This window comes from Perognathus longimembris, chromosome 7 (genome assembly GCF_023159225.1).
Source record: "Perognathus longimembris pacificus isolate PPM17 chromosome 7, ASM2315922v1, whole genome shotgun sequence".
Classification (NCBI taxonomy): Eukaryota; Metazoa; Chordata; class Mammalia; order Rodentia; family Heteromyidae; genus Perognathus; species Perognathus longimembris.
The window spans coordinates 29,936,900-30,159,844 of NC_063167.1; the positions used below are offsets into that span (position 1 = coordinate 29,936,900).

Genomic DNA, 222,945 nt, shown 5'->3' on the forward strand with positions numbered 1-222,945 from the left:
GGGCAGACGCAGGGCCAGCCCAAGCCACCCGCAGGCTGCGGGGAGTGACCCCACCGTGCAGCACTGTCGTCTGTGTTGTTTGTGATTCTGACAGTCTCTTCTGTGTCAAACCTGCATAAGTGTACAGGCGACAGCTCACAACAATCAGTGTGAGTGTCCACAAAAAGAACTCTGGGGGACCCTCACCCAGCCTTCTTCAGCGGAAAATTATTTGGTGTGCTAAAATGTTTCACTAAGACTATCAAGCCCTGGAAAATGAGGCTGGAGAATGCTAAAATCATTTGTTAAAGGTTTCGTCTTAAAATTTGCGTGTTGCAGGAGTAAGATTGGCAAAAATATCTCTTGCCACTGGAAAATGTACGGCCGATGCTTATTCTGTGCGCTTTAAGATCTTTTGAATATGTATGTGTGTGTGCATGTGTGAGTGTGAACATGTTCAAGACAGTATGATGTAAAATTGAGTGAGTTTAAGTTTAAATTCAAATGGTCATCAAGTTTGGGCATTACCAAATGCTTTAAAGGATTATTGCATTGTTTTAAAGAGGAACTATAGCTAAAAAATGTTTAATTAAAAAAATCAGAGCTAAGTGTCAGAAATTTGGATGTAAAGGTTTATCACTGATAAAAAAAAAAAAAAACTGCTTGGGCTTCTCAGTTCAAAGACCAATAGGAAAGGACAGGAAAAACCTGGGATGGGCCTGTGTGCCTATCCACAGGAGTGAGGGGTGATCTGGCAAAGGTGCAGCTTAGCCAGCCCACGTGGTGGCACAGGCCCTGGAGGGAATCCACATGGTGGGACAGCCATAAGGGGGTGTCCATTCATGGTGGAAGAGGACAAGCCGGCACCAAGACAGTTCCTCAAGCTCTGAGGAGTAAGATGGAGATAGGCTGTTTGGTAGGACAGGCCAATGGAGGCCTTTGTCTCTTTTGTTTTCAGGTGAACTTTGGAAACCTGGTGGTAAAAATGAATGATTTGACTAGAATTTCTAAAACTGCCCCTTGAGAGGTACTAAGAATTGGAAAAGTTTTTTAAATGGTTAAAAAGTTTATTTATCGGATGTGATTCGATTCCTGCGCTATTTTTGTAATTTGGATTTTAAAGGATATATATTAAACTAATGGGGATAGAAGTAAACTCTCATTAACTCTATGTATGTAGGAAGAAATGGCAAAATGGGCTAACGTTTCTCAGTAATTTATTGGAAAGCTAAATGGATAAATATTTCTAATTTTGTAATTGTAATTCTTGCATTAAGGAAAAATTGTCATTTGAGTTCAAAGGTCTTCATGCCATGCGGTAACAGGGACTGAAGAGAAAAAAAAAAGAGGCTCTTTTAAAACAAGCAGCCAGGAGGCAAAGGGCGGCACCTGGTTTCAGAATGCCTGTAAGCTTCAGAGTTTTTCCAATGCAGATAAAAGCCAAAGTGTTAGTGTTAAAGCAGAGGTTAGTAAAAAGGCTTTGGAAATCAAGAATACATATCTAGATAAGAAATTTGGAAGTAAAATTGTCCTAAATGATTATTGCAAAGTGAGAAAAGGAGAATTATGGCTACCAAAAATGTTTAATTGCCATTCCAGTTTCTTTGTAGGTTGTAACAGTTTCCAGCAGGCCCACAGAGAAGGACAGGTGACTCCTACAAGTTTGTCAAGATGCAACATTGGCCCTTAATAAGTTCCAGGTAAGAGCATGCTTAAAAACTACTGTGTGGACCACCTTGTTGCTTTTAATTGGAGTAAAGTGGCCTCTTGTAAGACTCATTGATCTGATATCTGCAGTTCAAAGCCAGCCCGGGTAAAGAAAGGTCCCTGTGAGTCTTCATCTCTAATCAGCCAGCAGAGTGCTGGGAACAGAATCGTGAGTAGCTTTTAGGCTCAAAGTGGTAGAGTGCTAGTCTTGAGCTGGAGAGCTGAGGGACAGCACTCAGGCCCTGAGTCCAAGTCCAGTGAAAAGTCACTCCTGGGACAAAAGTGCTGGAGCATCCAGAGGCAGTAAGCCACTGCTTGGATGGCAGAGATGGTGTCAGATCCTAGAGTCACTCCTGTTTGGCCTTTCAAAAGTTAATCAGAGCCGGGAGGTCCTAGAAGAATAGTTCGTAAGCATGCCTTTCTAATGCCCATGTCTGTCTACTGGGCAGGAACTTGCCAGTCATCTGTGGTAGAGGGTAGTAAGTAGAGGGTAAGTTTGTCAAATGGGAGGATAGTTTAAAATCCCAACCCCCGCATCTACTCAAAGCCCTGACTGGCAGTGAGAATTTTTTTTTTTTTTTTTTTTTTTTGCCAGTCCTGGGGCTTGGACTCAGGGCCTGAGCACTGTCCCTGGCTTCTTCTTGCTCAAGGCTAGCACTCTGCTACTTGAGCCACAGCGCCACTTCTGGCCATTTTCTGTATATGTGGTGCTGGGGAATCGAACCCAGGGCCTCATGTATACGAGGCAAGCACTCTTGCCACTAGGCCATATCCCCAGCCCATGGCAGTGAGAATTTTAAGCTGGTACACCTGTTCAGGAAAGAAAGCTTGTAGACCTGAGATTGTGTCCTTATTGAGAGCTGTTAAAGGCCTGCAAAGGTAATGTAGACATTTTTTTAGGTCATCAGAAATCAGTTCCCCAGGGGCTGGGGATATAGCCTAGTGGCAAGAGTGCCTGCCTCGGATACACGAGGCCCTAGGTTCGATTCCCCAGCACCACATATACAGAAAACGGCCAGAAGCGGCGCTGTGGCTCAAGTGGCAGAGTGCTAGCCTTGAGCGGGAAGAAGCCAGGGACAGTGTTCAGGCCCTGAGTCCAAGGCCCAGGACTGGCCAAAAAAAAAAAAAGAAGAAATCAGTTCCCCAGCCAGTCAGGAAAGAGCTTTTAAAAACTAGAATGTTAAAAGGCACAAATTTGTAAACCTGAAGTCATCTATCTGGGCTTCATATTAAAAGAGGGTAAGCATTGGCTGTCGGATGCAAGTAAAAGAGACTGTGCTAAAAATCCCTGTGCCTAAGTCAGCCAGACAAGTCAGAGTTCCTGGGAACAGCAGGCTTTTGCCGGCTGTGGATACCTGGGTTCGCTGAGATGGCCAAGCTTCTATATGAAGCCACCAAAAACCTCCCAGAGTTTCATTGGACTGAGCAGATGAAAAAAGCCTTTGAGGCAATCAAGAAAAGCCTTCTGGAAGCCCCTGCCTTAGGCCTACCTTACGTGAATACCAAGAGAGGGGGCTACTGACAGCTGAAGGAAAGGCCATTAAAAACAAGCAGGAGATTTTAAGCCTCATTCAGGCCCTATGGAAACCAGCAAAAATTGCCATTATGCACATTCCAGGTAATCAAAAGGGAGTTGAGGGCTGGGGATATAGCCTAGTGGCAAGAGTGCCTGCCTCGGATACACGAGGCCCTAGGTTCGATTCCCCAGCACCACATATACAGAAAACGGCCAGAAGCGGCGCTGTGGCTCAAGTGGCAGAGTGCTAGCCTTGAGCGGGAAGAAGCCAGGGACAGTGCTTAGGCCCTGAGTCCAAGGCCCAGGACTGGCCAAAAAAAAAAAAAAAAAAAAAAAAAAAAAAAAAAAAAAAGGGAGTTGATTCAGTGACTAGAGGGAATAATCTGGCTGACCAGGCAGCCAAGGAAGCCCTCCAGCCCAGAGCAGAAGTATTGACTCTAGTAGACCCAGGGCCAAGAGCTTTGCCTCCTGTGCCCCAGTATTCCCAAGAAGACTTGGAGTGGATAAAGAAAATTCCCATGGCCCACAAACCCCTGGACAGAGAAGGAAACAATGACTGGTGGAAGACTTGTGAAGGGAAACTTATCTTGCCACAAGGGCTGGGTAAGGGGATCCTTAAGAGAATCCACCAAGCTTCTCACATGGGAACCCAAATAATGCAGGACTTGTTCTGACACTCCAAAGTGAAAATTAGACAAGGAAATCAACTTATTGAAGATACTGTTAAAAATTGTAAGGCCTGTCAGCTCACCAACGCCCCCAATCAACCAGTTACTAAAGGAGCTCGCCTCCGTGGGGATAGGTCAGGTGTGTAATGGGAAGTAGATTTTACCTGAAAAATTTGGATACAAATATTTGCTAGTTTTTGTAGAAACCTTTTCAGGATGGGTTGAAGCTTATCCAACAAAGCATGAGACTGCGAATCTAGTGGCTAAGAAGATCCTGGAAGAAATCCTACCCAGGTATAGCTTCCCATCCACCATTGGGTCGGACAACGGACCGGCCTTCACCTCAAAAGTAAGTCAGGGAATAGCTGCTGCACTTGGGACAGATTGGAAATTGCAGTGTGCTTATAGATCCCAGAGTTCAGGACAGGTAGAAATAATGAATCGGACTCTAAAAGAGACCTTAACTAAATTGGCCTTAGAGACTGGTGCAGACTGGGTGTCACTCCTTCCTTTTGCTCTGCTCTCCCTATCAGCTTGGCTTTACTCCTTTTGAAATAACGTATGGGTACCCCCCGCCCATTATCCCTAGCCTTCCAACTGAATTGCTTGCTGATTTGGATAATACTGAATTTTTGTGTAAACTTGATTATTTGCAACTCACGCACAAGAAAATGTGGCCCCAACTTAAGGCATTATATGATTCTGCTTCTGTCCCTACCCCCCATTTATTCAGACCAGGGGACTGGGTGTTCGTCCGGAGGCATACCCCCAAATCCTTAGAACCACAGTGGAAGGGACCCTATGTGGTGCTACTGACTACTCCCACCGCCCTCAAGGTAGACAGCATCGCCACTTGGGTCCATTGCTCCCACGCCAGGCCAGCTGACCCCTTTGCCCTGGACGACGACTACCGTGGTGGAACATGGGAGGTCTCCAAGCACCCGACTCAGTCGCTTCGCCTTCGCCTCAAGAAAATAAAGTTAGACTGAATATTGTTATAATTTTCTTTTTGCCTTCTTTCCTTGCTACCCTGGCTAATGTTTTTTTTTGTTTTGTTTTGTTTTGTTTTTTTGGCCAGTCCTGGGCCTTGGACTCAGGGCCTGAGCACTGTCCCTGGCTTCTTCCCGCTCAAGGCTAGCACTCTGCCACTTGAGCCACAGCGCCGCTTCTGGCCGTTTTCTGTATATGTGGTGCTGGGGAATCGAACCTAGGGCCTCGTGTATCCGAGGCAGGCACTCTTGCCACTAGGCTATATCCCCAGCCCTACCCTGGCTAATGTTGATGCTATTTTGGCAGCTCACTCCAAAGTGTGGTGATCCCCTTATTTTAGCAACTAAGGAAGCCCCCTTAGGAACCTGGTGGCCAGACTTAGTAGTAGACTTATGTGATCTGGCCGCAGGCAACTGGGATGTGCCAGATCACTCGAACCCAAACCTGAATGAGCAGGAGTCCTGTAAAGTCCCATGCAAGCAAGAAGGCATTGGTAGGGCTGGGGATATGGCCTAGTGGCAAGAGTGCCTGCCTCATATACATGAGGCCCTGGGTTCGATTCCCCAGCACCACATATACAGAAAATGGCCAGAAGTGGCGCTGTGGCTCAAGTGGCAGAGTGCTAGCCTTGAGCAAAAAGAAGCCAGGGACAGTGCTCAGGCCCAGAGTCCAAGCCCCAGGACTGGCCAAAAAACAAAAAAAAAAAAAAAGAAGGCATTGGTAGTTTGGGGCTTGCTCAGGAATACGGGTATAGCCACCCGACCCTTAGAGCACAGCTGAGAAGTTTACCATTCTATGTATTATTTTGTTGCTAACATTTGGACCCTAAACCCTATACAGCTAATGGTAAAAGGCTACACTGCTGTAGCTCAAAAAGAAGTCTGTATAGCTGAAAGTTAATTTCCAGTTTGAAGTAATCTTGCAGTCCCTTGGTAAAGTAGACTAAGGTTATAGGTTCCTGGCTAGGTAAGGTCAACGCCCCTCAGTCACCCTGAAGAAGCTACAGAAGATGGATGATCTTCACCCATCAGCCCTCCTTTAAAACCAAGGGACCAGAGTTGTTTTTGGTTACTACTTTAGGCCCTATTGGCCCATGCCTTATCTCTATATCATCCCCTAGACATGCAAGCCATTGAAATGGACAGAAGGGAGCCATGATTGGCTCCCAAGGTACCAAAGAGAAAAGGGGAAAAATGAAGAGCCAGACTAAAGCCATTTTGAAGTCAGGCCCCACTTTACCATGCAAACCTGAGATAAGCAGGCCCTGTGAGCAAACCCAGGACAAGCTTATTAGGGCCCAGCCAGTCAAGAACTCTAACCGCCTGCGAATGCTTAACTCTAACCGCCCCCGGAATGCCTCAAGCCCTGAGCCAATCAGATTTGTACCGGTATCCTAATCTTGCTTGAACACCTGATTTCTGTAAATTTGTTTTTTGCCTTTATAAGCCCTGTGCAATCGCAGCTCGGGGCTTCCTCCTAACCTCCGCTGCGTTGGAGTGTAGGACGAGGCCTGAGCTGCAGCCCACTTGAATAAAGCCTTGCTTTTGCATTTTGGAACGTCTGGCTCTCGGTGGTCTTCTTGGTGGTCTTCTCGTGACTTGGGCATAACAGGCCACAGTTCCTCTGCCCAAGTCCACTGTCTGATTTGTAGTCCATCAATAAGTTTTAGATCCTGTGGCCCCTTGTACTTCCATTTTTTCTTTGGCTATTGGTCCTAAGGCCTGCTTTAAGACTGACATTTGTGCCACCGTGTCCACTAAGTTTGCCTGGTTTTCTCTCCACTTTTAGAGTTATCCTGGGCTCTGGGAGGGGAGAGCCCCAGCCCCACCAATCATCCAAGGCCAGTACTTTGACTTCCCTTTTCTTTGGGCATTTTTCTTTCCAATGCCCTCTCTCCTTACAATAGACACACTGATCCTTCTCTAACTTCCACATTTCTTTTCTGCTACTTCCTCTTTCCCCCTCTGGCCTCCTCTCATAGGGCTCAAAGCCCCCCTTCTTTCGCTGTTCTTTTTGAGAGAACAAAAATCTTAGCCAATCTCCTAACCTGTCTTTCTTCTGTAGAATCCCTCTTGTCAAAAACTTGGGATGCGATCTCCACTAACTCCAACGAATTCTTCAAATCCTTTAATTTTCTGAATCTTCTTTCTAATGTCCGGAGCTGCCTGTCCCACAAATGCTACATTAATAGCTTTTCTATTTTCCTCAGCCTCTATAGGATCTATAGGAGTATAAGTAAGGTAAACATCAAGAAGCCTTCCTAAAAAGGCTACTGGGGACTATTCATTGCCTGTTTAACTTCCCCTACCTTACACAAATTGATTGGGTGCTTTCCTGTGTCCTGGAGACCCCCCAGAAGAGTCTGGTGTCAAACCTTTAGCCGCTCCCTACCTGCCAGAGAATTTGGGCCCCAGTCTGGATTCCATGAAGGGAGGGCTTCCTCTATCTCAAGGGAGTCTTCTGGTGGCCTGCTGTTTTGTTCCGGGACCAGCTTCTTGGCTTCCCAAAGAATCCAGCCTTTCTCTTCAGTGGTGAAGAGAACATCTAGGAGTTGCTGGACATCGGCCCAGGTGGGTTGATAAGCCAGAAAAAGTCCAATCACAACAGTAACAAGCAAAAGCAGAATCGAGAACAGGCACAGACAGAGAAGTTCTTCAGTGGATGCCGCTTGTCCCATGTCTTCCTGTAAAGTAAATCCAATCACAATAACAAGCAAAAGCAGAAGCGAGAACAGACAGATAGACACGACCATACACAGAACGAGTAACAAGATCAAAATTCCTATTCTTTTGACAAAATTCATACACATCCTTCCCTATGAGGACCTTCAGAAGGGGGTCAAGGTATCCCTTGACCACTCCGGCCTTAGAGAGCTGTGTCCAGCTTTTCTGTCTCAGGCCCACAGACAATGTACTTTTCTGATACAGACACAGAAACAGAAACAGATTGGTCGACCAAGCTCAGACACACCTCTGGAGGTTTCTTTTCTTCACCTGGGTGTCTTCTCCCCAAAAAAGATGGTGGTTAAGGACTCTTCCCTGTTAGGGAACCAGAAATGTTATGGGGTTGGGGGGGGGGACTCCCCATCCCTCCAAGAGTCCACCACTCAGAGACAGTCTTAAGCAAAAAGATGGATTTATTGGGGAAGCATAAAGCAAACTGACCAGCCAGGGACACAGCACAGACTCCAGAGCTGAAACTACGCCTCCCCATGCCCCCACCCCCATCCTCAAGCTGGGATTTATCAAGGTAAAAGCATAGCACAGATGTAGGGGGTTTACGGAGGGGGTAGAGCATGCAATAAGTTCACAGATGTAAGTGATTGACGCAGGAGGTAGAGCACGCAACAAAGCAAGCATGGCACAGATGTAGGAAGTTGACACAGGGGGTAGAGCAAATAACAAGTTAAGCAAGCCATTTATAGAAGCAGAATTTTGGGGTCAGGTTGACCTAATAATCAATCTCTATAATAATATATCCCCCCTCAACATTTCCTATGACGTTTCCCTCATCAAGATGGAGTCAGATCTACAACACTATCCCTTGACTTTTTCCACTCAAGGCTAACACTTACTGCTTGGTAGTTAATTGGAGATGAGAATCACAGACTTTCCTGATTGAGCTGGCTTCAAATAGTGGTCCTCAGATATAAGCCTCCTGATTAAATAGGATTACAGGCAGCTTATATTATTTTTTTTAACAAATATGAAATTCAGACTTAGAAATTGGAACTTGGAAGCAACTAACAAAACAGTTAAGCTTCTCTTCCTTTACCTGCTAAGTAAATGAAGAGAGGCCCAAAAAAGGGGTTACCTAAAACTGCCTTCTTTGAAATTGTAAAAGTTGGTGCCAGGTGAAAGGTGGGGGCGGGGGGGGGGGGGAGAAAGGGAAGGAGAAAGAAAGAGAAAAGAGAATGAGAAAGGAAAGAAAAAGGATGAAAGAATGAAAGCAAGCAAGCAAGAGAGAGAAAGAAAGAAAAATGGGATAAAGCTCAGAGTGTGTGAGCCAAACTCTCAGAGGAGCAACTGAACTTTGGCTTGACATTTGTGATGTATGAATACCATTGTCCAAGGCATCTCAAGCGATACCTCTAACAGGCAGCCTGCTCTGTAGATTCAGGAAGAGAAGGCTGCCATTCGGGGAGGACTTACAGAAAGCAGCCTGACTGGGTGCCCAGGGCTGTGAGCAGGAGGGCTGATCTGCTGCTGCACATCATGACTGACAACTCAGGTTCTAAAGCCAGGCAGACCTGGGCCTAAAATCCAATTCTGACACTTAGTAGCATCACTTTGGGCAAGTTGCTTAACTTCTCTAAGCCTTAATTTCTCAAAAGTGAAATAATAATAGTATCTACTTCATAGGATTATTGTGATGTGACTTAAAGTATTCAATGGATGGTAGCTGTTGCTATGGTAGTTGTTCTGTCTCTATGCAATCCTTGTACAATGTCAGTGGCACTGTTGTGCCAAGTCGCAAGACCACCACCAAAAAGACCACCGAGACTCAGACATTCCGAAAATGCAAAAGCAAGGCAAGGCTTTATTTAAATGAGCTGCAACTCGGGCCTCGTCCTACCCACCGACACAGTGGAGGTTAGGAGGGAGCCCCGAGCTGTGATTACACAGGGCTTATAAAGGCAAAGAACAAGGTTACAACAATCAGGTGTTCAAGCAAGCAAGATTAGGACACAAGTACAAATCTGAATGGCTCGGGGTTTGATTCTAAAATGGGGTTCACATGGTAAAATGGGGTTCACGTGGTAAAATGGGGCCTGACTTCAAAGTCTGGCACTTCATTTCCCCCTTTTTCTTTTTGGTACCTTGGGAGCCAATCATGGCTCCATTCTGTCCATTTCAATGGCTTGCATGTCTAGGGGATGATATAAAGATAAGGCATGGGCCAATAGGGCCCAAAGTAGTAACCAAAGGGCTTGTCACAATTTCTTACAAGAATAGTCTCTGTACCTCTGTTTTGCATGCCTCTAGTTTATCCTGCCTCATCTTCCCAAAAACAACTCTGGTCCCTCGGTTTTAAAGGGGGGCTGATGGGTGAAGATCATCCATCTTCTGTAACTTCTTCAGGCTGACTCAGGGGCGTTGACCTTACCTAGCCAGGAACCTATAACCTTAGTCTACTTTACCAAGGGACTGCAGGATTACTGCAAACTGAAAATTAACTTTCAGCTATACAGACTTACCATTAGCTGTATAGTGTTTAGTACCCAAATGTAAGCAACAAAATAATACATAAACTTCTCAACTGTGCTCTAAGGGTCGGGTGGCTATACCCGTATTCCTGAGCAAGCCTAAAACTACCTAAAATAAGGGGGTCACCTCACTTTGGAGTGAGCTGCCAAAATAACATCAACACTAGCCAGGGTAGTAAGGAAAGAAGGCAAAAAGAAAATTATAACAATATTCAGTCTAACTTTCTTTTCTTGAGGCGAAGGCGAAGCGGCTGAGTCGGATGCTTGGAGACCTCCCATGTTCCACCACGGTAGTCGTCGTCCAGGGCAAAGGGGTTAGCTGGCCTGGCGTGGGAGCAATGGACCCAAGTGGTGATGCCATCTACCTTAAGGGCGGTGGGAGTAGTCAGTAGCACCACATAGGGTCCCTTCCACCGTGGTTCTAAGGATTTGGGGTTATGCCTCCGGACGAACACCCAATCTCCTGGCCTGAATAAATGGGGGGTAGGGACAGAAGTGGAATCATATAATGCCTTAAGTTGGGGCCACATTTTCTTGTGCGTGAGTTGCAAATAATCAAGTTTACACAAAAATTCAGTATCATCCAAATCAGCAAGCAATTCAGTCTGAAGGCTAGGGATAATGGGCGGGGGGTACCCGTACATTATTTCAAAAGGAGTAAAGCCAAGCTGATAGGGAAAATTTCTTACTCTAAGCAGAGCAAAAGGAAGGAGTGACACCCAGTCTGCGCCAGTCTCTAAGGCTAGTTTAGTTAAGGTTTCTTTTAGAGTCCGATTCATTTTCTCTACCTGTCCTGAACTCTGGGGTCTATAAGCACAATGCAATTTCCAATCCATCCCCAGTGTAGCGGCTATTCCCTGACTTACTTTTGAGACGAAGGCCGGTCTGTTGTCCGAACCAATGGTGGATGGGAAGCCATACCTGGGTAGGATTTCTTCCAGGATCTTCTTAGCCACTACATTCGCATTCTCCTGCTTTGTTGGATAGGCTTCAACCCATCCTGAAAAGGTGTCTACAAAAACTAGCAAATATTTGTAATTTCTGTGAAATCTACTTCCCAATACACACCTGGCCTATTCCCACAGAGGCGAGCTCCTTTAGTAATCTGTTGATTGGGGGCATTGGCAAGCTGACAGGCCTTGCAATTTTTAACAATATCTTCAATAAGTTGATCTCCTTGTCTAATTTTCACTTTGGAGTGTCGGAGCAAGTCCTGTATTTTTCGGGTTCCCATGTGAGAAACTCAGTGGATTCTCTTAAGGATCCCCTTACCCAGCCCTTGTGGCAGGATAAGTTTCCCTTCACAAGTTTTCCACCAGTCATTGTTTCCTTCTCTGTTTGGGGTTTTGTGGGCCATGGGAATTTTCTTTATCCACTCCAAGCCTTCTTGGGAATACTGGGGCACAGGAGGCAAAGCTCATGGGCCTGGGTCTACTAAAGTCTGTTCCCAGGAACTCTGACTTGTCTGGCTGATTGTGGGCTGTCACCTGTACATCTTTCCAGTGAGCTAAAGTCAAGTCCAGGGGAGTGGAAGGAACGTTCCCCATCACCCGTTTGTCAGTCAAGACACAGCGCAAGAAAGAAACACACAAAAATAATCACAGGCACAAAGACCAGACAACACTTACAGACAGACTTAGGGAGCCATGGCTTACAGGTTCGACTGTGTCTCTCCTGCCCCTGTGAGGGGGCAGACCACACAGTCTCACTGTGTCTCTCCTACCCCTCTGAGGGGGCAGACCACACAGTCTTGAGGCTCTCTCTCTCCGTTCCTGTGTAGGAGTGGACCAGACAACCCCGAATACAGAGTGGACTGGACGAGCGCCCGTTAGAAGGGCCTCCCAGTCCAGTCCTTCAGGTTCAGGGTGGTAGTGGGAAGCCTGAGCCCCCTGTGGAGGGCTTGAGGTGTGCCCCAAGTCCTCCAGGACTGCCCATACGAGCGTGTCCACTCCGGCTGGTCCTTCACTACCTACAGGTTCAGATTCAAGCGGCTGGCCAAAACAGAAAACAAAACTACAAATCACACAGACACAGACACACAGAATGAACAGCGCTATTTTCTTACCTTCGGAGTCTGGGGTCTCGGGGGTCTCTGGGGCCATCCCGGACGAAACCCCAAGTGTTGTGCCAAGTCGCAAGACCACCACCAAAAAGACCACCGAGACTCAGACATTCCGAAATGCAAAAGCAAGGCAAGGCTTTATTTAAGTGAGCTGCAACTCGGGCCTCGTCCTACCCACCGACACAGTGGAGGTTAGGAGGAAGCCCCGAGCTGTGATTACACAGGGCTTATAAAGGCAAAGAACAAGGTTACAACAATCAGGTGTTCAAGCAAGCAAGATTAGGACACAGGTACAAATCTGATTGGTTCAGGGTTTGATTCTAAAATGGGGTTCACATGGTAAAATGGGGTTCACGTGGTAAAATGGGGCCTGACTTCAAAGTCTGGCACTTCAGCACCACACAGAGGACACTGTGCAGACATACTAGAGGAATGGGGGCAGGGACTGCACTGGCATGGGTCAAAGGCCAAGCAGCCTAGTCAAGAAACTGCCTAGTGATGACTCAGAAAAAGCCTTAACTCACAGCAGTGTCCCAATAGACTTAGCCCCACTTTGTTCCTCCTTATCTTCATCAACATAAGGCTTCTCCTGTCATCAGCCACTGTGGGAAGTGTAGGGACTGCCTGAGGAAAACTGTGCCCTAGCTCCTGTCCAGCCCCATTTTATTGTTTATTCATTACATGGCCTAGAGTAACGCTCAGCCTTCTCACCTGTCAATCTAGTGTGTTATCCCAGCTCAGCTTCTTTCCCAGGATGCATCTTGGTGAACAGGATGATAGTAGACCCCATATTGTGCTGAGACTGTAAGTAACTGTAGGGTCAATGAAAGACTAGACATGGGGAGCTAGAGGCCCCCCTCTATCCATCACCAGAAGATGGATGAAGGTTCCTCAGCTTCCCAGCTCCCACACAAAATTCCAGTCCTTGAGATCCATACATGGAAAGCATTTCAAGGTGTATCACAAAATGTTTCCCAAAGTGAAAGTTTTAGCAAGGATTTTAGTATAACAAGATTAAAGCAGAGAGAAAGGAGTATTTCCTGCTCCCCAGGCAGTTAATGAAAGTTAAAAGACTCATAATGGCAGCTGTTATCAGCTGCCTTTCTTTCAGAGGTAGAGAAATACTTGGTGCTAGCAACCCCCATCCCTTAGGCTAAGGTTCTGAGTAGCTCACTTGGTATTCTAAAACACAAGGGACAAAAAGTCAGTCTTACTGTTTGCCTTCCCCCTATAGGCTTATCTCTTTTTTTGGTCATGGGGCTTGAATTTTGGGCCTAGGTGCTGTCCCAGAGCTCTTTAGCTCAAGGCTAGTGCTTTACCACTTGAGCCACAGTGTTATTTGTTTGTTTTTGTGAATTGGAGATAAGAGTTTCACAAATTTTCCTGCCTAGGCTGGCTTTGAACCACAATCCTCAGATCTCAGCCTCCTGAGTAGCTAGGATTACAGGCATAAGCCACCTGTATCCAGCCCCCTGCCTCCCTTCCTTTCTTTTTCTTTCTTCCCTCATTTCCCTCCCTCCTCGCTCTCTCTTATTTTAGCACTGAAGGGGAAAACAAGGCTGAGCAAAGCTGTACCACTAAGCTATATCCCAGTCCTTATTTGTTTTGTTTCTTCAGACAGGGTCTCAGTAGTAGTTTGGCTGGACTGTGTAGCCCAGGCTAGCCTGGAACATGTTTCTGCTTCCCAGTGCTGGGATTATATGCATGAGCCCATGTGCTCAACTCCATTCTGTCCTCAAATATCCTTCCCTAAGCCCTTCAAGGGCCTCACAGCTAAAATTTCAAAAGACTTCTAATTTCCTTACTCCCATGACCTTATACAATCTTGAGTCCCAAGGCTACACTTCTCCAAAGCTCCTCTGGCACAAGTCCAGGTAGCAGGCTTTAAAGCGTAAAAAGGTGCCTGGTGCTGGTGGCTCATGCCTGTAATCCTAGCTACTCAGGAGGATGAGATCTGAGAATGGCAGTTCAAAGCCAGTCCTGGCAACAAAGTCCATGATACTCTTCTCTCCAATTAACTACCAGAAAGCCAGAAGTGGCACTGTGACTCAAAGTGGTAGAACACTAGTCTTGAGCAAAGCAATCTCAGGGACAGTGTCCCAGCCCTGAGTTCAAGCCCCATGACTGACCAAAAAATAAAATAAAAGTAAGAAGGGCCTGAACCCTGATCCTGTTAGGGTGACATGCTTCTGTTTCTTTAAGGAACAACAGCAACAAAACCTCACCCATTAGATTTTTTTCCTTTCTCTCCAAATCTTGCAACAAAGGAGCAAAAGACTTTGAGAAGTAAAAACCAGTGTGACTTGTTTTCTGTATTCTGAATATTCCCCTGAAAAGGGTCCAGGGGAAAAGCCTAGAACTTAAAACATTGTAATATTTCGTTGAAAAAAAAAAGGGGGGGTGGGGAAGGAAAAACCTTACCAGTACTTAAAGGCAAATAATTGGCTTCCAAAGAAAAAACTGAGACTAAGAAATTCCCTTCTGTGGAGGAAGAATTGAGTTCCTCCCCCAACCCGGACTGAGAAGAGTGAGCCTGGCACCGAGTGAAGGTGGCTATTGAGACTTCCCGGGCGCTGGAAGGGAGGCTCTGTGCCCGGGGGGGGGGGGGGGGGGTGTGACCCGGCCAGGGGCCCTGGGAGACAGCAGCCCTGGGAGACAGCAGCCCCTGGTCACCGGCTGTACCCTTGACTACAAGGTCAGGTCGAGTGGGAGGTGGGAACCACAGACACGAGGCCCCGCCCCCGCATGGTCCCGCCCCTCCCGTCGCCAGGCCCCGCCCCCTCCCTGGCTCCGCGGAGCCGGGCGGTTCAGGGCGCTGTGAGGAGCCTCACTCCCTCCCGGACGCCGCCTGAGGAACGTGGGTCTTCGGACAGAACTGCCTCATTCATCAGGGGCTCTAGGAGGACTTGGAGTTGCTGGCACGTGGGCGGTCCCCGGAGCTCGGGTCCCGGCGGCCGCTCGGCCCGCCATGGCTGCGCACGCCCGCCGTCTGTGCCACATCGCCTTCCACGTGCCGGCCGGGCAGCCCCTGGCCCGAGATCTGCAGCACCTCTTCGGCTTCCAGCCCCTGGCGGCGCGGGAGGTGGGCGGCTGGCGGCAGCTGGCCTTGCGCAGCGGAGAGGCGGTCTTTTTGGTAAACGAGGGCGCCGGACCCGGGGAGCCACTCTATGGCCTGGACCCGAGTCACTCGGTGCCCAGCGCCACGAACCTGTGCTTCGACGTGGACGATGCGGCCGCTGCCGCGCGGGCGCTGGCCGCTCGGGGCTGCCACGTGCCCGTGCCCCCGGTGGGCGTGCGGGATGCGCAGGGCGCCGCCGTCTACACCGTGGTCAGCTCGCCGGCGGGCAACGTCAGCCTGACGTTGCTGGACCGCGCGGGCTATCGCGGGCCCTTCCTACCCGGCTTCACCCCCGCGTCCCCCGCGCCAGGCCCGGGCTGGGTCAGCCACGTGGACCACTTGACCTTGGCTTGCACCTCTGGCAGCTCCCCTACGCTCAGGCGTTGGTTCTGCGACTGCCTAGGCTTTCGCCATTTGCCGCTGAGCCCAGGTGAGGATCCAGAGCTGGGTCTAGAGGTGGCCGCGGGGTCCGGGCGCGGAGGGCTGCGGCTCACGGCCCTGCAGACCTCGCCCGGCAACGCGGTTCCCACCCTCGTGTTGGCTGAGTCACTGTCCGGAGCCACCAGCAAGCAGGACCAGGTGGAGCAATTTCTTGCCCGGCACAAGGGGCCAGGGCTGCAGCACGTGGGGCTCTACACGCCCAACATCATCGAGGCTACAGAGAGGATAGCAGTGGCCGGGGGCCGGCTTCTGACACCTCCAGAAGCTTACTACCAACAGCCCTGCAAAGAGGGGCAGATCTTGGCTGCAGGGCACAAGCCTAGCCTTCTGGCCCGGCAAGGAATCCTGCTAGATGGCGATGAAGACAAGTTCCTGCTGCAAGTCTTTACCAAGTCTCTCTTTAAGGAGGACACCTTCTTCCTGGAGCTGATTCAAAGACAGGGAGCTACAGGCTTTGGCCAGGACAATATCCGTGCGTTATGGCAGTCCGTGCAAGAGGAAGCTACGAGAGCACAGAAAGCCTGAAGCTGGCCAGAGCTATGTCAGCTATCCTGTCCGGTGTTATAGGGTCACTCCCACACTACCTGCTGGAACTGAGACCCACCTACAGGAACCTCACCCAGCTACCAAAAGCCTTTGCCCTCAGGACTAGGTGTGGCCTCCAACTCTACAGTTCCAGCCCCCATTTGGGTTTCTTACTGGGGTGGGACTTTAAAAAAGACAAAGCTGTACCTTTTTGCAGCTTAATATTAAATGCATGTGAAAGATAAAATAAAGGAATGATACAATTAGGTCATAGAACACAGCTTGTACTTTTGAAGCCTTTGTTCCTGGCATTCCCGTCCCCCAATTTTATGATGATTAATCTTTTGCTTTGTATTTTTCACTTCATGTGGTGAGATTATCCCTAAATAAATGATTCAGTGTTTGAGGTAGGAATTTAAGACAACAAATCCTCTGTGCGACTCTTCTCCCCAGGGAGCAACGGCTGCAGGTGAGAACAGATTGGCTCAACAGCTCTAACATGATTCCCCTGCTCCAATTAGGGCTGACTTGAGACCCAGAGCAAGAGGGCTGCATATAAAACCAGTAGCAGGTGCTCCTAGCAGTTGCCTAGCCTTTACTCTTTAGGAGAAAGTAATTATTCTAGATAGAACACCCCTTTTCTCCATCTGTCTCGGACTGTCTGGGAGCTCAGCCAGTGGAAATCAGGACCAAGCAAGACTTCACTTTCTCAGAATTGGAGTGAAGGGGCTAGGGAAATTTAAGCCACAGGAAGTTCTAATTCACTACAAAAATAAGTACTTTATTAAACAACAGGATTTTCAGGCAAAGGCTTCTAGCACGATTAGGCTGCATTGTTAAGGCTGGGTGAATCAACAGGAACATGAAGCTGAAAATATTTTTCCAAGACTTGCTGGCCCCGACGACTGGGTCTTTTGCTGCTGGGCCTTTTCTGGCTGGATGACTGGCACCTTTTAGAACCCTGTGCAGAAGTCAACAGTGACAGGTCCTGGAGGAGGGGACATAGGGAATCTCCTCCCTGCTCCCTCCCAATCAATCTCAATCAAGTTCTAGCCTAGAATGTTACAGAACTTTCCACCTGTCTGCAAGTATCCGCTGCTCTTTCTGCCAACTTTTCTAAAGACAGCCAGAGAAAATCGTCTCAAAATAAAAATATGACTTCTCCTGTGATTTTTCACAGCCTGGTGTTCTTGGCCTGGCTGACCTAAGCAGGCCCTGCTGACCTCTCCCAACTCCTTCAGCACTGTAGACTACCTTGTGCCTCACCTACTTGTGGATTAGGAAAGAGCATCCTTACTGATGGACTTGATTCCCAAGCCAGGTCATTTCTAGGACCCAGACTGGCAACCATTTTCTCAAGCAGCCTTTCCTGATCCCTGACTCCCATACAGAACCGACAGCTCCCCCACCTTATATCCTGTAAAACTTACCCATAAACAGTTCCCATACCTCTGACACTATTGCCCTCATCAACTTGTTCTTGTCCCCTTGCTCTGTATCCCATATTGTAAGGCCCCCAGACCAAATACTGTTCTCGGGAGTACAGAATATCTACCTGTATATCGCTGACTGAAAACACATGGATTCAGGGGTAGGGAGAGAAATGTCTGGGTGAGGGCCCAGAAACTCACCTTGCAGCTCCCTGACTGATGGTCTTCATACATATGGAACACCTAGTTAACAGAGGGCAACAGGAACAGAGTGACACCTCTCAAAAGACCAACCCCTTATTCTCTGCCCTCAACCTGTAGTCAGCCTCAGCACTTTTATTTAAAATATGTGCTTTTTTTCTTGTTTATAAGCAATAAGTTCATATAGAACAAGTAAAAAACACACAAAAAAGGACAATGGGACAATGAAAATAACAAAGATAGTGCCTTTTTCATAGCAGTGGAGACGGCTGCAGTATGAAATTCCTCTCGGGTCAGCCAGCGAGCACCAGGTGGTATAGTCTTTGGGGTCTGACCTTCCAGGGTCAGACCATATACAAGGTAGGTCAGCTTGATGTGAGAAAAGGTGTGGATCACCTGAGGGGAGGGACAGGGGGCTGAACAAGACTTGTGGAGGTGATCACAAAAGCCATCATCCCAGAACACTCCACTGCTCGCTTACCTCCCCAAGGTGCTGCAGGGAGGCGGCTGGCAGGGGCCCAACCCAACTCTGTAGTTCCTGTAGCAGGGCCTTGGCCTTGCGCTGATGCTGCTCAGAGGGCTTCAGGGTTACAGATGGAAACTCCCACAGTCCTGCGAGCAGACCTGAGTGCCAGGGCAGCCAGGTGTGGGTTAGGCCTTGGCTGCTCCATTCCTCCCTGATGCTCCTGCCACTGCCATCCACTCCCAGTGTTCAGGTACCTGAGTTGGGCCTCTGCACCAGCAGAAGGCGGGCACCGCCATGGGCTCTGGGCTGCTCCAGAACACAGATGGCAGAGCACTCCTCTCTGGGAGGCTTCCGAGTGGCCTTTCGAGGAAAGTTGGCCACTCCCAGGGTGGGGTCCCAGAGTTCTGTGGGAGGCGGGCACAGCTGGCACTGCCCAGGGTTGGGAGCTGGGAACAGATATCCCCAATCCCGCTGAGATCAGGGCTTAGCGGCCAAGCCTAGAGAGCAGCTTGGTCCAGTTGTAATCTTACTCAGGTTAGAGGAAGAACTGCAATGAGGCTTCTACAGGTAGCAAAATGACAGGGCTAGGAGAGGCTGGGGTTAGGGTCAGAGCTGGCACTTACCACACTCCTCCACATCAGGACTGCCTGGCAGGCTTCGTGAGGCGGAGAGCTCTTCCTGCCCCACCTGAGAGGCACAAGGCTGGGTGGCATGGGGCACAGGGCACTCACCAGGGCCTCTGACTGCCCCTTCCCAGGACGCTCACCCTCTGGTGTGCCTGGCACAGGCTCTGTATTGGACACTGGCTGCACAGAGGGCGCTGTGGGGTACACACGGTGGCACCTAGCTCCATGGCTGCTTGGTTGAAGTCCCCTGGCCGGGTGGGGTCCACTAGCTGCTGAACTAGGCTCCTAAAAGAAAGGATACCAGAGTAAGCCAAAGACCCTTTGAAGATACTCCCCCCTAATTTCCTGTTACCCCACATCCTACCAGAGCTGCTGAGAGACAAAGGTGCTGCTGGAATCAGCACCAATCGCTCGGACACGGCACAACACCCGTATTACGTTCCCATCCACCACACCGGCTGCCTGGCACAGAGGAACCCAAGAGTCAGTCTGGGCTAGAGGAAATAGGGTGAGCATACACAAAGTGTAGATGGGCTACAGGCTCACCTGGCCAAAGGCAATGGAAGCAATGGCGCCAGCTGTGTACCGGCCCACACCAGGCAGGAGCTTCTGCAGGGTCTCTGCTGTACGTGGCACATGGCCCCCGAGCTCCTCAACCACCTGAATGAGGTAGGAAGATTCAAGGTGAGACACACTAGAGTTCCTACCTACCCCTCCCTTTCTCCATCACCCCTTTACCTTCCGAGCTCCCTCCTGCAGCCGCCGGCCTCGAGAGTAGTAACCCAGGCCAGCCCAAAGCTGGTTCACCTCCTGTAGGTGGGGTTAGAGCCAAAGGGATCAGTGTTCTGTTCCTCAGTTGCCCTCACTTCCTGTACCCAAGAGTGGCTCTCACCTCCAGGGAAGCACTTGCCAGGTCCTGCAGGGTTGGCCACTTCTACAGCCCCAAGGCAGACATCAAGAGATGAGGTCAAGGGTGAGGGTGATGGAGGAAGCATTTTCTATACCCGCCCCTAAAATACAGGCTCCTGTGGGGTCTGGCCCAACTCTCCCCTTCCTCCCCTGGCATCACCTGCATCCATCGGGTATAGTAGTTGATAACCGTGGCAACCTGGGTCTGCTGCAGCATAACTTCTGATACCCACACTGGAGAAAAGGGGTGGGCATGAGGGCACTGCTAACCTGCCTGGATCCTAGCCCCCAGCCCCAAGGATTCCCAGGTAACCCTAGTCTCAAGAGATGTACTGGGCTGGGAATATGGCCTAGTGACAAGAGAGCTCGCCTCGTATACATGAAGCCCTGGGTTCGATTCTCCAGCACCACATATCTAGAAAATGGCCAGAAGTGGCACTGTGGCTCAAGTGGCAGAGTGCTAGCCTTGAGCAAAAAGGAAGCCAGGGACAGTGCTCAGGCCCTGAGTCCAAGCCCCAGAACTGGCCAAAAAAAAAAAAAAAAAAGAGATAGTACACTGACCAGCATATGCCCTCCTGTCCAAGTCGGCCTCATCTTCTGCCTGTCAATGTAACCACAGGTTGGGGATTAGTGTCAAAGGGGCTGAGTGTCAGCCTTCTGCCCCACTGTCCCTGTCTCTTGCCTGCTTACCCATCTTCTCCAGGGTAGGTCCCGCTTCTCTCGATCATACCAGCTCAGCAGGCTATTCCGAAAGACTGTGATTTCAGCTGTGTCTCTGAATAGATGGTATGGGCAGATAGAGGCCTGCAATACCTCTTCCTTCTGCTTGACCAGGCCTGCAGAGGCCCCAGGACACTCAGTAATCATCACTGAGCAGATGAGCACCAGAGAGCCAGGGAACAACAGCCTGTGGCAGCGGGCTCATCCTTAGGGCTTTCCCCACCCCAACACCTTGCTTAATCTTTGGAGCTGGTATCAGACCTTAATTTTTTCAATTTTCTCAGAGTGGTACTGTTGGGTCTGATGTTTCTGGGTCATAATGAATACCCAACAGTTTCAGCTAGACATAATATATACCCAAATATGGGGTATATATTTCTTAATTAAAAAACAAAAACAGCTGGGTGCTGGTGGCTCATGCCTGTACTCCTAGCTATTCAGGAATCTGAGATCTGAAGATTAAGATTCAAAGTCAGCCTGGGCAGATAAATCCAAGACTTTTATCTCCAAATAACCAGCAATAAGCCCAAGACAGAAGTGTGGCTCAACTGGTAGAGTGCCCACCTTGAACAAAAAAGCCAAGCAAGAGGGTGAGGCCCTGAGTTCAAGCGCCAGTACCAGCACCAAAACAAAAAGAAAAACAAAAATCTCCCGAAACAAAGAAACCTCCTGAAAGCCATATGAAAGAAATACAGATTCCTATTCCACATTTCTGGAAAGAAAGCAGCCAGAGCAACTCTCCCCAAGTCATGTAGCAACTCACAACTAGATCCTAAGGTTCCCGATGCTTCAGCACATACCAGGCTCCTTTCCCAGCTTGACTCTGCCCTTTATCATGGTCAGTGAAGCCATTTCCCTGCAACTTTGGCTAAGACAAGCTCCTTACCATCATCAGCAGAAGGCTTGGCCTGGGTGCTGTTGAGGGCATGATTTTTCCTTCCCTCCAGGCAGGCTGCCTGCTTCCTGTGACTTCTCACAGCTGCTCTGGGCTTCCTCATGATGGCCTGGAACACATACACAGCCAAAGCTGTTGTGGTCCTGCAGAATCCTAGAAACCTCTTGCCCTACATCACTTGTATAGTATGAAGCTTCTACAATCACTCTCAAGACGCCCATGGTTTTGCTCCTAGCTGGCTGTGGCAGTGAAGTATGACCAGAACAGGTGAGCAAATAGTCTCATGGGAACCATCCTATAAACAACTCCAGATACACACAGAATAAGAGGGCAGGGCCAGGATAGGCCAAGAGCCAAAGTCTTCTGTTGGGAAACTGTGTATGAGTAGTTCTGGGGTATCTGGGAGCATGGGGTGGGTAAGAGGTTTCTCCTATCCACCTCATGTACTATGGTTATATTGAAGATGACTTTAGCAATCACCTAGTCCAAAACCTTCATTTGACAGAAAGGAGAAATCAAGAATGAGAGAAGGAAAAAGATTTGCCAGATGGCAAGTTAATGGAGGAAGGAGCTACTCCATTCCTTATCTTTTCCTGATATAGTAAACATCTGGCTGAGGTAATAAGAAAATATATTGGGTTGCTCTTCATTGTTCTCTGACTGATCTGGCTGCCTTTTATTGAAAAGCAAGAAGTAGTTACCACTTAGTATTTACTGTATGCAAGACTTCATGAGGTTCTTTACTGGGACTCTTGCTCAACTTCCTGATGGCTGGAGACACATTACTAGTATTCCTACATTTCAGCTAAGAAAATAGAGACTTGTGGAGATTAAGAAACTTGATCTTTCAAACCCAGAGTGTGTACTCTTACACACTTGCTATGCTGCAGTCCTTGTTAAGCCTATTTTGAACTCTCTCCAAAGCTCTGACTTCACCACCTCATTTTCATCAAAAGAGCTCACTTCCTCCATAAAACACTAATGCACAAATTTCCATACATTTGTATGGTCTTCCTCCTTTATATGGAGAAAGAGTTCATTCTCTTTCCCAGCGTCCTGTTTCAGCATCCTTCCAACCAAGACTCATTCTTCTCTTTTTAACCAAACTTTCTTAGTCAGATTCATTCTACAATCTATAATTCATTCTACAATCCACTCTCCACAGCAAGGTGCCCTTTTCAAGACATGAGTATGTCGGGCTAGGAGTACGGCCTAGTGGCAAGAGTGCTTGACTTGTATACATGAAGACCTGGGTTCTATTCCCCAGCACCACTTATATAGAAAACAGCCATAAGTGGCACTGTGGCTCAAGTGGCAGAGTGCTAGCCTTGTGCAAAAAGAAGCCAGGGACAGTGCTCAGGCCCTGAGTCCTAGGCCCAGGGAAGTCAAGACATGAGTATGTCACTTCCTTATCTAAAACCACCAATGACATCCTTAAACAAATAAGTGACTACTATGTGTTATGCAGCTTACTACAGTAAGCAAACCATCAAAGGTTTCTACTATCACAGTGCTTCTATTCCAATGGCGACAGACCAAAAAGAAAAAAGCAATGCACATAATGAATTTATATGATGTGTCAGAAAACAATGGCAATTAATATAAAGAGGAAAAGTAGAGCAAATAAAGGGCATCCAGTTCCAGGATGAATGTTGAAATGCCACAATTTAAAAGAATGTGGTCAAGGTGGGCCTCATTATAGTGATATTTGACTAATGACTTGCAGCAGTTAGAATGAGTAATTGTGGACACCTGTGGAAACTAAGAAGCCCCTGGAAAAATCATAAGGAGGATGCCTGGCATGTTAGTAGTACAAGAGCAGGCCAGTGATGGTTAGACTGGAATGAGGATGGGTGATAGGAGATAAGGAGGTAGGAAGGGTGGGTAGCACCATACAAGTACCTTGGGGAGGGCTTTGGTTGTCACACTTTGCTCATAAAGTAAGAGCTAGTCCTCTGAGTTTTGAAGGTCAGTGAGTCAGGGCTCCACATCCTTTCTCACTATGCTTTAGCCACATTTGCCAGAATTTAATTGCTTCAATATCCAAAGTTGTCTACTTTGAGGCCTCACACAACCTATTTCTTCTAAACAGGCTTTTCTAGGCTTTCCCTAACATTTAACCATTTTCAGCTCCTGACTTAAATGTCCAAATCAAGTCTTCCTGTCTTATTCTCTCATATGCTTCTCCATTGAAGCTCTTATACAAATTGTAATTTCACATTTACTCATGACTCAGTATTTTCCTTACTTGACTGTAAAAACAAACCAAACATAAACACAAACAAACAAAAAAAAACACGTAGGGGACAGAACTAGATATGTTATGTTCCTAGAGTCAATGCTAGGTAAACTGCACACAACAAATACTTGTAAAATTAATTAATCTGCTGCGCATTGGTGGTTCATGCCTATAATCCTAGCTACTGAGGAGACCGAGATCCGAAGATCCTGATGAGAAGTTATCCCAGTGAGACTTGTATCTGCAATTAACCAAAAAAGGCAGAAGTGAAAAGTGTGACTCAAATGGTAGCACATAGCCTTGAGCGAAACAGCCAAGAAAGTGTAAAAGGCCCTAAGTTCAAGCTCTCATACTGAAGTAGACAAAGTTACCCTTCCTGGTGAAGGCACTTTGCAGCATAGTTGGGGCTATCTGAATTAAATAGTCCACAGGGCATTTTTAAATAATACAGGAGGGGTAGTGACAGGATGTCATGATTTCTGCACAACTAGAAAGTAACTGGCCACCAGGTCAGAAATTGATAATCTACCTGAACTTTTGTATATCTGACTAATGCTCATTTTGTGTGTAACCAGCTTGTATAAAACTCTGGGTCTCTCCTCCCTCAGGATCCGGATTTCTATCACTAGCCTGGTTCAGGTCACTGGCAATAAACTCCTTTATCCTCTCTAAAAAGTGGTCCTGATCTTGCTGATTTGCGTTGGTGTAACAATACTGAGCAAGCAAACACACACACACACACACACACACACACATTAATAAAAATAAAATTAACCAGATGAGTGAAGGGTCCAAGGAAATGATTCCCTTTTCAGGATGGGACAAGTCCATCCAAAGAAACTGGATAATGATGAAAAGCTCCCAGTAAAGTTGAAGACAAACTAGAAATAAGCGAAGAAAGGAGAAAGGGTTGGTGAGCATTGGGTATGACAGGTGGAACTCTCCTAAGGAGGGACTGGCCTTCAGTACGGTCATTTCTCTTACTGTAGCAGGAGTCAAGCCCAAACACCCTCTTGGTCAATAATAGCTTCACAAGCTGTTTCTTCCTCGCCATCCCTACCAAAGCCTGAACTCAAGTCCACGTTATCACTTGTTTAGATCGTCGGCTGCCGTCCCTTCTGCAGCCTGATCCTGTGGAACGCTCCCCAAACGCTTCCAGTTCCTGGACTGCACAAAGCATTCGTTCTAACCTCTCCAGGTACTTGTCCCAGCCCAAGGCACCATTCTTTTCCCTACAGGCCCCTCTCGTTACCTAACTCATAGACAACGTTTAAACACGGTTTAGGCACAGCCTCCTTCTCTGAGAAGACTACCCGGCCCACCCCAACCCGCGCGCTCCACTGAGAAAAAGCCACAGCTCCCACGCTCCCGCCGGGCGTCCAGGAAAAGAATTACCTCTAGGATTGTCTCCCGCGCGACACTCGAGGGGGCGTGGCTCCGGCCAATCCTGGCTCGAGCCGGACGCACCAGCCAATAGGCTCTCAGAGTGCGCCCAGCCTGCTCCCCGCACTAGGCCCGCGAAGTCTGAGCGGAAGTCCGGCTTCGCGCTCCCCCTCCCCATCCCTGCCCGGCAGTGTCGTGACGGGAGACAAAGCGGAAGTCTTGCGTACCACGGAATCCAGTGAGGGACGCGCGCCGTCATGGCTGCAGGCACGGAGGATGGCGTAGCTTCGGCTCCAATGGCCTCCGATGGTGAGTGGCTTTCCTGGGGTTTCCCTAGAAACTTCTGCGGCCCGGGAAAGGGGAAAGCCTCGGGACCATAGCTGTTGAGGCTGACCTGAAGCTTCAGCGAACTAGCCCTTCCTTCTCAGGCAGCCACGAGGAGACTACAGGTCCCGGCATGCACTGCGCTTGCCTGCAAAGACCGAAGGGTTGGGAGCTTCGTGAGGGCCGTGGAGGGGCATGCTGGGAGATGTAGTTGGGAGTCTCGAGCAGGCGGAGCTTTTGAAGAAGTAGGACATGTTGATAGTCCTGGTGTAGGGGAGCTATCAGGCTTTGAAGCACCGTAAGAACTGCCGCTTTGAGAATATGGCCTAGTGGCAAGAGTGCTTGCCTCGTATACATGAAGCCCTGGATTCGCTTCCCCAGCACCACATATATAGAAAGAACTGACGCTTATGGCTGCCCGGACATCCTGAGAACAGTCATTTGCAGCCTCATATGGTCATAGGAGATGGGTTTTGTTTTTCTTTTTTCTTTTTTTTCTTTTGAGACATGGTTGGCTTTGTAGCTTAGGCTGGCTTCGCACTTGAGGTCCTTTCTCAGTGCTGGGATTAAAGACTTACACCACCCATCCCTATCGAGCTTAACGATTTTAAATTCCAAGCCCTGTAGAATATTTCCTGTGTGGTGTAAGGAAAAAATCAAAGATGCCCCTTTCAGCCTTACCTTTCTACTGATCGTGATGCTGAGAAAGTAACTTCTTCCCGAAGTCTTACTAAAGTCACTGGAAGACCGAAGTGTTCTCTTCCCAAACTCAGGGTATTGCTCACTCTGAGATATATGTGCAGAATACATGGGGTAGGAAAAAAGACTTGAGGTAAAGGGGAAACGCTACCAATGGGATTCCCCACTGCCTAGCTTGGTGTCTGTTCCCCTGGGACCTTGCTAGAGCATGAACGTCCACCACCCTCCTTATGCCCAGGTGGTGTCAACAAAAGCACAAAATCTAGGGAGGAGCTAGTAGTCCAAGTTCCTGTGATAGATGTGCAAAGCGACAACTTCAAGGAGATGTGGCCGTCCCTCCTGCTGGCCATAAAGACAGCTAGCTTCGTGGCTGTTGACACGGTGAGGCATGGGAAACAGGGAGGGCAAGTGGTTGAGGAGGGACGGGTGCTGGGGACCAATCACAACCCTACCTTTACCCACTCATAGGAGCTGAGTGGGCTAGGGGACAGGAAGAGTTTGCTGAACCAGTAAGTGAGCCTTCTCTTTAGTTCCATCCCCAGCAGAAGGGATAGATCTCAGCCCTGGAGGGGTGGTTTGGGTCCTTCATGAAGCTAAATCAGCTTCAGCCACTCCTAAACCCACTTTTAAGGTGCATTGAAGAACGTTATAAGGCTGTGTGTCATGCTGCCAGGACCCGTTCTGTGCTGTCACTGGGCCTTGCCTGTTTCAAGCAGCAGCCAAATAAGGTATGAGATACATCCTCATCCCTGGTCTTTGGCTAAGATCCACAGGAGGGTTGAAGTGCCGGGGAACACTGGGTGTAAGGTTTTTAACCTCAAGTCTTGATATAGCCCTCTTTCTCAGGGTGAACATTCCTACCTGGTCCAGGTGTTCAATCTCACTCTGCTGTGCACGGAGGAGTATGTTATAGAACCAAAATCTGTGCAGTTCCTGGTACAGCATGGTTTCAACTTTAATCGGCAGTATGCCCAGGGCATTCCCTACCATAAGGGCAACGACAAGGTAGGTATCCAATTTCCCAACCCTTCATAGGCTGGATGCCTGTTTCTTAATGAGTATGGGGAATAAACATGGACAAGGCTGAGGACATAAGACATACTGGGATACATAGTATTGGGCTGGGTAATGAGGAAGAATTTTCCAGATAAGGGAACCAGAGAAAAGTAGTCTATCGAAGGAACTCTCTGCTTCCCACCAACCTCTTCCTTTCTATCAAGGGTGATGAGAGTCAGAGCCAGTCAGTGCGAACATTGTTCCTGGAGCTGATCAGAGCCCGCCGGCCCCTGGTGCTGCATAATGGTCTTATAGACTTGGTGTTCCTGTACCAGAACTTCTACGCCCACCTGCCTGAGAACCTGGGAACCTTCACCGCTGACCTGTGTGAGATGTTCCCGGCAGGCATTTATGACACCAAATATGCTGCAGAGTTTCATGCCCGATTTGTGGCCTCCTACTTAGAATATGCCTTCCGGAAATGGTGAGGGGGGAAAAGGTGGGGTCTTGTATGAACATATTTCATTCACTTAACGTATATATTGAGTGCTTACCATGTACTAGGCACTGTTTTTAGCTGCTGAGGATTCAGCAGTGCAATGAACAAATCATGCAGAAACCCCCATTCTCATAGATCTTACATGTTAGTAGAAAAACACCTTCTTCTGCTGTTGCAGTGAGCGGGAAAATGAGAAGCAGCGGGCAGCTGGCAGCCCACATCTTGTCCTGGAGTTCTGCAGCTATCCTTCTAGCATGAGGGCCCATATTGACTACCGCTGCTGCATGTCCCCTGCAGCCCACCATCCTCATCCCACCAGTATCTGTGACAAATTCTCGGTGAGAACTCTTGTCCATTTCCTGGGAGAGGGGAGGCTTTGACATCTGGAACGCCTTCTAAGCATCTTTCTTTCCTCTAGGCCTACGGCTGGTGCCCTCTGGGACCACAGTGTCCTCGCTCCCACAATATTGATCTTATCATTGACACCGACGAGGCTGTGGCAGAGGACAAGCGGCGACGGCGACGACGGAAAGAAAAACGGAGGAGGGCTCTGATGAATCAGCCTGGAACAAAGACCTCTGGAGAAACTGAAGATGGTCCTCCCACTAAGCAGGTCTGTGGGGATGGTGTGAAGGCTGAGGAAACTGAACAAAAAGTGGCCAAGGATGAAGCCAAGGACCAGTCTGGCTGTGACCAAGATCACAAAAATAATTTGGGGCTGGAGCTTAAGACAACCCAGTCTGGAATAGCCGATATGACTGCCTCAGAAGTGCCAGGGAGTCACGCAGGTCCTAACCCAGTGCCTGGGGATGGACTACACCGGGCTGGTTTCGATGCTTTTATGACAGGTTATGTGATGGCCTTCGTGGGAGTGAGCCAGGAACTCCCGTCCTGCAGCTCTGAACCCTGGCTACCTGAATGTCACAACAAAGTGTATCTGAGTGGCAAAGCTGTGCCTCTCACAGTGGCCAAAAGCCAGTTCTCTCATTCCTCCAAAGCTCACAACCAGAAGATGAAGCTGGCTTGGGGCAACAGCTGACCCAGCTCCTACCTGGCACTCTCCCCAGGAAGAGAAACTGAGAACAGAACAGAGGTATTGAGCCTCTGTAGCCTGTGAATACACTTCCAACTAAAAGCATTGAGAGTGGATAAAGGGGGACAGGGTAAAGAAGCCCCAGCAGAGATCCTGCTGCATGGTTCCTGGACCTTTGCTTTACACCTCAGAGGCTGAGGTACAAGAGTATAAGTAAGAAAGCTGACCAGCACCTGCAATATCATCTTTATTTTTAAATCTGAAGTGTCTTGGGAAGGTTTTTACCAAAAAAAAAAAAAATCAACAGAAACAAGTTATGAAAATATTTTGACCAACTTCATTCTTTGGTTATTTCTTATTGCGGCTCTGTAAGGACAGATTGTTCCCGAAGCTCCAGCTATAGCAGGAAGGGAAGAAAATCAGTCCAAGTATAAACCGTTTAACCAACTGGTTGTATCACCTGTTAACAAAATACTTAGAGCAGGCCCTAGGGCCTACAAAACCAGCCCCCACTCCCAACCACAAGGCTGAAAGTCTTACGAGGCAGAACATTAAGACTCCTTTATAAATATGAAAATAGATTAATTAACTGGAAAAGGTCTTTGAATAGGTTAGCTAAGAGCCATGACCACCATGTTACCTGTCCCCCCTTGCATAGAAATGTAGTGGTGTGGTCTGACCATGCAGTAAGTGCAAACAGCAATTATTCAAGTGTCTTAGACATACTGGCAAGAAGCACCCCAGTCTTGAAGTCTGAAAAACAGCCATGCCTATTAGGGCCTCCTGGTCAGCTTCGAGTTTCATCCAGTAGCTTATATACCCCCAAGAAAGGGCAAAAGAGACCCAGGATAGGAGAAGAACTGGGGTAATAGCCACCTGCCAGTCCCTCCTAGAACTAGGAGTTCACTGGTCCTGTCTGGGGAAGTACACTAGGAACAGGTGGGAATCAAAGCTCCTTGCTAGATGTCTGAGGCTTAGTACCAATTGTTGGCCCTAACTAGAATGCCTCTCTCACTGCTGCTTCCTCATATGCTGCCATTGGGCCCTGGAAGCCCAAAGCTGAGTGGCCTGCCTGCTCTGTGGGCTCCAGAGAAAAGTCAAGGCTGTGCACCTATGGCTTCAGCTGAAGATCCATCCCCAAAGTGCAGCAGGGACTAACCCCCCCTCACCCATCCTGCTCTCCCTGGGTTTGTAGGCCTATGCTTGAGACAGAGGAGGGGATTGAAACCAAGTACCGTGGTCTTACTTCTTCAACCTCCATCTCCTCAGAGGCATTTCCAAGGCCTGAGCTGGTCCCCTTGGGCCTGGGCCCAAACCCATTTTCTTCTTGGTTAGAGCAGTCCATTGCCTCATGGGCTACAGCAGCTGAAAGGGCAGGTGCCCGGAATGGTGGGATCTCTCTTACTTTGTACTTGAGACTACAGAGGCGTGGTGGGGGCCCATCAGATAGTGATTCTTCACGGCCTACAAATGGACATGCCTCTTGACGCAAGAACTCGGGGGAACCAGGCAAAGAACGCCACCGGCGGGCAGGTGGAGCCAGAGGCTCCTGCCAGTCAGCCAGGGGCATTGTTGCAGGCCCTGGTGCATCCAGATCGAATACCAGGGAGATGACAGACTTGCTGGGTAGGTCAAAGAGCTTAATCTTGCCACCTTTGAGGTCCTGGCGAGCACTGAAAGGGTTAACTTTGGGAGTGCGTGCAGCAGTACCATCTCGTGGCCGGTAGTAGGGATCCAAAACACTCACTGTACGTGGGGGCTTGCGAGAGAAGATGTCTGACTGGCTTCGAGACAGCCAGATAGTACGCCTTGGACGTGGGGACTTGTACGGAATCTTGTCATCCAGTGAGCTTAGTCGCTTGCCCCCAGGAACTTTCTCCAGGAGTCCTGAATAACAGTGAGTCAAGCCTGGGTTACTCTCACTAGACATAACAAATAGAAGTATCACTTATTACAGTGTTTTCTCTCTGGAAAGCGAAGTACAGTTGTCCCATTTCATCATTGAGGAAATAGTCAGAGAAGGGAAGAAACATGCCAACTTAACTACTCTGGGAATTTGTGATCTCGTGGCCCTCCCCTCTTTCTTAGGGACCTGAGATCTTGCAATCAATAGTCCTAGAGGGGCAGGTCCTCCAGGCTAATTTCCTCCCTTGGGGTCAGCTTGGGCTACCTGTTCTGATCTCTTACCCTTAGCTGTAGTTTGCAGCTTTTTGTCCCTCTCCAGCTCTTCTTCCTGCAGGCGGCTCATGATTTCCTCCAGGGTTCTCTCAATCTCCACAAAGGATGGGCGCAATTTGGGGTCCATCTGTTAGGCATCCACACCCAGCCATGAGCTTTACCCTCCTTTTCTCACCCCAAAAATAGAATTTCAGTCTATTCCTCTTAAGATTCAGATGTTCCCCTAAGAGATCTTTACTGAGGACACAGGCCTTTAGGATAATACAGCTATGGTCATAAAGATAACTATTGTCTACTATACTTCCTTATCTCGTCTTCCTTCTGTAGGCTTTATCCCTTCCAAAAGCATATGATTCTTTTTTCCATTTTTCCTTGGGATCTGCTGCTAATTTGGTTTTGGGTATCTGAACAAAGCATATTACCCTTTGGTTATAATTTCTCTGGCCCAGCTCAGTATAAAATGAAGGTCAATAAAAGGCTTTTTTATGTATCTTTGGACTGGCTGGAGCCACGGGTGAATAAGAAAACCCAACCACGGTACTATCAACACCCAAGGCAAGGGATGGTGGGACTGCCCTGCAGTCTGAGGATTGAGACCCAGTTTTCCCTTCTCTTGGTCCAAAGTTCTCAGTGTAGCCAGGCCCTAAGGAGGAAGTGTGGTTGATGTTAACACATCTAGAGAAAAATGAGGCCCCTTATGGAGCTAATGAATTTGTAGCCTTTCCCTATAGTCATAACCAGCTCCTGAAACAAGTGCAGGAGATAAAGATACTCACATTACAGCAGTTGAAGGTGAGCTGCAGGAAGTCTGGGGGACAGTCTCCTACCATGTGCTGGAAAGCATCATAGTCCAGCCCAAAATTCTGTCGTGTGGGGAAGGCATAGGGGACATGGATAGATGTCATCAACCCCCACCCCCACCACCCATCCTGGGAGCTGCCTTTAAGAAGTAGCCACAGAATGAGTTCAGCCACTCTACCCCAAGGAGAAAATAGTTCCACAACCTCAAACCAGCTCTACCCCATGGCACTGGTCTGTATGCCTACTGCTCACCTCTGTGCGGGGAAGGTAGTCTGGATCGGCCTGGATGCGGGCGATGATCTCGCAGAGGATGATACCATAAGAGAACACGTCCGCCTGGTGAGTAGTTAGACCTCTGTTTCCCTCTCAGTGGATTGAGGGAGTATCGCTCCCTCTATTGCCCATGTTTCATCCAAGTCAGGAAGGATGTTGATCCTCACCCTGGGCACTTTCTGCTAACAGTGGATTCTAAGGAGAACCAAGCCTGAGATTCCCCACTTACCTTCTCATTATAAGGCTCATCTCGAAGAACCTCCGGTGCCATCCAGAAGGGTGAGCCCACCACAGCCAACTTCTCACATCCCATGCTGTGGAATGAAAATGGAAGTGAGCCTGCCTGGTACAAGGGGATCATTTGATGGTTGGGAATTATTTTCTCCCAACGATGGATATAGATAGACTAGGACTTGTTAAATTCAGAGAGTAAGGGTGAGCTGTGACCAATTCCTGGTCTCTGGGGAGGAAGCTGGATTTCCCTGTGACCATCAGGACATCCATCAGAACTACTTACCTAATATCAGGGATCTTCTCAGCCAGGCCAAAATCAGCCACCACTGCAGAATAACCATTTTCATCTCTCTTTATCAGGCAGTTCTAGGGTTCCCAGAGAAGAGAAGAAAAGGTGTCTCTGAGGTAGGGATCAGGCAGCCACAGTTAACTACCTACCCGTGCTGACATACACTAGCCTTCAATGCCCTTCACACCAACATTCCTGGCACGAGAAGTCTATGATTTGGGACAGCATGTGCTTGGCATGCGTAAGGCCTTAGGTTCAAGCCCCAGCACACACACACACACACCATACACAATCTGATCTGGCTCTTCTGGTCCCTATGCCTATGTAGCACAGCTTATCTAAATCTAAACTTGTCACAGCAAGCCTTTGCCTTTGTTTATACCATTCTCCAATTTTTTTTTTATTTTTTAAATTTTTTTTTGCCAGTCCTGGGCCTTGGAACTCGGCCTGAGCACTGTCCCTGGCTTCTTTTTGCTCAAGGCTAGCACTCTGCCACTTGAGCCACAGCGCCACTTCTGGCCATTATTTGTATATGTGGTGCTGGGGAATTGAACCCAGGGCCTCTTGTATATGAGGCAAGCACTCTTGCCACTAGGCCATATCCCCAGCTCCCCATTCTCCAATTTTGAATATCCTCCAAATTCATTGTTTCATATATTGTACCTCTCTCCTCTCCCTCCCCCCTTCAGCCAATCCCTCTCTCCCATTTTCATTTTTATTTATTTTGGGCTGGGAATCGAATCCAGGATCCGTACATACTTTCCTATGCCACATCCTTTCACAGTCTAGCAGACAGGCTGTGAGCACCTGGGGAACAAGTTCCAGCTTAAGGCTTCCTCACAGTATCCAATTCATGAAAGAGGATGGGAACATGATTACTGGACAAATACTACTGCTAGAGAAAGGATGAACCCAAATGATCTATAAATAAAGCCATGACCAGCTCTCCCGAAATAGCTACATTCAAAATAGCTCCACACCACTGGCTCAAGAGGCGCCTCACCCAACCCCCTCTGGAGGCAGCAGAGAGCAAGGGGCCTTGGCTTACAGAAACATTTCTGAGGCCAGCAAGGCCCTATCTTGACCCACACCAGCCCTCCTTCCTAGCCAGCCTTGGCATCTAGCTGTCAAGACATTACTAGGTAAGCACTCTACCACTAAGCCACATTCCCAGTCCCTTGTCAAGACGTTACTAACTCGCCTTCTGCACACTCTACATCAGGTACACAGTAATCTTTTATTCTGGCCTTAATGTAAATATACTTAATTCTTCTGTGAGCTAGAAGGAGCCTGTGATTTCATTCCATCTACCCTGGGTCCCAAGTGGAGATGCCTTGGCTGGTTTCCAACAAGGAGTGTCCTTGTGCTTGTCCTGGCTTTAGACTTCCCATCAGTCCTGCTGGATCAGCACCTCACCTCCCTGACTTTGTCTGAGAAGATGGGCCCTAGGCCAAACTGTGTATTAACCAAAGCCCTGGGTATAGGGTACTGCCTATTAGGCAGTGGTACTTCAGATCTCTCCCCTCCCCCTATTCCACCAACAACTCAGACTCCTGTCTCCAAGGTCCAGTGTGAAGTCCTATTTACTATTTGCTTTATAGGCCTTGGAAACAATCCTGTTTCTTAAGTCAACTTGGGGGCAGCTAAGGTTAAGAACAGAACATAGCCAGAGTGCACCACCTCTGTCAAGGCTGTTCAGTTTCTTCCTCGTCATCATATTCATGGAGGCCTACTGTCTACTTGCTATAACACCACCCATCCAGTGGAAAGGGATTTCCAGATAGCATCTTCATAAGTAGTTAAGAAATGGCTAAGGTAGGAATGATCAGGAACAAAGTGATCCCTATCATGGGGGGGAAGGGCAAGGCTGCCTCACTCAGTCTGCCTGGAGTGTGACTATTGTCTCTCAGGGTTTTTCTATAGCTAATAGCTGGGTATTGATGCCAAAGGAGAAACCAGGACTCAAAACAAAACTTGAAATTTTAAGGCTCTACATCTGTGGTGATAAAAATGAGGAGGATTAGCTGACAAGGATTAGCGGCTATGAGGGTTTTCCGAGAAATTCCTGAGCTTCCCTTTAAGGGATCTAGGCTAATCAGGTTTAGCTGCTAACACTTGTTGGTTTCATTTCCTTTTATTCCCACTTAGTCCTTACTGGCAATACTTCTAACAAAATTAGAAGTATTCTCATTGAAGATCCCAGTGAGCTCCAGACACTAAGCAGACAAAATGAGTTCTTAGGTGGCTTGATCTTGCTGCTTGTGACATGGTTAATGACTTCCTTCAGGGCTTTTACATAGGATTCAGGGTTTGTGGTAGTATTGAGTAGGGAATAAGGTAGTCATGATCATGCAGCTAAGAGACCAGCTGTTAGAGGCTACTTGGAGGCTTTCTGATTCTTCTCCCCTGGCTGCTAGAGTTTTGGATTTCCCTCACTATCTTTGGCTACTACTCTGTGGACTCTAGTAAAGCCTCTTCTCATCCCACATGGGTTTGGGCCTGTTCAGTGGGACAGGTTTAAGACTTTCTGCTGGAGACACAAGTCTATGGCAGGAGCAATACAGACTTATAAAACAGAAGCCAGGGACCATGAAAAAAGCAGCGTTGTTTGTGCAGGACCATTGCCAACTGTATTGAAATATAACTCACAGAAAACAATTCCCCTCTAAAAAGTTATGGGTATTTTTGAGGCAGAGTCTTATACTATGTCAGCAGGGACCTTAGCCTCTATCTCCAATGCTGGTTAGTTCTAGGGCAAGCCATTATTACATGTTTCAGCCAACCTGACCATAGCCCCAGTACAGACTATGTGGCTAAAGAATATAAGCCAGGCTTATAATAATATGAAGCTCAAAGTTGGGCACATGCCTATAATCCTAGCTATTCAAGAGGCTGAGATCTGAGGATCATGGTTCAAAGTCAGCCCAGGCAGAAAAGTTCATGAGACTCTTATCTCCAATAAACTATGAAAAAGCTAGAAGTGGAGCTGTGACTCAAGTGGTAGAGTACCAGCCTTGAGTGAAAAAACTAAGGGGCGGAGTCAGGCCCTGAGAAGTGGGGAGGGAGTACTTTAAGTGTGTAATCACTTTTCCCTTTTCCCCAACAAACGAATTCCATAAACTCAGATAAGAACAAGCAAGAAAGCAAGAAAGCAAGAAAGAACTGATTCTACATATCCAGAAAGGTGAAAAGGTTCATTTCACAGCAGAGGGAGATAAAGGACTGAAATGTCCCCTGAAATGCTTCAAGAACTGCTATAGTCCAAGTTTCTTAGGAGACTATCAGTTTAGACTGATATGTCCCATCCTTGACCATACCTCTTGTGTAATGAATGACCTGCCAACCTGTCCCTCCAACTGGGCTAAAGAGCCCATGGAGGGTACATATTGGATTCTAGCCATTTCTGTGTGGCCAGTCATATACTAACACAGTATAAATGGTTTCTAAAAGCTATGACAGTTCTCATTATTATATTTAAAAAAAACCCTTCATCCCTTCAACATTCATATTTGGGTTTGTTTGTTTGTGTGATAGTTTCCCTATGCAGCCCTCCTTCTGCCTTAGCCTCCCAAAGTGTTGGGATTACAGGCATGTTCTACCATACCCAATCACATTTGTTCTTTTGTGTATGTATGTATGTGTGTATGAGAGAGAGAGAGACAGAGACAGAGAGGCAAACAGATGGTTCTGGGGCTTGAGCTCAGGGCCTGGGTGCTGTCCCTTCCCTACTTCACTCAAGGTTGGTGTTCTACCACTTAAACCACAGCTACATGTCTGGCTTTTTAGGAGTTAACTGGAGGTAAGTATCTCATGGAGTTTCCTACCCAGACTGGCTTCGAACTGTGATCTTTAGAGATAATCTGGAAACCTCAGAACCCTTCTACTTCATGGCTTTTACCTTATTTCTCTATTGAGGCATTTCATTATTATGGCCATTGCCCAACCCACAATAAGTATCTGGTGGGCAGGTCTGTGTAGCTGTGAAAATACAAGTCTTTTTCTAATCCCTGAAACCTAGAATGCTAGAATAATCAGACAAAAACCTTATCTGGGATAATAAAAAGGGTGAGGGGCATAGATTATGTCCCTTCTAGTGTACTTCCCAGGCTGCCACTAGAGCTTCCAAAAGTAAGCTCTGAGTACCCTCAGTACCTCTTTAAAATCCAGACCCAAGGAAGCACAACTTACAAACACAGGGAGTTCTTTGTCCTATGCTTCCTAGTTGAAGCCCACTGACACTGGGAATACCCACTCCCTATAAAGAAAATCAAAGGATGGTGGTCTCGCCCTGTAGTCTAGAAAGGTTATTTTTGTTTTGTTTTGTTTTGTTTAGATAGGGTCTCACTGTATAACTTAGGCTGACCTTGAACCTGTGATCCTCTGGCTTCATCCTCCTAAGTGCTGGGATTAGAGGAATGCATCACCATACCCACCTAGGTTATTATTATTATTTTAACAATATAACACAACAAGCTTAGACAAAACCAAGTAAATAGTCCTTAACTAGTGCTAGAACACTAGCACAACAGGACAAAGTTTCCAGAACACTGAAGGGGTATGATAAATTCTTAGGGAGTGGGGAACTTTCTTCCCAGAAATCCTATCTTTCCTATAGTCTACAGTGATCTCCCCTGCTTTAAAAATCCAGTCTGTATGTAGCTGAATACTCAATTATAAAATGTGTGTACTTTTCTTTCGTTTTATTTCTCAACAAGACTCTCAGTACCTCCTTTAGAGATAGTTAGAAATTTTCCTTTCTAATATTATTTTTACCCAGGGATCCATGTACAAAAAACACTCATGGGCTAGGAATGTGGCTTAGTGGTAGAGTGCTTGCCTAGCATGCATGAAGCCCTGGGTTAGATTCCTCAGTACCATATAAACAGAAAAAGCTGGAAGTGGCGCTGTGGCTCAAGTAGTAGAGTGCTAGCCTTGAGCACAGAAGAGGCTTGGGGACAGACCCCAGGCCCTGAGTTGAAGCCCCAGGACCGGCAAAAAAAAAAAAAGATACTCATGTAGGTATGGGGGAACTTTCTATATGAAGGATGGGCCACTTGTCACAAACTCCCTCTAACTTAGAAGAAATTAAGCTATAGGGGCTGGGGATATGGCCTAGTGGCAAGAGTGCTTGCCTTGTATACATGAAGCCCTGGGTTCGATTCCCCAGCACCACATATATAGAAAATGGCCAGAAGTGGCGCTGTGGCTCAAGTGGCAGAGTGCTAGCCTTGAGCAAAAAGAAGCCAGGGACAGTGTTCAGGCCCTGAGTCCAAGCCCCAGGACTGGCCAAAAAAAAAAAAAGAAAAGAAAAAGGAAATTAAGCTATAATGAATTGATTGGATCTGATTTTGGGTAGGTAACTGAAGTGACAATGTCAACTTATTAGAGTGATACAACCGCACCCGCACCTACTAGCCTAGATCACATGCTCCTTCAGGAATAGGGCAGCTGAATACAAGTAGTTCTGCCATACACAAGGGCCTTGCAATCACCTCCCCAGAGCAATTTTTTGTAACTAGTTTATAAACCAAAAGCCAGGATCCCTCAGGAACAGTACTGCTATTAAGGATGCCAGAACCACAGACATGAAGTCATCAGGGACTTTAGACATTACTGGTTTTGTTCCCTTTGGAAATGGCTTCTCACAACAGGCTTCCTTCCCCTTCATCTATGACAGGAACTTTGTGCATGTATATGTACATGCATGTATGTGTGTTGTGTGCTCCACATATATGTTGGGGAAGGGAATAAAATTACAGTTATTCTTGGGTAGATTCAAAATTCCTAAATACCTCTCTGAGAGATTTTAATTTGGCTCCTGGGCAGAAGCCATATTAGATATGTTAGATGGCCTTATCTTTCTTCCATCAGTAACCAGGCAATATTTTTTATAAGCCTTGTCATGGTCATATACTAGGCCTTTTAGCTCTGTTGCCTCCTTTGTAGCACAGCCAATTTCCTCTAAAAACCACTTTTTCTAACCTGGTCACATAGCACTTTGAACAACAAGAGAATTCCATAGAGACCAGCCACTGCCAAAGAACTGACAGAGTGGCAGAAACTCAATAACATAGATAGAAAATGACCTATTGAGTGCTTAAAACCTGCATTCAAGTGACTACACTCAAGCCCTGCTCTTAGCTGAGAACTACTTCCTGGATACCATAGGAGAGAAAATGGATAGGCCTCCCAACTCAAGAATCTTATCCTTCTTTATATCATCTGCTCCTGCATCTCACATTCAGAGACAGAAATCAAGTGTTGCCTGCCTCAACTTGGAAAGGTACCTGCTCTGAACAGATACCAGCTTTCAAAAGATTAGTTATAATGAAAACTGAGTATGTTCTCTGTGATTAAATGTTAAACTTGTAATAGAGAGCTCCATATTTCTAAGCTCATTGAGAATGTATTTCTTTACACAGCTTTCTGGAAAAGAGAACAGTGTCTCTCAAAGCGCTGTGAAAGTAAAGTCTCCATACCTTTGATGTGAGGTCCCGATGGAAAATCCCTTTAAAGTGAAGGTATCTGAGGCCCACTGCTATGTCATAGGCCAGTTTTACCCTCACAGTCCAGGACAAATGCAGGTTACTGTCTAGTAGCTGTTCCAGGTTCCCAGAGTTGATATACTGCAAAACATAAAGAAGACCCACCTGCCATTTATCAGAAATGTTGAGGTTTGGGATAAAACTACTAGAGAATAAACATCTAGAAAACAGACATTCCCCTCCCCCCGCATTGATTACCATAGGCCTGTTCTGAATGCAAGCATTTTGGTAGTTGCTGCACATAGATACCTGCTTTTGAATGGAACATACTATATTAAGGAACAGAGATAATGTAAGTAGCAAACAGAACAGATATGACAGCATTTATAGCACTGAGGATAAGCTTACTTCTTCTGGGCATAGCAGAGGAAATAAAAGAGTTGAAAAGGTTGGCCTAAGGTAGCAAAAAAGGAAGACCACCTACATACAGGGAACTGCACATGCTGTTACAGGCTAAATACATATTGCATTCAGGAAACTAATTTACTTGGTATATAGCCAGAGTACACAGATATGGGAGTCGGGATGGTATGTTTTGCTATGATATATGGATTTTATCCTGGCCCTAGGGAGCAAAAGAAGCATTTTAGGCAAGAGAGCAACATGAGCATATTTACATTTCAAAGAAAAAATTGCTTTGGCAATGGTATGCTATGTGGATTCGTGTAGCAAAATACAAAGAAGGAGAACTAGGTTAGTGTAACACTGCAGTAATCCCATTGAGAGAGAGGCATTTGAGTTACAGCAATAGTGGAGACACTGGAACAAGGGAAGATTCAAAATGTATTTAGATGGGCTGGGGATATAGCCTAGTGGCAAGAGTGCCTGCCTCGGATACACGAGGCCATAGGTTCGATTCCCCAGCACCACATATACAGAAAACGGCCAGAAGTGGCGCTGTGGCTCAAGTGGCAGAGTGCTAGCCTTGAGCGGGAAGAAGCCAGGGACAGTGCTCAGGCCCGGAGTCCAAGGCCCAGGACTGGCCAAAAAAAAAAAAAAAAAAAATGTATTTAGATGGCAGAGTAAAAAAAATTAAAAAACAGGACAATTGAATGAATCAGTGATAAGGGCAATACAAAGCACTAGGAAAACTTCCAGGCTATTGGTCTCTGGATGTCATTATTAAATACTGAGAACATATGGAGAGGAGTATTTAGAAGAAATGACCATATTAAAAGTAAAGTTAGCCAGGCACCAGTTACTCAGTTACTTGTGATCCTAGCTATTCAGGAGGCAGAGATCTGAGGATTCCTGTTCAAAGCCAGCCCAAGGCCAGCCCAAGCAGACAGATTCAAATGACTCTTACCTCCAATTAGCCAGCAAAAATCTAGAAGTGGAGCTGTGGTTCAAGTGGTAGAGCACTAGCCTTGAGAGAAAAAGCCAAATGGGAACAAGAAGTCCTCAAGCCCCAGTACTAGCTCGCACACATATACAAGCACACACTTACATGAAGTCAACTGGAATACAACAAGATCAAGTTTAAAGTTTAGGAACAAAGTCTAAACAGGATACTAAGAGGGCAAAACATTAAATTGAGCCAATCACTGATGTCAAGGACTGTAGGAGATAAGATGGGAAATAAGAATCCCTAAGAGGGCTGGGGATATAGCCTAGTGGCAAGAGTGCCTGCCTCGGATACACGAGGCCCTAGGTTCGATTCCCCAGCACCACATATGCAGAAAACGGCCAGAAGCGGCGCTGTGGCTCAAGTGGCAGAGTGCTAGCCTTGAGCGGGAAGAAGCCAGGGACAGTGCTCAGGCTCAGGCCCTGAGTCCAAGGCCCAGGACTGGCCAAAAAAAAAAAAAAAAAAAAAAGAATCCCTAAGAATAGTTAAGTTTAAAGAAACTAAACAGGCTGGGAATATGGCCTAGTGGCAAGAGTGCTTGCCTCATATACATGAAGCCTAGGTTCCATTGCTCAGCACCACATATATACAAAAAGACCAGAAGTGGCACTGTGGCTCAAGTGGCTGAGTCTATAAGGGAGGCACTGTCTCACAAAAACTACTACTACTAATAGTAATAAGAAGAATGATAAGAATAAAAATCTAGCCAGGGCTGGGAATATGGCCTAGTGGCAAGAGAGCTTGCCTCGTATACATGAGGCCCTGGGTTTGATTCCCCAGCACCACATATACAGAAAACGGCCAGAAGTGGCGCTGTGGCTCAAGTGGCAGAGTGCTAGCCTTGAGCAAAAGGAAGCAGGGACAGTGCTCAGGCCCTGGGTCCAAGGCCCAGGACTGGCCCAAAAAAAAAAAAAAAAAAAAAAATCTAGCCAGGTGCCAGTGGCTCATGCCTGTAATCCTAACTAATCAGGAGGCTGAGCTCTGAGGATCTCAGCTCAAAGCAAGGCTAGGCAGCAAAATCTGTGAGACTCTTTTTTTTGGGGGGGCGGGGGGCAGTCAAGGGGCTTGGACTCAGGGCCTGAGCACTGTCCCTAGCTTCTTTTTGCTCAAGGCTAGCACTCTGCCACTTGAGCCACAGCGCCACTTCTGACCATTTTTTGTATATGTGGTGTTGGGGAATTGAACCCAGGGCTTCATGTATATGAGGCGAACACTCTTGCCACTAGGCCATATCCCCAGCCTGTGAGACTTTTATCTCCAATTAAGCACCAGAAAACAGAAATGTGGGGCTGGGAATATGGCCTAGTGGTAAAGTACTCATCTCATATACATGAAGCCCTGGGTTCAACTCCTCAGCACCACATAAACAGAAAAAGCCAGAAGTGGCGCTGTGGCTCAAGTGGTAGAGTGCTAGCCTTGAGCAAAAAGAAGCCAGGGACAGTGCTCAGGCCCTGAGTCCAAGCCCCAGGACTGGCAAAAAAAAAAAAAAAAAAAAAAACCACAAAACAACAACAACAAAAAAACACCATCAAAACAAACAGAAAATAAACTAAACAAAGAAATCATCATAGAAGCCATTGAGGAAGATATTTCAAAAAGGAAATGACGGGCTGGGGATATGGCCTAGTGGCAAGAGCGCTTGCCTTGTGTACTTGAAGCCCTGGGTTTGATTCCCCAGCACCACATATACAGAAAATGGCCAGAAGTGGCACTGTGACTCAAGTGGCAGAGTGCTAGCCTTGAGCAAAGAGAAGCCAGGGACAGTGCTCAGGCCCTGAGTCCAAGGCCCAGGACTGGCAAAAAAAAAAAAAAAGAAAAGAAAACTCAAAAAGGAAATGACTTAACAGTATCAAATGCTACAGATCTAGTAAGCTGTACTTGCAAGTGTCCTTGAGTTTGCAACTAGGAAGTCACTGACAACCACAGTTAGAAGAGTTGCAGTAAAGTGGTTCAGACCAAACTGAACTGAATATAGGAAATAAGTCTATGTTAAAAAATGGCTGTTCTTCATCATGTCTATGTTCTCATGAAGCACTGCTTTATAGTGTTTTATTTTGTGTGTGTTGGGTTTCATTATGTTGCCTAGTCTACACTATTATTATTTTTGCTTTATGCTAGTCTTGGGGATTGAACTCGGGCACAGGCACTGTCCCTGAGCTTTTTTTGCTCAAGGCTAGCGCTTGAGCTACACCTCCACTTCTGGCTTTTTGTTAGTTACGGAACTTACTAAGAGGAAAGAGATTTTAATTTAGTCTAATTATGCCTCCTGCTAGCCATTTAAGTTTAGAGAAATCAACTAATAAAGCTATCTAGACTTTAGTTTTCCCATATATCAAGTAGATATAATCCCAGCTTACCTAATTTACAATATTATTATGAGAATCTAATACAGAGAAAAATTTAAAGGCCATATGATGTGAGATTTTCTGATGTGTTAACACATGCACCAAAAAAGAACCAGTAGAGGGCAGCACGATACAGCAAATCAGATCCCCATAATGGCGGCTAGCTGACAAAGCAAACAATGGTTAAAAACACACAACTCTCAAAAGAGAGACCTGTCAGTCTATTTAATCCTGCTATCTATCTTTGGAAATATAAAAATAATGTGCAATGAAGGCATTATCACAATCCTTTCTTCTTTTCCCTCTGGTTGAATCTGCCCAAGGTTCACACTTGAGGAACCCATTTGATGAAAAGAAATTGAATTTGCAAATTCCAAGTTACAAAGGGGCAACTAGCTGACATCTAGTAGTATGTGAATTTCTTTTCTTCTTCTTCTTTTTTTTTTTTCTTGCAAGTCCTGGGGCTCAAACTCAGGGCCTGGGCTTTGTTCCTGAGCCTCTCTGTGCTCAAGGCTAGTGCTCTACCACTTGAGCCACAGCACCACTTCAGGCTTTTTCTGTATATGTGGTACTGAGGAGTTGAACCCAGGGCAAGCACTCTGCCACTAAGCCACAGTCCCAGCCCATGTGCAAATTTCTTTTCTTTTTCATATTCATAACTATCATATATGCATATGTATGTGTCATATGTATCATATGCATAATTTTTTAAATTTAATTTATTTATTAATTGAACACAAATTTTTTTGACAAGGTGTTGTACAAAAAGGGTACAGTTACATAGTAGGGCAGTGTGTACATTTCTTGTGATATCTTTTTTTTTTTTTTTTTGGCCAGTCCTGGGCCTTGAACTCAGGGCCTGAGCACTGTCCCTGGCTTCTTTTTGCTCAAGGCTAGCACTCTGCCACTTCAGCCACAGCGCCACTTCTGGCCGTTTTCTATATATATGTGGTGCTAGGGAATCGAACCCAGGGCTTCATGTATACGAGGTAAGCGCTCTTGCCACTAGGCCACATTCCCAGCCCTCTTGTCATATCTTACACCGTTTTTCTTTCCCTTCTTTAGGTCAGGTAGAGATATATACAATACACAATGTATCAAGAACATATACAGTATCCACGTGGCCAAGCCCAAGAAAATTCGCCTAGGGCTTTAAATGTAATGTCGATATTAGACAATATGTCGACAGTAGTCTTATATGAACGTACATACATAGCTTTTGAGCTATTGTATTCCACTGAGAGGTCAATTTTTGACCTTTATATGTTGAGTAGTTGTTTGGTTTTAGTTACATACTGTTGGGTTGGTGCCCCAATCCTGTGGGAAATACCATTTGACAAGCAGTTTTTGGTTTCACAGACTTGGTCTCTACTGTCACTCCGTCTCCCTTTCTTAACAGTCATATATCAGGGAGATCATGCCCCTTTGTTTTCTGTGTTCTAGGCTTGTCTCGCTCAACATTATTTGTTCAAGTTCTGACCATTTCCCTGTGAATAACAATATTTCACCATTCCTAATCGCTATGTAGTATTCCATTGTGTATAGGTACCATATTTTTTTGATCCATTCATCTGTGGAGGGGCATCTGGGTTGTTTCCATATTTTGGCTATTGTGAATTGTGCCGTGATAAACATGGAAGTACAAATCTCTTTTTGATATCTTAGCTTTTGCTGTTTAGGATAGATGCCTAGGAGTTGTATGGCTGGGTCATAGGGTAGGTCTATATTGAGCTTTTTGAGAAACCTCCATACTGTTCTCCAAAGTGGTTGTACTAATTTGCACTCCCACCAACAATGGAGAAGGGTTCCTCTTTCCCCGCACCCCCTCCAGCATTTGTTGTTTCCTGAGTTCAGAGTATAGGCCATTCTAACAGGGGTGAGGTGGTATCTCAGGGTTGTTTTTATTTGCATTTCCTTTACTAGCAGGGATGTTGAGCATTTCCTCATGTGTTTCTTTGCCATTTTTATATCTTCTCTTGTGAAGTCTCTCTTTAGCTCTTTTGCCCATTTCCTAATAGGTTTATTGGGCTTGGAGGGGCTTAGTTTTTTGAGTTCTCTGTAGATGACAGATATCAGGCCTTTGTCTGTTGCTGTGCTGGTAAATATCCTTTCCCATATTGTTGGCTGTCTTTCTATTTTGGTGGCTATGTCCTTAGCTGTGCAGAAACTTTTTAATTTGTAGTAGTCCCATTTGTCGAGTCTTTCCCCTATTTGTTGTGCTCCTGGGACTCTATTCAGGAAGTTCCTTCCTGTGCCTATAAGTTCTAGCGTCTTTCCTACTCTGTCCTTCAGTAGTTTCAAGGATTCAGGTCTGATATTGAGGTCCTTGATCCATTTTGAGTTGATCTTGGTGCATGGTGCAAATTTCTTTAGCTTTAATAGAATGTATAGAGAGGCAAGGTTCACTTCTTTAGCATGGTGGCAAAGAAAGGTGGAAGGATAGCCTTCAGGAACCATTCAGGTTCTTTCTGAATGCGCAGGATTCCCAGTTCTGGTTCAGAAAAACACCTGTCTGTTCAGTAATGTCTCTGAAAGCCTAAGAAATCCATAGACCCAGCAGAAAGTAAAGAGCATAAGGAAAGAGAAGACAAAAGGTCTCGCTTGTCTGTTTTTGGTGAATACTTGGGGAATATATTGGTGCACCTGATAAGCCTCTAGGCCCTCAGAAACCACAAGTTCTCAATGTCTCAAGACATTGAAGAAAGGAAGTTTGAGATCTGCTAACGAGGAAAATTTCTAGGTTGCTACACACTATGTGCCCTTTAGTTGGAATGTTCACTTCCCCATCAGTAATTCCCAGTGCAGACTCAGCTGTGTGAGCCCTGAACAAATCCCTCTGCGGGATGCAAAGGCAAGAGCAATTGCACTGGCATATTCAGCTTTCCAAAATGGGAGCAACAGATACTTTGCTTTCAGTTTCTTTCAGACTATTCCCTTGGGCAGCCCTAGAAACAACCTAAGGCATTGGTAATATACTGAAATAACCTAGAGAAGTGTCAACACTTTTAGAGGGGGAGAGATGGAGAGAGAGAGAGAGAGAGAGAGAGAGAGAGAGAGAGAGAGAGAGAGAGAGAGAGAGAGAGAGAGAAGAGAGAGAGTATAAATGTATAAATTTTGGTGGTACTAAGGTTTGAACTTAGAGTCTTGTGCTTGCTAAGCAAGTGCTCTACCACTGGAGTCACGCTGCCAGCAATTGTTATTTTTTTGTTGTTATTATAAAGGTGACATATAGAGCAGTTCCAGTTATGTAAGTCAGGTAATAAGTACATTTCTTTTTGAACAATGTCATTCCTTCCCTCACTCTCTCCCAATTTCCCTCTCCTATCCCCATCCCAGCTATTGTCATCTTAAGCTTTAAGTTGAGAATACCATAATATCAGCCAATCAAATGTTATAGGTACTTTATTCCTCTTAAGTGACTGTCAGTGACCTATGCCAACCTTACCTTTACCAAAACCTGCCTCTTCTCGTGGTCTGAGATACTACAGCAGAGCTTCTTTCAGTTAATTCCTTTATTTCATCTTTCATTTAATTTGAATATTTGACATAGCTTTTCCTAGAAGGCACTCAATAATAAAAGTGCAAACTAAAGGCATAACATAAATAAACCTTTATTACTAAAAGATAAGAAGTCATAGGTCAATAACCTAAAAGAAATCACCACAAGAATGTTTAAGTGAACACTAAGTTCTCCACTCAGGAATATTAATTCAAGTTACTTCTACAAACATTTTTTTTGTGTGTGTGTGTTAGGGTCTGGGCACTATCCTTGAGTATTTTTTTGCTCCCTGAGCTTTGCTAGCACTCTGCCACTTGAACCACAGCTTCACATCTGGCTTTTCTGGTGCTTAAATGGAGATAAGAGTCTAGACTTTCTTACTTAAGCTGGCTTTGAACCTTGATCCTCAGATCTCAGCCTCCTGAGTAGCTAGGATTACAGGCATGAGCCATCAGTACCTCACAAACTTTCTGTTTTGTTTGAGAATGGGTAACACAGGGAAACCTTATCAACAGTCACAGCCTCAACTGATCCTCTTGCCTCAGCTTCCGGAGTGGCCGGGAATATAGGTAGTCCCCACCATGCCCAGCTTATTTCTACAAATATTTATTGAAGCTCCTATTGTGCTTTGAATATGAACTGTCCCCATAGACTTATGTATTGGGGATTCGGTTCCCAGCTGTTGGACTGAAAAGTGAGGCTCTAACTTGAGGCTCTAACCTAATCAATGGCACTGATCCATTGATGCAGTCAAAGTACCATGGAATTATTAAGAGGTAGTAAAGAGTAGAGGTGGTGTCTGACTGGAAGAAGTAGGATTCTGGGGGTTCATCCTTGGGGCTATGTCTTGCCCTGGCCCCTTCCTGTCATCTTTTTTATTTCTGGTTCCTGTGCATCAAGATAGGAATTGCCTCCCTACCATGGTGGATTGAATCCTCTAAAACCATTCTTCCTTTCAAACTGTTCATATCTTAGGCATTCTGTCACAGAAATGAGTTAATAAATATATCCACCTTTACTGCTACTTCATATGACAATAAGACCATGGCTGGAAACATGGAAGGTACCAAAGAGAAGAAAAAGAAGATCCTTGCTGTGTCAGAAACCCTTAAGAAAAGTCAAAGGAATTTTACAGAGCTGAAGGTAAAGTGCCTGTGAAATTTGACCCAGATGATGCTGCAGAAGGCAAGGAGGGGGCTGGGACTGTAGCTTAGCGGTAGAGTGCCTACCTAGCAAGTCTTCAAAGAAGAAATAATATCCTTGTTAGATCCTAATGTATAGTTAGGAGTTGGTACTATGGGCAAAATGTTTGTGTCTCTTCAAATTCATATGTAAGACTTAATGTCCAATGAGACTATTAGAGATGGGGCCTCTGGAAGATGCTTTAAGTTGTAAAGTTGGAATTAAGAGAGATATGGAATACAGAGTAAGTCTAGCCCAGTGCTAGCTCACAACACACACCTCATTCCTCACTATAAATAACTTACATCATTATTTCTCTTTTAGGTTATTCCATTAGCTAATGGAGCATAAATTACCTAGATTTCTTGTTCCTTTTTGCTTTGGGTGGTAAGATGGGAGAGTACTGAGGTTTGAACTCAAGGACTTATACTTGCTAAGCTAACACTCTATCTTTTTTTTTCCTGCCATTTCATGGAAATTTATAGGCAAAGTGAGGGAAGTGGTAAGAAGTACATTCTAGGCTAAAGGAAGGAATAAAAATATCAGAAAATGTAGAGATTAGGAAATATCTTTCCTTGTTTAAGAAGGGGAAATGGACTGAAGCTTTAGAAAGCCCAGATGGGCCATTTAGGATAGGGAGAAGCCCATGCATTGAGAAGTTAGATTGAATCTCATCTAACTACCTCTAGTTGTAGAACCCTCTATAGGTTACTCAATTTCCTTAGTATGTATGTATGCATGCATGCATGTATTATGTATGTATTATGCATGTTTGCATGTATGTATAGATAATATATTTCCTATTTATTATATTACATATAGTAACATAATATCATATATAACACAATGTATACATATATAGTATACCTAATGGGAATAATAACATCTAATAGTAATAATAATGTGCTGGGCACCAGTGGCTCACACCTATAATCCTAGTTATTCAGGAGGCTGAGATTTGAAGATCACAGTTTGAAGCCAGCCCAGGCAGAAAAGTCCATGACACTCTATCTCCAATGAGTACTTAGAAAAAGTAAAATGCAAAGGACAATACTTCCTGTACCCAAGGCCTTGGTCATGCTAGACAAATGTTGTACCACTGAGCCACCTCTCCCTTCCAGTGTTGTTATTGTATTTTCATTAGAGTAGTAATTCTGGAATTCTAGGATGAAATACAGTTAATTTAGCAGACTACGAGGCCTGCTAAAGATTCACAGGTAGTGGTGTAACAGGATCTGATGGGGGTTGAATTATGTTCCCTAGAAAGATATGGTGAAGCCCTGGTATCCCTGGTACCTATAAATGTGACTTAATTTGGAACAGTGTTTGCAGATGTAATCAAGGTAAAACAAGGTCTTACTTGAGTAGGGTAAATCCTTAATTCAATATGATTTATATACTTATAAAAAGAGGAAGAAGAAGGACTGAGAATATGGCTTAGTGGTAGAGTGCTTGCCTTGCATGCACAAAGCCCTGAGTACCATTCCTCAGCACCACATAAACAGAAAAGGGCAGAAGTGGCACTGTGGCTCAAGAGGTAGAGTGCTAGTCTTGAGCAAAAGAAGCTCAGGGACAGTGCTCCGGCCCTGAGTCCAAGATCCAGGACTGGCAAACATAATAATAAAATATATACATATATATTTTTTTTTAAGAGGGAGAGGGCTGGGAATATGGCCTAGTGGCAAGAGTGGTTGCTTCATATACATGAAGCCCTGGGTACAATTCCTCAGCACCACATATATAGAAAATGGCTTAGAAGTGGTGCTGTGGGTCGCCTTGAGCAACAAGAAGCCAGAGACAGTACTCACCCTGAGTTCAAGGCCCAGGACTGGCCAAAAATAATAACAAATAAAATTTTAAAGGGAGAACAGACACAGACAAAGAGAGAAAATGTCATCTGATGATTAAGGAAGAAATTGAAATAACATCTATAAGCTAAAGAACGTCATGGATTGCCAACAAATTCCAGAAGCTAACCAGGGGCTTGGAAGGTTCTTCCTTACCTCAAAGGCCTTCAGAGAGAAAATGGCCCTGTCAGCACATTTTGTTACTTCTAATCTGTGTTATAAGCCAGGTACTGGTGGTTCATGCCTATAATCCTAATTACTCAGGAAGTTAAGATCTGAAAATTTTGGTTCAAAGCTAGCCCAGGCAGAAAACTCCTTGAGACTCTTTTTTTCAATTAACCACCAAAAAAAGGCCCAAATTGGAGTTGTAGCTCAAGTGACAGATAGCTAATCTTGAGGAGAAAAACTAAGGGATAGCACCCAGACCCTGAGTTCAAGCCCCACAACTTGTACACACACACACACACAAAACTGTTATAAGTCATTCACATTGTAGTACTTTGCTTTGACATTTTAGAAAACTAATACATGACCCAAGCTACATTGTTATACAGATCATTTTGGCAGTAGGATAGAAGATGAATTAGAGGCAGGCTTAGAGGGTACTATAACAACCAAATAACAGGTAACCAATCATCTGACTTAGAGTGAAGTCAAAGGAATGACAAAGTGGACTACAATCAGAATATGCAGAAGCAGGATCAACTGCAATTAACACCTAAGAAAAATTAGCAAAACTAAAGGAAAGTGTCAAAGGTATCTGAGAGACTGTAAATTGACAAGCTCAGAGAAAATCTCAGAATCTTATCTGACCTATTGTGTCCACATTAAGGAAACTTGTTGGAAACTGGCATCAATAAACCAGGCATACATTTTTAATCCCAGCATTTGGCAGGTGGATGCAAGAGGATTTCAAGTTCAAGGCTAGCCTGAAACACTACAGTCAGACCCCCACTTAAAAATAAAAAAGAGTGCAAGATGGCTGAGATGCACTCAAGTGCTATCATCCCTTGACATGTCTAAGCCATATATATATATATACACATATATATACATATATATATATTGCTTTTCTCTGCCATAATTCTTTTTTAATAAACTTTCTTGTTACCTTTACTTATGTTCGTACCACGCCTGAATTCCTCTCTTGCCAGATGCAAGGACCAAAGTCACTCTAGGTACCTTAAATTTCTGGTAATATTGTTGGTTCATTGGTTGGGAAAATGGCCAGAAGTGTCGCTGTGGCTCAAGTGGCAGAGTGCTAGACTTGAGCAAAAAGAAGCCAGGGACAGTGCTCAGGGCCTAAGTCCAAGCCCCAGGACTGGCCAAAAAAAAAAAAAGTATGATACCCATTTGTACCTAAAACCATCAGGTATTATTATTATAAAGATGACATAAACCATGTGAGAAGACTGTACATGTTACAGGCAAATATTACACCATTTTATTTTATGCCAGTACTGGGGCTTAAACTCAGGGCCTGGGCACTGGCCCTGAGCTTTTGTGCTCAAGGCAAATGCTCTAACACTTGAGCCTTAGCTCCACTTCTGGCTTTTTGGTAGGTTTTTTTTTGGGGGGGGGGGAGGGTTTGAACTCAGGGCCTGTATGCTGTCCCTGAGCTTCTTTTGCTCAAGGCCAGCACTCTTTCACTTGAGCCACAGTGCCACTTCTGGCCTTTTCTGTTTATGTGGTACTGAGGAATCGAACCCAGAGTTTCATTCATGCTAGGCAAGCACTCTACCACTAAGCCACATTCCCAGCCCTTGGTGGCATTTTTTATTGGAGATGAGAGTCTTAAACTTTTCTGTCTGGGCTGGCTTTGAACCATGATCCTCAAACCTCAGCCTCCTGAATAGCTAGAATCACAGGAGTGAGCCACAGGCACCACACCATTTTATATACAGGACTTGAGCATCCTTAGAGTTCAGTATCCTCAGGGGTCCTGGAACCAATCCCCTATGGACACAGTGAACAGATTGTTTTATGCTGTCTATAACTTACTAAGTTGACTGCATACCAACAAAGGATAGTAACCTGTAATTTGCAAACTGTGGCTCTGGAGCACTGTAGAGCCTTCTCAGGATTCTTAACTAGAAACCGTAAGTTCTACTTTACTGATAATCTGAATTTAAGTTAAATTTTGAGTTAAATATCTTAAGTCATTTGGTTAAAAAGAACAAGAAAAAAAAAGGGAAGGGAAAGCAGGGTGGGGGAGGGAGGGAAAGGAGTAAAAGAAGAGAGGAAAAAAGGGAGGGATGGAGGGAAGGAGGGAAGAACATAAATGCCAAACTGTGGCTTATGGAAGCCCTGCTCTTTGGATGGGGCTTCTACAGAGAGCCTGGGCCCGACCTAGTTTTCACTGTAGCCCAACAATGCTTTTGTGCTGGCCACTGTATGTTTGTTGATCGGTTCCAAACACAAAGGCTAGCAGACATCCCATCTGCTGGCTTGGTTTATAGAAGAAAAGAAAGCTTTGTGACTGCCCTGGGTAATTCCAGGACAGGCATCCCAAGAGCACCCTGTGGGAGGCTTGTGCTCCAAAGGAGCCCCCTGTTCTCAGCTCAAGGATCCAGTCACTGCAAGTGCACGTCTGTACATCCTCAAGGGCCGGGTTTGCCATGGAACAGCTTCCCATCCAGGACATTCATCAGAACTTGCCCGAGCTGACTCAAAAAAAGAAAAAGGAGGTACTAGTTCTGGCTACAAAATAAAAGACTTTTACTAACCTAAAATAGGTCCCAAAATATTTAAATGGTTTCAGATATACTTATTTACTACCCAAAATACTCTTCTTCTCCTTTGTAGCTTTGCTAGCTCACACCTATAATCCTAGCTACTCAAGAGGCTGTTATTTTATGATTGTGGTTCGAAGCCAGCTTAGGCAGGAAAGTCCATAAAATATTTATCTCCAGTTAACCAGCAAAAAACTGGAAGTGGGGCTGTGGCTCAAATGGTAGAGTACTAGCCTTGAACAACAAAGCTAAAGGACTATGCTCAGGCCCTGAACTCAAACCCCAGTATCTCCACAAACAAACAATTTGGGCCTCATGCCCATATAGTCCATGCTGGCCTATAACTTGCTATGTAGATCAGGCTGGCCTCAAACTCATGATGCCCCTGCTTCTACCTCCTAAGTGTTTGGACATCCAGCTCTACATTTCTTTTCTTTTCTTTTTCTTTTTTTTTTTTTGGCCAGTCCTGGGCTTTGGACTCAGGGCCTGAGCACTGTCCCTGGCTTCTTTTTGCTCAAGGCTAGCACTCTGCCACTTGAGCCACAGCGCCACTTCTGGCCATTTTCTGTACATGTGGTGCTGGGGAATTGAACCCAGGGCCTCATGTATAGAGGCAAGCACTTTTGCCACTAGGCCATATCCCCAGCCCCGTTTCTTTTCTTTTCTATCTTCTGTGTCAGTAGTGGGGCTTGAACTCAGGGCTTGAATGCTGTCCCTGAGCTTTTGGGCACAAAGCTAGCATTCTATCATTAAAACCACATCTCCAATTCTAGCTTTGTGGCGGGTAGTTGAAGATAAGAGTCTCATAGATTTTCCTGTCCAGGCTGGCTCTGAACTGTGATCCTCAGATCTCAGCCTCCTGAGTAGCTAGGATTACAGGCATGAGCCACTAGCACCCAGCTTAAAGAGTCACTTCCAAGTTTAAGATAAAACTGGGTATCTGGGGGCTGAAGGCATGGGTCAGTGGTAGAGTATCTGCCTCTTAAGCAAGAGGCCTTAAGTTCAAACCCCAGTACCATCAGAAAAACAACAACAAACAAAACTGAGTTTGGTGGTATACCCCTGTAATCCTAGCTACTTAGGAGGTGGAGACAACAGGATCTCAGGTTCAAGGTCAGACAGGTTAAGGTTAGCAACCCTATTTCAAAATTAAAAGGGCAAAGTTATTGAGATACTATTCCTCCCCTCCACCCCAAAAAAGAATTGGGAGTGTATGGCTCATGCAGTAGAACACTTTTTTACTATGCATGAAGCCTTAGTTTCATTGCTAGGACTGAAATAACAATAATAGTAATAGCTGTTGGTGCTGTTTAGGAATAAAGTCTGGGCAGGAAATTAACATTTAGGAGATATTAATTAAGCTGAAGCAGTCACGGATGCTAAGGAACTTATGAGATTTCCCAAGGGGCTCTGACCCATAAAGTGAGGACCTAAGGAATCCATAAAATTTAAGGGAGAAAGCAAAGAATCGTAATAGAAACTAAAGGAGAAGATTTTCAAAAGGAAATGACTAGCCAGGCATTGTGGCTCATGCCTGTAATTCCAGCTAAGGGGGAGAGATAGGGAAGATTAAGGTTTAAGGCCAGCCTGAACAAGAAAGCAGTGTCCCATTTCAACAAATAAGCTGGGTGTGAAAGTATGTACCTATAACCCCAGTTATGCAGAAGGCCATAGGGAAAGGGAAGTGGTCCAAGACTATCCCCAGGCAAAAACACAAGACCCCTACCTGAAAAATAATAACTGAAGCAAAACACAGCTGGGGACATAGCTCAAGTGGGAGAATACAGTATAGCTACACAGAGAGAGACAGACAGAAACAGAGAGAGAAATAATCAACAGTATCAAATGCTATGAATCAAGTAATATGTGCTTGAAAGTATCCACTGAATCCACAACTATAAAGTCACTGGCAACTATGGCTGTACCACCAGTGTGGTACAGGCCTATAACCCAGGACCTTAGAGACCAGGACCAGATCAATTCTGAGTTGTAGGCCAGCCTAGTCTATATAGTGAGTTCAAGACTAGTCGAGTGCAGGCAATATCTGGAGAAAAGAAAAGTAGAAAAGGGAGATAAGGGGAGAAAAAATTGTCACAAAAAAGCATCCCTGGGTTGGGAATGTGGCCTAGTTACAGAGTGCTTGCCTAGCATGCATGAAGCCCTGGGTTTGAATCCTCAGTACTACATAAACAGAAAAAGCCAGAAGTGGCACTGTGGGATCAAGGGGTAGAGTGCTAACCTTGAGCACAGAGGGGCTCAGGGACAGTACCCAGGCCCTTAGTTCAAGCCCCAGGACAGGCAAAACAACAACAAAAAAGCATCCCTAGCTGAGTGCAGTGGCTCATGCCTATAATCCTAGTGACTCTCTAGAGGTTGAGATTGGAAGAATCATGGTTCAAGGCAAGCCTAAACAAAAAGTTCATGGGACACCCTCCCTCCCAATCTCAACAGAAAAAGCTGGATGTGGTACACTTGTCATTCAACTAAAGTAGAAAGTGTAATTAGGAGAATATTACTGTATTATAGAAGCATACAGGAGAGGAATCAAACTAATCTTGGGAGATCAGAGAAAATTTCCAGAGAGTGATATCTGAGCTGGGTACTAAGAAGCTGGCTGGATGGAGAAGAGATGGAAGGGTGTGTTTCAGGCAGAAGAAAGAGCTGATGCAAAAGACCAAAGGTGAAAAGGGTTATGTTCCATTGTGGAGCTAAAGGAGATTCAGGACAGCTGTGGTGCACAGCTCAGAAGGAGCAGAGAGTTCAAAGAGGAAATAAACAGTGAGGTCACAGAGATAAGCAGTAGTAAGATGATAATCTTTGTTTTTATTGAGACAGTGTCTCTCTGTGTTGCTGGTCTTGAACTTGTGATCCTCCTGCCTCAGCCTCCTAAGTGCTGAAATCAGAGCCTTTACTCTGAGGGTAATGAGCCATAGAAAGGTTTGTAGTTGATGCAGAGAGAAATAAAATGAGAATTCTATCAAACACTGTGGTATTGGCATAAAGCCAGATATATATCAATGAAACAGAATAGAGAGCCTAGAAATTGCCATTTGCATATCCTTAGGACAGTCTCTGTAACAAGAGAAATATATTCCAAAACCACAATGAGCCAGACATAGTAGTACATACCTGTAATACCAGCACTTTGGAGTCAAAGTCAGTGGCAAAAAGATCTCAAGTTTGCAGTGGCAAAAAGATTCCAAGTTGGATGCCAACATGGGTTTGAATTTAGGTATGATTTTGTTTCAAAACAATACTCCTTGGACAAAGGATTCAGCCAATGAATTGGGTGATGTGTACATTGTTTTGAGGGAGGGAGAAACTTTTTCTTTTCTACTTTGGCAACAAGAGCCACTCAGTTAATTCTGAAACTACAGAATGTTCCTGGTGAGAGATTCTTTCTTGTCACAGCAGAACCACCTCAATCAAGTAGATATTCTGTACTGAAAGAAAAGGTCTTGGTTCATGAGGGCGGGGATGAGGCCTGCAAGCTGCTACAGACAGTTGATTATGCACAAACCCCCTTTCACTTCCCATTTGTATCACCATACCCTTCTTTATTAGGGCAGCTACTTTGGGAATTTTTTTATGTGGGTTGCTATGTGTTGCTTCTGGATTGGCTTTGTCAGACTTATAAGAAGCCTTGTATAATCAGACAGCTCGGAATGAAAGGAAACTCTATGGGTTCAGTGACCAAACTCATGCATAATTTATGAAAATGAGCAGCCAGATCCAGATCCCAGTTTCTTGGTGTGCTATGATATTGCCATTTGTTGTGCCTCCTGCTTTTCCTTGTTGTTTTTTTTCCTTGTGTGTGTGTGACTCAGTACAAAGTATTCTTTCATGGCCTAGTTTACTTTGAGTTGGATGCAAAGTTGCCTGGTGTCCTGCATTGGTTTAACTTTGGCAGCAGAGTCATACCTGTCTTTCAGGTGTGGGGTGGCTCTAGAGAGGGTTTCATTAGACACAGAACCACCACTTTGAGTGGATCTGCTGTGAAACTCTGGGTTTAGGATAAAAAAACAAAACACTTGTTCCTGTTATTGTTGAATAACAAATTATTTTAAAAGTAGTGACTAATATGGTGCAGCAGCTATTAAAGGTTCGTTTGTTCAATGATTAAAGTCCTATGTGATCTGAGTTCAGACCGGATATAATCACTTTATTGTGATTTTATAAGTCAGGTATTCAGAAGGGCTTGAGAGCATCCTTAATCCTTATGTGTCAGCTTCAGTTGGGTTATCAGAGGACCCTCTTATTACTTTTCGTGCCAATGGAACTTGAGTTCAGGACCTCTGAGTCTCATGGCTTTTTTGCCCAAGGCTGGCACTCTATCATGAGCCACATCTCCAATTCAGGCTTTTTGCTGGTGAATTGGAGATAAGAGTCTCATGGATTTTTCTGTCCAGGCTGGCTTTTAACTGCGATCCTCAGATCTCAGCCTCCTGAGTAACTAGGATTTTAGGTGTGAACCCTTAGTACCTGGCCTAAAGCTTTTTTTTTTTTTTTGGGGGGGGGGGGGCCAGTCCTGGGGTTTGGACTCCACCTGAGCACTGTCTCTGGCTTCTTTTTGCTCAAGGCTAATATTCTACCACTTGAGCCACAGCGCCACTTCCTGGCTTTTTCTGTTTTTGTTTTTGTTTTGTTTTGTTTTGTTTTGTTTTTGGCCAGTCCTGGGCCTTGGACTCAGGGCCTGAGCACCATCCCTGGCTTCTTCCCGCTCAAGGCTAACACTCTGCCACCTGAGCCACAGCGCCCCTTCTGGCCGTTTTCCATATATGTGTGGTGCTGGGGAATCGAACTGAGAGCTTCATGTATGGCCACTAGGCCATATTCCCAGCCCGGCTTTTTCTGTTTATGTGGTGCTGAAGAATCAAACCCAGGGCTTCATGCATGCAAGGCAAGCACTCTACCACTAAGCCATATTCCCAGCCCCAGGCATATCTTTCCCTCCTCCCCCCCTTCTCTTTCTCACTTTCTCCCTCCCTCCCTCTTGTGCTGGTACTGGGGCTTGAACTCAGGGTCTCACACTCTCACTTGGCTTTGAGCCACACCTCTACATCCAGAGGACCCTCTTCCTAAGATGGCTACACTCACATTTCTAGTGTTGTGCTGCTGCTTGAGCCTCAGTGTTCCCACACGGTATGTCATTCTCCAGATCATCTCATGTGGTTTAGGCTTATGATAGCATGGTGCCCCCAGGGTACTTAGATGTATAGTGATGGGTCAGTGGTACCAGCCACCCAAGTGCTGAGTGGAAGCTACAAGATTTCTTATTATTTCATCTTGGAAATTCCTGAATGTCACTTAAGCTGTATTCTATAAGACAAGCAGGTCACTAACACCAGCTCTGATTGGAGAGGAAGGAAATCAGACTCAAATTCAATGACCACCTCAATGGCTACTGCAGTGCTTCTTATAAAATCAATTATTTTGTGGCTAGAACAGTGAGAAATTTCTTATTGTGTCCTACCTTAAAAATCATTTTTTCAGGGCTGGGAATATGTACTTTTGAATAAAAAATGTGGGGTTAATTTTGACATTCTCTCATCTCTTGAATGTAACTAGTCCTCAGTCTTTTTTTTTTTTTTTTTTTTGCCAATCCTGGGCCTTGGACTCAGGGCCTGAGCAATGTCCCTGGCTTTTTGCTCAAGGCTAGCACTCTGCCACTTGAGCCACAGTGCTACTTCTGGCCATTTTCTATATATGTGGGGAATCGAACCCAGGGCTTCATGCATATGAGGCAAGCACTCTTGCCAGTAGGCCATATTCCCAGCCCAGTCCTCAGTCTTATCCTATTATTTTCTTTGTGATATATTTCTGGTTATCCTTCTTTCTTTCCATTCTAACTGTTATGATCTGATTCTATTACTGGATTCCCATAAACACTTTGTAGTTACTTTTCCTGGCTCTATTTTCTTTTTGCTTCATTTTGATATACCACTACCAAAATAATCTTCATCAAGAATAGTTAATAAAGTGATGCTTTAGTCTAAATATTTGTGCTTAGCTAGGTTCGGAGGATTGCTGTTCAAAACCAGTTGAGGAAGAAAAGTCACTGATATTCTCCAATTAATTAGCAAGAAGCTGGAAGTAGAGGTGTGGCTCAAGTGGTAGAGCACCAGCCTTGAACAAAACAAAAAAAAGTCAAGTAAGGATGTAAGAGCCTGAGTTCAAGAACCAATACTGGCACAAAAACAAAACAAGAACACTTGTGTTTAGTATTCTAGATCCTGTTTTATCTGGTTTCAGAATATGAATCTTTCCTTCTAATTAAGTGGATCTTTATATTTTCTTCTCCATAGTTAGGTATGAATCCCAGACTTTGGAATGTCTTTCTCTCTCCTCGCTCCCCTATACTCTCCAAGCTGTGTCAAATCCCAGGTTCTCTAATAGACACAGCCTATAATAATGCCCTATGTGGCAAGGCCCATACTATACTTACAATGTATTTATAGTGACCTAGTGTAGCTTCAGCTCTATAGAGAGCTAGGTTAGCTCCATAAAAAAAGCCAAAAATCAAAGATAATTTGAAATTCCACCCCTCAAATCCTTTTACAATTAGAAACTTACTTATTTTCTTAAAACCTCATGCAAAAAAAAAAAGAAGCTAAATGTGTTCCTACAAATACCTTTTGGCATCTCTTTACTTTTGAAAAAGGTAGCTTTCATGTAATTTTTTGCTTTGGTCACTTAGTAACAAATCTCTAAATATATTGTGGTACATGTTTTCTGCTCTTATTTTTAGTAACTCATGATGACATTTGAGAAACAAAAATTTGAAGTTGGCAATCTCACCCACAAATAATAGAAGAGTTCATTGGGTTTGCTTTATCCTTAAAGGGTTTGTTTTGTTTTGTTTTTCCTGACATGCTTGCTTGTTCTGGTTCATTTAGTCATTCAAAAAATACTTATTTGGGAAATGGAGCTGTAGTTTAAAGGGCTAGAGCACTAGCCTTGAGCATAAAAGCTCAGGGACAGCACCAGGTCTTGAGTTCAAGCCCCAAGATCAACACACACACACACACACACACACACACACATACACACACACACACACACTGTATACTATATGTATATACACTATATATATATGAACACATTAAAATCTTTCTCTTCATGCAATTTGCACTGTAATCAACCAGAGTTAGAGAAAAGAGTTATCTAAACAAAAAAAAAAAAAAAGGAAAACATATGATGTTAAGTGCTGAATGCCTGCCATTTTAAATATGTAGACAGGGAAGACCGCTCAGAAGAGACTGTGGAAATATAAAGTATTGTAAGTGGGGATAACAAGTGAAAAGACCAGGAGACAGAAGTGTGCTTGACCTGGTTGAGGAACTCCAAGGAGGATCTTGTGGCTGTAGCAGAGTGAAGAGGAGAATGGTAGACAGAGGTCAGAGAAGAAACCCTGACCAAGTCTGAGTCTCAAAGATCATTGCAAAAGCTTTAGTTTTTACTCAGGATGAGTGATGAAATCTTTAGGAGTTTCTGAGTAATTACAACAGGATGTGACTTCTGTTTTAATAGGATTACCCTCCCTGGCTTTTGTGTGGCGAATGCCTGAATAAAGGGCAAAAGTGAAAACAGGAAGACTAGTTAAGAGACCAGTTCCGTCTGTGCAGTAGTAGCTAAGGGTATAGCCCTGAGTGGAGTATTTGCCTCGTATGTCTAAGGCCCTAGGCTAGATCACCAGTAATACACGCATGCATGCATGCACCCACACCTATGCATTAACAAACTCTGTGTGTGTGTGTGTGTGTGTGTGAGAGAGAGAGAGAGAGAGAGAGAGAGAGAGAGAGAGAGAGAGAGAGAGAGAGAGAGAGAGAGAGATTTTATGATGGAAACTTTAACCAGAATGTAGCAGTGGAGCTGGTGATTTGGGATCTATTTTGTAAGTAGAAAACAAAATAAGTTTTTCTAGCACATTGGATGTGGAGTGTGAGAAACAGAGAGAAGTCAAGGGTAACTCAAAGATTTCTGATCACCTGGATTTCTGAACACCTGGAGAATAGAATTATGGTTAAAAGAGACAGAGAAGACAACAGGAGGTAGAAAATGGTAGATGATATCAGAATATGAGTAGGTGAAGTTTGGGCCATCGAAGTGCAGATATCTCATAGAGCATTAGGGGCAAAGAAGTACTTTAGGGAAATGCCTTCCTTAGCTGGGTGCTGGGAGCTCACACTTATAACCCTAGCTACTCAGGAAGCTGAGATCTGAAATCACGGTTCAAAGCAAGCCCAGGCAGAAAAGTCCCTGTGAGGCTCTTAACTCCAATAAACTATTAAAAAAAAAAACCCAGAAGTGGCCTGGCACTGTGGCTCAAGTGGTAAGGCACTAGCCTTGAGCACAAAGAGGCTCAGGGACAGCACTCAAGCCCTGAGTTCAAGCCCTAGGACCAACAAAAAAGAAAAGAAAAATACCTTCCTTGTTCAGGTCCTGCTTATCACCCTTTTCATTAGCAAACATTTTATAGCCAGGTGCTGGTGCTCAGGCCTGTAATCCTAGCTAACTCAGGAAGCTGAGATCTGAGAATTGAGGTTCAAAGCCAGCCCAGGCAGGAAAGTCCATGAGACTCTTATCTCCAATTAACCACCAGAAAACCAGAAGTGGCACTGTGGCTAAAGTGATGGAGTGGTAGAGTGCTAGCCTTGAGCTGAAGAGCTCAGGGCACCTCCCAGGCCAGAGGTCAAGCCCCACCAACCACCACCACTACCACCAACAAAAAAAATTATTGAGCCCAGCACTGGCATCTTAAAGCTGTAATCCCAACTGCTCAGGAGGCAGAGAGTGGGGGAATCACAGTTTGAGGCCAATATCTGAGTGCAGTGTCATGTGCCTATCATCCCCAGCTATGTGGGAGGCTGAGATTGGGATGATCATGGTCACAGGCCAGGCCAGATAGTTCATGAGACGCCATCTCAGTTGAAGAAGCTGAGCATGGTAGCTCACATATGTCATCCCAGGTATCAGGAGAGCATAAAATAGGCTTGTGGCACAGGAATGCATCCAGACAAAAAACAAAATCCTATTTCAAAAATAACCAATGCGAAAATATCTGGGGCATTGTTCAGTGATAGAGTACTTGCCTAAAAAATTCAAGGCCCTGAGTTTAAACTTCATACTGCCAAAGACAAGAAAGAGGAAGAGGAGGAGAAGGAGAAAGAATAGCAGGTGGAGAAGAAGGAGGTGCAGGAAGAGAATATCTTTAGCCATTATGTTAACATCTGAGTAAAAATGAAGTATCAGTAGGTGGCTTTTTTTTTTTTTTAATGATTTCTGTGTATCTTCCCCCTTCCCCACATCCACTTTCTGAATATTCTGTCTATATTCACATAGTCCCATAAAATAGATGACATTTTTCCTCATAGTACAGGTGAGAAATCTGAAGCACAGTCAAATTTATACCAGGTCCCTTAGGATCCTGGTAGTAATGTTGGGTTTTAAGTCCAAAGTCTGGCTGACTAAAATCCTGTGTTGCTTTAGACTTCAAAGCCTCTTGGGCTTGGCTATTGTTCATTCCTGCACCTTCAGTAACTGACATATAAACATGTGCAATAGAATGAATAAATGGACCAATGAACGGACCAACGTAGCACTTGACTTTCAACTGTTAGCTACTCCGATACCTGCCTCTTTCAGGATTGTTTTTATCATCCATTTAGTCAATCTTTTTATAGTGTTGTTGGTTATGGGAGAGCAGAAGGATTTAGTTAGTTCTGTGGGAAGAATTTCCAGTGAATTCTTCTAATTCCTTCATCATTATGAAACAATTGGGACAGCTAAATTTACAGAGCTCTCTGTGAGTTTAACCTACAAGTGTCTAACAGAAGACTGTCAAGTGTATCTTTCTTTTTTCTTTTTTTTTTTTTTTTTTGCCAGTCCTGGGGCTTGAACTCAGGGCCTGAGCATTGTCCTTGGCTTCTTTTTGCTCAAGGTTAGCACTCTACCACTTGAGCCACAGTGCGACTTCTGGCTTTTTCTATATATGTGGTGCTGAGGGAATCGAACCCAGGGCTTCATGTATTCGAGGCAAGCACTTTACCACTAAGGCCATATTCCCAGCCCCAAGTGTATCTTTCTTCCTTTTCTTTTTCTTTTTCTTGCCAGTCCTGGGCCTTGGACTCAGGGCCTGAGCACTGTCCCTGGCTTCTTTTTGCTCAAGGCTAGCACTCTGCCACTTGAGCCACAGTGCCACTTCTGGCTGTTTTCTATATATGTGGTGCTGAGGAATTGAACCCAGGGCTTTATGTATAAGAGGCAAGCATTCTTGTCACTAGGCTATATTCCCAGCCCTGTATCTTTCTTAATAAATGACATTGTTCACAAAAAAATGAATGTTTGTTTGTTCTTGAGAGCTGTGTCTTCTTTGGAATCTGTATGAATAGGACTATGGAAGGAGGGTGGTCTTTCAAAGTATTTCTCATACATTTACACGTCTCACAAGCATTTCTGCACTATTGCCCCTTAGACATAATTACTGACTGCACTTGCTTTCTTTTTTCTTTCTTCTTCTTTTTTTTTTAAAGCATTATCTTGTATGTAGCCCATCCTCCTACTTCAGCCTCTGAGTGCTGGGATTATAAGCATGTCACACTATACTCAGACTTGCATTTTCTATGCTTTCTTTGATTTGTGTTGTACTGGATGCTTAGGTAGTAATTTCTTAGGTCAGTGATTGCCAAAATGACTTACAAGCATTTATCTTCTTACATGCTCATTTTAGCATATTTCACCTTCCTATAGCAGTTGCTTGTATCTGTTTCCTACTCTACAAATAATTATTAAACAGTTAACATGTCAAGGGTCAGTTTAAATGAACTTCAAACAATAATCTGTTCTAAAAAGGTGACTGAATAATTGCCTAAATCATTCTGTAGTACTTGGCACAGGTAACTGCCCAATAAATGTTTACTAAATGAATTGATAATCTCCAAAATTAATTTAAATTAATAAGCTGTATTAGTAAAGCACTTAGCTTTTCTACAAATGATGGTTTTCTATTCCTTTGTCTGACCTTTCTCCTTTTCTTTATTAATTATGTCTTGTCTATTTGCTTTCTTTTTGGGAGGATGCCAATACTAGGGCTTGAAATCAGGGGCTGGATGTTATCCTTCAGTTCTTTCATTCAAAGTTGGTACTCTATTACTTGAGCCACACCTCTACTTCCCACATTTTTGGTGGTTAACTGGGAATAAGAGTTTTGCAGAGGGGCTGGGAATGTGGCTTAGTGGTAGAGTGTTTGCCTAGCATGCATCAAGCCCTGGGTTTGATACCTTAGTACCACATAAACAGAAGAAAAAAAAAAGCCAGAAGTGGCACTGTGGCTCAAATGGTAGAGTGCTAGCCTTGAGCAAAAGAAGCTCAGGGACAGTGCCCTAGGCCTAAGGACCAGCAAAAATAAATAATAATAAAATTAAAAGAGTTTCACAGACCTTCTTGCCTGTGGTGGCTTTGAGCCATGATCTTCAGACCTTAGACTCCTGAGTAGGATTACAGGCATGAGCCACCAAAAGTTTCTGCAAAGCAAAGAACATAGCTAATAAGCTAAATAAGACAACCTACAGAATGTGAGAGGAGCTGGGAATCTGGCTTAGTGGTAGAGCGCTTGCCTAGCATGCATGAAGCCCTGGATTTGATTTCTCAGTACCATAAAAACAGAAAATGCCAGAAGTAGCACTGTGGCTCAAGTGGTAGAGCATTAGTCTTGAGCAAAAGAAGCTCAGAAACAGTGTCCAGGCTCTAAGTTCAAGCCCCTGGACAGGATAAAAAAAAAAAAAAAAGCTCACTATCAGCTGGGAAGGTGGCTTAGTGGTAGAGTGCTTGCCTAGCATGCATGAAGCCCTAGGTTCAATTCCTCAGCACTATATAAACAGAAAAAGCCAGAAGTGGTAGAGGGCTAGCCTTGAGCAAAAAGAAGCCAGGGACAGTGTTCAGGCCCTGAGTCCAAACCCCAGGACTGGCAAAAAAAAAAAAGAAACAGGAGGAGGGGGAGGAGGGGGAGGAGGGGGAGGAGGGGGAGGAGGAGGAGGGGAGAGGAGGGGGAGGAGGAGGAGGAGGAGGAAGAAGAAAAGAAGAGGAAGGCTGGGAGTGTGGCTTAGTGGTAGAGTAGCTTGCCTAGCATGCATGAAGCCCTGGGTTTGATTCCTCAGTACCACATAAACAAAAAAAGCTGGAAGTGGTGCTGTGGCTCAAGTGATAGAGCGCTAGCCTTGAGCAAAAGAAGGTCAAGGGACAGTGCCCAGGCTCTGAGTTCAAGCCCCAGGACTGGCAAAAAAAAAAAAAGAAAGAAAGAAAAGAAAACAGGAGGAGGGACTGGGGATATGGCCTAGTGGCAAGAGTGCTTGCCTGGTATACATGAGGCCCTGGGTTCAATTCCCCAGCACCACATATACAGAAAACGGCCAGAAGTGGCGCTGTGGCTCAAGTGGCAGAGTGCTAGCCTTGGGCAAAAAGAAGCCAGGGTCAGTGCTCAGGCCCTGAGTCCAAGCCCCAGGACTGGCCAAAAAAAAAAAGAAAACAGGAGGAAGAGGAGAAAGAAGGCGGGGGGGGGGGGGGAGGAAGAAGAGGAAGAGGTGGAAAATGAATATTATTATTAGTTGTACACACTTCTGAGAACAGAAATAGAAATCAATTTTTTTCTTGATCTAGAGTGCTAAATATGGATGAAAAAAATTAGTGCCCTATATGTTTTGTATATGTATATTTTGTTATAATTTGGTAAAAGCTTTGTAAAAATGTAATGGCCTTAACAGCAGCATAAATCAAGAGTTCAAAGGAGACACTAGTCATTATTAATAAAAGCTGTAAGAGTTCCTACATGTTAAGCAATTGCTATATGTCAGGCACTATGTAAAGAAGCATTTTATTATTAATACTCACCGTATCTTTCTGAGCTCATTCATCTTTCCACAGCATTTGTCACATTTAATTACTCCCTCCTTCTGAAACTCCTCCTTTCCATTCCAGACCAACATGCTCACCTGGTTTTCTTCCCCCCTCATTCTCCACTCCTCAGGTCTGTACATCTTCCTAGAATTTTCTTTGTTGTTGTTGTTGTTGTTGTTGTTGTTGTTGTTGTTGTTGTTTTGCGCTCAAGGTTAGCATTCTACTTGAGCTACAGGGCCACTTTTGGCTGTTCCTTTCTGTGTGGTGCTGAGAAATCGAACCCAGGGCTTCATGCATACTAGGCAAGCACTCTACCGCTAAGCCACATTCCCATCTCCCTTCCTATAATTTTTTATTTTATTTTATTTTATTTTGGTCAGTTGTGGGGCTTGAACTCAGGGTCTGGGCACTGTCCCTGAGCTTTTGCGCTCAAGACTAGCACTCTACCACTTTGAGCCACAGCTCCATTTGTTTTCCTTTTATTTGTTTTTGGGTTTTTTGCCAGTACTGGGGCTTAAACTCAGGGCCTGAGCACTGTCTCTGGCTTCTTTTTGCTCAAGGCTAGCACTCTACCACTTGAACCACAGCGCCACTTCTGGCTCTTTCTGTTTATGTGTGCTGAGGAATTGAACCCAGGGCTTCATGTATATGAGATGAGCACTTTACCACTAGGCCATATTCCCAGCCCCACATTTCTGTTTTCTGGTGCTTAATTGGAGATAATAGTCTCACAGATTTTGCTGCCTAGCCTGGCTTTGAACTGAGATCCTCAGAGCTCAGCCTCCTGCTTAGTTAGGATTACAGGCATGAGCCACTGGCACCTGGCTAGATTTTTATTCTTATCATTCTTCTTGTTACTATTAGTAGTAGTAGTTTTGTGAGACAGTGCCTTGCTTATAGACTCAGCCAGCCTGGAACTCACTATGTAGTCCTAGTTGGCCTTGAACTTGTGATCCTCTGGCTTCAGCCTCCTGAGTGCTAAGATTAGAGCTATGTATCATTATACCTCATTCCCTCTACACCCTAACAGTAAAATACTCTAGGGCTTAGGCCCTGCACCTCTTTCTCCCTCCACTCAATGCAGCACACACTATTATTATTCTCCTCAACAGATGAAGACACTGAAGGCACAAAGAGATTTGATATGCAACCAAGACCAGAAACCAGGCTCTAACTGCCTCACATTGCTTTTCTAGGTCTTTCCTATAAGAGGCAGGACACAACTACACACATTCTACATGCTATGTTTCAGTAATGGAGAAAAGAGAAAGAGACAGAATGAGAATGAAGCACAAGGACTCACCATAAAACAATAAATACTAAGTCGAGTACCAGTGGCTCATGCCTGTAATCCTATTCAGGAGGCTGAGATCTGAGGATTGTAATTCTTTTTTTTTTTTTTTTTTTTTTTTTTGCCAGTCCTGGGGCTTGGACTCAGGGCCTGAGCACCGTCCCTGGCTTCTTTTTGCTTAAGGCTAGCACTCTGCCACTTGAGCCACAGCGCCGCTTCTGGCTGTTTTCTGTATATGCGGTGCTGGGGAATTGAACCCAGGGCCTCATGTATACGAGGCAAGCACTCTTGCCACTAGGCCATATCCCCAGCCCCTGAGGATTGTAATTCAAAGCCAGCCTGGGCAGGAGAGTCTATGAGGCTCTTATCTTCAACTAATCAACATCAACAAGAACAGACCAAAAAAAAAAAAAAAGCCAGAAATGGAATTGTGGCTCAAGTGGCAGAGCTTTGAGGAAAAAAGCTCAGGGACAGCACCCAGGCCCTAAGTTCCAGTTCCAGAACCAATACTCACACAAAAAAAGAATACAGTTGTAGGGGCTGGGAATATGGCAAGAGTGCTTGCCTCGTATACATGAAGCCCTGGGTTCGATTCCTCAGCACCACATATATGGAAAATGGCCAGAAGTGGCGCTGTGGCTCAAGTGGAAGAGTGCTAGCCTTGAGCAAAAAAGAAGCCAGGGACAACTCCCAGGCCCTGAGTTCCAGTTCCAAGACCAACACACTCACAAAAAAAGATAGAGTTGTGGGGCTGTGGTAAGGCACACCTGTAATCCCAGCACTTGGGAGGATCTTGAAGCAGGAGGATCTTGAGTTTAGGCCAACTAGACTATCCAGAGAGAATATTGTCTTAAATCAAAACAAAACAAAGAATATAGAGCTGGAGTGTGGCTCTGGGCAAAACAAATACAAATAAGACCTACCTAGACCTATTACCTAGTAGATTCCAGGAATGGATTTCAGAAAAGCACTCATATTCTCAAGCTCACACTGAGTACCAGAATTGGGGAAGCTTTGTGGTAGAGAGAGTTCTCTAATTCTCAGAAGATGAATAATGACAACCATATATTTATTTGCCTAACAGAGGCTAGACATGGAATGAGAATGGCTGATTCCAAAAGAAATGAGAACAATCTAGAAAACGGAGCAGTAAGTGGAATTCTTAGACCAAGATATGAAACATTTCCCAGCTGGTCTGGAAATTTGTTTCCAGGAAAGAGTCTGCAGTCAGTTGATGCTATCCCTTGATAGAAAAGAGCCTTCTAGGGAGCAAGGACCAATTTAATACTTGAACACTCATATTCTTAGAACACTCATCTATATGTAGAAATATGATGAGTCATAAGATAATTAAGCTACAGCCATTGCACTTTCCTAGCATCCACAAGGCCAGAATTTATTCCTCAGTACTGAAAATCGGGGGGCAGGGGGACGAGGACAGGAGAACTGGGCTTAGTGGCTCATGTCAGCAAGCCCAGCTCACACAAAGAGTCAGTGAGACTACAACTCAACAACACAGACAACTCAACAAAACAGCATGGTGGTTCATGCCTGAAATCCCTCCCACATGGGAGGCATAGAAAGGAGAATAATGGTTTGAGACTGGCCCTGGCAAAAATTGGAAGATTGCATCTAAAACATAACTAAAGCAAAAAGGGCTGCAGGTATGGCTCAAGTGAAGTGCAAGGCCTTAAGTTCAAACTCTGGGACAGCTATGAGAGAGAGAAAAAGAGAGAGAGAGAGAGAGAGAGAGAGAGAGAGAGAGAGAGAGAGAGAGAGAGAGAGAGAGAGCAAGAGATTGTCCCAATATAATAGAAAAGCAAAGCATGTTAACACTGCCATTTTTTTATTTTAACTTTTATTGTTAAGGTAATGTACAGAGGGGCTACAATCATGTATGTAAGGTAGTAAGTACATTTCTTGTCAAACTTGTTATGTCCTCCCTAATACTGCCATTTTTGTGCAGACATAAATATATTTTATTACACGCATAAATAACCTTATGAAATCATAAATGCTAAAATTCACATAAAGAAGTAACTCAACATACTTATTGAAGTCTTACCTCTGTAAGTGCATGCAATTGTCCTTGATGTACACACACACCCATGAACCTGAAAAACAAAAGATTTGTTTTAGTAACATGAAAATGACATGAATATAAATTCCATAGAGAACTAACTAGTAACTCAAGTGTTAGAAATAACACAGTACTTATGAAGTCCCTTGGGACCTGTATGATCCTATAGCTCCTTCAATAAGATGCTGGACTTGCAAATTTGTAAGCTTACCAAAAAGTGCCTGCTTGGAGCCACACTTAGTGATGAGAAGCAGTGATGCATGGTGGAAAGAAACAGGAGCTTCGCAAACAGTCTGAGACAGGGAAAAGCTGGAAGTAAGGACACTGATGCTATTTTCAGCCCTCCTACCAGCTTACTACATACTCACCAAAAAATAAAAAATAAATGATAGAGGAGGAAGATCGCCACAAGGAAGAAGAGGACAAAAAGAGAAGGAGGAGAAAGACAGAGGAAGAGGAAAGAAAAAATGTCACTAGCCTCTTTTGGGTCTGTTTCTCCATTTACAAAGTACGCTGATAAGATGCCTATAGGGGCTGGGGATATGGCCTAGTGGCAAGAGTGCTTGCCTCGTATACATGAGGCCCTGGGTTCAATTCCCCAGAACCACATATACAGAAAATGGCCAGAAGTGGCGCTGTGGCTCAAGTGGCAGAGTGCTAGCCTTGAGCAAAAAGAAGCCAGGGACAGTGCTCAGGCCCTGAGTCCAAGCCCCAGGACTGGCAAAAAAAAAAAAAAAGATGCCTATAATCCTAGCTACTCAGGAGGCTGAGATCTGAGGATCATGGCTCGAAACAAGCCTAGGCAGGAAAAAAAAAAAAACCTGAAAGTGGAGCTGTGGCTCAAGTGGTAGAATGCTAGTCTTGAGCAAAAAGGCTCAAGGACAGTACCCAGGACCTGGGTTCAAGTCCTATAGGACTGGTATAAAAGAAAAAAACTGCCAAAAAGCTTTAGGGGATGACAAAGAACTTAGTTCTTTAACATACAAAGAACTCTTCCAAATACATAATTTAAGGGCTGAAAGCATAACTCAAATGGTAAGAGCATTTGCCTAGCAAGTGCAAAATCCTAAGTTCAAACCTTGCTACTGCCAAATATATAATTTTAAAAAGTAGCCAAACAGAACCATAAAGTTATGTCAGTGCTACATTCTTGTCAGAATTTTTTCAAAGGGATGTGATAATATATAGCAAAATTTTCAATTGCTCTAATAGTTCTGCTTTTCGGAATTTATCTTACAAATATACTTGATTCTGGTGAGTAAAGTATTTGTAAAGCTTTTGTCTGAATATTTGTGTTTCTCATCCCAATTCCCATGTTGAAACTTAGTCCCCAGTATGATAGCATTCAAAGGTGAGGCCTTTGGGCAGCAATTAGGTCAAAGGAATCTGCCTCCTGAATGACATCCAAGCCCTTATAAATGAGGATGATGGGAGCATTACTCCTCCTATAATGTGAAGACACAACAATGAGGAACTATGAAGCAGAAAGCTCCGACCAGGTACCAATCTTGGGCATTCCAGCCTCCAAACTATGAGCAGTAAATTTCTATTTACAAGTTACTCACTCTAAAAGATTGCTATAGCAACACAAAAAGGCTAACAAAGGACATCTATTTCAAGTGTAATAAATCTACATATTCATCAACAAGACTATTTATATATAGTATACTCATAGATCGGAATGCAATATAGCTGTAACAGAGAATGAAGCTATTTATATATTGATATAGGAAACTAACTAAAATATAGTGTTAAAGGAAACATTCCATTTGTGGAAGAAACATATTTATATATTCATAGAAAATGTCCAAGCTGGGTACTGATTGCTCACACCTGTAATCTTAGCTACTCAGGAGGCTGAGCACTGAGGACTGCAGTTCAAAGTTTGTGAGACTCTCATCTCCAATTAACCAGCAAAAAAGAAATGAAGGTGTGGCTCAAGTGGTAAAATGCTAGCGCTGAGCAAAAAGCAGCTCAGGAACAGCACCCAGGCCTTCAGTTAAAGACCCAGGACCAACACTTCAAGGAAAAAAAACAAAACACCCACACACAGGAAGAAAAAAAGAAAACGTCCCAAAGCATTAATAATACATAAGACAAGGGGCTGGGTTGATTTTTTTTTTTTTTTTTTTTTTTTTTTTTGGCCAGTCCTGGGGCTTGGACTCAGGGCTTCAGCACTGTCCCTTGGCTTCTTGCTCAACGCTAGCGTACTACCTCTTGAGCCACAGCGCCACTTTCGGCTTTTTCTGTTTATGTGGTGCCAAGGAATCCAACCCAGGGCTCCATGCATGCTAGGCAAGCACTCTACCACTAGGCCACATTCCCAGCCCCGTGACTTTTACATGTGTGTGCACATGTGCATGTGAGCACATGCTGGTCCTGGGGCTTGAATTCAGGGCCTGGGTACTGTTCATTAGCTTTTGTGCACTCTATTACTTGAGCCAAAGCTCAAGCTGCTTTCTTTCTTTCTTTTTTTTTTTTTTTTTTGGTAGTTAATTGAAGACAAGAGCTTTATGCCCAGGCTAGCTTTGCACTGAGATTCTCAGATCTTAGCCTCCTGAGTAGGCAGTATTACAGGAGTGAGACACTAGCATCTGGCAACCTTTATTAAGTCTGAAGTGGTTTTCACCCAACTGATTACATCTACATATATATGTATTCATTTTACATAAGAACCATGAATTATTGATTTTGACTGCTGATAACCATAAAGAAGGAAAAGAGGTGAGGCATAGTTGCTCACATCTATGATCCTAGCTACTTAGGAAGGTAGAAATCAGAAGAATCGCTGTTTGAGGCTAGCCTGAACAAAAACTTCAAGACTTCATCTCAACCAGGGGGGAAAAAAACCTGTGTGTGTGGTGGTACACCCTTTTCACCCCAATATATAGGAAGTATAAGTATTAGGGTCACAGTCCAGGTCAGTCCAGACATAAATATGAGACACTGAAAAATAACAAAAGCAGCTGGGGCACCAGTGGCTCATGCCTCTAATCCTAGCTCCTCAAGAGTTGAGATCTGAGGATCACAGTTTGAAGCCAGCCTGGGCAGGAAAGTCCATGAGACTCTTAACTCAAATTCATCACCAAAAGGCCAGAAGTGGAGCTGTGGCTCAAGTGGGAGAGTGCCAGCTTTGAGCACAAAAGTTCAGGGACAGCACCCAGGCCCTAGGACTGGCACCCTCCGCCCCCCCCAAAAAAATAAAAGAAAACAAAGAATAACAAAAGAAAAAGCATTAGAGGTCTGGCTCAAGTGGCAGTATACCAGCCATCAAGTACAAGGCCCTGAGTTCAAACCTCAGTACTGCTAAAAAAACAAAACAGAAATAGGAGAAGGTGGTCCTCAAGCTAGAAGGTAGTTGGTATAAAACAACAGGGGTTTGGGTTGTCAAGAAGTCTATTTTTTGCCTTAGTCTATTTTTACCTTAGAAGAGCAAAGAACAGGGAAGGGAAGGAACTGGCTACAAGTGCAAAGCACAGCAGTAACTGCTGGGAGGGACCATAAATAACCATGCAGGCAGAGTCCAGGCCCTACACACTCTTCCATGTGCTCACCACACCTAACAGCATCGAGTAAATAGCTGGCAAATCCTGTAAATGATTGCTGAATGAAAAAAGAACTGAGAGAGGAACATAACTGGCTAACTGTACGATTACAGCAGAGTTTTTTGGACATGCTGCTTCCACATTTCAACTAATATGGTAACTGCAGAATATCTCCAAGTGATGATTTCTGGACTGCTAGTTTCCTATAAGTTGCCCCAGAGACTTGGTGGAAACCTAAGGAAGGAAACTGAGGAAATATCTAGGTGGTACTGTAAACAGGGGCTGGCTCTGATGACTAGATGAAAATTATCTCTGGCTAGGGACAAGATAGAAAGCAAAATAGTGGAGTAGTGAAAAGGGCTCTGAAGGCAGAAGGCATGGCTCTCACTGAGACAGCACTAGCAGGGTTGTTAACCCCTGCTTTATAAACCAAGTTTGATTGGTATGATCTATGGCTGTCTTGTTGTAACAACAGCATTGCTGAAGTCATTCATTATACACACTGCATGGCTTTCAAGGACTAAAGTATTTACTTTCTAACTCTTTACAGAAAAATCTTGCTGACTCTTACAGTACAGCATGGGGCATAACCATTTCCATCAAGAAGACATTAAACACGCTATCTAATCTTTATAAATCTCAATTTCCTTATCTGAAATACGAGATAAGAAAACTACACTATTCTAGCCAGACATGGTGGCACACACCTTTAATTCTAGTACCCTAACTTGGCCTAAACAGGGAGGGAAAAAGGGAGGGAAAGAAGGAGGGAATATTTTTAAACTACATTCTAAATTATTCTTTTTTTTGCCAGTCCTGGGACTTGGACTCAGGGCCTGAACACTGTCCCTGGCTTCTTTTTGCTCAAGGCTAGCACTCTATCTCTTGAGCCACAGTGCCACTTCTGGCTTTTTCTGTTTATGTGGTGGTAAGAAATTGAACCCAGGGCTTTGTGCATGCTAGGCAAGCACTCTACCACTAAGGCCACATTCCCAGCCCTACTACTCAACTTTGCTATTTTCAGTTTCATATTATTTGTATTTTAGATTAGTGCTTCCCAATATTTATATTTTAGAGGCAATTTTGGCAGCCAGGGACTACAGGCACTCACCAAAGTACATAGCTTGCTTCCCAAATTTCAATTGAAAATATATCAAGAAGGGTACTTGTTAAATTCTGTATATCAAGGTAGGGCCTACGAGTCTGAATTTCTAATAAGGTCTCATGTGATGCTGATGCTGCTTGGTCCATGGACCAGACATTGAGTAGCAAGGATCCTTCTAGAAAAAAGATAGCTCACTACTGCTATAAAGTTAGTAAGGCCAATGTGAGACTCAAATCTGGTATTACCAGTAAACTACACTTTGACCAGATACTATGATTTTTTAAAGTTCTCCATGGAGAACCTTTCTTTTCCAAACCTTTTTTTTTTTTTTGACTCGGGCCCTTCCTGCCTTGAGTGCATCTATCCTCATTTCTACATAAGATTCTACCTATCCTCAAAGCCCCATTCAAATACTTTCCTCCACAAATCAAATGTTTCCTTCAAGAAGTGATTTATCAACTACTCAATTACTAAGGCACTCCATCTACACCACTTTTCTACAGCATCAGCATCATTTCTATTCATCCATCCATCCATCCAACCAACCATCCATCCAACCACCCAATCATCCATCCATCCATCCACCCAACCATCCATCCATCCATCCAACCACCCAACCATCCATCCATCCACCCATCCAACCAACCATCTATTCATCCATCCATCCATCCAACCATCCATCCATCCATCTATCCATCTATCTATCCATCCTGAGACCTTGCACCTTCTAGGCGAGCACTATATCTCTGAACTATACCTCATTTCTCACCTTTAAACTATGTTTTTATCACATGCCTTATATCTTTTCCACTAAACGAGCTTTAGGGGATGAGAGAGAGGAGAGACAGGCTAGTCTGGAACACATTTTGTAGACCAAGCTGGCCAGGCTACAAACCTTGTGCCTTGGTCTCCTCAGTGCCCCACCAAGTCCAGCTTAACCCATTGCTGGCTGCTGTTGCTTATCCTCCTCTTAAATATTGAACATTCCATGAATTTTCATGTCATCTTTGCACAGGGACCATGCTTACCTATTCTGTATCAAAGTGAACACTCAATCATAAGTTTTTAACAGCAAGATCGTATTTTTCATTCTCTGCCTAGAATATGACAGTATTAGCATTTCATGGGTAAATTAAGAACAGTTGTGATCATTCACAGAATTTCGAGCACCAAATGTGTGAGGGGCACTAGTAGTGACGATAATGATGACAATAACATCTAACTCCTAACAATACTTACCATGTAGTCATTGTCCTAACCCTTTACATTATATTAAATCTTTTAATTCTCAAAATAACCCAATGGAGTAGTACTTTTTCTTTTTTTTTTTTGGGGGGGGGGGTGGTTCAGGTCCTGAATGTTGCCCCTGAGCCTCTTTTTTTTTTTTTTTTTTGGCCAGTCCTGGGCCTTGGACTCAGGGTCTGAGCACTGTCCCTAGCTTCTTTTTGCTCAAGGCTAGCACTCTGCCACTTGAGCCACAGCGCCACTTCTGGCCATTTTCTGTATATGTGGTACTGGGGAATCGAACCTAGAGCTTCATGTGTAGGAGGTAAGCACTCTTGCCACTAACCAGCCACAGCTCTTATGGAACATTTTTCTGGACAAAAAGAATAGATAGCTGCAGTCTGTCAGATACCTATATATTCATTCAATTGAAGGCATAGTCTGTACCAGGATTGGAATTTAAGGATGGACAAACTGACACAATTGAAGCCTTCACAGTGTTTTGGAGCTTTCATAAGTCATCTGCTTCTTCCTAAAGAATCCTTTCATAGGTAGGTCTCCATGAGGGAACCAAGGCTCAGAGAGGTTAAATGACTTACTCAGAGTCCTATGGCTTGTGAGTGGCAGAGTTGAAAATTGAACTTATGTTTTTTTGTTTGTTTTTTTTAAGCAGTTTATTAGAGATAAGAGTCTCACAGAGACTTTTCTGTCTGGGCTGGCTTGGAACCTCAATCCTTAGATCTCAACCTCCTGAGTAGCTAGGATTATAGGCATGAGCCACCCACGCATGCCCAGCTTTAAGTAGTACTTTTATTATCTCAATCACACTAATAAAGAAACTGGCAGAGCCCTTACTCAGACAGTGGGTTACTCCATATTGTTATAAAAAGGATATAAAGATGAGTAAGACACAATCTTTTCCTTACTAAGCTGTTATTTACTCAAAAAGCTTTTGTAGCAGATCACATAGGATCTGATTAAAGTCCAGATTCCTAACACATTATTCAGAGTTCTCAGTGAGCTGATTCAAGCCTCTCTTATCTCCAATTACATCCACCTTCATCCTCTGTATTGAAGTTATATAACCTGCCACTCCTAAACATGTCCTATCCATATTGCTGCTAGGAAAAGTCTCTGTCAGAAATCCATTTCTCTAAGCTCTACCAATTCTTAACAAGACTCAGCTCCAGATAATAGGATAAAAGCAAGCATTTCATATAAGATATGATGTGCCAGGCACAGGTACATATCCAATCATTAAATACCATTAATTGCTCTTCAAGACTGACTAACATAATCTCTCCTTAAGAGATGTGATTTCAAATAGTGGTTTGGTTATTTCAATCATTATTAATTTTTTTCTCTTCTCTACAAATTCAGTACTTACCTCTCAGGCCCTGCCTTTTACCTCATTTTATCTATGTCTAACTCTTTCTCTTAGTTAGAAGGTTCTCCAGGGCAGGAATCCTGAGGGGGGAAGAGGATATCTACTGGGTTACCAAATCGCTTATTTCCCAGTGTTAGTTATAACCATAGCGCTAAGTTCTGACAAGCTGCATATAAGCAGTGATTATGTCATTTCTAAACCTGACCCAATAAAACCTCAACATTAGTCTCCACATTTTCTCCCTTTATCTGTGATTTAGAGGATTGAACAGAAGAAACTGAGGCCTTCTGCTCATTAAGAGTGCCCCTTCCCCCTTATTCAACCTACATTAAATGGGGACAACAATAAGAAATAAGCCTGTAAGTCAAGAGATTTTTTTTTTCTTTTTTTGCCAGTCCTGGGCCTTGGACTCAGGGCCTGAGTGCTGTCCCTGGCTTCTTTTTGCTCAAGGCTAGCACTCTGCCACTTGAGCCACAGCACCACTTCTGGCCATTTTCTATATATGCGGTGCTTGGGAATTGAACCCAGGGCTTCATGTATATGAGGCAAGCACTCTTGCCACTAGGCCATATTCCCAGCCCCTTAAGAGATTTTAAGTTATTTACTTCAGTAGTTATCCCACCTGGACTAAAATACCACATAGTTATGTTTCTCTATACATGTAAAATATTATCTTGCTTATAGTTAGTGCTCAGCAAATATTTGCTGAAGTTATTTAAAATTCTTATTCTGTTCTTGATTCAGCAACACACATACTAAAATAGGAATGATACAAAGATTAGCATGGCTCCTGCACAGGAAGACACACAAATTCAGGAATCGGTCCATATTTTTAAATGGATGAACCTAGAACAAATCATGTTAAGTGAAGTAAGCTAGGCTCACAGAGACAAATGGTAAATGTTTTCTCTCATATGTGCAAGCTAGATCTAAAGTACAACTATGTATGATAAATTATACAGGGCACAAACAAACTGACTAAAGGAAGATATACTTATGGAATCCAAAGGTGTAACTCCTCTGAAAACTACAGCACTGTTTATCAAAATGAATACCAGGAAGTGGAAATATGATTTTTTTTGGGGGGGGAAGAGGAGGAACATAGGAATGGAGGGAGGAAAGGTGAACAAATGTAGTCGTTGTATTCAATGTACACTTGTAAAAAAAATGAACTATGTAACTTGAATGAAAGAAGCAGTGACATTGTCAAGAAGCACTGTACTCCTAATCTAACTTATAGAACTGTAATCACTCTATACAACTACTTAATAATAATAATAAAATAAAATTTAAAAATTTTTATTCCATGTGGCTTAGTGGTAGAGTGCTTGTATAGCATTCATGAAGCCCTGGGTTCCATTCCTCAACTCCACATGAATAGAAAAGCTGGAAGTGGCACTGTGGCTCAAGTGGTAGAGTGCTAGCCTTGAGCAAAAGAAGCTCAAGGACAGTGCCCAGGCCCTGAGTTCAAACCCAAGGACTAGCAAAAAAAAATGTGGAAAGGATATTAGAATTTTTATATAAAAAGAAATTTAGCTTTACTAATAATAGTAACACATGGGGATGTGCTTAGAAAAATGTTCCCTAAAGGGAAATTATGGTAATAATGACTGCTGGGTCCCAAGACATACCTTAATCCTAATCCCCAGAACCTGCAAATGTTATGTTAGAAGGCTAGGCTTATGTTAGAAAGGGAGGGCTAGGAGGGCCTCAGATGTAGTTTAGGGGTAGATCACTTGCCTGGCATGTGTGGAACCCTGAGGGGTATTTTTGGTTTTTTTGAGTTTTTTGTTTTTATTGCCAGTCCTAGGGCTTGAACTCAAGGGTTTGGGCACTATTCCTGAACTTCTTTTGCTCAAGGCCATCACTCTACCACCTGAGCCACACAGCATCACTTCCAGCCTTTTCTGTGTATGTGATACTGAGGAATTGAACACAGGGCTTCATGCATGCTAGGCAAGCACTCTACCATTAAGCCTCATTCCTAGCCCAGAGACCCTGAGTTTGACCCACAAAAAAAAATGAAAATAAAAATCCAAGAGCCATTGCCTCATGTCTACTACCCTAGCTACCTGGGAGGTTGAGACCTGGAACACTAAGGTTTGAAGCCAGATTTAGGCAGAGAATAAGACTCCATCTCAAAAAAAAACAGAAAAATGCTAGACTGACAGTGTGGCCCAAGGGGCAGAGCACCTGCCAAGAGCAAGCAAGTTACATAAGAGCATGATGCCCTGAGTTCAAGCTCAGTTACTAGCAACAATAAATAAACAAATGCAAAGTAAAACAATGAAAACTAAACAGGTAAGTATGGTAGCACACATTTATGATTCCAACACTTAGGAGGCAGAGATTAGAGGATTTTAAGTTTGAAGCTAACCTAGGCTACCTAGCAAGCCCCACTCCCCAACATATCTGCCAGAGAGAGAGAGAGAGAGAGAGAGAGAGAGAGAGAGAGAGAGAGAGAGAGAGAGAGAGGCAGGAGGGGCCAGAGTAGGAAGGGGAAGGAAGGAAGGAAGGAAGGAAGGAAGGAAGGAAGGAAGGAAGGAAGGAAGGAAGGAAGGAAGGAAGGAAGGAAGGAAGTAAGTTACTGGTTAACTGACTTAAGACAGGAAGATTATCTTGGTATATCAAGGTGGGTTATTGTGATTACCAAGTCCTCATAGGAAGAGCCAAAAAGAGTATCTGAGTGATACAACATGGGAAAGATTCAACATGTCATTGCTAGTTTTTTAGATGGCAAGAGGTGACAGCCAAGGAATGAGAGCATCCAATAGCAGCTGAAAAAAGCAAGTCCTTACCTTTAGAAAGGACTGTAGCCCTGTAGACACAATGATTTTACCCCCAAATGAACCCCATTTCAGACCTGAAGGTTTATGGTAATTTGTCAGTGAGGTCAAAAGAAAACTAATAATAGGTACATAAATTTTTTTACTGGGTCACTGTCCTGTATTATAATGTTCACAGATGTAAGATAGTCTAAGACTCTTTCTAAACAAGCACAAGGAAAATAACATTAACATGTTTCTTTGTGGTATCCACATTCAACCAGTCAAATATTTATTGAACTCACAATTCTACATAAAGCTCAGAAGTAAACATTTAAATTGAAATGTTGACTCTCCCCGAAAGTTTATTATCTAAACAGAGATAAAAAGGAAAGGCAGAAAAGCAATCTAAAATATATCTAGCTATCTTCATTCTCATTTTTAAAAAAAGGGGGGGGACTGGGAATATGGCCTAGTGGCAAGTGTGCTTGCCTTGCCTTGTATACATGAAGTCCTGGGTTCAAATCCTCAGCACCACATATGTAGAAAAGGCCAGAAGTGGCACTATGGCTCAAGTGGCAGAGTGCTAACTAGCCTTGAGCAAAAAGAAATCAGGGACAGTACTCAGGGCCTAAGTTCAAGCCCTAAAACTGGCAAAAACAAAACAAAAAACTACAACCAACCAACAACCAAAAACACACTCACAACACTGCTACCACTGTTAGACCTGGATCTCCTTAGGACTAAAGAACAACATTTAATAAGGAGAGTTCTGTGACCATTATATCAAAGCTATTAATAAAATGATCACTACTGCTTGCCTAATGAGGACCAGAAAACTGTGCTAGGTGCTTTATATGTATTACCTGTGATATAATTACCTCCAGGAAAATGAGATTCAGAACATTTATGTGAGTTGACAAAGATTGGAAAAGGTACGAGAATTTGGGATGTTTAACTTCAAAGACTATGTCCTATCCTTTGATAATAAGTAAGGAAGAAAACAGTCCAGTTAGTTTTTCAATAATAACTTCATTTTTGATTTGTTAAAAAAAAAAAAATGGAGGTCGGTGCTAGTGGCTCATATAATCCTAGCTACGCAGAAAGCTGAGATCTGAGACTTGTGGTTTGGAGCCAGCCAGGGCACACAACAAATCTGTAAGTCTCTTATCTCCAATTAATCAGAAGTAGAAGAGGGAGGAGGAGGGAGGAGGAAGGAGGAAGAAGAAGAAAGAGGGAGGAAGAGGAGGAGGGGCTCCGGAAAGAAAAAACCTTGGAGCAGGGCACATAACTGTAATCCTAACTATGTGGGAGGCAAAAGTATGGACCCACAATGTTTGGTCCTTTTCGTAGTTGTATATAGCCTAAGATTTTTCGTTCTAACAGGGTGAGGAAGGCTATTGCTAGTAGAATTGGAATGATGAATGTAAGAAAGTTAAGGATAAACATGTTGTTAAGAAGAGGAGTTGAACCTCTGATAATAAAGTTTTAAGTCTTATGCAATTGCCTGCTCTGCCATCTTAACAACTCCTTATCTTGGAGTGTGTTTATACATGCTAATTTAATTAAGATAATCTCATTAGTTAGGCATTAGGGCGCTTTGTGGAAAGTAGGCCCTATTTTTCTGGTCCTTTCGTACTAGGAAAAATGTTGAATAGATAGAAACCGACCTGGATTACTCCGGTCTGAACTCAGATCACGTAGGACTTTAATCGTTGAACAAACGAACCTTTAATAGCTGCTGCACCATTGGGATGTCCTGATCCAACATCGAGGTCGTAAACCCCATTTTCGATATGAACTCTTTAATGGGATTGCGCTGTTATCCCTAGGGTAACTTGGTCCATTGATCAGAATAACTGGATCAAATATGACATGGGTAACTTTGACTGGTTGGTCTAGGTTAAAGTCTTTCGGAGGATAGGTTATTCTCCGAGGTCACCCCAACCAAAATTTTGTTTCTATCCTGTTATGGTTGGTCCATTAGGGGTTTATTTTTGTTAGGTAGAAAGTTAATTTAAGCTCCATAGGGTCTTCTCGTCTTATTATTATATTTCCGCCTCTGCACGGAAAGGTCAATTTCATTGATCATATGTAAGAGACAGTTGAGCCCTCGTCATGCCATTCATACAAGTCCCTAATTAAGGAACAAATGATTATGCTACCTTTGCACGGTCAGGATACCGCGGCCGTTTAACTTTAGTCACTGGGCAGGCGGTGCCTCTAATACTTGTAATGCTAGAGGTGATGTTTTTGGTAAACAGGCGGGGCTCCTGCTTGCCGAGTTCCTTTTACATATTTTAATCTTTCCTGGTGACATACCTGTGTTGGGTTAACATTAGTTTATTGGGCTTCATATTGATTTGTGGATTTTAGGTTGTTTATGTTAATTATCAGTGATTCATTCGATCGGATATACACTTATGTCAGGAGAATATATTCTTATTACTTATATTAACATTATTACATTTAATAGAAATTAAATTGGCCCAGTTGTTTCCTAGGAATTTGTTAAATATTATAGGAATATTTGGATTTGTGTAATGTTGAGCTTGAACGCTTTCTCAATTGGTGGCTGCTTTTAGGCCAACTATGGTCAGTTAGTTAATTATTCACTAGTTAAGGTTGAATCCTTATTCTAAAGAGCTGTACCTCTTTAGATTAACTATAAAACTTACGTTAAATTTAGTTTTATTATAAGTAAGTTTTAGGTGGAACTAAAATTCTTTTTCTGGGCAACCAGCTATCATCAGGCTCGTTAGGCTTTTCACCGCTACCTTTAAATTTTCTCACTATTTTGCTACATAGACGAGTTGGCTCTAATTGGCTATTCAAGGGTAGCTCGTCTGATTTCGGGGTACTTGGCTAAGATGCTCTTTGTCAGGTTTATTCTAGTTAATTCATTATGCAAAAGGTACAAGGGTATGTCTTTGCTTTTTGTTACTTTAATTTATCTTTCATCTTTCCCTTGCGGTACTATCTCTATAGCTCTAGTTAATGAGTTTTCTATCTCCTATACTAGCTAGGGGTAAATGTTTTGATTTATAAGTTGTATAAATATAATTTTATTTATGTTGTTTACGGCTAGTAATAGTTCAAAGTATCCAATTATTTTGAAGTCTTCTGAGTGTAAGTCAGATGCTTTTTTTAAGCTATACTTTGATTGTTCCAAGTGCACTTTCCAGTACACTTACCTTGTTACGACTTATCTCTTCTAAATTATTGTGGTGTCATGTTATGTACTTGACTTTTTAAATCTTGAAGAGGGTGACGGGCGGTGTGTGCGTGCTTCATTGCTCTATTCAACTAAACACTCTATTTTTAGTTTACTACTAAATCCTCCTTTATCCTGTCGATTTCATACAGGGTTTCGTATGTTCTTATATAGAAAATGTAGCCCATTTCATTCCATTTCATAAGTTACACCTTGACCTAACTTTTTAATATTTTATTATTGGGCTTACTTATAAGCCTTTTTAGGGTTTGCTGAAGATGGCGGTATATAGACGGTATTAGCAAGAAATGGTAAGGTATATCGGGGTTTATCGATTACAGAACAGGCTCCTCTAGATGGATATAAAGCACCGCCAAGTCCTTTGAGTTTTAAGCTGTGGCCAGTAGTTCTCTGGCGGGTAGGCTTGTTTTAAACCTATCTATGTTTATGGCTACACATAGTGGGGTATCTAATCCCAGTTTGTGCTATAGCTTTCGTATAATGACTATATAAAGTCTCTTTCGATGTGGTTTTTCATTCAAGCTAGGACTTTTTACAGATTAGCTTGATTTTAGCTTTACTGTGATATAAATCTTATACTCTTTACGCCGGGGTTTATTCACTAGGGTCATTCGTATGACCGCGGTGGCTGGCACGAAGTTTACCAACCCTTGTATCAGTATAACTTAGTCGAACTTTCGTTCATAGCTTAAATTTTATTACTGCTGTTTCCCGTGGGGGTGTGGTTAGACTTGGCGTTGTGAGCATCAACGAGGATCTGTTGGGAGAGCTTAAGGCCAAACTCCTTTAATTCTTTTAGAATTTTAGGGTTTTACTCACCGGTTTACGGATATTTGCATGTATAATTTTACTGATAGCAAATAAAAAGGCCAGGACCAAACCTTTATGTTTATGGAATTATGGAAATTCTTCTAGGCATTTTCAGTGCCTTGCTTTATGTATAAGCTACATTAACCCCTGCGGGGCCTTAGGAGGTTTAGTACCAACTAAGTTTTTAGTAAGTTCAGATTAGGGCTATATTGGTGGTGATATATGGTTATAACTAGGCATATAGATGTTAGTAAAATGTTAATCTCCTAAGAACAGAAGTGGGATTATGTTTGAAAATTTTTGGGTAAAATTTTGGTATTTATTTCATGTATGTCTTCTAGCATTAATTAATATGGTCCTTTATAGTTTATGGGGAGGTAGAATGTTAGTTAATAAGTCCAGCTACATGGGAATTGCCTGCGACCATGCCTTGACGGCTTAGCTGAATCACAGCATACCGAATAAAAAAAAATACCAGGGGTACATGACTACAGTTATGTTGATCATGGGCTGATTAGGCCCGGCTCCATCGAGATGTCTTATTTAAGGGGAACGTATGAGCAGTTTTAAGTGCTATGGCCCTGAGGTAAGAACCAGATGTCAGATATAGTTTCAGGATAGCGACCCCCAAGTTGTATGGGCCCGGAGCGAGAATTATTAGTACTAGTGGGCGGGTTGCTGGTTTCACGTGAGATGGTAGATTAAGGGACCAAGTGGGGCCGGGGATATCCGTGGACTCAAGGACTGATAAAACTGAATGGACTAATGGGGATATGTGATTATTGTTATCGAGCATTAATATTATGTACTGGACAATATTCATGTTGAAAGTGATTTAATGTGGATTATACATAATAATGTATAAGCGCTACTATGTTGTTGTTGCCCGTGTATGGGGGGTGGGGGGGGCTATTTTTAGTTAGAGTAGCTAGAGACTAGAATTTTTTAAAAGTTTTGTTTCTAGGGCTCAAAATTTATTCTGTCATAGCAGTTTGAGGTCGTTAAATCTCCCAAATACAGGGAGTAGTTTAAGTGAGAATACCAGCTTTGGGGGTTGGAGGTAGGATAGTTTTCTCTCCTTGAGTGCTTTAAGAAGGTGACCCTTCATTTTAGGTTTACAAGACCTACGTAAACTGTTATACTGTTAAAGCTGTCTTCATTTAAGTATTTTGTTTTCGATTATTCCTGCGATAGGGAAAAGAATTAGGATAATGGTAAAATATAAGATTGATGCGATTTGGCCAATAATGATGAATGGGGGTTCGACTGGTTGCCCTCCGATTCAGGTTAAGATAAATAGGTCTGATACTAGAATTCAGAATAATGTTTGACTGATGGGTCGGAATGTTAGGCTGCGTTGGTTGGATGTATGGAGAAAGGGAAATAGGGCAAGGACAAGAATTGATAGGACTAGGGCAATTACTCCACCTAGTTTATTGGGGATGGATCGGAGGATAGCGTAGGCGAATAAAAAGTATCATTCTGGTTTGATATGGGGAGGTGTGTTGAGTGGGTTTGCTGGGGTGTAATTGTCTGGATCACCTAGGGCGTCTGGAAAGAATAAAACAATAGTAAAGAAGAAGGCTAGCAGAGCTGCACCTCCTAATAGATCTTTGTACGAGTAGTAGGGGTGGAATGGGATTTTGTCTGAGTCTGATGGAATTCCTAATGGGTTGTTGGATCCTGTTTCGTGAAGGAATAGGAGGTGAACTATGGCTATTGCGGCAATAATAAATGGGAGGATAAAGTGAAATGCGAAGAAGCGGTTGAGGGTTGCTTTATCGACTGAGAAACCGCCTCAGATTCATTCTACTAGGTCTGAACCGATATAGGGGATGGCGGATAGTAAATTAGTAATTACTGTGGCCCCTCAGAATGATATTTGTCCTCATGGTAAGACATATCCTATGAAGGCTGTAGCTATGACTAGAAAAAGTAATACGATTCCAATGTTTCAAGTTTCTTTATACATATAAGATCCGTAGTAGATGCCTCGTCCAATATGAAAGTAGAGGCAAATAAAGAATAGTGAAGCCCCATTAGCATGTATGTATCGGATTAATCAGCCATAGTTTACGTCCCGGCAGATGTGGGCTACGGAAGAAAATGCTGTTAGTGTGTCAGGGGTGTAGTGTATTGATAGAAATAGACCGGTTAGGATTTGGATAATGAGACATAGCCCTAGAAGTGAACCGAAGTTTCATCATCCTGAAATATTGGGAGGTGTGGGTAGGTCAATGAAGGCATGATTGACTATTTTTATAAGGGGGTGAGTTTTTCGTATGATTGTCATTAGAGGTTTTTATAGTTGAATAGACAACGATGATTTTTCATGTCATTGGTCATGGTTTTAGTCCATGTAAAAATTATGACAAACTTGTTTTATTTAACAACAATTTTAATGGTTTTAGGTTTTATTGGGGTAGCTGTAAAACCTTCACCTATTTTTGCAGGGGTTGGTTTACTTATTGGTGGGGCTGTGGGGTGTGGTCTATTGGTTTTAAGCGGAAGCTCTTATATTGGGTTAATAGTATTTTTAATTTACTTAGGGGGTATGTTGGTAGTATTTGGTTATACAACTGCTATAGCAACCGATGATTATCCTGAGACTTGGGGGTCTAGCTTATGGCTATGATTTCTGTTATTATCAGGAATTCTGTTAGAGGTAGTTTTAGTAATTACAGTACTGCATTTTGAGGGTTTAGAAGATTTAATTGGGTTACATAATTTAGACAATATTCTAGCGTTTGGTGAAGACGATGTATTGCTAGTGCGAGAGGATTCTCTAGGTACGGCGGCAATTTATAGCTATGGAAATTGAATTATGGTTGTGGGTGGCTGAACTTTATTTATGGCTGTATATCTTATTATTGAGATTACTCGTGGTGCCTAATGAATAAGAATCAGTATGAGAAGAACCGATAAGATAAATGATAAAAAATAAAATTTTATTATGCCTTGATGATTCGATGTGGAACTAGAGGCATTTTTACTGATAGAGACCAGTGCCTTTGGCATGGTCTTTTCAGTCCACATATAATCTATAATTGATGTTGCTATTTTTTGGCTGAATAATAAGGTTAAGTTAGGAATTGATCGGTGGGTGGTGGTTGGGAAGAATCCTAACAGGGTAGAGAAATTAGATGGGTAGGATTTGGTATATAGTTTTAGGTATGATGTTATCGTGTTTAGTTCTATGGCAGTAACAAATCCTAGTAGGGTAACCGATAGGGCTGTAAGTTTAATAATTAGAGGCATGGTTATAGTTTGTGTGCTTGGTGTGTTAATAAGATTTGAGAGTAAGAATCCGGCGAAGATACTTCCTAGAAGTAGTCGTTTAATAGGGTTAATTAGGTTTGGGTTGTTTTCGTTGATAGAATTAGTGGATAGGAATCGTGGATGGCCTGATAGTACGAAGAAAATAATGCGTGAGCTGTAAACAGCTGTGAAGGATGTTGCTACTAGAGTGATGGTCAAGGCTCATGAGTTAGTGTATGACAGGTTTATAGCTTCAATGATGAGGTCTTTTGAGTAAAATCCTGTTAGAAAGGGTATACCGGTAAGGGCCAGGCTGCCTACGATTAGTCTACCACTAGGCCATATCCCCAACCCCATTTTTTTTTTAAAGTTAAGTTGGGCAACTGGTGGCTCGTACCTAATCTTAGCTACTCAGAAGGCTTGAGATATGAGGATCCCATTTCAAAGATAGCCCAGGCTGGAAAGGCTGTGGAAGTCTTATCTCCAACATTTAGAAAAAAGGTGGAAAGGAAGCAGTGGCTTAAGTCCTAGAGAGCGCTAGCCTTGAGCAAAAGAAAGCTCAAGGTCTGTGGCTTAGTGGTAGAGTGCTTGCCTAGCATGCATGAAGCCCTGGGTTTGATTCCTCAGCAACACATAAACAGAAAAAGCCAGAAGTGGCCTGTGGCTCAAGTAGTAGAATGCTAGTCTTGAGCAAAAGGAGGTCAGGGACAGTGCTCGGGCCCTGAGTTCAAGCCCCAGGACAGGCAAAAAAAAAGGGAAACAAGTATTTTTCAGAAATTTGGATTTATATTTGCATGTTTAATTTTTATTGTTATTATTAAGGTGACAACAAAGGGATTATAGTTATCTAAGTTAGGTAAAGAGTATATTCCCCGGGCTGGGGATATGGCCTAGTGGCAAGAGAGCCTGCCTCGTATACATGAGGCCCTGGGTTCGATTCCCCAGCACCACATATACAGAAAACGGTCAGAAGTGGCGCTGTGGCTCAAGTGGCAGAGTGCTAGCCTTGAGCAAGAAGAAGCCAGGGACAGTGCTCAGGCCCTGAGTCCAAGGCCCAGGACTGGCCAAAAAAAAAAAAAAAAGAGTATATTTCCCTCCCTCTCTTCCTCCCTCCCTCTCTCCCTCCCTCCCTTCCTCCCTGCCTCCCTCCCTCCCTCCCTTCCTTTGTTTCATTTTTTGTCAGTTATGGGGCTTGAACTCAGCACCTGGGTGCTGTCCCTGAGTTCTTTTGCTCTACCATTTTGAGCCAAAGCTCTACTTCCAGTTTTTAGATGGTTAATTGGAGATAAGAGTTTCATAGCCTTTCCTACTTGGGCTGGCTTTGAATTGTGATCTTCAGCCTCCTGGGTAACTGTAATTACAGGTGTGAGAAGAGAACATTTCTTTTTGAACAATGTCAGCCTTTCTCTCACTCTTTCCATATATATATACACAATTTCTTACTATAATTTCAGAACAAAGAGACCTGTAACCTTTTTGCTGGTTAATTGGAAATAAGAGTCTCATGGCCTTGCTGGCTTCAAACTTCAGTCCTCTGATCTCAGATTCTTGAGTAGCTAGAATTACAGACATGAGCCACCAGTGTCCAGCACTTTTTTTTTTTTTTTGGCCAGTCCTGGGGCTTGAACTCAAGCCCTGAGCACTGTCCCTGAGCTTCTTTTGCTGAAGGACAGCACTCTACCACTTGAGCCACAATGCCATTTCTGGCTTTTCCTGTTTATGTAGTACTGAGGAATTGAACCCAGGGCTTCATGCATGCTAGGCAAGCACTCTACCCCCAAGCCACATTCCCAGGCCCTCTTTTTTTCCCTTAAAGACACTGTCTCAATATTGACCTCAAACCCAAGATCCTCCCACACCAGCATCCTGAATTGTGATTTAAGGTGTGCTCCACAACCCATAGCCAAATTTTTCTTTAATTTGGAAAATTCAGAATAGAACTCATATCCACAAACTGAAGTATTTAAATTGTCTCCCCAAGCATTTCTTTCCATCTGAAATTTATCCTTTATCCTAAACTCAAACCAAACTAGCAAACCATAAATACAGACTTCAATTTATATGAGCATACTTTTTTTTTAAATGTTGTTACAGAGGGAGGGAATAAGAAAGAGGGAACAGCTGATACTAAACAAAAGGAAACAAATGTACATATCCTCCAATATATGTAAAGGTAACTCCAGTGCTTAGGCCCTGAGTTCAAGCCCCAGGACTGGCAAAAAAAAAAACATAAAAAAAGAATCCCATATAAAGAAAGAATATCATGGACTTTTCTGCCCAGGCTAACTTTGAAAAGTGATCCTCATATCTTAGCCTTCTGAGTAGTGAGGATTACAAGCATGAGCCACTAGTGCCCAGCTCAAGAGAACATTTCTTGCTCTCTCCCGTTTTTCCCTCCCATCCTCACCCTTAAATTGTATAGTTCACTTTCAACTTAGTATCCAGTGAGTGCCATTGCTGCATTTATTCACTCTTTTGAGCATACTTCTTAAACAATATTCCCACAATTATCTATTTCTTCTCCTGCTCTCAAAGTAGAACAAATGTATAGAAGAAAACTTCAGTTCAACCTAAGGATCATGTGTCATGCAATTACTACATACAAGGTTGCACTGTCCATAGGAAAATAAAACATTCAAGAGGCTCTTTTTTTTTATGATGCTAGGGATCAAACCCAGGACCTCACACATTGTGGGAAAGTGCTCTACCTCTGAGCTATTTTTTTTCTTTACTGCCTTTACTACATATATAGGAAGACAGTGTCAGGCAAAAGGGATGGGTAGGGCATCAGAAATAAACATGATGATCCCTTCTTCACGAAATTCACACACAAGAGTGATGGTAATCTAAAACATTTATTGAGTACTAAAGATGTGTCAGACACAAAACTTACAGAGATTACTTCGTTTAATCCTTATAAGAGCATTTCTTATAGGTACTACCATTATCTTCATTTTATAGAAAAGGAAACTCAAGACAGAAAAAGTGACATGCCCAATGGTACAAAGTCAAGATTAGATCTTCACCTTTACACCCTTCTTATGTAGCCCAGATTGGCCTCCAACTCACAATCCTCCTGCCTCAGCCTCCCTAGTACTAGTTTTATAGGCCTATGCTACCAACCTTGCTAGATCTTTATTCTTGACCTTTAAGCTATACTGTATAGTAGTCTCAATATATGTTGTGGGATTATAATATTTTAGATTTAGTGCCTTTATACTGTGAAACATTATTTATGTACATTTTTCATTTAATTCCCCATCAGTGAACTACAACAATGCTCTTATTACTCCCTAGTTCAGGAATAAGAAAATGTAGATAACTGAGGTTATATAATTTGTTTCAAGGTCCTGAACCTCTCCTCTGAATTCCAGACTTACTTGTTCAACTACCAACATTCATCTCATCTTTTAGTATAAAAACCTGTTCCCTATAGTTTTCCACATTGCTGTTACTGATAATCCAGTTCTTCAAGCAAAAAACCTAAGAAAGCTATCATTTTTTCTTTTCTTTTTTCCTTCTTTATTTTTTTTTTGGGGGGGAGGGTAGTGGTGGTAGTGCTATAGTACTGTCCTTTAGCTTTTTTGTTCAAGGCTAACATTCTACCACTTGAGCCACACCTCTGGATTTTTTGTGGTTAACTAGAGAAAGAAGTCTCATAGATTTTCCTAGGGGCTGGCCTTAAACTGTTATCCTCAGATCTCAGCCTCCTGGGTAGCTAGGATTACAGGTGTGAGCCACTGGCACTGGACCAAAGAAAGTCATTCTTGACTCCTCCATCCCCTGTGCTAATATCTCACTCCATATCTACCAGGAAATCCCATTTCCTCTTAATGCAATGACCCTTCCCGTTCCATGGCTACCATGTGGTTCTAGCCATTGAATCAGCTCTATTTGGCTTATTGTAATAGCCTTCATTAGCATCAGTTACACACTTACAGAGCTTCAAACAGGCACAGATGGAAAAACAAGAGACCTCAGCCTGCCTAAACCATACTGAATCCTACTCCACAGAATGAACCACATGGAGATTGAGTAGAGGGCCTCACCCTTCTTAGAGGAAGTGTTTTACTATTGAGCATGCTCCCAATCTTTTTTTTTTTCTTTTTAGTATGTTTTTCAGATAGGATGTGAAACCACAATCTTTCTGTCTCTATCTCCTGAGTAACTGGGATTACAGACATGGGCCTAGCTTCTGTCTCTTAACATGTAGAAAGCACTGCCTAAAGAGCCTGGAAACAACAGGCCTCTTGTATTCATCAAAGCTATTACCTACAACAGGGCTGGACTGGGTAGTTCCAACTAAATATTTGGTAAATTGAAACAATATTCTCCCTTTCAACAAAATGGCATTTATATTGTTACAAATGGATTTTGAAAAAGAGCTGGAACAATTTTGAACAAAAACTAGTACTAGATCAAGCCAGGTGGTTCATCTCTAATCTCAGCACTTGAGTGTGGGGAGGAATGGCAGCAGGAAGACAAATTCAAGGCCAGCTTAGCATGCATGCATGGTGAAATTCTCTCTCTTACTCTCTCTCTCTCTCTCTCTCTCTCTTTCTCTTTCACACACACACACACACACATACACACACAATGCTAAGCATCACTTGCTCACACCTGTAATCCTAGTTACTCAGGAGGCTGAGATCTGGAAAAAGGTTCAAAGCCAGTGTAGGCAGAAAAGTCTGCAAGATTCCATTGCCAATTAATCAGCAAAAAGCCAAAAATGGAAGTATGGTTCAAGTAATATAGCAGAAACAAGTCTGAGTGAGATGAAAAGGACAGTACTGTTATGAAAAGGGGGAAAAAGAATTAAGAAGCCAGAATGTGACCTAAAAAAAGTATGCAGTAGCAAGGCATAGTTGTGCATGCCTATAATCACATCTACTCAGGAGGCAGAGGCAGGAAGATCATAGTCCAAGGCCAGGCCCAAGCAAAAGGAAGACCATATCTAAAATAAATAAATTAAAAAAAATTTTAAAGCTAGAGGCATGGTATAGTGGTAGAGTACTTGCTAAGCAAGTACAAGACCCTGACTTTTTAAATTTCCAGTGCCCCCAATCCAGACCAAAAAAAGGAGAATATAAACAGGGAGTCTAGATAAGATTTCACCATGGCATATTGTAGTCAGGGCCAAAAGGTGCAGAAGGTGATGATGGTACAGTCCATCAACCTCATCCTCAGACCTTTAAAAAAATAGATCTTGAATTCAGGTGTAACTCTGAGCAAGTGAGTATGTGGCTAAAGGGCTATATCATTGGTTTTAATAAATACATGGAACTTACTTGTATTAGGTGATGAAGAAGAAATTCATTTTAAAACAAAGTCACAAAAACAACTGGGTTGGATCATGCTAAAAGGAGATATTATTCTACTTCAATGTGTCTTCAACTAGAAATGATCAGAGAAGTGAGAAGTTATTAAGAATCCTATACAGATTTGGTGGTGGTGGTGGTAGTAGTGGTGGTGGTGGTGGTGGTGGTATTGGTGTTGGTGGTGTTGTGTGTGTGTGTGTGTGTGTGTGTGTGTGTTCTTCACTGAGAATCTACGAAAACATCTGTTCATATTGTTTGAAGAGCCCTGTTGTTGAGATATCATGTGCACAGTTCTGATGACCTTTGTGCTATTATCAGGTGACAATAAATGCCATGGGATTGGTGTGTGTGTGTGTGTGTGTTTTTTTTAACCAAACAGAGACTCTGAAAATATTGAATTTTTCATGGTATGAAGAATAACAAAAAAGAATAAGCTGGGCCTTGGTGGGTCATACCTGCAATCTTAGCTACTCAAGAGGCTGAGATAAGAGGATACTGGTTTGAAGACAGTTTGGACAAGAAAGAAGGAATGTGAGACGCTTATCTCCAATTAACCAGCAAGAAAAGGTCAGAAGTGGAGCTGTGACTCAAGTGGCAGAACACCAGCCTTGAGCAAAAGAGCTAAGGATAGCACTCAGGCCCTGAGTTCAAGCCCCACTATGGGCTTGAACACACATAGGAGCGCACACACGCATGCACACATGCACACACACACATACACATACACACACACGAATGAACAAAAAGGTGTGAGAGGCCAGGTACTGGTGGCTCATGCCTGTAATCAAATCCGAACTACTCAGGAGGCTGAGATCTGAGGATCACAATTAAAAGCCAGACCCAACAAGAAAGTCTTCAGGAGACTCTTATCTCCAAATTAACCACCAGAAAACCACAACCAGTGCTGTGGCTCAAAGTAGTTTAATGCTAGTCTTTTTTTTCTTCTCTTCTTCTTTGTTCTTTTTTTTTGGCCAGTCCTGGGGCTTGAACTCAGGGCCTGAGCACTATCCCTGGCTTCTACCACTTGAGCCACAACACCACTTCCAGCTTTTTCTATAGTTGTGGGGCTGAGGAATTGAACCCAGGGCTTCATGTATACAAGGTGAGCACTTTACTACTAGGCCATATTCCCAGCCCTTAATGGTAGTCTTGAACAAAAAAGCTCAAGACAGTGCCCAGGCCCTGGTTTAAGCCCCACAATCAACCAAAAAATAATAATAATAGTATGAGAACAAATTCTGGTACAGATCTCCAGAAAGACCACTGGGGAATGGAAGTGATCAGGGCACAGAATTGGGTTACAGATCTTGAGCACAAGACTTCCTGGCATAATCAACCTTATTCAAAAGAGGCCCAAAACAGTCCCTACACTCAACAAAGTACTTTATTGTTTTTCTTAACTGATGACTTAGATCAAGTGATAACAAAATAACCAATCTTTATACATTTATAAAAAATTACATATACATGAATAAAATTTACACACCTCCTGCCTCAGTAACTTACCAGGCTCCCTTGTTTCTGGTATAAAGAAAAAAAACAAAGGAAAATAAGGAGGCTAAAGGAAAATAAGAAGGCTAGGGTTTAAGAAAAGAGAAAAAAAAAACTGTGAAAGTTCATCTCAGTGGCTTGCTAGACACACAATACCTCTGGCAGCATAGGACTAAGACATGCCCAGAAGATTAGATGCTTACTATCTGGCAGGTCACACCAATACCCTTCTTACTCAAGTAGACTTTCCAAATCACTACTGCAGTCAGTTTCAACTAGAATTTTTTGTTTTGGGGTCCAATTGTCTATTTGTTTAAGCAAGGAGTCCTTCCTTCCAAACTCTCATAAATTGGGTATGATGGCACACACCTGTAATCTCAGCACTCAAAGCTGCAGCAGGAGGATTCAGTGTTTAAGGCCAGCCTAGGTTACACAGTAAGACCCTGTCTCAAGCAAGAAAATAAACTCCAGGGGTGTAATGTATGTATGTGCCCTTGTAATCTCAGTCACTCAGGAGAAAGAAGTAGGAGGGCCAAAAACAGGCCAAGTAAAAGTCTAAGAACCTGTCTGAAAAATAAATGAAAACTAAAAGGGCTGGGATATGGCTCAAGTGGTAGCACTGTTCCCCAGCAAGCATGAGTTCAAACCCATTAATGTTAAAAAAAAAAAAAAAACAAAACTCATACAGAGGGGCTGGGAATGTGATTTAGTGGTAGAGTGTTTGCCTAGCATGCATGAAGCAGTGGGTCCAATTTCTCAGTACCACATAGACAGCAAAAGCTGGAAGTGGTGCTGTGGCTCAAGTGGTAAAGCGTTAGCCTTGAGCAAAAGAAGCTCAGGGACAGAGTCTGAGTTCAAGCTCCAGGAACAGAAAAAAAGAAAAAAAAGAAGAAGGAAGAAGCTCAGGGACAATTCCCAGGCCCTTGAACAGGCCCTTGAATTCCCAGTTTAAGAAAACAAAACAAAACATACAGAAAGTCAATATAAAACAGATTATAAAAAAAAAAGGGGGGGAAGCTACTCTGACTAGATGAAGCTTAGAGGGAAACAGAAATCTCAACTGCTCAGCAACATCCCTTCAGGGCCAGCTGCCAAGAGGCACATCTGTGAAAACCACATGGTTCTAAGTGAAAGATTCTTCCTAATATATACAGCTCCTGAGTAGCTGAGATTACAAGGAGTTACCCCTGGAGTTTGTTTTCTTGTTTGAGATATACTTGTTACCCTTCATCTTTTTAGTAACTATCCTAAAAGTTAAGAAGCAGTATCTCATTATGCCTTGAAATTCAAATTTTTCTAATGATTGGTGATGTTCAGTAATTTCTCATGAACTTGTCTTCTTTTATTGCTGGTCCTGGGCTTGAACTCAGGGTCTGGGCGCTGTCCCTGACTTTATTCAGCTCGAAACTAGTGCTCTACCACTTAAGCCACAGCTCTGCTTCTGGCTTTTGGGGTTATTAATTGGAGATCAGAGTCCTATGGGGTTTGCTGCTTTGCACCGAGCTCCTCAGATCTCAACCTCCTGAACAGTTAGGATTACAAAGATGTGAGCCTCTGGTGCCCAGTCACCCAGTACCTGGCTTGTATGTCTTCTTTTGAGATATGTATATTTGTTGCCCATCTTTCTCTCTCTCTCTCTCTTTATTTCTGTGCTGAGAGTCAAGCCCAGCATATTCTCCTTTTTCTTTTCTTTTTGGAGACAGGTACTGCTATATAGACTTACATCCTCAGCTTCCTGAGTACTGAGATCACAGTGTGCACTTCCATGCTTGGCTTTCTGTGTTTTGTTTTGTTTTTGTTTAACTGAGGGAACTGTCTTTCACTACTGAGTTGTTTGAGTTCCTTATATATTTTGGATTATCAGCTCTTTATTAAACATAAGGCTTGCAAATATTTTCTATTACCGTTTGGCTTGTCTCTTTGCTCATTTGCTCAGCAAATTTCTTTTGATACAATTTTTTTGTTTGATACAGTTTTACTTGTATATTTTTGCTTTTGTTGTGTATGGTTACTTTTGTCCATATCATTGCAAAACGTTTCCTATTTTCATCTAGTAGTTTTTATAGTTTTTAGGGCTTTTTGTTTTTCTTGTTTTATTTTAAGCAGTACTGAAATTTCAACTGAAAGCGTTGCAAGCCTAGCAGACGCTTTTGCCATTGGCCATACTCCCAGATCTTTTTCGTTTATTTTTCAGGCAGTCTCACTTTTGCCCAGAGCTGGCCTAAGACTGTGTGTGATCTTCCTATCTTTGCCTCCTGCATAGCTGGGATTACAGGCATGCAATATCCTCAACTGGTGACTATTGTTGTTGTTTTAACAGGGTCCCAAATTACTAACTTTGTACCACCATGCCTAGCCCCTAATTTTAGGGACTTACATACTAGTTCTATTATATAATAACTATATTTAATTTTTATTTATTTAGGCACACAAAAAATTAAAGTCAGTTTTCTGTTCATTTATCAGCCCAGTTTATAATAAATGGATTTAAAAAAAGGATCATAGGGGAGGGAAAAAGGTTAAATTAAAAGGCTGACAGAAAATGAGCCCAGGGCTGGGGATATAGCCTAGTGGCAAGAGTGCCTGCCTCGGATACACGAGGCCCTAGGTTCGATTCCCCAGCACCACATATACAGAAAACGGCCAGAAGCGGCACTGTGGCTCAAGTGGCAGAGTGCTAGCCTTGAGCGGGAAGAAGCCAGGGACAGTGCTCAGGCCCTGAGTCCAAGGCCCACGACTGGCCAAAAAAAAAAAAAGAAAAAAAAGAAAATGAGCCCAACTTTAATACCAGTTTTATCCCTAACTACTGTGATTAAGGGAAATTTGTATTTTCTTACTTTTATTAACTTTTATTTTGTTTTTATAGTAACCATGCCTGTTGTCTTAGCTATGTAGAGATCATGAGTATTGAGTTCATAGCTAGCCCAGGCAAAATTTTCAGAGAACCAATCTCAATTAATAAAAAGCTGAGCACAGTGGCACATGCCTATCATCCTAGCTAATCAGGAAGCATAAATAGAAAGATCAAGATCTACTCATAAATGTGATACCCTATTTGAAAAAAAATATATAGAGCAAAAAGGACTGGGGCATGGCTCAAGTTTGCCTTATGTTTGCCTGACAAACATAAGACCCTGAGTTCAAATCTTAGTATCAAAAAAGAAAAAAGGAGGGCTGGGAATATGGCCTAGTGGTAAAGTGCTTGCTTCATACACATGAAGCCCTGGGTTTGATTCCTCAGCACCACATATATAGAAAAAAGCCAGAAGTGGCACTGTAGCTCAAGAGATAGAGTGCTAGCCTTGAGCAAAAAAGAAGCCAGGGACAGTGCTCAGGCCCTGAGTCCACGCCCCAGGACTGGCAACAAAAACAAAAAACAAATTAAAAAAAAGAAAGAAAGAAAAAAGGGGGCTAGTGGTAGAGTGCTTGCTTCGTATACATGAAGCCCGGGGTTCAGTTCTTCAGCACTACATATATAGAAAAGGCTAGAAGTGACACTGTGGCTCAAGTGGTAGAGCAAAAAGGAGCCAGGGACAGTGCCCAGACCCTGAGTTCAAGCCTCAGGACTGACAAAAAAAGAGAGAAAGAAAAAAAAAATCCTAGCTGAATACTTTTGTAGTGGACTAAGAAGCTAATGATTCTATATAACAACAAAGTTTCAAGCAGTATGACCTAACTCCACAATTTAGTACCACTGACCATAAGTTAAGTACCACTTACCTACTTAAATATGTAGGCCATACAGTAAGAGATCTACTTTTTCTCTAGTCCAATATAAATACATGAAATATTCCCAATAAGTGACCCTAAGAGAATAGCATTTTTTACTATCTCAAAGCAAGAATAATTCTGAGAACCAGGCATGGTAGTACATGTCTGAAATCCCAGCTACTAGGAGGCATAGATAGAAGAATCTCAGTCAAAGGCAGGTCCTAGGCAAAAACCCAAATACTATCTGAAAAACAACTAAAGCAAGAAAGTAGGCATGCTCAAGTGGCAGAGTGCTGTCCTAGCAAACATGAGGCCATGAGTTCAACCTCAGGACTGTAAATGATAACAATGGCAATAGTTATAATAACAATAATTCTCAAAGGCAAACCGTGCTACCAGTGAGTGATACAAATCCTGGCTGGTTGAACACAAGGACATAATTTTGCTTTTGTCTTTATTCAATGACTTAATTATAATTCCTCATAAAACAATTTTTAAAAATCAAATAACCACATAAAGATCAGTCTTTTCTCTTTCATAAAGAACTCATCAGAAACAGCAAAGAGTTGGTCTAATGAGCTACTACTAATGTTCTAATGAGAAGAAAGAAACTTCAGAAAGGAAGATGTTTTAGTAACTAAAGCTAATTACCAGGAAATTAAGTCTCAATGGGGAGAGAAAGATCTAGAGCACAGCTAAACCACCAGAAGACAATTCAGTCCACTAAATCCTGAACCTCCCATTTTGTCAATGCTATTCTAGCAAGCCTCCCATCTATTTCAACTTTCTCAATGGCTCCTGGGAAGAAGAAAAAGGTAACTGCATTACCTAAGAATGTTGGGATGTGAGAGTCTATTCATGAGCTGCACTTCCTTCAGCATATTTGCCCGGTTACTGCTCAACGTATTCATCTTAAGAGCCATCACCTGACCAGAAGCCCGGTGTCGCACCTAGAAAATGAAATAGAACAAGAATGTTAAGGGCAACAACTAAATAGGAGGTTCAAGTCTACACTGAGGAACATGCCCAGATGTTTTAGATCAAATAAATATCCAGCTACATTACAGTTTCACTTCCACTAAGGAAAATGAATTTATTCTATCACAACCAAAACTGTTCCACACTGAGCAGGCCAAAAAAAACTTTGTTAATACCTCCAGAAATTGTCTTTTTTTAAAGGCCTAAAAAAATAGAGGCAGTATTTTTAGGCTAGTTCCTTATTGTCAACACTGATGAATCAGGATAGAGTAAAAAGTCACTTTCATGGACTTTTAAGTGTGCACAATAAAGAAATATGCATAAATCTTATATAACACTTAATGAACTATAAAAATGCCTTTTTAAAGCCAGGCACTGGTGGCACATACCTGTAACCTAGCTACTCAGGAGGCTGAGATCTGAGGATTGCAGTTTGTAGTTGGTCCTGGCAGGAAAGTCCATAGACTCTTGTCTCCAATAAACTACTCAGAAAAAGTGGGAAGTGGCACTGTGGCTCAAGTGGTAGAGTGCTAGCCTTGAGCATGAAGAGGCTCAGGGACAGTGCCCAGGCCCTTAGTTCAAGCCCCAGGACCAGAAAGAAAAATAAAAATAAAAATGTTTTTATAAGATACTGACTTCAGGGCTGGGAATATGACCTAGTGGCAAGAGTGCTTGCCTCGTATACATGAAGCCCTGGGTTCAATTCCCCAGCACCACATATATAGAAAATGGCCAGAAGTGGCGCTGTGGCTCATGTGGCAGAGTGCTAGCCTTGAGCAAAAAGAAGCCAAGGACAGTGCTCAGGCCCTGAGTCCAAGCCCCAGGACTGGCAAAAAAAGAAAAAAAAAAACAAAAAGATGCTGACTTCACATACTTTTAGCCTCCCCCAAGCACCATAACAATATATTTCTAAGAAAAAAGCAGAAGCTGGGGGCTGGAGTGGGGTGTATGTCAGCAATACAGCAACTGACAGGCAAAGCCCAGAGTTCAATCCCAAGCACCGAAATGGGAGCAAGAGTAAGAGAGCCAGAGAGCTAGGGAGGGAAGGAGAAAGAGAAAGGGGGAGGGGAAGGAAAGAAAGAAGAGAGGAAGGGAGGAAAGGGATGGAAGGAGGAATGGAGGGAGGGAGGAGAAAAGCATCGTATGTTAAATATAAATAGTAAGTCTTTCATATCTTATATTGTATAAACCCAACCCAAAGCAATTTATAATCATTTAAAAGCACTCAGGTTGGCTGGGCATCAGTGGTATATGCCTATAATCATAGCTACCCAAGAAGCTGAGGTCTGAGGATCATGGTTCAAAGCCGGCTCAGGCAGGAAAGTCTGTGAGAGGCTTCTCTCCAATGAAACCTACTCAAAAAAAAAAAAAAGCCAGAAGCGCTGCTGTGGCGCAAGTGGTAGAGTGCTAACCTTGAGCATAAAACTTCAAGGACCAGCACTCAGGTCCTGAGTTCAAGCCCCAGGATTGGTACCAAAAAAAAAAAAAAAAAGATTTGTTATACAAAAATATCATCATTCTATAGATTTTGTGAATATTATTTCACCATTTTTTTTTTTTTTGGCCAGTCCTGGGCCTTGGACTCAGGGCCTGAGCACTGTCCCTGGCTTCTTCTCGCTCAAGGCTAGCACTCTGCCGCTTGAGCCACAGCACCGCTTCTGGCGGTTTTCTGTATATGTGGTGCTGGGGAATCGAACCTAGGGCCTCGTGTATCCGAGGCAGGCACTCTTGCCACTAGGCCATATCCCCAGCCCCATTTTTTTTTTTTTTGTCATCAGTTGTGGGGCTTGAACTCAGGGCCTGGGCACTGTCTACTACTTTGAGGCACAGCACCTCTTCTGGTTTTTGAGTGGTTATTTGGAGGTAAGAGTCTCACGGGGACTTTTCTGTCTAGGTTGGCTTTGAAATGACATCTTCAGATCTCAGCCTCCTGAGTAGCTAGGATTACAGGGCCATGAGCCACAGTGCCCAGTTCCACCATGTTATTCTTAACTCCAGTAGGAATTCCAGAAGAAAATATGACATAATCTAACTCTTCAAATCTCAGAAATGTCTTTATATGATAATAGCCCCCAGAGGTTTAAAATATCTACCAGTACTAGACAGACATCACAGCTCATTTTGTACTTTAAAAGGATAATGTTTCAGAGTGGCTAAATTGGAAGAGGAAAGCTAGGGAGCAAAATACTCAGAGCCACAAAATAGAAAGTGTCCTGCATTTTCCTGACAAGAAGAACAGAGGCAGCACACTGGCCGCCCTTCCCCTCTTTCTTGATCACTTAGAGAGATTTGGAACCTAATTTTCTTCTCAGTGCATCAATGTATCTGTTGTCATGCACCTCGTGATTGAGGAAAGAGAAGTGGCTTTTCTTTTCAGATCCTGCATGGATAAGTTTAAAAGACACATTTATATACAAAGAACTCACAGACAGTATTTTTCCAACTCTATTTACAGAATAAGTCTCTCCACCTGACAGTCACTTTTTTCCTCATTATCAGAAAACATTTTTAATGAAATATTCACTTTTGAGAAAGCTTGATATTAAAACAGTAGGTAAAACTCAGAAATAATACTTTATTTCTTTTCTTTTCCTTCCTTCCCACCCTGTCTTCCTTTTTGGAGACAGACTTATATTCCGTCTAGTTTCAATTCTTGGAATTTAAATGATCATCCCATCTCAGCCTCCTGAGATAAGTATACACCACCAAACCTTGCTGCGCAGCTCAAATTGATTTTAAAAAATTCACTTCCTTAAGATATTAAACATATTCATAACTCATTTTGCCCTTGTTCTGTGGTTTGAATTCTGAGCCACATGCTTGCTAGACACTCTACCACTTGAATCACAACTCCAACCCTCATTTTTTTTAACTTTGTGTATTCCCACTTATTTGTTTTCCTTTATTGTCAAAGTGAAGTACAGAGGGGTTACAGTTTCATATGTAAAGCAGTGAGTACATTCTTTTTTTTTTTTTTTTTTTTTTTTTTGCCAGTCCTGGGGTTTGAAATAAGGGCCTGAGCACTGTCCCTGGCTGATTTTTGCTCAAGGCTAGCACTCTGCCACTTGAGCCACAGCACCACTTCTGGCTGTTTTCTATATATGTGGTGCTTGGGAATCGAACCCAGGGCTTCATGTATACAAGGCAAGCACTCTTGCCACTGGGCCATATTCCCAGACCTCCCTTCTAGGCTTTTTGAAAAATGCAAAAACATGGGCTATGAATGTAGTTTCAATGGCAGAGCATCTGCCTAGAAAGTGCAAGACCCTGAGTTAAAGCTCTAGTAATACCAATAAAATAAATGGGAAGTATATATAGCAACATTAATATTAAGAAAAAATAAAGTGATAGCTTTTAACTGAGTTATAATACTTCAGTTGGGAGGTACTTTAGAAATTTTCAGGTGAAATGTTTTGGTTATGACATTGATTGGGACAGAAACTGCTCCTGGCTAGTTCAGGATAGACCTCAGAAGCAAGCATTGTTCTACATGTCATATGAAATTCAAATGTCTCACCAGACATTCGCAAAACATTACTTCAGTTGGATGCTAATACTATTTTACATAAAAACAAATTCATCTTGCATGATATTTTAATGTAGACTGAATTTTCCAGAAATACAACTTTATGAATTGAGAAAAAAATTGTTTTTCTGGTTTTGTTCAGGCCAATATTAGAGATGGCCCACATTTCAGAAAATCAAACCAATAATGATAATGCTGCTTCTGATCAATAAATTACAATACAACATACCTGTACCAGAATCCACTTGTAGCTTTTATATATAGGGTAATTTATTTAGTCTTTATTTCAAAATATCAACTATACATAGTGTATTTGTCTTTGTCTGCCAACTAAGTTTTCAATTTACCTAGGTTCTCCCTCTCTCACTACCTCTTCTCTGTCCTCTCTCCCTCTCCTTCTCTCTCCTCCTCCCCCCTTCTCTCTCTCTTCCTCTTCTCCTCCGCTCCCTTACCCCTTCTTATCAATACTGGGGTTTAAACTCAGGGCCTGTGTTCTCATTTGGCTTTTTTGCTCAAGGCTGGTGCTCTACCATTTGAGCCACACTTCCAATACCCAAGTTTTGCTGATTAAGACAAGAGCCTTTGGGATTTTTCTGCCTGGATTGGTTTCAACCTTGACCTTTAGATCTCAGCCTCTTGAGTAGCTAGGATAAAAGGTATAGGCCACCAACACCCAACAGGTTTCTCTTTCTCCTATCACATACAAATAAGTCTAGCCTATTGCTATACTTTTCTTCTAATACCCACTAGCATCTCTGCTCTTTAATTTTTATTCCAGCATAAAATGGACTCTGATTATCTCTTGTTCTTGGCTGACATGCCACCCCTTTAAGACACTCCTTCAGCCCCTGATCAATTCTTTTTCCATTTTTAAATTTTTATTATCTTTAAATAGCTATATAGCTATACAAAGGAGTTGCCATTTAACAAAAGTTTATAAACAAATTATACCAATGTCACCTCTTTCAACTTTCTCACCCATCTCTCCCCTAGTCACCCCTCCCCTTATTCTTCTTAATTCTGTAGGATATACAGGCTTTTTTTTTTTTTTTTGCCAGTCCTGGGGCTTAAATTCAGGGTCTGGGCACTGTCCTTGAGCTTCTTTTGCTCAAGGCTAGCACTTTGTCACTTGAGCCATCATAGCGCCACTTCCAGACTTTTCTGTTTATGTGATACTGAGGAATCAAATCCAGGGCTTCATGCATGCTAGGCAAGCACTCTACTACTAAGCCACATTCTCAGCCCTTACAATAGATTCTTGACTTTATTCTCCTCCTCTCCTCCCCTTTATTTGTCTATCCTGTTCCCCTTGATCCCTCTCCAACTCCTTTCCTGTGACTGCTTCCTGGTATTTTATTTTGCTGAACTTCGATTTTGCTTTTCTAAGGAATAGCACTATTTGAGGTCTCATTTGAATCTACTATATTTCAGTTAATACATTTGTATAGACTTGCATACCACTCAACATATTTACTTGTAAGTTTATAAGCTAAATCTAGCTTCTACATATAAGGGACACTATGAATCCTTTTTCTCTGTGGGGCTGACTTTCTTCATTTAACACAATTATTTCTTGGTTGTTCCATCCTGATCAACATTGCAATTAGCATTTGGTCATTTAAGGTTGTGTTTGGTTTTTATTTAATTAGTTTATTTACTGATGGTTATTTATTCATCTATTTACTGGTACATGAACTGGAGTTTGAACTCAGGGCTTTACACTATTGTGCAAAGCTTTTTCACTCAAGGTTGGCACTCTAAATGTATCTAATATTAAAAAAAAAGTTGGTACTCTACCACTTGAGTCATACCTCCAAATCAGCTTTTGGCTGTTAATTGGATATACAATCTTATGAACTTTCTTACCTAGGCTGGCTTAGAACCTTGGTCCATTGATCTCAGCTTCCTGAGTAACTGGAACTGCACCTCTGAGCCATCAGGGTATCGTGCTTCCCCCCCACCCTTTTTTTTTTGCCAGTCCTGGGGCTTAAACTGAGAGCCTCTGCACTGTCCCTGAGCTTCTTTTACTCAAGGCTAGAGCTCTACTGCTTAAGTCACAGTGCAATTCTGGCTTTTTCTGTGTATGTGGTCCTGAGGAATTGAACCCAGGACTTCATGAATGCTAGGCAAGCACTCTACCACTAAACCACATTCCCAGCCAATCATGCTCACTTTTTTAAAACCATAAGCAACCTGAGTTACTTAACTGTAACTCCTCTGTATATCACCTTTATAATAAAACATAATTTTTTAAAAATCAAAAGCAATAGTAATATAAGTTATCTATGAATTAATTTCATTTAAGGGTAGCTAAAAGTATATTAAAATGTAACAAAATAGCTGTGCATAAGTGGCTCTAATCCTAGCCACTCAGGAGACTGAGACCTGAGAATTGCAGTTCAAAGGCAGCCCAAGTAGGAAAGTCCTTGAGACTCTTATCTCCAATTAACAACCAAAAAGTTGGATAGGAAGCTGCAGCTCAAAGTGGCAGAGCTTTAGCCTTGAGCACAAGAGCTCAGGGCCAGGGCCTAATTCAAACCTCAGGACTAGAACAACAACAAAAAGTAACAAAATAGCCACGCACTGGTGGCTCATGCCTGTAATCCTAGCTACTCTGGAGTCTGAGATCTGAGGATCCCGGTTCAAAGCCAGCCTCACAGGAAAGGCTTATGAGACTCTTATGTCCAATTAACAACCAGAAAACTGAAAGTGGCTCTGTGCCTCAAGTGGTAGAACACTAGCCTTGAGCTGAAGCGCTGAGACACAGTTCCCAGACCCAGAGTTCAATCCCAGCAATCAAAAAATAATAACAATAAAATAGCAATGTAATAGTAACATCTGTAGCATTCAATATATTGTAGCTTTTGCTATGTAAATACTATATACATCTCTATATGTATACTATCGATTCTATCTATTCTGAATGCTGCGATCTGAGGATCCTGGTTTGAAGCCAGCCCAGGCAGACAAATCTGAGAGATTCTTATCTCTACCTAATCAGCAAAAAGCCAGAACTGGAGGTATGACTCAAGTGGTAGAGCACCAGCCTTAAGCAAAAAAGCTAAGCAAGAAGGCCCTAAATTCAAGCCTTACTACTGACACTCACATGTGCATGCACACACATGCACAGACACACACACACACACATCTTCAAAATAATTCTGTGCAGTAGGTATTATTAGTATCTCCATTTTATGGCTATAGAAACTGAGGCATAGAGATTAAATGACTTTCTCAAAATGATACACCCAGGAAATAGCAAAGCCAGAATTTCAATCAGGACAATAAACAAAATATTAGCCTGATAGGGTTGAGGTCAATTGATCTAAGGGAAAAAGCACTACGTGAACACTACATAATTGTTCAGCGAAGAATAATCATTATGACAGGCTGGGAATATGACCTAGTGGCAAGAGTGCTTGCCTTGTATACATGAAGCTCTAAATTCGATTCCTCAACACTACACATATAGAAAAGGCCAGAAGTGGCACTATGGCTCAAGTGGTAGAGTGCTAGCCTTGAGCAAAAAGAAGCCAGGGACAGTGCTCAGGCCCTTTATTTCAAGCCCCAGGACTGGCAAAAGAAAAAGAAAAGAATAATCATCATGATCTTGTATGTATTACATAATTTAGCATTGTAAAACATAAAACAAGGGCTGAGAATATGGCCTAGTGGCAACAGTGCTTGCCTCGTATACCCAGCACCACATATATAGAAAACGGCCAGAAGTGGCGCTGTGGCTTAAGTGGCCGAGTGCTAGCCTTGAGCAAAAAGAAGTCAGGGACAGTGCTCAGGCCCTGAGTCCAAGCCCAGGACTGGCCAAAAAAACAAAACAAAACAAAAAAAACCTGACAATATACGGCAAAATTGACAAACCAATAACCTTCATGAGCTATTTTAGCATAACTCTGAGAATATGCTTTCAGAGCAAGATTTATATTATTTATTTACCTACACCTAACACCTAGCTCAATATCCTATACCTAATGAGTATTAACCAAAAGTCTCCTAAGTAAATAAATAACAGAGCAAATAACTTCACTTTGTTTGGTCAGTCATGGGGCTTGAACTCAGGGCCTGGAAGCTGTCCCTGAGCTTTCTCCTTTAAGTCTAGCACTCCACCACTTTGAGCCACAGCTACACTTTCAGTTTTCCAGTGGTTAATTGGAAGTAAGAGTCTCACAAATTTTCCTGCCTGGATTGGCTATGAACCACAATCCTTAGACCTCAGCCTCCTGAGTAGCTGGGATTACGAGTATGTTATGCCTGGGTGCCTGGCTTAATTACACATTTTATTGCATGCTGGGATAGAGGTGCTAGAAGATAACAAAAGAAAAACACCCAACCCTCAAAATCTCCTCACTGCAAAAGGAGTTCACTACAGAATCAGCCTTTTGTAATTATCTTTTTTTTTTTTTTTTTTTTTGCTTGAAGCTAGCACTCTGCCTTTTCTGTTTTGTTTTGGTTTTTTGCCAGTCCTGGGGCTGGAACTCAGGACCTGAGCACTGTCCCTGGCTTTTTGCTCAAGGCTAGCACTCTACCACTTGAGCCACAGTGCCACTTCCAGCTTTTTCTATATATGTGGTGCTGAGGAATCGAACCCAGGGCTTCATGTATATGAGGCAAGCACTCTTGCCACTAGGCCATATTCCCAGCCCTTGTAATTATCTTTCACATCCTTATACACAGGATTTGCAGAAGTACCTCTATGCACCAAGTGAACCCAATTTACATAGAACTGGTACACTTTCAGTTTTGTTTTTCCAGCTGAACAATCAATAAGTTGAAAGATCTTAGGAAGTATTCCTACACAGTAGCATGCATACAATAAAATTTGCTGCCGATAAATTAGCCCTTAATGTCAGTGATGCTGAGCTTAGCCCACAGAGGTATCTGAAAAATACTTTCTTTCCTAATTAGTAACCCAGCTTTCCACATCAGCTCTGGAACAAATGTGACAGTGAATGATTATGACTGAAAGATACAACTGTACACTGTTGTGTGTGAAGTTTAAGTACACATGTAATACAACTATGGGGGGGGTCTCATTTAAACACATCCATTTATACACTGCAAAACAGTGAAGTTCCCAAGGAAAACTCTCAGAAATCCCTGTGTTTCAAAGGAGTTGCAAAAACCAAATAAATTCAATAGGAAAAACAATAGGAAGTTGAGCAAAAAGCAGTTTTGAGAATCAAAAAAAAAATCATTGCTAAAGTATAGAACCCTAGGAAGCAGTGAGCCATTACCATCCTCTCCTTCTCAGGCACGCGCATGCACTCACACGCACCAGTGCTGGGGCTTCAACTAAGAACCTGGACCCTGTCCTGAGCTCAAGACTAGCCCTCTTCCAATTGCACCACATCGCTCTACTTCCAGAGGGGGAGAAAAACATTTACTTGCAAAACTGTTACCCTTAGTTTCCTTAAACAACAGCTGTTGATAACGCTACAGACTTAGAGCTTTCATGACAAATTGCACGTGTACTAAATAATAAATGCATAACCATGAACATAAATAAATCAATTTTTCATTACCAAGCAGATGGGGAATACTGCTGTACTCTTTTAGTTTATAAGTTTATTGTTTCCTACAGCTTGGCATTTCCAGATATGGTGTTTCTAATTTGGAGAGGGAAGTATACCAGAGGAAAATTGAATTTTTTTAATATCTAGGGCTATTTCTGTCTGTCTCATCATAAAATCAATCATTTCATAATTGAACTGCTCCAGGTAATTAAAATTAAGAATACTTGCTAGCTGCTCATTTGACAAGGGATATATAAGCAGAATACATAAAGAATTCCAAAAATTAAACACCAGAAGAACAAATAAATAATCCAAACAATAAATGGGTAATTGAATTGAGCAGATAGTTCTCAAAAGAAGTACAAATGGTCAAAAATACATGAAACATCTTTAGTCATAAAAAAATATAAATAGTGGCTGAGAATGTGGCTTAGTGGTAGAGTGCTTTTCTAGCATTCATGAAGCCCTGGGTTCGATTCCTCAGTACCACATAAACAGAAAAGGCTAGAAGTGGCACTGTGGCTCAAGTGGTAGAGTGCTAGCCTTGAGCAAAAAGAAGGTAGAGACAGTGCTCAGGCCCTGAGTCCCAAGCCCTATGACTAGCAACAACAACAACAAAAAAAAGGTAAATAACTTCATTTGAATTCCACCTCATTCCACGTAGAACAGCAATCATCAAGGAAATTACAGCAAGTGTTATACCACTCATAAGTATATACTTGAAGAAATGAAATTTCTAGAATGGCCTATACTCTGAACTCAGGAAACAACAAATGCTGGAGGGGCTGTGGGGAAAGAGGAACCCTTCTCCATTGCTGGTGGGAGTGCAAATTAGTACAACCACTTTGGAGAACAGTATGGAGGTTTCTCAAAAAGCTCAATATAGACCTACCCTATGACCCAGCCATACCACTCCTAGGCATCTATCCTAAACAGCAAAATCCAAGATATCAAAAAGGCATTTGTACTTCCATGTTTATCGCGGCACAATTCACAATAGCTAAAATATGGAAACAACCCAGATGCCCCTCCACAGACGAATGGATCCAAAAAATATGGTACTTATACACAATGGAATACTACATAGCGATTAGGAATGGTGAAATACTGTTATTCGCAGGGAAATGGTCAGAACTTGAACAAATAATGTTGAGTGAGACAAGCCTAGAACACAGAAAACAAAGGGGCATGATCTCCCTGATATATGACTGTTAACAAAGGGAGACGGAGAGACAGTAGAGACCAAGTCTGTGAATACTGTATATGTTCTTGATACATTGTATATTGCATATATGTCAACCTGACCTAGACAAGGGATAGAAAAACAGGTCGTAAGATATCATAAGAGGGCTGGGGATATAGCCTAGTGGCAAGAGTGCCTGCCTCAGATACACGAGGCCCTAGGTTCGATTCCCCAGCACCACATATACAGAAAACGGCCAGAAGCGGCGCTGTGGCTCAAGTGGCAGAGTGCTAGCCTTGAGCGGGAAGAAGCCAGGGACAGTGCTCAGGCCCTGAGTCCAAGGCCCACGACTGGCCAAAAAAAAAAAAGATATCATAAGAAATGTACACACTGCCCTACTATGTAACTCCACCCTCTATGCACAACACCTTGTAAAAAAATTTATGTCCAATTAATAAAATAAATAAATAAATAAATAAAGGTGATGTACAAAGGGAAAAAAAATGAAATTTCAACAAATAATAGTGAAACGTACACACCATATTTATAGAGGCTATCACTATTCACAATTGGTAAGTTATAGAATCATCCTATATGCCTAATGAAGTGGTCTATTTTCTTCTTGTATATTGAATCAAAATTAAATGGAAATTTTCAGTTGTTAATTAGATAAAATAGGAATTCAAATCATAGTGGCATTATTTACTTACTGTGGTATATCTAGCAAGATACCAAGTATCTCTGAATTTCAGTTTCCTCATTCAGATATTAAACAAGATAATGTATATAAGTTATTAACACAGACCTAGCACAAAGAAAACACTCCACAGATCTTAGCTGCCTATATAATAGAATAATAACTATTCCTTAGCTTGGTTTTTAATTATGTATAGACATTCTAAACACTTTATATCACATCTTCTCAACAATTCCTCAAGATAGGTACTATTTCATGCTCCATTTTGTGGATGAAGATACAGAAGCAGAGAAGTGACTTGGCCAATGTTAGAAAAATTATAAATCAGCCAGGTGCTAGTGGCTCACACCCATAATCTTTGCTACTTAGGAGGCTGAGATCTGAGGATTGCTGTTCAAGCCAGTCTGGGTAGTTCATGAGACTCTTATGTCCAATAAAGTACTCAGAAAAAGGCAAAAGTGGTGCTATGGCTCAAGTGATAGGGTGCTAGGATTAAGCAAAAGAAGCTCAGGGACAGAGCTCAGGCCCTGAGTTCAAGCCCAGAGTTGGCACCAAAAAAAAGTTTAATGGACCTTCTTGCTCAGGCTGGCTTTCAATCATGATCCTCAGATGTCAGCCTCCTGACCAGCTAGAATTATAAGCATGAGCCACTGGACACCCAACATCTTCCCCTTTTTAAAAAGGGGTTATGTTTACTTGTACAAAGGAGTTATTATTCAACAAATCTGTTTATGAATACAATGCATATTAATCAGTCTCCCCTTTCATGATTCTCCCACACCCCTCTCAAACCTACCTTTCCTTTCAATTTTCATCTACCCCTCTCCCACTGACTTTACCCCCAATCTTTCCAGTACCAATTTCCTGACCATTCATTTTGTTGGATTATGAGTCTTGGTTTTTTTTGTTGTTGTTGTTTTGGGGTTGTTTTTTTTGCCAGTCCTGGGGCTTGAACTTGGGGCCTGGGCACTGTCTCTGAGCTTCTTTTTGCTCAAGGCTAGCACTCTACCACTTGAGCCACAGTGCCACTCCAGCACTTCCTGTTCATGTGGTACTGAGAAATCAAACCCAGGGCTTCATGCATGCTAGGCATGCATTAAGCCTCATTTCCACCTTGGATTCCAAGTCTTTTTAAGGAATTACACCATTTGAATTCTCTCCTGAGAATAGTTAATATATTTTTGTACACTGGTCATATAATCTCCATGTTTATTTATACATTTATAAATTAGTTCTACCTTGGGGCTGGGGATATGGCCTAGTGGCAAGAGTGGTTGCCTTGAATACATGAAGCCCTGGGTTCAATTCCCCAGCACCACATATACAGATTAACGGCCAGAAGTGGCGCTCAACGGCTCAAGTGGCAGAGCGCTAGCCTTGAGCAAAAAGAAGCCAGGGACAGTGCTCAGGCCCTGAGTCCAAGGCCCAGGACTGGAAAAAAAAAAAAAAGACCCAAAACCAAAAACAAAACAACAACAAAATTAGTTCTACCTTCCACATATGAGAGAAACATTTGTCCTTGTCTCTCTGAGCCTGATTTATTTCATTTCACCTAATTTTTTTCAGGTCCATCCATTTCTTTGCAAACGATATAATACCATTCTTCCAAATTGATGAGTAAAATTCCATTGTGTATTATACTACATCCTCTTGATTCATTCTTTCATGCTAGTCCTAAGGCGTGAACCCACGGCCCAGATGCTGTCCCTGAGCTTTCTTGCTCAAGGCCAAGGCTCTGTCACTTGAGCCACAGCTCCATTACTGGCTTTTTGCTGGTTAATTGGAGATAAGAGTCTCACGAACTTTCCTGCCCCAGCTGGCTTTGAGCTATGACAATCAGATCTCAGCTTCTGGAGTAGCTAGAATTACAGACATGAGCCACTGGTGGCCAGCTATCTACTTTTTGAAATGAGTTAGTTGCTTTTATACCCCCCAAATGAGCTAAAACTACCTATGTTCTTACAGCACAGCTTATATAGATTTACTTTTCGATGTATTTCATTTGTAACATAGTTACAAAACAGAAATATTTTAGACCTTTCTTCATAATCTTGTCATGAAATAGAGAACAGAAAACACAACTATGCAATGTTTCTTTCAGGTTTCTATTCATAAATAATGAATAAATGTCTCACAAATAATACTTTAAAAAATTAATGCTGGGTGTGGTAGAGCACACCTAAAATCCTAGTACTTTGGGAAGTAGAAGCCTAAGGTTTATGACTTTCAAGCCAGCCTGGGCTACTTAGTGGGACCCAGACTCAAAACAATCAAACAAAAAATAATAATAAATTGGTGCAGTTAGGACTAGGGGCATAGCTCAAATGGGAAAGTGCTTGCCGAGTAAAGGCATGACTCAAATGACAGAGGAGGTGAGACTGATTGGAATATATTGCAAATGTAAAAATGTAACAATTTAGAATTGTAGAACTAATGTTAGCTAATAAAATAGCAGTTATTATTTATTATAGAATACATAATGTGCATACATGCATGCACATACATGTGTCATACATGTGTGAGTGAAAGAGAAGGATGAAAGAGACTTCCATATTCTTTTAATTTTTGAACATCATGTATCATTTCTACAATGAAAACAAAATACATTACAAATTAGAACAGTACTTAAAATCCACAGCACCCCAAGGAAGCAAAAACCTACATCTTAATTAAATCCAACTACCAACTCTGAAGTGAATCTGACAGTAAGACAATGAAAGAAACTGAGGGATCACTTACCTTGAACACTTCAGAGAAGAAGCCAGACCCAATTTTTTCACAGGTGAAGTCATCCAAACGTGTCAGTCTGGAAAAGGCACTTATGAGAGCTCGATATGAAGATGGCCAAACTCTGCCTGCCTGGGTCATGTTCCCTTCTCCTCCACCACCTCCTTCAAACTCTTCCAGACGCTCCACACGCGGGGGAAATCCTGCAATTGAATTCCGTTTGCTCCGATCCATAATCTCAATAATCACTTCTTCTTTTAAGAAGGAACTCCGATCATAGTAAGTTTTTGTTGAATTTTATTTCTCTTCCAGTTTGACACTAAATGAAAAAAAATTTCATTAAAACATTCATGAGTTTTTTGCTTTGGGGAGGGTAAGTTAAGCACAAAAATGGGGTGACAAAGGGTGAACAAAAGCAGCAATGATACTCACTGGACATTATGTTGAAAATGAAGGATACAACTTGTGGGTGGGATAGAACAGAAAAACTGGGAGAGAGGGAGGTAAGAGATGACATTGTTCAAAAGAAAATATATTCTTTACCTGACTTAATGTAACTGTAACCCCTCTGTATATCACCTTTATAATTTTTTTTTAATCCTGACATGCAAAAAAAAAAAAAAAAAAAAAAAGGGCAGTGCCAGGCACCGGTGGCTCACACCTGTAATACTATCTATGCAGAAGGCTGAGATCTGAGGACTGCAGTTCAAAGCCAGCCTAGGCAGGAAGCCCGTGAGACTCTTCCTCCAGTTAATCACAGAAAAAAGCCAGATCATGGATCTATGGCTCAAGTGGTAGAGTGCTAGTCTTGAACATAAGCAGCTCAGGAACAGTGCCCAGGCCCTGAGTTCAAGCCCCACAACTGACAAAAAAAATAAAGTTCACTTTTTCTTTTACCTCTTTCCCTACTTCAACTTTTTCACATGGGCTGGGAATATGGCCTAGTGGCAAGAGTGCTCAGATTGATTCCCCAGCACCACATATATGGAAAAACGGCCAGAAGGGGCGCTGTGGCTCAGGTAGCAGAGCGGGAAGAAGCTAGGGACAGTGCTCAGGCCCTGAGTCCAAGGCCCAGGACTGGCCAAAAAAAAAAATTTTTTTTCCACATGATAATTGGTTATTAGAGCCCTATGCAAAAGACAACATTGTTTTCATTTTATGGGGGGCTTCTGTTTTTTTTTATCACTTTGCAAAATACCACTTAGTGAGATGCTTTCATAAATGCAATAAATGCCACTCAGCCCACCTCCTTTGTCTCTAACCATGGAGGTACAGTAGCAGGTCCCAGAGCCATCCTTATGGATCTCGCCTCTCTTACCATAGCCAGAAGTTAGTACTCCACCCAATAAACACTAATTATAGTTGCTTTCCTGGTAATGTGGGATTGGAATTAAGATAGTACAGCCTCCAGCAGGCCCTGGTGGCTCACACCTGCAATCCTAGCTACTCAAGAGACTGAGATCTGAGGACTAAGGTTTATTGTCAGCTCAAGCAGATAAATCCAATATATACAATTACCCAGCAAAAAGACAGAACTGGTTGTGTGTTTCAAATGGTAGAGTGTGGAAGTAGCGCTGTGGCTCAAGTGGTAGGGCAGTAGTTTTGAGCTGAAGAGGTCAGGGAGAGCATCAAATGGTAGAGTGTTAGTGAGAGGAAAAAAGCTGAGAGTCCCCAGGCCCTGAGTTCAAAGCCTAGTACCAATACACACACACACACACACACACACACACACACACACACACACCATCTTACAGCCTGATATGACTGTTTTCTACAGTCATACAGGACCATGTAAACTCAGGAACTGTAGGTACTAGCCAGTTTTTGGAAGGCAGAAAAAAATCAGAGTAAGGCAAATTCGAGAAGAAAAAAAAAAGAGGGGGTTATTGACTTTCCTATTGTATTCTAGTCCCAAATTCCTGATGCCTATGCATTTTAGCTTACCAAGATATTCCTCTATCTTTAAAATACATTATTTTTGTTTAAATTAGTTCTACTGTTGAGCGCAGGTGGCTCACACCTGCAATCCTAGCTACTCAGAAGACTGAGATCTGAAGAAAATGGCTTGAAGCCAGCTCAGGCAATAAAGTCCATGAGACTTTTATCTCCAAATAACCACCAGAAAGCCAGAAGGGGAGCTGTGGCTCAAGTAGTTCAAGCTCTGAGTTCAAGCCACAAAAGCAATGTGGGCATGCGTACACACACAAAGAAAAAAGGAAACAAAATTAGTACTACCAGAGTCTTTATAAAAGGAAAAATATTCCAAGTTCTCAAAAAAAATCAAGCAGGGCTAGGAATATGGCCTAGTGGCAAGAATGCTTGCCTCATATACATGAAGCCCTGGGTTCGATTCCTCAGCACCACATATATAGAAAACGGCCAGAAGTGGCTCTGTGGCTCAAGTGGCAGAGTGCTAGCCTTGAGCAAAAAGAAGCCAGGGACAGTGTTCAGGCCCTGAGTCCAAGGCTCAGGACTGGCAAAAAATAAAAATAAATAAATAAATTTTAAAAATCAAACGTTCAAGTACCTCTATGAAGCTATTACCAAACAGCAATATTAGGATCATCAACAAAAATTGAAGATCATAAGACAAAACATTAGCATATAAGACAAAACTTTTAAATTTTACATCAAGCAGAGCTTATCAAGGGAAAGTCATTCATTTTATATTTAAGAAAACACAAGACTGAGACAGCAAAAACTTTCTAAGTAAATGTTTTATTCTATTTATTAACAAAATTAGACTTGGACCTAAGGGAGTGCACTTCTTAAAGTCATGTCTGTTGGTCATCTGCTTTAAAATTACCTGAGAGGCTTGTTTAAAACAGAATTCTTAAAAAAAAAAAAAAAAAAAAAAAAAAAAACCAGAATTCTGTGTCTCCTGCTTGACCTACTAAATCAGAATCTCTTTTGAGGTGAGGCCCAGAAATTTAACTAAGCTCTATAGTGATTCTTATGTACTGTCTGAGCTCAGGGTGTTCTAGAGCAGAAGAGAAGAAACTTAATTGCTTATTTTTTAAGCATAGGAATTTTATTAGCATTTTTTCAATTTTGTCCTCAAAACATAGGTCCAAGGTAGACATTATCTCCATTTCGCAGAAAAAGAGGAGGATCCAGGAGATTTAGTAACCTGTGTTAAGTATTCACAGGTGGTAAAGCCAAAATGGGAAGCAAGCTCCATCTGGCACCAAAGCTCAAGATCTTTCCATTTCATTATTATTTGTTCAGTGTTTTTCCACTGACTTGTAAGGAGTTAAACAAGTCACTGGGTTAGAAAAGAGGATAGAGCAGAGGAAAGCCATGCTGATTGTAATTTGGATAAAACTGAAAAGAGGGCTGGGAGTATGGCCTAGTGGCAACAGCGCTTGCCTCCTACACATGAAGCTCTCGGTTTGATTCCCCAGCACCACATATACGGAAAATGGCCAGAAGGGGCGCTGTGGCTCAGGTGGCAGGGTGCTAGCCTTGAGCGGGAAGCCAGGGACAGTGCTCAGGCCCTGAGTCCAAGGCCCAGGACTGGCCAAAAGGTGCTCAGGCCCTGAGTTCTTTTTTGCCCAAGGCTAGCACCCTGCCACCTGAGCCACAGCGCCCCTTCTGGCCATTTTCTGTATATGTGGTGCTGAGGAATCGAACCCAGGGCCTCATGTATACGAGGCAAGCACTCTTGCCACTCGGCCATATTCCCAGCCCAAAAAGAAACTTTCAAAAAATAAACCATACTAAATTGAAACTGAATATGTAAGACATAGTTTTCTCTGATTTTCCAGGCTTGTCATCTACAGGTTTTTCATTTCTTGAGATACATATACATACATATATGCATACATACATATGTCTTTTGCTCAAGACTTGCACTCTACAATTTGAGCCACAGCTCTACTTCCAGCTTTTTGGTGATTAATTAGACCTAAGAGTCTCATAGACTTTCCTGCCTAGGCTGGCTTCAAACTACAATCCTCATGACTATTGATGGATTGTGGTGTGGTGTATCTGGAGGCTATTGAATGCAACTTACAATACTTAATAAAAATCTTTATTCTTTTAGTATAAAAAAAACCCCACGGGGCTGGGAATATGGCCTAGTGGCAAGAGTGCTTGCCTCCTACACATGAAGCCCTGGGTTCAATTCCCCAGCACCACATATATAGAAAATAGCCAGAAGTGGCGCTGTGGCTCAAGTGGCAGAGTGCTAGCCTTGAGCAAAAAGAAGCCAGGGACAGTGCTCAAGCCCTGAGTCCAAGGCCCAGGAATGGCAAAAAATAAAAATAAAAAAAATCCCACAATCCTCAGATCTCAGCCTTCTGTGTAGCTAGGATTATAGGTGGTAAACTCCTGGTCTCTGAACCTAATTCTTTTTTCCTTTTCTTTTTCACCAGTCCTGGGGCTTGAACTCCGGGCCTGGGCTCTCTCCCTGAGCATCTTTTGCTCAAGGCTAGTGTTCTACCACTTGAGCCACAGCTTCTGGCTTTTTCTATATATGTGGTACTAAGGAATCAAACCCAGGGCTTCACGCATGCTAGGCAAGCACTCTACTGCCAAGCCACACTCTCAGCCCACATAATTCTTTTTGAGACAGGGCCTTGATATGTAGACCAATCTGACATTGAACCTTTGATTCTCCACCCTCTATTATCATACCCTATTATATTTAATTTTAATGAGATATATTATTAGTTTCCTCAATGCCCTCAGTGCTCTTGGGGCAGAGGATCCTAGTTTTCTACACTAAAACAAGGAAGATAACCAGGCACTGGATTCTACCTTTTGTTTCCCTTTTGTAAGATATAAACAAAATAATAGCTACATAATACTTTTTTTTACACCAAGCTCCTTCAACCTTATAATAACCATAAGGTTATTGCTTAGATAAGTACTACCTGGCAAACAGTAAACATTCACTAGATTCAATCTCCAGTACTACGTAAAAAGAAAAGAGAAAAAGTCAAGAGGTACTTCAACTATAGCAAGAATGTTTTCTTTCTATTCAAAAGTACATCCAATGATATATTTAGGTTTGGTGTTTTTTGTGTGGGCAGTACTGGATACAGGCATTCTATCACTTGAACCACCCCACCAGACCCTTTGCTATTTTCAAGATAGGGTCTCACTTTCTGCTGAGGCTGGCTAGTACTGTGATTCTATCTGTGCTTCCTTCCCCAAGTTTCGTAGATGACGGGCACACCACCACACCCAGCCATGTGATTCCCCAGAACTTAGAATAACAAGCATGTTATCCTGGTCATTTTTAAGACAGTCTCACTTCCTTTCTAGGTATACACTTGAACTGCAATCTGCCTATTTAGGCTTCCTGTCATAACTGGAATGACAGGTGTGTGCCACCACACCCACCTTCCTTCTGTTGAGATGGAATCTTAACAGTCTTTCAGCCCAGGCTGAACTGGAATTGTAATCCTTCCTAACTAAGACTTGCACATAGTTTCAGATGACAAGAACATGCCACCATGCCTGGCTATAGGTTGAGAAGGGGTCTTAGGAATTTTTCAGCCTGGGCTGGCCTCAAACCTTTCCTTCTCAGCCTCCTCAGTGCCTAGAATTACAGGTGTGAGCCACCAACATCAAGTTTTTCAATTTCTTTTTTTTATAATTAATATTTGTTGACTATGGTTAGTGTTTATTAAAATCTTTAGATTTTTTTTCTTTTTTTGGTGGTGGTGGTGGTGGTGGTGGTGTTAGTGGTAGTAGTGGGGCTTGAATTCAGGGACTGGGAGCTGTCCCTGAGCTTTTGTGTTCAAGGCTAGCACACTACCCACTTTGAGCCACAGCTGCACTTCTACTTTTTAAGAGTCTCATGAACTTTGCTGCTTGGGCTGGCTTTGAGTCACTATCCTCAGATCTCAGCCTCCAGAGTGGCTAGGATTACAGGTGTGAGACACCAGCACCTAGCTCCTGTATTTAATTTGTGAGTTTCTTTGTTTTTGTTTTTTGTTTTTTTTTTCCAGTCCTGGGGTTTGAACTCGGGGCCTGAGCACTGTCCCTAGCTTCTTTTTGCTCAAGGCTAGCACTCTACTACTTGAGCCTCAGAGCCACTTCTGGCTTTTTCTATATATGTGGTGGTGAGGAATCAAAACCAGGGCTTCATGTATGCAAGGCAAGCACTCTATCACTAGGCCATATTCCCAGCCAGAGTTTGTTATTGTATGTATGTTATGAACGCAGGGCCTCATACTTACAAACTGAGCCATATTGTCAGTCCTTAATTAGTGCTGATCTTGGTGCTTGAACTCAGGACTCTGAGCTTCTTTTTGCTCAAGGCTAGTGCTCTACCACTGAGCCACAGCTCCACTTCCTGCTTTTTCTGAGTACTTTATAAGAGATAAGAGTCTCATGGACTTTCCTGCCCAGTCTGGCTTCAAACTGCCATCCCCAGACCTCAGACTCCTGAGTACTCCTGAGTAGCTAGGATTATTGGGTGCAAGCAACCAGAACCTGGATGTGTGTGTGTGTGTGTGAATTAGCAAGTTTGCTAGGGATCTAGCTCAGTGAAAAAGTGCTTGCACAGGAAGAGGGAAAAACGGGAAAAAAAAGTCTTTGCTAATACAACAGCTATGTAGTATGTTTATGCCAAGAAAATTGAAAGCAATTTGGCAAATAAATAGCAGCCAGTATGCAAGCCAAGCCACAGGACTCTCAAATTTTTATTTTTCAGCAGTTCATATAGTTTGGTCCAAGGAGTATTTATATCTTAGGCTAAAACCTCAAAAGTACTACAGAAATTTTTAGACAGCATAACTTACTCAAGTCAAATATAAAAGAGCTTATATCAAGCACCAGTATTTAGTGTGGAATCCCTCTTCCATGCCACAGTAATACTAATTACTAGACAACTGGGATGCGTTGTAGAAAGTACAGCCCCTTCATGGTAATAAGAACTTTGTTAATACATTTGGAAAAGGGTTGAGCAAGGGAAAATTTCCAAACTACGCCTTCTGTTCCCTTAGCTAGCATACTAAATAACCATGTTTTAAGTGAAATCAACCAAGCTATAATCAATGAATCTAACAATATTTTTTTTTTCAAACAGGATGTTGCTGGTCTTGCTATATACCCCAGTCTGGCCTCAAATTCGAAATGTTCCAGCCTTAGTCTCCTGAGTGCTAAGATTACATGTGTGTGCCACCACACCCATCAAGCCAATTTTAATTAACCGTAAAAGGCAGAAAAGGTATATATGAACATACTCTAAAGCCACACCTTACCTTTTAAAATCTGAAAACGACTAATTTTAAAAGGAGAAAGTAGCCAGGTAAGGTGGCTCACATCTATAATCCTAGCTACTCAGGAAGTAGAGATTGGGAGGATCAAAGTTCAAGGTCAGGTTGGGCAAAAAGTAAATGAAATTCCCCCATCTCAATAAATAAACTGAGCACGATGGTTCAATTCTGTAACCTGGCTAAACAGGAAGCACAAGTAAAAGGATCATGGTCCTAGATTGGCCTGGCAAAAAGCAAGACCCTACCTAAAAAAATTACCTAGAGCAAAAGGGCTGGAGGTTTGGTCTATGGCAATCCTAAGGCCCCAAGTTTAACCCCTACCTACAACAATAACAACAACAAATACATAGTTTGAAATAGTGGATTTTTTGACGGGAGGCACTAATAAAATGGTAGGGTGTCAGACATGAAGCCTAGTAACAATACACACACACACACAGACACACAGACAAAGACACACACAGAAAATGAAAGAATGAAAAAGAAATACCTAAGATTTTAAGGTGTTTATGCCTCTGGATTGTCTATAGGTCTTTTCTTTCTTTTTTATTTATTTATTTTTTTTGGCGGGGGCCAGTCTTAGGGCTTGAACTCAGGGCCTGAGCACTGCCCCTGAACTTCTTTTGCTCAGGGCTAGTGCTCTACCACTTGAACCACAGTGCCACTTCCGGCTTTTTCTTGTTTATGTGGTACCAAGGAATCAAATCCAGGGCTTCATGCTTGCTAGGCAAGCACTCTACCACTAAGCCACATTCCCAGCCAAGGTATACATTTTAAATTATTTATTTATTTATTTATTGTCAAAATAATGTACAGAGGGGTTAACAGTTTTGTTTTTTTGTTTTTTTTGGCCAGTCCTGGGCCTTGGACTCAGGGCCTGAGCACTGTCCCTGGCTTCCTTTTTGCTCAAGGCTAGCACTCTGCCACTTGAGCCACAGTGCCACTTCTGGCCGTTTTCTGTATATGTGGTGCTGGGGAATCGAACCCAGGGCCTCATGTATACAAGGCAAGCTCTCTCGCCACTAGGCCATATCCCCAGTCCGGGTTAACAGTTTTATACATAAGGCAGTGCCTACATTTCTTATCCAACTTTTACCTCCTCCCTCATTTTTCCCCCACCTTCCCCACATTTTTAAGTATAAGTATTGCTTATACTTACTAGAAAGATAATTGAACTTTAGATCAAAAGACTCTACTTGCTCCAAGGACAAGTTGAACAAGTAGGAATAATGAATTTTTAAGCTTGTAAAAACTTGGATTTTTAATAAATATCCAGTACTGGAGCTGGACACTGGGGTCACACCTGTAGTCCTAGCTATTCAAGAGGCCGAGATCTGAGGATAGCAGTTCAAAGCCAGCCTATGCATGAAAGGCCGTGAGACTCCAAGTAACCACCAAAAAAGCCAGAAGCAGACCTGTGGCTTGATGGTAGAGCGCTAGTGTTGAGCACAGAAGCTCAGGGACAGCACTCAGGCCCTGAGTTCAAGCCCCAGGACCCACACACACATACACATACACACATACACATATACACACACACACACAAATTAAATTTTTTAAAATTCAGTAGTGGGAATCAAATCCAGGCCCTTATGCTGGGCATACACAAACTACATCTGCAGCTAAAACTTGGATTTTTAAAAATTAAAAATAACACTTGATCTGTTTCACTAAAAATATTTCAAGTAGAAAGCCAGGCCTGGTGGCTCACACCTGTAATCCTAGCTTCCAGAGGCTAAAATTAGGAGGATAGCAGTTTGAGGCCAGTTCAGACAAAAAATGTCAAAGACTCTTTCTCAATCGATAGCATGCATAGTGCCATGTGCCTGTCATCCCAGCTATCTAGGAGGCTAAGATTAGGAAGAACAACACAGTTCCAAGTCAATCTGGGCAAAAAAGAGAAGGAATGAAGGAAGAAAGGATGGAGGGAGAGGAAGAGAGGTAGAAAAGGAGGGAGGGAGGGAAGGAGGGAGGGAGGGAGGAAGGGAGGGAGGGAGGGAGGGAGGGAGGGAGGGAGGGAGGGAGGGAGGGAGGGAAGGAAAGAAGGAAGGAAGGAAGGAAGGAAGGAAGGAAGGGAAGGAAGGAAGGAAGGAAGGAAGGAAGGAAGGAAGGAAGGAAGGAAGGCTCAGGTTCCACTGCTTTTCCCATAGGGACATGTGGAAATTTAGCCAGAAGTTTGAAATTTATTGTCAGGAAGAATTCACAATGTTGAGAGTGTGGGCAATACTGGCATTTTAGTGGGCAGAAGCCAAGGAAGCCAAATATCCTACAATGCACAGAATAGTCCTGTACAACAAAGAATTGTCCTTCCCTAAATGCCAATAGTGCCCCCATTGAGAAACAATGTTAGAAAAGCTTAATCACTTTTGTTCTTAAACTAGGAAATAGCCCGTAATGGTCTTTCAAAATGTCACGATTACTGTGGCTTACAATGCCATGCATGATTTTTTATTAACTGTTTTCAATTTCAATATTTATAAACTTGGAAGATTAAAACTTTCTTTTCTACTTAGGCAAGTTTCTTTTCTAAAATGCTTACATATTGCTCTGATTAAAGAAAGTAATTTGAAAAGTTACCAATGAAAAGATAATGAACTAAATATCCTATATCTAGCATTATATATTTTACCTCTCAAAAGTGGAAATTTATTGGGTGTCAGTGACTCACACCTGACATCCTACCTACTCAGGAGGCTGTAAACTGAAGATCATAGTTCAAAGCCCAAACAGGGAAGTTCAAAAAGCTCTTTTCTCCAATTCATTAGCAAAAAGCTAGAAATAGGGCTGGGAATGTGGCCTAGTGGCAAGAGTGCTTGCCTCGTATACATGAAGCCCTGGATTCAATTCCTTAGCACCACATATATAGAAAAGGCCAGAAGTGGCGCTGTGGCTCAAGTGGCAGAGTGCGAGCCTTGAGCAAAAAGAAGCCAGGGATAGTGCTCAAACCCTGAGTTCAATCCCCAGGACTGGCAAAAATAAAAAATGCTGGAAATAAAGCTGTGGCTCAAGTAATAGGGTGCTAGCCTTGAGCTAAAGGACAGTGCCCAAGCCTTGAGTTCCAGCTCCAGTATCAACACACACAAAAATAATTAAAATAAAATAAAGTGGGAATTCCACAATCATTTTCCAGAGAACCAAGGAAAGTTTTAGGTCACTCAAATCCAAATCTTATCTGAAGTACTGGAAATAGTAACTATAGACACATTTACTATGACCCTAGCATTCTCCCAAGTTTTGTATGTATGTTCTTTTTAATCTTGTGACAACTCTGCAATAGTTACTATCATCTCCAATGAAAAGGAGAAAATATTAAGACCCTAAGATATTAAGATTTACTGTGACAGTCTTAGAATTCAAATCTGATAGTTTCCAAATCTAAGCACTTTCTACTGTAACTTACATCTTTCAGAACCATAGCTACATTTCTATGGAAAATTATTTGCAAATTAGCTAGAGAAAGCTACGACTATTCTCTACCCTCATTAAACAGTAAGAGTGAAAAGTATACAGATTAACTCAATCAACCTATAAGGAAGTCTTTCATCATTTAATCCCTATAGATATAAAAATGAACACTGATTCAGATTCTCTAAGGAATAAATGGCAAACTGACAGGAAAAATATTTAAAGTCCCAATCATTCTTTCTTTTACATTCTAATGTACAGGGTTTGTTTTTTACTCCTTCATTTCACAATAACAAAGAAGATAGCATTTTCACACATGCAGAATAGGACAATGGCAGCCAGCAACTAAAACTCCTCAATGGGGCTGGGGATATGGCCTAGTGGCAAAAGTCCATGCCTCATATACATGAAGCCCTGGGTTCAATTCTCCAGCACTACATATACAGAAAACAGCCAGAAGTGGCGCTGTGGCTCAAGTGGCAGAGTGCTAGCCTTGAGCAAAAAGAAGCCAGGGACAGTGCTCAGGCCCTGAGTCCAAGCCCCAGGACTGGCAAAAAAACAAAACAACAACAACAAAAAACTCCTCAATGTCTATCCAAATATGAAATCAATTGTACAAAGTTAATAATGAAGAGCCAAAAGTGAAAAAATAGCCAACTGAGATTTCAGAGGACTTTTATATCCTAGAGATTAATAATAGAAAAAAAGGGGAGGGAGGAGGTGGCGGAGGGATAAATGAGGGAGGAGGTAACAAGTTGGATAAGAAATGTACTCATTGGCTTACATATGAAACTGTAACCCCTCTGTACTTCACTTTGACAATAAAGAAGGGGGGAAAAAAGAACAGAAAAAAAGATGCAAGTGAAATATGCTAATATCTTAATAATTTTTTGTTTTCTTTCTGCAATCATAAAAAATTTCTAACTAGTGAGTCCCTGAGTTCAATCTCAAGAATGGGGGAAAAAAGTCCTTGACTAACCCAAAATAAAATAAGAATTCCTTCTGAGTGATATGTAGACCAGAAATCTGGCCATCTGCTTTCCAAAATAGGAGCACTGACAAGTACATTAGCAGTGTATCAAAACCAAACTCATGGCAAATCTACATGACAGGTCTGTTCAGCTACTATCCTTTCTATGGACCAACACAACAAATACAGTCACATTTCAGGATGAATGCATAATTGGAAATAAAAGCAATACTGCTGACTCTGCCATCCTGCTGTGAAATAATAAGTTGCAGTTTCCATTCAAACCAAAGGCATTCTACCATAAAAACTGGACTCATCTAATTAATTAGCTACGGACGTACACAATAGCATACTAGTGCCAGATAGATCAAAAGCTAGTTCTTGAAGTGTATTAGCTCAGTGTTGAAAATGAACTATACAACTTGTGGGTAGATATGGAAGGGAAAAACTGGGAGAGAGCAAGGGAAGGAATGACCTTGTCCAAAAAGAAATGTACTCTTTACCTAATTTATGTAATTGTAACCCCTCTGTACATCACCTTTGTAACAATAATAGAAATATTTACAAAAAAGTATATTAGCTCTTTGGAGTAAGTATAGTATTTGCTATATAAATAGAATCCATCAGGTCTTGAGTCAGGGGCAAAACCATCACATAAAAATTTAGGGCTGGGAATGTGGCTTAGTGGTAGAGCGTTCCTTAGCATGCATAAAGCCCTGGTTCAATTCCTCAGTACCATATAAACAGAAAAGGTCGGAAGTGACACTATGGCTCAAATGGTAGAGTGCTAGCCTTAAGCAAAAGAAGGTCAGAGACAGTGCCCAGGCCCTGACTTAAAGCCCCAGGACTGGCAAAAAAAATAAAAATAAAAAAATAATAATAGTCATAATAATAGGTTGAAAATTATAAAGGTATTTGAAGGTTAGTTAACTAGTTCAATCTTTTGATAAATTTAGTAATCCCTTCCATTAACTGGCTCAAATTTTAATTGTGAGGTATTATAGTAGATGCTGTAGTATTTACCAAATATTCACTATAATCTAGATCTTTTTCCTAGTACTTTGTATTTATTATTCATAATACTACCATAAAATAGCTACTATTATTATCACATTTTACAAACATGAGAACTAAGTCATGAAAGTTAATTTGCTCAATGTGATAGCCAAGAGGTGGCAAAGCCAGAATTCAAGTCCAGAGCTTACATTACTAACCACTACATTAACACTGCCTCCCTGGGAAGAGGCTATACAAACTAAACACTACTCTACAGCTTAATCACACAGTAAAACACAATGACTATAATACAGGACAATAATTGCCAATGACAGATGAGAAGTACTTAATGTCCTGGCAGTAAGGGCAGAGAAGAAAGAATGAGATAAGGGGCTTTAAAAAGGAAACCAAAGTCAGGTACCAGTGGCTCATACTTGTAATCCTAGCTACTCAGGAATATGAGATCTGAAGAACACAATTCAAAGCCAGACTGGGCATGAAAGTCTATGAGACTCTAACTGCAAGTAAGCACCAAAAGAGCTGGAAGTGGGGTTATGACTAAAGTGGTAGAGCACTAGACTTGGGTAGAAGAGCTCAGGGACAGTGCCCAGACCAGGAGTTCAAGCCCCATGACTGACAAAAAATTATATATAAGTGTGTGTGTGTGTGTGTGTGTGTGTGTGTGTGTACATCTGAAATAAACAAGATTTTTTAATGAGCACATATATATATATATATTAAGGGGTTTCATCATATTGCCATACATGCATATAATGTACTTTGATCATATTCTCATATTCACCCCCTCAATTACTTTTTTTTTTTTTTGGCCAGTCCTGGGCCTTGGACTCAGGGCCTGAGCACCATCCCTGGCTTCTTCCCGCTGAAGGCTAGCACTCTGCCACCTGAGCCACAGCGCCCCTTCTGGCCGTTTTCCATATATGTGGTGCTGAGAAGGCAAGCACTCTTGCCACTAGGCCATATTCCCAGCCCTTCTTTTTGTTTTTTGCCAGTCCTGGGCTTGGACTCAGGGCCTGAGCACTGCCCCTGGCTTCTTTTTGCTCAAGGCTAGCACTCTGCCATTTGAGCCACAGCACCACTTCTGGCCTTTTCTATATATGTGGTGCTGGGGAATCGAACCCAGGGCTTCATGTATACGAGGCACGCACTCTTGCACTAGGCCATATTCCTAGCCCTCAATTACTATCTTGTTGTTGTTGTTGTTGTTGTTTTTGCTGGTCATGGGGCTTGAATTCAGGGCTTGCGCACTCTGCCACTTTGTGCAACAACTCCACTTCCAGTTTTTGAGTGGTTAATTGGAGATAAGAATCTCACAGGACTTTTTTGCCTGGGCTGGCTTCAAACCACAATCCTCAGATCTCAGCCTCCTGAATAGCTAGGATTTCAGGGGTGAGCCACCAGTGCCTGGCTCAGTTACTCTTTTTATCCCTTCTCTTCTCCCTCTGCCTTTTCCTTTTCTTTCCACCTCACTAGTAAGTCTCCCCTTTTGCTTTCATGACCTTGGTTGTTTTCTTTGCCCACAAATGAGAGAAAATATGCCATACTTATTTTTCTGATTGGCTTTTTTCATTTAACATGGTAATTTCCAGTTCTATCCATACTCCAGCAAATGATATAATTTCATCCTTCTTAATGGTAGAGTAAAACTCTATTGTATATAAACACTACATTTTCTTTATCCATTTATCCACTGATGTACATCCAGGCTAATTACATAACCACTACTGTGTGTAGTGCTCCTATAAATGTAAGTATACAGGTATCTCTATAGTAAACAAATATATATATATACACATATATATGAGTGTATTATATATGTATATGTATAAAGACAGTGAGTTTCAATCATATGTGACTTCTACAATTATGCATTCCTATTAATTATTTTGGTAGTACTGGAGTTTGGGGTTTGAACTGAGGGCTTTATGCTTGCTAGGCTGACACTCTACAACAAAGCCACACCTCCAACCCATATTTTTAACATTTTAAGGAAAGCTTATACTTACTTCCATATTGATCAAAGTAACATTCCCACCAGCTGAAAATGACTTCCTTCTCCTTCTCCCCATCATTTTCAATATTTGTTTTCTTTTCTTTTTGTTGTAAAACCAGGACTTGAACTCAGTACCTGATGCTTTGCTCATTTGCTGGTGCTCTACCAACTGAGCCATCCCTCCAACCCCCAATATTTGCTTTCTTGATGATAGCCATTCTGAATGGAGTGAAGTAGAACCTCAAGGTAGTTTTGATTTGCATTTCCTCAGAATGTTGAAATTTTTTTCATGTGTTTATTGCCATTTGTACTTCTTCATTTAAAAAGTGTCTGTTCATCTAACAAACTGTTTAGCAAAATGAATACCAGAGCCAGGTGCCAGTGGCTCACACCTGTAATCTTAGGTACTCAGGAAGTTGAGATTTGAGGATCCCAGTTCAAAAGCTAGCCCAAGCAGGAAATTATGTGAGAATCTTATCTCTAATTAACCACCAAAAGCTGGAAGTGGAGCTGTGACTCAAGTGGTAAAGCACAGGCCTTGAATACAAAAGCTCAAGGACAGTGCCCAGCCCCAGAATTCAAGCCCCAAGACTGGCTACCAGAAAGTGGAGTCATGTTTGGGGTGAGGGGGGGACCACTGAAGGGGCACACAGATGGAGGGAGAGGAAGGAAGGGTGAGCAAATGCAGTTCAATGCACATTATATAAAAATTGAACTTGAGGGTAGGCATGGAGAGATGGGGGAAAATTATGAAAGGGTGACACTGATAAAGGCACTGTACTCATAACCTGACTTACGGAATTGTAACCTCTTTGTACAACTGCTTAATAATTTTTAAGGGAAAGTTCAGTTCATTTGTCCACTGATGGACAAATATTTCTTTTGGTGTTAAGGTTCTTTATATATTCTGGATATTAATCCTCCACCAAATAAACAGATAGTAGTTGAAAACTCAAATAAACAGATAGTAAAGATTGTATTCCATTTTCTAGCCATCTCTTTATTCTGGTAATCGTTTCTTATACTATGCAGAAACTTTTTAAGTTGATATTTCTTTAAGTTGACATAATTCCACTTCTCAGCCACTAGCGCCCAACCCCAGCTTTTTTTTTTTTTAAATAGGTTTTCAGGTAGCAAGCTTTCTCAAGGGCAAAAACACCCAAGTTTTTCCATTATCCTAAAACATGACATCAAGATCTTCCTGTTCAGTCTGGCACTGGTGGCTCATGCTTGTAATCCTAGCTACTAGAATGCAGAGATCTGAGGATTGAAGTTCAAAATCAGCCTGGGCAGAAAAGTACATAAGACTCTTAATTCTGATTAACCACTGAAAGCAGAAGTGGACCCGTGGTTCAAGTGGCAGAGTGCCAACTTTGAGTGGAAAAGCTAAGGGACAGTGTCCAGACCCTAAGCTCAAGCCCCAGTACTGGCATGGGGGGAGGGATATATATATATATATATATATATACATATACATACATACATCATTCATACACACACACAGACATACACACATATATATGTACATACATATTTTTCCTGGTAACTTTAAAATTAAGCCTCTCAAAGCATGACAAAATCCATGCCTGTAGTCCTAACAACCTGGCAGGCGGAGGCATGAAAGTCACTTGAAGGATCCAGGAGCTGAAGATGAACCTATGTCACATAGTAAGAGTGAGAGCAAGAGCAAGAGGAGAGAGAAAGGGAAAAAGGAAGGAATAAAGGAAGGGAGGCAGGAAAGGAAGACAGGGAGAGAGGAAGGGAGGACTGGGCATGTATTTCAGTGGTAGAACAGGATGCACTTGCTAGAAGTTTGCTATACCAATTAAGTCACAGAACCCCCGAACCAGACCCCCCTGCTTTTTTTGGAGTCACAGCTCCACTTCTAGCTTTCTTTTTCTTTCTTTCTTTCTTTCTTTCTTTCTTTCTTTCTTTCTTTCTTTCTTTCTTTCTTTCTTCCTTCCTTCCTTCCTTCCTTCCTTCCCTTCTTCTCCTTCTCCTCCTTCTCCTTCTTCTTTTTCTTCTTGTTAATTGAAGTGAGAGTTTCAAAGATTTTCCTGCTAGGCCTGGCTTGGAACCTTGATCCTCAGATCTCATCTCTTGAGTAGATCTATAGGCATGAGAAACTGGCGCCTGGCTTTTAACACTGTTTTTCCTTGGTGTGTTTTTCTTGGTTTCTTCCACATGGTTCTCAGTAATTGACACATGTGTAATTGTTCTCTGACCTCTGAATCTCTTTGGATAATACTATGCACAAACCTCATTTATCTCAGTTATACAGTTATTACAGTTATCATATTAATTGTTGCTTATCTGTGTCTTACATTGGACTATGAGTTCCATAAGGGCCTAGACATGAACTTGATCACCTTCCAATGAATTACAACATACAATTTTTTTTTTTTTGGCCAGTCCTGGGCCTTGGACTCAGGGCCTGAGCACTGTCCCTGGCTTCTTTTTGCTCAAGGCTAGCACTCTGCCACGTGAGCCGCAGCGCCACTTCTGGCCATTTTCTGTATATGTGGTGCAGGGGAATTGAACCAAGGGCTTCATGTATAGGAGGCAAGCGCTCTTGCCACTAGGCCATATCCCCAGCCCCACAACATTTAAATTTTAATGCTATGATAAGATAGCACAAGAAATGTACACACTGCCCTACTATGTAACTGTACCCTTTTTGCACAACACCTTGTCAAAAAAATTTGTGTTCAATTAACAAATTAATTAAATTTTTAAAAAAGAATCAAAATGTACAGTGGAGAAAAAAAGATCTGGACATCAAAATTTAAACATTTGGGAGTGGCACTGTGACTATCTTTGAGCAACAGAGCTCAAGGACAGTGTCCAGGACCCCAGTTCAAGACCCATAAGGGACAAAAAAAAGAAAGAAAGAAAAAAGCCAGGCACTGGTAGCTCATGGCTATAGTCCTAGCTACTCAAAGACTGAATTCTGAGGATAATGGATCCAAGCCAACTCAGGTAAGAAAGTTTGTTAGACTCTTCTCTCCAATTAACCACTATAGAAACCAGAAGTGGTGCTATTACTCCAAGTGTTAGAGCGCTAGCCTTGAGCAAAAAAGCTCAGTTACAGAGCCTAGGCCCTTCCTCCAAGTCCCAGGAGAGGTACACATACACACACACACACACACACACACACACACACACACACACACACACACACAAACACACACAGCATTCTGGTTCAAGCCCCATGACCAACCAAAAAAAAAATTAAACTTCCTATGTGAAAATCATATTCATTCTTTCACTCTGTTGACAAATATTTATTTAGCACCTCCTAGGGGCCAGGCACTCTGCCAAACCATAAGAGTTGGTTTTAATAAAATAGATATACACAGGGCAAGAATTCTGAGAAGATGGAGCTGGGATGTAGCTCAGTGGCAAAGCGCTTGCCTAGCAAGTGCAACGTCCTGGGTTCGATCCCCAGTACCAAAAAAGAAAAGACAAAAAAAAATACAGCTAAAATAAAAAAGAATTCTGAGAAGATGCAATCTAAAACTGTCAACATTGGTTATTAACTCATTGACTCTTAAGAAGATTTTGACAGGGGCTGGGGATATGGCCTAGTGGCAAGAGTAGTTGCCTCGTATACATGAGGCCCTAGGTTCGATTCCCCAACACCACATATACAGAAAACGGCCAGAAGTGGCGCTGTGGCTCAAGTGGCAGAGTGCTAGCCTTGAGCAAAAAGGAAGCCAGGGACAGTGCTCAGGCCCTGACTCCAAGGCCCAGGACTGGCCAAAAAAAAAAAAAAAAGAGAGAGAAAAAAAGTAATGTACCCAAGGCTTAACATATGAAACTGTAACCTCTGTACATCACTTTGACAATAAATAAGAAAAAAATTTTTTAAAAAAGAAGATTTTGACAAATGTGTATCTTTTCCCTTGAAATCTTCTGTTTCTTAGTTGATTTTTTTTTGTTTTGTGGGTGTTTTTTTTTTGCCAGTCCTGGGGCTTGAACTCAGGGCCTGGGCACTCTATCCCTAAGTTTCTTTTGCTCAAGGCTAGCACTCTACCACTTGAGCCACAGTACCACTTGCATCTTTTTCTGTTCATGTGGTACTGAGAAATCAAACCTAAGGCTTCATGCATGCTAAGCAAGAACTCTACCACTAAGCCACATTTCCAGACTTTTTTTCCCAACAAAGTCTCACTAGGTCGCCCTTCAAACTTAGTTTCAGTCACACAAGTACTAAAATTACAGTGTGCGCATGTGCGTGTGTGTGTGTGCGCATGCACGCACGCATGCCACTTCGCTTTCTTGGTTACAACTGGTCCTCTACCATTTGATTGTTTGTTTGGTTTTGTTTTTGTTGCCAGTCCTGGGGCTTGGACTCAGGGCCTGAGCACTGTCCATGGCTTCTTTTTGCTCAAGGCTAGCACTCTGCCACTTGAGCCACAGCGCCACGTCTGGCTTATTCTATATATATGTGGTGCTGAGGAATCGAACCCAGGGCTTCAAAATGTATACGAGGCAAGCACTTTACCACTAGGCCATATTCCCAGCCCTCTCCTCTACCATTTGAGACCTGCCTCCAGCTTGGCATTTTGCTGGTGGAGTCTCAAAGACTTCTGCTTACAGAGGCTTGAAACCTTGACACTCCAGGTCTTGGCCAGTCGAGTAGCTAGGATTACAGGAATTTATCACTGACCCAGGCATCTTGACTAATTTTTCATCCATTATTCATATAATGCTAGGTTCTGTTCTAGATGCCTTTAACCATTTCACCTTGAGTGATATATATATATATATATATATATATTAAAATGGTTTTATAATTTCGTAAATATAAGTGATTGCTTTTATCTCATATAGCCATATATACATATATACATATATATACACACACATATATATACATATAATGCTCATTCAAATTTAATTTTTAAAAAACCTCCCTCCTTAGCCTATCAGGCACTAAGATTACAGGCAAATGTCACATAATCAGCTTCCCTATTATTATTTTTATCTTATTTTTCTCCACTTTCTTTCTTATCGAATATACTTTTGTTTCTCTGATTGTGGGGCTTAAACTCGGCCTGGGCCCTGTGCCTGTGCTGTTCAGTTCAAGGTTAGTGCTCTACCACTTGAGCCACAGCACCACTTCCTGTTTTCTGGTGGTTATTGGAGATAAGAGTCTCATGGACTTTCCTGCCTAGGCTGGCTTTGAACTGAGATCCTCAGATCTCAGCTTCCTGAGTAGCTAAGATTACAGGCAATGAGCCACTGACATGAGGTGGGGAGGGCGCGGTATGCCTTATTTTAACAACCCTAAAAAAAAATTTTTTTTTTTTTGGCCAGTCCTGGGGCTTGGACTTAGGGTCTGAGCACTGTCCCTGGCTTCCTTTTTGCTCAAGGCTAGCACTCTGCCACTTGAGTCACAGAGCCACTTCTGGCCGTTTTCTATATATGTGGTGCTGAGGAATCGAACCCAGGGCTTCATGTATACGAGGCGAGCACTCTTGCCACTAGGCCATATCCCCAGCCCACAACCTTAAAATTTTTGAGTTTTCCAAAATTATAAATTCCTGGCTGGGAATATGGTCTAGTGGCAAGAGTGCTTGCCTCGTATATATGAAGCCCTGGATTCGATTCCTCAGCACCACCTATGTAGAAAAAGGCCAGAAGTGGTGCTGTGGCTCAAGTGGCAGAGTGCTAGCTTTGAGCAAAAAGAAGCCAGGGACAGAACAAATAAACAAAATGTACAATAATTAGTGTACAAATTAGCAATTCATAACTAATATGAGAGCAAAACAGTGGAGAATAAGAACTTTCAGATTCTAATTCAAGGAACAACAAAACTAAAGTATGCAAAAATATTTCAAGAATTCCACAGTGAATTCATTGTAAAAGGCATTTTGAAAAAGACCTATGCAAATTATCCAAAGAAAACATCCTAGTTTTCCACACTGCAGAAAGAAAATTCTATCATTCTTTAATGCAGGAGAAGAGATGATAGCTTCTGTACAACATGGCCAGAAGATAAATTAATAAATAACACTATATTTCATCTATGTAATGATTTACAGTTTACAGTTCTCAAAGCACTTTGACCTTCACAATACTTCTGTTTTCTTGTTCCCACTGGATAGGTTAAAAAACTAAGGATTGAAATGTGGATAGTCTTTTGAACTATAGCTCAAAAGCTACAAGAAAAAATTTAGAAGTTTTAGAAGTTTTTCTCCAGAAAAATCTAGAACTACATCTACATGGGAATAAAATCAAATAAGTCAGAAGATAAATACCAAGATAAGTCTGGTGGTATAGCTTAGTGTAAGTACCAGTGCTTAGCATACATGAGGCCATAAGTATAAAGGAAAAAATACTTCTAGGGGCTGGGGATATAGCCTAGTGGCAAGAGCGCTTGCCTCGTATACATGAAGCCCTGGGTTTGATTCCCCAGCACCACATATACAGAAAATGGCCAGAATTGGCGCTGTGGCTCAAGTGGCAGAGTGCTAGCCTTGAGCAAAAAACAAGCCAGGGACAGTGCTCAGGCCCTGAGTCCAAGGCCCAGGACTGGCAAAAAAAAAAAAGAAAAGAAAACTAAAAAAAAAAAACTTCTAAAATATATCACAAGCAAAACATTTAACTTTTCAGAGGCTAGAAATCAATAGGAAAGAAACTTATGGCAAAGCAAAATTATAGGTAGAGGATTTACACCGGTAGGTTACAGGAAAGAAAAAATTACTTGTATAAAAAATATTTAACCGGGGCTGGGGATAGCCTAGTGGCAAGAGTGCTTGCCTCATATACATGAGGCCCTGGGTTCGATTCCCCAGCACCACATATACAGAAAATGGCCAGAAGTGGCGCTGTGGCTCAAGTGCCAGAGTGCTAGCCTTGAGCAAAAAGAAGCCAGGGACAGTGCTCAGGCCCTGAGTCCAAGCCCCAGGACTGGCCAAAAAAAAAAAAAAAAAAAAAAAGAAAGCTGAACAACAGAGAGACAAATAGGGCATGCTTTTTCTCATGTGTGGAAGCCAGATCTAAAATATAACTGGATATGGGCAGGAAACAGTGGTTCATCTTTTTTTTTTTTTTTTTTTTTTTTTTGCCAGTCCTGGGCCTTGGACTCAGGGCCTGAGCACTGTCCCTGGCTTCTTTTTGCTCAAGGCTAGCACTCTGCCACTTGAGCCACAGCACCACTTCTGGCCGCTTTCTGTATATGTGGTGCTGGGGAATTGAACCCAGGGCCTCATGTATACAAGGCAAGCACTCTTGCCACTAGGCCATATCCCCAGCCCCAGTGGTTCATCTTGTAATCCCAGATACTCAGGAGGCTGAGATCTGAGGACTGCAGTTCGAAGCCAATGAGGGCAGGAAAATCCAATAGGCTTTTAGCTCCACTAAACTACTCAGAAAAAGCCCAAAGTAGTTATGGCTCAAGTGGTAGAGTCCTACCCTTGAAATAAAAGAAGCTCTGGGACACAGCCTACAAGCTCCAGGTCTTACACGAAAATAAAAAAATAAAAAAATAAAAGCAAAGAAGGGAAAATAAAACATAACCAGACATGTTTACCTATTACAGGACTCTAGACATTCACACACTGTCAGATTAAAAGAGGATATCTTTAGGGGAGGAACACAAAGGTATAATTCTTTTTTTTTTTTTTTTTTTTTTTTTTTTTTTTTTTTTTGCCAGTCCTGGGGCTTGGACTCAGGGCCTGAGCACTGTCCCTGGCTTCTTTTTGCTCAAGGCTAGCACTCTGCCACTTGGGCCACAGCGCCACTTCTGGCCATTTTCTGTATATGTGGTGCTGGGGAATCGAACCCAAGGCCTCATGTATATGAGGCAGGCACTCTTGCCACTAGGCCATATCCCCAGCCCCGGTATAATTCTTTTGAACATTTAAAATACTATTTATTCAAACAAACACCAGGAAATTGAAACATTGTTTTTCTTTTATCAATGTTGGTGGTATATTCGTTTTTTTGTTTTTTGGGTTTTGTTTTTTTTTGACAGTCCTGGGGCTTAAACTCAGGGCCTGGGCCATCCTGAGCTTCCTTTGCTGAAGGCTAGCACTCTATGACTTCAGCCACAGCACCACATCTGGCTTTTTCTGTTTATGTGGTACTGAGGAATTGAACCCAGGGCTTCATGCATGCATTCTACCACTAAACCACATTCTCAGCCCCCAGCTCTTTTTTTTTTAAAGGGGCAGTAAAGGGGATGCAGAAAGGGAGAGAGGAAGGGTGAACAAATGCAATCATGTTATTCAGTACACATTATATGGAAAATTATGTAACTTATGGGAAAGTTGGAAGGAGAAAACTGAGGGAAACCAAAGGAAGAGGTGACATTATCCAAAAATAAAAATGTACTCATTACCTGACTTACGAAATGGTAACCCCTCTGTACAATACAATGGAAATTTAACAATAAAATTAATTTTTAAAAATACCCCAACTCGGGGCTGGGGATATGGCCTAGTGGCAAGAGTGCCTGCCTCGGATACATGAGGCCCTGGGTTCGATTCCCCAGCACCACATATACAGAAAACGGCCAGAAGGGGCGCTGTGGCTCAAGTGGCAGAGTGCTAGCCTTGAGCAAAAGGAAGCCAGGGACAGTGCTCAGGCCCTGAGTCCAAGGCCCAGGACTGGCCAAAAAAAAAAAAAAAAAAAAATACCCCAACTATGAGTTCACACCCCAGGAAAAGCACCCTGGAATATCTACCTCCAAGGCTCTTTGAGATAAGAAAATAAACTCCTGCATAGTTAAACCATGTTAAGTGCTTGCAACCAAACACATCTCTGATACAGAAAATGTATCAGAAAGATCCTAAAGTAATTCACAAATTATGCAAATGAAATGAATTCAAAACTTTGCATTTGGAAGAAGCTAGCATATTGTGGACCTTCTCTCTTCATCTACTGCTGCATTTGACACATTCATTCTTTGCTGTAATCTAGCTTTCTTTATTCCTCAGTCTGTGCATTAAATATGGCTGGTAACTTAAAAAAAACAAAATACTGGGGCTGGGAATATGTCCTAGTGGTAAAGCGCTCACCTCATATACATGAAGCCCTGGGTTCAATTCCTCAGCACCACATATATAGAAAAAGCCAGAAGTGGCACTGTGCCTCAAGTGGTAGACTGCTAGCCTTGAGCAAAAGACAGTGCTTAGGCCTTGAGTTCAAGCCCCAGGCCTGGCAAAATTAAAAAAAAAAAAAAAAAAAAAGGAGAGAAGGTTTGGAATTGGAAGAGTGCTTATTTAGCATGCCCTGGGTTCAATTCCTCAGCACCACATAAACACTATGGCTCAAGAGGCAGAATACTAGCCTTGAGCAAAAAGAAGCCAGGGACAGTGCTCAGGCCCCAAGTTTGCCCCAGGACTGGCAATTAAAAAAAAAAAGGACAAAGAGACAGACAGACAAACAGACAGAGAGGCACAGAGACAAAGAGAGAGAGAGAGAGAGAGAGAGAGAGAGAGAGAGAGAGAGAGAGAGAGAGAGAGAAGCTGGACACTGGGGGCTCAGACTAATTCTAGCTATTCAGGAGGCTGAGATCTGAGGATCATGGTTTGAAATCAGCCCAGGTTAGGGAAAGTCTGTGAAACCCTTTAATCTAATTAACCAACAAAAGGCCAGAAGTGGAGCTGTGGCCCAAGTTGTTGAGCACTTGCTTTGAGCACAAAAGCAAGGGCAGCTTTTAATATTTACTTTTAGAATTTTCAATATTTATTTATATTAACCAATTAATATAAATAAATGCAAATAAAAAGGGGGAAAACTCTCTAGGTACTGATTGGGAAATATCTCCAAGATACATTAAATGGAAAGGCAATACTATGGAGGAGACAGTGAAGAAGAGTGAGACTATAGACTTTTCTGAAAAGAAAAATGAAATTACATATTCTTATTTGTTAGTATTTGGCTACAGAAAATATAAAAGAATGTGAAAAATAGAGTTGTACATGAAGCTCAAGCAGCAGTTGTCTAGAATGCATGAGACTTGGCTCAATTCTCAGCACTGTCAAAAAATTAAAAAATAGAAAGTGGTTGGCAGGAGACATGAAACTGGATAGATCGAGGACAAGCATGACAATGAAACCTTCCACTGCTTATATAAAATATAAATATTTATAGTATGAATATTTATAATATGAATGTATTATTTTCTAAATAATTTTGAGACAAATTGACTCCAGATTCAGTCTCCATCCAGAGTACCAGGATTATAGAAGTACACCACCATAAATGGATTCAGATAAACTGAAGAAAAAAAAAGGGGGAGTTGCAGGCATGGCTCAGGTAGTAGAGCATCAGCTAATAAGCAAAAACATCAGATCAAAAGTTTGCATCAGCTTGGTGCTGGTGGCTCATGCCTGTAATCCTAGCTACTCAGGAGGCTGAGATCTGAGGATCCTGGTTCAAAGCCAGCCAGGAAAGGAAGGCAGTGATACCAGAAATCTGGAAGTGGTGCTGTGGCTCAAAGTGGTACAGCAGTAGCCTTGAGCATAAAGCTCACTGACAGTATTTAAGCCCTGAGTTCAAGCTCCATAAATGACAAAAAAAAAAAAAAAAAAAAAAAGTATTTGAGCCAATCAGTCATGGCTCCTACCTTAATCCTAGCTAGGAAGCTGAGATCTGACAATCACAGTTCTAGCCAGTCCAGACATGAAAGCCCAGGAGACCATCTCCAATTAACTACAAAAAAAACTAGAATTGGAAATGTGGCTCAAATGGTAGAGCACTAGCCTTGAGCAAATAAGCTTAAAAAGACAGAAGCCAGAAGTGGCACTGTGACTCAAGTGGTAGAGTGCTAGCCTTGAACAAAAAGAAGCCAGGGACAGTGCTCAGGCCCTTAGTTCAAGCCCCAGGACTGGCAAAAAAGAAAAAAAAAGAAGAGTTAGAATACCAATCTCACCTGATACAGGTGGCTAACACATCCATAATCCTACTCAGGAGGCTGAGATCTGAGGATTGTGGTTCAAAGCTAACCTGCCTAAGAAAGGCCCAAAGGCTCTTATCTTTTTTTTTTTTTTTTTTTTGGCCAGTCCTGGGCCTTGGACTCAGGGCCTGAGCACTGTCCCTGGCTTCTTCCCACTCAAGGCTAGCACTCTGCCACTTGAGCCACAGCGCCGCTTCTGGCCGTTTTCTGTATATGTGGTGCTGGGGAATCGAACCTAGGGCCTTGTGTATATGAGGCAGGCACTCTTGCCACTAGGCCATATCCCCAGCCCCGAAAGGCTCTTATCTTTAACCACTAAAAAGCAGGAAGTAGAGCTGTGGCTCAAGTGGTAGAATGCTAGCCTTAAGCAAAAAAGCTCAGGCCCTGAATTCAAGTCCTGGAACTAGCACACATACCAAAAAAAAAAAAAAAAGAAGAAGAAAACACACCCCAAAAAACCCACCCTAAACTAAAGCTTAGAGAGGTTAGAGAGAATAAGTAATTTGCCTATAATTATTGTTAATAACAGGGTCAATTACAACTCAGACTTACAGTATTTTACTATTTATCATACTACCTTTCTGAAATGTTCAGGAATGGAAGGTTTAAACTTTATCACAAGTAGGTTTTTCTCTGAGATAATCACTCCTGGGTATTCAGCAAAAATAACACTAGTGAAGTCACAATGAAGTCATTTCTCATTGATGACTTAGTATAATACCATTGTTTGGCCAAAACACTTGCCATCACCAACACAATACTATGTAATAATTGGACTTCATCTACAAAAGAGACAATATTCCCATAAACGCTCTTCCTACAAGTTTACAAATTCCAATGTTCATTTTACAGAACAAAATTAAGCATATAATAAGACTATATAAACACCTTCATATACATAAAAAAACTAAAAAAACTAAAAGTGAATAAGTTTTCTACTTATGTAAAAGTTAGGGAAGCTGGGTACCAATGTCTCACCTCTGTAATCCTAGCTATTCAGGAGGCTGAGATCTGAAGATCTCTGTTCAAAGCCAGCCAGATAAAGAAAATCCATGAGAGGGCTAGGAATATGGCTTACTTGTAAAGTGCTTGCCTCAGATACATGAAGCCCTGGGTTCAATTCCTCAGCACCACATATATAAAAAAAAGCCGGAAGTGTCACTAGAGTGGAGTGCTAGCCTTGAGCACAAAGAAGCCAGGGACAGTGCTCAGGCCCTGAGTTCAAGCCCCAGGACTGGCAAAAAAAAAAAAAATCCATGAGACTCTTATCTCCAATTAACGATCAGAAAACTGGAAGTGGCACTTAACATGATAGAACACTAGGCTTGAGCAAAAAGAGCTCAGGGACAGTATCCAGGCCCAAGAACACAAGGCCCTGAATTCAAGCCCTAGTACTAGCACCAAATGATAAATATGCTAGAGAATGAAAACCTGTGAACTGTATGATATTCTTTTTATAATTAGCTGAAAGTATAAATATGAAATGTTAGGTGAGCACTGGTGATCCGCATCTGTAATCCTAGCTATTCAGAAGGCGTAAGATCTGAGGATCATGGTTTGAAGCCAAACCCAGGTAGAAAAGTCCCTGTGAGACTCTTATATACAATTAACTACTCAAAAACTAGAAGTAGCACTGTGGCTCAAGTGGTAGCGCACTAGCCTTGAGCACAAAGAAACTCAGAGACAGCACCCAGGCCCTGAGTTGAAACTCCAAAATTGACAAGGAAGAAAGGAAGGAAGGAAGGAAGGAAGGAAGGAAGGAAGGAAGGAAGGAAGGAAGGAAGGAAGGAAGGAAGGAAGGAAGGAAGGAAGGAAGGAAGGAAGGAAGGAAGGAAGGAAGGAAGGAAAGGCAGGCAGAAAGAAAAGAAAAAGAAAGGAAGGAAGGAAGGGAGGGAGGGAGGGAGGAAGGAAGGAAGGAAGGAAGGAAGGAAGGAAGGAAGGAAGGAAGGAAGGAAGGAAGAAAGGAAGAAAAGAGGGCTGGGAATGTGGCTTAGCGGTAGAGTGCTTGCCTAGCATGCACAAGAATTTGTGTTTGAGGATGTGTTCCCAAATACCTATCTGTATAAGAGTAAATACATCATAGCTTTGATATACTACACAACTGAGATTTTACTATTAATTCACACACTAACATCTGTACCATCTACTACTACTGCTACTGCTACTCAGAGCCCAGAAACCTATGCAACTCTGAGTTCCTCCTTGTTAAGTAGCTCTTTGCCTTTTTACCCTCTGGATAACAGTGACATCCATACAAATGACATATTCAACAATTCAACACAGCCCCTTCAACCTCTGGCTACTTCAGTAACCTACACTTTTATTTCCCTTCAATGACGAGGCTGAACTTTTTTCTTTCCTTGAAACATTGAACTCTGAGTTTTTTTTTTTTGGCCAGTCCTGGGGCTTGGACTCAGGGCCTGAGCACTGTCCCTGGCTTCTTTTTGCTCAAGGCTAGCACTCCGCCACTTGAGCCACAGCGCCACTTCTGGCCATTTTCTGTATATGTGGTGCTGGGGAATTGAACCCAGGACCTCATGTATACGAGGCAAGCACTCTTGCCACTAGGCCATATCCCCAGCCCGAACTCTGAGCTTTCTACTTAAACAATTTTTATAAATCCTGGTCTTCTGACTGCATTTCTGATTATCTCCTTATTCTCCAAATACACCAGCCTCCACTCACATTTTAATTTTTTTTTTTTTTTTTTTTGGCAGTACTGAGGTTGAAATCAGGATTTCCTGCTTTTTTTTTTTTTTTTTTTTTTTTTTTTTTTTGCCAGTCCTGGGCCTTGGACTCAGGGCCTGAGCACTGTCCCTGGCTTCCTTTTGCTCAAGGCTGGCACTCTGCCACTTGAGCCACAGCGCCACTTCTGGCCATTTTCTGTATATGTGGGGCTGGGGAATAGAACCGAGGGCCTCATGTATAAGAGGCAAGCACTCTTGCCACTAGGCCATATCCCCAGCCCCGATTTCCTGCTTTTTTTGCTTGCTAGACAGATGCTCTACTATTTGAGCAATGTTTCAGCCAAGATTTTACTGCTACTAACACTCTAGACTGGCAAAGTCAGTCTTATCTCCCATACCATCACCAGCAGTATAAAGTTGCTCTCTATTTTATACTTCAATTCTGCAAATTCTTCTTCTGGATCAACCTAATCATCTTCTTTGCACTCTTCCTTTTAGATTGTTAGATTACAAATAGTTTATTAGTAACTAACTGAGCTCTTAATATGGTTGATAATCTTTTTTTTTAATTCATCTATTCCTCTTTAATTTTCCAGTGATGATTCCCATGGCCATAACACTCAAACTAGAAATTATAGAAAGAGAGAGAGAGAGAGAGAGAGAGAGAGAGAAAGGAAGAAAGAAAGAAAGAAAGAAAGAAAGGAAGGAAGGAAGGAAGGAAGAAAGAAAGAAAGGAAGAAAGAACAAAAGAAAGGAAGGGGGCTGGGGATATGGCCTAGTGGCAAGAGAGCTTGCCTCGTATACATGAGGCCCTGGGTTCGATTCCCCAGCACCACATATACAGAAAACGGCCAGAAGTGGCGCTGTGGCTCAAGTGGCAGAGTGCTAGCCTTGAGCAAAAGGAAGCCAGGGACAGTGCTCAGGCCCTGAGTCCAAGGCCCAGGACTGGCCAAAAAAAAAAACAAAACAAAACAAAAAAAAAAAAAAAAAGAAAGGAAGGAAGGAAGGAAAGGAAAGGAAGAAAGAAACAACTCAAAAAAGTTAAAAATGCAATGCCTAACGTATGAAACTGTCACCTCTCTGTACATCAGTTTGAAAATAAAATAAAAAGTTGAAAATGTGCTATGGCTCAAATAGTAGAGCTAGTCTTGAGCAAAATGAAGTTCAGGGACAGCAACCCAGGGCTGGCACACATACCAGCACACACACACACACACACACACACACACACACACACACACACACACACACATGAGCAAATAAATAAGGCCATCTCACCTTTTTTCCCTTCTATCATATCCATTTAGACTTTATTGTTTTGATGTCAAGGAAATGCCAAGGTAAACTCTCTCCCAAAACTTACAAATTATTTTACTCATATGAAAAAGGAATATACGGAGCTAGGAATGTGGCTTAGTGGTAGAGTGCTTGCCTAGCATGCATGAAGCCCTGGGTTTGATTTCTCAGCACTACATATACAGAAAAAGCCAGAAATGGCACTATGGCTCAAGTGATAGAGTGGTAGCTTGAGCAAAAAGAAGCCAGGGATAGTGCTCAGGCCCTGAGTCCAAGCCCCAGGACTGGGAAAGAAAGAAAAAGACAAGGAGAGAGAGAGAAAGAAAGAGAAAGGAAGGAAGGAAAGAAGGAAGGAAGGAAGGGAGGGAGAGAGGCAGGGAGGGAGGGAGAGAGGGAAGGAGGGAGGAAGGGAGGCAGGGAGGGAGGCAGGGAAGGGAAAGGAAGGAAGGAAGGAAAGAAAAAGGAAAATACCCATGTGCCATAGTAGAAAGAACCTAGGCTTCAGAACTAGACGGACCTTGTTCAAATCTTTATTTATTTATTTTTGGCCAGTCCTGGGCCTTGTACTCAGGGCCTGAACACTGTCCCTGGCTTCTTTTTTGCTCAAGGTTAGCACTCTTGCCACTTGAGCCACAGTGCCACTTCTGGCCATTTTCTATATATGTGGTGCTGGGGAATCGAACCCAGGACTTCATGTATATGAGGCAATCACTCTTGCCACTAGGCCATATTCCCAGTCCCCTTGTTCAAATCTTATTCTTAGTTGTAAAAGAGAAATACTGACAATCCTCAAAGTGATTATAATCTATAAAGCATCTTTCTGGTACCTAACATTTACTATAGTTTCAACTAGCAGTTTTCCCTCATAACTATTGTTCTGAAAGAGTAATTTTATTCCCCACCTCCCATTTATTCCTCAATCTGTGATCTGACAACTGTTATGTCACTTTTACTACACTATCAAAACTTCCTTCTAGGAAACAAGTGACTTCCTAATTAATAGATTCACTAGGTTCCTTCTAGTTCTCATTCTACTTGCCTCTGGTGATAGTTACTCCCCTTGAATCATTAAACTTTCTACCTTTGACTACATAATGCCATACTGTTTTCAGTTCTTTTGTTTGTTTTCTTTTATTTTTGTAAGCTAGTACCAGGGCTTGACGGCAGGGCCTGGAGTTCTTGCCTGGCTTGCTTGCTAATGCTAATGCTCTACCACTTAAGTCCTATATCCAGTGCTGCATTTTTACTGATTAATTGGAGATAAGAGTCTCACAGACTTTTCTCCCAAGTCTGGCTTTGAACAGAGATATCCTAGGTCTCAGTTTCTGGAGTAGCAAGAGTTCATGCCTGTATCATGAACCACCAGCACTCAGTCTGGGCACTGTCCCTCAGCTTTTTCACTAAAGGTTGTCACACGACCATGAGAGCCACAGTTCCACTTCTGGCTTGCAGTACTATATCCCATACTAAGGTGTCAAATTGTCTCCCCATATACCCTGTCTTGATTCTCAAATTTATGTATTCAGTTCTAAACTATTTTTTTTATTTTCAGATCTACATCTCCAGTCATATCTGAAAAAAAATCTCAAAATGAACTTGCCCAAACCAAATTCATTACCATCTCTCAAATTGCTTCTTTATGTTCTCTACTTTCATTAACATCACCATTTGTAACATAAGCCAGAAATCCCTCAAAACATTTTATCTCAACCTTATTTCAAAACCTCCTAGGAAAGGGGGGGGGGGGGGCGAGGGAGACCGGCTTGGAGTATCATGCTAGCCCAGTTCACACTCATGCAGTTTCACACACTAGTTCTCCTAGGCCTTCTGCCTTCAGTCTTCATTTTCAATACTATATCCAGGTTTTCACTAGAGATAATCCAATCATATCAGACTGCTGACAAACTGCAAAGCTCCCCATGCCTACAGAATAAAGTCCAAATTCCCTGGCAAGTCTTTCTCAGTAAGTATAAATTGAAAGGTTTTAAAATTAGACAAACCTGGGTTTCATTTCTAGATAAATCTAAACAGTGCCTGAGTCCAGTCTTGGGAAAAGGGAAAACGGAGAAGGAAGTCTCTTCCGAGGGCAAAAGTGGGCGTCTGGAGTGACAAGTGCATTTGATGGAAGTAACTGAAGGAGTCGGGGAGGCAGGACTGGGTAGGGAGCCCCAGGAGGCATTGGGGGCGGCGGGGTGGAGTGAGGGTGGGAGAAGACTAGCTGGGGGTCTGTGAAGCAGGAATTTTCTGAAGACACAGAGGATTGCGGAATCTCGGAAACGAGGAAGGTCCCCGAGAGAATTTAGGCATCAGATCCCTGTACGAGGTAACTTCTAAAGGGTTCCCCGCCTCTAAGAGAAGGCGGGAGTCTGTCCCGGTGCTCTGAGGAAAGCGAGACGGGAAAAGTGTGAGCGAGAGGTAGGTGTTCCTGCCGCTGCGGGAAGGACCTGAGGGAAGCCACCGGCTCCTGTCCAATGCTAAGCGACCCAAGGGCCAAGGTTCCGGGACCAGGGAGGTAGAGCAGCTGCGCGCGGGACGGGATGCCCCGGTTCTTAGCCCCACGCGCTCTCCGATGTTGTTACCTGAGGCGGGAACGAGCAGCCGGAGAGGTGCCTGCGCGGGCCACAAGGGAAGGTGGTGGCCCAGCGGGAGCATAGTAGCCCTGGCAGGTTGGTGGCCGCAGCGGCTTGTTAGCCTGCGGAGGCAGTGGGGGTCTCTCGCGCAGAAACCGGCGATTCCGCGGAGCTAGTGGCGGCTGAGGTCGAGGAGGCTACTGCCATGGCCCTGTGGTCAGACTGTTCCCCCCCCCGCCAACTTGGCGGGGTCAGGAGGAGAGGTTCAAACCTGTGAGACCTAGAAGGCAGCTGGGAACTCCACTGGAGTCGCCAGCTACCGAAACGCCTGGGGCTGAGGGGGAGGGGCCGTCGTCTGCCACGCCCCCTCCGGTGCCCTCCCTAAGAGCAGCCAATCAACCGTCACTCCTTGATAAATGAGCAAATGGAATTGTCCAATTAGCGTTAGGAAGGCCACGTGGTACGAGGGTAGGCGCAATGGGCGTGCAGAGAAGCCAATCAACGGCCCTAGGCGCCAATTCTTGGAGGACGAAGGAAACCAATAGGAAGGAAGTAGAGGCTAAAACACCAGAAGCAGTGTGTCGGAAAAGCGGAACCGAAGAGCAAAGAATATACCTGGGTGAAACCCTAGTCAGAAGACCGAAGAGCCGGGCCGCAGTTAATTCTCGGAGGGCTAATCAATAATGATTGATAACTGATAAGAACAATAGCACTTGGTCTACACTGGAGGGCCTTTAGGTTAGTCAAGGTACAGCTGAGGTAGGAAAAGCCCCATAAATGTGTCTTGAAGGAACTTAGTACAGTGGGAGGGAAAAACTTATCTATAATTATTAGAGACTGGAGATAGTAATAAGGATAAGTAGAATCAAAAAACATGCTAAGGAAAACAATGGGGGACTATTCGTTTAAGAGATTGAGTTCTGCTCACTCCTGTAATCCTAGCTACTCAGGAGGCTGAATTTCAAGGATCGCAGTTGGAGCTAGCCTGCACTGGAATGTCCGCGAGACGCTTATCGCCAATTAACCTTCAGAAAAGGGCTGGGAATGTGGCTTCGTGATAAAGTGCTTGCCTAGCATGCATGAAGCCCTGGGTTCGAGTCCTCGGTACCATACAAACCGGAAAAATCCGGAAGTGGTGCTGTGCTCAAATAGTAGAGTGCTAGCCTTGAGCAAAAGAAGCTTCAGGGACTGTGTCCAGGTCCCTGAATTCAAGCCCCATAACCAACCAAAACAAGAAGAAAAAGAAAGAATACTATCCAATTGTCCAACAGGCACATATTTTCTCATGATTTCTATACTTATGGAATCTCAGGAGCTCAAAATCTTAGGCCTGAGCAGACTGCAAAAGGAGATAGAGTGGACCTGAGATTTACTGTGCTGCCACTCCCTGAGATAAGAGACCACCTTCAGAAGGAGGGTTCTTGACAGATATGTAAGATATCACTATAAACTGGAGCCACATGCCAGGATCACAGTTCTAAGCCAGCTCAGGCAAGAAAGTCTATGACACACTTAACTCCAATTAATCACCAAAAAGTTGGAAGTAAAGCTGTGACTCAAATGGTAGAGTTCTAGCCTTGTGCAAAAAAAACTCAAGGACAGTGCTTGTGCCTTGAGTTCAAGATCCAAGACTAGCAAACAAAAAAATAAATTTGGTTACAACCAGGCTGGTGGCTCACATCAGTAATCCTAGCTACTCAAAAGGCTGAGGTCTGAGCATCCCAATTTGAAGCCAGCCTGGGAAGAAAAGCCCCTGAGACTCTGTGTGTATGTATATATATGTGTTGTTGTTGTTGTTGTTATTGTTGTTGTTGTTTTGCTTTTGCCAGTCCTGAGGCTTGAACTCAGGGCCTGAGCACTGTCCCTGACTTCTTTTTGCTCAAGTCTAGCACTCTACCACTTGAGCAATAGTGCCATTTCTGGCTTTTTCTGTTTATGTGGTGATGAGGAATCGAACCCAGGGCTTCAGACATGCTAGGCAAGCACTCTACCACTAAGCTACATTCCCAGTCCAACCCTGTGAGACTCTTTATCCCCAATCAATCACTTAAAAACTGGACATAGCTCAAGAGGTAGAACACTAGCCTTGAGCACAAGGAGGCTCAGGGATATTGCCCAGACCTTGAGTTCAAGCCCCACAACTGACAGATAAATAAGAGCCAGGTGCCAGTGGCTCATGCCTATAATCCAAGCTATCAGGAGGCTATGATCTGATGATTGAAGTTCAAAGCCAATCAAGGCAGGAAAGTTCATGAGACTCTTTTATCTCCAAAGAACCACCAGAAAACCAGAAGTGGTGCTGTGGCTCAAAGTGGTAGAATGCTAGCCTTGAGTGAAAAAGCTCTAAGACAGTGCCCAGGCCCCATGACTGACCAAAAAACAAAAGAAAATGAGAGTCGGGCTTTGGGAGATACTCCAGTGGTAGAGCATATGCTATGTGTAAGGCCTTTGATTTGATCCCTCACACCTCGAGTAATAAATTAATATTAATTGGCATACAGGTGGTTCTGAAAGCAATTAAGGTTAGGTTTAGAGTTAAAAAAATAAGATTTGAAAGAGAAGAGTCTGAATGTGGGTTGGGCTTAAATGTTGAATCGTCTTTTGACTTTATGCTGAAAATTACTGGTGAATAGGAATATAATCTAATCTAAGCAGAGCTGTGTTTTAGGTAGATTAATTTTAGCTCATAGAATCCCTAAAGGGAAAAAATAATCACACCAGCCCAGATCCTCTGGTCCAAAACCTTTTCACTATTATTCTTCTGGCGACAAATCATGTGCTGCCACCTGGTGACAGTTCATATACACTGTTGCACACTGCTGTTCAAGATTCCTATTGTGAAAGATCTGGCACCCTGCAAGCCTGTCTCCCACAGAATTAGATGCAAAGTAGTTGATAAACCAGTAAAGTGCTGGAGGCAATCAAAGACAAATAATGCTGCCATGCCAGATGAATCACCTGCCTAGTGGAAGATGTAAACAACAAAGGTTCCTTGTACCTGTTTCAGGAAGAAAGATTTGATAGGAAGTTGCGTTGTTTTGTTTGTTTTAGACTTTGTTAGGTGTGAATCAGATCTGACCTTTATCACTCCACTCTCAGCAATTCCCCAATACTAAGAACTGAGGACTGATTGTAGCTGTTCATGTGTCTAAGGCCCTCTCCCCATAAACCCTATCACCTCAGCCTTTCATTACACTTTTTTTTTTGATTACTTAGTCTCTTCGTGTGTGTGTGTGTGTGTGTATGTGTGTGTGTGTGTGTGTGTGTGTGCATGCACGTGTTCTGGTCCTGTGGTTTGAACTCAGGGCCTGGGCACTATCCCTGAGCTTTTTTTTTTTTTTTTTTTTTTTTGGCCAGTCCTGGGCCTTGGACTCAGGGCCTGAGCACTGTCCCTGGCTTCTTCCCGCTCAAGGCTAGCACTCTGCCACTTGAGCCACAGCGCCGCTTCTGGCCGTTTTCTGTATATGTGGTGCTGGGGAATCGAACCTAGGGCCTCGTGTATACAAGGCAGGCACTCTTGCCACTAGGCTATATCCCCAGCCCCCTGAGCTTTTTTACTCAAGGCTACTGCTCCACAACTTGAACCACAGCTCCACTTCTGGCTTTTTTGGTGGTTAATTGGAGATAAAGTCCTATGGATTGTTCTGCCTACGTTGGCTTCAAACCTTGATCCTGAGATCTCAGTCTCCTGAGTAGCTAGGATTACAGGGACCCAGCCTTACTGTCTCTTCTTGCCAGGCTGACTAAGCTAAGAGTTAGACCCTTCCCATAAGCCCATGGCCCCATCTTAGTTGAGGGCAAATACATACCAAGATTTCTCTCGACAAACATCTTCTTTACTGGGTAAATAGCATTATCTTTTACCAATGCTTACCAGTGGAAGAAACCTAATGAGGCCTCAGTGAGTTGCTATTGGTTCTTGGGAAATTTTGTTTTGTTTTTTCTGTTTTTTTGGCCAGTCCTGGGCCTTGGACTCAGGGCCTGAGCACTGTCCCTGGCTTCCTTTTGCTCAAGGCTAACACACTGCCACTTGAGCCACAGCGTCACTTCTGGCTGTTTTCTGTATATGTGGTGCTGGGGAATCGAACACAGGGCCTCATGTATACGAGGCAAGCTCTCTTGCCACTAGGCCATATCCCCAGCCCGGTTCTTGGGAAATTTTGAATTGTACAATCTAGAACAAAAAGCACAGGTAACATAACCCTTTCACCTAGAGATACTTTCCAGAGAGCAATTGCATGGCAGAAGGACCGGAATCATTAGCCACAAGGTTTTTTTTTTGTTTTTTTTTCTTTAATGAAATATAATAGGAATGAATTGGGGGTTTAGGTAAAATAAAAATTGCCCAGCATGTGAGACCCTAGGATCAATTCCAGCACTGAAAGAAAAAAAAAAGTAAAAAGAGACTGCGAGAAAGAAGAAAAGTATCAGAATACATCAATCCTAGTAAAAATAAGTACTGAAGCTTGGTACTGGTAGCTTATGCCTATAAACCTAGCTACTTGAGAGGCTGGGATCTGAAGATCAAGATTCAACACCAGCTTTGGCAAAAAAAAAAAAAAAATCCATGAAAGTCTTATCTCCAATAAGCTAGCAAAAAATCTAGAAGTGGGGGCTGGGGATATGGCCTAGTGGCAAGAGTGCCTGCCTCATATACATGAGGCCCTGGGTTCAATTCCCCAGCACCACATATACAGAAAACAGCCAGAAGTGGCGCTGTGGCTCAAGTGGCAGAGTGCTAGCCTTGAGCAAAAAGAAGCCAGGGACAGTGCTCAGGCCCCGAGTCCAAGCCCCAGGACTGGCAAAAAAAAAAAAAAAATCTAGAAGTGAAGGTCTGGCTCAAGTGGTTGAGCACCAGCCTGTTGCAAAAAAAAAAAAATAGCTAAAAGACAGCACTCAGGCCCTGAGTTCAAGGCCTACCACCAGCAAAAAATAAAATAAAATTGAATAAGCACTGAATCATGAAATCTTTTTTTCTTACTGGTAGTCATAGTCCAAAAATTCTGAAGGCAGCTCAAAGAAAGTCTCAAAGAGAGTGAAAGAAACTGAAGCCAGTAATAAAGCTAATATAGAATATAGGCTGGGTTGCTGAGGAGAGGCTATGATGAGCCTCAAGCGACAGAAACCAGAGATGCCCAAGTCCAGGGCCCTCCAGAATATCTCACTGTCTTCTGTATGCCCACAGCACTACTGCCTCACTCACTGCAAGGTTCCAGTTCATTATACTCACCAGAATGAGAGGTGCTATCCTTCTCAAGTTCCTTGAGCTTGTACTCAGGAGGTACAGCTCTAAATGTCTGTGGATTCAGACTTCAGAGGTAGAGATCACAGGAAACAGTCAAATAACAGGAAGAAGGTATAACTAAGTCTACCCCAGGTGGGTACAGATTCACAGAAAACATATCAGGGAGAGTTAAGCCACTTTACTGGAGGACGTAGGCAGGAACAGATGGGCAATGGACGTCTCAGTAGAAAGGATATATAAATATATATATGTATACATAGATATATATATATATATATACCAGCTGGATCCAGAAGGGATGAGAAGGCTGCCCAGAAACAAACCTCTGAGGGGAGGGGAGGGAAAGAAAGCTTCATCCCATTATTCTTACAAGTCCTTACAGGTCACTCAGGGGCATCTTGGAGTCCTGAAGGAATAGGTCCTCTTACTCAAAATTCTGGGCATATACCTGAAAGCTGCTGATCCCCAGGTTAGAAAAGGCGCTGTTTTGGAGATCTAAAGGGAAGAGAAAAACGAAACATCAGCAATCACTGTGATATGCAGTGAACTAGACACTAACCTGTCTGATAGGAAGGGACACAGTGGTTTAATATAAGTAACAAGAGAAATAGATGTATTCACAAAAAAGGCAGAGAGACTCCATTATTCTCATGCTAAATAATTAGGTGACTGGCATTCAGGTATCATTCAGATTCAGCCTCCCACAGACCTGAGATCCTGCCCTTAACCCCACCTAGTTTCCTGTTTCCTTTCCTAAAAAGTAGTTGGTTTAGTGGTACAGTGCTTGTCTAGCATGCATAAAGCCCTGGGTTCAATATCCTCAGTACCATATATACAGAAAAAGCTGGAAGTGACACGGTGGCTCAAGTGCCCAGGCCTTGAGTTTAAGCCCTAGTACTGGCAAAAAAAAAAAAAGCAGTTCCCAACTATTGTTTCTGTCTGGAAGACTGACATAGTGAAGGTGGTAGCAGCTTAGATTGAAGGACATGAACAGAGATCCTAGAAAGAACAGAATCAGAAACAGAGATGGTAGTGATGGTCGCAAGCACAGGGTTGTCTTCCTCCCTTATAATCTAAACATACAGACATCTCAGTGACTCCGTATCAGGTAAAGACTGCCCAATGCTGGCTGGCTTATGGACTGTAACCCAGAAACTCAGGTTGCTCCTATTACCCCTGGCCAAAGTTAGGATAGGTGAACTTCATGACACAATTCCCTCCACTGCCACAGCACCCACATCTTCTGACCTGAGGAGGTTATGCTCCTGCTGGGCATCCTGAGTCTCTGTCCTGGCAGTCTGCAGGGTGTGACCTTTGCCCTTCTGGCCCCTTTGCAGCTTCTCCAACATCTGCCAGACCATGAGCCCAGGTAGGACCAAACCTCTCCCTCTTCAAAAGGAAAACCCCTCCCACCTAAGCACATTTTAGAATGCTCACATGCACCAGGATATATGGCTTAGGACACATGGCCTAGCACAGGAATTAGAAAGAAGAGTTTTGAAGTCTTTTTTTTTTTTTCAGGGAGTGGGGAGGGGAGGTGCTGAGGATTGAACTCAGGACCTTGCGCATGCCAGGCAAGCGCTCTACAACTTCAGTCATGCCTCTAGTTTAAGAGGTGTTCTGGAGAGAAGTGGAATCAGCACTGGGAAGACAAGAGTAAGATGGAGCTAAGCAATGGTATGCTGGCCTGTCTGTACAACAGAGGAATTAACAGGGCCTCCATGAAGAAATAATCCTGAACTACCTTCCATCTGCTGGTCTCAACCTGGTGTGCCTCAGCCATCTGTTCGCGCAGCAGCTCCTGGTGCTGGCCTGCAAATGACAGAGAATGGGAGGAGGCTGTTGTACAACTTCTCTCTTTCTTCTTTGCCTTGTGACTAGCCTGGTATTGAAAATGGAGACAAAAGCATTCTGGACAGCTTTTGTTTGTTTGTTTTGTTTTGTTGGCCAGTCCTGGGCCTTGGACTCAGGGCCTGAGCACTGTCCCTGGCTTCCTTTTGCTCAAGGCTAGCACTCTGCCACTTGAGCCACAGCGCCACTTCTGGCCGTTTTCTGTATATGTGGTGCTGGGGAATCGAACCCAGGGCCTCATGTATACGAGGCAAGCTCTCTTACCACTAGGCCATATCCCCAGCCCTCTGGACAGCTTTTGGAAAGCTTCCAAGCTGACTGGAGAGACTAAACACACCGTGAGAAGCAAAGAGCAAGAGAGAACACTTTGCCAAGAGCTAGAAGGTGTAGCTCAACAGTACAGTATGAGCCTAGCATGTACAAGGTCCTGGTTTCAATCCAACAAATAAGTAAACAAACAAATAAGACTTTGCTAGAGTTCTCCATAGCTCAAACAGGCAGACTTGTATTCCAAAAAAGAGGGCAAGGGAACACATATTATCAGTCTTGTACTTACATAGCTGGTCCCGTAGCAACTTCAGTTCCTCCCACAGAATCTCTGACTGTTCCCACAAAAGTTGTGGCCTACAGGAATAACAGCTGTGTCACTCTAGAGTCATATAGCAAAGTTAAAGTGAGGAGGCCATCAGCCTACCAGAATATCCAGAGTTCAGAGGCCTCAAGAAGGTGAAGTCTTTGGCTGGGATAGTGCGATACCCCCGGATCCATCCCCAGTATCAAAAAAGAAAAGGAAGCCAGGTGCTGGTAGCTCACAGCTGTAATCCTAGTGAGTCAGGAGGCTGTGATCTAAGGATTGTGGTTTGAAGCCAGCCCAGACAGGAAAGTGTGTGAGACTCTTATGTCCAATTATGCACCAAAAGAAGAAAGAGAAAGGGAAGGAGGGAGGGAGGGAGAACGGGAAGGAGAAATTGAGGGAGGGAGGGAAGGAGGGAGAGAAGGAGGGAAGGAAAAAAAAAACAAGAAAAAAAAACCAACCCAAGAAGGTTAAATCTTGCCTCTCACTCACTCAGTCTGCAGCTCCTGGTGAAAGCTATTAGTAGTACTGTGCTTTCCTGTTCTTGGTCTTGTTTTCATTTGAGCATGGGCTAAGTCCAGCACCTGGCTCCTAAGGCCCTGAAGTTCCCTTTTCAGCTCCAGGCCTTGCTCCAGAACAAGGGCTTGCCCTTCTGGGCCCCCCTGCAGCAATTTTAGTGATGCTGTTGTAGAACAAGTTGAAGGTCTTAACCTTGCTGAGAGCTTCACACATAAATCTAGACACTACTTGCAAATTAAGATACATGTGCACACATAACAGGTAGGCAGCAAGATTGTGCAAAAACACATAAAGCTGTGTGAGGGGATAGTGGTGTAGCTCAGTGGTAGAGCACATGCTTAGCATACATAAAGGCTTTGGTTCAATCCATTACCAAAATATACACATCTTTGTATATGAATTAAAGAATTGCTCTGATACCTTCCAGGGCACTGATCCTGCACATCTGCTGCTCTCGTTCTTCTAGCAGGCCCTGCACAGTCTGCCTTAGTGTGTCAGTCACCTACTCAAGCAGCCAAAAAAAAAAGAAGAGCTATTATGTAAGAGGCTTTCCTAACTCCTAATATTTTCATCTCACACACACCTAGGATATCAAGGCTCACCTGAGCCTGAGATTGAATCTGGGACTTGAGAATAGTAATTTCATCCCAAAGAGAAAAAGAACTGTAGGCTTCCGTCCATCTCTGTCTCTCTGGGGCAGTGGTAGTCTTTAGAGCCCAAGGCTGTTGTACTTGGGCTCCTCCTGCCTTGAAAGGTAAGTGATGAGAGGAAATACAGGTTCCCGTCAGGTCCTCTGCTGAAGGAACAAGCAAGGGCAGAATCTATCTTGGTGAGGGAGCAGAGTTCTGGAAAGGAAATAATGAGTACTGGGAAGGAATAGGAATAGTAGATAGTACAGGCACTGGAAGAAGGCAGATCTTGGGGGTGGGGAGGGGCGGAGGGAAGGTTGGGAATAGAAAGGGCAATATTTACCTGTAGTGGAGACTCCAGAGGAATACAGCCTCTGCTACAAAGGAAACTTCCTCAGGCCAATAAGATCTAAATGTCTTTTAACTCACGCCACCCTCCAAGAAAGCCATGGGATCTCGGCATCTCCTTACCTTAATCCGGGCCATACTTCCATCAGTTGCATTTAGGAGTGCGTCAATTTGCTCAGACCAGCTCATATCATATCCTGTGGCAGGGGTCTAGCTCCCTGATTTCTCGTGTCCTTGTTCTCCCTAATGGGGATATCGGAAGTACAGCCCAGGAAAGACCACGACGTTAGGTGGAAAAAGGAGAACAGAAACACAAAACTGGGGGAAAGGATGGAATATATCACCATGGAATATACGACTCTGACACTAGGCAAAGGAGCTGATGTCTTAGGGAGCCGCGGGGAGGGAGCGGGAAGCAGAATATTCTGATAACGGAGTTATCAAATGAGAGTGAAAGGCGCCGAATCTTGATCGAGAGCCCTCCAAATCTAGGAGGCTCCAAACCTGTGTCACCAACCACTGCCGCCGCCGGGTTCAAACCCTCCAGGAGGTGGAGAAAATACTTCAGAGAGCACCGCCGCGCCACCCGGGAAAAAAGTCCGTAGAGGCGGCGGAGCTACGTTTCCCTGGAAACGACCCGTGCGTTCACTCCCGCCCCCCCGTGAAGCTTGTCGGGATACTAAGTCCTTCCAGGCTCAAAAGTTGTGGGCTCCAGAGACAGGCGAACTACGCATCCCAAGATGCATTGCTCAGAGCCAACTCTGTCCCGCTCTGGTCCCAGGAGCTTCTGGGAAATGGAGTCTAAGCTGACTGAAAAAGTAACGGCTGGGTTACCTTTGAGACTCCATTCCCCAGCAAGCTCAGTGTGCAGCGTGTGCTATGGAGCCGCATGTCGCCGAGCTGAAGCAGCAGATCGAGGACACACTGTGTCCTTTTGGCTTCGAGGTTTACCCCTTCCAGGTTGGTTTATCCCTCCTGCGGTCCAAGGGTGAGCTAAATGAGTAGCCAGAGTGCAGCAGGCATGAGGCCCCAGGATCCTTCCGATCCTCCCCCACGGCTCCTGCGGCCCGGTGGCCATCTAATGACCTGGACCGGGTGCTCGCTGGGGCTTGGATTAAAAAAAACTAGAGAAGCGGTCACATGTTTGTCCTTTTACCTCCTGTGATGTCAGATTAATGAGTGGAAGACAACATAGGATCTCATGGCTTGTATAGCTTTGTCATCTCCATAATTTACAGGAAGAAAGGTATCCCAGGGGGCTAGAATCACCTTGTTGCTAAAGACGTGAGGAGAGAGCAAGGCACCAGGAAGTTTGCGCGGGTATGATTTAGGTCAGTTGAGGAGGGAAGGGCATTCCTTGTGTGCAAGAGACAATTGGCTGGTTTGTTCCCTCTACCAACAGAGGGATAATTCATAATACTGCTAACCACCAGTACAGGATTGGGTATAGAAATTCTGCTCACCCGCCTGGCACCGAAGTCTCGACCGGCCCCCTTTCCACTGCAAGCAAGCATCCCTTTTGAAAAATTCTAGGGCTGGAAGCCTGGCTCAAGTGCTCATAAGCAAGGAGCCCTGAATCCAAAACCAGTACCAGATGTGTATGTGTGTGTGGAGAACACGTCAGTGCTGGATGCACTGAGCATCCAGTATACTCAAAACACATAGTTAAATCAACAGCTTGAGTCCTTTGCCTGATGCTTAAAAATTAGCCTACTTTCCACTCTTTTCCCTGAGAAATAGTAGCTTAGGTCTGTCTCCTGAATCTCCCAAATCCTTTCTTTTCTAACCCACCAATCTATGCTCTTTGGATTACTGTAATCTTGACATCTTGCTTCCAACCCATTCTCCATATGGAAGCTAGATTTAAATAATAATGCTATTTTACTTCTATACACATTGGAGATTGAACCCAGATCCTTGTATATGCTAAGCAAGTACTCTTCCATTTGTGCTATAGCCTCAGTCCTTTTTCCATTTTGTTTTCAAAACAGTGTCTGCTACCTTTGCCCAGACTAGCCATGAACTTGTTACCCTGTCTCTGTCTCCTGAGAAGCTAGGATTATAGGAGTGTACCACCATGCCTAATTTGTTTGTTCTTTCTTTTTTTCTTCCTACCTTCACTTTCTTTTTCTTTTTTATTGTCAAGTATTTGTACAAAGTTGATTCTGTAAGTCAGGTTAGGAGTACAATGCTTCTTGGTCAATGTTGCTCCTTCTCAATTTACTTTTTGTGTTTGTTTTTGGTGCCAATCCTGGGGCTTGAACTCAGAGCCTAGGTGCTGTCCGTGAGCTTTTGTGCTTAAGGCTAATACTATACAACTTGAGCCACACCACCACTTCCAGCTTTTTTGTTTGTTTGCCAGTCCTGGGGCTTGAACTCAGGGCTTGAGCTTCTGTCCCTGGCTTCTTTTTGCTCAAGGCTAGCACTCTACCACTTGAGTCATAGCACCACTTCTGGCTTTTTCTATATATGTGGTACTGAGGAATCGAACCCAGGGCTTCATGTATACCAGGCAAGCACTCTACCACTAGGCCATATTCCCAGCCCCACTTCCAGCTTTTTGGTGATTAGAGATACAAGTGTCATGGACTTTCCTGCCTGGACTGGATTCAATCTACAATTCTCAGGTGTCAGCCTTCTGACTAACTAGGATTATAGGTGTGATTACTAGCACCCAGCTTTATTCTTTAATATTCAGTAACTTCTCATTGCACTAAATTTTAGATCCATAGTCCTTATATTGATATCCAAGACCAATCTCAATCTCATTCCTACTCCTCTCTCCAACCCCTCCCCAATACAGATCTTTCACTTCTACAAAACTAGACAATTTGCTCTTCTCCACATATGTACAGTACTTAGCTTCCCATGTGGTTATGCTGTGGCCTTGTTTGAAATACACAGAGGAGCCTGGTACCAGTGGCTCATGCCTGTAATCCTAGCTACTCAGGAGGCTAAGATCTGAGAATCACAGTTCTAAAGCTAGCCTAAGCAGCAAAGTCCATGAGACTCTTATCTCCAATAAACTACTTAGTAAAACTGGAAATTGTTCTGTGGCTCAAGTGGTAGAGTGCTAGCCTTGAGCAACAGAGGCTCAGGGACAGTGCCTAGGCCCAGAGTTCAAGCCCAAGGACAGGTAAAAATAAAATACACAGCAGAGACAGGCATGGTGGCCCAAGCTACTTGGGAGGCAGAAATCAAAGAGTTGATGTTCATGGCCAGCCCAGGCATGAAAGTTTGTGAGATGAGACCCCATCTCAACCAATGGCTGGCTAAGGTGCATCTATTAGCAATAGAGAAAGCACAATGGCTAGGCTCAATGGCACTGCCTTTCATCCCCAGCAACAAAGTAGGAGTATCACAGCTCAGGCTGGCCCCAGCATCAACTAAAATTCTCAAAAATAACAAACCAGGACTGGGAATATGGCCTAGTGGTAGAGTGCTTGCCTCGTATACATGAAGCCCTGGGTTCGATTCCTTAGCACCACATATACAGAAAAAGCCAGAAGTGGCGCTGTGACTCAAGTGGTAGAGTGCTAGCCTTGAGCAAAAGGAAGCCAGGGACTGCTTAGGCCCTCAGTTCAAGCCCCAGGACTGGCTAAATAAATAAATAACAAGCCAGAGGCTAGAGGTACAGCTCAAGTAGCAGAGTACCTGCCTTCCAAGTGTGAGGTCCTGGGTTCATTTCCCCAAGATAACCAAACAATACACAAGAGTCTGCCTTCCCACATCAGCCCTCTCTCTCTCTTTCTCTCTCATAGGGCTTGAACTCAGAGCCTAGGCACTGTCCCTGAGCCTTTTCACTCAAGGTTAGCACTTTACCACTTTGAGCCACAGTACCACTTCCAGTTTTCTGGTGGCTAATTGAAGTAAGAGTCTCACAGACTTTCCTGCCGGGACTGGCTTCAGATGTGAGCCACTGGCACCTGACTAGCCTTCTGTTTTCTTATCAGCTTTCTAAACTCATTTTCCAAGAAAGCTTTTCTTAGTTTCAGAGGACCTTTGTCTGCCCCTATCTTAGCATTAATCATTGCCCAATTTTTATATTTATTCTTGGTTGGTCATGAACTCTGCTTGTTTTCTAGTGGTACTAGATTGAACTCAGGGCCTTGGGCTTGCTGTGCAGTCACTCTACTACTTGAGCTTTGCCTCTGTCCCTCTATCTGTATTCTAAGTCCCTGTCAAATTCAGATGAGTTGCCCATTCGTTATAGAGCATCAGTGAAAATTCATTAAATCAGTGAGATTGAGGTTTCAGCCAAATATATGAGATCTTTAATTCCTTGCTAAGGTATGGACTTGGCTGAGGCCTAAACTGGTTTGCCCACCTCGTCTGAGCTTTCTCTGTTCCAGGTGGCATGGTACAATGAGCTCCTGCCTCCAGCCTTCCACCTGCCCCTTCCAGGACCTACCCTGGCCTTCCTAGTACTCAGCACACCTGCCATGTTTGACCGAGCCCTCAAGCCCTTCCTGCAGAGCCACTACCTCCAACCACTGACTGACCCAGTGGATCAATGTGTGGGCTACCACTTGAGGCGTGTTACAGAGGTGAGCAAGGCTCAACTTTCTCTCAACTCCCATATATCTGATCCCATCTCCTCCAAGCTCAAGGCAGGGTCTAGACTTAGGTCTAGGAGCCATTTCACAAGTGAAATAATACCCTAAAACCAGTCTTGACATTCTGTGGTTTCTACTTATTCTGCCTTCTCACACTCAATTCCTACTACCTCTAGTCTGAAGTATATAAATGTCAGGCCATTCTTAGCCTCAAAGTGGAATAAGAGGCCAACATATTCTATGCATTGTTTACTTGCTTTTGCCTTACAATTGTACTTTATAACCTTTGTGTCTTTTTTAGAACAGTATTTCCCCACCACAAACTCACATGTACACAGACATTTAAACATGCACACACACAGAGACTCTGATAGGCAAGGCTAAATCACCTCTCATAATGGATCCTACTAGCTTTCAAACAGGCCCTCCTGAAAAGAACTGTATTGCTTTTCATTTTTGAGCCTCCCCGATTAAGGTCATATTTTCCTTCTTAGGACAGGACCGTGTTAAACAAATGGAGGCTCCCTTAGGACAGTCACTTCTCTCATGTTAACAGGATCTTATTCTATTCCAGAGGTTCCCAGAGCTGCAGATGGAAGTCATTGCAGACTATGAAGTACATCCCAACCGGCGTCCTAAGATTCTGGCCCAGACAGCAGCCCATGTGGCAGGGGCTGCTTACTACTACCAGCGACGAGATGTGGAAGATGACCCTTGGGGAACTCAGGTCAGACAGGTGTGAATGAGTAGGGACTGAGAAAAACTAGCAAAGGATGCTTAAGATACTTCTTCCAAGTCCCATTGTTCCTTCCTGTGATTGAGGTTGATACACAACCCAAGACAAAACATTCATGTTCTATTCAAAGGCCCAGCTCTTTCACATGCTTTCTACTTTCTAGGTAAACACACTACCACCGAGCCACACTTTCCGCCCTCACATGCTTTCTCATTTGCTGGAGGACACATCCAGTCAGAAAACCTGGTCACGGGATGGAGGGCAGGTATTAGACCTGTGGTGACAGAATTTGCCTTAGGCCAAATTTAAATGAGCCCTTGCTTATGACAAGGTGGTACAGAAGAGACAGGTTCATTTTTGTGTAGAACCAATGTGCATTAAGCATGTAATAAATGAACAAGGACAGCTTGCAGTGATGGTAGATTTGTGATGGTACCAAGGTGACCTCAATGACCTTGCTTTTTCTTTATTCACCAGCATATAGCAGGTGTATGCATCCACCCCCGATTTGGGGGCTGGTTTGCCATCCGAGGTGTGGTGTTGCTGCCAGGGATTACAGTGCCAGATTTGCCACACAGAAAGCCTCCTGACTGTGTACCTACAAGAGCTGACCGCATAACTCTGCTTGAAGGCTTCAATTTCCACTGGCGTGACTGGACTTACAGGGATGCTGTGACCCCTCAGGAACGTTATTCAGAAGAACAGAAGGCCTACTTTTCTACCCCTCCTGCTGAGCGGTTGGCCCTATTAGGCTTGGGTCAGCCCTCAGAGGAGCCTAACACTACATTGCCTAATCATCCTTTTCCTATGCTCACAAAGCCTCAGAATCCCAGCAGAGTGCGCAGCTGGCTCAGGCCCAGTGTCTCACCACCCATGTCCCCTGTTCCTTGATATCATCCTTCTCTGTGGGATCCCATTTATGGTGGTACTTGCTAGAGCTTTACTAGCTTTAGTGAAACTAGAGATTTTATTGTGGGGACAGTATGGCTATTTTTGATAATACAGTAGAGATCTTCAATGAGAGTAAGGCTCAACTTAAAGTTGGCTTTGATCAAGATAAATCCAGAAATCCCCAATTTGCCTTGGAATTTAAGACTGACAGTTACCATTCCTATTAAGTGGTCCAAGGTACTACTTGTTACAGGGCGTTATGGGCAACCACTCCCTAAGTAGTTACTAATAAACACGTGAAGCACTTTGAAAGTGCTTGATATTGTTGCTTAATTAATGATGGCCCTAGGAATCCAGTGTGACTGCTCATAGTTCCAGTTTGAATCACAAGGGGGGCTGACAGGTGTTAAAAGGTACCTTTGATACATACATAAATCTTCCTCAAGAACCCAAAAGAAACTTCACTTTACCCTGCTGAAAATCCCAAGACAGTATGAATAACTAAAACAGTACTATCTTCTAATGGCTAGTATGCGACATGACAAGTGAGTTGTATTGTACACCCTACCCAAAGTAACTATACTTGTTTGTCTTCCTTTCTGTTCCAAAGGGATAAAACCTTCAATTCTTGTCTTTTTTGAGGCAAAGATGTAAAACAAGCTGGCCCCAAATCTGAAATGTTACTTCTACCTCTGGAGTGTTAGGATTAGAGGCATGCAATGCCACTCCTGTTCGTTTCAATTTTCTTTTACAGAACATGCATTTATCCTAAGCAACTAAGCTGCTGGCCCCATGCAGCCCTTCCACTACTGTAAACATGGGAGTTTATTCGATGTCACATGGAACTTACAACCCACCTACTCATTCAAATTTCAGTGTCCTAGTCAACACCATAATAAGCTTTTCTTACCCTGCATGTACTGAAACATACCACTTTAGTATGTTTGTATAGGTAGGTAGGTTTATATAATCCCCTCCCCCCAAAGTAACTTATTGAGGCAGTTTTTCACGAGAAGAGGAAAGCAAAGAATAGATTTAATAACCAAAGATTAATAGTCCCCAAAATGAAGAATCATCAAGCTCTCAGTTAAAAGTTTAATAGACACTACCAAAGATTAATGGACATTGGTTTCCCCTGCTAGGCCATCATAAACATCAGATGACCTGCTCCACAGCACAACTAAGGTTTACCTCCCCAACCCTTACAGGGAAGATATGTATAGAACCACACCTCATCTTATATTTTAAACACGAAAAAAGTAGAAAAGTGACTTTGTTATTATGGCTGACTACTACAGCCTGACACAAATGATCCAGTGTTCACTTCTGCTTAGAGAAATATTCTTTGCTCTTCTGAACATCAGGCTTGATGGTATCGCTGCCAGGCTTCCAGCCAGCTGGGCATACTGCAAGAAAAGGTACCACTAATTAATAACCTGTGTGTGCCACCTTCCTCTCATACACATAAAGGGGCTACCTTAAAAACAGATCTGAGTGCTCACTTCAGCAGCATACATATGAAAATTGGAATGATACAGAGAAGATGAGCATGGCCCCTGTGTAAGGAAACATTCATGAAGTGCTCCATGTTTTCACATAATTTAGATTGTAAAGTTCTTGCCTTAATAAAATTCTTCGAACAGTAGGAAAAAACCCAAACATCTGAAAACCGGGCACTGTTGGTTCATGCCTGTAATTCTAGCTACTTAAGAGGCTGGATCAGAGAGGACCACAGCTTAAAGCCAACTCAAGAGCTGGGCACCACTGGCTCACATCTGTAATCCTAGCTATACTCAGGAAGCCAAGATCCGAGGATCGAAGTTCAAAAGCCAGCCTGGGCAGAAAGTCCATTGAGACTACCTCCAATTAACTACCAAAGTTAGAAATGGAGGGCTGGGGATATGGCCTAGTGGCAAGAGTGCTTGCCTCATATACATGAAGCCCTGGGTTCGATTCCCCAGCACCACATTTACAGAAAATGGCCAGAAGTAGCGCTGTGACACGAGTGGCAGAGTGCTAGCTTTGAGGGGAAAAAAAGCCAGGGACAGTGCTCAGGCCCTGAGTCCAAGCCCAGGACTGGCAAAAAGATAAATTAATTAAATAAAAATAAGAAATAGAGCTGTGGTTCAAAGTGGTAGATCGATAGCCTTGAGTACAAAAGCTTAAGGGCCAGCATAAAACAAAACCAAAACAAACTCTGGTCTCTAGGTTAACCAGCAAAAGCCAGAAGTAGAAACATAGCTCAAGTGGTAGAATACCATCCATGTAAGTACACCTAGGGACCCAAGCCCCAATAATTGTGTTTGTGAACATGAACACACAAACTTAAAAATGACTTCTAAGGGCTGGGAATATGGCCTAGTGGCAAGAGTGCTTGCCTCGGCCAGAAATGGAACTGTGGCTCAAGGGGCAGAGTGCTAGCCTTGAGCAAAAGGAAGCCAGGGACAGTGCTCAGGCCCAGAGTCCAAGCCCCAGGACTGGCAAAAAATAAAAATAAAAATAAAAGGCTTGTAAGTACTCCCTTCACATTCAAGAAATAGACAAGAATCGGGCACTGGGGGCTCATACTAGCTACTTAGGAGGTTAAGATCTGAGGATCATGGTTCAAAGCCAGCCAAGGCAGACTCCCAGGCTGCCTTCTAACTTGTAATTCTCTTGTCCCCACCTCCTGAATGCTTTACAAGGTGTGTATCACCATGCCCAGCTAAATGATGTGCCTGGCTATTGAGTACTGGCTTACTAGTCCTTTAGATTATGATTTTTTAAACACATGTGAAAAATGCAGGACAGTGGGCTAGGAATATGGCCTAGTGGTAGAATGCTTGCCTTGTGTGCATGAAGCCCTGGGTTCGATTCCTCAGTACCACATATAGAGCCAGAATGGGCCCTGTGGCTCAAGTGGTAGAGTGCTAGCCTTGAGCAAAAAGAAGCCAGGGACAGTGCTCACTCAGGCCCTGAGTTCAAGCCCCAGAACTGGCAAAAAAAATGCAGGACAGTGTTTGGTACACTCAGGCTCAGTGAATATAAAAACTACATATGAACAGCTGTTCCTGTTCTAGTAGATTGGAGGAAGAGACCAATACAGACTTAAGGAACTGCTTGAAGAATTTAGCCTTTATGTAAGGTGCTGGAAAAGGAAATATATACCCTGAAGAAATGTATACTTTGCTATTCCCTATCCTTTTTCCTTTTATCTTGACACTAAACCTCACTCCTCACCAGGGGGCAATCTCAGCAGCTGCTAGCAGATTCATTTGGCCACATGTGCTTCTGCAATGATGCCTCACAGTTCTAGAAGATCCTGATCCTACCCTATCAGAATCTGAACTCTAGGGGCTGGAAATATGGCCTAGTGGCAAGAATGCTTGCCTCGTATACATGAAGCCCTGGGCTCGATTCCCTAGCACCATATATAGAAAACGGCCAGGAGTAGTGCTATGACTCAAGTGGCAGAGTGCTAGCCTTGAGCAAAAATAAGCCAGGGACAGTGCTCAGACCCTGAGGTTCAAGACCCCAGGACTGGTAAAAAAAAAAAAAAAAAAAGTCTCATGGACTATTCTGACCAGCTTGAACCACCTATCCCATCCTCCAGATTTCAGCCTCCTGAGTAGCTAGGACTGGGGGGAGGGGGAGTTGTGTGTGTGTGTGTCCTGAGTAGCTGGGGTAGCTATGTGTATCAGCCTCCTGAGTAGCTAGGTGTGTGTGTGTGTGTGCGCGCGCGCGCGTGTGTGTGTGTGTGCATAAGACTTCAACTAGAGCCTTACATTCTCACTTGGCTTTCTGCCCAGGCTGGCCTTGAATTCATGACCCTCTTATTGTGTGTGTCAATATCACACCTGGCTTCTACAACTTTTCTCTAGGTCATCAAGGTCAGGAATGGAATGGGCCTTTGAAAACTAATCTAAGTTACTAATATTTCTAAAAAAGAAAATGAGATGTAGTAAAGAGAGCAGTATGTCCAGGCTCACCTGTGCCTTTGATCTGTTGTCAGTAAAGACTTGATCAGACTAATCTTATCCTCAATTACATTACATTGGAGTTGGGAATTCAAGATCCCTCCAACCCCTTTCACATACATAGCAATTGGGAGCTCACTTTAGGAGCTGAGCTCCTAAAAACTAAGTTAAGAGTGGGCTGGAGACACAGCTCAAAGTGGTAGGTACCTGCCTAGTAAGCTTGAGCCTATGAGGCCCTTAAGTTAAACCCTGGTACAAAAAAAAGTATAGGGGCTGGGAATATGGAACATGGCTTAGTGGTAGAGTGCTCGCCTTGCATCCATAAAGCCCTGGATTCAATTCCTCTGCAACACATAAATAGAAAAAGCCGGAAGTGGCGCTGTGGCTTAAGTGGTAGAGTGCCCAGGAGTGGCATAATCAATCAATAAGTAAATAAGTAAGAAAGTCTAGAGGTACAACTTTCTCAGCATTTCAACATGCCCCAAGTTTTATCTCCAGCACCACAAACAAAACAAAAACCACCTAGATAACTACTGGTTGAGATCAGTCTCATTCTAACAACTACAGCAACTATACTGAAAAAGGGGGAGCAACAAGAGAACTATAATATTATTATTCAAGTCTTGGGATAAAGTCAGGTGCTGGTGGCTCACATTTATAATCCTGTTACTCAAGAGGCTGAGATGTGAGGAAAGCATCCAAGACCTGGAGTTCAAGCTCTATTACCAGCACCCTCCCCACAAAAAAAAATAAAGAAAAAAAGGCTAGAATCTTTCAAAAACCCAGGACCTTACACATGCTAGGCAAACACAAACCATTAAGCTACACACAACTCTAGGCCATTCAGTGTCTTATATGTGCTTCTTTCCCCCCAGGCCCTTAAGTACCCAAATCACTTGAGTCATATTACCAGTCCTTTTTGGTTTTAGTTATTCTTCAAATAGGTTCTCACTTATTTTTGTCCAAACAATCCGGATTACTCTGTACTAGAATCTTTCTACCTATGCCTCCCAAGTAGCTGATTACAGGCATATATCATCCCTAGTTCAGAGATTTTTATAACATCCTAACACTATGACAAGAATATAAGGACAGAACTGCTAGGATTGGAACAGCAGGAAAAGGGGCTATATTCTAATAAATACCAGACTAAAACCAAAAAGTTGGAGCTCGGTATGATAACTACCTGTAATCTCAAAGAAGCAGAAACAAGAAAATTGAAGTTTGAGGCCAATCTGTAAGTCCCCATGCAAACAAACTCCCTAAAGATTGAATGTGCCTGATCATGTTTAGGGTTGTTTCTGGTGTCTGTCCTATGGCTTAACGTCCCTCCCTGACCTTTATGATTTTTGCTCAAAGCTAACATTCTACCATTTGAGCTACAGTTCCACTTCCATCTCCATGGTTAATTTGGAGATAGGAAGTCTCGCAAACTTTCTTGCCCAGTCTGGCAATATCAGATTCTCAGATCTCAGCCTCCTGAGTAGCTAAGATTATAGACATGAGCCACCAACACCCATCTTCAGAGACACTTAAAATTTCTTGATTAGACATTCTACCCTTTTTTGGGGCAATATGAAGCTTGTAACTCAGGGCCTGGGCACTGTCCCTGAGCTCTTCTGCTCAAGGTTAACACTCTACCACTTTGAGCCACAGTGCCACTTGTTTTCTGGTGGTCAACTGGAAGTAGTCTCATGGGACTTTCCTACACAGGCTGGCTTTGAACTGTGGTCCTCAGATCTCAGCATCTTGAGTAGGTAGACATTGTTTTTTTTTGCCAGTCCTGGGACTTGAACTCAGGGCCTGAGCACTGTCCCTGGCTTCTTTTTGCTCAAAGCAAGCACTCTAATACTTGGGCCATAGCACCACTTCCAGCTTTTTCTGTTTATGTGGTGCAGAGGAATTGAACCCAGGGCTTCATGCATGCTAGGCAAGCACTCTACAGCTAAGCCACATTCGCAGCCCCTAGACATTCTACTCTTCTTTGGCAGCCTTTGTCTCTATTACCTTCCCCACTACCACCACTGTTGAACTATTAGTAGGCAGATGACTTACCTTCCCCATGTTTGTCAGTGAACTGGAAAGCCTGAACTAGTCTCAGAATCTCATCCACAGAGCGGCCAACAGGAAGGTCATTTATAGTAATTTGCCGAAGGATTCCCTTATCATCAATGATAAAGAGGCCCCTGGGAATATGACAATGAAAGATTGAGGGGTTAGTACAGGTTTCAATTTTGCTATTACAGCAGAAGAACATGAAGTCTCAAAGAAATGAGCTGATCTCCAATACTTATATCAGCACTGCCATTAATGAGGCACCTACACTAAAGAATGTAGAAGGTGATCTGTTCAGATCCAATTCTCCTTTGCTCCAAACAAATGGCTAATATGAACTTACTGAATGCTATTCCAGGTACATACCTGAATGAGATACCTTCATCAGACTTCAAGACTCCATAATCCTGAGCAATGGTGCGCTTGGGATCTGAAACCAAGGGAATGTTCATGGGTCCCAGTCCTCCTTCTTTCTTGGGTGTGTTGATCCTATAACCAAAAGTACATATATAGTCACATTCATTCAACTCTTATGTAACAGGAATATTAATTGTACCCATTCTTCTCCACATCTTTCCCATATCTAACTTTCCTAAAAAACTTTAAAGTTTTTTTCCCTAAATGTATGGCTGAGAACAACTAAAGCTAGTCAGCAAGTACAAATCAAGGCTCTTTCCTCTGCTGCCAGGTAGTGAGCACAATGAAAGAAAAGTCAGAACCCAGAAGTCAATACTTGAGCCAGGTATGATAGCACAGACCTGTGATCCTAGCACTCAAAAAAAGCATAAGCAGGAGGATGGTGGGTTAGTTCAATGCCAGCTTGACTGTATAAGACGACTGTCTCAAAACAAACAAAAAACAACAGCTGGGATGGGAATATAGCCTAGTGGTAAAGTGCTCGCCTCGTATACATGAAGCCCTGGGTTCGATTCCTCAGCACCACATATATAGAAAAAGCCAGAAGTGGCACTGTGACTCAAGTGGTAGAGTGCTAGTCTTGAGCAAAAATAAACCAGGGACAGTGCTTAGGCCCTGAGTTCAAGCCCCAGGACTGGCAAAAAACAAAACAAAACAAAAAAGAACGGCCAACAATAGTCGGGGAATCATGCCTATAATCTGAGCTACTCAGGAGGCCAAATAAGAATCACATGTATTTTGCCATGCAGAGGTTAATTCTGCCACAGATTTATTGGTTCCTGATATACATAAAACAAAGTGTACCTCCAATAGAAAGGAAGCAAGAATGATTATGAAGTAACAAATGTAATAAAGGTATTCTTCCTAAAAAATAAAATAAAATAAATCTAAGAATCATGGTTCAAAGCCAGCCTGGGTAGTAAAATCCATGAGATTTTTTTTGGGGGGTGGGGGGGCACTGCCTATCCTGGGGCTTAAACTCAGTGCCTGAAGGCTGGTCCTGAGCTATCCCTCTACCACTTGAGCCACAGTGCCACTTCTGGCTTTTTCTGAGTAGTTTATTGGAGATAGAGTCTCAGACTTTTCTGCCTCAGCTGGCTTTTCACCATGATTCTCAGATCTCAGCCTCCTGAGTAGCTATGATTAGAGGCATAAGCCACCAGCACCTGGTCCAACAAACTACCAAGGAATAAAGCTAGAAGTAGAGCTGTGGCTCAAGTGGTAGAGTGCTAGGTGTGAGCGAAAGAAGCTTGGGGATAGCACATAGGCCCTGGATTCAAGCCCCAGGACCCGCAGAAACAAAAAAACAAGGAGGTTAGGAATGTAACTCAGTGGTATAACTTTCCTAACACAAGAAAGCTCTCTCTGGGGCTGGGAATATGACCTAGTGGGTAGAGTGCCTGCCTGCCTTGTATACATGAAGCCCTGGGTTCAATTCCTCAGCACCACATATATAGAAAAGCCAGAAGTGGCGCTGTGGCTCAAGTGGAAGAGTGCTAGCCTAGAAGCCAGGGACAATGCTCAGGCCCTGAGTTCAAGCCCCAGGATTGGCAAAAAAACAACAACAGGCGCTTTCTCCAAAATAACCAGCAAATACCTGGCAGGAAGCATGGCCCAAATAAGAGAATACCAGCTGAGCAATCAAACTCAGCAAACTGAAGGACCTAAATTCAAACTCGAGTACTGGCAACAAAAAGAAGGCCACATGCTGCCAGGCATAATAGCATATATTTACAACTCCAGCTACTCAGGAAGCTGAGGCTGAAAATAATTAATTTAATCCCAGTGTTGAAAGCATCTCAGAACCCAATCTTAAAAATAAAGTGGGGGGTGTGGGGGGGAGGTGGGAAAATGGCCTAGTGGCAAAAGTGCTTGCCTTGTATACATGAAGCCTTGGGGCACCACATAAATAGAAAATGGCCAGAAGTGGTGCTGTGGCTCAAGTGGCAGAGTGCTAGCCTTGAGCACTAAGAATCCAGGGACTGGGGCTGGGGATATGGCCTAGTGGCAAGAGTGCTTGCCTCATATACATGAGGCCCTGGGTTCGATTCCCCAGCACCACATATATAGAAAATGGCCAGAAGTGGCGCTGTGGCTCAAGTGGCAGAGTGCTAGCCTTGAGCAAGAAGAAGCCAGGGACAGCGCTCAGGCCCTGAGTCCAAGCCCAGGACTGGCCAAAAAAAAAAAAAAAGAATCCAGGGACAGTCAATGTTCAGGCCAAGTTCAAGGCCCAGGACTGGCAAAAAAAAAAAAAAAAAAAAAAGCGCCTAAATAGTAAATGGACTGAGACATTTACCATGCCAGATGACAGAAGTGAGAATCCACAGAAGCACCAATCACTTGACAGTTGAGTTTCTTAAATTCTTCTACTCTATCACTGAAAGCAATTATCTCCGTAGGACACACAAAGGTGAAGTCAAGAGGGTAAAAAAAGAACACAACATACTTCCCTAAGGGGAAAGAAAAATAGGAATCACATGTTAGTTTTTAAACAGTTTTCCCTTATGAATAAGTCAAACATATCTTCCAATTGAAAGATTTATTTCTTTTTTCTTTGGAGGCTAGGAGGGAGAATAGCTCTTTACTTCAATGATAGTGCTCTACCACTTGAGTCACACCTCTACTTTTTATTGGTCAACTGGAAATAACAGATTCTGTTTGCTCAGGCATTAATGGCAAACACAGTATAATGACTCAGTGCTAGCATGTTCACAAAACATCTCTTAGTAATTATTTTTATAACTTGTTATAAAACTTGTTATACCAGGAAGCTCTCTGAGTGGACAAAAAGAATTCCTCTGGTCGCATGACTTATCTATCAATTTGTTTTTAGCTGCCAACTGAAGAAAAAACACTTTTAAGTCCAATTTTTGTCATCTCTGAGTTGCTAACAGCATAAACACCAAGTTATCCAATGAAGAAAAGCAAAAACAAGGAGATAATTATCTATTAAATGGCCCAATGCTTATAGTGTCCAGAAAATTGATTTGCTGGGTTCTCAAGAACAATGGGACCGGGAGCCAGTAACTGACACTTGTAATGCTAGCTACTTAGGAGACAGACCTGTGGATCCCAGTTCAAAGCTAGCCCAGGCAGGGAAGTCCATGAGACTCATTTCCAATTAACTACCAAAAAGCCAGAAGTGAAGCTATGGCTCAAGTAGTGGGGCACTAGCCTTGAGCAAAAAAAGTTAAAACCCCAGGACTAGGGCTGGGGATATGGCCTAGTGGCAAGAGTGCTTGCCTCGTATACATGAGGCCCTGGGTTCAATTCCCCAGCACCACATATACAGAAAACAGCCAGAAGTGGTGCTGTGGCTCAAGTGGCAGAGTGCTAGCCTTGAGCAAAAAGAAGCCAGGGACAGTGCTCAGGACCTGAGTCCAAGGCCCAGGACTGGCCACCCCCCAAAAAAACACCCCAGGACTAGCACCAAAAAAAGGAGGTAGAGGGGTAAGATAAAGTCAAGCTAAACATTTTAGCACACCTGGATTCCCAGCACTCAAAAGGTAAGGCAAGAGGACCACAGAGTTCTAAGCTACCAGTCTGAACAAAACATGATCTCCTCCCCACTCCCATAAAAGGGAGTCAAGTTCTTTACAGTTATACCACAGTAATGGGTTAAATGATTTCACTAATCACACAAAAATATGCTTCTAACAAGAAAAGTACTGGTAGTAATAAGACTTCTGGCTACAATTTTATTTTAGTCACTCAGACTATCACTGACATAGATCTTCAAAAACTGGCCACACACTTAATGGACTGAACTACTGGAGCAGTTCCAAGTATTCACTTATTTCCGGGTAGCAGTAATATTTTCAAAGTTGTTTTTTTAATCCCTTCAGTCATCTAAACAGTTTCTCTGGTGCTTTGCATGTCAAGTCTCAACAAGTCAAGCCCTGGAGGGCAGGGAGCAGTGCTCATCCTCAACAATGTACCTTTATCCTTGGTCCTCTTTATGAGGCTACTTACCTTGTTTGGCCATAAAGAGACTCCCCCTCCCCCTTCCCATAGGGCTCTACATACCTCCACTGATCTGAAAAACTAAGTGTGACATGTCAAGACACCTAATTGAATGTTTTACCCAAAAGCTAACAAGAAACAAGCTATACCACTACGGAAGGTAAAGGTTTAAGGTTTAACTCTGTAGTTTCAGGTTTATGTTTCTTCAACTTTTTTGTCAATTGTGGAACTTGAACTCAAGGCCTGGGTGCGGTCCCTGAGCAGTTTTGGTCAAGACTAGCATTCTACCACTTTGAACCACAGCACTACTTCTGGTTTTCTGGTGGTTAATTTGAGATAGAGTGACAGATTTTCTCGCCTAGGTTGGCCCTAACCACGATCCTTAGATCTCAGCCTCTTGAGTAGCTAAGGATTTTAAGTATGAGCCACCAGTGCCTGGCACTGCTTTTTTTCTTTTTGTTTTTAATACCACTCCCAAGGCTTGAACTCAAGGCCTCAGTGCTTGTCCCTGAGCTTTTTATGCTCACAACTGGTGCTCTGACAGTTTCTTTTCCTTAGTCTGCTGGTTAATTGGAGATGAGAGTCTCATGGACTTTCCTACCAAGTCTGGCTTTAATGACAATCCTCAGACCTCAGCCTCTGGAGTAATTAGGACTACAGGTGTGAGCCACCATGGCAATCTGTAATTGTCTCAGGAGACCAATCTGATTTCAACTGCAAAGCAAGAAAGGAAAATTCTGGATAGGATTTGTCAAGTATCTGCATGGAACTATGAAACCAGAAAGTGGAGTTTTAACAACTCTTCTTCAGGGGCAAAACAGTCCAGGAAACCTCCCTAATTCCTCTACATAGTAACATTAGTGCTATTATATACATGTTTCACAAACAACAAAAGTCTGAAGACCTGAGATCTGAAATTAAATGTAGGAGGCTTCTTTGATAATAAGACAATTAGAATTTCTCCAATAATATTATTGAGGAATACAGAAAAATTGGGCTGGTGCCTCCAGATGTAATAAAGTATGCTTTCTCTAGAAGCAGGACCTACAATTACCCCCATGATCCCTGCTGATAATCACATTTCACTTCCATAATGAACCTTCTGCTCTAAAAACTAGCCTGGGAAACATAAAACATTTTTTATAGTTACGAGACATGAACCTAGCAAATCATCCCAAATTCTATTAATATGCCCACATAATTACTCTTACCTTTGTAGTCAGAAAGGCTTATGTCTTTGAACTGACCATCTGGCATAACAGCCGTGGCTTTGAAGCTGGGGGCAGGGTACCCAATTTTGGCATTTCCTGAGGACATCTTGCTATCAGCTACAAAGTATAACAGAAATGACATTAGAAAACAAGTTTTGTTTTGGTCTCTAGATAACCAACAGCTTTCACTTTAGCTATAGTTCTATCAAGGAATTTTCCAGTAGTCAACAATACATTAGGGCTAGATGCCAGTAGCTATTCAGGAGGCTGAGGATAATGGTTCGAAGTCAGCCCCAGGAAAAAAGAACTGAGACTCTTATCACCAACAAACTACTCAGAAAAAGCCATAAGTGGCACTGTGATTCAAGTGATAGAGTGCTAGCCTTGAGCACAAAGAGGATCAGTGACAACAGCCAGGCCCTGAATTCAAGCCCCAGAACCAGCAAAAAATAAAATGGTTCAGCAGGGCTGAGAAAGTAGCTTAGTAGTAAAGTGCTTGCACAGCATGGGGGAAGTCCTAGGTTGATTTCCTTAGTACCACGTGTACAGAAAAAGCTGGAAGTGGTGCTGTGGATCAAATGGTAAGAGTGCTAGCCACGAGCAAAAGAAACTCAGGGATAGTGCTCAGGCTCTGAGTTCAAGCCCCAAGACTGGGGGGGAGGGGTCAGCAATTTTGCTTATAAACCAAAGTCACCTCCTCTCTCACCCTTTTATTTGTTTTGTTTTTCTGGCCAGTCCTGGGGCATGGACTCAGGGTCTGAGCACTGTCCCTGGCTTCTTTTTGCTCAAGGCTAGCACTCTACCTCTTGACCCACAGTGCCACTTCCAGCCTTTTTCTATATATGTGGTGCTGAGGAACTGAACCCAGGGCTTCATGTATACGAGGCAAGCACTTTACCACTAGGCCATATTCCCATCCCCATCTCCCACCCTTTTGGAACCATGGTTTATGCAATTGCATTTAGACAGTAGCAGAGAGAAAACTGAAACCAGAACCCAACACTGAATGCTTGACTTCCCAGAACACTGTGAACTGTAGGCTCTGAACAGAACTTGCCTTCATAATGTGAGATAATCACTTGTCCTTTCTCCAGGTAGATTTGTTCAATACAGCAGACTACATCTGAAGCCAATCAAACTTTGTAAGAACCAAGACCAATATACTGACATTTACTCAGTTTCAAAACTGCTTAAAGGGTGCTAGCCTTGAGCAGGAAGAAGCCAGGGACGGTGCTCAGGCCCTGATTCCAAGGCCCAGGACTGGCCAAAAAAAAAAAAAAAGACAAAACTGCTTAAACAAAAAAGTGCTTTCAAAAATGTTCCAAAACTGGTGTGGCAGTGGGGGTGGGAACACAGTGGTTGTCTCCTGTAATCTTACTCAGGAGGCAAGAATTTTTTTTTTTTAAGATCCTCCTTGGAAGCCAGCCAAGCCAAGACAAGAGTCCTGGGACGGACTCAGGCCCAAGTAGAATAGCAGATAGCTCACAAGGTAGAGAGAGTTCAATACCCACTGGGGTTGGAGAGTGCACAGGCACCCAGAAAAACATGTAGCCAGCCCAGCACAGGAGGATTAGGAGTGCAGGTGGATCACACCTCTAATCTTAGCTACTCAGGAGGCTGAGATCAGAGGGTCATGGTTCAAAGTCAGCCTGGCAGGGCAGGAAAGTCTGCGAAACTCTTATTTTCAACTTAAAAACTACAAAAAAAAGCCAGATGTGGAGCTGTGGCTCAAGTGGTAGAGCACCAGTTGACTGAAAAATCTAAGGGGCATTGCTGAGCCCATCATCAAGCCCAGTACCTGTGCCACCACCACCAAAAAAAAAAAAAAAAAAAGCTTCTGATTTGAAATGATGGTGCAGGGCTGGGAATATGGCCTAGTGGTAAAGTGCTTGCCTTGCATACAGGAAGCCCTGGGTTCGATTCCTCAGCACCACACATATAGGAAAAGCCAGAAATGGTGCTGTGATTCAAGTGGTAGAGTGCTAGCCTTGAGCAAAAAGAAGCCAGGGGCAGTGCTCAGGCCCTAAGTTCAAACCGCAGGACTGGCAAAGAAAGAGAAAGAAAATGAAATGATGGTGCAATGACTACAATAAGTACCCTGAAGCAGGAGAATCTCAAGTTGTACACTAAGTGCTGTTAAGAAGATACTAAATGGGCTAGGAATGCGGCTTAGTGGTGGTAGAGTGCATGCACGAAGCTCTGGGTTCGATTCCTCAGCACCGCATACATAGAAAAAGCCAGAAATGGCGCTGTGGCTCAAGTGGTAGAGCGCTAGCATTGAGTGAAAAGCCCAGGGAGAGCGCCCAGGCCCCAACTTCAAGCCCCAGGGCTGGCAGGGGGGAAAAAATAGGATCTTTAGCTTCTGGAAACTCTTTTGTTGTAATTACTTAAAAGTTTAAGAAGAAAAACCTTTTATTAGGAAAATGGAGAACTAAAAAGGACTCGACCTTCGACATGCAAGGACTGACTTATCCTAACACCTTTAACTGTTTTAAAATAAAGCAGGCTGCAATCAAATACAGGGTATGACCCTAACATAAATTTCCTTCAAGTCCAATATTCCTTTGTAAGGCGCTTCTCCCCCGCCACCACCACCCCACCCAACGTCCAAAGCCCCATCAATCCCAGGAAAGACTGACTTCCGGCCAGTGTCAGGTCGCTCGCCATCGACCGAGAGAATTCCCAGAACCCCAACGTAGACCACGCCCCAAATCCCACCTCAGGTCTCCGGAAAACTTCAGTACAAAGTGCAACAGCCCTCCCGGCCGCGGCAGTCAACACCACCCTCTGCTCCTATGGCTTGGGCAAGAGGAGACTCGACGTTACCTACGGGTTCCAACAGGTTCCTCACCCACTGAGGTCCACGTGGGAGGTGCAAGTCGCTCCCGAGCAACTCGCGGCCACTAGGCCTCACTCAAGTCGCCTCACCTCAACACCCGCGGCTGAGCCCGAGCAGGTAGGGAGAGGATGAGGCAAAGGCGACCGGCCCAGCGTGCGGGGCGGCGCTGCACCTTGCTCTGCCGAGGCCGCGATACTCGCCTACTTACTAGTGCGGAGCCACAGATCTCGAAACCAACACCGCTACGCAGCAGGAAGAGGATGCGCGAAGTCCGTGCGGGGCGCTGCTTTTATGGCACACGGGGCTCTCGCGAGAATCCGAATGGGCCAGGGGTGCGAGAGAAATGGAGAGGTGGGGGGGTGGGGTCCGAGCCCCGCCCCGTCCTGCCCCAGCCTCGCCCTGGGGGGGTAGAGGAGGGAAAATGACTCAGCGTTTTAACTTGTTAGGCCTCGGGTGGTCGGTGGAGGGGGGCGGGGGGGTCGCGGGGGAAGTCCCCCTTCCTTTCCCCGCCCCCAGGGGCACGAGTCGGTCGGCGGAGAGAAATCCTCGTGCGGCCGGCGCCGGGGCGCCCCGCCTTTAACTGGGGTTTTCTGCTTGGGGACCCAGCCTCTCTTTCCTTCCAGAACAAGCTTTTCCCTCACGAGTCACACCTCGTGGTGTGAGGATCTGCGCTGCTGCCCACGGATGGCCCCGTGGACTCACACGGAATCCTGAGAACCGTACACGCAGATAATAAGTTCCTCGCGGGACCCCTAGCCCCTCTCCCTTCACAGAGGTACCTAGGCCTCCTCCTCCATGACCGGGAGGCCCTGGGACGCCGGAGGCGGCTTCCCACCGAGGTCGAAAGGAGTCTTCCTGAATCTGATCCCTGGCGCTCCTCTGATTTGTGGTTTGAAAAACTGGGGCTCTGCAAGCCGAGCTTCCGGAGTTACAACGCCTGGCGGTCATGGCAGCGGTGAAACAGGACTCACACTAAGAACTCACACTGAGAACAGGTTACAGAGCTGACTTAGTACAACGTCCAGCTCCAGCCGCGCATCAGAAAACTTCACTAGTCGCTATGATTAACTCCTGTGCTCACTTTTAACGTCCTCCTCACAACCAGAGCCTAAACAGAAGCCTGCCAGTCAGCTTTTGGTCAAGTCCGGGGAACCCATTCTTTCCCCCAGGGGGCTGAAGCATTCCTTCCTCTAAAGCTGCTCCAGACTTTCCAGACTTTGGTTTGTACCCAGAATTCCTCCAGCTACTGACCTTCATTATGAACCTCTTGGCCATTGACCATCCCCCACTTTTGTGCCCAAGCAATAACCAGCCGCACAGCCATGAGGAAAGAGAGAGAGAAAGCATTTGCGGTACTTCACTTGATTCCATGTCTTGTTTACTCCCCCAGACCTTCTAGAGGATTGGATTTGTCTCACATCCACCTCTTAAAACCTCAAGTCTCACTACAGCATTTGATATAGAGCAGCAAGGCTTTGGTATTTAATAAATAGTAGTTCGTCTCTCTCCTTAACTCAGTTGGTAGGATAAGAAATTGAAACGTGGGCTGGGAATGTGGCTTAGTGGTAGAGTGCTTGTCTTGCATACATGAAGCCCTGGGTTCGATTCTTTAGCACCACATATACAGAAAAAGCCAGAAGTGGCCCTGTGCCTCAAGGGGTAGAGTCCTAGCCTTGAGCAAAAAGAGTCAGGGACAGTAATCAGGCCCTTAGTTCAAGCCCCAGGACTGGCTAAATAAATGAATGAATACATAAATAAGGAAGAAAGAAAGAAATGCAAAAGCGCTTTGTCATGCTGGCTGGGCATCTTGGTTTTGTGGTATGTATCATCCCTAGCAACTAGTGTTGTTCAGTTGGGTTTTTTTCTCAGTCTAAGGTCAAACAATTATTTGTCATTTGTTTCTTGTAGAAGCAAGGACAGGCATAGAAGTTCAGAGCTTTAAAAAGTTTTTATTTTGGGAGCTGAGAATGTAGCTTATGGTAGAATGCTTGCCTAGCATGCATGAAGCCCTGGGTTCAATTCCTCAGTACCACATAAACAGAAAAAGCCAGAAGTAGGGCTGTGGTTCAAGTGGTAGAGCATTAGCCTTGAGCCCAGAGCGGCTCAGAGACAGAGCCTAGACCCTGAGTTCAAGCCCCAGGACCGGAAAAATAAAAAGAAAAGAAAATTTTTATTTTGGAGTGCTGGGGACTAAACCCAGGTGTTGCACATGTTGGTACTGAATTACTGAGCTACATCCCAAGGCCCATGACTATCCACTACCAAACCCTGAACTTTAAGGTTGGGATATGGTTTGTTGGTAAGAGTGTTTGCCTTGTCTGAATAAGACACTGGGTTAAATCCCCAGCATTGTAGTAATAGCAGTAGTAGTAGCAATAATAATAATAGTAATGAAGATGGTTATTGTCAGGACTAACCTGAACATTCTTACATAAATCAGAAGAAAATTACCACCTACTTATTGTGTCTACTACCATGTTCTAAAGTTCTAGGCTAGGCATTTATGTTGGATTTATGTAAGAACCAAGAATTAGCTGGTGAGGGGCTGGGGTGTAACTCAGTGGCAAAGTTCTTGCCTAGCAAGTGCAATGTCCTAGGTTTGATCCCCAATACCAAAAAAAAAAAAAAAAATTATGGATCATGCCTGTAATCATAGCTACTCAGGAGGCTGATCTCTGAGGATCCCAGTTTGAAGCCAGCCGAGGGAGAAAAGTCTGTGAGACTCTCATCTCCAACAAATTACTCAGAAAAAGCTGAAAGTGGTGCTGTGGCTGAAGTGGTAGAGCTCTAGCCTTGAGCAAAAGAAGCTCAGAGACAGTGCCCAGGCCCAGGGTTCAAGCCTCAAAATCAGCAGAACAAAAAAAGTTTAAAAAACAATAAGGGGGTGGGAACATGGCCTAGTGGCAAGAGAGCTTGCCTTGTATACATGAAGCCCTGGGTTTGATTCCCCAGTAGCACATATATAAAAATGGACTCAAGTGGCATTGTGGCTCAAGTGGTAGAGTGCTAGCCTTAAGTAAAAGGAAGCCAGGGACAGTGCTCAGGCCCTGAGTTCAAGCCCCAGGACTGGCTAAATAGATAGATAGGTAGGTAGATATGTAGATAGATAGATTAAAAATTAACAACCTACCCCATAGAAATAAATTGAAAGAAAAAAAGGAAAGAAAAAGACTTTGGGGGTATGGCTCATGTCTCAAATTAGGCTTTGAGTTTGATACCCAGTCAAGGAAAGAGGAAGAAGGAAGAAGAAATTAACTGTGTGTAAACAGTGATTGTGGGAGTCTCCCCTGAGGACAGTGAAGATTTCAGAATCATTAGAGAGGAAGCACTGACCTATTTTTACACAAATCCACTTGTGTTCACATTTGTTTATAGAAGTCTTAAAAGAGTGGCTGGGACTATGGCCTAGTGGCAAGAGTGCTTGCCTTGTACACATAAAGTCCTAGATTCCTCAGCACCCCATATATAGAAAAAGCCAGAAGTGGGGCTGTGGCTCAAATAGTAGAGTGCTAGCCTTGAGCAAAAAGAAGACAGGGACAGTGCTCAGGCCCTGAGTCCAAGCCCCAGGACTGGAAAAAAAAAGATCTTAAAAAAAAAAGATTCATAGTACCAAACCTAGCACAGTAATTGGCATAGGACTACTTAATAAATTTAGGTTGTATGGAGGAAATTATTTGAACTATATTTTAGGAAGATAACTTTGGCAATTGTGTGATGAATGAACATTGATTAGAGGGACCAATTGAGCTATAATGTGACATTGTAAACAGGATGGAGAAAAGGAAAGAAGTACAAGAATACTTCTACAGGCTTTAGTATTAATTAGATTTAGATTGAGTAGAAAGTATGTTTATGATTCCTTGATTTCCAGTGACAGGAAATACTATAAAGAAGCAGGTTTGTGGTTAAATATAATGACAAATGGAAACTCAGTGGTAGAGTGCTGCTTAGCATGCCCTGGCGTTGATCCCTGGTACCTCAAAAATAAAAAATAAAAACAATGATTACTTACCTGTTGTACAGATAAGGCATCTAATGCCCAAAGAGTTATAAATTGTCTATGGCCATACTTTATTGTTATTTGAAGTGGTTGTATAATATGTAAATATAATACAGAGAAAACCCTATGATTTGTGGTTCCTGGAGTTGTGCTTCAGGGTGGGCTGGCCAAGCCAAGTAATTCCAGAGTCCACGTGTGTATTTGTTTTTTTGTTTTTTGTTTTTGTTTGCCAGTCCTGGGCCTTGGACTCAGGGCCTGAGCACTGTCCCTGGCTTCTTTTTGCTCAAGTCTAGCACTCTGCCACTTGAGCCACAGCGCCACTTCTGGCCATTTTCTATATATGTGGTGCTGGGGAATCGAACCCAGGGCTTCATGTATACGAGTCAAGCACTCTTGCCACTAGGCTATATTCCCAGCCCCTCCACGTGTGTATGTGCTTGGATTAATAATGGGACTTGAATTCAAAAAAGAAAGATGCCAAGGGATCCCAAGAAGTAAGATTGAGTAGAGATATATAGAGAAAAATTAAATTTTTAATAGAAAAATGACATTTTGATTTTGAGACAGAGTTTCACTATACATCCCAGGATGGCCTTGGAACTTAGGATAATCCTGCTTCAGGCTCCTAAGTGCTAAAATTATAGGCATCTATCACCAATCATGTCTGTCTGGGAAGAAATATTTTTTTGTTTTATGTCATGGGGCTTGAATTCAGGGCCTAGGCACTGTCCCTGGGCTCTGTTGCTCAAGGCTAGTGCTCTACCACTTTGAGCCATAACTCTTCTTCCAGTTTTCTGGTGGTTAATTGGAGATACAAGTCTCATGGATTTTTCTGCCTGGGCTAGATTTGAACCCTGATCCTCATATCTAAGCCACTAGCACCCGCTGGAAAAGCATTCTTGAGGATCTCCCAAGATGGCTTAATTTGTTTGGTTCATTAATTTAATGTGATTTCTTCCTAATTCAAACTAATATTTTTAACTTTGGGGGTAAAAAAGAAAGAAGAAAGGAAGGAACAAGAAAAAAATGCTAAATAGAAATTGCCCAAATTGGGGGCTGGGAATGTGGCTTAGCAGTAGAGTGCTTGCCTAGTATGCATGAAGCCTTGGGTTCGATTCCTCAGCACCATATAAACAGAAAAAGCCAGAAGTGGCACTGTGGTTCAAGAGGTAGAGTATTAGCCTTGAGCAAAAAGAAGCCCCAGGACTGGTGAAAGGAAGGAAGGACGGAAGCAAGGATGGAAAGAAGGAAGGAAGGAAGGAATTGCCCCAAATGGGGCTGGGAATGTGGCTTAGTGGTAGAGTGCTTGCCTAACATGCATGAAGCCCTGGGCTCAATTCCTCAGTACCATATAAACAGAAAAAGCTGGAAGTGGTACTGTGGTTCAAGTGATAGAGTGCTAGCCTTGAATAAGAGAAGCTCAGGGACAGTGCCCAGGCCCTGAGTTCAAGTCCCAGGACTGGCAAAAGAAAAAAAAAAAGAAAGAAAAGAAATTGCCCAAAATGTTTACACCAATGCTCTCAGGGTGGGCCTTATGGAGGATTTTATTCTTTGAGATATAATTACCCCCAGTAGCATACATGACTGAATCAAAACAATAAATATTTCTTCCCCCCAAAAAACCTAGTATTTTTAAAAGTTGCACAGAATTGTTTCATGAAAATGTTTTGCTGTTAATGAGCTATTGCAAGTTGCATATAAAACAATAATCTCCATGAATATTGTCCTGACTGCTACCAAAGCACTCCTTTTGGCTTTACACACATTTTATTTCCACCCTAAGATAGTGATTCAATTCTCCCACCACTTTTTCTCTGGGCAAGGTAGCATCAAACCTTACCTCATAGTTTCCTTTGACATCATCTGGCTTTCACTTAAAGCAGTACTTGTCTCAGGCCCTAATTTGCTGTAGGAGACAGTTACCTGACTCATTAACAGCTCATTTCTGTTCTTCATACCTAACAAGGTATAACAAGTAAGGTAACTCAATAAATGAGCTTTGGGTAGAAGGCCTAAGACAGTCATTATTTTAATATTAAGACTTGCTAATCTAACACCACTCAGTAATAAACTTGTTTCAAAAACATTAAAATTAAACCTATAAACCATAAAAGCTAAATTGCTTAATGTAATTACATGCAAAATAAAATCTTGAAAACCAAATTTACAGCCAAGTGCTGCTGGTGGCTCAGGCCTGTAATCTTATCTACTCAGGAGGCTGATATCTGAGGAACACCATTCAAAGCTAGCATGTGCAGGAAAGTCCATGAAACCCTTATCTCCAGTTAACCACCAGAGAGCCAGAAGTGGAGCTGTGGCTCAAAGTGGTAGAATGCTAGCTTTGAGCACTGGAGTTCAGGGACAGTGCCAGGCCCTGAGTTCAAGCCCCAAAACTGACCATAAATAAATAAATCAGAAGACAGCACTTATTTACGAGGTCAACCCCACGATTAAAGGTCACGGCTTGCCAATTGAGCAAGGCCTTCACTTCAGCATTTTGCTAGTTAATTAGAGATAGTCTCAAACACTTCTCTTTCTTGGGGTGACTTTCAGCCAGCATCCCCCGGGTCTCAGCCTCCTGAATAGCTAGGATTATAAGTATCTGGCCATCAATGACTATTTTTTTTTTAGATTGTCATGAAAAAGAAACAACACATTACATTTAATAATTCTCAAACACAGGGTGCCAGTGGCTCCCGCTTGTAATCTTAGATACTCAGGAGACCAAAGATCATGATTCAAAGCCAGCCCAGGTGGGAAAGTCTGTGAGACTCTTAACTCCAACTAATCACGAGAAAACTGGAAGTAGAGCTGTGGCTCAAAGTGGTAGAGCGCTAGCCTTGAGTAAAAAGAGCTCAGGGACAGTGCCCTGGCACTGAGTTCAAGCTCCATGACTGACAAAAAAAAAAAAAAAAAAGGCAGTATATTAGTATATAAAGCTGCTGTCAAGAGCCCTGGCTTTGGGCTGGGGATATGGCCTAGTGGTAAGAGTGTTTGCTTCGTTTACATGAGGCCCTGGGTTCAATTCCCCAGCACCACATATACAGAAAATGGCCAGAAGTGGCGCTGTGGCTCAAGTGGCAGAGTGCTAGCCTTGAGCAAAAAGAAGCCAGGGACAGTGCTCAGGCCCTGAGTCCAAGTCCCAGGACTGGCCAAAACAAAACAAAAAAAAAGAGCCCTGGCTTCTTTTAACTTTTTGCTCCTAAATATTTTGTTGTTTTGTTTTGCTTTGCTTTTGCCAGCCCTGGAGCTTGAGGCTCAGAGCCTGAGCACTGTCCCTGGCTTCTTTTTGCTCAAAACTAGCACTCTACTCCTTGAGCCACAGCGCCACTTCTGGCTTTTTCTGTTTATGTGGTGCCAAGGAATCAAACCCAGGGCTTCATGTATGCTAGGCAAGCACTCTACCTCTAAGCCACATTCCTAGCCCCTTGTTTTGTTTTTAATTTTTAGGTGTAGGTACTAGGGCTTAACTCCTACCCTTGCACTCTCCATTGGCTTTTTTACTCAGTGCTGGTGCTCTACTACTTGAGCCATATCTCCACTTCCAGCTTTTTGCTGGTTAACTGGAGATTGGAGTCTTGAAGATTTGTCTGCCTAGGCTACCTTTGAACCTTGCTTCTCAGATCTCAGCCTCCTAAGTAGCTAGGAATATAGGCATGAGCCACTAACACCCACCTCCAAATGTAGTTTTAATTCTCATGGTTACCTTATAGTCATACTGTTAGCTCTTTTTCCAGCCTTATGCCTATATTTCTGACAGGAAGAAGGCAGCTAGAAGGGTGAAGTGGGAAGAGCCATAACAGGAAAGTTAACCAGCTCAGAAATCCTCAGTTTCATCCTCATTAGCCAAAACTACCTCAGGATTGGAAATTATGTCTATTAGTTGGGCATATAACCATTTCTAACAAAATATAAGATTATGTTAGGAAGAGAAAGTAGGAGGATATTGGATTGGTACTAGAATAACTTTGGTTAAATTTAAAAGATGTTTGGGATTTTGAAGTTCATCAAATAAGCAAGTTCAGATGCTAAGAGGAAAGAAGATGGAGAAAGAGGGATGGAGGGATGGATTTTCAATTTTACTATGTGAGTTTTTACCTCTAAGACTTTACTAGAAGTGGCAATTTATTTTATTAAAAATTGCCTGGAACCTGGAATGGTGCCATGTAGCTGGTTATCCCAGCTACTTAGGAGACTAAGGGAAGAGGGTAATTTTTGTTGTTTTCTTCCGAGATTGGGATTTGAACTCATATCTGCTGCTATTGCTCATTAGCTTTGCTCTACCACCTGAGCTACTCCTCCTCCAACCCCCCAGTCTCTGGGCAACATAGCAAGACACTGTCTCAATCAATCGATTGATCAAACAATCAATTTACCTTATATTGTAAGGTCTTTGCATTAGACAATTTCAATAGGTGACCATTTGAATTTGCTGTGAATAGTGCCTCTCGAATTACATAACATAGTAATAATCCCATTTATAGTGCTGCTTTTGGTGCTGTAAACCTTTCATGAATTGATAGAACTATTTACAGTTTTACTTATCAACCATAAGCTCCTCAGATCCTCATATTTGGAAGGAAACAGTTACCAGAAAGAAAGTCAGAGGTGGCATGGTACAAGTGATAGAGTGCCAACCCTGAGCTAATGAAAAAGTCAACTAAATGACTGGTGGACTCACAGCCTATCTGATCTTCTCACCCATTTGCCCTGTTTATAAGGGACTGCTCTGCCTGGAAGCAGGGAGGAAAAAGTCTTTACTTCTTTTATGCATTCATACTTTCAGTCATCCATTCTGCCCAAAACTTCCCCCAAAGAGTGCCTTGCTTGCCAGAAGTGCTACAATTAGGAAAATGATCATGTTGGAACTAGACTCAAACACACTGTAACATCTAATCTCTTTGGCTTGTTCTTAAGAACCACTCTGCCATTTAGATGGAAGGGGAAAGTATACAAATCAAAAAAGCCTACAGATGAAAATGGAGAGTTTCACCTCTGGGCAAATGCCTCTGTGATTCAGTTCTACCTCCAACACGTCTCTCTCCATATTCTGGAATCTGCATTTGGTGACACCCTCTTGCCTGGCTGCAGGCCATAATTCTGCAATTAGAGATGTCTGTACATTCTTTTCTTCTGCTTTTGCCTGCTAGGCAAGCACTCTACCACTAAGCCACATTCTCAGCCCAAGCCCTGGCACCACATATATAAAAAATGGCCAGAAGTGGCTCCGTGGCTCTGTGGCTCAAGTGGCAGAGTGCTAGCCTTGAGCAAAAAAGAAGCCAGGGACAGTGTTCAGGCCCTGAGTCTAAGCCCCAGGACTGGCAAAAAACCAAACCAAAATGAACCCAGGGCTTCATGCATACGAGGCAAGCACTCTTACCAATAGACCATATTCCCCTCCTACAAAATATGTACATGTTTGAAACCATATTTATCTCATCTAACTCTTCCCTTCTTTTGTTGTGCCAAGGCGGGAGATGACCACCAAGAAGGCCACCGAGAGCCAGACGTTCCGAAATGCAAAAGCAAGGCAAGGCTTTATTTAAGCGAGCTGCAACTCGGGCCTCGTCCTACCCACCGACACAGCGGTGGTTAGGAGGGAGCTCTGAGCTGTGATTACACAGGGTTTATAAAGGCAAAAAACAAAGTTACAACAATCAGGTGTTCAAGCAAGCAAGATTAGGACACAGGTACAAATCTGATTGGCTCAGGGCTCGAGGCACTCTGGGGGCAGTCAGAGTTAAGCATTCCCAGTGGTTAGAGGTCTAGACCAACTGGGCCCTAATGGGCTTGTCCTGGGTTTGCTCACAGGGCCTGCTTATCTCAGGTTCGTGTGGTAAAGTGGGGCCTGACTTCAAAGTCTGGCACTTCACTTTACCTAGAGCATTCCCATTGCCACAACTCCTTAATGTTACTTAATTTCCAGACCCCTGCTGATACTTCCCAATGGCATTTATCTTAGCACACAGTCCATTCTCGTTACACAGAATGTCCTCTACCCTCCTACCCCTTAGTTCTTCTGCTTATGTTTACTTCTTGCTTCTCTAACTATAAATTTATTTGCTGACCCTTGAGTGTAACATTATGCTACAAATATCTGTGCTACCCATATTCTGTTTGCTGACTGTTAAACTCTTGCTTCTTTTTCAAAGCTGTGCTAATTATTCTAAGTTCTGGACTACAGAACTAGACAACTCCTTCATTCTTAGTTAGACTTCCAATGCCACTTGTTTATTTCCAGCATATCTGTGAATATCTATATCTTAGGAAGGATTTATCACATCATTCTCTAATTTTTTTGGTTTTGGTTGGTCATGGGGCTTGAACTCAGGGCCTGGGTGCTGTCCCTAAGCTCTTTTTGCTCAAGGTGCTAGCACTCTACCACTTTGAGCCACAGCTCCACTTCTAGTTTTCTGGTGGTTAATTGGAGATAAGAGTCACGGACTAAAAGTGAGGGAGGGGGTAACAAGTTTGACAAGAAATGTACTCACTACCTTACTATGTAACTATAACCCCTCTGTATATCACCTTGACAATAAAATTGTATTTAAAAATAAAAATAAAAGTCATGGACTTTTATTGTCATGGATGGCTTTGAACTATGATCCTCAGATCTCAGCCTCTTGAGTAGCTAAGATTACAGGTATGAGCCACCAGCTCCCAGCCGAATTACCCATTTCTGAGGCAGGGCTACAACTTTACTTATGTATCCCAGTATCCATAAACAGCCTATTAGTAGCTGATGCTCAGTAAATATTGAATGAGTGCACAAATATTACAGGCAGAAAATTGCTCAGATAGGGTATTAGTTTTGTATTACTACAAACAAATATCTTGGACTAATTTTATAAAGAAAATGTTTAGTTAGCTCACTTTTTTTTTTTTTTTTTTTGGCCAGTCCTGGGGTTTTAGCTCAGGACCTAAGCATTGTCCCTAGCTTTTTACTCACTCTACCTCTTGAGCCACAGCACCACACTTTTTGTATTTATGCGGTGCTGAGGAATCACACTCAGCACTTCATGCATGTTAGGCAAGCCCTCTACCGCTAAGCCACATTCCCAGGCCCTTAGCTCACAATTTTGATCGCTGGAAATTCAAGCAGCATGGCAAAGGCTTTTGCAAGGTCCTTCCATTGCTGCATCACTTTATGAAAAGTGGTTTTCTCAATAGCAGAGTTAACATGAGATATGACAAGGCAAAAGGCAGAACATGGATGTCTTATGTATATGTCTTGCTTTCCCATCAGGATTCAGAAATGTGCACTTCACTCTAATGAACTTATTTAGACCTAGTTATTTTCCAAAAGTCCTACCTCTAAACACAAAAGCCAAATTAAGACCAGGAGTAGTGGCACACGTATAATACACACAAATGGTAGAGTTAAAAAAGTACTGGAAATTTAAAGACAGAGTGGTCTATACAGCAAGAGTCTTTCTCAAAACAAAAAGTCAGACAAAGTTTCTATCTTCTTAGTATATTAGCATATGACTTTAGTGAGAAGCTATGTCCCGGCCATCCCAGAGGACCATGCAAAGATAATCATAGACAGGAGAAAGGTTCATAAGGAGGTTTATTAGTGGGGCCATAGTTCCCACGGGAGAGGGAGCTGCATGGGGCCTGCACCTTATCCAGGTGGCAGCTTCTCTCTGGGGGTTTTATGTTTTGTTTTGTTTTGTTTTTGGCCAGTCCTGGGGCTTGGACTCAGGGCCTGAGCACTGTCCCTGGCTTCTTTTTGCTCAAGGCTAGCACTCTGCCACTTGAGCCACTGCGCCACTTCTGGCCATTTTCTGTATGTGTGGTGCTGGGGAATCGAACCCAGGGCCTCATGTATATGAGACAGGCACTCTTGCCACTAGGCCATATCCCCATCCCTCTCTGGGGGTTTTAAAGGGGAAGTAGGTAGGTAGTGAGCAGGAGTGGCTCATTAGGTATGGGTGGATCTGGGGGCTAGTGGGAGGAGCTGAGTGTTAGGTTTTTTTAAGTAGGTAGCCGGTAAGGGACAGGCAGGAGAGAAAGTTTATTACCCAACTGCTGGCCTGTGGCCAAGATGATCCATGGCCAGAGAGAAGGGAGAGAGAGAGCGACCACCACCCAGCCCTGCCTTATATCTAGGGCAGGGGCAAGGGGTGTGACCAGGTGGATTAGGATGTGACCTCAGGGAAGGGGGAGGTAACTGCCTCCAGGTCTGCAGTTTACCCAGGTAACTGGGTGGAGACTTAATGAGGTGGGGGCATCTACATGGAGCCCTCAGGGAGAGGACCTAACATTCCACCTTTTAATAGTTATGAAAAAGGGTGGAGACTTTCTGGCTGCTTCCTGCTGGCAAGGGGCATTGGCATTATGGGTCTCCTGGAGAAGGCGAGCAGCAGGGTCCCTTGGTGGTAGATGCCAGTCCTTGAATGAAGCCTGGAAGAAGTCTCATGAGGCAGGAGCTGGACAAAAAAAATATTAAGGCAAAAGCAAGGGCTTAGGGCACAAAATTAAAAATTGAATGACTTGGCTAGTTCTTATACTCAGGTTTGGACATTAGATGGACAAGCTACTATCTCTTGATCCCCCAGCTCTGATTAATTTTGAAAGGGCGAGACAAAGTGACTCCATTTTGGATGCGATCATTTTCCTCTTTCTCCACTCCATGATGCTTGTTCCCGGAACTGGCTGAGTCCCAGTGGTCTAGGTGCTTGTTGCTGGGATGGCTTGCCCTTGTTGGCATTCACAGGATTTGAACTCAGGGCCTGGGCACTGTCCCTGAGCACTTCTGCTCGAGGCTAGTACTCTACCACTTGAGCTCCACTTCCAGCATTTGGCTGGTAAGTGATAAGTCTCTTCAGCCATGCTTCCAGCCTGGCTCTTCGCTGATTAGTTGGGAGATAGAGTTTGAGAAAGATTTTCAGCCCGGGCTGGCTTCAAACTGCAATCCAAGGCGTCTTTGCCACAAAGCCCTTTTTTATTTCCAATTAAAACAAGGAGACCAAGGGCACTAGAGCTTACCTGTACCTTGTCAAGAATTGACCAAATACTTGCCAGAATTCTGCAATGACAAAACTCAGTAGATGTGATGAGTTTTAGCACAGATATATAGCTAGATAGACATATAAAGAATGGCATACTGGTTTTACATCAGTGTTTAAATCACAGCCAACAATTGTGCAACAATTTAACAATCTTTGTCTTATATGAATTTAGGACATACCCATACCATCTTCTTCCTACACTGTTTCTTCAATTCCCTTTTCTGAGACTTCACTAACAAATGATGTTTACACAGACATACACACGGAACACACATACACACTGTGCACATAGGTTTTACAGCATGCAAAAATGAATTTCAGCAGTAGACTCTTAGAATTCCAATAGTAAATGACATTTTTTGCCCAATATTTTAAAACCACGTGGTCGGTTAGAAAAACAATTTTACTAGCAAACAACAATTTTCAGATTATAAAATGGAGAAACCATATTTTGATAAACTCCAGTGGGGTGCCAAGTTGAGGGGGGTGGCAAGAGGACACAAACACACTAACAGAGAACACCTAGCACGGCTTGCTGATGCCTGTTAAACCCAATATCCACCACGTGGTCAATGCTAGAGAAAATAACTTTTAGATATCTTTGCTGACAAAGCACATTGGTGGGTAAGCCTCAGTTTCGGAGGTCTGTGAAGAGGCAGCTTTGTGAGCAAGGCACATTACCAGGATGGTACAACTTGGAGTTTCAAAGGAAGCAAGTAAGCAGGAAGAGAGGAAAAGAGAAAGAGAGAGAGAGCCTGAACATAAGTGACTTCTGACCATTTACCATTGCCGTGGCAAAAACTGTATGTTTGAATATTTCGAGCAGGCCTCATTGCACTGTCAAGAGGCGTGCTAGCAGTTTCCCGGCTCAGGTGTGACTGTGATGCAAAACCCAAAAAGCACGGGAGGGAGGCGCCTGGTGAGTGGATGAGCTTACCGGGGAGAAGTGGCAAAGAACTGGAGCAGCAGCAGTTTCACTCACCAGGGTAGACAAGTGGTGTGGAGGTGGATATGGAGGCCAGCAATGGTATTAGTGAAAAGTGCCAGTTCGGTTCGCGGAAAAAGAGTCGTCAGGACTGGGGATACTCCCAGAAAAAGGAGAAAAATAGATGGGAATTCTGCCTGTATGTTAGGTTTCTTAAAGTAGGTAGTCGGATCTATGGCCGGAGAGAAGGGAGAGGGAGGGGGGGGAGAGAGAGAGAGAGAGAGAGAGAGAGAGAGAGAGAGAGAGAGAGAGAGAGAGAGAGAGAGAGAGAAAGAGAAAGAGAGAGAGAGAAAGAGAGAGAGACAGAGAGAGAGACAGAGAGAGAGAGAGAGAGAGAGAGAGAGAGAGAGAGAGAGAGACCCCTACCCAGCCCTGCCCAGGGGCAAGGGGTGTGGCCAGGTGGATTAGGAGGTGACCTCAGGGAAAGGGGAAGTAACTGCCTCCAGGTCTGCTGGTTACCCAGGTAACTGGGTGGAGACTTAATGAGGTGGGGGCATCTGCATGTAGCCCTCAGGGAGAGGACCTAACACTCGGAACGTGGCGCCAAGATTTTTCTGTTCTCTTTGTGTGGCTCTGAAGCCTTTAGTGTGGCCCTGAAGCCATGGCCCTGTAGCCCTACCGTAAATCCGAAAATCAGATCCAAGCCCCCAGTTAGATGATCACTTACCCTGGGTGTGAGGGCAAATTTGTAGATTATCATGGTGGATGGAAGTAGAGCGCTCGGTCAGGAGAAATTACCTCAGTGGTCCTCTGGGTGGGCTTAGGACAGCAGAATAGGTCCCAGGGGCAGCTTGGACCCCCCAGAAATGGGGGAGTAAGTCCACTGGGGAACCTATCCCGGGTTCGGCACCAGTGAAAGGATATATCCCAGCCATCCCAAAGGACCATGCGGAGATAATCATAGACAGGAGAAGAAGGTTCATAAGGAGGTTTATTAGTGGGGCCATAGTTCCCACCGGAGAGGAAGCTGCATGGCGCCTGCACCTTATCCAGGTGGCAGCTTCTCTCTCTGGGGGTAAAGAGGAAGTAGGTAGGTAGTGAGCAGGAGTGGCTCATTAGGCATAAATGGATCTGGGGCTAGTGAGAGGAGCTGAGGACCTGAGGCTAGGGAAATGCTAACATTTAGTAGGTAAACTTCCTGCATTTTGGGGAGACAATCCACATTCAAGTCTCAGCAAGTGGCAAGCAACACATATAGAGTTCTTATTTTTAAGTGTCACAATAATGCACAGGGACATAATTCAAGCTAGGAGATTAATGGAATTTTGTCCTCATCCTCACCCTGTTCATCTGCATCTGTTATGCCATGAGTGCCCCATTATCATCTCAGATACAGAGAAAGTGCTGAGCAAGTATTTAATGAATTAATGTCTGAATTTTTTCACCTTCAAAGACTGCTGCCCTCCCATAGGCTAGCAAGAAAATTTAATATATATAAATAAATCAACTCTCCCAAGATGTTTATTACTACTTTCAGAGTTTCCCTGGGGCAGAAAGTATTGAGTCATCCAACCACAATCACTCTGGTTTGTTTGAGGGTAGGAACTGCTGGCAGGAGGGAGTTTTTCCTATAGGGAACCAATCTAGGTCTAGCAATTTCACTGTGACTTTTGTCTTCTCCTTCCACATCAATAAATAAAAATGAAAACTGCCAGCAAGTATCTTTTAAGAGTGTAAGAACTGGGCCTCTAGTTTTTAGGTGAGATGTTGAGGTAACTCACTGTGGGAGGTTTTTTGTTTGCTTTGTGCTGGTACTGGGGCTTGAACTCAGAAACTGGGCACTGTCTTTGAGTTTTTGTGCTCAAGACTAGTGTTCTACCACTTGAGCCATAGCTCCACTTTGGGATTTTTGGTGTTTAGTTGGAGATAGACCTTACAGAGTTTCCTGCCCAGGCTGGCTTTGAACTGTGATCCTGAGATCTCAGCCTCCTGGTAGTTAGGATTACAGGCATAAACAATTGGGTGTCCTGCGAGTTTTTGTTGTTGTTTTTTGTTTTTGGTGGTTCTGGAGTTTGAACTCAGCTTTGAGCTTGCTAGACAAATGTCCCACCACTTATTTATTCACACCTACAACCTACCCCCCTCCATCCTGCATGCTAAGTACACACTCTACCACTAAGCTGCATCTTTAGCCCCTGGTGTGGGGATTATCACTGGAATCTTTTTAATCAACAGGAAATGTAAACTGAATTTTTTGCTTCAATCTCAAGAGGGTTTCCAGACAGGGCTGGCCAGAGTTCCAAGAGCTCTCATTAACTACTAATTGGTCATTTATGTAATAAAAGTTTGGTTTGTCCATGCTCTGATCCCCAGTGATTTTATCTAATGAAGAAGTTATTTGACTTCATTCACTTTTACTGGAAGCCCAGGCTATGTGAAGCTAATGTTTTTATCAAGCACCTGCTGTTTGACTTCTTGGGACTCTCAAATGATTTTTTTTTCACTTCAGAAATGATCTCAAATATATTTCTTCCAACTGGACAAGAACACAGACAGACCAAACAATTTGACTATAGTTGGGCTTTAACCACAATAGGAGCCCCCCTCCCCCCTAAAAAAGAAAGCTTTATAGGCAAAGTTTATCTGATGGATTCCCTAGAAAAAGGAAATAAGGTTCTCAAAACCCAGCACTTTTAGAGCTCAGAAAAAGTCACCTTCTTACCCTAATGAAAAAAGCACTAATAATGTACCTGAGGCTTTAACCAAAATACAGGCTCTAAAGTAGGGATCTAGCTACTGGGTCTGCCCTGATTGAGAAGGAGCTGGAGGGAAAAAGAATCCCCACCCCCACAGGCTCATGACCAACAACTCCCTCCTCTTGCAAAACTACCATCCAGGGACAGGAGCTGGCTTCTGGCCTTTAGAAGCCCTAGGACTTTGATCCTTGAAATTGAATAAACCAAACACAGCTAATACTAAATACACTTTTTGGTAACCCCCACAGTTTTATATTTTTCTCCTCACTTAACATCATTATCATGGACATTACAATACATTATCTATCTTTATTTTGACTATAGATTTTATTATATGGATGCACAATCATTTATTTTACTAATTTTCCTCTTATGAAGACTTTGGTAGTTTTCTTCTCATCTAAAAGTTAAACATCTTTGTCACTTTTCCATTATTTCTTTAGATTAACTTCCTTAAAATTATTATGTCAAGGGCTGGGAATATGGCCTAGTGGCAAGAGTGCTTGCCTCATATACCTGAAGGCCTAGGTTCCATTCTTCAGCACCACATATATAGAAAAGGCCAGAAGTGGTGCTGTGGCTCAAGTTGGCAGAGTGCTAGCCTTGAGCAAAAAGGAGCTAGGCACAGTGCTCAGGACCTGAGTTCAAGCCCCAGGACTGGCAAAAAAAAAAAAAAAAGTCAGAAAAAAGCATGTTTAGATTATTCAGTTACCCAATAGAGATTACACTATATTTATTATTTCTTTATGTCAGTTGTGGGGCTTGAGTTCAGAGCCTGGATACTGTCCCTAGGCTAGCATTCTACCACTTTGAGCCATAGCTCTACTTTAAATTTTCTGGGAATTAATTGGAGATAGGAGTCTTGTATACTTTGCTGCCTGGCCTGGCTTTGAACTGTGATCTTCAAGATCTCAGCCTCCTGAGTAGCTAGGATTACAGCTGTGAGCCACCAGTGCCTGGCTGAGATTATGCTATTTTATGAAAGCAGTCCTTTTTTCATATTGCCCTTGATACTGGAGCTTGATTTTTTGTTTGGTTTTGGCTTTTTTTTTTTTTTTGCCAGTCCTGGCAAACCCAGGGCTTCATGCATGTTAGGCAAGCACTCTACCACTAGACCACATTCCCAGCCCTAAATCTTCTGAAATTTTCTTTTGAGTCTAGTGTCAATCTAGATACTAGAGATACTCCATGATCAGGTTTATTGGGAGTATCACTGTAAATAGGAATATCTATATAATAAACTATGTGCATGTTTAAAGAGGTTGAGGCAGGGGCTGGGAATATGGCCTAGTGGTAGCGTGCTTCCCTCATAAAGAAAAGCCAGAAGTGGTGCTGTGGCTCAAGTTGACAGAGTGCTAGCTAGCCTTGAGCAAAAAAGAAGCCAGGGACAGTACTCAGGCCCAGAGTTCAGTCCCCAGGACTGGCAAAAAAGAAGAGGTTGAGGCAAAAGGAAGTTTTTAAAGACAAAATGAAGATTGTATATTTTGTACTTCACATGCGTGCACACACACCCATACACACACACACACACACACACACACACACACACGATTTTGTAGCAGTAATCTTTGATTTTTATTTTTTTTTGGCCAGTCCTGGGCCTTGAACTCAGGGCCTGAGCACTGTCCCTGGCTTTCTTTTTGCTCAAGGCTAGCACTCTGCCACTTGAGGCACAGCGCCACTTCTGGCCGTTTTCTGTATATGTGGTGCTGGGGAATTGAACCCAGGGCCTCATGTATACGAGGCAAGCTCTCTTGCCACTAGGCCATATCCCCAGCCCCGCAGTAATCTTTGAGTACAAGAACCAATAATAGGGGTGGTGTTAGTCCAAGGTTAACAGGGCATTGAGTAGATGACCTTGCATTTCTGTGTAATGTCACAGAGGCTTTTGTGTAACACTGTATGGTCATGGCAGTCTTTTCTGATAGGTGTTGTCATCAAGTATAAGCATGACATTTCCTCCCTCATAACCTCCAAACTTGATGGGTTTTTTTCCCCCTTTTTTAAGAGGTAGGCACAAGTAACTCAGTTGTTGGGTTTTTGTTGTTGTTGTTGTTATTGTTTTGTTCTTGTTGTTGTTGTTTTGTGCCAGTACTGGGTTTGAACTCAGGGCCTGGGAGCTGTCCCTGAGTTTTTTTACTTAAAGCTAGAACTCTACCACTTGAGCCACAGCTGCATGTCTGAAATTGTGGTGGTTAATTGAAGTTAAAAGTCTCAGGGGGGCTGGGGATATAGCCTAGTGGCAAGAGCGCTTGCCTCATATACATGAAGCCCTGGGTTCGATTCCCCAGCACCACATATACAGAAAATGGCCAGAAGTGGCGCTGTGACTCAAGTGGCAGAGTGCTAGCCTTGAGCAAAAAAGCCAGGGACAGTGCTCAGGCCCTGAGTTCACGGCCTAGGACTGGCCAAAAAAAAAAAGTCTCAGGGACTTTCTTGTCTTGGCTGGCTTTGAACTGCAATCCTTAGGTCTCAGCTTCCTGAGTAGCTAGGATTAGAGGCATGAGCCACTGGCTCCCAGCAGTAACTCCGTTTTGATTCTGATAATTTTCACCCTAATAAGGTAGAACTCTTAACTTTCCCTATCCCTTAATTTGTAATCAGTTATCTGAATACATTGACACACATCTAAGGTTGTTCCTGAACCATCAAGGATAGTTCAAGCCAGGACCAGCACACATGAAAAAAACAAAACTCAAAATGGAGTTACTTGTGCTTTTTCCTTCCTTAGCTTCAATTCTACTTTTGTCCCTAGAACCCTATCCTCTCTGCTCTGTGTTCCCTTGTGCCCTCATCTCTCTCATCTCTCACTGAGAATTGAACTTGGGGACTAGAGCATGCTAGGCAAGTGCTTTGCCATTGAGCTATACACTCACTCCTTTTTATTTCATAATCGTTTTTATTTTATTTATCTTCCTTTTTTTTGTTTTTTTTTTTTTTGCTAGTCCTGGGGCTTGGACTCAGGGCCTGAGCACTGTCCCTGGCTTCTTTTTGCTCAAGGCTAGCACTCTACCACTTGAGCCACAGCGCCACTTCTGGCCATTTTCTGTATATGTGGTGCTGGGGAATTGAACCCAGGGCTTCATGTATATGAGCCAAGCACTCTTGCCACTAGGCCATATCCCCAGCCCTCGTTTTTAATTTTTTATTGTTATTATAAAAGTGAGTTACAGTTATATAAGTCAGGTAATAAGTACATTTCTTTTTGGACAGTGTCTTCCCTTCCCTTGTTTACTCCCAGTTTTTTCTTCCCGTCCCCACCCACAAGTTATATCATTTAAAAATTTTTTTTTGAAATAGGGGCTGGGAATATGGCCTAGTGGCAAGAGTGCTTGCCTTGTATACATGAGGCCCTGGGTTCAATTCCCCAGCACCACATATACAGAAAACGGCCAGAAGTGGCGCTGTGGCTCAAATGGCAGAGGGCTAGCCTTGAGCAAAAAAGAAGCCGGGGACAGTGCTCAGGCCCTGAGTCCAAGCCCCAGGACTGGCCAAAAAAAAAAATTTTTTTTTTGAAATAGGGTCTTGCTAAATTATCCAGGATGCTCTACAACTTGAGATAATACTGGCCCAGGTCACCCACATATCTGTGATGCCTACCATCTAGGCATGCTCCACCACACCTGTGAACTATGTGCCCTTGTTAAGGAACAAGGTATAGTTCTTGGGATGTAACATCACACTTCATTCCTCCAGAACTTGGCACATGTTAGTTCCTCGGCCCAGACTGTCCTTCTCCTAACTTCCTTTAACTCCCTGATTGCTGTCAACCTTTCCAAAAAACTACTGCCACATGTTGATATCATTAAATGTATGATAACCAAATGAACAAATCAGTCATTTCTACCTATTTTCAACAGAGCAGCATGTGTAGATGACACGTACAATAGAAGGATACAAAATTAAGAAGTGAAGTTGGCAGGAAGTCTGTACTGCCTCATGACTTAAGTCATCTGCTTGTGGTTCTTCCTTTCCCAATTCTATCCACACCACTCCTTCCCCTTCCTCCCTTGTCTTCCGGTCCTAGTCCAGTGGTTTAGGGGGCTACCGTCTCCATTCTATGACTTCACTGCTGCATTGATGTCTGTGACTATAATTCCTGCTCTAATACCATGCTTGCTTCTATTCCAACAGCTGTAGCTCTACATAAATTTGTATACAAATGTGAGTATGTCTGTATCTGTGTGTATGTGTGTGTGTATGAAAGAAAAATAGAACACAATCTGTCTATAGAGGTGTTCCTGCTATGTGTCACAAGGCACATTACATTTATTGTTTTATAATACTAAAACATGTCAGCAAAGTAGATATTCAAATCTTTATTTTACAGGTGAGAATTTTTATTTATTTTTATTTTTTTTTGCCAGTCCTGGGCCTTGGACTCAGGGCCTGAGCACTGTCCCTGGCTTCCTTTTGCTCAAGGGTAGCACTCTGCCACGTGAGCCACAGCGCCACTTCTGGCCGTTTTCTATATATGTGGTACTGGGGAATTGAACCCAGGGCTTCATGTATATGAGGCAAGCTCTCTTGCCACTAGGCCATATCCCCAGCCCAGGTGAGAAAATATTAAGTTCACATAGCTACTAAGGGTACAGCAAGAATATTTATTTAGGCCAGCTGCTCGTGACCTGCACCTATAATCGAAGTTCTTTTTTTTTTTTTTTTTTTTTTTTTTTTGGCCAGTCCTGGTTCTTGGACTCAGGGCCTGAGCACTGTCCCTGGCTTCTTTTTGCTCAAGGCTAGCACTCTGCCACTTGAGCCACAGCGCCACTTCTGGCCGTTTTCTGTATATGTGGTTCATGGGGAATCGAACCCAGGGCCTCATGTATACAAGGCAAGCACTCTTGCCATTAGGCCATATCCCCAGCCCTCGAAGTTCTTCAGGAGGTTGAGATCTGAAGATTGTGATTCACATCCAGCCCAGACAGTAAAGCACATGTGTCTCTTATCTCAAATTAATTACCAAAAAGCTGGAAATGGAGCTGTAGCTCAAAGTGGTAGAGTGCTAGCCTGCAGTACAAAAAAGCTAAGGGACAGTGCTCAGGTTCTAAATTCAAGCCCCAGGAACAGCAAAAAAGAAAAAAAAAGAGTATTTCTCATTATTATTCTTTTAAAATTTATACTATGTTGCCAAGGCTGACTTTGAACTCTTAGACTCCAGCAATTCCCCTGCCCCAGTGGCTCATGCCTGTAATCCTAGCTACTCAGGAAGCAGAGATTTAAGGATCATGGTTCAAAGACATGGATCATGGTTCAAAGGTGGTCAAACTCTATCTCCAATTTATTTTTCTTTCTTTCTTTTTTTTTTTTTTTTGGCCAGTCCTGGGCCTTGGACTCAGGGCCTGAGCACTGTCCCTGGCTTCTTTTTTTGCTCAAGGCTAGCACTCTGCCACTTGAGCCACAGCGCTTCTTCTGGTCATTTTCTATATATGTGGGCTGGGGAATCGAACCCAGGGCTTCATGTATACAAGGCAAGCACTCTTGCCACTAGACCATATCCCCGGCCCTCTATCTCCAATTAAGAAGAAAAAGAGGGCTGGGGATATAGCCTAGTGGCAAGAGTGCCTGCCTCGGATACACGAGGCCCTAGGTTCGATTCCCCAGCACCACATATACAGAAAACGGCCAGAAGTGGCGCTGTGGCTCAAGTGGCAGAGTGCTAGCCTTGAGCGGGAAGAAGCCAGGGACAGTGCTCAGGCCCTGAGTCCAAGGCCCAGGACTGGCCAAAAAAAAAAAAAAAAAGAAGAAGAAAAAGAAGTGGGAAGTGGAACTGTGGCTCAAGTGATAGAGGGCTAGCCTTGAGCATGAAAGCTCAGGGACAGCACCCAGGCCCTGAGTTCAAACCCCAGGACTGGCAAACACAAATGAAGAAAATACTGCACATGTAAGGCTAACAGGAACATTATTAGAGAACTAGGCTGGCATTTGGCAGTTGGTTCAGTCAGAACTAGAACTAAAGTCCCAGAGTTGGAGAAGGAGGGAGCTGGTTTATAGCAATGATTCAGCAGTTCAAAGATCACTGATAGGTGTACTTCACCCTTGTCGAAGTCAGACTCAGCACATCCATCAGACCATGCAGATCCAGAGACAGTGAGATGGAATACATGGCATGTGCTTCTTTTTTTTTTTTGGCCAGTCCTGGGCCTTGGACTCAGGGCCTAAGCACTGTCCCTGGCTTCTTCCCGCTCAAGGCTGCCTCGTGTATCCGAGGCAGGCACTCTTGCCACTAGGCTATATCCCCAGCCCATGGCATGTGCTTCTTGACAGCAAATCTTTACTGGGCTAAGATGTGTTTGAATCATCTAACAGGATATTATGAACTGGAATCTAAGCATCTTTATTAGGAAGACACTACATATATGAAAGACAGTAGGGAGTAAGAATATGTGTGGCCAGGAAATAGGCAGAAGTGTTGAGGGATTAGAGGCAGGATGGTGAGACAGGTGTAGGAAAAGACAGTGATATACCTGGATAGCCCTATATCTTGCATACTGTTGTTAAGGAAAGAAACTTGTTAGTCCAAACTGGCAAAAACTATTTCAAATTAAAAAATCTGTAATGTAATAGCAGTGTGACAAACTGACTAAAGGATGGTATACTTAGAGGAGGAATTCAAAGATATAACTCTTTTGAACAACTAATGAATTGTTTATCAAAATGAATACCACGAAGCCAGGTGCCAGTGGCTCACACCTGTAATCCTAGCTACTGGGGAGGCTGATCTGAGCATCACAGTTCAAAGCCAACCCAGCCAGGAAAAATCTGTGAGACTCTTATCTCTACCAAAAAAAGCTAGAAGTGGAGCTGTGGCTCAAGTGATAGAGGGCTAGCCTTGAGGAAAAGAAGCCCAGCAACAGCACTAAACCTTGAGTTTAAGCCCCAGGATAGGTACCAATCCTCCCCCACCCCTAGCCCCCAAAACAGGAAGCACAAGTATGTTTTGAGGGGGAAGGAAAGAAGGGGCACATGAATGGAGGGAGGAAGGGTGAACAAATGAGTGATTATATTCACTGTACATTATGTAAAAAATTGAACTACAGAATTGATGGTAAGGATAGGAGAGAGAAAATTAGGGAGAACATGGAAGGGATGACATTGATCAGCATGCATTGTACTTATAACCTGACTATGGAATTCTGACCTCTTTGTACAGCTACTCAACAATAAAATTTAAAAAATACAGCTCCATGACTTCTGCAAATTATAAATAGCTTTAACTTTGCTGAATCCAAAGATTTCTGGGGTCCCAGTAAGAGCTGTAGCTTTATCTGGATTGTGGTTACACTGTAAAAACATGAAACTAAATCACAGAGTGGTACTTAAGATTAGTCCAGTATGCTAAATTATAATATACAAAATGAGGGGCTGGGAATATGGCCTAGTGGCAAGAGCACTTGCCTCGTATACATGAAGCCCTGGGTTTGATTTCCAGCACCACATATATATAGAAAAAGCTGGAAGTAGCACTGTGGCTCAAGTGGTAGAGAGCTAGCCTTGAGCAAAACAAGCTCGGGGACAGTGCCCAGACCCTGAGTTCAAGCCCCAGGACTGGCAAAAAACAAAACAGTTATCCTCATGTTATATCCTGATAGTCAAATAAGAGATAGCCAGACCAGGAGATAGAAAAGAAAAAATTATTCCACCATACAGGGGGCTGAGTCTTAGATATGGGATCTAGACTGCAGCCCCCGGAGTCTCTCTACAGCTCAGGGTATTTAAGCACAAAAACCACACATACCACATGTAGGTAGTCACTAGGCAAGTTAAAAACAGGTTAAGCAAGCCATTTACAGAAACAGAATTTTGTGGTGAGGCTAACAAAATATTAATTCAACTTTTAGCATTTTTACTACGTTTTCCAGATCAGTATAATTACTCTCTGGAAATTTTGCACTTTTCTTTCTAGTCACAATGGTCATTACATCAAAGCTGCTATTCCCCATCCAAGTAAGCACATAGTTACAGTAGCAGAGTTAGCAGGTTAATAGAAAAACCACATTCCACATTCTCCCATTGCTCAGGTTTCCCATAAGGTCTTGGGTGACATTAACCAGAACATGTTCCTGCTATCCAGCCTAAGTTTGCCCTTCCCCAGGCCAAGTACTCTGCCTAAGCCTGCCGTTTTTAGGGACCCAAGAAGGGGACTTCTTTACATTTTTCACTTGGTTCCCATAGGATTACAGGTGTGAGCCACCGGTGGTGCCTGGCTTGTAAGAGAGTCTTGTCATGAATGAATGAATGAATGAATGAATGAATGAATGAATGAATATTCCTTTTCTAGAATTGTGATAATTCAATAGAATTGCATTTACGAAATCCTTAGCGCTGTGCCTTGTACATAAATACTGAGAGACTGGAAACTTTCTAGTGCCAAGAGAGGTGAGGTCTTCTCTATCCTGGTCAACCTTTGTGCTATGGCTATTGGCTAGACCTCTCAGTTTGTCTGAAGGAACGAGGTCAACCGAAGTGACCTGTGGGAAGCCTAGCATTTCCCCAATGGAGGGCTCGACAGACTCTCCACGTGGCGGGAACCGGGCCTGACTTCCGGGCCTAGGGCACGGTGGGCCAGCGAGAGGCGCTTCGGGTCCGGGCTCTCCTAATGCCCTAAGTGGAGCCAGAGCCCGAGGTTCTGGCCGGGGCGACCCCCAGGCATCAGCCTGGAGAGGAGGAAGGTGCAGCCTTCAGACTTGCACGTCTCTGACTTGCACGGGGTCAGCTCCAGCTCGGGTGAGCAGGGGCGGGGCCCCCTGCGCGTCCACCCCACGCCGGGTCCAGTGCCTGGCCCTGCCCCTCCCTCCGGGCGGAGCTTCCTCTCCGCCGCCTGACTTAAGCCGAGGCCCTTCGGCTCGCGGCTCCCACCTCATTTTTGGCCACAGCGACCCGTCTGCGCCGTGCAAGCGCCCAGGTGAGTTCCTTCTGCGGCATGCCCATGGTTTTCTAGGGCAGGTAGCCTGGACCCTGCAGGACAGCGGGTCCGCCACCGGGGTGGGGCCGGGCGCGCGAGCACTAGGCGCGCCATGAGGCTTGGTATCCGGGTTAAGCTCTTCCTCCTGTTCTCTGTGATTGTGGATAACTCCTTAGCGTCTGTGGACCTTTGTTATCTCTGCAGGGATCGAGAAAAACCGCCCAGAGCGCCCAGCACTGCTCTGAAAACCTCTGTTAAATTTTAGTTGCCATCTTCTTCCTGTTTACTCATCTAGATGGGTGACTTCTGTGTGTGTGTGTGTGTGTGTGTGTGTGTGTGTGTGTGTGTGTGTGTGTGTGTGCCTTCTTTCCTGTGGAAGGGCAGGGTTGCTTCTCAGAAGTGATGGGAAATTTGCTGACTTTAGAAGTGCTTGCCTTAGGTGCCTTGAAGTCGGGAGTATTGTCCTGCAGCTCTGTTAAAGTGTGCCTGATTTGAGCCTTTACAGAATGGGGCTGCTATAACTTTTGTTTGGGTTATCTATGCTCAGGGCTGTAAGGTCTCCTTAGATGAGACTTGATGATTCTTATCAGGTCTGTCACTTTTTTTTTTCTTTTTTCCCTCAGTATTGGAATTTGAAGCTAGGATCTCATGAATGCTAGGCTGTGCTTGAACCACATCCCCAATCCTTTTGTTTTTCTTTTCTTTTCTTTTTTTTTCTTCTTTTTTTTTGCCAATCCTGGGGCTTGGGCACTGTCCCCAAGCTGCTTTTGCTTAAGGCTAGCATTCCCACCAGTTGAGCCATACAGCCCTTTCTGGCTTTTTCTGTTTATGTGGTGCTGAGAAATTGAGCCCAGGGCTTCATGCATGCAAGGCAAGCACTCTACCACTAAGCCATATTCCCAGCCCCCCTTTGTTTTATTTATTTATTTTTTTTGCCAGTCCTGGGCCTTGGATTCAGGGCCTGAGCACTGTCCCTGGCTTCTTTTTGCTCAAGGCTAGAGTCTGCCACTTGAGCCACAGCTCCATTTCTGGCTTTTTTTAATGGTTAATTGGAGGCAAGAGTCTCATGGACTTGCCGGCCTGAGCTGGATTTGAATCATGATCCTCAGATCTCAGCCTCCTGAGTAATTAAGATTACAGACATGAGCCACAGATATCTGGCCCCTGGCCTAAGTCTTAATGCAAGTTTCGGACCTGAGAATCTAATCTTTCATGATCTTGCATACTATGTCTTCCAGCTTCATCCACTGCCAGTTCTACTTTATTTGCTTAAATTAGTTGTATGAAGGAGTGTTAAAACTTCCACGTGTTTAGGAAATGGCACTGTGGCTCAAAGTGGTAGAATGCTAGCCTTGAGTGGAAGAGCTCAAGGACAGTGCCCTGGCCCTGAGTTCAAGCCCCACGAAAAACAGAAAAACAACTTCCACATGTTTAGAATATATCTCAATCAATCTCATCCCTCTATCCCTCCCTCTTCCTCCCTTCCCCAAGCAATTTCATGTTTTGTTTTGTTTTGCCAGTCCTGGGGCTTGAACTCAGGGCCTGAGCACTGTCCCTGGCTTCTTTTTGCTCAAGGCTAGCTTTAACATTGGGTCTTGCTAACTTCTTGTGGGCTAGATTTGAACTATGATTCATTCTCCTGATTCAGTCTCTCCAATAGTTGGGGCCATTGTACCTTGCTTTTCAGGCCTGTCACTTTTACATTTTCATTATGATCCTACTTGATCCAGTGGAATTTTTTGCCAAAGACAGGGAAGTGCAAGATAGTAAGTACCGCTCAAGTATTGAGTTCCTGGGTCTGTTCCTTAGAACCAAAAGGAGAAAAGAAGGATAATGAAATGCTTTCATATACTCTAGAGATGATATCATCTGTGCCCTTTGAAGCAAAGGTAGAAATTGGTAGAGACAGTGATTTCCTTTAAATGCCTCTCCAACTGACCAAACTCCCTCCAATTGTCAAGATATCTCCCATGTTGGGAACTTGTGCAGTGTGTGTGTGTGTGTGTGTGTGTGTGTGTGTGTGTGTGTGTGTGTGTGTGAATAGGTTCAGGCAGAAGACTCATATTTGAGAGGGAAAATTTTTAGAGGTTTTTTGTTTTTTTGTTTTTTTCCCCCCAGTCCTGGGGCTTGGACTCAAGGCCTAAGCACTGACCCTGGCTTCTTGTGCTCAAGGCTAGCACTCTACCACTTGAGCCACAGTACCACTTCTGGCTTTTTCTGTTTATGTGGTGCTGAGGAATGGAACCCAGGCCTTCATGCATGCTAGGCAAGCACTCTACCACATTCCCAGCCCCAAGTTTTTGTTTTGTTTTGAGCAGGAAACCTTCAAACAAAAATATACATCAGTGTGCCCAAGTTATCAACACACACAAAAATGCAATGATGTACAAAAAAATTCTGGTTCCTTGTATTAAAGCAGCAGTTACATGAGGGTGAAGTTTAGACAAAGAATGTGCAAAGGTCATTGGAGTCCAGTGGTGCTTGTTCTGCAGACTGAAATGGGAAAGTGAAGTATGGAAGGAAGGAGCCAGGTTTTGATGGAATCTGGACTTTATCCTGAGTGAAGGTAAGAATTGCTGAGGAGTTGAACTTGGAAGTCACATGGTTGGATTTAGTAAATGGATTTTGTACAAAGGGAGCACACTGGAAGCAGAGAGGTACCTGATTTAGATATGAGATGTAGATGATCTGGGCTAAGACAGTGGCTGTGAGGTGGATTGACTTGAGGAAGATTGAGAAAATTTGTATTTATAAAGTTTTTTTTTTTGTCATTTGATTTCACTGTGTTGCCTAGGCTGGCCTCAGCCTCCCTAATTACAGGCACAGACATTGCCCATGGCTAGTATATATTTATTTTTTCTTTTTGCATGCATCAAGAAGGATGTAAGTCGGGTGGTAGTTGTACACACCTGTAGTCATAGCTACTTGGGTGTCTGATTTGGGAAGATCATTTGAGCTCATAAGTTCAAAGCCATCCTGGGTAGTAGAGCAAGGAGATGCTGTCTCTTGACAAGAAAAGATCTCTGGATTGGAAATATAGCTTACTGGTAGGCACTTTCCTAGTATGCTCAAGGCTCTGGGTTTGATACCCAGCATTGCAAAAAAGAATTAAAAAAATTAAGTATTAATTCAGCTTTAGGGGCTTATGTAATGTTTTAGAGCAATTACTATTGGGTTTTTTTTTGGGGGGGGGTAATGGAGATTGACCTCAGGGCCTCATGGTCAAGGCTAGTGCTCTAACAACTTGAGCCACAGTGCCACTTCCAGCTTTTTTAGTGATTAATTGGAAATAAGAGTGTCATAGACTTTCCTGCCCGGGCTGGCTTTAAACTGGGATCCTCAGGGGGCTTGGAATATGGCCTAGTGGCAAGAGTGCTTGCCTCCTACACATGAAGCTCTTGGTTTGATTCCCCAGCACCACATATATGGAAAACGGCCAGAAGGGGCGCTGTGGCTCAGGTGGCAGAGTGCTAGCCTTGAGCAAAAAGAAGCCAGGGACAGTGCTCAGGCCCTGAGTCCAAGGCCCAGGACTGGACAAAAAAACAAACAAACAAACAAATAAACTGGGATCCTCAGATCTCAGCCTCCTAATAGCTAGGATTATAGGCATTACAAGCAGTGTCTGGGTAGGTTGTTGTTTGTTTTTGTCTTTTTTTTTTTTTTAAATAAAGGTAGGTTCTTATCTTTTATGCCCAGATTGGCCTGGGCTGTCCTCCTCCTACTTGTACTTCTGAGTTATTGTGGATGACACTTAAGTGCCACTATGCTATGCCACTGGTTCAGAAGGAACATATCAGGAATTTTTAAGCCTGGGATGGGAACTGTGATTCCTGATACCTACCCTCCAAATAGGTAAGATTATAGGCTTGAGCCTCACAATTTTTTTTTTATATTTACTAGTATAAGCAGGATTTTAAACTCAGTACATAGAACAAATCTGGGCTAACATTACAAATCCTAAGATGGTTCTCCAAGCTGGCTTCTTATTAGTACAGGAGAAAATATTTTATGCTTGCTAGGTCGGTGGCTTATACCTAAAATCCTAGATACTCAGGAGGCTATGATTCAAGGATTGAGGTTCAAAGCCAGCTCAGGCAGACAAATCTGAGAGACTCTTACCTCCAATTAACCGACAAGAAGGCTGGACTGGAGGTATGACTGGGAGAGGGATCACTACCTCCTGAGCAGGAAATGCCAACCAATAGTACAAGGCTCTAAATTCAAGCCTCACTATCAGCACAAAAAACCAAAAATATATAATGTGATAATATTCAAACACTTAAAAAAAACCTGCGAGTACTTTCTTTCATAGCTTTTCTGTGTGTGTGTGCTAATCCTGAGGCCTGGGCTCAAGTACTATCCCTGAGCTTTTTTTTCTCAAGGCTAGCACTCTACCTCTTGAGCCATAGCCACTTCTAGTTTTTTCCTGGTTAATTGACAATCAGTTTCACATACTTTTTCCTTTTTCTGCCCAAGCAGTGCTCTTCATATCTCAGCCTCCTAGGGTCTCAGCAGCTAGGATTGCAGGTTTGAACCACTAGCACCTGACTTTTTTTTTTTTTTTTCTTTTGCCAGTCCTAGGGCTTGAGCACTGTCCCTGGCTTCCTTTTGCTCAAGGCTAGCACTCTACCACTTGAGCCACAGTGCCACTTCTGGCTTTTTCTGTTTATGTGGTGCTGAAGAATCAAACCCAGGGCTTCATGTATGCTATGCAAGCCCTTTACTGCTAAGCCATATTCCCTGCCTCTGACTTTTTTTATTAGTTTTTTTCTTCTTTCTTTACTGGGAAAATAACCCAGGGCCTTCTTAGTTTTGCGCGTGTGTGTGTGTGTGTGTGTGTGTGTGTGTGTGTGTGTGTTGGTCCTGGGGCTTGAACTGAGGGTCTGGGCACTGTCCCTGAGCTTTTTATGCTCAATGCCTTGTGCTCTAGTGCTCTATCACTTGAAGCACAGCTCCATTTCAGACTTTTTCTGAGCAGTTTATGGAAATGAGTCTCATGGATTTTGCTGCCTATGCTGGCTTTGAACCAAGATGCTCAGATCTCAGTCTCCTGAATAGCTAGGGTTACAGGCATAAGCCACCAGCACCCAGCTCTTTCTTACTTTTCTTTCCCTTTCTCACTCTCTTCTTTCTTTTCATTTGTTTTCCTTCCTTCCCTTCCTTCCTTCCTTCCTTCCTTCCTTCCTTCCTTCCTTCCTTCCTTCCTTCCTTCCTTCCTTCCTTCCTTCCTTCCTTCCGTCCATCATGGGGCTTGAACTCAGGCCTGAGAGCTCTTTTGCTCAAGGCTAGCACACTGCCACTTTGAGCCACAGCACTACTTCCAGTTTTCTGATGGTTATTCGAGATAAGAGTCTAATGGATTTTCCTGCCCAGGCTAGCTTTGAACAGCAGTCCTCAGATATCAGCCTCCTGAGTTGGTAGGATTATAGGCATGAGCTACCAGCGCCCAGCTCCTTCCTTCCTTTTTTCTCTTTCTTTGTTTCAAGACAAGGTTCCGCTATACAGTGCAGTGTAGCCCAGGTTGGCCTCTAATTTATGATCCTCCTACCACTTCCTTCCCAGTGCTGGGATTATAGGTGTGTGCCACATCCTTTGGCTACATTGTCTTTTTTTTTTTTTATCTTTTAAGTAGACTTGTAAAGATAATGTAGATCCATAAGCTGCTTTTAGAAATAATTACAGTTAATTCCTTTACACCATTTACCCAATTTCTGCCAGTGGTAGCTTCTTTTGTGGATGTTGCTAGAGATCAAAGCCAAGATTTTATGAATGCTAGATAGGTACTCTACCACTGAGCTATATCACTAGTCCCCTTAGATGATGACTTTAAAGAGCCTATTGATAATATTGTGAACGTATTATCTGGTTTGCTTTAATGCTTGTTGTCCAGGTTCTTGGGTCCCTAGTGAAATAGAGTGTGCAGAAAATGAGTGTCAGGCACTGTGCAAAATGGTTTAGATATAGTATCTCTTGCAAACAGTGTCATTGATATTGAAACCAGGTCTGTGCAACGCAGAGCCTGAACTACACTTTGCTGCTGTATTTGTCAGTATACTTTTGGACATATTACATCTCAGACACCTATGAACATGCTGGTAGAGAGGCCCAGAGGGACCCGAACATACAGAACTGAGGTGGAAGAATCAAGGTGCAAGGTAATAACTGAAGACACAAACTTGACAAAGGAGGGAAAAGAGGCTTAGGGACAAACCCAAAAGGATACCAGTATTGTAGATATTTAACAACTAGGAAACATTCATATATAAATAAATACTGCTTCCTCTTTGTTCAGTGGTCTCAAATTCTCTGCATCTAGACAGCAACTACAGACACCTCTTCTGAGAAGGGAAGACTGAACCAACCCCAGAGAGAAGGAGCCTAGGTGCTGAGCTGGTAAATCATAAAACCTGAGACCTAGAACTCCCCTCCTCCCTCCTCTCCCATCCCCAGCCTCTCTTTTATACCCCAGAATAATATGGGTGTGTCTGTGTGCTGCCAGAGGTCCATCTAGGTACTTTTTGCCTGCTAGGTCCAAGCCTGGAGGCTTTTAGTTCAGGCTAGGCTGGAAAGCTGCTAACTTAGGATCAGAAAGTCATACAAACTGGTTGAGGATGACTTTCTATCCTACAGAAAAACATCTGGTTTTCTGCTATGGCCCCTCCATCCCCCACATTGGAAATTCTTGATCTTTACAGATCTCCATCAGACCTTCTTACCTTTATCCCAACCCTTTAAACCTCAGCCCTTTTGGTTTTCAGTTTCATCCACAAAAGAAAAGGGGAGGCAAGATTCAGGTTTCTTCTTTTTTCCTCCATAGGCCAGGCTTTTGTTGAAACTCCAACCCCCAGCTGTAATTTCAGAGCCTTCATGTTTACTGGGAAATCTGGGAGAGGCCAACAGGTCTATTTGCACATCAAGCTTGAGAATGCAGCCACAGACCCTCCTGGCAACAGGCCACCAGGCTCCTTCTATGAGGTCCAGATACTCCTATTGGATCTCTGGGAAGTTTGTATTCCTGGGAAGTTTGCTTACAAAGACTATTGCAGTCTATCCTTTGCTTCTCAGATTGAAGTTTAGTTACAGTTTTAGCAGAAAAGAATGTTTTCCAGGGGCTGGGAATATGGCCTAGTGGCAAGAGTGCTTGCCTCGTATACATGAAGCCCTGGGTTCGATTCCCCAGCACCACATGTATAAAAAATGGCCAGAAGTGGTACTGTGGCTCAAGTGGCAGAGTGCTAGCCTTGAGCAAAAAGAAGTGAGGGACAGTGCTCAGGTCCTGAGTTCAAGGCCCAGGACTGGCCAAAAAAAGAATGGTTTCCATAGCCAGGTTATACTAGAAAAGAAAATTATTCCAGGGTCAGAAGTATTAGGAAAGACAATATTTGTGTATTAGTTTACTTACAGCTTGTGTAATTACAGGCTCTACCATATGTTTTTCAAACCTTGGAAACAAAGGTCATACTTAACAAAGGCATTGCCAGCAATGAAATCAATCCCAGGGGACTGATATTTATGGTCCTCATAAGATCAAGGGGAAAGGTTATTTCTATTTAATTGCCTTTTGGGGTAAACATTGTCTCTTTTGCATGAGTGATTCCTGTTGATTCGTTGAATTTTTTTTTTTTTTTTTTGTGCTAGTCCTAGGGCTAGGTCCTAGGGCCTCAGCACTGTCCCTGGCTTCTTTTTTGCTCAAGGCTAGCCCTCTGCCACTTGAGCCACAGCACCACTTCTGGCTTTTTCTATATATGTGGTACTGAGGAATAGGACCCAGGGCTTCCTGTATGCCAAGCAAGCACTCTACCACTAGGCCATATTCCTAGCTTTGTTGATTTTTTTATTTTATTATTATCATTTTTTGGCCAGTCCTGGGCCTTCAACTCAGGGACTGAGCACTGTCCCTGGCTTCTTTTTGCTCAAGGCTAGCACTCTGCCATTTGAGCCACAGCGCCACTTCTGGCCATTTTCTATATACATGGTGCTAGGGAATCGAACCCAGGTCTTCATGTATATGAGGCAAGCACTCTTGCCACTAGGCTATATTCCCAGCCCCTTAGCTTGACTTTTTTTTTTTAATTTGGTTTTTTTTTTTTGGCCAGTCCTGGGGCTTGGACTCAGGGCCTGAGCCCTGTCCCTGGCTTCTTTTTGCTCAAGGATAACACTCTGCCACTTGAGCCACAGCGCCACTTCTGGCCGTTTTCTGTATACGTGGTGCTGGGGAATTGAACCCAGGGCTTCATGTATAGGAGGCAAGCACTCTAGCCACTAGGCAATATCCCCAGCCCCTTAAATTTGTTTTTTGTAATTTATTTATTTATTATTATTATTTTTTTTTGGCCAGTCCTGGGCCTTGAACTCAGGGCCTGAGCACTGTCCCTGGCTTCCTTTTGCTCAAGGCTAGCACTCTGCCACTTGAGCCACAGCGCCACTTCTGGCCGTTTTCTGTATATGTGGTGCTGGGGAATTGAACCCAGGGCCTCATGTATACGAGGCAAGCTCTCTTGCCACTAGGCCATATCCCAGCCCCTGTTTTTGTAATTTATATTTCATTCATTTTATAGTGAGAACTTCTGTGTTTCAATATTATTTATTTATTTATTTATTTATTTATTTAGGCCAGTCCTGGGGCTTGGACTCAGGGCCTGAGCACTGTCCCTGGCTTCTTTTTGCTCAAGGCTAGCACTCTGCCACTTGAGCCACAGCGCCACTTCTGGCCGTTTTCTGTATATGTGGTGCTGGGGAATCGAACCCAGGGCCTCGTGTATACAAGGCAAGCACTCTTGCCACTAGGCCATATCCCCAGCCCTATTTATTTATTTTTGGCCAGTCCTGGGGCTTGGACTCAGGGCCTGAGCACTGTCCCTGGCTTCTTGCTCAAGGCTAGTACTCTGCCACTTGAGCCACAGTGCCACTTCTGGCCATTTTCTGTATATGTGGTGCTGGGGAATCGAACCCAGGGCCTCATGTATACGAGGTAAGCACTCTTGTCACTATCCCCAGCCCCTTAGCTTGACTTTTTAAGAACATAATTTTATTGTTATTATTAAGGTGTTATACAGATGGGTTACCATTTCATTAGTCAGGTAATGAGTACCATTCCTTTTTTTTTTGTCAGTCATGGGGCTTGAACTCAGGGCCTGGGTGCTGTATTCATAGTTAGATGCTCTGCATTTGTATTTTTAGTTAATTAAAGAGTATCATGGCTGGGCACTGGATGCTCACACTTGTTATCCTAGCTACTCAGGAGGCTGAGATCTGAGGATCTAGGTTGGAAGCCACTGCAGGCAGACTTTTTTTTTTTTTTTTTTTTTGCTGGTCCTGGGGCTTGAACTCTGGGCCCGGGTGCTGTTCCTGAGCTCCTTTTGCTCAAGGCTAGTGCTGTACCACTTGAGCCACAGAGCCACTTTCAGCTGTTTCTGTGATTAATTGGAGATTAAGAGTCTCTTGGACTTTCCTGGCCTAGCTGATTCTAACAGCATTCCTTCCAACTCAGCCTCCTAAATAGCTAGGCTTATAGGCGTGAGCCACGGATGCCCATCCTGAGAGACTCCTATCTCTAACTAAACAGCAAAAAATTGGAAATGGAGAGATTGCTCAAGTGGTAGAGCACTAGCCTTGAGTGAAAAGGCTAAGCAAGAGCACAAGGACCTAAATATAAACATTAGTACCAGCACAAAGGAAAAGGAAAAGATGAAGGCGGGGGGGAAAGATAAGTGGCATATTTCCTTGTAGGAACTCACTTGGCTGACCTGCTACTGCCAGTTTTGCTAATCTCAACTGAGTGGGAGAGACTTGCACTTTGTAGCCCTAGTTACCTCGTGGGAATAATCATTTCATCTATAGAGAGGTAGCCTTCTGCTGTGCCTATTTTGTTGCCTTGGTTTCTGACTCATATTGATCTTAACCTGTTTTATGCTGATTTGAGAGCTTATTTACCCAAGGCTGGTGCTTCTGAAGAGCTCTCCCATCTTTGCTTTAGATATTAAAGGTTTTTTTTTTTTTTTTTTTTTTTGTTGTTGTTGTTTGTTTTTGTTTCATTTTGCAGCCCAGGTTAGCTTAAACTCATGAGTCTCTTGCTTCTGTCTCCTTAATGCTGGGATCACATTAATCGTGTCTTTTTTTTTTTTTTTTTTGCCAGTCCTGGGCCTTGAACTCAGGGCCTGAGCACTGTCCCTGGCTTCTTCTTGCTCAAGGCTAGCACTCTGCCACTTGAGTCATAGCACCACTTCTGGCCATTTTCTATATATGTGGTGCTGAGGAATCAAACCCAGGGCTTCATGTATACGAGGCAAGCACTCTTGCCACTAGGCCATATTCCTAGACCCATGGATTTTTTTTTTTTTTTTTTGGTGGTACTGGGGATTGAACCCAGTAACTTGTGCATGCTAGGTAAGCACTCTACCTCTGAGCAACAGTCATAGCCTTGGATACTGGAGGTCTTTAACATAGACATTAAGGTCTTTAACATAGACATTAAGCCTGGTTGAAAGAACAGTGATGAGATTAGTGAGGATAGTGATGAGATTAGTGTTTGTCTAGGAGCTACTGAGTTTGATTGGTTTGGGGTACCTAGTGTCTACTGCCTTGATCCTAGGCCCATACATAAGTACACATTTATTCCCTGTAAGTACCCCTCTTATTTCCACTCTCTTCCTGAATCGTGTTCTGTTGGGGTCTTGACCATTGTATCAGTAAGACCCAAACAATAACACTAATCTTCTTTCTGTGTATGTTTCAGGGGGTAATGGCGGCTTCCCATGTCCTCCTGCACACTGGGCAGAAGATGCCCCTGATTGGTCTAGGCACCTGGAAAAGTGAGCCTGGTCAGGTAAGGGATGAGAAAAGAAAAGGACAGCTTCTTGGCCCTCTGCCAGGGAAAAGGAGGGATTTGGCAGAGGAGCCCTGCAGTTTTCCTGTACTCTACTTTTGTGTGTGTGGATGAGTTTGAAGTGTGGAGAGGAGGGAAGGAGGGACAACAATGAGCCGGTGACTTCACCAGCTGACCCAGGAGGGACTGAGAGACTCAAGAGGGACAAGGGGATGGGAAGATACTTTCTGCTAACTGCATCTGTGATGAGTGCTATGATACACATGGGACCTCCCTACCCAAGCCTGCGCTGTAAGTCCTAATATGGTGCTTAACATTTATACCATGATCTTATCTACTCTTCTCCCTCATTGGCTTCATTGAGCCCTGCGACCTCTCCTGAGTGCACAGTCCAGAATTAGGTACATCATAGATGTCAAGGTTTGAAGAATTACTGGCTCAACTGTGCAGTCCAAGAATAAGCAAACTTTCTTTTTTGGGAGGCAATACTGGGGTTTGAACTCAAGGCCTTGTGATGACTAGGAAGGTACTTTATTGCTGAAATATAACTTTAGTCCCCAGTAAACTTTTTTCTTAGTGAACTAGATGGTTACTCTTCTCAATTTTGCTTAATGAGATTCAAAATGGAAGTGATAGTGGGTTTTTGCAACATAGTCTTCTTCTATAGCCCAGGCTGGGCTTCAAACTCATGATTTTTTTCTATCTCAGCCTCCCAAATGCCCTCTAAAACCTAGGTCCTGCTGACTTATGCCTGTAATCCTAGCTACTTGGGCTGAGAATAGGAGGATTGTGGTGTGAGGCAAATCTAGGAAAAGTTTTCAAGACCCCTTCTCAACTTCTCAACCCATAGCTGGGTGCAGTGGCATGTACTTGTCATCCCAAGGTACATAGGAGGCTGAGGGTGGGAGGATTGCAATAATAGGCTAGTAGAGGAAGAAAAGTCCACCAGACTCTCCATGGAAAGAAGGTGAATGCAGTGGTATGTATCATTCCAGTGACCTTGGGAAGCCTATAACAAGTAGGTTGTGGCTCAGGTGTGCTGGAGGAAAGCTAGACTCTATCAATGAAAAACAGAAAACAGAATTGAGGGCATGGTTTGATGATATTGTGCCAGTGCCACCACCACCAAAAAAAAGAACGTGTGTGTATGTGTGGTGTGTGTGTGTACACATAAACATGAAATCTGCTGTTAGCTTCAGAGCTGTTGGAGAATAAAAATTCATACTTTACCAATCCCCTAGTATAGACCCAGCCAAGGGAAACTTGGGAAGCCTGTAATCCTAGCTACTCAGAAGGCTGAGATCTAAGGATTACAGTTAGAAGCCAACCCAGGCAGGAAAGGATGTGAGACTCTTATCTCCAATTAACCACCAGAAAACTGGAAGTGGAGTTGTAGCTCAACGTGGTAGAGCACTAGCTTTGAGCAAAAAAGGTCCAGGACAGCGCCCAGGCCCTGAGTTCAATCTCCATGACCTACAAAAGAAAAAGAAAGGAAGATAGAAAGAAATGAAGCCAGATGCTGGTTGCTCACACCTGTAAACCTAGTTAAGGTCCAAGGATTGCAGTTCAAAGCCGACCCAGGCACGAAAGTTACCTCCAGAAAACCAGTGGCACTGTGGCTCAAAGCCTTGAGCAAAAGAGCTCAGGGACAGTGCTGAGGCCTTGAGTTCAAGCCACATGACAAACCAAAAACAGAAAGAAAGGGGGGCTGGGAATATCGCCTAGTGATAAAGTGCTCGCCTCATATACATGACTCCCTGGGTTCAATTCCTCAGCACCACATATATAGAAAAAAAGTCGGGGGGCTGGGAATATGGCCTAGTGGCAAGAGTGCTTGCTTCATATACATGAGGCCCTGGGTTCAATTCCTCAGCGCCACATACAAAGAAAATGGCCAGAAGTGGCATTGTGGCTCAAGTGCCTGAGTGCAAGCCTCGAGCAAAAGGAAGCAATGGACAGTGCTCAGGCCCTGAGTTCAAGGCCCAGGACTGGCAAAAATAAATAAATAAGCAAACAAACAAACAAACAAGTAAATAAACAAATAAGAAAAAAAGCCGGAAGTACCACTGTGGCTCAAGTGGTAGAGTGCTAGCCTTGAGCAAAAAGAAGCCAGGGACAGTGATAGTGATCAGGCCCTGAGTTCAAGCCCAGGACTGCCAAAAAAACAAAACAAAAAAAGAAAGGAAGGAAGAAAGAGAGAGAAAGAAAGGGTTCAGGATTTTGGATATTGTATAGGAATAAGAACACCAACTTAGAACTCTGCAAAGTAAAGTTTACTTCTACAGAATAGCATACCATCAGCCAAAAATCTGGCAAGCAAGCACACAGAGCAGGCAGGCTGCTTCCTTTTTTTTTTTTTTATTTGATTATTTTATTTTATTTTTTTTCTCAAATTTTTATTATCAAACTGATGTACAGAGAGGTTACAGTATCATACGTTGGGCATTGGATACATTTCTTGTACTGTTTGTTGCCTTGTCCCTCATGTCCCCCTCCCTCCCCCCTTTCCCTCCCCCCCCAGGTGTTCAGTTCACTTACACCAAACAGTTTTGCAAGTATTGCTTTTGTAGTTATTTCTCTTTTTTTACCCTGTGTCTCTCAAATTTGGTATTCCCTTTGAATTTCTTACTTCCAATACCAGTAAACACGGTTTCCAATATACTCAGATAAGATTACAGAGATAGTGTAGGTACAACCATAGGAAGGTGATATAAGAACATCATCAATAATAGAAACTACACATACACATAGGACGTTGAAAGTAGTTACAACTGTGATATATCAATTGTTTCCATATCCCTAACTCAGCAGGCCCTGCTCCTTGCTCATACTGGCTAAACTCAGGTTCACAATCTACAAAAGGATATGGCTTGGGCTGGGAATATGGCTTAGTGGTAGAGTGCTGGCCTAGCATGCATGAAGCCCTGGCTCTGGGTTCAATTCTTCAGCACCACATAAACAGAAAAAGCTGGAAGTGATGCTGTGGTTCAAGTGGTAGAGTGCTAGCCTTGAGCAAAAAAAGCTCAGGGACAGTGCCCAGACTCTGAATTCAAGACCCAGGACCAGAAAAAAAAAAAAAAAAAGGCAGGGGTATGTGGTTTAATAACAGGATGCAACTGAAATTCAAGGAACTTCTAATAAGATGTCTCTTTTTTTTTTTTTGCCAGTCCTGGGGCTTGAACTCAGGGCCTGAGCACTGTCCATTGCTTCCTTTTGCTCGAGGCTTGCACTCTACCACTTGGGCCACAGCACTACTTCCAGCTTTTTCTGTTTATGTGGTGCTGAGGAATCAAACCCAGGGCTTCATGCATGCTAGGCAAGCACTCTACCACTAGGCTACATTCCCAGCCCTGGATGTCTTAATTAATGTGTAGGAGAAAAAGTGATGTAACTGGATTACAGGTGTGAGGTACTAGCACCTGGCTTCCCTCTGTCTTCTGATTGAAAAAAAATTAATTCCTGGCCTAGGAAGGTTGCTCAGTAGTGGAGGACTTGGCTTAAAGGCCAAGCCTTGGTTTGATACTCAGCAACACACACACACACACACACACACACACACACACACACACACTCACACACATCTTTATGCTAGATGCTAGGAACTTGTTACAAGTTTGTGGCTGCGCTTTGTTGAGATGTCATAGTAGGAAGGAGTCTTGGAGACTGCTGGATAGGTTTGGGCTTTCAAGTATCTTCTGGACCTCAAGTCTAGAATCATCTTTCATCTTATCCCCATACTGCATAGGTGGCCCTGCTTAGCCAACCATGACCCTTGGTGTGGGAAATGTTTGGGCCAGGCCAACAGAGCTGAACTAGATCTTTTCTCACTTGGCAGGTAAAAGCAGCCATTAAGTATGCCTTAAGTGTAGGCTACCGCCACATTGATTGTGCCACTGTTTACGGCAACGAGAGTGAGATTGGGGAGGCCCTGAAGGAGGCTGTGGGACCAGGCAAGGTAAGTATTGGGGATACAGAGAGGATAGGGTATAAGAACTCAGAGGCTTAAGCTGGGGATGAGGCTTACTGAGTACATCTAGCATCAGCATCTTTCTAGTTCCTTTCCCAGAGGTGAGGATGGGTAACACTGGACACTTTTCATGATGAGTTTTTCCCTTGCCCAGCCAGTCTCCCGGGAGGAGCTGTTCGTGACATCCAAGCTGTGGAACACCAAGCACCACCCTGAGGATGTGGAAGGTGCTCTTCGGAAGACACTGGCTGACCTCCAGCTGGAGTATCTGGACCTGTATCTGATTCACTGGCCTTATGCCTTTGAGTGAGCCTCACCAGTGTCTTTATCTGGAAGTTGGAGGTTGAGTATGGTGGTGATAGTAATTTATGATGTCACAGCAACAGAGCAGGATGAGAATACTCATCTGCATGGCAAGTAGAATGGCTTGATATGAGGTCCTAGCCTTGTGCTAGAGCAGTTAGGTGTGTAGTAACATAAAATGCAAACACACAGTGTCTGCCCTAGAGAGGTATGGAATAATGCCTCCTTCTCCATGATTAACTCAGGAAACATGCTGACCCTTTTCCTAAGCTAGGCTCTGAGGCTGGTTGAGCAGAGGATGTGAGAAGAGTCTTCTTCCATCAGCATTGTGCCCCATTCTAGAAGAACAGAGAACTCTGGGAGGAAGACTTCCCAGAGGAAAGGAGAGATCATCTAGACATAGGAAAAAGAGGAGAGGGAATAGGTTTTCCTTGGGTTATGATTTGGAAGGATGAAGAAGCATGGCTGTTCCTAGTTCTTGTCACTTCATCCTCTTCTGGTTTGGAGATATTGGGCATAGAATGGATGGATGGGCAGGCAGAGCAAAAGCCTGGCATTTGTCCTCATACCTGGGGACTGTGTCTCATTCAGGCGAGGAGATAACCTATTCCCCAAGAATGATGATGGGACTATGCGCTATGACTCCACTGACTACAAGGACACCTGGAAGGCACTGGAGGCACTGGTGGCAAAGGGACTGGTGCGAGCACTGGGCCTGTCAAACTTCAACAGTCGGCAGATAGATGATGTACTCAGTGTGGCTTCTGTACGCCCTGCTGTGTTACAGGTGAGCACTGCAAGTTGATTAGTAGTTTTAGGAGTAAAGGGTACAATTGATGAATGGAGATGATGATGAATGGAGAATGCCTGCAAGTTTGTCAGTGTTGATTCATAAAGCTGGGCTTCAAGTCCTGGGAGAGAATGAGGCTACCGCTGGAAAATTACTTTAAAGAGTGGCTGAAGAGTGCTGGGGGTTCATCAGTGAAGGGCTGGTTCAGATGTGCATGTGTTGGAGGGGCCAAGTAAGCTGGGCATGGCCATTCTATGAATAATGGGTTCTTCCTTGGCTCAGGTGGAATGCCACCCATACCTAGCTCAGAATGAGCTCATTGCCCACTGCCAAGCACGTGGCCTGGAGGTGACTGCTTATAGCCCTTTGGGTTCTTCTGATCGTGCTTGGCGAAATCCTGATGAGCCTGTCTTGCTTGAGGAACCGGTGGTCCTGGCACTTGCTGAAAAGTATGGTAGATCTCCAGCTCAGATCTTGCTCAGGTGCGGAGCATCCCTGCAAATGGGAAAAGAGACTCTGGAAGGGCAGAGTGCTCCCAGTTGGGAGGAAAGGATTAAGGGATTCTTTATCTGGGTGAAATTGGAACCTTGCTATGTGATATCTCAGGAGGCTATTCTGAGGCACGTTTCTCATTGCATTCCAGCGGGGCTGTAGGTGTTCTGAGACTTCAGGGAAGGCTGAATGGAGGACAAAACAGTGTCTGAATACTGACTCTTCCTCATCTACCTTTATCCCTACTTTAGGTGGCAGGTCCAGCGGAAAGTGATTTGCATCCCTAAAAGTATCACTCCTTCTCGTATCCTTCAGAATATCCAGGTACTTGATCAAAGGTTCTGTCTTCTTTAGCCCAACTCTGCCTAGGCAGTGTTAGGCTAGGGACATGGCTCAAGTGCCTCAGTGCCTGCTAGCTAGCAAGCAAGCATGAAGTCCTAGGTTCAAACCCCTGTACCACAGGGGAAAAAAAGAAAGACATGTCTGGCTTTCTTGTTCCTAGGTGTTTGACTTCACCTTTAGCCCAGAAGATATGAAGCAGCTAGATGCCCTGAACAAAAATTGGCGATATATTGTGCCCATGATTACGGTAAGGATGTATCACCAAAGAATGAGAGATTTGGAGTAGAGTAAGCTCATTTGAGAGTAAGCTGATTTGGTGGGTGTTGATTCTGTGGCATCTTTTAAGGCTGGGGTCCCAGCCAGTGCCGTTTGACAAAGATGTAGGTATAGCAAAGTAAAGTTTAGTGGAAATGCTGAGGTCTTTGGAATATCAGCCCTTGCTAATGGAGTTATCTCTCTTTCTAGGTGGATGGGAAGAGGGTTCCAAGAGATGCAGTACACCCTCTGTACCCCTTTAATGACCCTTACTGAGATCACAGCTTGGCTTCCCTTCCAGCTCTCCAGCTAAGAAGTAACTGCCTGCCACTCCCAGAAAGAGGGGGTCAATAAAGCCATTGGAACATTCACATTGCTTGCTTGACATACTTGCCTGGTGGGGCCTGGGATGGACGGCATTACCCACAGGGATGACAGATCTAGAGCACCTTTGTGTTATCTACTCTTAAAGTTCACTCTTCAGTATCTTTATTGTTTCTAGAAGAGCCTGCAGGAATCATAATTCTGCTTTAAGTAGCACCATCTAGTGGCACTTTGTAGCAGTACATTTTCCCTAGAATTGTCACCTCAGGATCGTGATCATCAGCCCCACTGACTGTCCGGTGGCCCTGTGACCCTGATCATTGCCCCTGACCAAGTTTAGGAATATGAAGAACTGAAGTATATTCAGAAGTTTGCGGAAGGGCTGGGGATATGGCCTAGTGGCAAGAGTGCTTGCCTCGTATACATGAAGCCCTAGGTTCAATTCTTCAGCACCACATAGATAGAAAAGGCCAGAAGTGGTGCTGTGGCTCAAAGTTAGCAGAGTGTTAGCCTTGAGCAAAAAGAAGCCAGGGACAGTGCTCAGGCCCTGAGTTCAAGCCCCAGGACTGTTCCCCTCCCCCCCCCCCCAAAAAAAGAAGAAGAATGAAGAAGTTTTGGGAACTGGGTACCAGTTCCTAGCCTCTCAGAAGGTTGAGATCTGGGCTGGGAATATGGCCTAGTGGCAAGAGTGCTTGCTTTGTATACATGAAGCCCTGGGTTCAATTCCCCAGCACCACATGTAGAAAATGGTCAGAAGTGGCGCTGTGGCTCAAGTGGCAGAGTGCTAGCCTTGAGCAAAAAGAAGCCAGAGACAGTGTTCAAGCCCTAAGTCCAAGCCCAGGACTGGAAAAAAAAAAAAAAAAAAAGGATGGGAATATGGCCTAGTGGCAAAAAGTGCTTGCCTCGTATACATGAAGCCCTGGGTTCGATTCCTCAGCACCACATCTATAAAAAAGGCCACAAGTGCTAGCCTTGAGCAAAAAAGAAGCCAGGGACAGTGCTCAGGCCCTGAGTCCAAGCCCCAGGACTGGCAAAAAAATTTTTTTTTAATTAAAAAAAAAGAAGGTTGAGATCTGAGGATTGTGGTTTGAAACTAGGCTAGGCAAAACAAGTCCTTGAGACTCTTATCTCAGTAACCAACAAAAAATCAGAGGTGAAGTACTGCCATCCTTGAATGAAAAAGTTAACAGTATGAGTCCTTGAGTTCAAGTGCTAGTGCCAGCACCATGGGATTCCAGCTTGTAAAATCACAAAAAGCAGGGACAATAACTTCTCTGTATCAGCTACCAGGAGGTGGCAGGGTAAGGCCCAAAGCTTGTCACCCCACCCCTGGGTATTATTTCAAGTACTTTGTAGTACCAATAATTAAATTTTAGAAAGGGTTTTGGGGTTTTTTTGACAAATAACCAAACTACTTCTAAACTCCAACTGTGTGTGTGTGTGTCTAGGTGCTGAGCTTTTTTTTTTTTTTTTTTTTTTTTTGTCAGTCTTAGGGCTTGAATTTAGGGCCTGGGTTCTGTCCCTGAGCTCTTTTGCTTAAGATTACTACTACTTTGAGCCATGGTACCACGTCTGGTTTTCTGGTGATTAATTGGAGATTTGAGTCTCAAGGATTTTCCTGCCCAAGCTGCCTTTGAACCTTGACCCTCAGGCCTCAGCCTCCTGAGTAGCTGGGGTTACAGGTGTGAGCCACTGATATCTGGCTAAATTCCAACTTTATAGTAGATACATTGCTCTTAATTTATTGATATTTATTGAGTACTTATAGATTAGACACAGTGCTAGGCCTGGGGCTATCGCTATAACCAAGACTGTATACAGTCCCTGTAGTTTACTTGAAGAGACAGACTTTAATTGCATAATTAGTTTAATTATAGTTAGAAGAAGTACAAGGTAAGAAGCCACTTATTTAATCAGCTAAGATCTTAAAGAATAGAGAATAATTAGTTAAAGGAGGTGAGAGTTGAGCAACATTCTGTGCATTTGGGTAGCCTGGGGGAAGCTTCAAAAGTGGAAGGAGACATTGCAAAAACCTAAAGAAAATTTATATGTGGGGCTGGGAATGTGGCTTAATGGTAGGGTGCTTGCCTAGCATGCATGAAGCCCTGGGTTCAATTCCTCGGTACCACATAAACAGAAAAAACTGGAAGTGGTACTGTAGCTCAAGTGGTAAGGTGCTAGCCTTGAGCAAAAGAAGCTCAGGGACAGTGCCCAGGCCCAGAGTTCAAGCCCCAGGACTGGCAAAAAAAAGAAAAATAAAACGTGATAGAAATTAAAACTAAAAGTGAGGGGACTGGGAATATGGCCCAGTGGTAAAGTGTTTGCCTCGCATACATGAAGCCCTGGGTTGGATTCCTCAGCACCACATAAACAGAAAAAGCTGGAAGTGGCATGGTGGCTGAAGTGGGAGAGTGCTAGTCTTGAGAAGAATGAAGCCAGTGACAGTGCTCAGGTCCTGAGTTCAAGCCCCAGGACTGGCAAGAAAGAAAAAAAAAAGAAGTAGAAGGTGGCTGAGGCAAGAGGTAAGAAATAGTGCCAAAATGGTTGAGACCTGGTGCTGAGGGGCCTAGTAGATTGTTGAGATTGATTGGTTGATGCTTGATATTGAGCGAGCCTTGTATATGCTAGATGAGGCACTAGTATTTAACTGTGTTCCCAGCTCCCCTAGGCACTGAACCTGAGCTTTTTTGCTCAAGTCTGGCACCATTGGGCCTCTGCCCCATTTCCGTTTTTTTTGGTGGTTAATTGCAGATAAGAATCTGCTCAGGCTGGCTTCAAACCAGAATCCTCAAATCTCTGTCTCTTGATTTAGCTAGGATTACCCGTGTGAGCAATGAGCACGCATATCTCCTGATACACATTTGTAATCTTTAATGTTTACTAGAGCTCATGAAAGGGTTTTGAGCAAGAGTAACATGGTATGATTTGTAGTTTTTATTTTTTAATTTAATTTTATTGTAAAGGTGATATACAAGAGGGTACAGTTACATAAGTAAGGTAATGAGTACATTTCTTGCCAAACAGTGTTACCCTCTCCTGATGTGTTTTACAAACACAATCTAGGTCTGTTTGTAACTCGGTGGTAGAGTTTGTCAGTATGCTATTCAGGCCGTGGGTTCAATCCCCAGCACCATAAACAACAACCTGGCATAGTGGAGGGAGTAGATTAGAACTATGAAATGATAGGTGGAGAAAGATAGGGAAGTTAGTTACTTTTTTTTTGTCCTAGACTTTGCTTGGACTATATCTTCAGCTCTGCTCTTTACTGGTTATTATTATTATTTAAATTGTCATGCCTGGGGCTTATACTCAGGGCCTGGACACTGTCCCTGAACTTCTTTTGCTCAAGGCTAGCATTCTACCACTTGAGTCATAAGTTCCACTTCTGCCTTCTTATGTTTATGTGGTTTCTGTTTATGAGGAATAGAACCCAGCGCTTCATGCATGCTAGGCAAGCACTCTATCACTAAGCCACATTTCCAGGCCCTTTACTGGTTATTTTGGAGATGAAGTCTTACAAACTTTCCTGCTTGTTCTGCCTGGGCTGGTTTCAAGCCACAGTCCTTCAAGTATTTGTCTTCTGAGTAGCTGAGACTATAGAAGCATGCCACTGCAACCAGTTAGAATTTGAAAATGAGACTTCATAAAGAATTGCATTGGTTGGGGGCTGGGGATATGGCCTAGTGGCAAGAGTGCTTGCCTCGCATACATGAAGCCCTGGGCTCTATTCCTCAGCACCACATATATAGAAAACGACCAGAAGTGGCGCTGTGGCTCAAGTGGCAGAGTGCTAGCCTTGAGCAAAAGGAAGCCAGGGACAGTACTCAGGCCCTGAGTCCAAGGCCCAGGACTGGCAAAAAAAAGAAAAGAAAAGAATTCCATTGGTCTGGAGGTGTAACTCAATGGTAGAGCACTTGATTAGCATGACTGGGCCCTTAGATTTGGGGGAAGGACATTCACTAGCCATATTCTAGCACTACCATATCCCCATTTTTTTAAATATGTGTGTGGGTGTGCACATGTGTGCGCATGAGCCAGACCTAGGGCTTGAACTCAGGGCTAGGGTGCTGTCCCTGAGATTTTTTGCTGTCAAGGCTAGTGTTCGACCACTTGAGCCACATCTCTGCTTCTGTGGCTAACTGGAGGTAAGAGCCTCAAGGACATTTCTGTCCATGCTAGTTTTGAACCATAATCCTCAGATCTCAGCCTCCTGAGCAGGTAGGATTATAGGTGTGAGCCAACAATGCTATGCCTAGATTTCGGGTCCCCAAAGACCACCAAGGAGCTGATTCTGATGCAAACACATGAGAGTCTTTATTGCAAGCTCGAGCCTGGACTCTCAGCTGTCTCTGATGCAGCGGATCTGGATTGAGGGCCCAGACCCTCAGATAGGCAGGGTTTTTATTGTGATTACAACAGGGGCAGGGTATTTCCAACTTGGCAGATACTTGATTGGATGGCATTTAGCAAGTTAGTCTTGTCCTATTTCTATTGGCTATCTACCCTTTCAGTTATCTATTTTGGCTTTAATAACTGGAACTGGTCTTGGTATCAGGAACTGACAGCAGGTGGTCACATAGCACTGATGCAGGGGGTTAATGCAGGGGGTAGAGCAAGTCACAAATGGGTTAAGCAAGCTGTTTATAGAAGCAGAATTCTGCGGTTAGGCTGACCTAATACCAACTTTATTTTAACAATTGCCACCATGTTTTCTCATTACCACTAAGTAAGCATGCGCTGGCTAAAACGATCCAGTACTCCATCATAAGTAAACCAACCCAACAGTTACCATGGCATTTCTACTACTATTATGGTTCTTTCTTTTCTTTCTTTTTTTTTCCCAGTCCTGGGGCTTGAACTCAGGGCCTGAGCACTGTCCCTGGCTTCTTTTTGCTCAAGGCTAGCACTCTGCCACTTGAGCCACAGAGCCACTTCTGGCCATTTCTATATATGTGGTGCTGGGGAATCGAACCCAGGGCTTCATGTATATGAGGCAAACGCTCTTGCCACTAGGCCATATTCCCAGCCCTATTATGGTTATTTCTATAGTCTATGACTGTGATCATTTATCACTGTCTGTTACCATCATTGCTACCTAGGTACAGAGGGAACAAGGGCTCCCTATAATGTCAAACTACAAGAAACTAGTCTCATGGGTGGGGGTGCAGCCCTCTAGCATGGAGTCATCACCAGGGTTTAGAAGCTGTTATAATTTTAACACTAAAACTTATATTTAGTCACTCAGGTTCTCAGGTTAGCCCTTACAACAGCACCTGGTGCACAATTTATCTTGATCAGACCTACATACACCTCATCTGTCACTTTATCTCTCATCAAATGAATATTTTAACGTGTACCTATAGTTTTTTGGAAATGTAAATCTTTTAGGCATTGTTTTAAGAATTTCAACAATTTGTGTGTGTATATATGTGTACATACATATGTACCAGAACTAGGACTTCAATTCTGGGCTTCATGCTCTCGCTGGGCTTAGTCTGCTCACAGGCTCATGCTCTATTGCTTGAGCCATGTCTCCAGTTCTGGCTTTTTGCTGGTTAATTGGAAAGAGTCTTCTGGATTTGTCAGATGGAAATTTTTTCTTTAAGAACAACACACGAAAAAAAAAAAAAGAAAAAGAAAAACACATGAGGGCTGGGAATATAGCCTAGTGGCAAGAGTGCTTGCCTCCTATACATGAAGCTCTGGGTTTGATTCCCAGCACCACATATATAGAAAACAGCCAGAAGTGGTGCTGTGGCTCAAATGGCAGAGTGCTAGCCTTGAGCAAAAAGAAGCCAAGGACAGTGCTCAAGCCCTGAGTTGAAGGCCTAGGACTGGCAAACAAAACAAAACAAGAAGAAAAACACATGAGCTGGACATAGATGGCCCATGCTCATAATCCTAGTACTTGAGGGGCTGAGATACGGAAGGTCAAAGTTGAGAGGTCAGCCCATGCAGAAAGGTTTGCTAGACTCCCATCTCCAAAATAACCAGCAAGAAAACAGGGCATGAAGTATGGCTTAGTGATACAGTGCCTGCCTAGGAAATGTGATACTCTGAGTTCAAACCCCAGTATCACTAAAAAAAACTATGTTGTATATCACTGGTGTTCAATGAGTATTGACAGGACTCCAGCCCTGTCTGCAAAGACTGGAGAGATCTGTTCCCTGAACCCCCAGTCACTATGATACAAGATTGTGGCACCTACTTAGTGCTTTGTATGATCCAGGCATAGTGCTAATGACCTTGAATCCTCATAACATCCAGAAAAGACGGATAACAATATTGCTGTCATTTTACACTTACTTTTTTTTTGAGATTGGTTTATTTTATTTCAAATTTTTATTATCAAACTGATGTACAGAGAGGTTACAGTTTCATACTTTAGGCATTGGATACATTACTTGTACTGTTTGTTACCTCGTACCCCCCCACTCTCCTCCCTGTTTCCCTTTCCCCCCATGAGGTGTTCAGTTCACTTACACCAGTTTTGCAAGTATTGCTTTTGTAGTTGTTTTCCTTTTTTTACCCTGTGTCTCTTAAAAAGTTACAAGGCTTGTCATAAGTCATAGAGCTAAGAATGGAAGAGCCCAAGCTTTCAGGCCTGGCTCTCTAAGCCCCAAACATCACCTGCTTGAGCCTTGGGAGGCTGGCTAAAAGTTGTCTCCAGTAACCTTTACCAGTCAGTGGGCTTGAGTCTGAAACCCCTCCCCTACTCTAATCACTAGACTGGACTGTAGTGGAAGGGAATGAGTGGATGTTCCCGGATCAAGGGAGTGCATTTTTTAGGCATATTTCACTTAGCCAGCTTTCAGGAAATGAAGCTGAAATTCCTCTCAGAAAATGAAGCACACTGCTGGCCTTTACCAACTTCTGGTGTTTTACTTTGTTGTTTTTGTTTGTTTTTTAAGCAAATCAAACCATTCTACCTTAGTTTCTTTCTTCTTCTTCTTCTTTTTTTTTTTTTTTTGGCCAATCCTGGGTCTCAGACTCAGGGCCTGAGCACTGTCCCTGGCTTCTTTTTGCTCAAGGCTAGCACTCTGCCACTTGAGCCACAGCGCCACTTCTGGCCGTTTTCTGTATATGTGGTGCTGGGGAATCGAACCCAGGGCCTCATGTATATGAGGCAGGCACTCTTGCCACTAGGCCATATCCCAGCCCTCCCTTAGCTTTTTTGCTCAAGACATAGTGCTCTATCACTTTGAGCCTCGGTGCCATTTTCCGGCTTTTTTTTTTTTTTTTTTTTTTTTGCCAGTCCTGGGCCTTGGACTCAGGGCCTGAGCACTGTCCCTGGCTTCTTCCCGCTCAAGGCTAGCACTCTGCCACTTGAGCCACAGCGCCGCTTCTGGCCGTTTTCTGTGTATGTGGTGCTGGGGAATCGAACCTAGGGCCTCGTGTATCCGAGGCAGGCACTCTTGCCGCTAGGCTATATCCCCAGCCCCATTTTCCGGCTTTTTGATAGTGAATTGGGGATAAAAGAGTCTCATGGACTTCCCTGCCCAAGTTGGCTTTGAGCAGGCTTG

The 222,945-nt window shown here is 43.4% G+C and overlaps 8 protein-coding genes, 1 non-coding gene and 2 pseudogenes across 20 annotated transcripts; 7 read left to right on the forward strand and 4 right to left on the reverse strand.

Moving 5' to 3' along the window:
- Positions 1-14,984: 14,984 nt before the first annotated feature.
- On the forward strand, positions 14,985-16,533 carry Hpdl (4-hydroxyphenylpyruvate dioxygenase like). Its single transcript, XM_048349894.1, has 2 exons — positions 14,985-16,229; positions 16,271-16,533. Exon 1 carries the CDS (start codon positions 15,097-15,099, stop codon positions 16,210-16,212), a length of 1,116 nt encoding a protein of 371 aa, XP_048205851.1. The 5' UTR covers positions 14,985-15,096; the 3' UTR covers positions 16,213-16,229; positions 16,271-16,533.
- A 439-nt stretch (positions 16,534-16,972) lies between these two features.
- On the reverse strand, positions 16,973-25,551 carry Mutyh (mutY DNA glycosylase). Of its 4 annotated transcripts, none has more exons than XM_048351179.1 (16): positions 25,309-25,545; positions 21,451-21,568; positions 20,535-20,680; positions 20,406-20,445; positions 20,005-20,078; positions 19,828-19,869; positions 19,674-19,745; positions 19,482-19,595; positions 19,300-19,397; positions 19,076-19,220; positions 18,933-18,996; positions 18,564-18,755; positions 18,325-18,467; positions 18,090-18,239; positions 17,844-17,885; positions 16,973-17,173 (listed from the first exon to the last, which is right to left on the reverse strand). In XM_048351179.1, exons 2-16 carry the CDS (start codon positions 21,560-21,562, stop codon positions 17,036-17,038), a joined length of 1,572 nt encoding a protein of 523 aa, XP_048207136.1. In that variant the 5' UTR covers positions 21,563-21,568; positions 25,309-25,545; the 3' UTR covers positions 16,973-17,035. The 4 variants fall into 4 exon arrangements, with proteins under 4 accessions (XP_048207136.1, XP_048207134.1, XP_048207135.1 ...); XM_048351177.1 differs by having other exon boundaries at positions 20,535-20,713; XM_048351178.1 differs by lacking the exon at positions 25,309-25,545 and adding an exon at positions 25,094-25,223 and having other exon boundaries at positions 20,535-20,713.
- Toe1 (target of EGR1, exonuclease) lies at positions 25,309-28,787 on the forward strand. 2 transcript variants are annotated; one of them, XM_048351181.1, is made up of 8 exons: positions 25,309-25,390; positions 26,343-26,485; positions 26,573-26,613; positions 26,736-26,832; positions 26,951-27,109; positions 27,325-27,584; positions 27,778-27,937; positions 28,018-28,787. In XM_048351181.1, the coding sequence occupies exons 1-8, from the start codon at positions 25,339-25,341 to the stop codon at positions 28,636-28,638; spliced, it is 1,533 nt and encodes a 510-aa protein (XP_048207138.1). In that variant the 5' UTR covers positions 25,309-25,338; the 3' UTR covers positions 28,639-28,787. The 2 variants fall into 2 exon arrangements, with proteins under 2 accessions (XP_048207138.1, XP_048207139.1); XM_048351182.1 differs by lacking the exon at positions 25,309-25,390 and having other exon boundaries at positions 26,384-26,485; positions 26,938-27,109.
- Positions 28,788-29,009: 222 nt separating this feature from the next.
- Positions 29,010-143,056, reverse strand: Tesk2 (testis associated actin remodelling kinase 2). Of its 2 annotated transcripts, XM_048351174.1 has the most exons (11): positions 142,744-143,056; positions 110,665-110,971; positions 96,842-96,963; positions 68,150-68,198; positions 38,887-39,033; positions 32,402-32,484; positions 32,114-32,198; positions 31,864-31,947; positions 31,587-31,673; positions 30,820-30,937; positions 29,010-30,519 (listed from the first exon to the last, which is right to left on the reverse strand). In XM_048351174.1, the coding sequence occupies exons 2-11, from the start codon at positions 110,884-110,886 to the stop codon at positions 29,798-29,800; spliced, it is 1,719 nt and encodes a 572-aa protein (XP_048207131.1). In that variant the 5' UTR covers positions 110,887-110,971; positions 142,744-143,056; the 3' UTR covers positions 29,010-29,797. The 2 variants fall into 2 exon arrangements, with proteins under 2 accessions (XP_048207131.1, XP_048207132.1); XM_048351175.1 differs by lacking the exon at positions 31,864-31,947.
- LOC125355768 lies at positions 76,155-76,259 on the forward strand. Its single transcript, XR_007211705.1, has one exon. It is a non-coding gene; the product is annotated as a U6 spliceosomal RNA (small nuclear RNA).
- LOC125355077 lies at positions 90,610-90,891 on the forward strand (annotated as a pseudogene).
- Positions 143,057-147,760: 4,704 nt separating the features above from the next.
- Ccdc163 (CCDC163 homolog) lies at positions 147,761-152,630 on the reverse strand. 6 transcript variants are annotated; one of them, XM_048351189.1, is made up of 10 exons: positions 152,024-152,543; positions 151,896-151,929; positions 151,526-151,669; positions 151,344-151,425; positions 150,897-151,086; positions 150,387-150,454; positions 149,724-149,791; positions 148,428-148,474; positions 148,260-148,304; positions 147,761-148,219 (listed from the first exon to the last, which is right to left on the reverse strand). In XM_048351189.1, the coding sequence occupies exons 1-10, from the start codon at positions 152,053-152,055 to the stop codon at positions 148,138-148,140; spliced, it is 792 nt and encodes a 263-aa protein (XP_048207146.1). In that variant the 5' UTR covers positions 152,056-152,543; the 3' UTR covers positions 147,761-148,137. The 6 variants fall into 6 exon arrangements, with proteins under 6 accessions (XP_048207146.1, XP_048207143.1, XP_048207142.1 ...); XM_048351186.1 differs by having other exon boundaries at positions 151,526-151,716; XM_048351185.1 differs by having other exon boundaries at positions 151,526-151,719.
- A 45-nt stretch (positions 152,631-152,675) lies between these two features.
- Mmachc (metabolism of cobalamin associated C) lies at positions 152,676-160,214 on the forward strand. 2 transcript variants are annotated; one of them, XR_007211589.1, is made up of 5 exons: positions 152,784-152,860; positions 156,254-156,447; positions 157,031-157,183; positions 157,670-159,021; positions 160,203-160,214. XR_007211589.1 is itself a non-coding variant. In XM_048351183.1 (4 exons), exons 1-4 carry the CDS (start codon positions 152,780-152,782, stop codon positions 158,081-158,083), a joined length of 843 nt encoding a protein of 280 aa, XP_048207140.1. In that variant the 5' UTR covers positions 152,676-152,779; the 3' UTR covers positions 158,084-159,047. The 2 variants fall into 2 exon arrangements, 1 of the variants encoding a protein (XP_048207140.1); XM_048351183.1 differs by lacking the exon at positions 160,203-160,214 and having other exon boundaries at positions 152,676-152,860; positions 156,253-156,447; positions 157,670-159,047.
- Prdx1 (peroxiredoxin 1) lies at positions 159,165-172,887 on the reverse strand. Its single transcript, XM_048351191.1, has 6 exons — positions 172,733-172,887; positions 169,686-169,802; positions 166,808-166,961; positions 164,461-164,583; positions 164,095-164,225; positions 159,165-159,489 (listed from the first exon to the last, which is right to left on the reverse strand). Exons 2-6 carry the CDS (start codon positions 169,789-169,791, stop codon positions 159,404-159,406), a joined length of 600 nt encoding a protein of 199 aa, XP_048207148.1. The 5' UTR covers positions 169,792-169,802; positions 172,733-172,887; the 3' UTR covers positions 159,165-159,403.
- LOC125355763 lies at positions 159,578-159,677 on the forward strand (annotated as a pseudogene).
- A 25,085-nt stretch (positions 172,888-197,972) lies between the features above and the next one.
- Akr1a1 (aldo-keto reductase family 1 member A1) lies at positions 197,973-215,469 on the forward strand. Its single transcript, XM_048351192.1, has 9 exons — positions 197,973-198,124; positions 208,860-208,949; positions 212,785-212,904; positions 213,071-213,222; positions 213,811-214,006; positions 214,292-214,491; positions 214,753-214,825; positions 215,004-215,090; positions 215,309-215,469. Exons 2-9 carry the CDS (start codon positions 208,866-208,868, stop codon positions 215,372-215,374), a joined length of 978 nt encoding a protein of 325 aa, XP_048207149.1. The 5' UTR covers positions 197,973-198,124; positions 208,860-208,865; the 3' UTR covers positions 215,375-215,469.
- The last annotated feature ends 7,476 nt before the right edge of the window (positions 215,470-222,945 follow it).

Excerpts from the sequence above, each read along its gene's own strand:
- Mutyh (XM_048351177.1), bottom strand. The coding sequence starts at position 21,562 with ATGAGGAAGCCCAGAGCAGCTGTGAGAAGTCACAGGAAGCAGGCAGCC. Across the intron at positions 19,746-19,827 it reads TGGCAAGTGCTTCCCTGGAG|GAGGTGAACCAGCTTTGGGC; the intron begins GTGAGAGCCACT and ends CCCCACCTACAG. Across the intron at positions 18,997-19,075 it reads TGTGCCAGGCACACCAGAGG|GTGGGGCAGGAAGAGCTCTC; the intron begins GTGAGCGTCCTG and ends TGTGCCTCTCAG.
- Mmachc (XM_048351183.1), top strand. The coding sequence starts at position 152,780 with ATGGAGCCGCATGTCGCCGAGCTGAAGCAGCAGATCGAGGACACACTG. Across the intron at positions 156,448-157,030 it reads ACTTGAGGCGTGTTACAGAG|AGGTTCCCAGAGCTGCAGAT; the intron begins GTGAGCAAGGCT and ends ATTCTATTCCAG. Across the intron at positions 157,184-157,669 it reads ATGACCCTTGGGGAACTCAG|CATATAGCAGGTGTATGCAT; the intron begins GTCAGACAGGTG and ends TTTATTCACCAG.
- Tesk2 (XM_048351174.1), bottom strand. The coding sequence starts at position 110,886 with ATGGATCGGAGCAAACGGAATTCAATTGCAGGATTTCCCCCGCGTGTG. Across the intron at positions 96,964-110,664 it reads TCTTCTCTGAAGTGTTCAAG|GTGCGACACCGGGCTTCTGG; the intron begins GTAAGTGATCCC and ends TTCATTTTCTAG. Across the intron at positions 39,034-68,149 it reads AATTGCATGCACTTACAGAG|TATATCAACTCTGGGAACCT; the intron begins GTAAGACTTCAA and ends TATGTTTTGCAG.
- Hpdl (XM_048349894.1), top strand. The coding sequence starts at position 15,097 with ATGGCTGCGCACGCCCGCCGTCTGTGCCACATCGCCTTCCACGTGCCG.
- Toe1 (XM_048351181.1), top strand. The coding sequence starts at position 25,339 with ATGGCTGCAGGCACGGAGGATGGCGTAGCTTCGGCTCCAATGGCCTCC. Across the intron at positions 26,486-26,572 it reads GCTTCGTGGCTGTTGACACG|GAGCTGAGTGGGCTAGGGGA; the intron begins GTGAGGCATGGG and ends ACCCACTCATAG. Across the intron at positions 26,833-26,950 it reads TCAAGCAGCAGCCAAATAAG|GGTGAACATTCCTACCTGGT; the intron begins GTATGAGATACA and ends CCTCTTTCTCAG.
- Ccdc163 (XM_048351185.1), bottom strand. The coding sequence starts at position 152,089 with ATGAGCTGGTCTGAGCAAATTGACGCACTCCTAAATGCAACTGATGGA. Across the intron at positions 149,792-150,386 it reads GTTGCTACGGGACCAGCTAT|GCCAGCACCAGGAGCTGCTG; the intron begins GTAAGTACAAGA and ends TGTCATTTGCAG. Across the intron at positions 148,475-149,723 it reads TTGAGACCAGCAGATGGAAG|ATCTCCAAAACAGCGCCTTT; the intron begins GTAGTTCAGGAT and ends TCTTCCCTTTAG.
- Akr1a1 (XM_048351192.1), top strand. The coding sequence starts at position 208,866 with ATGGCGGCTTCCCATGTCCTCCTGCACACTGGGCAGAAGATGCCCCTG. Across the intron at positions 208,950-212,784 it reads GGAAAAGTGAGCCTGGTCAG|GTAAAAGCAGCCATTAAGTA; the intron begins GTAAGGGATGAG and ends CTCACTTGGCAG. Across the intron at positions 215,091-215,308 it reads ATATTGTGCCCATGATTACG|GTGGATGGGAAGAGGGTTCC; the intron begins GTAAGGATGTAT and ends CTCTCTTTCTAG.
- Prdx1 (XM_048351191.1), bottom strand. The coding sequence starts at position 169,791 with ATGTCCTCAGGAAATGCCAAAATTGGGTACCCTGCCCCCAGCTTCAAA. Across the intron at positions 166,962-169,685 it reads AAGCCTTTCTGACTACAAAG|GGAAGTATGTTGTGTTCTTT; the intron begins GTAAGAGTAATT and ends CTTTCCCCTTAG. Across the intron at positions 164,226-164,460 it reads GATGAAGGTATCTCATTCAG|GGGCCTCTTTATCATTGATG; the intron begins GTATGTACCTGG and ends TCATATTCCCAG.